The sequence below is a fragment of the Onychomys torridus genome, chromosome 18 (assembly GCF_903995425.1).
Source record: "Onychomys torridus chromosome 18, mOncTor1.1, whole genome shotgun sequence".
Taxonomy (NCBI): Eukaryota; Metazoa; Chordata; class Mammalia; order Rodentia; family Cricetidae; genus Onychomys; species Onychomys torridus.
This window is the reverse complement of record NC_050460.1, coordinates 38,462,941-38,751,298: the sequence shown is the minus strand read 5'-3', so window position 1 is coordinate 38,751,298 and position 288,358 is coordinate 38,462,941. Positions and strand designations below refer to the sequence as shown.

The following is a 288,358-nucleotide window of genomic DNA, read 5'->3' as shown; positions in this document are numbered from 1 at the left end:
AGCTGTGGCCCTGATGCTGAAAAGAGGCGCGATAGTGCAAAGCCTGCAATTTCTTGCAAGTGTGAGTCCTATCTGCTTCGGGAGCGAAGGCTCCACCAGGGTGAATCTCAGCTGTGCAAACTGAAAGCCTTGGAAAGGTCCCATGCCATGAATTATGAATGCCGTGGTTACACCAACCTCTGTACCCTAGGCTATATATTAATACATATAATTGGACACCACACTAAGTCGGCTTGAGGAAAGGAGTAAAGGACAAAAGAAAAACCGTGGCTCCTTTGCTACGACATCCCCAGCTGCCATTTCCAGGCGGTGATGAAAAGCAGCCATGCATGTATCAAACCTGGCTACCCGGATTTGAATGCACAGGGTACTGGGCACCTTCAGAGTCTCAAGATATCTCCTCTAAAGGTGAAAACTCCTAACAAGCAGATCAAGAGGGGAGGGGGCTGTGATCAGTCTCTCCAAGAAATGTGCTTGGATGTCATAAAGAGTTGTGTTTGGGGAATGGAGAGACGGCTCCTCTGTTAAGAACACTGGCTGCTCTTCCCGAGGACCCTGGTTTGATTTCTACATCTACAGGGCAGCTTGCAACCTTCTGTCTCTCCTGGTCCAGGGGTTACAACAACTCCTTCTGGCCTCCGCAGGCACTGCAGGCATGAGGTGCACAGACACACACGTAAAATAAGAGGGGGGGGGGTGTCATCTTTGAGATTCAATGTATTTTCATCTTTCATTGTAAAAAGTTCGCATTTCAGTTCAACGATTCTGATGCTGTAACTGATCCTAGTCACTCACTTCTCGGCATTAACTCAGTAAAATATGAGTGCTGAAAAGGAATGGCCTGTAGCCCGTGTTCACAAGGCTAGCTCACAAGAGCCTACATAGTGCTGAGATTCACAACAGTAATCCTTCAACTACAACAAGCTCCCCTTTATTCTCATGGTCCCTCCTGCAGTGCCCTACCTCCCCTCACCCTGGAGTTTGGTTTACTGTGCCTGCTCTGAGAAAGCAAAACTGAAGCAACAGAGAAATGGAGTGTCTTCATTTGCCTTTGGCAATGCCCAACGATATCCCTTCGTACTGGGACAAACTCCAGTCTAAGGTGCTGGGCAAATAATTTAGTCTTCCAACTACTGTTCTCTTGGCAGTAAATCTAGGGTCACGCTGCTGCCTCCCAGACTATAAACCTCAAAGGCGCTCCTATGCACAGGGTGGGGGCGAGGGGGTGGAGGTGTGGGAGTGTGGGGGGACAGGGAGGCTCATTTGTGACCTCTGAAGGGTCACACAAAAGACACCTTTGCAGTTTCAGAGTCTGTGGAGTTTTGGGTAGAAAATCCTGAGCATCCATTAAAGCGGTTCCTTTCGGGTGAGCTGCGAATGTGCTTTTAATGGAAAAAGAACTGGGGATTTTTCAGACGTTTCAGCTAATTCAGCTAAATGTAGTAAAAGAAGTTAAGCATCACTCAACTTTAAAGGCTGGCGCCTGCCCTGTCTAAAACATCAGACCCCAGCCCAGCTTTGCAGCCTGGAACACCACCAGCTCTGCTGCCCCAGGCTGCCTGGAAGGAGAAAGAGAGTAGCTTGTCCTGCCTCCACCATCCCTGAGTTAGCGCTTCTTGTAGGTCCTTCGAATCCCTATTCCATTTGTCCAAGGTTGCCCCTCAGTCGACAGTGCTCCCTTCGAAATTGATACCCTTACTGCCTGCCCAAGTGCACCATTTGGGGTTCACGCGAGTGTAAAATCTTAGACCTGTTTCCTCTATGTCTTCTCGGTCCAGTCCAGGCTAAGAGAGGGATCAAATACAGGCAAGCAGCACCCCATTTCCAACCTTCTTCCCCAGCGCCCTCAGCACTCTCCGCCAGGCATCTGCTACTCACCTGGACCCAGGCACAGCAGAATGAGCAGTGCCAGCCCGGCCAGGGCCAGGACCGAAGGCCTCGCAGATGAGGTGGCCATGGCGCCAGGGCGCAGCAAAGTGTCTGGGGGACGACCGGAGCGGGAGACCCGGACTCAGGGAAGCAGGCGCCACGAGAGAGCTCCGGGTATCCGTGCCGGGGGCGGGACCCACCAGGTGGGCAACAAGCCAGCGGGCTGCCAGCCAATCTGCAGTTCAGCGCCACCAAGGCACACTGTCCTATGGGTCTGCCGAGAAACGCTGAGAGCAGGGAGCTGCGTGGCCAAAGGGACGAGGGCAGCAAGCCAGATGCCACGCACAGACCAACAAGGCTGCACACAGGAATGCTGGCTCCCCCGCCCCACGGAGCAATTCCTCTCCCTTAGCATCCCAGGCCCTTGGCTCCAGACTCAGGCCTTGCCTTATAAAGCAGTCTTTGGAATGTCTTTAATTCCTGAGCTGTAGTTCAAGTTGGCTCCCGCAGAGCCTCGCTTTATGATATTTTGAAAAACATCTGGGTTCTGAGCTGCAGTTCAGGAAAACATCTCAACTTAAACTGCTCCAATGTAGAAGCCTTCAGGAGACCAGTGTTTTTTGCAAAGCTGTTAGCAAAGATCCTGTGTCCACTGTGCACACTCTCATTCTGGGACTTTTGAGTGGTTGGGAAAGGAGGCAGAAGACACTCACTGTCTCAGTAGCAGGCTTGATCATCAAAAGAGGCCACACAACCATCGGTGTCCTCAACATAAGCGAAGACCGGGTGGAGATGAACTTAGTGGTAAGCCCTGACCATCATGCAGAGGACCTGGGTTCTAACCCCAGCAGCAGATTCAGGGAGCAAGGACAAACTATTTTAACTAATGATTGGAAAATTGCCTTTAAATGCTTTCTCCAGTAAAACTGACCTGAGCTCAGCAGAATGCTCCATTCCTTCACAGAGACTCTCAGTTTTAAATTAAGGAGAGCTGCTTAGTCCCAGGACACTTAGGAAACCGCCTAGTCATGCAGAAGGGTTTCTCCTGCAAGCAGGGGGAAAAAAAAATCAAAGTTGAGCCAGCACAGGAAAAAAAGAGAAAGGTGAACCCGGGTGTTACGTAAATATTGATTTGGATGGCACAGATGTAAGAGACTTAGGGCCTTGCTGGTGCACGGCCGGTTGTCGGATCTAGCAGGTGTTGGGGTGAGGCCTAGCAACCTGGATGTTTTAAGGCTTTCAGGGATGCTGAGAGTGTGCCTCAGAGGGCACAGGGAGAAACTCAACTTCTGAAGCTCACCTGTCTTCTTGGCCTTCCCTTGACCTTGGGGAGGAGAATCTTTTCTCCCTCTGTAGACTGAGCACAGCGGTGAAGAGCAGGCTTTAGATTCCACCATTTTTCTGCATTCTGCACAAACATTAGATAAGTCACTTGCTTTTCTCCATGTGCACCCGTAAAGTGGAGGACACGACTGCATCTGCCCTACTGAGGTAAGAAGTCAATGTGGAGAGCCTCGTAGGCTGGGAGCAGTCAAAAACATTGGTCATCATTGTTATCATCTGGACTCTCCCTGGCCTGTGTGTCCTGTGCCCAGCGCCTTGTCTCCTGTGGTCTGCATCCCCTTCCAGGCCAGGCCAGACTCTCAGGAGCTGTTGTTCTGGAATGATGCCAATCCACCCCTACAGCCGTTGTCAGCTGGGCTTTTCAAGTGCTGCCCAGCAAGGTGTCTTTCAGAACAACACTGCAGAGACTTCTGCCTTAACTGTTGGTTCACAAATGATGCAGTGACACAGGAGCAGGGGAAATGCCCTTACCCTGTGGGGCGCCATCAGCTCAGCACTCCACAAGGAAGCTCTATGGGACACAGGACACAGGACAGAGACGTAATCTAACACAATTGTGACCTGATACCACATCATGAAAGATGGCAAGAGAGATGTGATTGTGGAATAGGCTCTGTTCCAGGATTTGCAGTTTTGTAAGTTGTAGGAAATGGTATTGGGTGACCTTCCAATGTCCTTAGCCTTTACAACAACAGCCTGGCAGATTTGTGGGTAGAAATGGTACAATGTATGAGGTTCACCCTAAAATCCTTAAAGGGCTAAAGGGATGGCTCCGAGGTTAAGGATACTTGTTCTTTTGCAGGGAACCCTAGTTCAGTTCTAGCAGAGCAGCTCATGACCACCTGTGGCTTAAGTTCCAGGGGATCCAATGCCCTCTTTTGGCTATTTAGGCACCAGACACACTTATGGTACACATGCATGCATGGACATAAAAATATACATGCACATGGAATAGATCTTTTAAAAGACTTAATAAAAATAATGATAATTACTAATTCCTTTATGAAGAAATGATGTACACCATGAACTCCCCCCCCCCACGTTGTAATGTGAATGTAGGACCTAGGTCTGCATGTATGTGTGTCCCTAAAAGCCATACATTGAAATTCTAGTTCCCCGGGTAATAGAGGTGGGTCTATAGGAGATGATGTGGTTATATCCTTATAAAAGAGCCTCCAGTGAGGTCCTATCACCATGGGACAGCTTGAGAAGGTGCCACCTATAAACTAGAAGTTAAGTTCTCTGTAGACTTTCAGCGTCCTGTTGCCTTGACCTGGGATGTGCAGGCGCTGAGAACTATGGGCTACCAACTTCTGTTGCTTGTGAGGTACCCAGTTTCAAGTCTGCTGTTATACCAGACCTAAGAGAGCAAGACACCAGACTTCTCTGGGATGCATTTACAAATATTCATTAAAGTATAGGACTTTAATGAATTTAAAGTATAGGCTACCCCATAGCCATAGAATATGCAATTGCATGCAACCCCTAGCTCACTTACCAATCTACTCTCTGTGTCTTCACAGCTTCATAGGTCTACCTGTACCAATACCACTCTTTGGGCTGGCATTCTTTCCTTGTCTTTGCTCGTCAGAACCCTACTCCACAGGCATCTGTCACTCCTTTCGCAATGGCCCCAGACATGGTGATTTAGAACCACCACACTCTTTATGCTTCCTGGTCCTGTGGGTCAGGAGTCTGAGTTGGGCTCAACCAGGTGGTTCCCCTGTTCCATGAAGTGCTGATGGAGGTCTCTTACATTGCTTGGATAGCAGAGGGACTGAGGTGAACAGCTCCATTCATCTGTCCAGTGGCATGATGGAGCTGGACTCCATTGAGGTGCCCTCATGCCTGGTGGCTTTAGGCTCCCAGAAGGAGTATTGCAAGAGCAGGTACTTCTTCAGAGGTCAAGAGAAGTAAGTGGCCATGATTGTTAAGTCTTAACCTGGAAAGGGGCACAAATCAATTCCGTTGTGTTCTATTGCTCTAAGAACCACAGGACTGATGGTCCAGTGAAGGGTCAGGGAGCTCCTTTATCAACAGCAGGATATCAAAGAGGCCACACTTCCTTTAACCTGCCATACCCACCAAGCTTCCAGACCCAGCTCAGGTGCTACCTCCTCAAGAGGCTCATCCTCCCTTCCCCCTCAGGCTGGAGCAGCCTTCCTTTTCTGGTCCCGCAAGCCTTCTGTGCCCCCTGATCCCTTCCTGCTCTACTGTAGATTTCTCTGTGTGTCTTAGTTCTCTTTTGTCCCTTGAAGCCTGATTCCCCCCAATGTCTCTCTTTAACCACGGTGCAGAGCCACATTATGACTAGCTGAAGAGTAAATGCCTGTTACCTAAGAGTGCACCAGTTCAAGACTATTCAGGTATTGGATAAATGAGATCACTTGGTATGACTCCACTTTCGGTTTTACCCATTTGATACTAGAAAAGGATGTGGGATGTACAATCATATCTCACTGCATCCAGGACTGGAGGGGGCGGGGTAAGAGCCCTGCCACAGACCTGCCCTAGCAACTGCCTAAGCCAATCCTCCAGCTTGGTGTTAAACTTTCTGCTTAGTGATGGGACCTCAAAAACCCCTTTCCTGTTGGTTAAGCCAGTTTCCACGCTGGAATTTTGAATAACTTTTGCCATTTGAACTAGCTAACTGAAGCCAAAGGTGGGGAGAGAGAAAGTTCACTTTAGTCTAAAAAAATATCGAAGCACACAAAGTCCTTATTGTAGAAGGCTCACATAAGGGTTCTGTGAATGGTACTCATGAAGAGGTGCCCAGGGCCCCACAAGCAGGCCTGGCCTTTAATGTCTGTGTCCAGGACCCCACAGGCAGATATCCTCCCTGGGTGTGTCTGTACCTGGGATCCAAGGGCCGATATGATCTCTTAGTGTCCAAACCTAGAATTCACTAACCAATGTGGTCCCTTGGTGTTTGAGTCCAGAATCTACCAGCAGTACAGCTAGTGTCTGTACTCAAGATCTCATTAGTGGACCAGGCCCCTTAGTGAGTGTGAGTGAGAATCCAGGGCCAGGAGACCTGGAGACGGTCTGTCAGCTCCAGAGAAGTAGCTCTTTTCTGTGTGAGAGTCTTTGGTGAAATAAGAAAGCCTGACAGGAGCTAGTTTCCAGTCTCTTCCACTTTAATATTCAACATTTGAACCAGAGTTCTGAAAACAGGTCGGCATGGTTTTCAGATGAGATGCAGAGTTCTCCTCACCAGGAAGCCTCATCCTGTTTTCCCTGGATGCCTCCCTCCAAGAGATGGAGGACCACAGTGGAAAACTCACATGGTTCTCTCAGTCAGACAGACAGCATGGGGCTCTGCATATTCTGTGCATAACTGTGGCTAACTCCACCACTTACAGGACATACTTCAGGGCTTCTTCAGCATCGCTGACTTGCCAACATTGCTGCTTTTGTACTTTGAGGGCTTGTATTAAGTAACATAAGGGTTTTAAAAAGCTCTTAGGTATCACAATAGTCAATGTATCACCCAGACAGCTACCAAATGGCTGACAAGTGTGGGTATCATATTCAATGTGGATATACTAGACAGAGATGACTCATCCTGGTCTGGATGGGATAGGATGGCTCAGAAGTTTGTCAGATTGGTGTACAATTAGTATGCATTGTTTATCTCTGGAAGTTCTCAGATGATATTTTTGAGTCTTGGTTGATGGTGAGTGACTAAAATGAGGAAGGTGAAGTGATAAACAACAGGAGACTTCCGTGAATTTGCTAATGCATTAGTATAATTGCCACTACTCATGGAGGGTGGGCGATGGCAACATCACTTAGATCAAGTGCATCCATACTCATCCAGGAACCCACAAGAGGCCACGGCTGTCCCTGAAGTCTAAAAGCTAATTGTTTATTCAACATGATTTCCAGTTTAAACCCCAGGTAAGACAGAGCCCCATTTATAGACAGGGACTCCCAGGGTCCAGGCTTGACTCTCACTCAGCAGTTTCCCAGCATCTGAGGATGCTGACTTTCACCTTGTGTTTCTACCTTCTAGGCAAACCTTTATCAATCCAGTCAGTATTTTTGTGTGAACCACAGACCCACACTCAATGATGCCAGTGCCTGATTGGGTTCTGTCCTTAGAGGACTGACCTTCCACTGGGAATCAATACATAAACAAAACTTGTGATTACATTTTACAAGCAGTTTGAAAGCCTTCCAAGAATGTTCATGCTAAGGACTCCAAAAGATAAGATTAGTATTGTTTTAAGAAAGAGTGACAAAGATTTATAAAACCTTTAGATGGCTTATGAAGTATCTTGGAGAGACTTCATTACTTGTAACGTGGTCTGGACTGAGACTGAAACATCTTTATCCATCTCAGACGCTGCCAAGCATCTCAGCCAGGGTATTAACACAGGAATGCTCTCTCCTGTTGGTGGTTACAATGCCATTCAGTCCAGAATGGCATATGACTTCTAAATCATTCTAAATGGCTTGGCAACTGCCTTTAGTAGATTTAGTCCTTGTTCTGTTTCTGTACCCTGTGTCCACTGAGCGCTGAGGGAGGCAGTCATTTTTCATGTCACATTTGTGGGAGCTGCCTCCTAGGGGTACACACACTGAATTACTTAAGTCACCATTTACTACCTAGCTAGTGTCTCTCATCCTTGGAGAGTTGCCTGGTAAAGAAGGAAGGGATGGGTATCCCCAGTTGCTGGAGATGCTCCAACCCCAGAGGCTGAGGAGTGTGTCACAGGGTTCTTTCTATCATCTTCTCTCTATGTGAAGGAGCAGAGGAGCCCCTGCAACAAGGCAAGAATGGCAGGTGTCTTAGGGTACAGCCACATGATGACCCTGTGTAATCACACAGCTGTCTCTCTTCCTTCTTGTAGGATGAAGCCTGAGCACCAGTCACTAACCCAGTCTGGGAAACACAAGTCCTTGGAGGGGGTCTATAGAGTCCCCCTGTTCATGCAAGAGATACCTACCTGCAGATTTACTGTCAGAAGCTGGAAAACTCTATCTAATCACAGCTACATTTTCCAGTCACATTACTGAGGTGTAACTGCAGTGTGACCAACTGTGCATTCTTAAACTATGTGACTCAATGAATGTTGGCAGCTGCAATCACCACAATTGCAGCCAGATGCTTCCATCACCCCTCAAGGGTCCCTGGTTCCCTTTGTAGTTCCCCCAACTTCGGCTTTATACCAATATAATTTATGTCTTCTGGAACCCCATCAAACAGAACCACAGTGTGTCCTCTCTTGTATTTAATATCTTTGTATATAATGTTCTTAAACTTTTCCATGCTGTATCAGTCATGCCTTCTTCTGAAATGAGATTTATTAGTGACAGCACCATATGGACAAGCACAATTGATCTATCTAGTCACCAGTTAATGCCTATATTTTGGTTTTAATGAATAAAGCAGCTGTGAATATGTGTATCCGTGTCTTCGGGTGGAGACATTTCTTCAGTGAATCCCTAAGAGGGTGGCAGCAGGATCACACAGCAGTTTTTGTTTATCTACATTTTAAACCTCTTTAATGATAATGAAGTTGTGGGTGGTATCTATTCATTCATAAATGTGTATTAATAGTTACCAGGAGAGCCACAGGGGGCAGGCAAACCAAGGAATCCCTGATTTCCCGAGCCTGACGGCTTAGCACTTCACAAACAAGAATGTTCACACACAGAAGGAAAGAGACTGCACAGAAACCCCCCATAAACCACATCTGTCCAGCCCCTCAGTGCAGGGCCCACCCTCCCCCCACTCAGTGCAGGGCCTACCCTCCCTCTACAGCATGCACGAGCTCTCAGGGTTGTTAGGGCATTTGCAGCTGAGGACACAGCTGCCTCAGAGGCAGGCTAGGCTTCTTTTCGGACACGGTGCCTCTCCTTCACCCTTATTGGAGCTAAGATACCAAAGGGGCATAAAGTCAGCTCTCCCTCATTTCCAGCCCCATCTCCAGCAACACAGTGTGTCTACAAGACTCTAAGCCCCCAGCACTGGGGTGGACTCTGCCTGATCCTCTGCCTTTTTCTAGCCCTAAGTCCCTGTACTTGTGTTGCACACAGTCACAATCAGGTCCTGTCCTTATGATACACTTGCACCATTTGTCTCCTCAACTCTCGGCTGCCCTTGGGGCAACTTTGACCCAGAGTAGGACCCGTAGGTAACCCAGCCCATTGCCTGTTTCTGTAAGTAGATTTATTAGAGTGTCCAGGCTCATGAATTTAATTATTGCCACCTGTACACCTGTGGCTGTTTTCAGTTCTATTTGGTTCTGATGAGTATCGGGACAGAGGCTGCATGGCTCTCAAAGCTAAAATACTGTCTGGTCATTACAGAAAAAGTCTGCCATCCCTGAGAACAGGATGCGGTAGAAATGACAGGCTGAGACCTCCCAGCCCCAGCCCTGAGCACCAATGGCCCACTCCCTCCTTAGGAAACGACCATGTGAAACGACCCGCTGGCCTTCCAGAGGGCGCCACACAGCAAAAGCAGGCTCATGGGTGCTTCTGCCCCAGCTAAGCCTCAGCTAAGGACATTGCTGGGCTGAGTCCAGGAGGAAATCTTCCAGCCCAATGCAGGGAAGTTGTGGGAAATGATGAGCTGTCATTGTTTACGCCCCTCTTCAGGATGGTTTGTTCTGCGGCCAGAGGTAGCCTGAACTGCACCCTTTTCTGGTCTGAGTGCTCCAGACTCAGGGTACCTGTGGAACATCTGTGAGACAGAGTCCTAGGAAGAAAGCACACAGGATGAACGCAGGTGGGGAGAGGTAATTAACCAGAAGGAAGAAAAAGCAACAGGGAATAGAGCAGTCTGGTTTTTGTTACCATCATAAATGACCTGAAGCAGGCTAACTTTGTAAAGAAAGTAGATTTATTAGCTTACAGTTTTGGAGTCTGGAAGTCCAAACAGGCACAGGCTGTGCTGACGTTAACTGTCCCCACCTGGCAGATGGCAATGGTAAGAGCAGGTGTAGGAGAGAGTGGTCACATTACCAAACAGGAAGCCATGGAAGCAGGATACTGCAATCCTTCCAAGGGCGCACTCCAATCACTGTGAAGACCACCCCCAGGTCTCACAGCTTAAAGACTCTGCAACACGTCCCACTAACGTCAGAAGATGGAAGCTCAAGGAATGAAGGGCCTGAGGCTGCTTGAGTCGTGTGGCGGGAATGGACGGAGCAGGAGTGTCCATCCAGGCAAACCCCTATGGAAACTTGTAGCAGAATGAAGAGGTCTATGAGCATTGTTGGTAGAATTTTCTTCCCATTTGTTGTCTGGGGAGAGCAGGGAGGGTCCATGATATGTGTAAAGGTCAGGGGACAACTTGCAGGAGTTGGTTCTTAACTTCCACTGTAGGGTTCTGGGGAGTCACCCTTAGGTCATCCGGCTTGGCAGCAGAGGCTTTATCCATAGCTTCAAACTCACAAAGTACCCGAGGATGGCCTTAAACATCTGAACCTCCTGCCGCTATCTTCTGACTTACAGGATTACAGGTTGTACATCACTCTTATTTCATACAGTGCTGGGAATGGAACGCAGGGGCTTTATGCATGCCAGGTACATACTCCTAACAACTGGTCTACATCTGAATCCCATGGTAGCAGTAGTTTTCATTTGTGAAGCTATGTAGCTCATGATAATGGACTCTAGCTTCCTGGATATGGTAAGTTGTCGTGTATATTTATATTTGTGTGTGTGTATACACATTCGTGTGTGTGATTGTGAGTACACATGAGGGGGTACATGTCAGAACACAACCTTGAGGGTCAGACTTGCCTTCCACCTAGTTATCATCTAGTCTTCATAGACTCTTGGTATGGTTTTATTTTTGTGATAATGAGAAATTTAATGCAGTGTTACGAGAACTTCAAACCAAAGAAATCCAATAAAATTCCAAGGACCACAGAGCATTCAAACCACAAACACATTCCCTGCTCCTGCTCATGTTTTGTCCATGTTCACAGCTCAGATTTGCTTGGAAAGTCTTGTACTGATGGCCCCATATCAGAGCTTTGGTCTGGCTGAGCACTGCGGTCCCTTGGCACAGTGACTCCAGACCATTATCCTTCTGTGGCAATACATCCTTATCCTAGGGTTTAACCATCTGTTCCCATTTCTACCCCAGTGCTGCATCTGTAGAGGTCACCATTGCTTTTGTGTTCTCAATAGGCCGAGAGCATGTTTTTCCATTTAATTCTGTAAGAATTTATAAGGTATCTAGATGTCCAGGACATTGCTAGGGAACTTAAGATAAATGAATCATCTGTCCTGCCCTGAGCAAATGTTCATCCTAGATTTTAGATGCATTTTATAATGTCTCTACTTTGGGAGACTATGGGAAAACATGCTACAAAACCATAAAAATTCTATTTTTTTTCCAGAGTATGGGAAGCATAGGTGGGTGATAGTTGAATATGAACATCTTCTTCAGGCTCATGTATGTGAACTCTTGGCTCTTGGCTGGTGGTGTTAATCTGATGCTGTGGAACTTTGGGGATGTCAGGCGTAACATGGTGGGTGCAGCTAAGAGGCAAGTGTTTAGCTGATATCTGAGCCTTGCTTCTGGTCCCTTCCCTTTGATTTATGATTTTTGAGAAGTAAGAAGCCATGTCACAAGCTGAGCTCATGCCCAGGGATGCCAGCCATGCTTTCCATGCCAGGATGGGCTGATGTGCCCCCAAATGATGAGCCCAAACAAATCCTTCCTCCCTTACATTTTCTGTCACCGTGATGAGAAGAGTAAGTACCCCAGGGGGCTAGGATACTAATTGCTGTTTTTTGTGTTTCAACAGTTGCTATGATTTGGATGTTTCCCCCCACCAGGTCACCATATTAAAGGCTCGGCCACTAGCCCATGGTCCTACTTGAAGAAGTCAGAACCTGGTAGAGATGGGAATTTGTGGGGAAGGGAGGTCATGAGAGACATGCCCCTGAAAGGGATAATAGACACAGCCCCTCTGTCTCACTTTAATTCTTAATATTTATGAGGAGAACAGCTTCCTCTGTCATGTGCTCCCGTGATGCTGCACCTTGTTCCATGCATAAACGATCTGAGATCAAGCAACCAGGACAATCTTCCCTATAGTTGTTTATTTGTGATATTTAGTCACACTGACAGAAAGCTGACTAACACAGCCATTAACACAATCGTTAACTGATGACCACAAGTGAATGGTAATAGATCAGAGAGCATAGAAAGCTTGTGATCCACTTGAATTATATTAATAGTGCAGAGGGATGCAGATCCAATGTTCCACACATAGTGGCTAGATTTTCTTTCGGACCTGACTCAATGTGGCCAAAGTGGAGCAAGGGAACGTTCCCCTGTCAGCACCACATGGAGAGTGCAGCTACAGCATGGCAAGAATGATGTCATGGTGGAGATGAAGATGGTGGAGTTGGAGATCTGGGTGGGTTCTGATGACTTTGCTGTGGCCAACCGTGTTTCTAATTAATCACCGTCCTTGCTTAAGTTAACACAAGAGGACTGTGTCATTTTCCCTAAGTAGTCTACCAAAACTTCCACAGCAACCGGCCACTCATGGTCAACACCTAGACTGCAGTGACACAAAATTAATGGAGGTCATCCCACAGAAGACTCTCTGTTCTGCCCCACATTTTTGTGCTTGGGCCAAAACCACTTTGCATTTCCTGTCTTACACCCACAGCCACTGGCATCTGGGAGGGTTCAGATATTTTGAATAGTGTTCGGACAGCAAAGCTGGAATCTGGCTGGGAAAAAAAACAGAGCATCCATTTCCATTAATAAGGGGCAACAAGGCTTTCATTGAATGGCAAGGGTCTTCATACAGTTTTAACATTAATGTGCTCTGCACCTAACAAGGCGACCTCTTTTTTTGTATTATTCTTAACCCCCTGCCCCTGAAACCCAGATCTGTATAGTAGAGGTCATGGTCTGATGTGAATATAATCAGCAGTTCTGTCTCTTTTGAGGTCCAAATCTAAGTAGCTCATGCAGATAGCCTCCAGCATCTTAGATTCCTGTTATATGGAGCAAGTCGTAATTTGCACATCACAGTAGAAAAGGCTGCAAGTGTGCAGAGATGGCGAGAATAAAAGACAATTCCAAATGAGGATAAATGCTCTCTCAAGTCCGCCAGCAGCTCCCTGAGTCACTCTTGCCTCTGGTGTGAGGGTGGGGAGAACCAAGATGAAAACCTCCGGGGTAATTTCATAGAAAAATACAGCAGCTACAGCTTGCTGTCTTTAAGAGAACTGGCTTTAGTCCTACAGAAGACCACCATTTATGTGGGCCAAGTGTTTAGCTGGCTCAAGATGGATTGATGAAAAGGGGCTCTGAGTTAATCACACTAATGGATCTGAGTGAGATCAATCACCCAGACAAAGCATTGTTGCAAATATTTCTTTTGTGGATAAACTTCTGCTTTGTCATCAAAATTCCCAATGATGGCAAAAATGCCCAAATCCCACACTAGAAGGCATTAGTCATCTATTCCCTGTCACTACATCTCTAACTATTGTGGCCACTTAGGCAAAGCCTTCTGATTCCCCACCCTTTCCAAGACATTATGCATGCAAATAACTGGGAGACTGAACTTCGGTTATGGCAGCTCTGCAGTCCGCACTGCACAGGGAAACTTCCTGCCTGGAGAAATGGCGCATCCCAAGAGTGTTCACTGATGTAAACCCCCACATGTCCAACAAGAGGGCCAAGTTTTTAGAACAGTGAAAATATTAACCCACTTCCAGGACAACCATTTTGAGCATTCATACACAGTTAGAACCCCTGTGTTCATCCCAGGAGCTCACCCAGGCTTGGCTGGCTAGTGAAATCAACACTCAGATAGGGGTGGGGGCGGCGTAGATGAAGCAAGATGAAGCCGGACTAGAGAAGCGCTGAGAAATAACAGTCCTCACAGTGACTCTCAGGTCCTCACTAACTAGGATCCCCTTGTACACTGACCCTCTTCAACCAACCACATACCCAGAGGTATGTGGGAACCCACTCTCTGCCACCACCCTGTAAAGTCTGTCTAACTTTCTTGGGTGATATCTCAGCTGGTAACAAGAACAGAGAGCTTAGCTTCGGTGCAGAGGAGAGACAAAGGGCTAAAGAAAGGAACATTGCTTAGGCCCAGTCAGAGGCCTGGACTCTCTAGGACAGAAAGAGTTCAAAGCTGCTCCCCTGAGAGTCAAGAAGCAAGGCTGTCTCGGGAAGAAGAGTGGCGAGTAGATGCAAGTGTGCTGACTGGTCTCTTTTCTCCATGGCCGGCTCAGCTGAGATGGAGATGGAGTCCAGAAACACACAGAGAGAAGTCAGGGAATAAATATTTTTCAGTCACACCCAAACATGGGGAAATTTAAATTGGAGAAAGAGTAGCAAAAGCAGGCAGTAATGCAAAAGGTGACCCCCCACCCCCAAAGACATGACTGTGGAGAAAATTAAATATGCAAATAAAAAATAATACAAAAGACCAAAGCAGAAGCTTAAGGGACCAACAATGTGGGGCAAAGCCTACGAATCAGTGAGTGATCGACAGGTGTCTAGATGCTTGTCATCCGACTCTCAGTGACAGTAGGAACTGAAACTGGACAGAGCTTGGTGAGGACAGAGGGCAGGCTACAGCACACAGTGAAATTTCATTGTACACACAGGTACCAAACAAAATCAATATAGAGGTGAGGCAGGCATGCCCCAGGGAAAGCTTAGCAATCTGAGACTTTGTTTGGCTTGAGCTACACATATATCTCTTAACAGTGCAGTCAGCCACCGGGGACCCCATCTGCTGCGAGCTGCAGGCACATCTCACCCCCCCCCCCCCCAAAAAAGTACTCCTCCTCCCTCGCACCCTTAGTAACTCCCCTTTCGTGGTTAGTTTCCATTCAAATGGAACTAGAGGCAGGGGCCAAAAATAACTGGAAAGCTGGACACAGTAAGACAGGCAATTATTTCCAGACAGAGAACAACAGCCAGCAGCCCATGAGAAAGATTAAGTGAGAGAGGCCTGCAGTCACTCTGATTTTCTGTCTGGAGGCATTTTCCAGAGTCGGAATGGGGAGATGCCCAGAGAGCATGGCCACCTCACTGGCAAGAGGATAAACACTCAGAGGAGAGAGCTTCCGATTGAAAGGCTAAAAGAACTCTACACGGGAGACAGGTCCTCTTGAGTCTCACAGACTGTGAAGTGTACGTGGAACGTGAACACCATGGGCTGTGCAGGGAGATATAGGGAGATGTAAGCTGAGAAACACTGAGCTTGTAGAGGCTTAGAAGCACGTGTCCTGTGAGCAGGCAAAAATGGGGAGAGATCACTGAACATTCGACACTCAAGAGTCATCCCAAAGGATTCCCACCAAGGAGGAGACTCAACTCGCCAGAGTCACCACAGAAGGGTCCTGTCAGGTAGTAGACTAAACTGACCTCTCGCATAGTGGCTACTCTAGACTACAGTAGTGATACTTTAAAAAAAAAAAAAACTTGGGGGAGTGGGTGGGGGAAGACTAGGGAATAGGAGAAGGGAGGAGAGGGGAATCTGTGGTTGATATGTAAAATGAATAGAAAATCTCTTCATAATAAAAAAAAAAAAGAAAAAACTTTTTAAAAGAAGATAACAAAATCCAGACACTACTCACTACAGATGAACAAGGGCTGAGGGAAATCATTCAGATTTTCAAGAAATAATTCCAGGCCAGTGAAAAAGAATAAAAGGCATCAGAAAGAACATGGAAGCAAATATATTATCTCTTTAGAAAGTTTTCCCTAAAGAAAGTTTTCAGTACAACATGAAAATAATAACATTGTAGAGCTTAAGAACTAAAGTAAGAAAATTTACATTGGGGATGGGGAGGAAACAGAAGCGTTGAAGATTCCTATATTCCTTCTCATCTCTCAAGCCAACACCACCCAGAACCCCCCTCCCCAGAGATTTCTGCCTTGATATTGGTAAGCTGACTCTAAAGTGATAAAGCCATGTGGGCATTCCACATGACCAACATGATTCTGCAGAAGATGAAAGATGGATGAATTGTTCCGCCTGAGTCTAGGATGTGTCTCAACGCTGTAGCAAGCCAGACTGTGTTACTGGTGTCTGAGTAGGCATATACCAACAGGACAAAAGTGACATCTGGAATAAAACAACAGATGTGTGTGAAAGATGTGGCGATAACTCAATTGGGGGTGGGGAGGAAAGTGGCATCTTTTTCTTTAACAAATGATTCCACAGCAATTAATTGGTTCTTGGTAGTATGTGCGCATGAGTTTTTGTGCATATGAATGTGTGAACACTTCAGTTACCCTAAAATACATTATAGTCATAAGGCAAAAAATTAAAATATTAGGGGGTCGGAGGGACAGTTCAGTGGTTGCCATCCCATATTGCTCTTGTCGACGACCTGAGTCCCATGCCCAGCATCCACATCCAGCCAGTGGATGTCACTGCAGTTCCAAGGGATCTGACACCCTCTTCTGACCTCTGTGGGAATGCACACACACACAGAGACACATGCACATTATTAAAAAATAAAACAAACCTTTAAAAATGTTAGATAAGCTGGGGAAAAATTCTCAGGACTTTTGAACACAAGGAAGACTTTTTAGATAGCAGGCAAAAGTCATTAACCAGAAAGGAAAGGTTGATGTATATTGGAGTCTATTAAAATGTAACAGCTCTGTTCTTCAGAAGTGTAAAAATGATGAAGAGACCCCAAGCAAAGGCACTTACAAGCCATGGGAAATGTCGTGTAAATAGATGGACACCACAGGAAAATGCAAACATGGCAGGTGTGAAGAATCTGTGTATTGGAGAGTAGACAGAGAGGAGCCCCTGGGAGATGTACTAGGGATCTGCAGCCGAAACGGTCAGCTGGCCCACTCTGAGATATCACATTCCCTGCCATGAGCTTGGGAGCAGCAGAAACAATCCCCTGACCCTGTGTGCAGTGATCGGGTCTAAAAGACAAGCACCTCGCTTGGCAAAGCCTTCCAGGATAGGTCGCCCTAGCCCAGGACCACTGCCTGCCCTCCTCTTTCCACTAAACACCTGTAACTCATGCTCTCTACCCTTTCTCCCTGCTAGGGAACAATCTGGCAAGGATCTCCAGGAGCAAAATCTGTTCTACAAAGAGTTTCAGAAATTTAAAAGGGATTGTCACCAGGGGAGATGTCACACTTAGCAGAAAAACTCACGGAGGGCAGCTGAGACAATAAAGAGAATAGCGCTTTAGATAAATGAAGTTTATGTCCTCAGAGAAATAAAGGGAGATTCGAGCAGGCACTAATCCACTATACCAGGAAAAAAACAAAAAAACAAAAAACAAAAAACAAAAACCCCACGGAACAGAGAATTGTGTAAAGGAGAGCAAGCTAAGGAATTCCTATTGCATTATAAAAAGTGAAGAAGTAGAAAGCAGAACTGGAACCATGTAAGTCCAAACCGGAACTCCAGATCAGAGTGTCTATTTCTCAACCCTCATCAGAGAAGATTCTCCGTGCAGGAGACGGTGACCAACACAGAGACCCACAACTGGTCAGCACGCAAAGAATAAGAGACTTCCTAGGGTTCAATCCTAAATGGGATGTCTATAACACATCCCTTTCTCGAGCCTCAGGGGGCTTCCCAGGAGAAGGAATGGAAAGATTGCAAGAGCCAGAGGTGGTGGGTGACTTAAAGTGAACAATGTTTTCCTGACCCAACAGGGAAGGTGCGCAAAGGAACTCACAATGATTACGACAACATGCATAAGGCCAGCGTGAGCTTGAGGCAGACAAAAATCCCAGCATGAACGAGGGGAGGTGGGCATGAAGCCCACTAGGAGCTGAGGAGATACCGGTATTTACTGATAGCTACTAGGAGATGGAAAGCCAGTTTTCTCTATGGTATGATCCCTGGTTTATCAGCCACACTGGACACTAGTCCTCATGTACTAATGAGACTTTGTTTTTGGTTTGGTTTGGTTTGGTTTTTCTGTTTTTGGTTTTTGGTTTTTTGAGACAGGGTTTCTCTGTGTAGCTTTGTGCCTTTCCTGGGACTTACTTTGGCCTCGAACTCACAGAGATCTGCTTGCCTCTGCTCCCAAGTGCTGGGATTAAAGGCATGTGCCACCACCACCTGTGTTTTAAAGAGAGGGATAGAGACAGCAAAATCGAGGGTGAAAAAGAATAAGAACATGAATTTTGATGGGCAAGTGATGAGTCTGGAGGAGTCAGAGGAGGGCATGCATGTCACCAAAATAAAATGTATAGAATTCTCAAAGTATTGATAATATTATTATTAAAAATAAGTAGAAAGCAAGCATGAAGGATAGCCCCATAGTTTCACTCTGAACTCCCCCAGACAGGATGTCAGGGGGCAGAGCTAGCCAATTACCCTGCAGGGACTCACAATTTGGCTACTGAGTCCAGTATGAATGTGTCTACCTCTTACATCTTCTTCCAAGAGGACAAGAATTAGTACTTTAGTTATAGAGTGGAGAGATTCATGCAGGAGTAAACTAAGGGCACCAAGACAAATCTCACCACACTGGGTTTGCTGGGAGCCAGGTCATTTAGTCCTGTGCCAAGAAGGCGGGCTGGTAAAACTCCGTGCTGATAAGCCATACTTTAAGTCTCACTAGAAAGCATTCAACTGGGGACATGCTTACTATTTCAGAGATTAAGTTTATTAGTATCAGGGATAGGAGCATGGTGGCACACAGGCAGGTAATGGAGTGTTAGCTGAGAGCTATATCCTGATCCTAAGGCAGAGAGAGAGACTGTCTGGTGTGAGCTTTTGAAACCTCAAAGCCCACCCCTCCCCACAGTGACACACTTTCTACAGTGAGGCCACACCTCCTAATCTTTATAATCCTTTCAAATAGTGCCACTCTCTGGTGGGTAAACATTCAAATAGATGAGCCTAAGGGGAACATTCTTATTCCACTCCCTGGCTCCATCCATAAAGATGAGGATTGGCTTTAATTCACGTGGAAGAGTTTTGAAGTTTTGATGCAAAGTGATGCTGAGATTTGCGTGTTGGGCTTATATAATAAACATAGATAATATGTTTGAAAGCCCATGCTAGATCATACAACATGATATAAATATTAGTTATTGTTACTCTGGCATGTGCAAAGCAGATATGACAGCCATTTGTTTAACTAAATGAAAACTAATGAGTTCACATGTGTAATTCACATCAGTATTAGTGAGAAAGAGCAAATAGTAGAAACTGAAAAATAATCAAGGGAGAGAGAAGGGCAGGAGAGGGGGCCGGAGGACCCAGAGATCTTCTGTGTGCCCTGTCAAAGTATAAGGTACTGGAAAGCATATTTTCTAATTGACTTTCTATGGTGAATATGGAAATTAGACATGTCTGTCCACCAAGGAAGGACCTGAGGCTCTGAGCCCCACAGTAGGGGCACGCATAAAATTAATCAGGACTTCGGTTCCAAGCCTGTTCCCCCACTGTGGCATATGGAATCATGCTTTTAAACAATTTAGTCTGGACTTTAAATTCTATTTGAACCTACTCTGAAATGCACTAACCCTTTTTGGCACCTGCCTGAAACCTAAAAAGGACATTATGCCAGGAAATGAGAGTGGAGATGGGGAGATTAATAATTCATTACCAGGCATGTATCACCATCTATAGCAATAGTCACTCCATTCCAAGGTCTGTGAAGTCCCGGGAGGTTCTCCACCCTCAAGCAGCCATGGTCTTCAGAAAGGTCAAGCTGAGATTGCTCTCCTAGGAAGAAAATGTCAGGCTGCTCCTATCTCGGCAGTAGATCGTCCTTGCCAAGTTCACTCAAACGCCGCGCGGGCTGGGGAGCCGATGCATGCCTCTGGAGCAGTCTCAAATGTCTCTAATCGCTTGAGCAGCAGCCTGGCTGAAGCTCTGTTTATTCTTGAAGACTCATTTGATGCCGAATGGTATAAAGTTTACCCAAAGTTCTGGGAAATTGGTGAAACTGGAGAGCACAAATTGCAGAGTAACTGAATGGAAACCCCAAGTCCTCGGGCTGAACAGAGACCTCACAGTGCAGCGCTGGTTCAGTTTAAAATCTCCTCTGTTGGCTCCCCCAGATCAACAGCATTGACCCTGTCTTTTGTTACCCATTTCTGCTCCATCTGACTTTGGTACAGTATGATTTGTCCCAAGTGTCCTCTGAGCTCACACCTCTGCTTTACATGTTCATACTCTTCAAAGTCACTCTTAATATGTTGACCTATTTTTTTAACTTTTGAGTTTGACATGACCTTTCCTTAAGCATTAATTGCTATTAATGGATTTAGTTAATCACTCAGGTGGTTTAAGGACTGTAACATTAAAATCCCTCAGAATCAATTCCATGACAAACTAATTAAATTCTCTTAAAATTTAAAGCTATTACTATTTTTATAAAGTTTTTTTTTTTTCTTTCTGGAGTTGAGGACCCAACCCAGGGCCTTGTGATTGCTTAGCAAGCGCTCTACCACTGAGCTAAATTCCCAACCCCTATTTTTATAAAGTTTTTAGAGATTCTAGATACAGCCAAAAATGACAAAATACACATTTTTAAATTAATTAAGGTAGTTCTTTGACAGTTTCACACATGTCGTGTATGCAATGGCATCAGGCAGAACCACACAGCAGTGGGGAACATGGGCTGCGTCGTTTGCAAATGTCTGCCACTGTAGGGGTCTTGCTCTCCACAGACAGGATATGCCCCCCAGCCATGGCATTTCTTCCTGCCCCCTCCTTTTATAACGTGTCTTATTAAACCACTCTCATGTCCATAGGACAACTCATTCCCAGGCTCTGTCCAAGGAAATCTGTTGGACATCAAGACTGACGCCAGAGGTTGTGTACCCTGACTTCACATCTGTTCAACGTTTACTGATTCAAACATTTACAGTTTGAAGCTTATGATTTGAGTGCTGCAGCAGCAGCAGCAGCTACTGTTTGGTTTTTTGAGACAAGGTCTTCCTGTGTAGCTCAGACTAGCCTCAAATCCCCTCTGTAGTTGCAGGCTGATCTGGAACTCACAGTAAGCTTCCTGCCAAGCACTGGTATTACAGACGTGTGGCACCATACCAAGCTAGTGTATTTTTAAGTCTATTGGAGCATGGTGCTGTAATTTATAATTTATTATAGACATGATAATGTTTTATTTAGTCTTTGAAAATTTCATACATATATACAATTCATTTTGATCATTTGCACCCCCACGGCCCTACTGCCCCTTCCTTCAGAAACTCCTAGAAAACCTCCCTCTCAACAGCAGTGGGTAGATGGGTGTGAGAAAATGAGGGAGCAGGGGAAGGCTTAATCAGCATGAAGTGTGCATGAAGATGATACTTAGAGACCTATGATATTCCACTCCAATGTGCAGTAGGAGGGGACAGTGGAGCAAATGCTATGGAAGAGCAGGAGGCCCGTACCAGGTTGGAGCAGGGAGGGAATGATAGTGGGTAAAAGGCAGAGTAGAGAATAAACTAACTAAAACCAAGCATGTATGAAGAAGCCTTATGAAACCCCACAAATCTGTAATCTAAGTATTTTTTTAAGGAGCTTGAACTCATTGGCTTTTCTAGTTCAGTGTTCCAAAGTCCTTCCACATTCTTCCCCCAAAACACCTGGTCAGGTCTGTCACTACAATAGTCCCCTCTCTGATATAAATTTCTGTATTAATTAAGTTGCTATTGCTGTGATAAAACACCATGGTCAAAAGCAACTTGAGGAAGGAAGGTAAAATGAAATTATTGAGAAAAACCACATTGGTGAGCAATGCTCCTTCTGAAAGATAGGGTTACTAAATGAAAATCTTGTTGCTGGGCACAGGTTACCTCTCTGCTAGGGACTGGTCAGGGAGGCCCCAGAGGCCTCCAAACAACATGGGCTATTGTCATTGCCTTTGGTTGCCCACTATAACTAGATGGTAAGAACTTGTTGCTAAAGACACCATATATTGTGGTTGTAGGAGAAGTCAGTCTTGAAGTGACCAGGAAACTTGGTGGCTAGCTTAAATTGTGATGGAAGCTGGGTGTGGTGGTGCACGCCTTTAATCCTAGCACTCAGGAGGCAGAGCCAGGCAGATCTCTGTGAGTTCCAGGCCAGCCTGGGCTACCAAGTGAGTTCCAGGAAAGGAGCAAAGCTATACAGAGAAACCCTGTCTCAAAAAAAAAAAATTGTGATGGAAGGGCTATGGAGGTTGTTGTGGGAGAAAAGAAACCAATGGGCTACACCAGTGCTGGACCCTGCATGTTATATAATAATGACCTGCCAGGCCACAGGGGTAATAGTGGCAAGACTGTTTATAGGTGTAACCAATCACTCTCTTGATTGGATTTGAGACTTGCTTCACAGGAGAGAATTTATTAGATATTTTATGAAGAACTAGAAGAGAGGAATTCAAAGATTCCCAACACAGAGAAATGATTGTTGCTTTAGGAGCTAGAAATGCTAATTGCCCCAATTTTACCACTGCATATCATACACATATCAAATGGTCATGTGGTACCCACAAACATGTAGTTTAGTAGGTGTCAAAATTTAAATATTAAAAAAAAGTCTCTAGCCGGGCGGTGGTGGTGCAAGCCTGTAATCCCAGCACTCGGGAGGCAGAGGCAGGCAGATCTCTGTGAGTTCAAGGCCAGCCTGGTCTACAAAGCTAGTTCCAGGAAAGGCGCAAAGCTACACAGAGAAACTCTGTCTTGAAAAACCAAAACCAAAACAAAAACAAAAACAAAAAAAGTCTCAGCTTGAAGAAGACCATGAGTGCCATCCTTCCTTCGTTTAGCATGAGATCAGATAAGGATCCACACATGATTCAGTCACCAAGATCAAAATGTCTTCCTCCTTACACATGAAAGCCAAAATGGAGGAAGGCTCAGATATGCCAATCCACTGGATTGCTAGCAAGGAATGCTTGATTGAGCTAGCCCACCCTATGACTGCAACAGTGGAAATCAAGGATCTTCCTTTCATGGGTCTGGGTAAATACACCCCCCAACCATTCTTAGGAGAATGATTACGGCTCAGGGAACATTGAGAAGAAGGTCCCAATTGTGTGCTTACAGAGGGAGCAGACTTACAAATACTTGTTATGGCTCGGATGTGTAATCCCCTCTCCCCCAGGCTCATGAGTTTGAATATTAGGTCCCCAGGTGGTGGTGCTGTTCTGGGAGATTGTGGAACCTGTTAAACATGGGGCTTGGTTGGCAGATGCAAGGACTTAAAATGGGCTTTGGGGGTTATAGGCTCGTCCTGCTTCTAAGTTTGCTCTCTGCTTCCTGGTTGCCAGTGTGATAGGACCCACCACCTCACATTCCTCCTGCCAAGGATAGGAGCTGGTCCCACCCACCCACATGCCTTCCTTTCCCGGTGGCAGCACTCTGAACTGTGAACCCAAATAACCCCCCCCCCTTAGGTTGCTTCTATTAGATATTTGGTAGTGAAAATAAAGAATGTAATTAATATTCATGGAGGTGGTTAACATTACAGAAACTCAGCCATTTTCAGACCAAGAGTATATAAATAGTAACTTTTAAGACATACTTTTATGGTGATTTGAAAGAAAATGGCCCCCATAGGGAATGGCACTATTAGGATGTGTGGCTTTGTTAGAGTAGGTGTGGCTTGTTGGAGGAAGTATGTCACTGTGGGGATGGGCTTTGAGGTCTCCTAGGCTCAAGCTATGCCCAGTGTGACACAGACTCCTTCTGTTGTCTATGGATCAAGATATAGAATTCTCAGCTACCTCTCCAGCAACATGCTTACCTGCATGCTGCCATACTTCCTGCCATGATGATAATGGACTAAGCCTCTGAAACTGTAAGCAAGGCCCCAATTAAATGTTTTCCTTTATAAGAGATGCCATGGTCATGGTATCTCTTCACAGCAATAGAAACTCTAACTAAGACAGCCTTGAACTGTAAAAAGAATATAAAGAGAGGATCTTGGAATGGTGAAAAACTGGCATGGGTACATATGGGCAAGTGCGCAATGGAAGATTCAGCAATCAGTGACGGGCAAGCGTTGAAGGAATACAGCAACCTTCCCTAAGAAAAGATAGGCATTCAGATAGGTGACCATATTAATAAAGACATCATTTCGCCTGATTGTGGAGGCTACTACAGCTGAAGAATGCTGCAAAGAAAATGGATTCAGATCAATGTATGGGATGAGTCACTAAAAATTCAAATGAGATGTAGCTGACATTCATGACCTTTCTCTGTACTTCAAAGGGAGCTTTCCCAAGCCCTGTGAGTAGCCAGACTAGATTAGTTATGCCTAGATGTTTGGAAGCTCCTTACATTCAGAAGCCTGAAGAACCGCAGTATAAGTAGATGAGATCTGTCAATATGCAGATGTTGAAAATTAAAGCCAAGATTAAGTATTTGCTACTTTATTTAAAATAAGAGCACCTCTTGAAGATACGGCTTCATTGAAGACAACTGGATTCCCCTCTTCTGCCTACCGTTTGTTTCCATGCCTGGCTTTGGTTAAAGTGCTTGAGAATAACAGAGCCTTGGGGAGTGGACCATGTGGGTGGAGCATGGGCAGACATCTTTGAAGGTTATTTTCACATGATTGTGGATGTTCTTTTTATTATTGCACCAAAGCTTGGGATGTTTTTATTAGTTCTTTGAGAATTCCGTATTTTTATATAATGTGTTTTGACCATATTCACCCTTCACTCTTCTATTAACTCCCTTTAGATCCAGCTCTAACTTTTCACCCCTCCCAAGTTCAGGTTTTCTTTCTTTGCTTCTTTGTTTGTTTGTTTCTCTCTCTCTCTCCCTCCCTCCCTCCCTCCCTCCCTCCCTCTTTCCCTTCCTTCCTTCCTTCAAATGACTCACGGAGTCCATTTTGTGGAACCTATGTACTCATTTATGGGGTCATTCACTGGAGCATGGTTGACCTATCAGGAGATACACTCCTAAAGGAAACTGACTCTCCCTTCCCCAGAAACCATTGACTGTCCATAGCTCCATAGGTAAAGGGGTTCATGAGTTCCTCCCTGCTTGAAGCTTGGGATGTTGATTAGAATGATCTTGTGCACAGCCGTTGTGAGGTCCCGAGCGCAGTGGTTCCACCGTGTCCAGAAGGCACAGTTGACTTTAATCCTCCCCATCCCTGGCTCTTACAATCTTTCCACTCCTAGCCTACAATGATCCCTGAGCTTTAGACGGGGGAGAGAGTGTGATATAAATGTCCCTCTGTGGCTGAGCACTCCATAGATCACTGTCCTCTGCACTTTGATCTGCCGTAAGTTTCTATATTAGTCAAAATCTACTGGCCAAAGAAACTTCTCTGATGAGGTCTGAGAGAGAGCTGCCCTAATCTATGAGTGTAGATGTGATTATAAGATTGTACTTTAGTTCTACATTCATTTAGTAAAACAATACTAAAGGTTCACCCTTAGGACCTATGAGCTTATAAGTTAGTCACAGTAAGAAATCTTAAATTCATGTCACATTAAAGTCTATTTGTCCATCTTACATCTTAACCGGACCCCTTAATTACTCTTGATTTGGGTACAATGTGCTTAATTTTATTATGAAAATTAGGAGCTGGAGAAATGATCAGTAGGTAAGAGCACTTGCTGAATAAGCATGAGGTGCTGAGTTTGGACCTAGCACCCACATAAAAAGCATGACCACGCATGCCTGTAATATAGGGGCGGGGTCTGCAGAGACAGGAGGATTGCTAGGGCTTGCTGGCAACCGAGGTCGCTCCAGGCTCAGTTAGAGACCCTGTCTTAAAGGAATAAGACAAAGGATAACAGAGTAAGTTACCTGATATTGTCCTTTCACAAGTTCATGCACCTGCACACACACACACACACACACACACACACACACACACACACACACACACACACAAAATTAAAAATCATTTAAACGAAGAACTAGTTAGGCTTTATGGATCCCAGGTGTATGAGGATCCCACCAGGGTTCTGTTGACCCTCTGAGGGCTGTTCACTGAGTATCTATTCCTACTTTAAGGTCTCGGATTCTGTAAAAGAGCCACTGTGATGCTTGAGTATTTTACTCTTTGTGGGGAGACAGATAACCTCAGGAATTCTGCAACGAAGAGAGACCCACTCAGACCAGCTTAAGTGAAACAGGGACGGGAACTAAGGTTTGCTCCAAGCATGCTCTCAGGAATTCCAGGATGGAAAGTGTAGTCAGGCTACTGCTGTACTTGGAAGCTGTTCATCACCTGGGAAGAGATCAGGCCTCTCTTTCAGTCTGTTCCATGTGCCACACATTTCCTGGGCTTCGCTTTGTAGTAGTGCTGGCTTCCCTGTGCCACCACAGTTTGGGACTAAACAAGGCCTCGATTTCCCCATACACCAATGCCAGCTCCATTCCAGATGAGCATCAGAAGTCATGCATTTTTTCCCCCTAGTCTCCTGTTTTCAGATTCCACTCTCCCCAGAGTGTAGCAACTAGCTCACCCAGACTCATTACCAGGGCAGCAGCATCTCTTGTCTGAGCAGATATGGGCAGGGATGCCAGCCTGCCAGTGCAAATACAGGTTCCAGATGTGTCTCCTCCTGCTGTGCCTTGGTGCTCAGCTCACATTCTCTTTTTTCTTCAATCCAGGACCCTGAGTGTATGTCTTTCTAGCTCAACATCATCTAGAAACTCATTCACAGACATGCCCAGAGATTTATTTTCTAGATGACTCTAGATCCTGTCCAAGTGACAATAAATACAGACCATCACATTCTATCATTCTATCATTATTATTATTATTATTATTTTGCACTCTTCCCTATTCTCTGGCATGTGAAGATGGTTTGGGCTCATCCCCAAGTGCACTCTCTACTTGGGCCTTGAATTCAGCCACTTCTCCAAGGATCCTGTCTTGGTTACTCCTCTGTTGCTGCAATAAAACACCATGGCCAAGGCAGCTGATAGAAGAAAGGGGTTAGGGGACTTATGGTGCCAGAGGGATAAGAGTCCATGACGTCAAAGCAGAAGCATGGTGCCTCGGAGCTGGAAACTGAGAGATCACATCTTGAACCACAGGCAAGAGGCAGAGAGAACACACTAGGGATGACCCAAATCTTTGAAACTTCAAAGCCCTGCCTCCTGTGACACATTTCCTCTGACAAGGCCTTATCTCCTAGGCCTCCCCAAACAACATCACCCACAGGGGACCAAGTATTCAAATGCCCCAGACTACTGGGGACATCCCTTTCAAGCCTTCACAGATCCCTGTCCCTGTGTCCTTTCATTGGGGCATTAATTAGAAAGCAAGATCAATGCACTAGGTGTGCTCATGTCTATAGCATTGTTCCTAGCTCCAGGCCCTCTAAGTAGGCAAAGCTGGCATATATGTGAGTGTGTGAGAATGTCTGAAGTTATTTCTAAGATTACCTGTCTGTGGCTGGAGAGATGGCTCAGCAGTTAAAGTATTTTCTGTGCAGCCAGCTGATGTGAAGACCAGAGTTCAGAACCTACACAAATGCCAGGTAAGTGTGGCAATCCACCTATAATTCTAGCGCTTGGCAGCAATCTGGCTGGCTAGGATTAGCTGTGTTGATGAGGTCTGGCAAACTGACAAACCCTGCCTCAATGAATAGAGTGGCATGTCATTGAGGAAGACTCCCAACATCAACCTTGACCCTCTACATGCACATACACACAAATGTGCACCCACACAACTGAACATTCATATCCACACATGTGCACCACCTAAACATGAAAAATAATCCATCTGCAGAGATAACAAATGTAATCCACATCAATGTTCTACACTAACTCTCCTGAAGTCACACACTAGACAGTCGGACCCTCCTTCTTGAGCACTGGTCACCCATCTGAGCAGTGAGAAGCCTGGTTCTCCCACCCACTATCTTATATCCATTCTTTGAATACAAGTACATGTGTACAAAAGCATCAGTTGTCTGCTTTTGCTGTATTTATTCACCAAAATATAGTAATCACATATAATTTCTCTTTTCTCTTGTCTTTACAAACTTCAACCATTTCTAAAGTTACCTAAGTCAGCACCCTTGCCTGCCTTTGAAATGAGATCATGTCATATATCTGTTACCCAGTTACATCTTGTCTCAATCACTGTTCTATTACTGTGAAGAGACACCATGCCATGACCATGGCAACTCTTATAAGGAAAACACTTAATTGGGGTGGGTCGATTACAGTTTCAGAGGTTCAGTCCATTATCATCATGACAGGGAGAATGGTGGCATGCAGGCAGGGGCTGGAGTAGTAGCTGAGAGCTATATGCTGATCCATAGGCAGAGAGAGAGAGAGAGAGAGAGAGAGAGAGAGAGAGAGAGAGAAAGAGAGAGAGAGAGAACTCCTAGGCCTGGCAGAGGCTTTTGAAACCTCAGCCCACGTAGTGATACACTTCCTCCAACAAGGTCATACCTCCTAATCCTTCTAATCCTTTCAAAGAGTTCCACTCCCTGGTGATTAAGCATTCAAAATATGAACCTATGGGGGCAACACACATCCCATTAACACAATACAAATTCTGTCCTGATATACCATATACTCTTCCCTTCCTTCCTTCCTTTCTTCCTTCCTTCCTCTCTCTCTCTTTATCTTTCTTTCTTCCTTCCTTCTTTTCCTTTTTTCTTTCTATCTTTCTTTCTCTCTTTAATTTTTTTTTTGCCTATATGTTAAGAATCTGCTCTTTGTACTGTAAAATCCTTTGGGTCTTGGAAAGTGAATCTCTATCACTACAGTATCACCCAAAATAGTTTCACGGCCCTAAAATGATCCTTTATGGTTCTCTTGTTTAACCCTCTTCCTTTATAAGCCCCTCAAGAACATTACTTTTCTTTACCAAACTCACATAAACCTAAACAATATAGTATTATGCATAACCTTTTATATTGTCTTCTTTCCTTACTGGTATGTATTTAATATTCATTCATGTTCTTGTTTGGTTTGATGATATTTTTCTTTTTAATTATAGAATAATGTTCTAGGGTATGGATATCCCACCGAGTATCTATTCATTGACATGTTAAAAAACATCTTGGTTGCTTCCATGCTTACATAATTATGAATAAGGCTACTGCAAGCATTAGCATGTGAGTTTTTGTGTGTGGGCATAAGCTTTCGAGTCAGTTGGGTAAATGTCTCCCAATGGTATGAGCATATTTAACTTTATAGAAACCATGTTTGTCTTCTTGAATGACTTTACATTTCCAGCAACAGTGAAAGACAGCTGCTCCAAACCCTTTTCAGAAGTTGCTATTTCTTGTTTTTTGGATTGCAGCCTCTCTTGCAGGTATCTGTTCATATCTCAGTGATGTTCGTGTTTGTCCTTATTGACATGGGGCCAAGTTAGAGCAAGGGACAATGTATCACTAACTCTGGATTTTTCATGGTTTTCAAAGTGTGATTTGATCAAGGCCAAAGACTTAGCGGGAAGCAACTGGCCTGTCCCTTCAGTGCCAGAACCTGTAGGCTTTGGTGGCACATGAACAGAAGCATTAATTTGCATACAAGTTTAGAAGGCAACCCCAATGTACACCAGCAAAGAAGTACAATGACCAAAATATTGAACAGAACACAGGATCCACTTTGACCAGAGCAAAAAAAAAAAAAAAAAAAAAAAATGCTCCATATGATAATTGCAGCTACAAAAAATGAAGGTAAAGATGCAAAACTCTATGCCTGATGGGAATCTCAGGAGGTCAGGTGGGATTCCCACTGGCACAGCTAGCTTGCTGTAAATAAATGGCCAAAGGTAACCCATCTACTCTCCATCCTGCTGAAGTATCTCGGAGTTTGGATGCTCCCATCAGTCTGATGCAAGCTGGAAGTTTCTTGATGCTGGAGTGGGTGGTCAGTCAGTACAAATTGGTATGGCATGACCGAATTGGACTGGGAAGGTACAGAATTACCACAAGTAGATCCTGAGTCCCCAATGGTGCTTAGTAATGAACCTCTACCCTATCACAGCCCCAGCTAAGCTAGTCTTCCACAGGTCCAGGAGCATACAGTGATTATACATATCTCCTCTGTCATTAGCTTTATAGACCCATTCATTTCCAAGGTGACTTAGGCCAGGACAAGGCTGGAACAAATGGAACGCACTGCAGGAAGGTGACTGGCCGAGCGCCAAGCCAGGCTCCTGTGTGCATAGTTCAAGTGTCACAGCTGCAGCTGTGCCTGATGAGTTCTCGAGAAGTCCCACGGGGGAGACGTGCCCTTCTATTTCAGGCACACATGTTGTTCCTGTTTTCCAGCAGTGGCTGGCTTGCCTGGCTCCCTCCCCACAACCCCCTTACATTCCAAGCACAGATGTGTTTGCACAACTATGCTTTATCTGGAGAGAATGGTGCATAGCAGAAAATGAAGAGGAGACACAGGGGCTGAATCCAGCAGGACGCCCCTGCCCATCTACTCACCTGCTGCTCCCTCCCACTCTCTTCCCTCTATTCCTTCCTCTTTCCCATACCACTTACTGTTAATAATGTCTTTAACGACCTACACAGTCACATTCCACAGTTTGACTCAACATCATAGACCCTCAGCTGACCCAAATAGACCCCTATTCTCCAAGACCCACCATCTAGTCATTTTTTAAAGCCAATAATAAGTTTTTTTGTTCCTAAATAGTGAATTTTAGTTTTTAAATTTTACCTGAAATGATGGAGATGAATTTCAAAATATCTTGTTAGAGTAGACTCCTCCAAAAATCTATAGGGAAGCTATTTCAAGACTCACAATGGATACCCAAAGACAGAAATCAAAACCCTATGTATACAATGTCTTTTTACTATATGTATCCATTATAAGGTTAATTGATAAATTAGACACAATAAGAGATTTTTTTAATTTATTAATTTTTCATGTGTTTGAATATTTTGCCGGCCTGCATACATATGCACATATGTGCTTAGGGCCCACAGAAGTCAGAAGAGGGTGTCAGATCTCTTGGAACTGAAGCTGTGGGTGGTTTTTGTCTATCACTTGGTGCTGGGAAACAAACCAAGATCTTCTATAGGAGCAAAAAATGCTCTTCATTGCTGAGCCATCTATCCAGCCCCAGGCATGCTAGGACATTAAGAGTAATAGCTAATTATCAATCAGAACAGTCATAACCACCACCCTTGACCTTCAGTATCATAGATAGAATGGGGTTACTTGGACCTGAGTCCTGGGTCACCATTGATCTGATAGTGAACGTGCTAAGTAAGTAGCTATATATACATATATGAGCATAGCCCAGAGGGGCAGTTCATTTCCCAGGAGGGATTGACCTCAGTTGCTTCCTCAAACCACCCAGAATAGTGTTTAGCTCAAAACTAATGACTTGTTTATTTCTGATCATTCCCATCGAATACTTTTGTATTGTATTAAGTCATGGGGAACAGAGACAGTAAGAGCTAAGCCATTGGTGACATGATGCCGCTGTGTGTGAAAGAAGCCTGGTGTGACAAAGTCTATTTTATTATCCTGTTTTGCACCAAGTTCTAGAACAGGCAAAGTTAAACTGTGGTGCCATGTTTGGGAGTAGTTAAACAAAAGGAATGCTCTAGGTGTAGGAAATGTGTACACTTCCGAACATGATCAGGTTGGTTTATGTGTGTGGTTTGAGTCAGGCAAGCACAGAAAATCATTTAGCAACCTGGGACTCCATTTGGCTTGGGTTATACCCATACTCTTCTTCTAATAATGTGCTTGGCAACCTAGGACTTTCACCTATAGCTATGCACATATACCCTTTCAAACAATGTATCTACCAACCTGGGACTCCTGCCTGTAGGTACAATGCACACACACCCTTCTAACAATGCACCTAGCAACCTAGGACCCCCACCCATTTCAAGCTACACACAAGACTCATCCCAAACAATAGAATAAGTTTCTTGTCCCTTAAAAATCATCAAGTATGAGTAGTTTCTCAATTATATCCATGTACAAGAATAATGGGACCATTCTGGCTGAGATTAGCTTGGGTTATATGCACAGTACAGCAAATTGTGTCTACTGTGTCTAGACATATGTGTCTAATGCATAACTGTTAAATATGCATAGTAGTCATGGCTTTGTATAACTGGACATGCATAAGACTAAAATAAGATGCATCATGGGAAGGGGCATGTATGGTGAGCGAAGGGTTGTATAACTTGAATCTAGTAATCAAAATAGGAACCACCTGACTTTTGGCTCCTAATAACCATCCCCTCCTTCCTTTAGACCCCATAGAGGAAATTCCATGCAATAATATGGAGTCCTTGAGAACACTCTTGCTCATGTGGCTCCTTGTCACCCTTGACAGTATTTATCTGATCAGTGCTATGACTTTGCTTTAGCATAATATTTCCTTGCTACTTCACAATCTGTGTGCACTTATTCAATTCCTTGATTAAGGACTAAATAACCTAGACACTGCTGGTATAGACAATAACCAACCAGTAATGTGTTCATTTGTAAAATGTTGACAACTATACTTTTTATATTTGCACTTTGTGTCAACTTTATCTCAAAAAAAATCATAGGAAAAAATGTGCCCTAAAATAAGTGGCTTATCCTGTGAACAGTGGTACAACATATTAGCTAGGATTCCTCTAGAGTAGAGCCCTTCACTTAACGGAAGCCCAGAGTGGTCATGTGGCTTGCCAGTAGCCACACTCAGGAAGGATGGACTCTGATCCTGGGGCCATAGGTCATGTTCCTGTTTATTTATGGCTTTGAACAGTTTTCCCTAGTTTTCTTTTTTAAAAATTGTGTTGTATGTGTGTGTGTGTGTGTGTGTGTGTGTGTGTGTGTGTGTGCGCGCGCACGCGCACATGTGAGTAAAGGTACCCACAGAGTCCAGGTGAAGGGTGTCAAATGCACTGGAACTGGAGTTACAGGTGGTTGAGAGCTGCCAAGTGTCAGTGCTAATAACCAAACAAGAGCAGTATACATTCTTAATTGGTGACCCCTCTTTCTAACTCTAAATTTTCTTTATTTTCAAAGGGAAGCATTAAGGATATTTTATAGAGGGGAGGAGGGTGACCATATTATCACATCGCTAATCCACCTACTCCATGGTAACTAGGTAAGAATATGTCCTCCAATTCTACAACCTTTGGATGTCCACACCCACCCTCAAGACTTCTGCAAGAGAATTGGGTGGCATCAGGACTTTCCGCTTCTATAGTTCATGTACTATAGATTACCCAATCTTCTGTACTATAGATTACCCAATCTTCTGTAGTTCATGTACTATAGATTACCCAATCTACTTTCCATTAACTGAGCCAAAACCATGGCTTCCTCTTTGATTTCTGTACAGCCACAGAAGAGACATTTGTCGTGAGTGTTGGTACAATCTTCCTTTAATAGAGACCTTACAAAGCTTGTGAATCTAGGGGGAGGGGTCATTTTCCCAGCCTGCCTTGCTGCTAAATCCTGGGATGCACTTACATGGGGCCCAAGTCAGAGGCTGGCAAAGGTGGTAGTGGTAGCATTGATTGCCAGGTCCCTGGGACAATGTACTATGGCTACTTCAGAGGAGCTAGTGCTACAAACGGTGGCGTCTCTGTCAGAGGTGACTACGATGTAGGCTGCACTGGGCCTGTCATGGGGGTGGCCTAAGCATGACCCTTTACAACAGATGCTCTTTCACCTAGGATGGCATTATGTTCCACCAAACCGACCGACTCAAAGTGTCCTTCAAAACCCCATCTACTAACAAGACAGAGCATCCTGGCTCAGAACACATTGTGGAGCTGGTTACGTAGGCCTGTGACTGAGGCTGCCACTGCCACTTCCCATTGTGAGTAAAGAGCAGACAGTTTCACCAGTACAGGAAACCATCAAAATGTGATGTTTCAAGTCAGATTTTTAGCAAACTGATGAGTTGCTATCCTCTCATGACAAAGTTGAAAAGCACAAATAGAATCCCATGGATCCATGACCACCAGTGTGTAGACACCAACTCAGTTCCTGACTCCTCCAGAACCTCTCAGCCCACTGGGGTCCTCTGTATAGGCCCTTGCTTCTCGACCAGCCAGACTTGGTTTCTATTGCCTACAACTTGGAGCCTGGTGATTGTATGCACATCAGACCCCACTGTGGATTTGGAAGAGACACATCACATTGTGTAGCAAGTCAATACAGACAAGCAAGTATCAGCTGAACGTGAGACATCCATGTTCTCAGACTCCTTCAGATGCACCACTGAACACTTTTCTGTAATTATTTGTCTTCCCCCTGTCTCCTCTGGCTCCCTTCACACAAGTCCTCCACTGTAGAGGCAAATCTAAGTTTCTCTCACTGTCTAAGGCAGGTGTCTGAACCACATCTTGGTCTCCTGCTTCTCTACCAAACCCCCTTCTCTGGGAAGCTCACCACTCCTATGGGGCTCACCAGGACAGGGGTGCTATAAGAAGCCCGGGGAAATAGGTGCCAAACATGTGAGCGGAAGTTTGGGCACAGTCTTTCTTTTTGTGTAGGATGTTGAAGGTCACATGAAAATGGCTGCCCGAGAAGAAGGAAAGAACCCAAATCTGAGGCATTCTTTCAGGGGAGGCCTACCCTTCATTCCATTGAGACAGAACCAGAGAATCGTTGTTTGAGGCCATACTCAGCTTTGGAAAGCACACGTGGTGGTTTGAATGAAAATGGCCTCCATGGGCTCATGAGAAGCAGCACTATATTGGGACGTGTGGCCTTGTAGGAGTAGGTGTGTAGCCTTGTTGGGGGACGTGTGTCACTGGGGTTGGCTTTGATGTCTCAGAAGCCCAAGCCAGGCCCAGTGTCTCTCTTCCTGTTGCCTGCAGATCCATATGTAGAACTCTCAGGTATCTCTCCAGCACCATGTCTGCCTGCATGCTGACATGCTTCCCTCCATGATAACAATGGACTAAACCTCTGAACTGTAAGCCAGCTGTCAATGAAATGTTTTCCTTTACAAGAGTTGCTGTGGTCATGATGTCTCTTCACAGCAATAGAAACCCTAACTAAGATATAGACTAACCAAGAAAGATTTAGTGATCCAGCGAGGTTTTAAATAGTCTATGAAACACTGAAAATCTTTCGTCATATAAAAACGTGGTATTTTTAATTAGCCACGAGAGGAGCCCTGAAGGCATGAGAGCTCAGAGTAGGACAGCTTTGAAAGACATTCTTTCTACTGTCACATCTCCCTGGTGACTCTCCATCTTCTGTGGCCTCTGCTCCTTGGAAAGATTTGATGTCAATCATGCGTAACTCAGTGCAATTTTAAAGCATATGATATTGTCCCCTCAGCCTTGCGTTGTTATCCTGATCTCTTCTTACAAGGGAGCTTTAAGAGCTTGGCCTTGAGGCTTCAGGCTTCAGGATGGTATTGCTGGGGAGGAGACTTGAGGACTGTAATGCCTTCTGTGCCTCAGAGGACATGCACATGACCTACCTGTGGTATACTCACCTTGCATATGAATTATTACAAAGTAAAGGGAACAGGTTCTTAATGAATGACTTTTATGCATCCTAGAGCTAATCTCCACACTCTCTTGACTCTCTCCATATGGCATTGCTTTTCACAGGAGTGCTGGCAGCAGGTAACCCATGGCCTGGTTCAACTCTCTTCCAGTGATGAGGAACTCCTCACCTGTGAGGGCACAGCCTGCCACTAGACAGAGGACTGATCCACATTTTATTCTTATCCTCAAGCTCAGTTTTTTGTCATGTATTAGCCTGGCTCTGCTGTCTTAAAGATTAGTGCCCGGTTTGTGGTCCTCCTCACAACCCTCACTTCTGTTTCGTATGTCCAGAAGGATGTGTTCTGACAATGTTTCACCTGTGCCTGGAAAGGGAGCTAGTACCAAACCCTGTGCACACTGTCAGACACTTTCATCTGTTCTGGATGCATACAGGTTTCTTGTCACTGTTCACTAGGCAATGACATGTAGCAGCTGTTTACCAAGTGTTCACACTGCAGTGAATTTAACAGTCATCTAGAGATGGTCAGCCTATTAAAATGGCGACATGATGTCATCTACAAAGTTCTCACTTGAGAACCACACAACTGAATTACAAACAAAACAAAACAAAACAAAACAAAACAAAACAAGCACACTAGCACACACATCTCATAAGGTTTAGTAATGTTTCTGATTTAATTTGGGCCAAATTCCTGGGACACATGTGGATCACAGGTTGGACTAAGGGTTTTGTGAAGTCTGGTGTTCAAAGAATCCTGGAACCAATTCCCCAAGAATACTAGGGAGTGATTGTACATTGTCCTCATGTGAACATATATATTATAAAGTTAAATTTATACATTTGTCATAATAAGAAGTTAGCAACAACTACTAATTCAGCATAACAATTATAATAATATAGCATAATAATTGTTGCTTTTAACATTTTTTCTGGAATTTTCTAATATTTTTAGTTGGCAGTTGGATGCAGATAAACGAGAGGGATCTCTGTATATCATTTGCCAGCCTTTATTTTTCCTTTCATCCGAATTTCATCATCTAGTATTGAATTTTCACTTTTCTGTCTTTTGTGTCATGTGAATCTATCAGTTGCCTCAACTTCTGTTTTGAAATGAAGCACATTATAGGAAAATCAAAGACCCGTGCTGGATAGTTATAGAGTCAAAATGCTTCTTCATGCCGTAATGGGCTCCCAGCCCTTAGCTCCCCGACTCCATGATAAATACCATTCAGGCCATAAAACTGATCATGTAGACAGTACCATCTGCCAAAATGAAACAAAGATCTACTCCATCAAAGTGCATAGTTGTTCTAGGAAAATCTCTAAATGTACTAACTTTGCTTTTTTATTTTTTATTTTTTGTCTTCTATAGCTCCACTTCTGGTTAACTGTTCTTGTTAACTGAAGTGTGTCAACCCAGGATGTGGTTTTTGTGCTGAAAGCTCACCTGAGAAAGTCTAAGGGCTACACCGGAATCCTGAATGCCCGGGATAGTTGCTGGCCAGCTAATAAAGATTTTCTATTGACTTAAACCAGTGTCTGAGTAGACTGTGTTATGGATACTGTGAGAGCCAAAGTTAAATTTTAAGTTTAATTACTATGCCTAAGAGATCCATGAAACAAACAAACAAAAAAATGCCTCTGATCTGCAAGCCCCTTGCCCAAGGACAGATAATTCCTGAAATGCTAAAGGCTATTGCTTATGGGAGGTAACAAGCCATATATATATATATATATGCATATATATATTGGCTTTTCAAGACAGGGTTTCTCTGTAATTTTGGTGTCTGTACTGGCTCTCGTTCTGTAGACCAGACTGGCCTTAAACTCCCAAGTGCTGGGATTAAAGGCACGTGCCACCACCGCCCAGCGCCACATGTTTTGACTCCCCTAAACAAGTTTGCTTGACCCATATATATGCACTGGGAGTGCTTGACCACATGTGGGCAGGAGGTTTAAAGCCAGGAAATAAGTCAGGATGTACGATTGGCCCTGGTTGGACCTGATGGGAAATGAAATGAATTATCAGTTTTCCTTCTAAAGCCCTTGCTGTACTTGATTCCAGGCCATTTCCCAGCAACTTGGGTATGGATCTGGCCAGAATCCATCCACCTGGCCAGTATTTAATTAAAGTTTGCCTCAAATTTGGCTTTATACTGTGGTAGTGGTCTTATTGTTGATTGGTGGAATTAACAATATCTCACAACAATACCAGTCCTGTCAAATATTTGAAGACAGAAGCTGGACATGCCCTAAGCCTTCCCAGGAAAGGACACAGAGGGAATTTCTGCAGTCATGATTTGAGGGTTTTGGGTTCCTCTCTACTGTGGGAAGGCCTCCTACAGGGATTCTCTGGTTGGCTAAGAGCTTCACTGAAATTCCTGGTGGAATTAAGTTTTGCCCAGCTAGAAAATAAGGAGAGTAAGTTAGTCTCAAGGCTTCCTGTCCCAACCTGGTACATCTGAACTCAGCCTTCCAAGAAAGAACAGAGACTTACCCTTGAGGTGGTGTTTTGATAACAAATGTACTGCATAGTCTTAGGAATTTGAGCACTTGGTTCTCAATGGAACTAACTTCATCTAGAATTAACTAATATCCCAGTGGCATACCTGCGAGGGATTTTTCTTGATGGAATCACTTGAGGGTTTGAGATCCACCCTAGATCTGGGCCACACCTTCTGGAGGCAGCCTATAAAGGACTAGAAGAAGGAAGCTTCAGAGATTTTGTCAGCTTGCCTCACTCTCGATGGCAAGTTCAGCTATTCTGCTTGAGACATTTCTTCATTGGTGCTGGAACCTACTTTGTCAGGACTCTTAATTGTACCGAAGACCAGCTGAAACATCCAGCCTTGTGGACAGAGCAAATATTGGATCCTTGTACTTTCAACTGGGAAACAGCCATGATTGGACTAGCCAGCTATAGCCTGTAAGCCATTGTTAAAAACAAAAACAAAAAACAACAACAACAACAAAAAAAAACTCTTAAAATATATAGATTAATCCTAGTGTTTTTGTTCCTCTATAAAACTCTAATACACTGTACTTCCCCCTTTTACAACCCTAAAAATCTCATGACTTCCTTTAATGTTATTTAAAACTTCAAAGATATAGGTTTCTTTTTTTCCATTTTTAAGTCCAAAATTATAATAGTGTTTATAAACACATGACTCTTGCCCCACAACATGCAAAGCCACCCTGTAGGATGTTGACTTCTTTGGGAATCACTAATATCATACATGAGAATGTGTGTGTATGTGTGTGTGTGTGTGTGTGTGTGTGTGTGTGTGTGTGTGTATGTGTTCAAGGTTGAGGTCTCATCCTCTATTACACTCCATCTTACTTTTATTTATGTATTTATTTTTGAGACAGGGCCTTTTATCAAACCTGGAGCTCACAGATTGGCTAGACTGACTATGGATCACATGCTGTGGATCCTGTTTCTGCCCTACAAATGCTGAGGTTACAAACACACACTTCTACGCTTGGCTTTGTATGGGACTCCTTGAAATCCGAACTCTGGCCCTCAGGCTTGCATGCCAAGCACTTTACTGACTGAACCATTTCCCAGGTCTAGAACCTTATTTTCATTGCTCTAGTTGGAGCCTTGCTGCCAGCCCATGGTGTCCACTAGCAGTGGTGGAGCCCTTCAGAGGTGGGGTCTAGTGGAAGGAAACTAGATCATGTGGGATGTGCCTTTAAAGTGTTGTTGGGACTCCAACCTTTCCTGTCTTCCTCCTTGCTATCATGACATAAGCTTCTTACCCCACCACACATGCCTGCCACTGGGAAATGGGAAACAGGGCATGTGACCACAGACGGAACCTTCCAAAGCTGAAAACCAAAATAAACATGTCTTCCTGTAAGTCATCTGGTCAGTTGTCTCAGTGATGGGAATCTGACAGACATGTTCATCTTCTTGATCATGTTTGGCATTACATTGGATCATACACCATCTTCACTCTTCACTAAAGTTTCCAAGTTGTTTTGCTTACCTCCAAAAATAAAATGTTAGGCAAGGATATTTGTCAATGAGGGAGGGGCAGTTACCCTTGAACATGTAAGGTATGGCCTGAAGTTTTCCCAACTCAAGTTACTAGAAGGAACACTTGGGCTCTGAGAGAGACTATTCTGGAGGGGGACATGCTCATTAAAATTTAAAACAAAACAAACTAGCATTTATTACTTTCTGACCTCATTTCTATCCAGGCTTACACATGTGCTCCCAGGCCGAATTATGCAAGGAAAAGAAGACAGTCTATAAAGAAGAAAACTCATTTTCCTAGTGCTGAGGGGGACACAGGCTGAGTAACTCCAGTTTCTGAAAAGTGGAAGTACTGGACAGTCATTCATCTAGGAGGGAGAGGCAGAGCCTGACATGGCTTGGATGCTGTTGATAGCCAGAGGAGGTCAAGGGAGAAAAGGACGATGGAGATAGGGAAGGAGATGGAGAGAGGAGCAAGACAGAGACATAGGAGACAGACAGAGGGAGACAGAAGGAAAACGACAGTCCAGATAGAAGACTCAGAAACAAAGGTAGTCAGAGTGGCAGAAGAGAAGAGAGAAGGAGAGAGGGAGAGAGCGGAGAGAACCCAAGCTAACAAGGAAAAACAACTCCCACCCAGGGGCTGTTCCTGTCTGCCCATTGTGCACCTCAAAAGGAATGGGAAAATGGGAAGAGAGGAGGGGGGCGGGGAGAGGAGAGGACTGGATAGAGGAAGAGAAAGAACAGGAGATGAGATAAAGGGAAAGGAGGGGAGGAAAGGGGAGAGAGAAGAAGGGGGAGAAGGGAGGGGAGAGTGTTATTCATTAAGCAGCGCTATGTTATTCATTAAGCAGCGCTGTTTACCATGCAAGGAAAGCCACAAGGCACAACAAAACCCACTATGAGGATATATTAAGGGAAAGGAATAGAAGGGTGTGCTTAGGCCTATGGAAAGATAGTGGAAGAAGAGGGGGGAGGAGTATGTGGAAGCCACTTTTATAGATTCCCCTGCACATGCCCATATGGGCTTACATAGCTACGCCATGAATGTGCATAGATTACGTGAGTTAGGAGATCACATAGAGCATGCACAGATTACATAGGAGGTAAGGCCCTGGGATGACTAAGCATCTTGCCAGCCCATGTGCAGTCGTGGGGGAGTGGCCAGGAATTCTAACAGAGAGGATGGAGGGGAAATTCACCTAGAGACCTGGCTTCAAGTAAGAAGAGTTTAGTATGCGATAACGAGCTGAATTTGAGCACCCTTACACTTAGAGCTCCTAAGGTCCCTTACTTCTTAGGTCCCAAGGCACTGAAGACCCACTGGAGCCTCAGACAGAAGTGCCAGGTACAGGAACCACCTAGGATGGGGAGGAAGACTCCGCAGCCAGGCAGGTCCTGGACACGGTGCTGTTAGCACCAACCAAAGGCAGAGGGACATACTCGCACCTACGTATGTCTTTTGAAAACACAGTTCTGTCTCGCAGAAGACTGCAATCTGGTCCCAGGGTTTCATGCACATGTTTACTTGAGTTTAAAAAAAAAATTCTGATGAGGAGCTGAGTTCCCTACCTTACTGTCCTTCTCACAGGGAGAACGGAAGTAGGGTTATTCCCTGTGTGTAGAGTCTGACTAAAGCAAAAAAGAAAAAAGAAAAAAATTAGAACACTGACAATGTTCCCCTTCTTTTCAGGGCTGGTGGCTGAGTCTCTCAGGATCTCCAGCCTCATCAGAGATAGTTAAGAAGAAAAAATCCCACCTGTGGTGCTATTATGTTCCCCAATATATTGTGCACCCTAATAAATTTATCTGGGGTCAGAGAACAGACAGCCACTAGATACAGAGCCCAAAAGTGGTGGCTAGAAAATGGGTCAGAGCACGCCATAGCAGAAGCTGGGCGGTGGTGCACGCCTTTAATCCCAGCACTTGGGAGGCAGAGCTAGGCGGATCTCTGTGTGTTCAAGGATACAGCCACCGTGGAGAGACACACACCTCACACACCTTTAATCCCAGAAATCAAGCCTTTAATCCCCGGGAGTGACGGCAGAAAGGGAAAAATATATAAGGCGTGGAGACCAGAAATTAGAGGCATTTGGCTAGTTAAGTCTTTGGCTGGTTCAGCATTTGGCTGGTTAAGCATTCACACTTTGGAGCAGCACAGTTCAGCTGAGATTCATGTGGATGAGGACTCAGAAGCTTCCAGTCTGAGGAAATAAGACTAGTTGACGAACTGGCAAGGTGAGGTAGCTGTGGCTTCTTCTGTCTCTCTGATCTTCCAGCATTCACCCCAATAACTGACCTCAGGTTTGTTCTTATTAATAAGACTGTCTAAAATTCCTGCTACACCTACCGCTAGATCCCATGTCTCAGGAAAACAGCCAACTTTATCTGGGAACATTCACTGGCTCCACCTAGGAGGAGAAAGCATAGGAAGCAGCAGCAGTTAGCTGAAGGGCAGGAGCCACAGTAGGTAGAAGGATGCCTCACGGAGATGCTGGCCCAACCCCAGAACCTGTGGGTGTATTGGGTTACACGTCAAGGGGTGCTAAGGTTTCACAGGGCAATAAGACATGATCACAAGATGAGCTGAGGATGCTAGCCAGAGCATACCACTGGGATTGGTATATTAACAAGGACCTTTATGTGTAGAAGAGGGAAGAAGGGAGAGAAAAGCCAGATGGCAGCATGAAGAGGACTTAGGAGCTGGAGGAAGGGCCATAAGCCAATGAGTGTAGTGGCCTCTAGACTTTGGGAAAACAAGGTCATGGGTGTTCCCTTAGAAAAAGTGTTTGATTACAGCAGTACCTTGAGATGCAGTTAGACCTATTTCAGACCTGTTTCAGATCTCTGGAGCTGACTCATGGTAAACTGATTATCAGAAGTCTTTTAATAATTGTTACAGCACCAGTTGGAAACTCATACAGTGTGTTCATGTGTTCTTTCTTCCATCCTCCATGTCTGTTCCCTGGGAAAGCCCTGCTTCATTTTCCTTCCAGCTGAAATTATGAATTCCCTTCTTTTTCTATGAAACGAAGCCTTTTTTTTTTTTTACCATCTATCTATCTGTCTATCTATCTATCATCTACTATCTATCCATCTGTCTACTCATGTCTTATTTATTTTGCAGACTTGGAAAGGAAATACAGAACCTCTTAAATGTCAGACAAATGCTTTACCATTGAGCTTGATCTTCAAGTCCCAACCCAAACTTTCAGACACAACAAGTAACACGTTATTTTATTTTAGATTATATTATAGCTACAACATTTCTCCCTTCCCTTTCTTCCCCACAAACTCTTCCATATACCCCTCCTGACTCTGCTTCAGATTCTTGGCCTCCTTTTTTGACTAAATGTTGTGATTTGCATATATGTATATACATATATATTTCTAAATATAATCTGTTCAGGAGCAGAGGAAATTTGGTGTGTGGGGGGGAGGGTGTGTGTGTTCAGAGATGGGTGTAGTTGCTAAGGTTGTAGCCCAGTCAGCAGGAACCAAGTCCAGATATTCAAGGCCAAAACCAGCAACTCTATTCCTCTGCACGTGTTTTCCACCATGGGATCTGCTCTCTATGGTTGTATTTTGGTATCACTTTTCCACGTTGGAATTTTGTTAAAGCCACAGAAATGGTGCCTTCCTCATTTTATTGTCGTCTTAAATATAAGTAATCCTATAAGAAAGCCAATTGCCAGCCTGCTAGGGCATCTTTGCTGTTAGGGTCTGAGCAGCTCCCGGGCCGTTCCGCTTCTAAACATCTTTTCAGACTGCTGGTCCAAAGCCACAAATGCTCACTCTGGGCCGTGGCTCCTGCTGCGAAGTGACCTCCGGGTGGAATATGGCATTTTCCCCACTCCTTTACAGAGACCCTGTCTCTTCTCCTGCAGAAGGAGCTGATGAGGATGAAGAGAAGGAGATGGAGGATGAAGGACGGAGAGGGGCGAGGAGGAGGAGGAGAAAGGGACCGGTCAAGTGTTTTGAATGGATGCTGACAGACTAGCAGAGCATTGGGCAGCATGAATTGCATCCCCAAGACCGGCCAAAGGCGTTCTCTGGCACATCAAGGTGCGTCCAAAAGCATGCGCAGACTCCCACCTTTCCTCTACCCTCAGGAGGTTCCTCCCTCGACACACAGCAGTCGTCAAGAGCCTACACCTACCCCGCAATGGCTGTGCAGTGCATGAGTTTAGTACTCACCACAGCATTAGTTCCAGGACCATCTGCTGGAGGATTTCTCCCTGCCCCTGTGTGGCGCATCCATCTCCATCTTATTTACGTTTTATTACCCTTGCCTAAACGTTAGCGAGCCTTATCAAGGACTGCGAGCATTTGGGCACTGTGCCAGGAGGCCGGCAGGTCCTCGACCCTACTCCCTGTGGCTTGAGGCTCCACTTAAAGCTTTAATTTCCAGTCCCTGTAATTCAGGACCACAAAGGGCCATGCTGAAATGGCTCACTTACTTCCCAAAGGCAGCTGGCCAGTAGCCACTCAGTTACTGAGTTGAGTGCAGGACCCCCTGCCTCTCTTGGGAGCCAAACAAAGCCTCTGACTTTCTCTCTGCCTCTTTTGCACACTCCTGTGCCTGTGACAGGGAATGCTGTTTCCATTGGCTAGGGGCCCTGGCAGGGCTCCCCAAGGCAATTTTCCAGCCCTATATTCGGCGGAGAAGCGAGAACCGAAAGGCGGCTGCTGCAATTGAGCCCTGCCTGCCGGGCTGGGGGAGGGTGGTTCCAAATCTTCCAGCCAGTGGCTCTCAAACCTCTGGAGTACACAGATCGTTTGAAAGGGGAAAGAAAGAAGATGCAATTAAGAACAGAATTCAAAACAACCGAAGTCTCATTCGGTGCAAATCTTCCCTACTTGCAGATTAGTATGTGTAATAGAGCGCTATCTGTAAAGCCAGCCCCATTCTGAACAGGCCTGTGGCCAGGCGCCCTTTGGCTATAGATCTAGGTATTTTTAGAACGGCCCTGAAGGAGTTCTAATAAGATCAGCATGCACTCCCTGCTCCGTATGGCTAACAAACACACCACCTCCTGGTGCTGACAGTATCTCACCTAAAATGTCTGGCCTTCTCAACCCTGGATATGGTTTATTGAGCCTGGCAGGTCTTCTCCAGGTTCCCAGGTGAATGGAGAAGTCACAGGCTTCAGTCACAACTCTAAAGTTGACCCACAGACATTGCTAGGGGCAGGTTAGAAAGAGACCAACTTCAGCCCCCAAGCCTAAGAGTTCTGACTAACTCCCAGGCATCGTTTCCATTATGCAAAGACATTTGTGAAAGGCGATCAGGTTTGCTAAATAACACATGGGAATCTCTGTAACGAATTACAATCTGCCTGAGTTCGGAGATTCTGCATCTGTGGCTTCAACTACGGACAGCTGTCTGAAAATACTCAGGAAAAAAAAAAAAAGATGTACCAAACATACAAAGCCTTTAATGTCTTGGCATTGTTCCCTGAACAGTACAGTAGAACAACTATTTGCACATGTTTACATTAGGTCTTTTAAGTAATGTAGCCACGATTAAAGCGCACAGGATTGTGTGCACAGGCCATATGCAAATATCACACCGTGTTATAGTGGGTACTAGAGCACGGGTGGAGTTTTGATGCCTTGTCTGAGCTCTGACCTGCTGATATTTGCTATTTCTCCCTTTACCTATTTTCTTTACCTACAGTCTTTTTTTTTTTTTTTTTTTTTTTTTTTTGGTCATGGAAAAATATTCTTTTTCAAAAAAAAAAATGTGTCTGATCAAATAAATATATTACTGCTGTTTCTACATATTGATTGTGGATTTTGAATCATGAGAAAGATATCCCCTCAACCGGGTGGTGGTGGTGCACACCTTTAATCCCAACACTCGGGAGGCAGAGGCAGGCAGATCTCCGTGAGTTCGAGGCCAGCCTGGTCTACAGAGCGAGTTCCAGGAAAGGCACAAAGCTACACAGAGAAACCCTGTCTCGAAAAACCAAAAAAAAAGATATCCCCTCTCTCGTATTATAGAATAGAGATGAATTTGAGAGAGAGAGAGACAGAGAGACAGAGAGAGACAGAGAGACAGAGAGAGAGACAGAGAGAGAGACAGAGAGAGAGAGACAGAGAGAGAGAGAGAGAGAGAGAGAGAGAGAGAGAGAGAGAGAGAGAGAGAGAGAGAGAGAGAGAGAGAGAGAGAAGGAAGAGGAGGAGGAAGAATGGAGGGAAAAAAACGTGCTGACTGCGAGGACACTTGAGGAAGGCTCCATTGGTAGTGATCAAATCATGGGATGTTCACTGAGGCTGGGGGCCGGAAAGTGGAGGGTGAGCTGGGGCAGGTGTTAGTCCCGGGGCAGGGGGTGCCAAAGCCTCTGTTAACTATGTGGAGCAGAGCAGCATTGTCACAGACCAGGAAGAAAAAAAGGAAGTGGACCCGGCTGCCTGTGCTGAGTCCTAGAGCCCCAGGTCCAGTTTAGAAGAGAGAGAAAGATTTCAGGTCGGAAATCATTGAGGTGTGCCCTTGAACTGACTTCGACTTTGGAAAGGAGAGCAAGTCCTACGTTACAGAATCTGCCTGAGAGGCTAGCGCTGGAGGCATGGTCCAGCTGGAGCCAAGATTCCATACTCGTAATTTAGGGTGGTGACTGGAAAGGTCAAAGGCATTTGCTGGTGTTCTGATAGCTATCATGGCCTGAACTTTATGGAGGGATGGGAGATCAAAGAGGTTCAGCGGCTTTCCCAAGTTCCCCTTCTGCCAAAGGTCTGACTAGAATTGCAGAGCATCTGGTGGCTGGTTCCAAACCCACACTGATGCTGCTCCTGTGTCTTCTTAAGAGGTGGCTTTTGCTGGCACAGTGGAAATGTCTGAAGGTATGTTTCCCTTTCAATAGCCCTCTGCGGGATATTGAGGTTAAACACACACTATCCTATGAGTTAGTGGAAAAGAGGCACCGTGCACTTAGGAGAAACTGCCCCAAATGTAGCTTGCAAAATCAATGCTGAATACTTCTGCCTCTAGAGAATAAAAGGGATATTAAAAACAATTCCTGTGTGGCTCCACAATACAAAATTCAAGGTTGAAATCATTGGCTTGACAGCTAATTAATTTAGCAGAATCAGTCACTAATACCTGAGGCAAATATCCCTTAGGCAAGTACATACATTCACATCTGGAAACATAATCGGATTTATCTCTGAGAGTCTGACTGCCAGAAGGAATTCTGGGGCTAAAAGCATTGTGGCCACAGTGGTAGAACAAACGCCTTGAACAAAAGGTGATGCCCTTAGCTGAGACAGAGTTGCTACCTCTGAGGAGGGAAAGCCAGAGAGATGTTTGTGTATAGCTCAGCCTGTTTCTCAGAAGGTCTTTAATGCTCGGCTAATAGGCATGGTATCTCAGTCATGAAAGCCAGCAACAACTGTCTGAGTGCCTCCCAGCACTGAGAACTGAGGGCGAAGCAGACATGTAAGCAAGCAAAACCAACAAGACACAAATAAAAAACCCTCAGCGGCTATGCAGTCTGTTAGGGTCATCGTCCAAAACAGAGAGCTTCACTCCGATATCGGGTCACAAAAGAAGCTTTATTAGCACGAGCTCGTGGGATACCAGTGCGAGGAGTAGCTGGTGACCCCGAGTCTAAGGCTCACAGGCCTTTTATGAGGCGGTTCCCTCAGGGCAGGGGAGCTGGGTCATCCAGAGTGCAGACATCTGGACGCCAGATGTCTCTGCGGTCTTTCTCAGAGTCTGGGTGAGTAAACGAATTCCAAGCTTATCTAGCAAGGGGTTATTTGGCAAGCATTCTTCTCAAGCAATTTATCTTGCAAGCACAACCGCAGGCGGTTATCCTGCAAGCATCCTGTTAGCACAGCATGATGGGTTAACTTTCTGGTATGGGGCGTGGGGGCAGAGTACAGTATTTTCCACTGAATCTACAATTAGCAGAGCTAGTGTGGGGGGGTCTCCTTATTTCTCTTACAATGGTCTTTCAAGTCAATTACACAAAAAGTCCTCCGTACAAAGCACGGCACACCCACCAAGATGAGAGCTAAGAGATGGGCTTGGTGCGGTGGGACACGTCGGCAAGCTCAGCATTTGGAGAGGGTGCCAGAAAGATTAGGAGTTCGAGGCCCAGTCTCAGCTGTATAGTGAGGGCCTGTCTCTCAAAAGCAAGGGCTCAGCTGGCAAGCCTTTGTCTGGCATTGTGTAAGACCCCAGGTAGCATCATCAGCAAATTAATGAATGAATGAATGAATGAATGAATGAATGAATAAATAAATAAATAAATAAATAAATAAATAAATAAATAAATAAGGAATGTATGAAATAGAAAAAAAGATATCCAGAGCAAGGAACTGGCACTAGTATGGTTTGTGTGGAAACTCAGAGGACAGAGAGAGAATCAAGGAAATGGGTTGGGGAGGCTGCCGTGGGAAGAGAGATGGATGGGAGCTCTTTTTTTGCAGGGAGCATGCTTCAGTTGGTCAATGGTGGCCCGGTGAAGGCTGCATTACCCAGCCTGTTCTGTGGGTGAGTGTGTCTACCACATGACCTCAGTTTGGAGAACAGACTATGAAGAAGGACTGTGGGCCCACTGGCCCTTGGAGGGAAGGAGTGTTCCCCTCCCTGCCTCTTTCCTCCCTCCTGGGTTGTATAGATATACACAACAGACAAGCTAAAGAACTCACTTGGGGCCTGAGATGAGCATTTGTTTGGGGCTTCACAGAGGCTTCCAAGAGGCCATGCCCAGCTCTATGAGGAAGAAAGGAAGAAAGCATCTGACAGTCAATGACAGGTCAAGATGAGCAGGACTGCTTAGCTGAGCATACCTCTTGACTCTGTTTAAACACAGACCTCATATCAGGACCTCAGATACGGATTTGAGGTCACTAATCCTACTTATTACTCCTCACAATGTGCCCACAGTGAGTGACTCTCCTGTTCATCACCGTTACTTGCCTGTTTCATTGTCCTATTGAGTTCAGGTGCAGAGCATAGCTTGTTGGGGCTGCAAAGGCTCTGATCCAACTCTATGACAACTCAAATAATAACCCTCCCAACACACTGAAGAACAAAGAGACCAGAGCCAAGATGGTGTGGTTTTCTCTGGGTGGTAGAATGACAGGTGTGTCCATTTACTTACTTTTTTGCTGTGTTTAATTGCGGTGAGGATGAGAGGCTTTTTCCTCTGAGCGATGGTGCCACCCTATGACAACATTCTAAACAACCCAACATCTGTTAACCTTGTTGAAAGAGGAAGAACACAGAGGACCAGCAGAAGGATGGATCTCCACGGGGTTCAATATGCTGTACTCAAGTGGACAGGGAAGGTCGGGAGAGGGTACTCTAGACCTGTGAAAAAAGGATTTGGGGAACATGTGCCCCAACTTTGCTCAGGGCCTAGAGTGAGCACTTGCTGTTGTTGGATGAGTTATTTATCTAAATTTAATCCTTTTTTCTCATGGGAATTTTTTTTAAAGGAAAATATTACATTAAGATCACTGTAAAGATTTCAAGCCACCATCTGTGTGGCTGTTTATTTTCTCACCCGAAGTGATAATTGCCTCTTTGTGGCACTGTGTCTACTGCCAAGCTGATTATCATGTCATCAACAGAACATTAAACCCTCAGGGAAGGGGGCACCTTCAGGTAAGGCAGAGGCAGAGGGGCCCCCAGGAAGCCAGAATTTGAGCTTCACGTAGATGTCAAAGTTAATAAGGGATGAGAGGAAAGGATGACTCGCGGCTGTCAGAGACTTCTGTTGTCCATCCCAAATAGATTCTCACCATGTTGCTGTCTCCTTGCTTCCCATGAGCTCTACCGGTAAAGGAAATGCGTGTCTCTATTGCCAAAATCACAGTCTAGTTTAGATCGGAGGAAATGAAAGGCCTGCTGTGTCCTGGGAGCTCAAGAGGCAGTCCCACACTACATGACAAAGGTCTAGGTCTGGCCTTCAGTCGGGCGTGTGCACCCAAACCTATGCAACCAGACTCTCTTTATGATGTGAGGGGCCATGAATCTGCAATTTACCAGTTTCCTCAGAACAGCCCTCTGCACATTCAACTCTGAGAAATACTATGTGGGGTGTTAAAAAACAAAGAATAATAAGAGGAGGAGCATTGATCATTGAGAATATTGTAGATATCAGCAAAGAGGGTTGGGAATACTGACCTCCACATTGCCCACTTGGTAATTCATAAAACACTTTATTTATTGAGGTTCTGACTTGGGGCCTAGAGAACCCGTCAGTGACTCCTGTCTGGAAAAACACATAAAACTTGACAAGGTTGCCTGAAATAACAATTGCAGGGTGCTAAAGGTCATAACAGGTATAATACACACGCCTGAAAAAAATCATGAGAGCTGGGAACTAAAGTGTGATCCTGTGATGCACAGCTGCCTCCATTGCCCCTCCCCAACTCCACAGTTCTGCTGGCAAAGTGGCAGGTTGATCATAAGGGACTGACAGCTAAAAACTAGCATTGGCACCACAATTGACACTGTGGAGACCTGTTGTTGGGGAGGAATCTCCCTGGTCTATTGTTGAAGTCCTGAGTTCAGGTGGGAATGAACAGGCTGCTGTTCATAACAGGCTGCTCAGTCTTCTCTCAGAGATCAGGCCTCAATTTCAGTTTCCTGAGACTTGAGCAAGCAGTCTCTGGGAGGGCCATGAACAAAAGACATAGTCCTTGCAGTAGCTCCCTTTCTGCACATACTCTGACTGCTCAAAGTTTACCCAGTTGTTCACTGTGTGGGACCCCTCACCAACTTAGAGCTATGTGCATGAATCAAGGACAGAGCCTGGACCACTGAGCCAGCCTCCACAGTCAGTATGTGCTAGGCCAGCCAGCCCCCATGGCAGATCTAGGACAGAGCCTGGGACTTGTCCTAAACAGACCCCAATGATAATTGTAACCCCCAACCAGTAAATTCAAAGGTTACATACCCTCACCCAATTAAAAGAGAACAGAGACCTTAAAAAATAAAAATAAAAATAAAAATAAACCAATCCAAGTTGCACCCATGCCAAAACCCCCCAACTGCCCTGAAGGGCTTGCAGTTTTTGCCTTTAAATAGCTAGCCTCAGAAAGAAAGATTAACTCCTCCCTGCCTCACTGTATTGGGTGTAGGAATGAGTTCCCTGTCTAGGCTTGTATCTATAGAATAAACCCTGCTGTTGCATTCTGGACATCCACGGTCTCCGGTGGTCTCTTTGGGGTCGTGATCTGGGAATAACAGCCGTGTTGGAGTAGATGTGGCTTTGTTGGAGGAAGTATGGCACTGAGGGTGGGTTAGGATGTTTCAAGAGCCCAAGCCAGTCCCAAGGTCTCTTTCTTCCTGCTGCCTGTGGATCCAGATGTAGAACTCTCAGCTACTTCTGCAGTGCCATGTCTGCCTGCACCCTACCCTGCTCCCTGCCATGTGCTAACCCTCTGAAGTTGTAAGCAAGCCCCAATTAAATGTTTTCCTTTTATAGGAGTTGCCGTGGTCATGGTGTCTCTGCACAGCAATAGAACACTGACTAAGACAGGCTGTATGGGTTACTTTTTTCATAGATGTGACAAAATACTCAACAAAAGCAATGTAATGAAGGAAGAGTTTGTTGTGGCTTACAGTTTGAGGGTGTACAGTCCATCATGGCAGTGAAGACATGGCCAAGAAGCATGAGGCAGCTGATTGTATTGCCTCTGCAGTTGAAAAGCAAAGAGAGATAAATGCCCAGGCTCAGCTTTTTAAAGCAGTTTGGGGGGTCTCAGTCCATAGGATGGTGTCACCTACATTCAAGATAACTGTTCCCTTTTCATTTAAACTTTCTAGAAACACTCTCCATGGTGACTATAAATACTCTCAAGTTGGCAGTCAAGTTTAATCATCACATGGCTAAGTCAGTTTAGGAAGAGCCCTCAGCCTTCATAGTTCATGGTCACTCAATAGTTGATCAAATTCCTCTCCTGTCCCACGTCCCCCCACAGATGACCACTGGGTATTCTGACAGGTCTCTAGCAAGGATTGTTAGGCCAGCTTAACAAGAATTTCCCCCACCTGTAGAGCTCCTCTTAGTAATTTTCCATTTGCCAACCTTCACTTCTCAGTCGGCTCCTTGGCAAAAATCCCCACTTACTCTGGCTATGTTTGGGATTGAGCTCAGTTCTTCCCTGAGGTCTCTTGGCCATGATTGCGGTGGTCTCTGACTGAAGTTCAGGTCTGGTTTGCTGAGCAAAGGATAGCCGGCAGCTTTACAGGCCAGAGATCAGAGCCCCCAGTTAAAGCCCCCAACAATGGGCCAGTCAGAAATTTAGCAAGGAGAAACAAGGAAGGAGAACCAGGGAAAGATCTGATATTCTCAATCAGTGTGAGTCTGGCAAGGTGTGAAAGCGGGTAAGGACTTTAGATGCGACCACTAACAGCCACACATTCTCCAGCCACCACAGTCCTAGAGGAAGCATGTCTCAGAGTCCAGGTGTGTGAGCCCTGCCTGACACATGGGCTGACCTGGAGCCAAGAGACCCAGAGGAAAATATGAGATGCATATTTCAAGTCCTGGGAGCAAGGCATTGGCATCCAAGATTGCTATACTCACTGAAATTATGTCTTTAAATTGATAGAGAAATAAAAATATCTGAAGACAAGTACAAATGAAGACAATTCACAACAACCAAGCCAGCAATGCAGGAAATATATAAAGGAATACTATACATGTAAAGAAATACTATAAGAGCAGCCCAGGAATTAGTAGAGTTCATGAGCAAAACAGATGAACAGGAGATTCGAGAATGGATCCATCATGTCCAACACAGCAAATCAGAAAATTCCCAATACTAATACCATGGAGGGCAGGTGGGGACCTACCAGCTATCCAGAACAAACACCAACGAAATGGTAGGAAATAATAAGCCCTTCTCAATAATGGTATCAACTCACCAACTAAAAGTTGCAGATAGACTGTCTTGAAAAACAAGATCTAACTTTGTGTTGTTTCCAAGAAATGTACTTTATGAATTTTCACAAGAACACTTGCAAAAATGGAGCGTCAAAGACAGCAATCAGTTTACCAAGCTAAAGGAAGCAACTAGCAAGCTGCTGGAGTAACAGCTCTGTCTCTCATAGAGTGGACTTCAGGTCAGAACTAGTCAGAAGAGGAAAAGAAACCTGTGATAGATAAATAAAAAGAATAATTTATCCAGATGATGCAACAATTGTAAATATTTATGTTCTGAAGGCCTCCTGGCTGCTGGAAGCACACACTAAGAGGCATAGAAGGATCGCGCAGTTCATGACGCAGTAGGAGAGACAGTTGAACTGCAACACTCCCCTCTCTTCTTCTTTTAGGCCTTTCAAAGTAAAACTTAGCAAAGAAACTTCACAGCGGAATTATACCACATGCCAACTGGATTTCACAGGTACCGACAAAATATTCTATCCAATAGAGAGAGGACATACTTCCTTCTCAGCATGCAACCTTATCTGAAATCATTCACATATTAATAGTCCATAATAATCCCTAATGTCATATCAGATTACAGTGGAATAAAACCAGAACTCAATAGCCAAAGAAAGAACAGGAATATGTGAAGACTGAACAATACACTTTTTGAATGAAGAGTGAATCACTGAAGAAACATGGGAAGAAATTTAAAAATTCCTTGAGTCAAATGGGAATGAGCTCACAACTTCCCAGAACATCTGGAACACAGTCAAGGTAGTCCAGAGGAAGTCAGTGTTTATAAGAGCACTCAATAAAAATAACAGTTTGTAAATAAATAACCTACTGATTCACCCTAACATTGTAGACAAATGGAAGTCAAATTTAAATACAGTAGATTACAAGAAATAATACAGAGTGGGAAATAAAGAAAACAGAGATGGAAAGAACAATATGTAGAATCAATCAAAGAACTGGTTCCTTGAAAAGATAATCAAGTTTGATAAGCTACTAAACCTCCTAATGAGAGACCCAAATCAATAAAATTGGAGATTGAAAAGGAGTTCTTACAACAGACTGGCTCACAGAAAGCGTTAGGAAATCCAGAATTGTTAAACATGAAGGCTTTTTATTTCCTTCAGGGGAAGGAAAGGATGCCTTTTCACCCTTAGAAACCTGGAGTGGATGCTATCTGACAACCTGGCGATCTTTTTGCTGTTCTAGGGAGCCAGGCTTCCTGAATCCTCCCAATCCTGGGCCTTGTTTAGGTACCGACCCTGAGCTTTGTCCTTATGAAAGAGGCCCGTGGCCGTTGCATCCTCCATCAATAGAATCTATCCTTATGCTTACTACAAATCCTTCCTCCTTAGGCCTTGCGATTAGCTCTGCTTATCAGCCAATAGAATTCATTCTTATTGCAAAGGTCATGGAGGTTTCTACGCAGCTAGGCCTAAAGCTTTGGTAATTGTTACGTGGAAACCTTTTTCTGAAGTCTTACTGTGCTTAAATGTGTAAGAAGAGAGCTCCTAAGTGGGAGATCTCCCCGTGCACTGTGTGGCTTTCAGAGGTCCTCGGCAGACTCCTGTGAAACTCAGAGGAAACTCTCTGGGGAACACTTTGGAAATCCTAGACTCATATAACCTACCAAATTAAATCATGGAGATATAAGCAGCTTCCATGGCCCCAAAATAAATGATGAAATCAAAGCAATAATTAAGTCTACCTACAATACAAGACTTCACAGATTCACTGCTTGTGGATGTCAGAGGACAGCTTTCAGGAGTTGATTCTCACCTGCTTCATTGCTGAGACTGGTTCTCTCCTGTTTCTGCCACGGCTGTGCAGTGTACTCCAGATGAGGCCGCCCTTGAGCTTCTGGCCAGGTCTCCCGTCTCCATCTGCCATCTTGCTGCAGGAGTATTGGGATTACAAATGCATGGTATCACATCTGGATTTTCTTTTTTTTTTTTTTTATTCTGGAGTTTTTCATTTCCAATCTTATTTCAATTTGACTTTATATCAGATATTCTATCTCCTTATTAAGTTGATTTTATATCTTGAGTTGTTTATTTCATTCAACTTTTTGTATTTTCACAGTCTTTTTATTTTGAGACTATAATGTAACTACAATATTCATCCTTTCTTTTTCCTCCCTTCAAGCCCTCCCATATATGCCTCCCTGCTCTTCATCAAATTTATGGTCTCTTTTTTCACTGTTACTTATGCATATATGTATATATTCCTAAATATATGTTCAGTGTGTATGTCTTCACAGTCTTCATTGCAGCAATTATTCATATTCTATTTATTTTCTTTGCTCATATTTATTATAATTGCCATTTTGAAATCATTGACACATCATCTAAGTTGCCTTTCTTAGGGGCTAGTATTATGGGGGTGTTAAATTTTTGTGGAGTCTTGTTGCTTTGGTTATCCATGTTTGTATATATATGAGGGGACCTAGGCATCTGGAGTTAGATTGTTGATGCCATACTGTATGGTCAAGGACACAGCCAAGCATGGTGACATGAGCCTTTAATCCCAATACCAACCATAGAAACCTAGAGGTCTGTATAGATAGGCAGTGACGAGGAAGTGATAAGGCTGGGCTTAGAACTAATGAGAAGGCAGAATAGGAAAGCAATAAAAACACAGGTTAGATGGGAAGAAGCTCTCTCTGTAGAAGCTACTGCATGGTGATAAGCTAATGCTAGTCATGGCTGTTCGCTCTGATCTCTTCGGCTATTACCTCTGTATTTGGCCCTTATTTTTTTTGGCTCTTATTGTTTCTTATTTAATAAGACAGTATAGAAATCCATCTATAGTGAAGAGACACCATGACTGTGGCAACTCTTACAAAGGAGAAAACATTCAATTGGGGGTAGCTTGCATTTTCAGAGGTTTAGTCCATTATTCTCACAGCAGGAGATCATAGTGTGCAGGAAGACACGGTGCTAGAGGAGCTGAGAGATCTTAGATCTTGATCTGTAGGCAACAGGAAGTGAACTAAGACACTGGATGCAGTGTGAGCATAGGAGACCAGAAAGCCCACCCCCTCAGTGACACAATTCCTCCAACAAGACCTCCAACAACACTTCCTAACGGCCCTATAGGGACCATTTTCTTTCAAATCACCATTGACATTGTCAGAAAGGGTCCGTATGATAAACTTACCATCTTTAAGAAATACTGTTAGAGCCAAAGAGGAGTATCTATGAGATAAGTCAATAGGATCCAGCCAAGCAGCAAGCAGAGACAGCAGCAACAAGAGTTCCTGTAGTGCCAACACCTGGAATTACATGAATTAAATCTAAATGAGGACCTAGGGAGATGTTTCAGTGGTTAAGGGCACTGCCCGCTCTTCTAGAGGATCCGGGTTTAATTCCCAGCACCCACATGGCAGCTCACACCTGTCTGTACCTCCAGTTCCAGGGGAATCTGATGACCTCTTCTGTTCTTGCTGGGAACCAGGCACACACATGGTACACAAACAAACATGCAGTCAAAACAGCCATCCACATAAACAACTAATTTATAAATCTAAATGAACCAGGATAAGGAAATAAATTCAACATTTATATTTCAATACTACTTTCTTAGTAATCGAGAGAATAGTTCAATGAAAACTGGGCAGCAATAACAAAGATTTGACATAGACCCAACTGGCCCAAATGACATGTATGCAGTTCTCCATGGACCAATGGAAGAAAGCTCTCTTCAAAATCGCACAGTGTGCTACAGAGTAGATGGGGTGCTAGGCCATAAAAGCTCAAGAAATTTGGAGACTCCAATCATATGTGGTACGTCCTCCAAAATTAGAATCAGAAATCAATAATAAAAATCTCAATAAGTTTGCAGTGAAAGGAGCCTCCTCATCCTTGTCCCTGCGTACTGGGGATTTAAATAACATGGTTTTAAATAACCCCCGAGCCATGGATAAGTGGCCAGCGGCAGTAGACATTTTCTTGAAAATGAAGGAGAAAAACTTCCCCAGCTGTTTGACGTTGTCAGTATTACCTCAGATAGAGACCTAAAGGGAAGGACGATTGTCATTTCTGTTTCTTGTGGTGCACACGCAGCATCTGGAAGGGACCATGTCTCTTCACTAAGTGGAGTTATCCCACCAGTGCATGGTTAGTTTAACATCTGAAAATGATGTGACTGGTAGAAGAAAGGAAAATGATGATAACCAGTGCAGAAACACAGCTGGCATGGCCTAACCTTCGCCTGTGATACAAGCTCTCCCCAAACCCACGATGGAAGAGAGCTGCCTAAAATGGATAAGGAGCATCTCCAAAAATCCACAGCCAACAGCGTACTTATGGTGAATGACAGATTTGTTCTTTGAGATAGAAGACAAGGTGAAGATATCAACTCTCACCACTTCCATTCAACAGTGTACTGGAATTCCAAGCCAAGTGACCTGGGCAAAATCCCATACATACCTACATGTACACATACAAACATACATAAATACATAACACATACATATATGAACACATGCATACAGACATATACACATGCATATATGTGCACAAACATGTGTGTACATACACACATATGTAAATACACATGTATATACATGTATGTATGAAAAACAGTGATATCAAGATTGGAAAAGAGGGGGTTTAGAGTGATAGCTCAGTAGTTAGAACGCTTGCTGCTATTGTAAAGGACGGGAGTTTGATCCTTAGTGCACATATTGGGTGGCTAACAACTGCCTGTAACTCCAGTTCCGGAGGATCTGACCGTCTCTTTCAGCCTCTTTGGAGACTGCCGTCATGTGCAAAACCCATAGATAGACATAAACACATAAATTTTAAAGTAAAACTAAAATCATTTACAGGAAGATTGGAAAGAAAGTACAACTCTCTCTACTGTCAGATGATGTGGTCCTACATTTAGAACGTTTAAAGGAAAAGACCTTCTGAGTAATTCAACAAGGCTTCAGGATATAAGACGAAGGCACATAGATTGATTCTATCATCTATGCACTGGCAGTTAGTAATCCAAAGATAGACATGTACTTAAAACAACAACAAAATAATAAATTAAGAAAATGACTAAAGAAAAGGGGTCGTATTGTATGTTGAATTTATGAAATGTTATTAAACAAAGTAAAGGATGCTCAGTAAGTAGAGGGGTATTAAGCCCATGCTTATGGATTAGAGGTCTTTGGGCTTCTACCCCTGAGCTACATCCCCAGCCCAGACTGGAAGTCTTAACTGTGGCAATATAGTGTTATACCTTGTCTATAAGTCCCCACCCCATGGCTTACATGCTAAAGGCTCAGGTCCAGCCTGTGCACTACTGGAGTTGGTGGAGATTGTATAAAGGAAGCTACTGGAAGGAGTGAGGTCTTTGGGGCACATCCTTGAAGGGGTTATGGTACACTAACCTGGCGGTTGCCCTCTCTCCTCAGCTACCATTTGGTGAGCAGCTTCAACACCCCACATACTTCATGATGTGCTACCTGGCTACCATGAACTGAAGCGTCCCAAATCGGGAGCTAAAATATGCTTTTCCTGTTTGTGCTGTTTATCTGGGCATTTTGTCACAAATGGGAAAACTGACTAGCATAAATGTCAATATTCCCCCAACGGACCTATAAGTTCAATGCATTCTCTGCTAACCTCAGTTGTCCCATTTACAGGGATTGCCAAGCCGATCCTAAAGTACAGTGGAAACTCAAGGGGCCTTTTGTGACTCAAAAGGTCATGAAAAAGGACGGGAAGAGGAGGAGTCACAGATATTTGCAAGCTATCACAACACTAGTGCAACTTATTCTGTATGTTCAGTAAACACAGAGAGCCACAGAGTAGAAGTCTCAAGCGTACACAACACTAGTGTAACTTATTTTGTGTGTTCAGTAGACCCATAGCACCTTAAGTAGAAGGCTCCAGAAACACATTTTGAGCTTATGTTCTGCTGATTCACAACAGAGATGTTGGAACAATCCTCTGTGGAAAGCACAGTGCTTTTAACAACATTATTACAGGATGGTTCCATTGAGAGGTATGAAACTGGACATCCTCTTCATATACAAAAGTTGACTCAGTAGATCATTAACCTAAATATAAAGGTTAAGACTATAAAACTCATGCAAGAAAACCCAGTGACAAATTGTTGTGACCCTGTGGGCAAAGCCTTCTGAGATAAGACAACCACAGGATGAACGGAAAAAGGAAAAAGTGCACTGATGTGATGTTTTCTCAGACTTTGTGTTCCAGTACATCTCACTGAGAATGTAGAAAGGCACCACACAGAATAAGAGAAAGATAAATCTTTTAAAAAAGACAATATGGTACTGGCACAGAAACAGATACATAGACTGGTAAAACAAAATCAAAGACCCAAACATGAGCACACATAACTCCAGCCATGTAGTATTTGACAAAGATGCTAAAAGATGTATTCTAGAGAAAAGAAACATCTTCAACAAATGGTGCTTGGAAAACTGGATGGGAGAAGGAAATTCGATCTTTATAAATAACCTCACCCCAAACTCACTCCAATGGACCAAAGAACTAAACACGAAACCTGACACACTGGAACTTCTAGAAAACATGGACCATGCCCTACATGATGTAAGTGTAGCAAAGGATTTTCTGACTCCATTTGCCCAAGAATTAAGGCCAACAATTGACAAATGGGACTTCAAAAACCTAAAAAGCTTCTGCACAGCTAAAGAAATAATCAGCAGAGTGAAGAAGGATGAGGGAGAATCTTTGCCTGCTATACATGTGACAGAGGAATACTATCCAGAATAAATAAAAAGCTTAAAAAAAAAAAAAACAGTCTGTTCAAAAAAATGGGTCTGGAATATAAACAGGGAGTTCTTGCAATAAGAAAGGGCAATTCTCTTCCACAGGAAGTTTATGAGTGGCTATAAATAAAAGGCAAAGGCTCAGAATCATAGCATTGGGTGACTGCACATCAGAAGCACATCTGATACCACCTCATACCCACGTGGAGATTGGTCTTTCAAAAGACAGTCATAATGTGCAGGAGAAGTCTGGGAAAACCTTCATCTGCTCCTAAGGGGAATGGGAATCAGCACAACCACTCTGGAAACCAGGCTAGCATTCCCACAACAGCCTCAACACACGACTCCACACTTCCACTCTACATATACTAGGAAGAAATGAAAAGGTAAGCCCACACACACACATGCTTACACACACACACACACACACACACACACACGAACACACACACACACACACACACACACACACACACACACACACACACACACACGACTTATGCATGAATACTCTTACCAGCAATGATCAAAACAAAGATTAAAACTATCCAGATGTCCATTGACTGGCAAATTGCTAATTGGAAGGTGATACAGCCACACAATGGAATACTATCCAGTAACAGAAAGGAGCCAAGTGCTAGCATGTACTACAATGGGGGCAAAATTTGAAAACACCATGGGTAAATGGAAAAAGCCACCAGGAAACACTATAGATGGCACCATTGCATTGATCTTAAATTCTGAAGCACACAAACCCATTAAGAAAGAAAGCAGATGAGTGGTTGTTGGGGCTAAGAGAGGAGGAGGGGAAGGGTGTGTGGATGGCTAGGGAACAACTGAGTCGGCAAGGAAGGGAATGGTTGCTAATAAGGAGATGAGTTGTTTTTTTGTTTGTTTGTTTTTTGTTTCATTTTGTTTTGTTTTATTGTTGTTGATCTGTTTTGTTTGGATGTGGTAATAAAAAAAAAAACCAAAACAAGTTACGAGGATTGTGCGACTCTAGGACTGCATTACAGATGTCTGGATAGTTAAAACAGTGAATGTACAGATGTGCTTTATGTATTCCATCCTGGGTTCTTGTGCAGCCTCTGAGCTTTTCCTGTGCTCTGCTGGGCTGGGTTGGGCTGGGTAGAAACACAGTTTACTCTGCACAGAGGCCAAGGCTGTGTTAGTGCAAATCACTTGCCCAAATGTTGATTCAACCCCACCACGTCTAAAAATAGAGGGCTTTTCAAATAACAGAATGAATCCTGTGTATTTGCCTTCTGCTTTATTCTGCTTCCCTCTGTCCACTGATTGAAGTCCGAAATCCGCTTGCCTTCGAAGTCTGTCTGTATGAACTGGCTAACCTGTTTTCCTGGCTCTAGAACACTACATACCAGCAGAAACTTTGGGTAGCCAGATCCCTGAGTGCAGATGTTGAGGATTAAGTTTCCAGCCCCAGGGAGTATCTTGGCATCATGATGCTGGTGTACTTTATGTATTTTTCAGATTGTATTAACCACGAATTTCCCTCAGCATGGAGCAGGCTCCCATTCTTCTCTGCAAGTTACTGATATGCTGCTAAAGTTGATGCCATCCTTTATGAGCATCATAAACATGCCAGCTTGCACTGCCACTTTCCAGGCTGCACTAAAGGCACAGCCATTCCCAGACACAGCACAAGGCCTTGTGCCACCTGTAAGGAGACCACAGTGGCGCTGGTATTATTGATTTTATTCATTAGCAGCTCTTCCCATGCCAATGCATAGCAGCTGCAGATCAAATCCCTCCCGGGATCCCCCTCAGCTTTCTCAGAGCCCTGGCTAAATTTCCAGTGAAAATCCCTGCACACACAGCTTTGGCGAGCTACCTAACAAAAGGTTTCTCCTCCTAGCTTGTTTTATTCCACCGTGGGAAACTCAATGTGTTTTCCAGAAAATGGAAGCCTCTACTGGCCAGTGACTAACTTACTTGGACTCTCAAAAACAAAACAGAATGTATTTTCCAATCATCTATTGTATTTCTACAAAAAGAAAGCAGAAATAATCAAAATAACTAAAAGGATCATACCAAGAATTTTAAATAAAAAGATGTTGCGGGGCAGTACAGGGGTGGGATGGCAATCTGACCCAATGGTGGAGCACTTGGCCAATCTCCTGTGCAGTATCTCTGCTCCTTTCCCCTGGACCTCATGCTTCCCCAAAGTGCCTCTGCAGCGGTAGGAAACTTCAAGGTGCCTAGAAACTGATACAATGGTGTTCAGCCCCACAGAAAGGAGACCCACAAAAATAGCCACAAAAACATCCTGTGAACAAGTGAGTTGAACCCCTTGCTATATTGTGTTTACACAAAACGCAATGGTGAATCAGCTGTGAGTAAAGAAACCATTGAATCTGGGATATGGAAAAACAGTTGGCCCTACCGATCTGTGATTTCAACACTTGCAGATTCAACAAACCAAGGACTCGGATGCCATCTCTGATTCCACTGGACTGAACAACTTTTCTGTCATTATTTCCCAATGTGTAATAGCAACTTTTGCATGGTATTTTCATTACGCTGGAAAATATAGGACCCCTAGAGCTGGGCTTCTCAAAAATGTTCCACTCACATTGAATACTCTAGGTACATAGGTATGTAAAATAAGCATACAAAGCAAATATATACTGGTAATAGATCATAAAGAAATGTATTTTAAAATAACCTTTTGGTATACATGGAATTTTACCATTTATTTATGATGAAAGCAATTTTGCTTACTAATGAGAGGAATGTTATGTTTATTTTTATATAAAGAATTAAACTCTGGTGGAATATTGGATAGGGCAAAAAGCATATCCAATATTTTTCAAAATTGATCCACATTTTAATTGTATAATTGCCAATGCTGAGCATGCTGTTTCACATAAATACGTAGTACAATATGGTGGAAGTGTGTTTAAGCCCATTTCAGAAACTGTTGGAAATTCTGTCCTAATTCCATGCCAAAATTCATTAGCAACTCAAACAGCAGTATTTTAAATCAAACATTTTAACACAATACAATCTTAAGATGAACTGAGGAATGGCAGTAGGGAGATATTTAAAGCCTTTGCTTTCTATAATTAAGCCATTCATTATGTTTCTGTAAGAGCAGAAAACTTAAATTACAAGAGAAGCACCTCATTTCATGGCATCCAAGTCTTGAATCAAGGTGTTTCAGAAAGTATTTGTTGGTATTGCATATCATGGTATGTGCAGTGCAAAAAGGTACTCATGAGTGTGTTTATGACCAAGATTTCAGTGAAGTCGAGTAACACAGCACAGGCCAGATCTGTCAGAAACACCTCAGATTCATCACGCATTTGATTTTGACTTAATTTTCGGTCAATGAACATCAAAACACTTTTTTTGTAGTTAAATTGTTTGTGCCCCTCCCCCAAACACACACATTTAGTTAGTTTATGAAGTTAGGATCTAGATAATTCTTAAAATAGAGAGAAGGACGTATGCTAATTATACACAAATGCTAAACTACTTTCTGTATCAGACTCCGGCATTTTAGTGTTGATGGAGATGACTGTGGTATTTTCAAGGTCTTTGCCATGGATGATCTTCTATGAGCATATCTTAGTCAGTTTTCTATTGCTGTGAAGAGACACCATGACCATAGCAACACTTACATTTTTGGTTGTGAGCCTAGCCTTTAATGGCTGAGCTATCCCTCCAGCCCTCCACAGCAGCTCTTATAGATGAAAACATTTAATTGAGGCGGCTCCCAGTTTCAGAGGTTTAGCCCATTATCATCATGTTGAGACATGGCAGCACGCAGGCAAATATGGTGCTAGCAAAGGAGGTGATAGTTCTACATCTTGATCCATAGGCAACAGGGAGTGAACTATCTCTACACTGAGCATAGCTTGAGCATAGGAGATCTCAAAGACCACCCCCACTGTGACACATTTCTTCCAACGTGGCCACACTTCCTAATAGTGCCACTCCCTATGAACTTATGAGGGCCAATTACTTTCAAACTACCACAGAGTAGCAGAGGTGTTTCATGATGGGTGTGAAAACAATCTAACCCCAGTCATAATAGGGCCAAGAAGAATGAAAATCTGTTTAAGGGTTAGTGGGAACTGATAGTCAAAATCTGGAAAAATGTATCAGCAAAAGGTGAAAACAGATGAGAACATGCATTCAACATGGGTGAACTGGCCATAGGTAATGAACCTAGGAGGAAAGGTGGGAAATAAAAGGAGAAAGGGAACCTGCTGCTCATGGCTTGTGCTCATTCTCACTATTACACCTTCATTCACAACTGGAGACTTTTTCTCCTTCTCCCAACTGATCACTGTCCTCTGTGATGAGGAGATGCCAGAGCAGGGGGAAAGATACAGTCAAGGACTTGAGAATGCTAAGAAAGAAGGCAAGTCAGGGATGTGTGTGAAAACTCAAACTTCTCAAGAAATGAAGGGAGAGCAAACATGGTTTCTGATCTAAAGCCCCCTTAAATAAATGGAACCACCTTGCTCCCACCCTGGAGATTCCTAGAGAGTTCAAAGTCTCTGCAGAGATAAGTTCCTTATTCCTATGCCATTCAACAAGACAAAAATGCATCTTTCTCACCTGTAGTACCATGGATGAACTATTTACAAAGCTCTTTGGTTGATCCTTTAAGAGGTTCCATTTGTTATGTGTGACTCAAAAGCAAAAGCAAATGCACATTGCAGAAGTACCTGTTCAATAGATCATGTGGATCAAAGAATGGGCCTAATTTAGTCACCTAGACCCTTTCCATGTGAAATTGTTCTTGGTCAACAGGCACAAAAGAATTATGAGTTTTGTCTGGCAACATCACCGGTCACAAAGAGCTGGGTACCATGACAATGAATTTTTCCTGTGTCTTTCCTTCTGGAGAAGGTGAAGCCATCAACTATAGACACTTGAGGGGACCAGACCACCAGATATACCAGTCTCCCCTGTTTAGACAGAGGCCCAGTATCTTGGACCAACCTTTTCTCTAGAGAATCTCTGCCATGTCTGGGAAAGTTGGTCCACAGTAGAAACAAGATCACTGATGGTAAATGACAGAATATCCAAGATCTACAAATAGCAGCCTATCAGAAACCATGACTCATTCCTGATTCTCGGTACAACTTTTAAACCTTATTTAACCTGATAACCTCTTAAGAATTTTTAAGGTGAATGGTTAAAGTAACAATGGATCTGAAATCCAAAATGTGCCAAAACATCAAACTTTTTAATCAAGAAATGATAGGATTAGAGGAAGGAGAAGAAACAAAGGCAAAGGCACAGAAAATATTTTCAACAAAATAAAAAAAAAATTTCCTAACATAAATGATGAGATGCCTGCCAAGGTGCCAGAAGTACACAAAATACCAAATAGATTAGACCACAAAATAAATTTCCCTGGAAATACAAATCAAAGCTACATTGAGATTCCATCTTACACCTGTCAGAATACCAAGATCAATAACACAAGTGGCATCTTATGCTGGCAAGGATGTAGAATAAAGGAAACACTCCTTTACTGCTAGTGGAAGTATGAACTCATATAGATGAGTTCACTATCAAAATGAGTATAGTGGGTCCTCAGAAAGTTAGTAATCAATCTACTTCAGGATCCAACTATATTTCCCTTGAGTATTTACCCAAAGTATGCTTCTTCCTACTACAAGCACACTTTCTCAACCATGTCCATCATGCTGTATTCATAACAGCTAGAAACTGGAAACAACCTAGATGTCCTTCAACAGAAAAATGGATAGAGAAAATGTCTTACATTTACACAGTTGAGTATAATTCAGTTGTTCAAAAAAATTGACATGAAATTTACAGGCAAATGGATGGAACTAAAAAAAAATCACCCTGACTAAGGTAAACCAGACCCATAAAGATAAATATGGTTTGTATTTGCTTATATGTGAATATTAACTGCTAAATAAATAACAGCCAAACTGTAATTCAAAACCTAGAGAGGTTAGGGAAGGGTCAAAGGATGAGATAGGGGTAGGGAACACATGGATCATCATGGGAAATGGAAATAGAATGGGTTTTATGGGTGGACTGGGGGCAGAGGGATAAGAATGGAGGATCAGGTGAGAAGGGGGAGGAGAGTTAGAGTTGAGGGAGAGAATATGAGGAGAGACAGCTAAAATAGAGGGGCATTTGTGGGATAGTATGGAATCTTGATGCAATGAAAATTGCCTGAAGTATATGAAGGTGATTGTGGTGGTAATTTGTTCCCCAAAAATATTGTGCATGCTAATAAACTTACCTGGGGTCAGAGAACAGGACGGCCACAATATTAAACATAGAGGACAGGCAGTGGTAGCACACGCCTTTAATCCCAGCACTTGGGAGGCAGAGGCAGGCGGATCCCTGTGAGTTCAAGGTCACATTGGAAAAAGCCAGGCGTGGTGACTCACACCTTTAATTCCAGAAAGTGAGCCTTTAACCCCAGGGAGTGATGGCAGAAACCGGAAAAGATATATAAGGTATGAAGACCAGAAACTAGAAGCATTTGGCTGGTTAAGTATTCAGGCTTTGGAGCAGCAGTTCAGCTGAGAGCCATTGGGATGAGGACACAGAAGCTTGCCTTCTGAGGAAACAAGATCAGCTGGGGAACTGGCGAGGAGAGGAAGCTGTGGCTTGTTCTGCTTCTCTCATCTTCCAGCAGTCACCCCAATACCCAGCTCAGGTTTGATCTTACTAATAAGAACTCTTAAGATTCATGCTACATCTGGTGACCAACGTTTGTGGTATGAATTCTTGAAAAAGCCGCTTTCCTGTGACCTTGCAGACTCCAGCTCAGGCCTGAGCTACACTTGGCCGGTTATGGTGGCACATGCCCGGTAGGATTTACTGAAGGAGGCAAAGGCAGGAGGATCCCTAGTTTGAGGCTGACCTAGGATACTTGCTAAGGAGAAGTTTTGACAGGGGCCCAGCCACAAACAGTGGCAGTGGAACCATGGAGGCAATGACTGCTGCTCCGAGTTGCAGGCTCCTTCTCATCGTGTTGGTGGCTGCAATGACGCTGCTACCTAGGACAAAGGGTTTACCATTGCTTGTTCAGAGAAGAATTGCCAGGACCACCATGTTACAAGAAGTCATTGGCAAAGGTCAGTTTGGAAAAGTTTGGCAAGACAAATGGTGGGGAGAAATTGCTGTGAAGATGTTCTCTTCTAGGGAAGAATATTCATGGTTCCGAGAGAGAGACATTTATCAGACTGATTGTTCCAAACCACAGAGGAGGCACAAAAAAAAAAAAAAAAAAAAACAAGTCTGCAGGGAACCATGACCATGCCTAAGAGTGACTTTGAAATCTTCAAAAAGATGACAGAATCCCACAACAATGATTCCACATGGACTATGGTAAAGCCATTAAGTTGATTAACACCATGGAAAGATCGACTCTGGACTACAAACTACTCAGGACAATTTGAGATGGCTAGCTGAGGTGATCCAGCTTGAAACAAGCCCTGCACTTTCTCATTATGCAGCGGCTGGACAAATGATACAGGACTTGACAATTAACCCAAAAATAGAGTTTTTGTTTAAAAAAGGAAAAGGCGAATATAGCTATGAGGTAGATCGCTGAATCTACCCTGAGAAAAAAGATAAAGAAATAATAGGATAAATGGATTGATCATTGAATCTACACTAAAAAGAAAAAGGGAAAATATAAAAAAAGACAAAAGGTATATTATTGAATCTATTATGAAAAGAAAAAAGAGAATATGGATATGATAAGACAAAAAGGGAGATTATGGAATCTACTTTTAAAAAGGAATTACTTGTTTTAAATAGGATAAGTAATGAAAAATTTTTTGCCTGAGTTTATCAAATGTTACTGGACTGGACATTGTTATATATTAATGGAGTTTTTGTCTGAATTTTTCAAATGTTAATGGACTAGACATCATTAATGTAATCTTGACTGTGTATATTGTATATACTTATTGGATATGATTTTTCTTGTATTAGTTATAAGCTTTTTAAACTTTAGACAAAAACAGGGGAAATGTGGTGGTATTGTGTTCCCCAAAATATTGCGCATGCTAATAAACTTATCTGGGGTCAGAGAACAGGACGGCCACAATATTAAATATAGAGGTTAGGCAGTGTTAGCACATGCCTTTAATCCCAGCATATTCTAAGATTCCTGCTACAGGTGATCCTAATGAAGTTTCAAAAAAAAAAAAAAAAAAAAAGAGGGGAAATAGAGTCCCAACTTGCCATCTCTTGTCACCAAATAAAGCTTCCAGTACTGTGACTGAGTGACAACCAATCAAGTTGTTGGCCAAGGGGGTTCCATGGAACTCCCCAAACAACCCAAGACAATGGGTGGCTCTCTGAAGACTGACAGCAAGATCCCACTCAAACAACTCATTGAACATGGAGAGGGCTAGCTGGTACCTACATGCAGCCTTCACCCATATGATTTAGTGTTTTTGGTACAGGAAGGTACTCCGCAGGCTACTAAGAGAAAAACAAAACCAAGAACAGCCACAAAACCTTTGATCTACAATCTGTCATGTCTGCAAAATAGGATAGGACAATGGTGGCTCAGAACTTGTAACCAAACAATATCTTATTTGAATTAAAGCTCACTCCATGAGATGGAACCCATACCTGATTCTGCTTGGGTGACCAAGAAACAGACTAGATAGCCCAGAGACATGGGGTAAAACCAAATACTACTGGTCTAAAAAAAAAAAAAAAAAAAAGAAAGCTAACAATAAAATGATTCCTGATGACATTCTGATATACTCATAGATCAGTGCCTGGCTCAGTCATCATCAGAGAAGCTTCCTCATGCAGCAGACAGGAACAAACACAGAGAACCACAGCCAGACATTATGTAAAGAGTGAAACCTTCCAAATTCATCTGCCATTCCTCTGCTCATCAGCCCTGACGACAGTCCTAAGTAGCAAGGTGACTTACCATCCTCTGTTATACTATCCATATGGTTAAGTGTGGACCATAACCTCAGCAGACCTGGACCACCTGACAGGCAGTAAGTATCCTGCAGCATCAGGGATGTTAGATATCCCTAATATTAGATATTAGATATCAGAGCTATTATCAGGCCTTGAATTCCCCTTGAAGCAAAGAATAGCTAACCGTTTCTCACCCTTCACTGGATTTCAAGGCCACGATTGGAAACTGTTGTGATTTGCACCACTATATTTTGAGACCAGGATACTATGTCTAAAATGTGCTGGTAGAAAGGGCCACAAATGGCTCCTCATCTTCCCTTTGGGGAAAGGAGCTGTCCAGTGGGCGCACGGGCTCCATGCTGGTTGCAGGACCACAGCTCCATCTGTAGGCTTCTTGAGGACAAATGGGAGATTCTTTCAGGGGCCCGGAGAATATAAAGTATAGCTGCTCTCTCCTTGTGTCTATTGCAACTACCCTTGCTCAGTGGATAAAAGAGGAAGGTAGACCAGGGAAGGCGTGAGGATATCCGTAGCTCAGTGGTAGAGAACTCACCCAGAATGCAAGCAGCTCTGGCTTGCACACCCCGGGCTGGAAGAGTGGCTGCAGGAGAGGCAGGCTGCGACTAGTCTGCATCTCATCAGTCATCCTTTTCTTTCTCATCTAAATAGTTCGACTGGACTTGCCAGTGTGAGAGTATGTGCAGCGGGGTGGAGAGAGGGAAAAAGGCACTTAACATTTTTGTTTTTAATCTAAAGAATGAGCCCTAGCTGCCTTCTCCTTGCTGAGATGTACATGGAAAAGGCAGAATAGAGCCTGTATGGACTCATAGATTGAGGGCCCCTCATGGCGAACATAGTGGCAGGAGTGTAAGGAGAAAGGTGATCCCATGCTCTCAGTCAGGAAGCAGAGAGAGTTGAATACTGATGCTCTGGTTTGCTTTTTCCTTTCCCTTCAACCCAGGGCCTCAGCTCATGGGATGGTGCCACCCATCTGCAGGGTGGATCCTTCTTCTGTAGCTAAACTTCTCTAGAAATACCTTCACGGGCACATTCAGAGCTGTGTCTGCTGGGAGATTGAAAATCCAGTCAAGTTAACGGTCAATGTTAACTATCCCAAATATTCAACAGTAGGAGCTCTACAGTGGACAGAGCCATTCCCTGTTCATGGGTGTCTCATTAAAACAATGCAGAACAAGGGTAAATCCTTGGGAAGAAGGATATTAAATCTCAGGATATTGAAAATAACCGAAGTTGTACTTTAACAAGTTGGTATTTTTCCTCTTCGATGCTTAAGTTATAAGTTAAAAAAAAACTATCACTAAAACTTTTAGTAGTTAAATTTTATTATTAATTCTCAGGCTTCAGAAGAGGCTTGCTTCTAGTGTCCTTTGCTGTGGTAAAAAGGACCGGTTGAACCCCAATGAGAGGAATGAAATCGCCAATGCCAATGCCAACTCCCTTCAGCAGATCCAGAAGCTGGTCAAAGCTGGGTTAATCATCCAGAAGCCTGTAATGGATGCCAGAAGAACATCCTGGCTTGACTGAAGGGCAGGCATATGGGGATAAGGAAGCAGAAGGCGACTGGTGATGCTCAGAATGCCCAAGAAAGGTAACTTGGATGAGAAAGATGCAGATCCTGAGCCAGCTTCTGAGGAGATTGACTGACACAAGTACCACAGCCTGTACCTGAAGGTCAAAGAGAATGTATTATTAAAACAAACAACAACAAAAACAACAAACAAACAAAACCAAGTGGATTCTCATGGAGCACATCCACAAGCTGAAGGCAGACAAGGTCTTCAAGAAGCTCCTGACTGGCCAGGCTGAGGCTCAAGTCTAAGACCAAGAAGCACAAAAGTTCTGAGAGGAGGTCTCCAGCCCAAGGAGAAGATCATCAAGACTCATTTGTACACAGTGGCCTGGCTGCGGCCTCATGTGGATCAGTCATTAAAATAAAACAAGCCTTAAAAAAATCTATTAAAATTTGCCAGGTGGTGGTGGCGCATGCCTTTAATCCCAGCACTTGGTAGGCAGAGGCAGGTGGATCTTTGTGAGTTCGGGCCAGGCCAGCCTGGTCTACAAAGCGAGTTCCAGGACAGGCTCCAAAGCCATATAGAGAAACCCTGTTTGGACACCCCCCAAAAAAATTTTTTTAAAGTAATTACATTTTATCATTAAAAATTGAGGTGGCAGCCGGAGGGTGGGATGCTGCATGCCTTTAATCCCAGTACTCAGGAGGCAGAAGCAAGTTGATCTCTGTGAGTTTGAGGCAAGCCTGGTTTACAGAGGGAGTTCCAGGACATCCAGGACTAGACAGAGAAACCCTGTTTCGAAAACAAAAACAAACAAACAAACAAACAAAAATTGAGGTAGCATGGCTCATTTTTTTTTATATTTATTTCAAAAGTATATGCAGGCCTAGTACTGAAGTTTGAATCAGAAATGACCCCTGTACTGGTTACAAACTTGTACTTGACACAAACTAGAGTTAGTGTGGAGACCCTCAGAGACTATCTAGTGAGACCTTACTCAGGGTCAGAGAATCTGAGCTTGCTTTACCCAGCAGGGCTGCATAAGGAGATGATGTGGCCACAGGCGTGTTTACCAGGTGTTTGGTGTGCTTTGATCTGGCAAGGGGGAGGTCTTTTGCCTCTCCCCTTGACAGATTACAAAAAACCCCTTTGAATAAAGTTCTAGGTGGCTGGGTATTGATCCAGGGCCCTCCCGAAGCTATCCCGTGTCTCTGTCTTCTCGTCTCTCTCTATCTTTCTACCTAATTTTTTTTTTTATTTCTCTCTCCTCTACGTAAGAACCTTTCAAAAACTGGGAACAGGTCATAGCTGGACTCCAGCAGACTCCCACAAGTTACCTGGGAAAAGGGAACCTTAGTTAAAGATTTGTCTCTTTCATAGATTGGAGTGTGGGTATGTCTGTAAGGCATTTTCTTGATTAATAATTGCGGTGAGAGGGTCCAGCCCACTGCGGGCTGTGCCACCCCAGGGCAGGGGGACCTAGGTTGTATAAGAAATCAATCTGAACAGACCATGGAAACAAGCCATGCAGTAGCTTTCTCCACAGTTTCAGCTTCAAGCTCCTAGGAGTCTTGAGTACCCACCTTGGCTTTCCTCAATGATGAACTATAACTTACAAGCTAAAAGCAACCAAGATGTTGTTGGCCATGGTGTTGGTCACAGCAACAGAGAGCAAATGAAGACAAGCCCCAAAGATCTGGGAGTTAAAAAACTTGAGCCCCAGTGATCAAGAGGCAACGGGATTGCAGGGTTTAAATGAGACATGATCCACTGTAGTCTCAGGTCATGAACACTTGGTCCCCCGTTGTTAGCACTGTTTGAGAATGATTTGGAGGTATCACCTTGTAAGAGGAAGTGTGCCGTTGGAGGGACGTGGGATGTGGGATGTGCAAGTTTCAAAGACTAGTGCCATTTTCAGTTCACTCTCTCTGCTTCATGCTTGTGGTTAAAGGTGGGAGCTCTCAGTTTGCATCTACTGTGGGAGCCCACAAAAGCTTCCTAGTGAGATTTTGAGCTTGCTTTACACAGCAGGGCTGCAATGTAGGGGATGGCTTGACCACATGCATGCTCACCAGGTATCTGAGATGGTCTGCATGTGACTGTGCTGGGGTGGGGAGGTCTTTTGCTCCACCCCTTGGCATTCCTTTAAAAGCCCTTTAGTAGAGACAGAAAGGGCTGGTGCATAAGGACCCAGGCCTTCCCGAGCTATTCTGTGTTTATGTCTCTCTCCTCTATAATTCTATCTACATATTTCTCACTTCTCCCTCCTCAAGAGCACCCTGGGGCATAAAAGAGGGAGCTGGCCTCCCTCAATCTATAGGCACCATGCTGCCACTTCCTCATGATGGACTCCTATCCCTCTGGAGCTATAAAGCCCAAACAAACCCTTCTTTGGTAATGGTGCTTTATCATGGCAAAAGAAAACTACCTAACACAAGAATCTTAAGTGGGTGTGACTAGTGGAAAGTGTTCGGGTCATGGAGAATGCCTGGTAAAGAAGGATGCTGCATGGACCCATCTCTTCTCTTTCACTTCCCAGCTACTATGGGATGAGCAGTTGCTCCACCATGAGTTCATGCCGTGACAGGCTACTTCAAACATGCACAAGAGCAATGGGCTAAGTGACCACAACTGGGAAGCCATGAACTGAAATCAATTTTCTTTTAAAAAATTATTTATCTCAGGTGTGCACTACACTAATGTAAAGCTGACTACCATAACTACAAAATCAAAACGACACAAAAGAAATACAAATAAGTACAACTCTGTGGTTGGGTGTTCTTTTCTGTGCTTCAGTGATAAGTTGGTACTTCCCCCAGAGACTCCATCACCTGGAAACCACAGCAACAGCTCAGGGAAGCCCCAGTGATGCTAACCAGCCTGCAAAGGATGATCATCAGGTCCTTCTGTCCTGCTAGTAACAGGGGATGCATAGTTATTAAGAAAAAATGGCAAAAAAAAAAAAAAGGCAGGACAGTTCCTGTTTTGCCAGAGTCTAACCTCTGAAATATGAAGGTTATCAAATTCTCATGCCAGCCCTAAAGTTCCTACCCAATGAAGGCAGGACAAGTCATTGTGTCATCCATGGAAGGTTAAGAAAGTGCTGGTAATTTCAAGAGAGGGTACCAACTCTGATTCCTGCTCTTGGGTAACAGAAATCTTGGAATCCATAGCTCCCAGGCTGCTTCAGAATAACTACACACTCATTGTACTAAGCCATAGAAGTGTGGGGAACTAATTGCTACTGAGGCATGGCATGGTCAGACTTATTCTGGTTGATATACTCAGTGTGCCCAGTCAATGAAAATTAGAAGCCAAACTAACTCCAGAACGCTAACAAATGTCTACTTCCCGCCTCTTATTAGTGAGGGACACTGAGAACCCAGAGTGTTCCTAACCATAATGTCAAGGGAAACTAACACAAAGATGGTGGCGTAGGTGCAGATGGCACAGAATTGTCAGTAGATCCTGCCTTCAACTTGATTCCATAGATAAATGTGTCTACATATAAAGGAGGCATCTCCCCTAGTTCAGGCTTGTTGAGGTTGGTCTGTTCAACGTGTCTCTGTACATTTTGTTTTATTTAGCTTGCAAGGGAATAGTCACTCATCTATAAATGTCCATGCATGAGATATAGGTCAGGCAATGCATGGGTGTGTTTTCTAGTTTGCAATATGCTTCCAAGACAGTTATTATTATTGTTGTTGTTGGTGTTCTTGTTGCCTTTATTTTATAGATGAGAAAACTGAGATTCAGAAATGACCAGTCACAACACGTGTCTTAGAGTTCTGTTGCTGTGAAGGGACATCATGACCACAGCAGTTCTTACAAAGGAAAGTGTTTCATTGGGTCTTGCTTACAGTTTCAGAGGTGTAGTTCATTATCACGGCAGGGAGCCTGGTGGCAGGCAGGAAGACACGGTGCTGAAGAAGTAGCTGAGAGTTTTACATCCTGATCGGCAGGCTGCAGGAAAGGGAGACTCTGGGTTTGGAATGGGCTTTTTGAAATCTCCAAGTCCACCTCCAGTGTCACACACATTTCCTCCAGCAAGGCCACATGTTCTAATCCTTTCAAACAGTGCCGCTCTCTGGTGACTAAGTGTGCAAATCTACGGGCCTATGGGGGTCATTCTCATTCAAACCATAACACATGGGAGGCTAGCTTCCACATTCTTCATTAGTGCAAGAGGGTAGTTAGAAAGTGATTAGAAAGCTCATGCCATGCATGAACTCCCAGTGCCACATTGTATGCTTTAGCCTCTGTCCTCAGTAATAGCTTATTTGCACACAGGTCTTCCTGCAAACAGCCTCCTCTGCTTGCCATCCAAGTTGGGAGGTGAAAACCCACTGTACACATCGTGAAAAAAAATCCACTCAGCTAAAGCCAGAATCTGCTTGTAAGTGACAGGGATCTCCCTGCCTGAAAACCAGTTTTACTTTTGCCTACAGCAGGTACCTTGGTCTCTCCTTTTATTAACTTACCAATGCCCTGAAGAAGATGGCAATGCCTACTCTGAAAGATTTTAAAGAGAAACCTTGAAATGGCCAATGCAAAAGGTCACTGGGCATAAGTCTAACTTACTAAGGCATTTAGAGGTCATCTGATGTAAGGCTAACTTCCTAAAAGTATTTGAGAGGCATAAAGTCGGTTTCCAAACTTTTCAACTCTCTCTTCATAAGTCTATATCCCTGTAAACCATTAATAACATCAAAACATTCTTAAAAACATGTTAAGAAATGAAATGATGGTTTCTAAATAAATGGTGGAAATCAACTAACCAGATATGCTTCCTATTAAGTTATAATCAGGAATTTGTTTGGCAGCCACCATGCACAAAGAAGTATGTCCTTCATTTTATGTGCTTTGCCCATTGCAAAGATATTGAGGGGTTGCTGGTATCAATCCAATGTTACTTGTAGGGAACAGGGGTGACTGAGCTGAGTTTAGGGACATTTTGGATTAGAAAAAAAGCAAAAAGAGGCCAACCAACAGAGAAAAGAGTTCTTCCAACTTTCCTTCTATACCCTGGCTCAGGGAAGAGTCCAGCTGTGAACTGCACTATGGCAGAGGCAGATTCAAGGAGCTAAAATAGAGGCACTCTGGGCCCATGTTCACAGCAGCACTCTTTTGGTGGAGACCTAAGAGTCCCTATCCTCCTCACTCAAGGAAATTGGAAGTAGGTAGGCTAGGGGATAATGGGAGAGGCCTAGGTACCTTCTCAGTTCGTTCTGAAGACAGTGTACTTTCTTCAGAATAAAGATGAGAGTGAGAAATGTAATGTCTTAGTTAGGGTTTCTATTGCTGTGAAGAGACACCATGACTATGTCAACTCTCACAAAGGAAAACATTTAATTGGGTCTGGCTTACAGTTTCAGAGGCTTAGTCCATTATCATCATGGCGAGAAGCATGGCAGCATGCAGGCAGACGTGGTGCTGGAGAAGGATCTGGGGTTAACCACACAACAGTGTCTATACTAGGCTGTTTTGAGATTTCCTTTGCCAATGCAATTACTCCAAAACTCTTCACTTTAACCTCAGGCAGACTGTTTGGACAAGGGAAAAAGCAGCTACGTTTTCACCAAAATATCACAAGACCAGTCTCTAGGCCACATACTGACCTTCTTCTCCTCTGAAACCTGTTGAGCCCCACAGTTCAAATAACCTTCAGTACCACTGTCTTCCATGCTCCTACTAGTATGGTTCATCAATAGTGCATAAAGCATTCCACTGCTTTCCTAACCCGAATTCCCAAAGTCAACAAGGCCACACCTACTCCAACAAGGCCACACCTATGGCCAAGCATTCAAACATATGAGTCTGTGGGGGTCATACCTATTCAAACCAGCATGCATGAGGTGTGGGGTTTCAGTGTTCCCTCCTTTCTCAAGACACAGCCACTCTGCCAAAGCTGTTAGAAGGCAAACCCTGTGTACTACACACACCTGCTTTCCATGGTGGGCTCTGGTGCTATTGCTTTCTTCCTATGCCAGGGGAAGGAAAGGGGCTTAGAAGCAGTAATATCTCTGTAAGTCATTGGATAGAAGAACTGAGCTGTGCCAGTGTGAGTCTATTTTTGGTTTCCGTTGACCCTGATGAAAGTCAATATGCACCAGTTACTCTCAACCACTGTGGACAGGATAGGTGCTAAGTGGGCAGTGCCCCTGCCCAGTCAGCAAGGTCATTGTGCTGGACAGTTTTCTATCAACTTAATACAAGCTAAAGTCATCTGAGAGGAGGCAAACTCAACTAGGAAAATGCCTCCAAAACATCCAGCTGTAGGGCATTTTCTTAATTAGTGATTGATGGGGAAATTGTGGGTGGTGCCATCCCTGGGCTAGTGGTTCTGGGTTCTATAAGAAAGCAGGCTGAACAAGCTGTGGGAAACAATCCAGTCAGCAACATTCCTCTATGGCCTTAGCATTGACTACTGCCTCCAGGATCCTGCCCTGTTTGAGTTCCTGTCTCAAATACACCCTTTCCTGACTTGCTTTTTGGTCAGGGTTGTTTCATTGCACCAATAGAAAGTCTAACTAAGACAGTCATGTAATATATTGTTTATAGGAAGCTGTCTTCTGGGCATGATATGACCATTGCCCTCTTGAATTTTGGCAACTGCTACCTGCACAAATCTTTTCCAAGATTGATCCCATTAACATTCCATCCTATGGGGTTTCTTGTGAGGTCCCACACCTCCCTAATGACATGTAGACACACTTGATAGTTGCTGGAAGATAGACAGAGACATTTCTTTAGTGGTATAGCCACTCCTTTAAGTTGTTCACAAGTTGCCCATGTTTGCATATCCCTTACCCATGCTCACATAAGTAATCCCAATTAAATTCATTGTTTCTCCAAGCTACACTCAGGTGAGTATATCTTTGGTCTGACAATAGTGCCTTACCTGTGATGAATATTCATTTATTTCCCTAGGAAGATATCACATACAGAACATATCACACAACATATATGTTATATGCAGAGCATTGTTTTTTTCGAAAGCCGCAATAACATAGGTTCCAAAAATGTTCAAAGGATTTGGAAAGGAACTATGAGCTTGGGTAAAGACCAGATGAGGGGGAAGATGTTTATCAGACACCTAAGATGCCCAGAGCAAGCCAAGAGCTGATCCTTCATGCTATATTGGATATCCTTCTAAACAGCCATGTCATGTAGGAAGGATGCCTAAAACAACTCCTGATAAAAATGTTAGAATACTCTGTTCTTCAGAAGGCAGTACTGGGATTTCCCATGCACCAGGGATGGGAACTAAGTGATGCATAGGGTTACCCTGCTTCAGCATTCTACTGTTTTAGAGGCCCTCAGTCTCTCCATCTCTCCTCTGCACACTTGGTTGGCCCCACATCTGTTTGTGTACTTGGTAGTTAGGCCTGTTAGAGTTGCTTCTGTACTGACACATGATGACACTTTGGTCTTGCCATTGTTACTGAGGCAGTGCAGGTTAACAACCTTTTACCTACCATTTATACTGTATTGGGTATTGTGAGTTATTAGAGATGATTAAAGTACATGGGGAGATGTAAATAGCCTTACCAAAATTCTGCATCATTTCATATAAGAAACTCAAGCATTGTGGTCATTAATATTGAGAGTCTATGAAATCCATCCTCTGAGGATATTCCAGAATAGCCGTATACTGCAACTCTTCTTGATGATGAATGTGAAGGCCCTCAAAAGCAGAGCTGGGAGACACTCTTGAGTGTACAATATGGTAGGTCCTTCGCTTTGTGCATGAGCAGGCCAAGTGGAAGTTCCGTGAGTAGATCCAGTCCCTCTCTGGGCTATGGTCATCTACATGACCTCTAAGAACAAAGGGTGACAGGACCAAACAGAAGATCACTGGAGTCTGACCCCAGAATTCTCCTTATCATGACACATGCATAGGGCTCCAAGGGAAAAAGAAATAAGTTAGTGACTTCCACAAGGGAGTGCCAGGGATTTCTAGACACAGCTGCCTTAGCTGCTATCAAATTGTGACATCATTGTACCCTTTCTCCTACCCTCTCTCTTCCTTCCCCTCTCCCTCCCTTCACTAACAAACACTTGTCGAGAATTCACTGATGAATGTGATGGATTCTGCCAAAGGCGGTTAGCCATGAGCAGTAGCCTGTCCCCAGGACCTGTGGAGAGGAAGCCACCAGGTAGGTAAATGGCAGAGTATCAGTAGGTCAGAGCTTGATGAGCAGAATGGCCCTGTGGCATGATGAAGCAGGTGCCTCCCAGGCATTGCCATCTGATCTGAGCTTTAAGAAAGTTCCTCCGTTGCCATGGAGATAAGGTTGATAGGTGAGAGTCACTGAATGTAAAACTGTGGGGACTTCTAGTGTTCTCCATAACTATTTACTCAAGTGCTTCTCTAGACAAGTCAGCCCATGCGTTAGTTGTGACCACAGCAGTTGTTTAATGGTGTCCTGTCTGAACTCAGCTAAAAATCAAAGCAAGCACTGGGCTAAAGGACTGTTTTTAACCTACTGAAAACAAATGGCAGCAGTCATTTTCCATACTGGGAAATGAGAGGTGCATGGTGAGAGGGAAGAAAAGGCCTGTGGGGCAGTAAAGTCAGAAGTAGAGGAATAAAGTTCATTCTCTAAAAGTTTGTCCTCAGCTCTCAGACCTCAGCCAACCCAGCCACTGATCTCTCTTGATCCCACAAGACTAGCATCCTTTACCAGGGTGTTTCAGTCAATCCAGGCCAAGCCATGCACCACACAGCAGAGCTCAAGAGCCCGTAAGAAGAGCATCTAGTTCTTCGAGTGTTGTTTCTTTTAACCATTCATAGGAGATTTGAAATAAATTTAGCAACACAATAAAAGGGAATTGCCCTTGAGGGATGGGCTTTTATGATTTCTATTTCTTCTCTCTGTCATATTTTTTTTCATGTTTTGTTTTTAAATAATGACAGACTCACAGCAAATTAGAAACACATTTCAGAGAACTCCTGGGCACCCTTCCCCTGGCATCCCTGGTCACTATACTCTAGTTGTCTCTGGGTAGCATCAGATTCAGAATACTGAAGTCAGTAGCATTCAGTGCACTTAGCTATAGCTCTGTGTGTGTGTGTGTGTGTGTGTGTGTGTGTGTGTGTGTGTGTGTGTGTGTGTGTGTGTGTAAATGCATGTGATGTAAGCATAGTTCTACATAATTATATCATGAATAGAAATTTGTGTTCTCATGTTTCAAAACAATTGTAATCAAAGTGTAGTTTTCCAATAAGGATGAAAACATTACTTTCTCCCAGAAAAAAAAAATCCTAAGTATGTACATTACTGGGCACAAAAATATTTATTGTTAAATTACTCATGATAGAAAAATGTAAGTCAGCCGGGTGGTGGTGGCATACACCTTTAATCCCAGCACTTGGGAGGCAGAGGCAGGAGGATCTCTGTGAGTTTGAGGCCAGCCTGGTCTACAGAGTGAGTTCCAGGAAAGGCGCAAAGCTACACAGAGAAACCCTGTCTCAAAAAAGAAAAAAGAAAAAGAAAAATGTAAGTCATTGAAGGGGCTTACTAGAAGTGATTGAATGCAATTAGCTAGAAGAAATCTCTGAATGGGTGGTTATGCTACTCTACGTAGTATTTAGAAGAGAGGAGGAGACAGATACATGGATGACACTGAAGATGTCAAGCCACTCTAGAATCAAAGCTGTGGCTGGGCTAGGGAGAAGAAAACACCAACGCGGGGAGCAGGATGAACACCCCAACTGCCCTCCTTTCACTCCTGTGAATGCCAACTCCATTCTGAAGACTGGCTTTCCAGACTTTAGTATGTGTCATTTGGGGATTTTATTCAAGTACCAATTCTGATTCCTTGAGAGATGAGGTATCTAACTGTGGTGATGTCAGCACTACAAGTTCTTAGGAGACACAACATACTTCTTTGATTAAAACTGCCCTCCAGTGCCAAAGTATACCCTAAATGGGAGCAGGAGGAAGGCCCAGTAAAATCCCTTCTCCTATCAAATTCCATTTGAATTTTCCAAGCAAAGAAAATGGAGGTTTAGTCTTGACTTGAACACTGAGCTGATTTCATGGCTCAAAGTAATCTGATTGGGCCAAGATGTCACATGGGTGTAGCTGCAGCCCATCCAAGGGGGTGTGTTGCTGACTTACTGCTTCCTGGTGCTGGAGAGCAGGTTCCTTCATTGAACCACCTAAAGGCTGGGCAAGCGCTCCTCAGACACACACCTCTGTGCTCATCAACCACCTGCAGATTGAAGCCCCTTTTAGCTCCACTTAGCTCGCTCTCTCTTCTCTCTCTCTTCTCTCTCTCTGTCTCTCTCTCTCTCTCTCTCTCTCTCTCTCTCTCTCTCTCTCGGCAGCCTGAACTGTGAGGCACTTTATTCTTCTCCTGTCTTTCAGCAGGGGCTGTTTTTGTTCTAGCTTTGGCAAATGGACGACGGCACAGAACTTCCTGTTTAAAGCCAGAATGTCTTCATGAGGCCATCAGCAAGTCACAGCTGTCAGTCCATTTGTGGTAGATCTCCATCCAGCTCTACAAGCATCGCTTGACTTTTTGTGGCATGTTCTTTATTTTGGAAGTAATGGATCCTGTGTATGGCGTGTGTGTGTGTGTGTGTGTGTGTATGTGTGTTCCCATGTGTGTAAGCATACATGTGTGTGCATATGAAAGTGTGTGCATGAAAGTGTTGTCTTCTGGGTGTGTGGCCAGCACATTACCTGATGAGCCATCTTCCTTACCTGACAATATGAAACTTTAAGTGTAAAAAATACGACACATTCCTCCACTAGTTTACTACCTAGACATGTATTTGGCTGCAGCCTCCTCCGCCCCAATAGAATCATGTGTGTCTCTCTGTGCCTGTGTGTGTACAAGTAGAAGCCAGCTTTAGGAATCTCCCCTTATTGATTTCCACCTGATTCTTTGAGGCAGAATCTCTCAGTGAACCTGGAGTTCGTAATTTTGTTTAGATGATCTAGCCAACGAGTCCCAAGATCTATTTATTTATGCTCCCCTCCCCTGAACTGGTGTTACAGGCACACATATCCTCACCTGGCTTTTACATGGCTTCTGGGGACCTGAACTCAAGGCCTCATGCTTACATTGCAACTATGTTACCGGAAAAGTCATTCCCCTAACCCAGAATATCAAAAAAAAAAAATCTAATGAAAATGTTAAGTGACACTTTTGTAATGTATGCTTTTTTTTTTATTTTAAATGAAACTGAAATGTCATCTGGAGAAGAAATAGGATGGATCTAAATTCCATGCCATAGGAATTGATTCATCCATGATAACATTTCATAATGTTCCCTAGTCAGTTATAAAAAAAATCCTTCTCAGAGGACTTAATTCAGTATTTATTCAGCCCCTCCATGGTTGCATACTTTCTGTTTTAAAAGTCTCCCACAGACACGTGATGCTAGTGGGATGTGGTGGAACCTCTAAGAGGTAGGATCTATTGGGGTGTCTGAGATCATTAAAGTTATGACTTTGAAAAGGATTTTGAGATGTGGGTCTCTTCCCTTTTTTGCTTCCTGGTTGAGATGAGGTGAGCAGCTACCACGTACACACTTTCCTTATAACATGCTGTCTCTCCACATCTCCAGTGGAGTCAATATCACCATGGAATGAAACCTCCAAGACCATGGACCAAAATAAGTCTTACTTTCATTTAAGATGACTATATCAGTTATTTTGCTACAACAAAGTAAAGTTGGCTAATTTACAACTACTGGTTATAGTGGCTAATTCTAGCTGTCAGCACACCTCAAAGAAGGGAACCTCAAGTGAATAATTATCTCTGTCAGATTGGCCTGTGGGTCATTCTCTGGGTGAGAGGAAACACCTCTGTTTGTGGTGGTATCCCTGGGCTGATGGACCCAGGTTTTAAGAAAGGTAGCTGGACATGAGTCGGGGAGCAGGCCAGTAAGCAGCATCCCTCCATGCTCTTGGCTTCAGTTCCTGCTTCCAGGTTCCTGCTTGAGTGTTCTCTCTGGGGTCTTCTCTGTCCTCTGCACTTGCCATACATTTTTAGAAGCCTACTGGTTTAGGACTGAGAGTCAACAAGGTGGCAAGATGTGCCTGCATTTGTAGCTCTCACATAATCTGCCCGGTGGCTCATGTGAAGCAGACAAAAGCTATCCTCACCTTTATTTTTTTCAGCACTCAACTACATTCATCTAGCTGAGCAAGACTGACCTAAAAGAAAGAGCCCCTGTCCACAAGGTTTGCTTTCCTTCCAGCTGGTAAGCATTGGACCATTTGACCCTCTGGTGCACAGAAATCAAGATGAAAGAACACTGGCTTTCAGGTTTCACTCAGGCCCTGAGACACACTCTCCATCTGTTCTCCATTAATGGGTGCACCCCAGAAAGGTATAACACGCTGGGAAGAAAGGACCGGCCCCTCCATTTATTGGAGACAGCCCCAGGAACTTTGGAACTGGTTGAAATGATCCGGAAGGTGCTCTATGGATACAGGAGTCAGTGGAGAGTCTAAGTAAGAGCCTTGTCTCCGGCCATCAGCTAATGTCAAATAATGAGAAGAAATTAAAGCAACCCCATTGCTCAACTCTATTCTCAGCTGGTAACAGTGGGTACAGCAGAACCAAGCAGGCCTGGGAAGGAGGCCAGCTCAGCCCGCGCACCAGCTGTGTGGCTAGAGGCAAGTCGCTCACAGCTGAGCCTGTTCTCACAACTTGAAAAAGGCTAATAAGCAACGCGAAGGTGGGTGATTGGAGGAGAGAATGTATAGACGGAGGGTTTGTATACCGGTTGGCAGATAGGAAGCGATTCACAAACTATAGGTAGACATAATGTTCCTTTAAGCTTTTATTTGTTCGGAAAATATGAATAAGAAAGAGCCCTGTCTGGCACTGAGGATGCAGAAGACATGGTGATGAATGAGACTGAGGACGCTCTTCCTCCCAGAGTTTCCATTCAAGGGAGTGGAGGCAGAAAATCAGGAGCCAAATACACAAACAACATTCTTTTCCAGAGTCGAATGAGGGGCTGTGTGAGAAAACACAGGAGTTGGCCCTCTTTACAGAGGGCCAGAGAAGCTTCTCTGAGGAGGGTGTTTGAGCCTTAAAACCATAAAGATAAGAGCAAGTAAATCAAGTAGAATCAGGGGCTGTTACAGAGGGCAACATGCATGGATGAAGGCCAGGTGGCTGAAGGATGGGGAAAGAATGGTTAGGGAGTGGGTTTAAGATGGCAGGGAACCAATGAGGGGAGATGAAAGCAAGGGGAAGCTTACTATGATGATACCTATCGGTTAGGCATTGTCTTAGTTAGGGTTCCTATTGCTGTGATGGAACACCATGACCAAAAAGCAAGTTGGGGAGGAAAGGGTCACACTTCCATATCACTGTTCATTATCAAAGAGAGTCAGGATAGGAACTCAAATAAGGCAGAAACCCGGAGAAAGGAGCTGATGCAGAAGTCACAGAGGAGTGCTGCTTAGCTGCTTACTGGCTTGCTACCCATGGTTTGCTCAGCCTGCTTTCTTCTAGAAGCCAGGTCCAACAGCCCAGGGATGGCACCACTCACAATGGGCTGGGCCCTCTTCATCAATCACTAATTAAGAAAATGTCTTACAGCCAGATCTTATGGAGGCATTGTCTCAGTTGAGGCTCCCTCCTTTCAGATGACTCTATCTTGTGTCAAGTTGATATGAAACTAGCCAGGACAGGCAGGAAATACGACTTTCACTCTAGTAACTTCACATTAGATAGTGTTTTGAGAAGAAATTGTGAAAGGATGATGGGGAAAGAAACCAATGAGGTGACTGTAGATCTGTGTTGGCAACTTAGCCCAAGGGGGATGATGGTAGAGGAGGGGAAAGGACAGTGACAGACAAAAGAAGGATTCTGAGGGAAGAAAAACAGGGAATGGAGGAAAGGAGGTAGGAAGGTGGTTCCTGGGTATAGGGAGGGTGCTGTCTGTGATATAAAATGTGGTCAGGTTTGGGGCAATGGTGGAGGAACATGTGCAGACATCAAGCAGAAGACTAGAAATATAAGGCAAGAGTTCAGGGAAGGTGCAGTCCAGACTGAAAACATAAATATGGGAGTTACGTTGTATGTGTCATAGAAAGTCTTGGAATGCTAGATAAAGTCTCTTATGGGGGATGAATAGGGGGAAAGACCTGTACTGAGCCTCTCTGACATTTAGGGGCCAAGCAAGAAGCCAGTCAAGAAGGTAAAGTGGCAGTGCCCCCCACACACACACACACACACTCGTGCATGCACACACACACAAAGGGGAGATGAGTTATTTCTAGAGCTAAAGTGAGAGACTAGTCAGTGCTCAGTAAATGGAGACAAAAGTCAAAGAAGAGAAGAGCCATGTAGCCATGTCCTGGTGTTGTAGCATACAGTTGGCCAACTCAACATGTGTTTTTAGTCATGGTGAACATGGAATGTCAGGCTGAAGTGAGAGCATGGTAAACTAGGGTGAGGCAGGATGCTGGAGTTTTATTTGCCAGATTGAAGCCATTCAGATTCTAAGGGGAAGAGAGCAAAGCACTATGAGGTCTCTAGAACCTGGGATCTTGGTAGGCTGCAGAACCTAGGTTTCTCCAGTTAGGTGTAGTGAAGACCACTCCTTAGCAGGATCTATATGAGATGCCTAGCCTCTCCTGCAGTCTGAATATTTCTTGTGCTGTTTCTTTCCAACTGTTTCTCCTGATGAGTGTGTGGTGGAAATAGGAATACTGGTTCACACAAAACTTTATAATAGATGTGATGTGTCTAGCATATATTAGCCTTTAACTTTTGGATACAGCGAAAAGGAAAAATTTCCAGAAGCCACTAATTCTTGAGTGCCTCTGGGGGGAAAAATGTGACTTAAGTTGTTTGCAGGAAATTTTTCCAGTTGATGGGAAAGAAGTATTCATTGGAGTAAAATCAGGAAGGAAATGTAGGGCAGAGCTGCGGTGTGGGAGGGTGTGTTTGCTAGTGGAGTTTTTTATTTTTCTTTAATTAGATGGGAAGTAGAGCCCATGAATGGAAGATGTCTCCAACTATGACATCCAATGTTTATAGACAGTTCCCATGTAAGAGTCACAAGTTCCAAAGGGCAGGTGCTGACTTATTCACTGAACTATCCTGCACTGAGAAGCTTAAATATAGAAGAAAAATTAAAAGTGAGAAAAAAGTGGTAAAATTAAAAGCCTTAAAGATATAGCTGAGAAATATAAACCTCACGAGCTCCTTCATATAGTGGGTTCCAACTAAACAAGAAACTGGAGGCAGATAAGGTGTACTTACAGTGGTGGCCCTGTCCCTACCATAGTCACCATTTTGTTTTCTGCAATTTCAGTTACCCAAAGTTAATCACTATCTGAAAATATTAAATGAAAAATTACAGAAACAAACAATTCGTAGGTTTTTTAATTGACTGTTAAGGCATGATGAAATCTCAAGCCTTCTACACTATCCCATCAGGAGCATGAATTATTCCTTGGCATACCCATGTGTTAGTCACTTTATTGCCACTTAAATTATCAGATCAGCAACCATCACAGTAGTGCAATGCTTGTGCCTAAGTAGCTCTTGTTTTGGTTGACAATGGTCTCAAAGTACGTAAGAATACAAATGAAGCATCTGGTGTAAAATGTGGAACCTCAGATTAATCATGCTACAGTGAGGCATTGGTGCAGAACACACAGGGGAAATAATTAGCATATGCAGGATTCTGTACTGCTTGCCAGTTTAGACACCTACTTCAGGGTCTTGGACCTTGTCTGTCCCCAAATAAATGAAAATGATTGTATAAGATTTCTTTGCATTGTATATAACCAAGCCATGACCTAACCATGATAGGCATTTGATTTCTCTTATAAATAAAAGAAACTGGATCAGTGAGAACCAATCCAGGGCATTCTAGGGAGTTTACCATGAACTTTTTCTGTGACACTAAGGCCTGTTTCATCTTCATGGTTCACAATGGGTCATGAAATAAGCTACTTTGGGCAAGCTCCAGGAAGACAAAATTACATGGCTATTCTAATAGTAATATTTATCCTGAAAGTCACAGGGATTTCTGAGTATATCATATCAATGAAAACATTAATTTATGGCCACATGTAGCTGCAAGGGAAGCTGGCATGTTTGGGAATGGGGCAATAATATGAGTCAAACTTGAGCCCTGATGCTTCCACTTCTGTAGTCCCTTAATTGTAAGTCTCTGCTTGATTTTTCCTGGTTATAATTTACATTACATACAAAGGACTGGGTAAAACTACCATGTTAATTGAACTGGAAAAAAACACTATTATCAGCAAGCGGGAAGTATACACAACTATGCTGTGGTTTGTGTATTCTTTGTTCCCAAAAAATTTATGGAGCATTTGATGGCATCAGGAAGTAGTGAAACCTAGTAGGAGATGAGTAAGTCATTAGCATGTTGCCCATGAAAGGGATTAATGACTTCTCATGGGACCTAGTGCTCCTAAACAAGACTATTCTTTGTCTTCTTTTGGATGTGGCCATTTCTCTTCCTGATTCTCTGCCACATTGTTACACTGTGAAAAGGAACCCTGCCAGGAACAAAATTAATGGGCATGCCTGCTTTGGGAATTCCAGCTTTTCAAATTGTGAGTTAAATAAATTAATTTTCTTCATAAAAGATCAGGTAATTTTTTTTTTTACTAGTATCAGAAAACAGACTAGTATCTTTCCAAGAAGGCAAGGCAATACTTTGTTATATCTGCCTCAGCCCTTGTTACTACAAGACATATGAACAGTATTTCATGTGAGTAAAGTAAACAATCATGAATACTTTCATTCTGCATTATTCTGACCAAACTCTGCCATCTTAGCCCAGAACAAGGTAGGAACAGAAATAAGACTTAGCAAAATGTTCTCAACACTGGTCTCAACTTGCTGACATTAAATTGGACCTTATCAGTAATAGGAGAACTGGATTTAGCACACCATATTCTGTGAGCTATTAACAGTGTGAAATGAGTCAAGGTCAACTCAAGTTGAATAATAGCTGATACCCCAACCACCATTCAATATTTTAGTTACATTAGAAGTTTCATTTTAATAAAACAAGAGATGTGTGAGGGAGCAGACCTGGGTCTAAACTTGCATTACCTAAATTTTCACTTTTAACAGCATAGTATTCACAAGACATAAAGAGTGTTGTTATATGTTATTTGTATTTTTAGGCCATCTATGTGACCCAGGACTTTGTTAAAATGTAAGTTATGTTGACTTATATAATATGAAAAGCCATTCTCATGTCTAGAGTATAACCAAATGGTTAAGAGCACTTGTTGCTCTTTAAAATTTTTTATTTAATTTTTTTCATATAATATATTTTTATCATATTCTTTTCTCTCCCCAACTCCTCCTAGATCTTTTCCACCTCCCTACCCACTCAACTTCATATTTTTTCAGAAAAAAAGAAAAAACATCAAAAAAACCAAAATGAAATGAAAGAAAAAAGGAATAATCAATAAGATGAAAAATACTTAAAACAAAATAAAAAGCACACACATAAAAAAAAAATGGAGTCAATTTTGTGTTGTCCAACTACTCCTGGGTATGTAGCCTGACCTAAAGATGGTTGATATACCCAGTGAGAATCTATTGGAGAAAACTGATTTTTTTTCCCTTTCCCAGCAGTTGCCAATTGCAAATAAGTTCTTGGTTCTTGACTTTGTGCCCACTTTCCCTTCTCAGTGTTGGAACCCTGTCTATCTTGAACCTGTGCAAGCCAGTGTATACTGTCACAGTCTCTGTGACTTTATATGGATCAGTTCTGTTGTATCTGCAAGGTATGGCTTCCTTGTAGTCATCCACAACCTCTGGCTTTTACAGTCTTTATGACTCTTTTTCCACATAAACCCCTGAGCCCTGTGGGAATGAGTTTGATAAAGATATTCCACTTAGAGCCAAGTGTTCCAAAGCCTCAACCTTTGCACATTGTTCAGATGCGGACCTCTTTGTTAATTCCCATCTGCTGTAAGAAATTTCTCTGATATGAGTTGAGTGCTATAGCTATAGCAATATATCATCAGAAATCACTTCATTGTTGTGTTTCTTTAGCAGAATAATTGTAATAGGTTTCTCAAAGGCCCATGGCCTATGTAGTCTAAAGTCCTCGACCACTTTTTCAGTATCATGTATGTTACATCTCATGAAGTGGGCTTTAAATACAAATTTAAAAAAAAATAGTTGGTTACTGGGGTTGGGGATTTAGCTCAGTGGTAGAGTGCTTACGTAGCAAGCACAAGGCCCTGGGTTTGATCCTCAGCTCCACAAAAAAAGAAAAAAAAAGAAAAAGAAAAAGAAAAAGAAAAAGAAAAAAAAAGGTTGGTTGCTTTCATAACATTTGTGCCATTATTGCACCAGTATATCTTGCAAGTAGATCTTTGTTGTAGGACACAGGGTTTGTAGCTGAATGATATTGACGATTATTTTTCTCATCCATTGTGCAAAGTGCCTCCTAGCAACATGAATGATAGTCAATAAGGGTGACTCTTCTAGTTATACATCTAGACAGTAACCCTCTAACAGATGTGCAATTGGTAAAGATTTTCCCATTCTGTAAGGTGCCATTTTGCTCCAATGATGGTTATACTGAAGTTTTTTTGTTTTGTTTTTTTTGGGGGGGGGGTTGTTTTTGTTTTTGTTTTTTTGTTTTTTGTTTTGTTTTTTTTAGCTTTGTGAGATCCTGTTAATTAATTTTTGGTCTTAATGGCTGTACTATCAGTGTCCTTTTCAGAAAGTTCTTTCTTGTGCCTTTGAGTTCAAGCCTATTCCCTACTTTCTCTTGCATCAGATTCAAGGTATCTGGTCTTATGTTGAGACCCTTGATCATTTTGGAGTTGAATTTTGTGCAGGATGATAGATATGGACCTATTTCCATTCTTCTGCATGCAGACATCCTGTCTGACTGGCAACATTTGTTGAAGTTGCTTTCATTTTTCCAGTATATATTTTTGTCAAAAATAAGATATCCAAATAGGTATGTGGAACTATGTCAGGGTCTTTAATTTGATTCTATTGATCTACTTGTCTGTTTTTATGTCAATGCTATGCTGTTTTTATTGCTATAGCTCTGTAATACAACTTGAAATGGGATGATGATACCCCCAGTAGTTCTTTTAGTGATCAGGATTGTTTTGGTATTCTAGATTTTTTGTATTCCCATATGAAGTCGAGAAAATTTTTTTCATTTTCAATGAAGAGTTATGTTGGAATTCTGATGGGGACTGCATGGAATCTGTAGATTGCTTTTGGTAGGATAGTCATTTTCACAATATTAATGCTACTGAATCATGAGCATGGAAGATCTTTCCTACTTCAGTTGGCTTCTTCAATTTCTTTCTTCAATGTCTTAAGGTTTTTATTATGTAAGTCTTCTTTCAGTTGCTTGGTTAGAGTTATCTTTAGATATTTTTAGGCTACTGTGAAAGTTATTGTTTGCATAATTTTTTTCTCAGTATGCTTGTCACTTGTATATAAAAGGGCTACTAATTTTTTTTAGTATTACTTTTGTGTGCTGGTACTTGTCCAAGGTGTTTTTCAGCCATAGAAGTTTCCTGGTAGAGTCTATAGGGTCATTGATGTGTAAAATTATATTATCTGCAAATTAGAATATGTTGACTTCTTCCTTTCCTGTTTATATCCTCTTGATCTCCTTCCGTTGTCTCATTGCTCTAGATAAGACTTCAAGTACTATATTAGATAGGTATGAAGAGAGTGACAGCCTTGTCTTCTTCCTAATTTTAGTAGAAGTGCTTTTAATTTCTCCCCATTTAGGATGATTTCGATTGTGAACTTGATTTAAATTGCCTTTATTATGTTTGGGTATATTCTTTGTGTTTCTAGTCTCTCCATTACTTTTATCATTAAGGGATGTTAGATTTTGTCAAAAACTTTTTCTGAATCTAATTAGACAATCATATCATTTTTGTCTTTTAGTTCATTTATATGGTGGATTACACTTATTTAACATATGGTGAACCACCCTTACATCAGAATAAAACTAATTTGATCATGGTGGATAAGCTTTGTGATGTGTCCTTGAATCCAGCTGGCAATTATTGTATTGAGAAGTTTTGTATCTATGTTCCTAAGAGATATTGGTCTATAATTTTGGTTTTGTTTTTTTTGTTGTTGTTGGGTCTTTGTGTGGTCTTGTTATTAGAGAAATAGTGGTCTTGCATAAAGAATTCGGAAATGTCCACCAGACAGTCATGGCTCATACCTTTAATCCTAGCACTTGGGAGACAGAGGCCATTGGATTTCTGTGAGTTAAGGACAGCCTTGTATACAGAGTGAATTTCAGGACAGCCAGGGCTGTTACACAGAGAAAACTTGTCTCAAAAGAGCAAAGCAAAAATGGAAAAAAAAAAAAAAAGAAAAGAAAAGCAAGTAGGAAATGTTCCTTTAGTTTCTATTTTGCAGAATAATTTGGGGTATATAGGTATTTGTTCTTCTTTAGAGGTCTGGTAGAATTCTGTGTTGAACCCATCTGGCCTTGGCTTCTTTTAGTTGGGACTTGCTTCTATTACACTAGGGGCTAGAGGTCTGTTTAAATGGTTTATTTCATCTTGATTTAACTTTGGTAGATTTTAAATGTTAAGAAATGTATACATTTCTCTTAAGTTTTCCAGTTTAGTGAAATGCATATTTTTAAAGTACACCCTTATGATTCTTGAAATTTCTTTGGTATCTGTTGTAATGATTCCCTTTTGCTGTTTAATTTTATTAGTTTGAATCTTTTCTCTATGTCTTTTGGTTAATTTGGATAAAGGTTTGCCAGTCTTTTGATCTTCTCAAAGAACCAACTCTTCATTTTATTGATTCTTTGCATTGTTTTGTTGCTGTTGTTCCTATCTCTTTGATTTCAGCCCTGAATTTGATTATTTCTTATCTACTTTTTAGAGGTATTATATCTTCTTGTTTCTTGTGAGTTTTCAAGTGTGTCATTAAGTTCTTAATGTGAGACTTCTCCATGTTTTAATGCTATGAACTTACTTCTTAGACTTGTCTTAATTGTGTCCCATAGATTTGAGTATTTTGTGTCATTGTTTTTATTCAATTCTTGAAAGGTTTAGATTTCCTTATTGATTGCCATCTTAACCCAATTTTCATTCAGTGGTAAGTTGTTCTTCCATAAATTTGTATGCATTTAGCCAGTACTATTGTTTATATCCAGCTTTAGTCTGTGGTGTTCGGATAGGATGCAGGGTGTTATTTAATTGTTTTTACATCTGTTGATTTGCTTTATACCCTTATGCCTTAATATGTGATGAATTTGGGGGGAGTTAAATGGGCTACTGAAAAGAAAGTATATATTTTAGTGTTTGGACTGAGTATTCTGTTAGATCCGTTTGGTTTATGACTTTACTTAACTCCAGTGTTTGTTTAGTTTTTGTCTAGATGATCTGTCTGTTGGTGAGAGTGGGTATTAAAGTTACCCACTATCACTTGTGTGAGGGTCCATGTATGATTTTGGCTGTAGTAGTAATACTTATAAGAACTTGTGTGCCATTGTGTTGGTGCATAAATGTTTAGAATTATAGTAGCCCCTTAGATTTCTTTTTTTATTTAATAAGTATGAAGTATCATGCCCTAGCTCTTCTGATTAGTTTTGCTTTGATGTCTGTTTTATCAGATACTGAAATAGCTATGCCTGCTGGCTTCTTTGGTCTGTTTGCTTAAAGAATCTCTTTTCATCCTTTTACCTAAGGTGGTGTCTGTCCTTGATGATGAGGTATGTTTCTTGAATACAACAGAAAGATGGATTTTGTTTTCTAATCTATTCTCTTATTCTGTGTGTTTTTGTTGGGGGAATTGAGACCATTAATACTGAGAGTTACTAATGAGAAATGTATATTAATTCATTTATTTGTTGTGATAGTGTGGGGTTGTTTCTCCCTCTTTGGACTAACTGTTCCAGGATCATTTATTCCTTGTGTCCTCTTGGATGTAGTTAACCTTCTCTTCAGACTGAAATGTTCCTTCTAGTGCCTTCTGTAGAGCTGGATGGGCAGAAAGAAATTGTCTAATTATGTTTTTATTAGAAAACATTTAGCTCAGTGGTAGAGCTCTTGCCTAGCAAGAGCAAGGCCCTGGGTTCGATCCTCAGCTCAAAAAAAAGAGAAAAGAAAAGAAAAGAAAACATTTTTCTTTCTCTGTCAATTGTGATTGATCATTTTGCCAGGAGTAGTGGTCTGGGCTGGCATCTGTGGTCTCTCAGAGTTTGTGGAACACTCATCAAGTCTTTAGTGGCTTTCAGAATTTTCATTGAAAAGTCAGGTGTGCTGTCCTAATGGGCCCGCCTTTATACGTGATTTTGTCTTGCCCCCTTGCAGCTTTTACTAGCCCTTTCTTGGTTTTGAATATCATTTAGTGTTTGACTAGTATGTGTTGTTGGGGATTCTTTTCTATTTCTGTCTATTTGGTGTGCCACATGCTTCTTGTACCTTGATGGGCATTTCTTTCTTTAGATTAGAGACATTTTCTTCTATGATTTTGTTAAAAATATTTTCTCTGCTTTTGTCCTGAGTATTTTCTCCTTCCTCTATTCCTATTATCTGTAGATTTGGTCTTTCCATAGTGTCCCGGCTTTCTTAGATGTTTTGTGTCTAGTTTTTTTGTTTGTTTGTTTGTTTTTTTTTTTTTGCTTGTTTGCTTTGTGTTAACATTTTCTTTGACTGAGCTAGCCATCTCCCTCGTCTTCAAGACCTGCAATCCTTTCCTCCATCTCTTTAACTCTGTTTGTGAGGCTTACCTCTGAAGCTTTTCAATTTGTATTTTATTTCAGTTTGTGTTTTCTTTAATGATTATGTTTCTTTGTTAAATTCTGCTGTCGTGTCTTGAATTGGTTTCATTATTTCACTTCAACTGTTTGTATTTTCCCAGTCTTCATCAAAGCATTCATTCACATTGTCTTTAAGGTCTTTAAATAAACTCATAATTGCTATTTTGAAGTCCTTGCCTTGTGTTTCAGCTAAATTGCTTTTCTTGGGGCCTAACGTAACAGGTCGGAGGCTTCAGGAGATGGATGTCTTGGTTGTTCATTTTGTATTTTTGCACTATGACTAGGCATCTGGAGTTATGATGTTTGAGGTGTTTCTTGGTATAGGTATCTTGCTTCATCTTTGGTAGGTGGATGTTCTGTTCTTTGATTTTTGTTGCTCAATCTGGGTCCTAGTCAAGTGTAGCAGTTATGGGGGCCCCTGAGTCACAACCAAGTGTGGTGGCTGTGGGATTCTTGGTAGAGCTCTGTTCTGCAGTTCAGTGGAAAGTCACAAAGCAGTGGTGATGGGCTAGAAGGAAAGATTGAGAGGGGCAGCAGGAAGAACTAGGGAACCCTGGGTAAGCACCGAGAAGTCAAGTCCCCAGGAATAGAGGTGCGCTTGGAGGAGGGGCTCTAGCATGCAGGACGAAGGGTCTAGAGAGACCAGAATGGAAGAGGGGAAGGAGCATACAGGTACCTTACCTGAGTCCCTACCTGGTGTGGCAGCTTTGGGTCCCTGGTATAGAGAGGTTCTGTGGGTTGGTGGAGTCACAAAGGCGTGTAGATAGGCTAAAATAAAAGGCCGAAAGGGTCACCAGGAAGAACCAGAGCAGCAGTTTTCAACCTGTGGGTCACAACCATTGGAAAACACATATTTCTGAGAGTCTTAGGAACTGAGACACTTCTCAGTAGCAAAATCACAGTTATGAAGTAACAGTGAAAATAGATTTATAGTTGGGGTTCCTCAGACCATTGTAAATACGTGTTTTCTGGTGGTTACAAACCACAGGTGGAGAACCCCTGAACTAGAGGAACCCAGGTTCACCCAGAGCCTGAATCCCTGGGGAATGGGGCTTGCCTGGGAGAAAATTGACTTGATGCTTTCAGAGGACCTGTGTTCAGTTTCCAACACCCACAAGGAGGCTGTGACAGATGGTTATCTCAAACTCCCGTTCTAAGGGCTTCAACACACTCTTCTGGCCTCTGTAGGCAGCATGCACATATCTGGTACACAGACATATATATAAAAAAATTTTAAAACAATTAAAGCTATTCTCATTCCCATGGGCCTGCATCCTTCACATTTCCACGGCCTGAAAAGATACCGAACAGCACTGGAGTAGATCTTGTGAACTGAAAGTGGAAAACACCAGCTTACTGCAGCTTGTGTGTTTTTATAGTTCATCTATAAGGTTGTTCAGTGAACTACCCAAAACTTGAACCTAAGAGCTGGGGACGGCATGTCCTTGCATTTACCTCACTGTGTCACGTCCAAGGAAATTTATGTTCCTTAGAAAATACATCTACTTTTGGTATTGATGCTTACTGACTGAAGCCCAGTATTCTAGTTAGAGTTACTATTGCTGTGCTGAAACATCGCGACCAAAGGTAACTCGGGGAGGGGAGGGTTTCCCTCACTCATAGCTTCATATAACAGTTCATCATCAAAGGCAATGATGGAAGGAACTCAAGCAGGGCAGGAACCTGAAGACAGGAGCTGGTGCAGCAGCCATTGAGAGGTGCTGCTTACTGGCTTGTTTCCCATGGCTTGCTAAACCTGCTTTGTTTTAGAACCTAAGACTACCAGCCCAGAACTGGCATTACCCACGAAGAGCTGGGCCCTCCCATCAATCACTACTAATAAAATTTCCTCCAGTTGAATTGTGTGGAGGCATTTTCTCAGTTGAGGCCATTTCTTCTTTGGTGACTCTATCTTGTGTCAAGTTGACATAAAACTAGCCAGCACACCCAGGCCCTGAAAAGCTACTTGGAGATGTCTGTCCATTAGAGTTTTGTTATTCTGTAAAAACATTTGCCCATGCTATTCCTGACGCTGCGATCTTATCCTGACAGTGCGGCATGGTTTGGAACTGAGTTGCCACCATGCGCTGAGTCTTAACCCAGCTGGTGGTACTACTGAGAGGTGGTAGATGCTTTAGGAGGCGGGGCCTAGTAGGAAGTTTGGCTCAGGCCATTCAAGGAGTAGATCCATCTCTTCCACTTCTCTTCTCATGTTCTAGCCACAGCCCAGAGAACTGATACTGTAGGTGATCTCAGTTCATTGTTCTAAAGCAACAGACCAATCAACCATAGACTGACACTTTTGAAGCCGTGAGACAAAATAGACATGTCCTCTCTTTAAGCTGTTTATCTCAGGTATTTTCATCCCAGAGAAGACTGACTAACACATATCTTTTTTTTATGGTGTGTGTGTGTGTGTGTGTGTGTGTGTGTGTGTGTATGTGTGTGTGTTCATGTGCCCACATGTGTGCACATGAATGGACCATAGTGTTCATGTGGTAGATGTTAGATAAAAACTTATTAGAGTCCGTTCTCTATATATGGGTTTCTGGGAATCCTACTCAGGCTATTTGGCTTGACAGCAAGTGTCTTTATCCACTGACCCATCTCAGTGGCCCCACATACTTGCTTTTTTAATTTCTAGAAATGCCCATTGCTTTCTGAACCAATGCTATATGTTCAGTTGCTAATGGTATGGTCTACCTCTGGCAAATGTATTCTAGATTTGTCTCTTAATCTGTTTGTGGTGCTATAACAAAATACCACAGACTGAGCATTTAAAAAAAAAAATAGATATCTAGTTCCCATAACCCTGGGATATAAGAAGCCCAAGATAAAGGGCCAGTTTCTGGCACCAACATTTTTTTTGCTGTGTCTTCATGTGCCAGAGCATGGACGGGGAAGAGAGAATGAATACTCTGTCCTCCTGTGGCAGAGAGTGGAAAAGCAACCCAGTTCAAGGTCGTCTGAGGCCTCCTTCCCAAAGTCTTTAACCTCGTCAACAAAGAAGGAGTCTGAAGCCCTAACCTCTTCCCAAAGTTCTCACCATTCAATACCATCACACTGCTAACACCTGTGTTTAGGAGGTGACACATTCAAATCTTAGCTATTGGGCTGACATCACAGTGCTACTTGTGGAAAGTTCTATCTACCCTATGCCATGAGCGGCATACAGGAACACACATGGCCATTTCTGCCCTCTACAATATCCACAGCAGCCACATAGGGCAGCAAGTAGCAGGAGCCACCTGGAAGAAGCCAAGCAAATACAGTGAGAACCGAGAGAATTGCAATTGACATCCGGAAATAGGAATCTACAACAAAGAAAGGGATGCTGCAGGGGATTGGGGTGGTGAGGAGAGGAGGTGGGAGGGGGCTGTGATATTTGACTTTCTTTGGGGATCTATGATTTCCTCTCTCTTTTTGTTTGTCTGTCAACTGTTCTTTCCCTTCAATTTACACCATACTTCTCTCTTTCTCTTTCTCATGGTCTTCTATGCATCTTCCCTGCTGATCCTGCCTGCCTACTTTTAGAAGACAAATCAGAAGAGAAATGTAGCTTACCCAGAGAAGAATCTGGGCAGGAAGCACCAGTGAAGTAAACTGGAGGTCATTGTAAAGGAGAGAGCTACAAAGAAGCCAAGGATGAGAAAGGAGTCTAGGGAGTTGGCAGTCTGTGTTTATTTAAAACCATTTCATTTTTTATAGCACTAACTGTTCTCTTTAATAGATGATTTAGAACAATTATCAATGTTTAAGTGCCATTGCTATAGCTGGTACTAATACTGCAGTACCTTTTTCCCAAAGCAGTCAGGAGTTATAAAGACACTGGTCCGATTTTTTGGATGATTAGAGCAAATTGCTCTCTGGAGCAGAAATCATGCTCCCAGGGCACAGTGGGTCATTTGGAGCTCAGGAAGAGGCATATACTCACTGGTCCCTGACAGCCTTGCCGGGTTAATGCAGCTCCCAGAGCAGTGGATGTGTATCACTCACCAATTCATTCAGGCTCATTACCTTCATAACCAACAAGGACCCTGAGTGCACTAGAGACCAGAGAGTCTTCTCTTTTGCCCGAAGAGTGAAGATACTCCAGGCTGTGTCAATACAGAAAAAAGGCTCTGTATGTAAGTTGGACTTGAGCTGTGGTGCTCACTAAACACTCAAAAACAGGAAGATCAAACTTAATGTGCATCCTTCCAGTGATACTGAGTCTCGATCACCCAGGATGCACCATGTGACTTCCAAGGGGATTTGAAAAGCAAGTTCTGCTCAGGAAGTTTGGGGACGCTGTGTCTTTTTGGATTTGCATCCATAGTAGTGAGACATAGGGGTTATCAAAATGCAGTGAAGTGCGGTCATCCACCAAGGACGGGCTCTCCCAGGCTAGCTCTGTTAAGACCCTTCCTATAGCCAAAAGGATTGCTTTCATTGACCCCCTGCTCTGTTGGCCCCAATGTGCAAATGAGACTTTCTGTAGTGCACAGTAAGGGACTGCACATCTCAGAACAGCAAGGAGCCAGGTTCCTGAATGCCCTCACGACAAAAGAAAAACAAAATCACACTTAAGGTGATGTATATGCCAACGACCCTGAGCTGATCACTGCACCCAGCATACTTGAGACAGCATTTTAGTGCCTTGCTGCTCTACCAATCAGAAAACCCTTAAAAAGACATCCCAGGCTGCATCCATACGTTCTGTTCTTGAGGAGCTTTCAGTGCATGCTGGCTAGATAAGACTCATCTACCACCGCCCAGCTGTGTAGGAAGGCAAGGGCAGCTTCCACATGGTGAGACATGAGGGAGGAAAAAGGTTAGTGTTACCAACAAAAGAGTTGATGACTCAGAGATCATGGCTTCTACTCTTAAAATCTGCCGGCTGTCCACACACTACTCTCTTTCAGCATCCTGGGGCCAGCATTTGAATTTCTTTGTCTGAGGTGGTGATCTCACCTTGCATCCTTCAAGAAGGCAGGGGAGTCAGCTGGCCATCCATCACATGGTAAGGTTGCTTAATGAATGTCCTTGGTCACTTTCCCCAGGGAACTAGTTCTGGTGGTGTGGATTCCACCAGGGTGAGTCTAGAGTTTACAGGAGTTGCCCCTAGGTGTACCCAACAGGAACTGTCTTCTCTGACATTTTCCTGCTTTATCCCATCCCCATGTTAACAAAAATATGCATCTACTTCAAGGTTTGCTTCTGTGGGAGTCCAAAGCTAAGACGGCCTCCCTTCTTTGTTCGACATCATTCTTCTTGTTCCGAAAAACTCCTAAGAAAACTGCTCGCCGAGTTGTAGGCAGAGCTACAGTCCACTCCATAGACAGGGAGGAGGAAATGAAAGCAGGAAGATTATTTCCCACTACATGGGTTCTTTCATTGGAAATTTAGCATTTGCTAAGGACTGGGATTATGCAAAGCTACCCACCAGGAGAGGTGAATTCTGAAAATTGTAATTTGGAAAGCAAGAATAATAATAACTAATAGCTCATAAAAATTTATGTCAGTGGGTGCCATATCTAAAAGCCTGTTTGTGATTCATAGACAGCGCCTTTATACTGTTCCCCCACATTGTACTCTTTCAGCCCATTATAAGAGCAATAATCCTACCCACAAGGGAACCACTTCTGTGACCTAGTCATCTCCCAAAGGTCCCACCCACTATCCCTAACATCAACTCTGTCACACCAGAGATTCGGTGTCCACAGAGATTCGAACTCCAGACTACTTACCTGGTGGGACCCACCCTGGCAGCAGGGAGCATCCCAGGGCTTGGCTCCTAGGCTCCTGCTCTCTCAACCCTGCTCCCACTATGCTGTGGCTCTAAGAGGAAGAGGCAAGGCTCTGGTGTTAAGAAGGAGCTGGTGATGTAGAGCTGCAGGTTTTCAATATAGGACGGGCTTAGTTTTTTACTCAGGAAGGAGATCTCTAGGCCATCTGGTCTCTGTTTCCTCGAAGGAAGCAAGACTTAGGTATGCCTTGGGTTTGTAAACCACCAGCACCACCAGCACACCTTTGGGTGACAGAACTGCTAAGTCTTGAGGTTCTGACACAAGTCCTAGTCCATGGCCCTCTTCCTGGTCCCATCACAGAAGCCTTGTGGTGACTCCCAGAGGCAGAGAGGCTCTCTGGAGATAGTGTTGTCTCTCAGTTTCTTCCTTTGTCTGTCTGTCTGTCTGTCTTCCCCACCTCCCATCTGCCCTATTCTCTCTCTTCCCTCCTCTCTTTGGCTTCTTTGCTACTGTCATTGTTCCTTCCTCTTCTCCTTCTGACTGCCTGCTGTCACCATTAAAAGCTATTTCTCAGCCACCTGCTCTCCATCAGAGCTGTTCAAAGGAGCCAACAGGGACATTCAGCAGCGGATGTCGGAAGTCTGATGGGGATTTGGTAAACACCCAGGGCCATGGTCAGTCCATCAGTTAGGGTAGTGGTTCTCAACCCGTGGTCCCTGACCCCTTTGGAGAATAGTACTGAATTTTCACAGGGTTCGCATGTCGGATACCCTGAATATCAGATAGCTACATTATGATTCATAACAGTCGCCAAATTAGAGGTATGAAGTAGCAATGAAAATAATTTTGTAGCTGGGGGTCACCACAACCTGAGGAACTGTACTAAAGGGTTGCAGCGGCGTTAGGAAGTTTGGGAGCCACTGGTCGACAGTGTTGAGCACTGTCTGTCTCACGTGAAGAGATTCTTGAGAGAAAACTCCTGAAATTGAAGCTTACACAGCCCAGCTGGTGAATAAAAATTCCCCTTTATAAATATCTGTGGGTTAAGACCCTTTCAAGAAAGTGGTTGTTTCTTATTTGATGCAAGAATCTTTTTTTTTTTTTTTTTTTTTAAGATTTATTTATTTAGTATACAGAAGAGGGCACCAGATCTCATTATAGATGGTTGTGAGCCACCACATGGTTGCTGGGAATTGAACTTGGGACCTCTGGAAGAACAGTCAGTGCTCTTAACCTCTGAGCCATCTCTCCAGCCCTTGATGCAAGAATCTTAACTGTCTAGGTAGAGAGAAGTCTCATAGAAAGGTAGCATGGCTAGAGATGTAGCTCAGTGGTAAAGCGCTAACCAAGCATGAATGGGACCTTAGGTTCCAAATAGACAATCAATCAGTGCGTCAGAAAGCTGTCTAGCCCTTCCTTTGGGAAAGGAATTCAGATACACTTAAAATATTAAATATTTTCAAGAATCTAAATAGTCTTAGAATTTTTTTATTTCCAAGCATTTCATTCTAAGTCTTATTTCTGTTTGGAAATCGAGTAATAGGACCCTGGTATGGTGGAACACACTAGGAATCTCAGAGTTCAGGAGACTAGGGAAGGAAGATCTTGAGTTCAAGACCAGCCTGGAGTACATAGTAAGACCCTGTCTCAAGCTACACAGGCGTGCGCGCGCGCGCACACACACACACACACATACACACACGAGAGAGAGAAAGAGGGGGGGAGAGCAAAATAGAGACAGACACATACACACACACACACACACACACACACACCATACTAGAGAGTGCAGGGGAGGGGCCAACTAAGGCTCAGTGGCACCCTCCGCAGGAGTACTGCGACATCAGGCTGCTCTGGGAATCTTGTTCCTTCCTGGCAGAATCTTCAGGAAGATCTGTACATCCTCCAAGAGAAGCGAATACAAAGAGGGTCTCTCTCCCGAGAAAGTCTCATGTGCCTCCATTCCTGGCCTCACCCCCAATCTGATCGTGTCACCACATCTAGTCCCTACGAGCTAAATTCTCAAGAGCACAGCTGCTCAGATACAGCAGCCAAGCACGGCTAAGCTCATGTCTCATTCAGGTCAGTACAGTGTAGGTTTGGTGGCAGTGGTAACGGAAACAGGACAGGGTAGTTGCTCTGCTCTATGTGACCACAGTGAGACCTAGGCTGCTGCTGTCTGTGGCTTCTTGCCTTTGGAGCCCCGTAGTCCTTCCCTACATCTCACCTAAGTCTATCCAGATGGCAACAAGGACAAGTACTCACCTCAATTCCTTCTGTACTGCTCTGTCATACAGACAGGCAATGTGGCCTCTGTCTCAGCTAAGAATGGAGACATGAACTGTTGGGCCCCACTAGTTAACTCACACATCGATCTGGACAGAACTGTCCCCTGAACACACTCCATTACCATCAGGAATGCATTTTGTTCAATTCCTTTTTGTAGACAGACTAAAAGCCCTACTGTATTCAAAAGGGGCTCAACAGAGGGGTGCCTCAGCTCCAGATGGTGTCTTCTTCTGAACAGACAGAGGCTCATTATCTCTAAATTGCCTCAAGCATCACCAAGATTAGAAGTTTTCGACACTTCTCAGCCTTTTGGCTGAGAGCAAGTAATGATGAGAAGTTTCCAGGAGCATATGTGGATTCGGGAAGATGTTGCCTCTGAACTTCATGACACCCACTGTTCTGGATCTATGCTGTCCCCAGGAGCTGCTCAACAGCTGAGCATCACAGGCCTGACTTACTTGGAATTTGGACCAATACAATTCATGTGGTCCTCCATTGGGACCAAGCTTAAAATACAGAATTGACGGGTTTCTGGGGATGGGGACCATAGGCTATCACTGTCCTGTGGGCAAGCAGCTCATGTTTTGTGCAAGAACAGTGCTGCTAGTGAACCATTACACCTCAAAGGGGTTTGGGGACAGACACCACTAGCTGGAAGGGAACCACAAGGAAGAAATGGAAGGCAAGTTCAGGAGAGCAAGTAGCCTCTTGGGAGAAATGCTGGGAGAGCCATGATCTGACATCAGAAGAACTAGCAACGGAGGCCACCACGCCTGGACTTCTCACACATCGCTCTGCAGGCTTGGAACCAGCACCTCTCTGCTCTCAGATCATGTCTTCGTTGATAATACAGAACTTGTTGTCCAGGATTGCGAGTGGCTAGTGATTCTGCCCAATGGCCCTAGATTTCTCTTAAGCCCAGAGTACTCCTGGCTTTCACGGCCCTTTGCAAGCAATCTCTTGCTAAGGTGTCACTGCTGTGCTCATCACACTTTCTAATGCTTAACGCTAACAGCTAATTCACTGCCAATGCCTTCTGGTTAAATGTAACAAGAGTTTGAGAGTGTGGTTGTATTAATTAGTCACAGGTATCCAGAGAAATGGCTGATCAGGTGGATACATACATGCATATTACAGATAACATTAATTTATTTTATATATAATACATGATATATATAGTATACATATAACTAATACATTCTACCAATGATATATAAATAATAATATATAACATGTAGAGACTATGTTACATGTAAGTAGATAGTTATTGTTATAATATTCTATATAAATATATGTATATATATGTATATATCCTATTATAAGTATATGTGTACTAATAGATATATGACATTAAACTTGTAATCCCAGGCTGAGGCAGAAGGATGAGTGATAAAGGCCATCCTGAGCTACATGGTGAGATCCAGTCTCAGTTGACCAATTAATTGATTATTTGATTAATAAGAAGGGACTGGATTATCCAGTTGTGAACCCTGAGAAATCCCAAGATCCACAGACAGCAAATCAGACACCCAGAAGAACCAGTTGGCTAGTTCCAGTCCTGATCTGAGCCCCAAAGCAGGAGAAGACAGTCATTGAGACAGTGGGCTCTCTGTGACTCAGCTTTTGATCCATGCAGATCTCCCACAGAACAGAAGACACCCACTTATGTTGGGGGCAGCCATCTGCTTTACCCAGCCTGTCTAATCAATTCAATCCCAAATATTCCCTCAGTCACACCAAGAATAAGATGACCCAAATATCTGAGTACCCATTAGCCTACCTAGTCAATGGATGCTCAAAATGTTCTCCATCAGTGGTCATAAAACAAGTGATGGTGCTTCGCGCATTGAGAAATGTGGTCCATGGACTTGCAGCATTAGTGTTACCAGAGAATTGGATGGAAATGCGGGCCCCACACTTCCAACGCAGACCTGCACCTCCAGATATCTAGAGATGGTCTGGGAGTCTGCTTGATCTTGCTCAAGTGTTTCCTTCAGTTTGACAACCATCAGCCTCCAGGCTTCAGAGCTAAACACTTTTCAAGAGGGCTTCTTGATGGGGAATCACACAACAGCTCCATTGTATAGTTGTAGAATTCTGTTGTTGTAAAGTGTCTATGTACATGTGATCTTCAGATTGACTAAACGTAGGTGAAGATAATATTGCCTATGAAAAAGTTGAAGGGTCCACCTTTTTAGTCCTACCATCATGCCACCTCAGAATACAGACATCTTCCTCTTCCTTCTTCCCTTTCCTGACCCTCCTGCCACAGCATATCCCCAAAAGGTACCATGCTGGAACCTGGTCCCCAGGGTGACTGCACCAATAGCTGAGACCTAGACCTAGTGGAGGACTGGTACAAGACCCTCAGGAAGGATTCATGTAGCTCCATGAAACATTGGTCAGGCCGGGTAAGAGTGGAATGCTGTCAGACAGGCCCCTTCTCAGTCTCTGGCTTCCTGCTTCATCACACGGTCCCTCCATCTTACACATGCCTCCATCATTGTACCACTTGCCATGTTGTGACACAGAAGGGCGTTGTGGGGCTACTAGAAGCTCAACAGATGGAGCCAACTGATCTCTAGCTTCTGAAGTATGCACTAAATAAACTTATTTTTAAATGAAGTACCCAGCCTCGCGTATTTAATTGCAGCAACAGCAAACAGACTATAAAACTCATGACTCCACCACACACACACACACACACACACACACACACACACACACACACACACACACACGCATGCACACACTGTTCCTCTCTGTCTGCTCCTCACATATTCTCTGCAATGAGGCCCAGGCTTCCTTTCAGGTATTAAGGCTTGTTCTCTCACCTTGGCCATCAGCTCTGTGAAGCTGTCTTGCCTGAAGACAATCCCCTTGTCCAAGCCCACAGTTCCCTCCTGAGGACATTCTCCACCCAGTGACTAATAGATGCGGGAGCATTAAAACCTATTCTAGTGTCTCTTCCAGGTACAGGGCGGGCTAGGGGCCATGCTGCTCATGGCACCCTATGACTGGTGGCCTGTTCATAGTTCAACACTCCCTCCTTGGGAGTGTGGTTGCTGGCCCTGTCTCCACTGGGTCCAGGGCAGTCTCTGACAAGTATCCCTCTGTCAGTCAGCATCTAGAGTCAGCCTCCATGACGGCCACCAAGTCAGCATGGCTGCCACTACAGTAACAGAGGCATGCATCTCTCCAGCATTTTGCAGAAAACATACACACACACACACACACACACACACACACACACACGCACACGCACACGCACATGCACACACACATGCACACGCACATGTATATACATAGAAAGAGGGGGAGAGAAAGAGAAAGAGTTTTCTAATGCCTTTACTGTATTTAAATTCTAAAAACCAAAACTAATTTGCCCAAACCAAGTAGAATACTTGATAGACATCATATACCCTATGCCTACCTACAGGAGACCACCCCAGGCTTTGGCTTCCCCACTGAAAACTCCTGACTTTCAAAGGGCTCATCTTCTAAGGGGGCCTGAGCTGGCATCATTTCATGTGCTTAACACAAAGCCTTCCCTCCTCCTGCTCCTCAGCTGTGCCTCTGGAAATTGAGGCCTTCCAACCCCTGTCACTGCCTGTCCACGCAACACTGAGCATCTTGACCACAGAGCCACAGAGAGGTTGCTGCTGGCAACACAGAGAAGCCATTGTGCCCTTTGTTCAATGTCAGACATTCATATCTGGTTTCCCCTCCCAACAGGAAAGAAAGCCCAGGCAGGCTCTGAGGCATGGCATCCTTGGCATCAGATCTGACATACATTTTTTTTCTCTGTTTCTGTTTTCAAGAAAGCAATTCCTAAATGAGCTATTGTCTCCATGAAACAAGCCTTAGTCAGCACGGACTTAGTGTTGACCTTCCTCTTCCAAAAACAAGATAATCTTTTATGGAGAGAGGAGCTGGCACCTTAGAAAAGTGTTGGTGCAAGGGACAATGCCCAGCATGTTAATTTGTGAAGCCCACGGTGACAGCCACAGAACAAGAAAGAGTCCAGATGCTCAAGTCATTACTGCAAAAGAAAGACCCGCTGCCTGCTGGAGCTGGGACTGCCTCTGACTGTCACACGTCAGCCACAGAAAGGACAGCAACATCCAACCTGACTCATTTTGCTGGACAGAGCATAGGCCTTACCGTGGAGCTGATACTTGGAAGTAAGGTGATGTCCCCAGGATCAGAGAGGCCAAGTGCCCCACCAAAGGTCACACAAAGCCTTTGTTCCTCGTGCTTGTCCTTGATGTCCCCATACCTTCATGCTCACACTCATTATTTTGAGCCATTTAGGCCTCCTTACTTATTCGGCAATATTTTCATAAATTTTACAATTTTATGTTTGTGTGTGTGTGTGTGTGTGTGTGTGTGTGTGTGTGTGTATAAAATTTTTTGTTTAAAAAAAGATTTTCTTTCCTTTTACATAGCAACCCATTTCCCCTCCCTCCTCTTCTCCCCTCCCCCCACCTACTCACACTCCACCTCCATCCCCTTCTAATAGAGAGTAAGGCCTCCCTTGGATAGTCAATAAAGGCTGTTACACCATGCTGGGGCTAAACCTAGCCCCTCCCTCCTGCATCAAGGCTGAGTAAGGCATTGCACCACAGGGAATGGGGTCTAAAACACCAGTTTGTGTACCTGGGGTTTAGTTTTAGAGCTAATTGATTTGTATGAATGAAAATAGGTTGATCACCAAGGCTGTCAGTCATTACATAGGTAGCTTTAATTTCACCAAGGAACTATTTGTAAACACTTAAGAATCATCTTGAAAATACCCTTCCTTATTATTTTTCCACTGAAAGCATATGTTCTTTAAAATTTGTTGTGAGTTATGCACAACTTAAAGTTTTGTTGACTATTTTAAGAGTCCAGTTCAGTAGCAGTAAGTATATATATCTTGCTGTACTATAATCACCACTGTCCACATCTAGAACTTTCCCATCTTTCCCAAACAGAACTCTGACCACATTAGATAATTCCCCTTCTCTCACCTTGTTTCTGTCTGTGAACTTTTCCCTTTGAAAATTTCATACATGTCTATAATGTGTTTTGATCATATTCATCCCATAACATTTTATCCCCCTCCCATTCCCATTGAACTCTTTATTCTTCTCAATAACTCCTCCCTCTACTTTTATGGGTTTTGTTTTGGTTTTTTGTTTGTTTGTTTATTTGTTTGTTTTTTGGGTGACACACTGAGTTTAATCATGGTTGCTTGCATGAACATGAGTTATTTACCCGAGCACAGACAACTTACCAGCAGCTATACCACTGATAGAAGACAACTCTTCCTCCCTCAGCAACCATTAACTGATATCCCCTCAGGGAAGGTGGGGACTCATGAGCCCCTCCCCCGCCCATGATGCAGTGTTGATGGGGTCAATCTTATGCAGGTAACAAGAGCTTCTGTGAATTCACTAGTACAATGTCATGTCCGGAAGATGTCACTTGCTAACACTACTCTCCTTACTCTGGCTCTTACATTCTCTCTGTCCTCTCTTCCAGAATGTTTTCTGGGCCTTGGATGGTATGATATAGATGTCTAAATTAGAACTGAACATTCAATAATTGCCTATTCTCATCACTTGCACAAGATTATGAATCTGCATTAACTACTGCTCACTGCAAATAGAAGTGTCTCCGACCAAGACTGAAAATAAAATTAATCCACATGTATAAACAAATATTTAGAAGAGAATTTGAGAGAGAACATTCCTCCTTAGTAAAATAGCAGTAGTAGGTTCCCTATTAGATACTATGACCTCTTCAGCCATGAGCTTTTGATCAGGTTTGCAGTAGTAGGCACACATTCCCTCTTATGGAAAAGGCCTCAAGCACAATCATAAACTCCCATAATAAACATGCCACTATTGCCTAGCAGATCAGTATGTAGCACACAGGGCTCACAGCTGTGTGATGCTGTTGATGACCTTTCTCCTTAGTCAGCCTTCATACCCCTTCTAGTACTATGAAAACTAGCCAGTGTGAAGAAGCTCCCAGCTCTCTTCCAGCTTGGTTTCTCAATGTCCTGTAACCAAAGCATGAGGTGTCTTCAGCAAGAAAGTCTTCCCATCTAGTTCTGGCAAGCAAATGAGAACAGGGGCAGCACTAGGCATTATTTTGGGTACCTCTGATGTTTCCCTGATCCAAACTAGGGGAAGTATCCCAAACCTGGCACTGGAATTTTGTTTAGTAAACTATGACTTCCAGGAACAGATTTATTCCCCCAAGCAGGTACTTCCTTTCAAATTTATTTAAATGGGTTTTCTTTAAAAATATTTATTATTATTATTGTATGTTTGTGCCATGTATGTGTGGGTGTGAGCACAACAGCATGCACATAGTGGTCAGAGGACAACTTTGTAGAGTTAGTTCTTGCCTTCTATTTTTGTGTTCTGGGTAGTAAACCCAGATCATCAGGCTTATGTGGCAAGAGCTTTAACACTGAGCCAAATTGCTGGTTCTTAATTATGGTTTTTAATTAGCTTACAGTGTAGTAGACTCCCGTCTAGTTTTTTTCATATCCTTGGCTTGGCTAAGCCTCCCCCACTCTGTTGTCTCTCACATTCCCATCTACCCTAGTATTCTCATCCTATACTTTCATAGCATATGTGTTCTACTGTCCTCCCAAGCCCACCACTGATGGTCCCTTTCTAGCGTCCTATCCTTTAAGATATTCCCAAGTTAGACAAACAAATCTAAAAATGCCAAGCAAAGATCAATGTATGGAAACGAACAGATAGTGTTTGTCTTTCTAGACCTGAGCTGCCCTATTCAGCATGTTTTCCGGTTCCACTCATTTTCTTGCAAATTTTGTAATTTTGTTTTTTACAACTGAACAAAATTCCATTGTATATACATACCATGTTTTTATTATCTGTTAACCAGCTGGTGGACATCTAGGTTAATTCAATTTAATTTCCTACATATTGTGAATTAAAAAGCAACAGTGAACACGGACGTGCCAGGGTCTCTGTATTAGGATATAGAGTCCTTTGACTAGATGCTCAAGAATGACACAGCTGCTGCATTTTATGGTAATCCTACTTTTAACTTTTTAAGAAATCTCCACACTGATTTCCATAATTTACAGTCCCACCAACAGCAGGCAAGGGTTCCTTTTCCTCATATGCTCACCAGAATTTGTTGTCTTTGTTTCCTTGATAATATCCATTCTGACTGGGGTGAGATGCACTCTCAAAGCATTCTTCTATACATTATTTTTAATTATAATTACATCCTTTCCCTCTTCCCATTCCACTTTCGCAGAAGGTCTACAATTGATACCCTACCCAGCACTATAATTTAAAAATAAATAAATAGTAGACATAGGTAGATTCATTCTATCAGTTGGTTCTGTTTCTCTGGGAAACCCCAACTAATACAGGCAGGGTCTGCAGTGATGCAGATTTCATGAGCATCACCCATGCCCAAGTGGACATGTGAAGTAATACAGCTGCCTAAAAGACACTCATGCTTCCATATGTAACTCCACTATCTGATTGGTTAACCAAGCTGGACTTGGATGAAGCCATCCATATCCAAAGCTAATAGGTATTTCTTTGCATTTACATAAAAAGGTCATGCAACACCATCCCTGGATAGAATTGGGAGTAAATCTTTCAATAACCACAGGTTTGTGAATAGAGACATTACTTGAAAATAATGAAGCTTTTTCCCTTTACGCTTTAAACACCCTGAAGGATAACCCTAAAATAATCTATCTTAGTTGCTTTGTACCTGTCCTAGGGTTTTTATAGTGATAAGCTTCAATCTTTTAACTGCAAGCTGGGAATCACTAACAAAAATGTAAATATTGGGTAGTTTTGATCATGATAATGATCCCTAGCAAACTGCCACAAATTGTGCATCTCATAGTGAGCATTTATGCAGTTCATAAATCTTAAGACTGGCTGGAACTTGATGCACCCTGTGCTTGGCTGACTCAGTATTCTTTTATCTGAGAATCCAACTGGGCATGCCTTTTTAATGACGTTTGGACTAAGTTCTCTTCAATGTATCTTTTTTTGTGGCCTTGGTAAAGGGACAGGTTCTGTCCAGAGGAAGGTCTTTTCAGGGACAGATAAGGGCACAAGAGAGTAAAGGAGAACAAGGTCTCTGAAGGCCTTGGTACATCATTGTTTCTGTTTCAATTTACTGATCAAAACTAGTCATGGGGCCAAAGTTAAGGAAAGAGATAGCTTATCTTTTGTGGGAAAGGCTATAAAGTCATGCTGGAGTTTGAATCTTGAATGCCTCCTGAAAATCCACATGTTAAATCCGTGATCCACAGGCTGGCTATGTTGGGAAGCAATAGAACCTCTAAGAGGTGGGGCCCGACAATCTGAGGATGGGATCCAGTTGCTGAAGACAGTGTTTACTTGTGTCATTGAGCCTGAAGAAGTGCAGCTAGTGCCTAACTAAGAGTTCCACCCCTACTCACTTCATGGTACTAGAAGGTACTCTGCACACTACCATAGGAGAAAGGTAGTCATCAAGATCAGCCAGCTACACATCCTGCAACCTACAACAGTGACTTACTTGCAAAATATACTGATGCATTAGTGGCACAAATGTTATGGGAGTCACCAACCACTTTCCTACTAGACTTAGACCCATTCCATGAGATGGAACCTGCCATTGCTAAAGTGGCCAAGAATCTGAGGCTAGACACGTCTCTGGCCTAGGGGAAAGTCTACTACTATTATTGTATTAAAGGAATATAGCAATAAAAATGACTCCCAGTGACATTCTGCTATTCAGTGCCTTGCTCAACCTACCTCAGAGTAGCTTCTTCTTGCACTAGATGGTAATTAACACACAGAATTTAATAGAATCTCATTCTCATGAACTGAATGTTTTTGATCTCCAGAAATTCAATGTTGAAATTCAAATCCTTGGGGCTGGGAGGTAGCTTCGTTGATTCAGAGCATGTTTCCCAAGCATGAGTACCTGAGTGTGATCCTCAGAACCCATGTGAAAGGTCAAGCACGGTGGTGGGCAATTGCAATCCCAGAGCTGAGGAAGTAGAGACATATAGGTCCCTGGTGTGTGCTAGCTAGCCAGCCTAGCCTGCATAGTAAGTTCCAGGTCAATGGAAACTTAGCTCCCTCCAAAAAATGAGGGGGACAGATTCTGAAGAACAATACCCAGGGTTGACCTCTCCCTCTCTCTCTCTCTCTCTCTCTCTCTCTCTCTCTCTCTCTCTGTTTTACACACACACACACACACACACACACACACACGAGAGAGAGAGAGAGAGAGAGAGAGAGAGAGAGAGAGAGAGAGAGAGAGGAGAGAGGAGAGAGGAGAGAGGGATTCAAATCACAGGGGTAGGTAATTCATGAATGTGATTAGTGTCTTTATAAAAGTAGGTCTCCAAGGGCTCTTTTGTTCCTTATGCTGTGAAGGCACAGGAAAAAGATGGTTGTCTATGAGCAAGGATGTGTATCTTCACCATATATAAACCTAGCAGCATCTCCATCCTATACTTCTACCTTCCAAAAGTGTTAGAAATAAAATGTGTTGTTCAAGCCACCCAGTGATGCCTTCTGTTGCAGCAGGCTGAACTAAATTATAAGTGATAAACTTAACAAGAATTACAGTGCATGCTCTTTCAGTATGTGCCTTTGAGTTGTTAAACATGCCAGGCCTTACAGTGGTAGGTGAGAAAATGAGGTTCCTGAAGTACCTACTCAGATAGAAACTGCCACTCTGCCTGATTCTGAGTCTAATTCTGAGAACCTGTATTTGGTAGCACAGACTGCTTTGTGAAGACTGCTAACAGTAAACCTTGCATTTCCCCACAAGAAAGGAAAACCCTGTCTTCAGCCTACCCATAAGTCTCCTCCATGCAAGGGTAATAGCTGTTAGATGTTATTTCAGTTTTCCTGCTCAGCCAACAGCTGGAGGTGGACACACTTGGTTAGTTTGAAAGCAAACAGCAAGATCTCCATCCACTGGCTCTAGAAAGTATGCGTGATGCTAGGTGAGTTCAGTAACATCCCCTCAGGCTCATCCACCAGCTGCAGTACAAGTTCTCTTGAGAATCTGCATTCAAAACAACATTTCAGTGAGGCTGGGCTCTTTTCAGATGCTATGTTCTCATAAACATTTCAAACCACATGGTGGTCTGTAACAGGCAGTCTGCAATGAGGCTAGAGTTGCCATAGCTCTATGGTACCATCCAATTATGCTAACACCAGGAAGTGTCAGACAGGGGAGAAAGGAAGGCTGGGAGATCCTGGAGAGCTGATTCATTTCTGAATGACTCCAACTTGGGAGCTTCTGTGGCTCAATGTCTCCCCAGAGTCATGTGTCAGAAATTAAACCCCCAAAATTTTATGTTGATGGAATTGGGAAGTGTAGCCTTTGGGAAATGATTAGGGACAGATACAGACACAAAAGTTCCATGCCGGGCCGTGGTGAGGCTCACCTTTAATCCCAGCACTCGGGAGGCAGAGCCAGGCGGATCTCTGTGAGTTCAAGGCCAGCCTGGGCTACAGAGCGAGATCCAGGAAAAGGCACAAAGCTACACAGAGAACCCCTGTCTCAAAAAACCAAAAAAAAAAAAAGGAAAAAAAAAAAGTTCCTGAGGCCTCCAGGATGGTATTGGTGGCTTTATAAGAAGAGAGAGACCCATGTTAGTGTTGATACCTTCTTGCCATGTAATGTCTTCTGTCTCATTTGACCCAGCAAGAAGACTCTCTCCAGATGCAAGCAGATGCCAGCACAGTGTTCTTGGAATTTTCAGCTGCCAGGACTATGGTGATATTTTATTTGTGCTGAAATGTGATTTTTATTTGTATGTTAATAAATAAAGTTGCCTGAGGGGTCAGAGATAATAGCAAGCCATAGCAGAAGTCTGGCAGTGGTAGCACACGCCCTTAATCCTGATCACATGACAGGCAGATCTCTGTGTGTTCAAGGACACCACCAGCATGGAGACACACGCTTTTAATCTCAATACCAACCATAGAGACCTGGAGGTCTGTATAGACAGGCAGTGACAAGGAGGTCATGTGGTTGAGTTTACAACCAATGAGAAGGCAGAACAGAAAGTCAATAAAAAGGAAGTAAAAATACACAGGAAGTAGGTCTCTTTCTGAGGGGAAGGACAGCAATGGCATTGAAGGGTAAGAAAGGATTTTTAGTATCAGCTCTTAGTTACTGCTCTGACCTCTTGGGCTTTTAACTCTGCATTTGACTCTGTGTTTCTTATTTAATAAGACTGTTACATCTACATGGGACTGTTAGCTAGTGCTTCATAAAGCACCTGGTCTTGGGTCTTCTGTTGTAGCAATAGAAAATGGAGTAGGTAGGTCTATTTCCATGACCTTTAGCAATCTTTCTCCCTTGTGAGGTTCTCAATGACTACTTTCAACTGGAAATTTTGGGAATCTGGTGGAAGGGAAGTTTATTTTATTTATTTATTTTTAAAGATAGTGAGGGTTAATGGTGTGTTATGGTTAGGTTTTTTGTTTGTTTGTTTGTTTCTGTCAGTTTACACAAGCTGGAATTATCTTGGAAGAGTAACATCAATCAAGAAAATGCCTTAATCAGATTTTGTGTAGGCATTCTATAGGACATATTCTTAATGAATGATTGCTGGCAGAGGGCAGAGACCACTTGGGGGCAGTGCCACTCCTGGAAAAGTGATGAGCAAGTCATGAAGAGCAAGCAAGTAAGCAGCATTCCTCCATGATCTCTGCTTCAGCTTCCTGCCTCCAGGTTCCTGCCTCAACTTCCCTTCATGGTGGGTTGTTACCTGTAGACTGAAATAAACCCTTTCTTCTCTGATTTGCTTTTGGTCATCACTTTGTCATAGCAAGAGAAAGCAGACTAAGACCTGGTGACATTATTAAGAAGACAAGAGGCGGGGATGGGAGCAGAGACCTATTTGCAGATCTGTCTGTAAGTGGCTGCAGAGAAAACTGAGCTTAGCCAAGTGTTAACACTGCTAGTCTGATCCGTAACCTCTAGTCTTGTCCAGCCCATAAAATGCATCACTCAAGATGATAGAGTCAAGTGACCTGCTCATAAAAGTGCTTCCAGCACAGAAGCACAGTCAACCACACTAGTAGCATGTCTATCTTTGGACTTCGATGTTCCTCACGAGTTGGGTCATTGTTCAATGAAACCCAGTAGTTTGCATAGACAGCAGGTTCTCGTCCACCTTGGTGTGGTGACAGGTAATTGCAGTAGCATCTCTTCTAACTGAAAAATATAATAAAAAAATTTTAAAAGTGGATCAAGTGGAGAAGTTGCTCTGTGGTGAAGAGCACATAGTGCTTTTGCAAAGGAACATCAGTTCCCAGCACCCATCAACCAGTTAACAACTGTCTGTAATTCCAGCTCTTAGAAGATCCAACACTCTGGTCTCTCCTGGTACCTTCACTTCTGCACATATTCCCACACAAACACACATGTATACACATAATTAAGTACTTAAAGATGGATCATTTTATCTGTAATTGCAAACTTCTTTTTCCCTTCTGAATCAACCCCAGATTTTCCACCCTCTTAACAGACTACTGACTACCCCTTGGGGACAGATGTCTTTCTTGCCACCTCTTCTTACAGGACCCCTCAGGGCCCTGACACAGTCTGGCACATGGGAGATGCTGAGCCAACAAGTTAAAAGGAAGGGTATAGAGTAGATTCTGAGGGGGGCAAACTGGACACCAGAACTGGAGTTCCTACACAGAAAGAGATACTCCAGTCTCTCTCAATACAGGGCTGAAGGTGATATCAACTGTGGGTCATTGGGTGCAGATATTGGCTTAATGAGGAGCCACTCTCAACTCTCATGCTATAGACTGATTGTTTCCCCCTAAAGTTCATGTGTTCAAGCCTTGACACCCAGTCCAATTGTCTTTGGAGACAGAACCTACAATTAAATGAGATGATAAAAGTGAGGTCTTGATTCCATAGGATTATGCCTTTACAAGAAGGCCCAGATGGTTCCTACTACCAACATCTTGCTCACAAGGACAGGCAACTGTCTGCAAACCCTGTCAGAAACTGGACTGGCTAATACCTTGATCTTGAACACCCCATCCTCTAGAACCATGAGAAAACAAATTTCTACAGTTTAAGTTATCCAGCCTATGACATTTTACAGTGGCAGCTCAAGCTAACTAATATTGATTTCAGATATGTGAAGCTTCCCTATTCAGGGTCCTGATGGTCTTATCTTCCTGATACCTTATCAAGTGTTCCACTTTCTATTATACCTCCAGAAACTTGGTAGCTAGAGTTAGCAGCCTGACTACAATTCCTGTGGCCAGTGCTGTGTGTCTTATTTTGAAGTCCCTGCAGAAACACATTATGTCTTAGCTACTCATGCCTGGTGACATGGTAATATTGGACAAAGAGCTAGGGGCTGTTACTCTACTCCATGTGATGATTAGCATCATCTCCATGTCCTAGAAGCCACTGGCCACGGCTGTTGCATTCATTTTTTTTTTTCATGGAAGATATAGTCTCTGTTCTAAATAGGCCTCAGATGAAGGAGTCCATGATCCTTGATTCTATCAACTCTCTCTTGCTTGTGGCTGTGAGTGTGTGTCATAGATACAAGAGGCAGCAGGGGATGGCCAGGCAGCAGAGTTTTCAATATATATTTCAATTATAAGGTACCAGGAAGTATGATAGTCTTCTCAGCTGGCATACATCCTAGAGAACCTGGGGTTGAGTTTCTATCCTAAGGCATGAGGCCCAGGGGCTCTTCTGCCACCACCAATTCATGTATACATTTCAGTGATATCATAGTGTTCTCTGTTCCACCTGGATGCTACTTAAGAAGCCAAACCACATTGGTTACATTGGATACTGTCATTTTTAACCCAAGAAGTTAGTGCAATGTCAGATAAAGGGTCAATGTGACAACACAGAGGCCAGTGCAATGTGAGACACAGGCCAATGTGATATCACAGAGGCCAGTTCAGGGGGAGACACAGGCCAATGCATGCCACAGAAGCCAGTACAATGGAAGACATAGGCTAATGTGATGTCACAGAGGCCAGTACAATGGGCTACACAGGTTAATGTGATGTCACAGAGGCCAGTACAATGGGCTACACAGGCCAATGTGATGTCACAGAGATCAGTGCAAAGGGGCACACAGGTCAATGTAGTATCACAGAGCCAAGTGCAATGGGAGACGCATGCTGATCTAATATCACAGAAGCCAGCACAATGAAAAAAACTGGGTCAATGTGATATCACAGAGGCCAGTGCCATAGGATGCACAGGCCAGAGCATGTCTCAGAGGCCAGTTCAATTTTCCAATGATCTTTCTCCAAACCAGATGGCTGGGTCATTCAACTCCCTGATCCTGTCAGATGTGTCATTTTGCTAGGCAGATGGGCTCTTTTATATGTCCCCAAGCTGGGCCACCTCAGTATAAAGGCACGGTCCAGACACAGTACCTTGTCACAAAGTCCAAATGCTAATGTTGTCCTTGTTTCATTTGTGTGGTCCTAGGTGGGAGGTGTGGGCTTTATCTTTTCCTTTGTCTCCCATCCATCTGACCCCATGGATGGTGTATTAGACAAGTTAGCTTAGGTGACTGTCTGGTGGAAATGGAGTGTTCATAGTTTAGTGCAAGTTAGAAGTCAATGGAAAGAAACCAGAAGCAGAGACCAAAGTGGAGTTTAAGTCAGTAGAAAACCAAGCTTAGGCTAGAGTGCAGCCCAAGAATATGTGGTATGGCTGTGAGAACTTGGGAACTAAGCAGGAGCCTAGCTCACTAACTGCCCAGGAACAGGGAGGATCATGGTCATGTGGGGCTTCTCTGTGGACCTTGGAAGATGATGGCTATATTGACAAAGGTGACACTTGCTTCCTGGTTCTGAGAATCTTCAAACTGGGAGTCCCGTCCTCAGCTAAGCCACTGATTGTTAAGTTACATAGACTTGAAGACTTCTGAACCATCTTATTCATGCAAGTAACTCAGTAAAGAAGAGGATGGGATAATTACAGAATGAGCTGGGGGGGGGTTGCCATAGAGGAAGGGGTGTGTATATGTGTGCATGTATGTATACATGCATGCGGTTGTGGTTGGTTCATGCTAGTGTGTATGTGGGTATGGGTATGTTAAGGAGAAGTGTGTGTTTCTGTGTGTCTACAGAATATGTAAGACTGCATGTGAGTGTATGATTGAGTGTTGTGTGTTAGTGTCAATGTGTGAGAGTCACATGAGTTTGTATGTGAGCGTGCACGTGAGTGTATGTCACTATGTATGTCAGGTAGGCATATGTGTGTTGGGGGTGGTGAGCATGTAAATGCTGAGTAGAGTGCCCAACAGCACTTATTTTGAGCAGCAATCTTGACTGTCTCTAGAAGTGAATATTTGGAACTAATATCCCTCTCTGGTCTTAATTTCAAGACAGATACCCTGTGGTTGAGTTCTGGTGCTCTGATGACACAGCTTTTCTCTTTCCTATCTACTAGAGAAAGGCATCCTAGCATGTGCCTGATTCATAGGGATTCGCCTTGCAAGATGTACATCCTGTACTCTAGTCAATGATTGAAGGGCTGAAGATGAAGGAAGTCTGCTTTTTCTACCTTGACTTTCTTCTACCCGACTCATCCTGTAGGTGTGGGGAAGGATATCAGAGCTGTTTGGTGGGTAGTGAACTATCTCAGAAGACCAGAAACTGGCTATCAAACATTTTCAAGGCAGACCACGAATCCTCAGAAGTTATTTTGCAAGGTTTAACAAATTTAAGTTATGTCAAAAGCCAAGCTATACAACAGTGGAGGAGGGGCTGTTTATATTCAACTATAAAGAGCTTTTGGTTCAAAGGAACAGGTGTATATGTAAGAGTTACACTAACCCTTTTAACTGCCATTTCCTGTGGACTCCTAAATGTACCTGTTCTTAGATTGGAGAGATGTACATACTGATCTCAGGGAGAAACACAACTTGATGCTATTCAGTCAAAGTTTATTGTGATAACTAAGAGACGGGAACATTTGAAAATATTGCATTAACATTGTTAATGCCCTAAAAAATTTTTCTAACTGTCCTATTGTCTTTGTGTTTTTTGTTTCCATTTAATTTAAATTAGTTTAATTATTTCGCTAGTTACCCAGTCTTTGGTCATAGTCTTTAAAGGGTATGTGTGAGCTGTGGAGACAGCTCAGTCTGTTAAACCCTTGTCCTGCAAGCAGGAAGGCCTAAATGCAATCTCCAGAACCCACATGTACCAAGCCAAAGCAAAGCAAAGCAAAACAGAGCAAAAATCAATCATAATGGATCACACTGGTAATCCAGGCACCAAAGAGATGGAGACACGCCAGTCCTAGAGGCTCACTGGCTAGCCAGTGTAGCCTAGTCAGAGGGTTTTAGGCCACTGAGAATCTGTCTGTCTCATACACACATACAAAGTAGACACCCAAGCTGTCTTCTTCCCTTCACATTCACGTGCATGTATGCTTGTGCACGCGCGTGCGCGTGCACGCGCACACACACACACACACACACACACACACACACACACACAGATGGAGCAGTGTTTGTTCTTTCAAATGCAGTTTGAGGGGAACAGCTGAATCCCTGTCAGCTGCCTTCACTTCCCTAAGTCATTAGAGAAATCCTTGCAGGGGCTGAAGCAATCCCCACAGTCTTGACCCTGAGTTTGAGCTTCTGGTCTCAGTTTGCAGACTTGTGTCAGTCTATCTGCAGCAGCAGTTTTTGACAGCTTGGCAAAGCATGGGCAGGGCACCAGGAGGGCCACTACTTGGTAACCACTTCTTTTTTTTTTTTCATTTTTTTATTATTATTAAATATGTTTATTTATTAAATTTTTTCCAATTTACTTACCAACCCCAGTTCCCCCTCCCTCCCTTTCTCCCGCCTCCTCACCTCCCTCCCAATCTGCCCCCATCCACTCCTGAGAGTGGGTAAGGCCTCCCATGGTAGTCAACAAAGTCTGGTAACCACTTCTTTCTACAGAATACCCATATCTTTATGAACATTCCCTCAGCTCCACAGTTATGTTTATGCAGCAGGGTATGAACATGGTAATCCCTGTGATCCATTTCAGCTGTGGAGTTTCCAGAACATCCCATTAGTACTTACTGGGTTCTTAGATCTCATGCGCTCCCCCTCCAATGCCAACGCCGGGTGTTTCAATGATAGAAAGACTACTCCAGCAGTGGGGGTCCTGGGGTGGAGACCAGTGAGCTTACAGTGATTATTTTGTGCAAGGATTTTGGTTATTATGTGGATGGGCTGTGATTTTTGATTTTATCCCAAGGTCCCTGGTTTTCTCTAAGTTTTTAACTACAAGTCTTTTTGTTCCTGATTTCATGTAGAATTAGACATGTGGAAGGGATTCAGTGTTTCTTTCATCCACATCTCTTATGAATGAAGATCAGTAGGTATGGGATTCACAATGTTTCCTTCATCCACACTTTTTAGTAATGAAGATCAGTAGGTATGGTATTCACAACTTATCCTTCATCCACATCCCTTATGAATGAGAATCAGTAGGTATAGCCAACTGGAGACAAAGGCACACACCCACCATCTCCTTTTCTGCTATTTGCTGGTCTCAGTGTCTAGAAAAAATCCTGTGGTTTTCAATCCCCAGTCTTATGTATTTTCCTCATGTGTCACTTTTAGCAGACTTGCATTGTCCTACCCATTTCCTAAAGTGAATGAACTGACCTGTCCATCGAGAGTCACTCCCTTGGGAACTCCCCGCTGGAGACATCTGATGCTTCCCAACCCCTGCTATAAACTCTGTAGAGTGAGGGTGGCTCTGAGGTCTTCAAATCCCCTACCATTGCTTCCTGAGTACCCCGCATATCTCTTGGTAGTTGCAGCCATTCAATAAACATCCCAGAATAATTTCCATTGCTTCTATTTCTCAAGTGCCTTTCCTAATCTTCCTAGAACATCTCCAACTCTCAGGAATAAAGAAGGTATAAGTATGTTTGTTGACACCAAGTAAGCCTTCCTGTCCTTTCTTGTTAATTTCTACATCCAAAGTGAGCACAAAGCTCGCTGGCGGTTCTAGGCTGAGCACATTGCACCTGTTCCTTCTGAGACCAGTTAAGGCCACTGCCTCAAGTCATTCAAAGTTCCCTCTGATTGAAATAGTATGTGTAGCCTATGAGACCCTTGCCTGCATACATCTGGTCATCTGGAGTTGCCTTGGGCTGACCATGGCATGTGACAATTTCCATCTTCAAAACGCATTCTTGTGCTCAAGGTTTTGTTTTTCAGGGTTCATAACCTTGACATTGCTCTTCTGGGACATTCCCATAAAACTGAACTGGGATGTGTTTTAGAGTACATGGTCCTCTTGGAGAGCTCAGCAGCTGTCTTGCAGGAAAGCATCAGCTCCTATGGGAAGTAGAGTGCCTGCCCAAAGGGCAGCAAGAAGGAGGGTATAATAGCCGGTATAGATGTAAGAGGGTGTGTGTGTGTGTGTGTGTGTGTGTGTGTGTGTGTGTGTGTGTAGTTATGACCAAGACTCACCTTTCCCATACACACTCTGAAACACATCAGCTTGTGAGGCAGGCAGAGATGGCTCCTTTGAGAGACGGCTTAACAGTGGGCTGTGGGACCAGTCTTATCACCAGAGAACGCCACAAGTGTTTTCTCTCCTTCCTGCAACTCAGCAGACAGCTGGGTCTCTTAGGCCATCTCTTTTCCACTGAGTCTCCTTCCTCAGAAGTGAACACTTTTCTATCATTTCAAGTGAGGTCGCAGAACTAGCTCCTCGAAGACACTACAACCAAAAATTTGTCTCCAGATAACTCTGTGGATTCATGGTCTCAGAACTATTTCGGAAACAAGTCATTTCTTGCTAAAGGGAACACCTGTGCTCGCTCTCAGGCAAATGAAGCCACAAAGCGCTGGATCCCATGTTTGAAAATAACCAGTCTCCTCACCAAAGTAACAGAAGCAGGAGGCCCTGGATGAGAAGATAAGGTGTGTGTTTGGTGGTTTGAGTGAGGGATGTCTCCCATAGGTGCAGGTATTTGAACACTTGGTTCATGGTTGGTGTCACTTTGGGGAGATGCTTAGGAGGTGCGGCCTTGCTGGAGGAGATACATCACTGGGGGTAGGCTTTGAGAGGTTAAAGCTTTGCAACATTTCCAGGTTTTCCTCTCTGCTTCATGCTTACAGTTAAAGACGTAAGCGCTCAGCTTCCTGTTCCTGCCGCCATACCTGCCACTGACTGCCATGCCTCTGTCCTGCTACAGTGGATTCTTACCTCTCTGTAGGACAAAACAAACTCTTCTATAAATCAGTTCTGGTCATGTGTTGTATCATAGTCACAGAAAAGTAGCTAATATATCACGACAGAGTGGTGCTTATGAGCTTCCCCTGCACCTCACTGGCCTTGCCGCTAGTCACAGCCTCCAACTCTAAGATTGTCCCCCACCTGAGTGAGCCTCGAACACTCCTTCCCAGAGTTCAACCACAGCTGAGTTCATCTACGATCATTTCTATCAAAATAATTTTTCAGACATTGATTTTGACTTTTTAGTTAAACTTTTTTTTAAAGATTGATTTTATATTTACTTATGTGTCTACATGGTGGTATGTGTGTGTAAGTGCAGATGCCTGCAGAAGCCCAGAGAGTTACAGCAGGTGTGAGCCACTAGAAGCTGAATTCAGGTCCTTCTCCAAAGCAGTACAGGCCCTTAACCATTGAGCCATCTCTCTAGCCTTACAAAAGACTTTTTAAATCTGCCAGACCATATAGGAGGTCACTGACTTCCTCTGTCTCTCCCTTTTCCCGTCCTTTTGGACAATTTGGTTTAAAAGGAAGAGGAAGGGAAGGGGAAGGAGGGGAAGAGGAGGGAGGAGGGAGGAGGAGGAGGAGAAGGAGGAGGAGGAGGAGGAGAAGGAGGAGGAGGAGGAAGAGGAGGAGGAGAGAAAGGCCAGGAAAGGGGAGAAGAGAAAGGGGCTGGGAGCAGGAATGTAAGTAGCTCCTAGGACTGTGTGTAGAGCATGGTGGTTGCTGGGGTGGTTGGTGATTTAAGCTCTGGAAACACAAAACAGCCTGGGCAGCTCTTGTCTCCTCGGTAGCGGGAACTGAGATGACGTTACTGGCCAAAGATGAGGTCTATGAGGCGCGGAACTCCGGGCCGCTAAGCACAGGGAGCTGCTGTGGCTGGTTGGATGCGGGGTCTTGCCACGGTCATCTTTCAGTCTGTTCTACTGTGGACTCATTCTGCCATCACAGAGTGGGGGAAGCCTGTCCCAAGTCTTGGGGCCAGGACTTCTTTTCCAGAGTCCCATCTGAATGCTCTCCAGTCTCCCTGATGTGAGCTTTCTCACCAGCAAACCTGGATGCCTAGGGCAGACATGCGCCCTTGTGTTTCCAAAGGAAAAGCAGGTGAGTTGAGCAGAGATCTGACCTGGTAGGATTTCAGGTTAGAAAAGGTGGGTGTGGGTGTTGGAGCTGTTTGTCTTACGGGAAACAATGGCAGGAGGCTGTGGGTGGGACATTCTTAGTGACTGGATGAGTCTCATCCCCGGAAGGACAACATCAAGCCCGAAGAACCAGATATGTATGGCCTTATGCAGATATGTTCTGTGGCCAGGAGGTGAGGTAGAAAAACATGAAGGACGGCACCCAAACTCCAGCAAGCCCACTCCTGAGCCTTCTGTGCTGAGCCACAAGCAGACCTCATATTGGTCCCCACCTCTACCAATTCCCACCTGTATGGATAACAGTGATGTACGAGTCAGAGAAGCTTTCTGAACAGGGTGGGCTACAGGAAAAAAATCATACACTGTCCTCACTGGGCCATATGGGCTTGGACGAGAGGCATGAAAGGCTTCAAATAAACATATAAAGAGTGCAAAGGGGGAGTTTATTAAACTCAAACCTATACAGGTCTTAAGCCTGAGTCTGTCCAATTTGAAGGCATGTCAGAACATGCCTCTACCCCATGGAAAGGAATTAAATTCCTTTCTGTTTGGAAAAAAAAAAAAGCGTAATACTTACAGACTACTTCCCTCAGCTATTGTTTGTTCTCCAATGTGAATGAGACAAAGGGAATTGGCTGGGCAGCAAGGACAGACAGACCCACTCCAACTCCAACCCTGAGTGACTGCTTGTGTTCAGTTCTCTCTCTGTAACAGGACCCCCGAGATAGGCAAATTAAAAGGCAGAAGATTGATTTTGCCTGAGGTTTGGGAGGTCAGTACATGGTTGCTGGGTGTTATTGCTTTTGGAACCCTAATGAGTCAAGGCATCAGGGTAAGAATGAATGGCAGAGGGAAGAAGCTAGATAGATCCCCAGCAGGCAGACAGATGGGAAAGGGGGGCCATCCCTAAATGGTAGAGATAGCAAACACACAGCCTGACTGGGCTACGGGGACTATTTCTCTCCCTGAGCCTTTGCTCTTCATAAAGTTTATTACCTGTTGCTGTCTAGGGTATCTGAGATTTCTCTTACCCTTTAATTCTTTAATTGGCACAGAAAAGAAACCCTATAAAGACCCCCTAGACCATAAGACACTTCTCACCAGATGGTGGCCAGAAAGTAAAGAAACAGAGCAAGGGGCTGTGGTCCTGAAGAGAACATGCTTCTCCCCAAAGCCCAGCTTCCTCCCTTTCTTCTCTTCAGGGTTTGGGGACCCTGCCTGGTTAAACAGCTAAGCTTACAAGTCCTCCTACCTTAGTCTCTGGATTCTAAGACGACAGCACATCTGGCTAGTCCCCACCTCGTCCAAATATTGATGATGCCCCACCTCATCCAAATATTGCTGTGGACTGGGGACCAAGCTCTCACACTGGGCATTTGGAAGATGTTCCGGACATAAACTGTAGCAACATGTAGGCAGGCTAGGAGAAGACAGGCAGGTTTGGGGGCTCCTGGGAAGAGAGGGATCACAAGGTAGTTTTTCAGTTGGAAAAATTTTAGCATATTATGATAAGCTTAGAGGATTCCATGGTAAGAGTTTTTACAATAATTTTCTCCTCTGTTGGCTGAGGTATAATCCAAACATATTCACCTAGCATGGCAAACCTATGTTGGGGCTCAGAAAATGACCTCCAAAATGTGGTATTTTTTTCACCTGCTAAGTTATTTGGTCTGAAACAAGCAGTCTCAGAGACAAGGTCTCTCACTTATCTCTTTCCCTTGAGGCTCAGGGAAGGGATGGATGTTCAATGAATTCCTCTAAGTTCCTCAAGTCCAGAGCCTTCAGAGAATTAACTTTCAGGGAAGGTCAGAACTGACCCAGGACCCAGATGAACTTTGCTCCAGATCATTGTAGTTCGTTGGGCCCTTTCATCTCTAAAACAATCATTTACAGTTCCTCCAAATTGAAATCCTTTGTCAAATTTTATTTCAATCTGAGCCCTTAGGAAAAGCCCCTTGATGTTTCTAGCATGTTCTCTTTGGGACCACCAGATCCCACAGCAGTGAAGCAGATGCTTCTGCAGTGAGAGGCATGCCTCTCAGAGTGGCTTTCAAAGATAACAGGCAGGAAAGACCTCCCTCCAACAGGGTCTCTAGAGACCCCTGAAGCACGTCTTGCCTTTCATGTGGGTGTTTCTAATCCATCTTTGGGGCAGAGTCCAAGAGGCTGATGGTATTAGCAAACTCCGAGCACACAGAATTGGTCCAAAGCACACTTCCTTCCTCATTGCAGGAATTCTCAGAGTGTTTAGTCATTAGCAAACGTCAGGACTCCCTGAGAGCAAACCATTGTATGTGACCATGATGGTTGACATTGGTCGTCATCTTGACAGTGTTTAGAAATCCGGTGCCATCTGTAAGAAATTTTCTAGATTATGTTCATTGAGGTGGGACACCCAATTTAAATATGGGTGACACTGATCCACAGGCAAGGGAGCCAGACTGACTGAAAAGAGGAACATGAGTTGAAAGCCAGCGTTCATCACTCTTTGTTTCCCGCCTGTGGGCACCTCCTGCTCAGACGGCCATACCTTCCCTGTCAGGGTAGGCTCTATCCCCTTGAACTGGAAGCAAAAATCAAGCTGAAGTTGGTTTTCATCCAGCATTTTGTCATAGTAACAAGTAACGAATACAGTAACATCATACATGGTTGAGGAGAGATTCCCTTTCCCTCTCCACTGAAGATCCATTGAGGAAGGCTGTGTGGGCTCTGGTTTCTCTGCCTTTCTAACAGGGGCCTCTTCCAGCCTACAGCCAGGCTTCTCCCACTCTGAAAGAAATACTCAAACGTCTAAGGGGCATCGGAGCTGGACCTTCTGAGAAAGAGCAGTAGTTTCCACTTTCTGACATTGTCCTCAGCATTTGGCTGATGATACAGGATATAACAGTAACAGGAATTTGTTAGTAGTCGATGGAGTGAAACCATTGTTCTCGACCTGGTTTTGACGTTCTTTCTCTTCGAACCACAGAAAAATGTAACTGCCCTCTGACATGTATGATTATAGGCAACATGGAAATAATGTATATATGTGTATGTGTGTACATAAAAATGTATATATGTGTGTGTATGTGTATTTAATTTATACAATTTGAGTGCTGGGGGTAATGGAGAGAACCTCATAGCAATACCTAGTTCACTTAACTCTGGAGGAAAATATAAAACCAATTTCTAACAGATGGTTTTAAGATTGTAAAGTGTTACATTCAATAATCATTGTAATTATTTCATGTCCAGGTTCCAGTCATCCCAGGGTGTGGTGGTATAGGAAAGCTAATCTCCAGCCTGGTTATAGAAAGCTGCTAGCCAACGAGGGCTGAGCTTGGCTGGAAGGGAGCCAAGATGTTCATTTGTCTCTATCCATCTTGCCAGCAGGGCTCCTAGCCTGTCCCATTGCCTGCTCTCCCTCCATCTCTAATCCCTTACAACTCTGAGATGCCTCCCAGACCTTCAGTTCAGAGAGCAGTCCAGCTGACCACTCTACCACAGCTGTCAGCTCCAGTGTCCCACATCTGGCATACTCTTTAAAATAAAAGAATGACAAAATCAAATGTCACCTGTATAGAGGCACCTTTATCCTCTTGCCTTTTAGTCCCTCTGGTTTTGTAATGAATGAACAATCGTTTATGAAACGCCATGGTCACACTGTGCCAGGCACAGGGCTATCTCTGAGCCACAAGGTGTGACTATACTGAGTCTGCATATACAATACCCTCCTTACCTGAGGTTTCTGTTATATATGTGGTCAACAAAACCCAGAAAACATACAATGGAAAGTTCCAGAAATAAGAGTCATAAGTTTTTAATGGTACACTGTTCTGAGTAGTGTAATGGAATCTCATCCTGCCCTACTGTGTCCCTTCTGGGCCATGAATCATCCCATTATCCAGTGTATCCACATTGTAATGTTTGTACATATGGAGGAAATTACGTCTATTTATCAATAGTGAGAGACAGCGTGGGTATATTGGACTATCCATGGCTTCAGACATTCACTGAGAATATACAAAGTATTTCTTGGGACTAGGGAGTAAGGAACTGTGAAAAGAAGCCAGTGGATCTGGATTTTCAAGGCCAGCTCGGCAGTCATTTGGTTGAGTTTCTTCCTCTTCATCATCCTCATGACAACTAAATTAACCATTGACCTGTCTTGGAGAGGACACCTGCCCAAAGCTTCCCTTTGAAATGTGAAGATTACAGCACCCATGCCCTACAGAGGGCCTGCATACCCACCCTCTTCCATCTACCATGGCATGCCCTCTGTGTCCAGTCCCAGAGCAGAGCCATGTCAGGACTTGGCATCTGCAGGTTTGAACAGGGCCAGTCTGGCAAAGGCCTGCAGACACCTGGTTTCAGCTGACAATCTCATATCACACAGGTCAGGAAACAAAAGAGTAATTCAGCTCTGGGGAAAGCATGCCAGACTTTCACACAGCAGTTTCCTTCTTGAAATCACTTTTTTTTTTCCATCACAGAAAAGAACTCAAAGGAAAATGAATAATCGCTAGGCTATTCACAGCCATTGGTCCCCTACAGACAGGGCTGTTCCTGCATGAATCCATTAATTTTCATTTCCAGAGTCTTCAGATGTAAAACAAATGTTTGATGTAATCTGCACCACTGCTCTGTGCTAATTAACCACCGCCTACCACCTAATGGGAAGCACTTCATCGATCAGTAATAAATTTGGTCCCTAGGAGATTGCCTTTATATTTGTTTGATTCATGGGAAAATGGCTGTAAGTATTTTGTGAGGGTTCTTGGCTGCTCTTCTCCCCTGACTACAATAATAGCAACTAGTATTCCTGTTTCGCCTTCCTGTAATTCTCCCTGGACACGAGGGAGCTCGGTGCACATGTGCTTGAAGGGGACGGGAAGGTGGGCGATCGGACATGACTGATAAAATACAATCAAGTCTAGGAACACTTCATCACCACCCTGACCATAATTTATGAAGTGTCCTGTGCATTCTACGAGCTAGTGCAATGATGAAGATGTGAGTCCTCCTGAAAATCAAAGAATGCCTTATATCACCCACTTTCCTTCTTCTGTAAGATAAGGTGGTTGGGTTCCTGCCAGACCTCATAATGTGGACTCCACTGCTCATACACAGCAAATGGGAGGCCTTGATAAATTTCTAGCCACCATTTCCCCATTGCTCCGTTGTCGAGGCTGCTGGACTGCCTTAAGTAGATCAGGCCTTTCTGGGGGCCCAGAGTGAGCCTGGGTGGAAGCAGGAACACACAGGCTGTTGATGTTTTGTTGCTCTGGTGGTTAAGCCTAACTGGCCCTGCTGCACCTGGATGGCAACACTCCTTCCTGACTTTTCTGACACATGGTCCTTGTGTGGCTTTCCCTGGGGGGTTCAGTTGCAGAGAAAAGAATCCACTTGAGCCAGTTTAAATTGAAAAGATGTATCATAGCTTGCTAAATGGCATATGAAATCCTCAGTAAAGCTGAAAGAACATGTTGTACATTACCTAGCAGAACCTGTTTCCAGCAAGGATGCTGGCTGAGAAACCTGCCAACATCTCATTCTCTCCGTCTCAGATCCACCCCCTCTGTTCTTATCTTGGGAGCAGATACTGCAGGGTGTGCCGTTCTGATCACTTGGCTGGTTCCAAAGGAAATGTCCCTATGTGCATCAGGAGGTGTATTGTTGATGAGGTCAAGAACTCGAATTTCAGGAGGCTTGAAGAAATAAGTCCCTCACCTACTTACCTCTGTAGACTAGGAGATTCCAGGCATGTATTGACAGATGTTGAGTGGCAGTTGTGCACATTGTCAGTTTCTCCAACAGCCTATAACTGTGTTTTAAATATATATTCATATTCTTAAAAGCTATCTGTACAGTAAGTTTACCCCTAGGGGACACTGGGGACCTACTTCTATTGACTAGAGACCAGGTAGAAACCATTACGCATTGGCTAATTCTAGTTCAACAACTCTTTGTTGTTGTTGTTGTTGTTCTTGTTTGGTTGGTTGGTTGTTTTTCGAGACAGGGTTTCTCTGTGTAGCTTTGGCACCTTTCCTGGAACTCACTCGGTAGCCCAGGCTGCCTGCCTCTGCCTCCCTCCCAAGTGCGGGGATTAAAGGCATGTGCCACCACCACCCGCCTTCAACAACTCCTTCTATCAAGCATGCTTCTTTGCACCATTCTCAAATTCGGTGACATGCCTTTTTTCTCTGCAGCCCCCTTCTGCAATGCTTACAAAGGGAAAACTCTACCCTACAGCCAAAACGGTGTTCCAGTACTTAGCAATTCCCTGAGCTGAGTCACCCAATCTCCTCGGCCGCCTGTGGGTAGGATGTTCACGTGACCGAGGGTGGCTCTCTTGGTGCATAAAGCTGTAGAAAGTACCTTAGAGACACTCAGAAGCCAGTAGTTTGGATGTACAGACAGAGACATTGACAGTGGGAGTAGAGAATGAGGTTAAAGACTCAACAGAAGGGATGCCATAATACGGCAAGAGCACTTCAATGTTGCTTTAATGCTATCTGTCCCTCCTCTATCCCAGGCACACATCGGTCTTTGGGCTCCATATTTCAGTGCCCTTGTAATGCCCTCCTTCTCTTCTGCTTGAGTTATCTCCTGCCTTCTGAAACAGGGAGCTCCAAATAGTATTTACTGAATGTGTTGAGTACGACTCGTCTATGTTCATCCTCTTTTCTGAACCATCGTCAGCTTAGAGACCCATACTTGTTCCTGACTTACACACACACTGTTAGATTTCTGAGTGGCTTAAAGAGACAGAAGGTTAAAAAGTGACCAGTCTGACCTTGGCAGATAGGACTGTGTATTTCAAGAATCAAGAGGCAGACACAGAGGGAAAGAAGTATCTGTGAAGGGGGAGGGGTTACTTGGAGTTTATATAGGTGTTTTGGGGAGTGGAACATTAAATGCATTTGCTGGGCTATATGCAAGCCCCGTTTCTCCCTCCTTGAGCTGTCTAGACAAGGCTGCTGTATCTTTAGAAACTGTCTTGCCCAGGCTATCAGGATATATGCTATATAATGGGTGACTGAGTTAATCAGGGTATAGGAGAGTTGGCTCAGAAGCTAAAAGTACTGGCTACTCTTCCAGAGAACCCTACAGCTCACAACCTTCTGTAACTATAGCTCCAGGGGATCCAATGCCCTCTTCGGGCCTTTATGGACACCAGGCACACATGTGGTATACAGATATACATGTAGGAAACACACACACACACACACACACACACACACACACACACACACACAATCCAATTGGGAAACTCTTTCTCCTCTCCCCACTCTTGCTGTGGTTCACTCTCAAGAGTGTCAGATCCCACTGATGGGTTCCTCCACTGAGCTGCCATTATCCTCTGTCTCCTGGATACTCAGAGAGGGTGGCTTCTCTTGCACTTCATGGGTTGTCCTTCCTGGCCCCCCATTTGTTTCAGCAGAGCCCTCACATCTGCACACTTCCGTTGCTTCTCACCCCGTTGCTTCCATTCTATCCATTTTCTTTTACCTGTTCTTATCATAGGAAGTAACACTCCCCATTAGACTGGCTCTGGTTATTTGAGGGTACTGGTGAGAACACCAAGCTACCCCCCAATTCTTTCCAACCATCCACCTAAATGGCAAAGTTCTGCAAATGAGTTCATTCATCAGGAAGCAAACTGTGGGGAGGTGGGGGCAGGCTGACACCAATCAGCCCCCTCAAGATGGAGTTTAGAGGTACTTGGATGCTAAAGGAACTAGGTAGATGGAGGAATTGGGGAAGTGGGTGGAAGTAAAGAAAGGTGCCACCATCCATAGTCTGCGCACTGGTAATCAAACTTCATGGCTTTTCATAGGACACATGCTGACAAAACAGAGCTGTTAACCTTCTCTGTGAATGGAGATTGTCTGGGCCCTATGACATCAAAATGTTGCCCACAAACACTTGCAGAGGTTCAAGTGAAGACTAGGGACTTCCTTCAATTTAAACTATAGCAGGCTACCTCCAAATGCCTAAAATAAGTGTGAAGACAATACCAACAATGCAACAGGCAATGAAGGCATTTTCTACACTATGGCTGACAAGAGTCTTGTTTTAGTTAGGGTTTTCTATTGCTGTGAAAAGACACCATGACCATGGTAAACTCTTCTAAAGACACATTTAATTGAAGGGGCTCACTTACCGTTTCAGACGTTCAGTCCATTATCATCGATCATGGTGTCGGGAACATGGCGGTGTGTGGGCAGATGTGCTGCTGGAGCTGAGAGCCCTACATCTTGACTCAGAGGCAACAGGAAGTCACTGGACTGTCACACTTGAGAAAAGAAACCTCAAAGCCCACCTCCTCAGTGACATACTTCCTCCAACAAGGCCACACCTCCTAATAGTGCCACTCCCTTTGGGGACCATTTTCTTTTTCTTTTCTTTCTTTCTTTTCTTTTCCTTTTCTTTCTTTCTTTCTTTCTTTTTTTTTCTTTTTTTTTTTTTTTTTTTTTTTTTGCTTAACGAACTATTATTTTATTGTTTATGTTTTGGGGGGATGCCGGGGATAAGGCAAGTGCTTTACCATGAATTACACACAAAACAGATAAAATAATTTTTGGAGGTGATGGATACATGCAATGTTGTGGTAATGGCGACACTTTCTTTCAAACCACCACAGGCCTGTTACTTTACTGTTCAGTGACCTGGCTTCTAACACCAGTGATGAACTCTAGTCATTGAAAGCAGATGAAGTCAATGGACTTACTCAGGGCTTCCCTGTGTTTCAAAGGACAGAATGTGCTTTGTCTAGTTTCTGATCTTTAACTATGAAGAGTGACTAACTCAAACCTCCTGAGTCAGACCAGGACAAAGCAACCAAAGCTCTACTTCCCGGTAGAGGTGTAAGCATTGTTTTAACCTGTGGGGTTTGAAACATTATCAAAGTCTCCTCAGATCGCTCTTATTATTGTGAGAGATTCTATAGGTTTATATCAAAAGTACTCTTCCTAATGCTCATTTTCCTGTAAAGACGCAAAGCCACTGGGGATGGGGCAATTGGACTCCTTAATTGGCAGCTTTGGAACTCTGCCTTGCTGCCTTGAGCAAAAGGACTTCCAGTCCAACAGCCAGGCAGACCACCCTCATATCTGCTCCAGCCATTTCGCGAGATGCCTAGGACACAAAAGACTGCAGCTGATCTCTCTGGCTCCTGAAGGCAAGGCCCCTATTAGAGTTGTTTGAACAGTTGGTTTCGGGCATTTTGCAATTACAAACACGGCCAGAGGGGGAGCACTTTCCCCAGCAGAGTGGTTGAGCCGATCGGTTCAGAAGCCTTTCTCCAGCTGTATAAACAGGCTGCTTAGACTCACTGAGACAGTGTCCTATTTCCCCGGGTGTGACAATTCCAGGTCTAACAAAAGTTTCTCTCAGTTGCCTTCCCTTTCCTGACCTCCTTTCAGCAGCAGAGGCTGAGTGGGAAGCAAAGAAAAGTGACAGAAAACAGCTGTGGGTAGCTGGGCAGTCCTTGAACAGGGGCACCGGCCCTCAGTGGCTGGGTTTCATAGGCCGCCCATAAACCTGGTTGTGGACCACGGAAGGCTTGAGAGCTGAAGCTAGCACCCATCTCCCCTGGTAATTTGGTCCCAGGTGAGACACAAACGTGATTTCCCTAGGACTGTGCAATGCCTGAAGCTGGAAGGCTGTGGATCTGCAGAGCACCATGGGAATTTCTGCCCTGCGCTGCATGTGCCTTGAGAACCCACCAGAGCCAAACACTGCCCCTGAGTTCATACCGTTTCTGCGGGTCCTGGATCTTGGGCCTCCTAAACAGTCCATTGTGTGTTCCTCTTTTTTTTTTTTTTTTATTATCATTTTATTTTATGTGTACAGGTGTTCTGTGTGCATGCACATTTATGTACCACATGCATACTAGGTGCTTGAGGAGGCCAGAAGAGGACATCTGACCCCTTAGAACTGGAGTTAGAGATCATCGTGAGCTACTTTATGAGTTCTGGGAGTATAGTCAGTGTTCTTGATGGCTGAGACATCTCTCCAGAGCCCTCTTGTGTCTTTTTGAGCCGTGGAATTTCCATCACAAAAGCTTTCACCACAACTTGACAGATGAACAGGTCCCATAGCCTCACTGGTAGTCTCAGTGGCCGACATCCAGTTTCTAACATCTGGTACTCAGCTCCCATGCATGAGGGTAACAGCTGGCAACTGCTGGTTACTGAGGAAGTCCTGTGGGGGCCTTGTGTGGCCACCTGTGATCTCCACTGTCCACTAGCTGTCCCCTGACATTTGAATATGCCTGGAGATGCCAGTGCAGCACCACGGCCTTGGACGGCCTTCTGCTTCTGCCTGAAAACCCCATTCTTCACAACCCAACCCCCCAGTGGGAGGGGCTTCCTGTGCCTGAATGATCCTAGCCATGCCTGGTGTCCAGCTTCTGCAAGGCCCTCCAGGTACTCTGACTTCCAAAGGCTGTCTTGACAGATGGATACCCACAACTGCACTGGCAGAATCCACTGATGCTGAAAGAGCAGCTAGATATTTTGAGAGTGGCTGGGGCAGGAAGAAGCCGAGATGACAGTGGAGTGGAGAGCCGAGGCAAGTGGGGTGCTAGGGAAGAGATCCTGCTAGCCTCTGGTCACCAGAAGATCTACAGACAGCTGCTAAGTCTCCAGGGATGGGAGACTCAGATCCCATCAGGACTCCAACACTTGCAGGGCTGTGGGACTTTACAGGGACCATCCTGTTTAAAGAATGCTTTCTATTTCTTCTGTTGTCACTGCTCAATGCTGCTAAGCACTTGAAAGCACCTAGCAGCTGGCATCTGAAGCTCCCTGTCCACCCATGATTTCTATCTAACTAGTTAAATCACAGCCCCCTGGGACAGATGGTTGGTGATGTTCCTTACAGAGGGAAAGAATGGATTTCATCATGGGAACTGTTTATCTTGGGAGAGTAAGAGGATCCCAGGGATCCCCAGCAGCAGAAGCAGTTCTTGTCATTCGGCGGGGAGGGGCACCTCTCAAGGGTCCCTAGGCCTGATAATGCCACTTATTTATCAGAAGATGCAACTATCTATAGAGAAAATCTGAAATTTTGAAAATCTGACTAATTATAGAAATTATTAGAATTAACGAGTTTAATGAGAATGATTGCAAACGGGTCTTGCTAAAAATCTCTCAACTCAAAAATTTAAAATAAGGGCTCTGGATTACAGTAATTTTTTTCCCTGTAATAGGTAGAGCTGAAAACGCAGCAGTTACTGATATCTCAAGGGCAAATGAGCTCATTTTTTGCATGCATTACCCTTTGAGATGATATAGTCACAGCTTCAGAAACGGAGTGCAATAGGCCAACTGGTTGTCTCAGTGAAATCCGACTTAGCTCGGCTACAATTGCATTTTACACAGAGAAGAAGAACATTGCCTGATCCCAGCAAGCTTCCAGGTCAGGAGTCTTGAAAGGGATTTTCTACTTAAAAATTAACATTTGGTTATTGGTTATTTGACGCTTCGCTTTCAGGAAGTTTGTCTGCTTCTGCCAAGGCCTGTGTGTGGCAGCCAGTCCTCCAAATTCAATTTCCACTAGAAGTGGGATTTCCTGGGCTCTGCCCAGAAACTCCAGGAGTAGGGACCAGCATTGTGATTCTCTTCTGTGTTATGGGGTTTCTGGTGTCTGCTAAAGTAGACCCAGGGCCACTGGTCTACAGAGCATAGGGGGCGGTGAAATAAGGTCACTTTCTGTGTCTGAACTAAACTTGAAGTAAAAATGAAGCAAGCAGTCCCCACTTTCCATTTGTGTTCTTTTTTTTTTTTCATTCTTTTTTTTTTCCTTTTAAATCTGGCAACTTCTGGGGGGTGGGCAGTTCATTAAAATTTGCATAACACTATTCACTTCCAATAGTTAGAGAAGATGTATTGAGAGTGAATAAAATGTACTTTATTGTAGCTGAAAATTTTCCTGTTTCCTGCCTGGTCCACAGTTGCTTAGACCCAAGTAAACACACAGAGGCTTATATTAATTAAAACTGCTCGGCCATTGGCTCAGGCTTACAACTGACCAGCTCTTACACTTAAACTCAGCCCATTTCTGTTCATCTACATGTTGCCACATGTTCTGTGGTTTTACCTGTGTGCCATTACATGCTGCTCCCTGGACAGAGAGCTGGTGTCTCCTGACTCAGCCTTCCTCTTCCCAGAATTCTCCTTATCTGATTATCCCCCCTATACTTCCTGCCTGGCTACTGGCCAATCAGCATTTTACTTATCAACCAATCAGAACAACACATCCACAGCATACAGAGCGATATTGCCCATCACTTTACCTGTTAACAGGTAACAAAATGGGTGAAGTAGAGGCAAAGCATTGTTTTCTGTGTACAAACTAGTACACAGTGATTTCACCTAAGTAGAATTTTAATGCAGGCTAAATCAATCTATGCCGCTCCAGGATGCTTCCACAGGAGTTGAAACAGTGGATGGAGTTGAGAACAAGCTGTTTCTAAGTCGGAACACTGGTCCTCTCTACAGAGAATGGTTTCAAAGGAGAAGAGATTTACAGGTAATAGGTTCTGAGGGCACAGGAATGCTCTCAGATGTGTCCAAACTTTTGACACTGCAATATGTCATTGTTATTTAAAAAGTTTATGCTCCACATGCTAGCCCTAGCAGCAGCAACTGCTTTAATCCCAGCACTCAGGAGGCAGAGGAAGATGGATCTCTGTGAGTTCAAGGCCAGCCTGGTCTACAGAGCAAGTTCCAGGACAGCCAGGACTACACAAAGAAAACCTCGAAAAACAAAACAAAACAAAAATATGCTCTGGAACTGTGCAATGACATTACCAAAACCAACAGAACCAGGGACACAGAAGACTCTTCCTTAATGTTGTAAGTGGATAACGTTGTCTTGAGCTGCACATAGCTATCCCCAGCCTCACATGGCTGTACATGGTCCATAGGGCACAGCTGGGCATATGTCTGTAGTCTTTTTTCTGACTTGGGTGATATTTTTGTGGGCATTTGCTTTGTGAACATGTTAAATATGGGTTGGAGAGATGGCTCAGTCAGCAAGGGGCATGTGTGGGCCTGAGTTCAGATCTCCAACACTGACCTCTTGAGGGAAACACTCTTTTTTACTTCTGGCTTCCACATACATGTACATACATGTGAACATATATGTATACCAACTTGAACAAACAACCTACTTCATACATACACACAAAGATAAGTCTACGTGTCTTCTATTAGTATGTTGTGTTCCACAGTTGGGCACTATTTTCAGAAGAAAGATATTTCCATATCAGTCTAAGGAGGGACACATCACCTGGACAGTAAGGTATAAAGGGCCCTCCCTGGCCACAGCTTTTCTCTCCTTTACTCAGAATAGCTTTTGAATTTGCTGTTGTCCGTGCATTCATTTTGTGTGCCTTGGCTAGACATATGTTTACACATATATAACCTCAGCAGATTCAGCCCTGCTCTGCATGGTTTTGCATTCATGGACAATCTGTAATGTTTCCGTGAATATTCACTCAACAGCAAATGTATGCACAGTCTCACAGTTACGTCACTCATAATTACTGCTGATCACACCACAGTTTACCTGACTATGGTGTTATTGGCAAACATTTGGTTGTTGTTAACTTTTACAATCTGTTCTAAGCAGTATCACTATGAACACAATTGTATTTCATACTCTCCGTGTTGCTCTATTTACTTATATATGCTATGCTATGAATAGACCAGAAAAGTCCATTAATAGACATGGAAGATAATACATTATGGGATTATGTATACTGTCAACCCTCCATATCCATGAGGAGTGGATCCAGTAACCCTGTGTGGTTACTAAAGTTCATAGGTCTCTAAATTCCTTATTTAAAATGGCATGGTATTTGCATATAATATGTTTATACTCTCAATCATATACTTTAAAGCATCTCTGGATTACTTTTAACCCATAGTGCAATACAAATGATTAATAAATAGTTGTTACATTGTTTTGTTTAGGGAGTAATAATAATAAGAGGTCTGTACATGTTTAGTAGACAAGATCCTTTCCAAAATACTTTTCAATCTATAATGGAAACATAGGGGTACAGAGGACATATATTATTGTGGAAATACATGTATATACATCTATCTATCATCTATCTATCTATCTATCTATCTATCTATCTATCTATCTATCTATCTATCTTCCATCTACTTATCACACATTCATCTAACTATCATTCATCCACCTATCATCCATCTATCTATATGTTTATCTATCTATCTATAGAATTTTCTGGCATGTTTAGCAGTAGAATTTTTTTGTCATTCAGTAAAGTTATATAACTTGATTATGACATTGTCTGTCCAAACTGGGGCTGGAGCAATGGCTCAGTGGTTGAAAGCACTGGCTGCTCTTCCAGAGGACCTGGATTTGATTTCCAGCACCCGCATAGCAGTTCACAACTGTCTGTAATTCCAGTTACAGCGCCCTCTTTTGGGTCTCCCTGGTGTGCCAGGCACACACATGGTATACAGACTTAGATGCAGGCAAAACACCAATAATATAAAAAATAATAAAAAAATTTAAAAGATATTGTCCATTTGTTCTTGAAAGAAGTTGCATCTATTTCTATTCCTAGCCTAGGGATTTAGTTCAGAGTTGGAATTCTTGACTGGAATGTGCAAGGTCCTGGATCCAGTACCCAAGCAAATAAACAAAAACAAAAATCACATTCCTCAACAACAGTACACAGTGAACCCCAGTATTACACACTACGCCTGATAGGTATGAAAAGATTAAAATTTGGTTTTAGTCTCATTTTGGTGTTTCTTGATTCTTTCACATGGCCATTTATTTTTCTTTGGCTATACATATCCTTTTGCTCATTTGTACTTTGAGCATATCAGTTTCTATTTTAAAGGCTTCACATATATTACACATGTATTTTTATATATATTAAGAGTATTTTCTTTCAGTGCCTGCCCCATCTTTGTATTTTCTGCTGTTTTCCTGTTTGTTTCTGAGATGAGGTGCCACTATGTTTCTAAGGCTGGACCTGAACACTTGGGCTCAAGCTGTCCTCCCTCTTTCCATCTGCCCAGTAGCCCAGACACCAGACACACGCGGTGTCTGCCTTTGGACTGTTATCAGAGGAATGGTAATCCTTTTTTTGAGACAGAGTTTCTCTGTGTAGTTTTGTTGCCTGTCCTGGATCTCACTCTGTAGACCAGGCCTGCCTCGAACTCACAGAGATCTGCCTGGCTCTGCCTCCCAAGTGCTGGGATTAAAAGCATGTGCCACCACCGCCCAGTTGATAATCCTTATTTTTAATGGAGTCATCTTTGCTTTTGTCTCCTCCTCCATGCTTTACACTTTTCTGTGCTTTAGAAACTACTCTCATCTCAAATGCATCAAAATAGTTTTATAGCGTTTTCTAAGTTTCTCTTTTCATGTTGTGCCTTTAGTTCTGGATTACCTATCCTGTGGTATGGATAGGACTAGATGTCTGCATTACGGTCTCATCACACTGCTCCTCCCCAAGAACCTGCAGTGCCTCCCTGACAGTTTCCACTCTCAATACTTCAAGGTCAAATATCTGAACAGCAGCAGGACACAGCCCTTCCTCCATTTTACAGTTTTAGACATTACCTACTGACTTCCTATGATGGTAGACAAGATCTAACTTCTGGGCCTGTGAGGGCCAGTAGTTCAGACAGTTTTCTTTGTATCTTTTTCTCCCCTTTTCTTGAATATGAGAATTCTGGTATTTTGGTTTTTTGTTCTTCTATATCCAATCATGTAGTTTCCTCTTCTCTCCATTTGGAAGATTTTCTCAACATGATTGTCCGATCTACAAAGTCTATGAATAAGGTCACCTTGTTCTTACTTCCCAAGAACTCTCTTCTGATTCTCTTACTCCCCCAGTCTGACAGCATTATATTGTTTGAGTCCACTGTATTGTGAGTGTAGTGTTGTATAGAATTTGGGGACCAAGTTGGGGGAACTGGGGTATTCAGGCAAGCAAATGGCCCAGGGCAACACTGTTACACAGAATTACAATGTGATTACATTATACCATTTAAAAATGTCCAGTAGACAAATGTTTGAAAGTGAAATGGAAAAGATTAAAATGAATTTACTAATATTTTATTAAGCCCAACATATCCAATTGATTATGCTTTGAACACGTAATCGGTATAAAATCTTACAAGAGAGTTTTAATTCTTTCTATAGTTGGTATGTATTTTACACTTAAGCATGTCTTCATTTAGATGTGCCATATTATCAAGTGGCCCAGTGTCTACCAGTGACCTGTGATGACAGCGTGGATCAGTTCCGGTCTCAGGAAACTGCACTAGATGGTGGCTCACCCCTGCACTTCTCAGGCTTAAGAATGTCCTCAGCCTGCCTCATCTTCTAGGATGACCATCCCTGGACAGGTGGTTCTGAGTTACAGCTGGCTGAGGAGCTGGAGGGAGCAAGGCAATAAGCGGCACCCCTCCACGGCCTCTGCTTCAGTCCCTGCCTTCTGCTTCTGCCCTGACTTCCCTAGACGATGGGGCACTGAGCTGAAATAAAGCCTTTCCTCCTCGATTTGTTTGTGGCCAGTGTTTTCCCACAGCAATTGCAAGCAAACAAGGACAGATTCTGTGACTCTCGGACTTCTGGGTTTCACTTAAACCTCAGCCTTGCTCCATTGGCCTCGCCCCCTAACTACTGCCCAGACAATGGGCCACAATCTGGCTAAAAATATGCATTAGGAAACGTTATAAGGGGAAGAGAGGAACTTTTCCTGATACAAGAATTATTGGAAATGGCCAGTAGCCAGTATCTCTATTATTTCTAAATTTAAATTCCACATCGGGCATGGACCAACCCCATTCTGATCATGCTGGCTCAAAAACTGCTGTGGATTAGGCTACAGTGTCTAGGGCATGGCCTTAGGGCCTTTGCATAGGTTGGAAGATGGCTAGACAGCTAGAAAGACAAGTTGGCTGGGACAGTAGGGAGAGGTAGAAGTCAGGCCTCAGTGTTAGGAGACAAGGCAGCAGAGTAACACCCCCACCCCCACTGGCAACAAGGAAGCTCTACCCAGGGCACTCAGGAAGCTCCGCCCAATCAGTGCCCAAGAAGACCAGGCAGATGCACTTGGTGAGTCAGCCTTGGGCCCCACTGCCTCCTACTGACTTACAGCTCACACAGTAGCCCTTTTGTGTCACCCTATTTAGCTGTGGCTTAGGTTTCCAGCCAAGGGACTCAGCCAGGGGACTTCTAGGGACGGAGAGAAACAAATATGAGAGCAGCCTTTGTGCAAGTCTGTTCACAGGAAGGAATCCCTAGGGTCATGGCCAGGGTGCCTGTGGCCGAGGAAGAACAATGCTGAGTAAGTAGAAATGGATCCTGTGCCCCCCAAACCCCCCCACCCCTGCCTGGACTGATGTTTGGTGGGTGTTGGAAACCGAAAAGAAAATGTTTCAAATAGGTAGGAAGTTGCTGTAAATTTTCAGTGGGTGTTCAGGCAAAAATCCCAGAGCCTGAAATCTAAGAGTGACTTGAAAGGTCTACCGATGGTGTGATAGTTTAACTCAATGGCACACTTGCATGCATTCACTCTTCTGTCTATAGCTGCCACACATAGAGACCTTGAAAAAAAAAAAACATTTAGGAGTGGGTTAGGATAGCCAAGGGACTTCTAGGGCCAAAGCTCACACTGCCCTGGGGGGATAGTTAAATCCATTTTTCAGGTGTTGACATTTCTGATCAGTCATTACCCAATGGGCACACACTATAGGTACACTACTCTATAGCGTGTTTTGACCCCCAAGCTTGAGGTGGCACCAGCTTCTTTCTGAGAAAGAGAACTTTCAAACAATGTCCAGATGGAGATGGAGGCCTAAGGGGAGCAGAGTCAAGTCTTTTGCCTGAGGTACTAAAGCAATGTCTCTCCACGGGTACCATCTTGCAAGATAGGACTTCAGGTCTTCACACACTTTGAGAAAGAAAGTAGAAGGGTTTGAATCTCTGCTGTGTTAAGACACTAGACATAGAAGCTCTATGATCCAACCTGAGGACTCTACATGGGGGTGATAGCAAGGATCTCTGATGTTTCCAGCTTCACTCTATGTATTAACAGTGGGGATCCAGACACAATCTGCTTCATCCAGTGACTTCCATTGACACACTGTGAGTCTAACTTGCTACTCTGCAGACTTCTTTCATAGATCCCAGGTGGACTTACCACAATCTTCCATTGAGGCCCACCTAGTCCATACCTACTACTTTGATCCTGGTACATTTCCTGGGATACCATTTTCTTTGGTGTGTCTTCCAGTGTGCTGGGATGGAAATCCAAGATGTAAAGAGAGGGGCTCTCAGAAAGAGAGGGTACTCCTTTTTCCTTATTTTCTTCCTTCCACCTGTATGCAGATTCATTCATGAGGGTCAGGAACTCGCTCACACGAATTCATTTCTACTCCTCTCCTGTCATTCATTCACAGGCAAGTTTGATCTCACATGGAAACCTCAAGATTTGCCTTCACTGGTAACAGACTCACTTGAGAGCCTAACCTTTGGGGCAACTCTAGGTGTTGCAGGACACACTGCTTGGGCTTTTCTGGCTTTTGGTAGGGGCAGGAGTTACCAAGGCTAAGAATATAGTAAGTGTCAAGCTCGGAGGCAGTATAATGGCCACCATACTGCCAGGTCAAAGAACACAGAGACTATGGAGTAAGGTCTGTCAGCATGGCCTATGCGGTCCAGAAGTCAGTGTTGGAGGGAGAGGATTAGGTGAGGAACAATGGGGAAGTGTTCTTGACCTATGACACACCTGGGAGGAGTGCTTTCTCTTGCTTCAAGCAGAGTTATTTATATTTTAGGAGGATCACATGATGGCATGGACATGATGTCTCCTTGAACTTGGGAAGAAGAGTGACTTTTGAGTCCCACCCAATGAGCCTAAAGAGCAAAGCATCCAGTGGGAGCAGAAAAATAAGAACAAACTGTATTGGGAGCAACCTGCTCCTGACTGGGAGCATCACACGGATGGGATGCATTCTGGAGAATTCTACAAAACACCCTGGAGTTACCTAAGAAGGGAACTCATGAGTTCTGCTAGGAGATTAGGAGGCCTCCACCAAGGAAGTTCAGAAACTGGGGAGAGCCCAACAAAGTCAGATGGTGGTCAGACATGACCATGTGAGCAAGGTGATGTCAAGTACTGGGAGTCAGAAGAGGAATCCAGAAATTGGGTAGCTGATCATGGTCATGATCCACTTTGTCTAGAGAGAGGCCTCCCCCTTCTGAGGTCACTCTGTGTTACTGCTCAGCATTCTGGCCTGGGAGGTGTTTACTTGTGGAGTTTTTGTGCCAGTCAAGACTATGGACCTGAGGAAGTGCCCTCACAAAAACCCAGGTTGACAAAGATCAACTACTGTCCATGCCAGCTCTTCCAGATGACTCCTAGCAACAGGCTGCACCAATAAAAGTCCTTCCCTGGAGACTGCTGCTACTGAGAAGTTTCTGTCTGAGAGAGAATAAGGTCATAGTGACCTGAAGAGGAAGGAGAGGACTCTGGCTCTGAATTCTTGAACATCCATTAGGTGGGTATCAAAAACATTAGGACAATATTCAAGAATATTCAAGAATAGGCAGGTTGCTTCCTGAGAAGGTAATTGTTTTCAAATCCATGGAGCTTTTATGGTCAGAAACCAAAGGGTAGGAAATATTATTTAGCCATGAAAGATGAATTCTATACGTTTGAATCCCTCCACCAAAATCCATGTTAAAATTTAATACCCATAGAGTGCTATTAAGAGATGGCATAAGAGTGTTTGGATCATAGGGGTCCTTATGAACTAAGGGTTCTATTTCTGGATTAATGAGTTAATGGGTTATCACAAGAGTAGGTCTGCTATAGGTACACTTTCTTTTGAAAGTGCTTACTATTGGTGTTTTCAATATAGTAGAAAAAAAAAATGGAAAGTTGAATCCACAATGTTACCAGTAGCACATGTTCAAGGATACCTTTCTAAAGCCTTTGCTACAATTTTGTTATATTTGATGTAAATACTTTTCATCTGTAATAGAGAAATAATTCCAAAATAATTTTCTTTAAAACAAGAGTCACATTGGCTCTGTCTTGTATGTGTCCCTCTTCTTGTGTGATACTCTAGAGACATTGTAGTGAAACCTGACCATGTGATTCTTAGGCCCTTGAAGGTGGACATGGGAGGAATGTGGAAGAGTTTGGACCAGTCAATTAGCCAAGGCCACAAAGGTTATTGTAAGAAGCAGAGTTTAATGGGCCATTCTGGTGGGAGTTTGGAAGACTAGAATACTAAGAGAAAAGGCAGTAGAGACCAGGTTCATGGGGGTGGGTGGGGACACTCAACCAGGAACCAGGCTAGAGGCCATTTGTGTTAAATTCTGTCAAAATAAAAACAAATCTGGCTTCCTGTGCCCTGAGAGCATGCGTGAGGCTAAAGATCTACAGCAGTGGATAAGTAGTTTAGTTGTGGGAATTTCATGATAGCACAGCCCTTCTGTGTCACGGTCCCTACTCAATGCTTTATCCAAGTCTGTGGTAATAAAGAAAAAGTGGAGCAGAAAGAGAGACAAAATGTGAAGCTTGTTGAGGAGAGGGGCATGAACGAGTTTAACTCTGGCGACAAGGAGTGTGCCCAAGAGGCAGCTGTGACCATTAATTAGCACCATTCTGCCCTGGGACAATAGGGAAAGTCTCTGAGTTTAAGGCTCCACCCATTAAGGTTCCGACTTCCAAAACTGCAAATTCATCTGAAGGATGGAGGACTGAACTGAGGCTGCGGTGGAAGGGTTCCCTCCTGGAGGAGAACTGCCCCTCCCCACCCCACCCCCAAAGTGTTTTCCCAGGAGCAGCCACCAAGATGCAGAGGCCACTGTGGCTGTCACAGAGGGCGCTGGACTGCATCTTGAGTGGCAGGATTTGGCACAGTCATCTACTTGCTTTTTAGTTCTTCACATTCAAGTGGAAGGAGCTCATGGGGGCTTGCAGCAAGGAAGCTACTGAGTCCAGGGAGTGCATGGCAGCATCGGATCTTCTTAAGGAGATCCCAAAAGGCCACTGTGTGAAGTTAAATCCAGGAGGTTGGAGATGCTGGAGCCATGGTTGGCCACAGTGGAAAGTTAAAGGAATAGAGCAGAGCTGGCCCAAGAGAGAGGCCACATGTCACATGGATGAGCTGGAGGGAGGGGTAAGGACGGCCTAAAGCTGTCAGAGCCCAGATAATTCCATCACACTCTTAGATGCATGATAATGGAACTGTAGAGTTTGGAGCTTCCCCTGCTGAGTTTGGTCTGGCTTTGTTTCTTTTTCCTTGCTATTCCCCTATTTCGGAACAAGGATGCTTAGTGTGCACAATTTTATATCAGAAGTATGTAATTTGGTTTTTGATTTCTAGGGACTCACAGTAAAGAGATTACCTCAAACATCAGAATAGTTTTTTTTTTTGTTTTTTTTTTTTTAATCTTTGGACAGTGTTGGGACTGTTAAAGACTATAGGCATGTCTAGAGATGGAATACATGTATTCTGTCTAATGAAATGAAAATGGGGCTTTAGGGGTTTGGGATGGGATGTTATGATTTAAAATGATGTGTCTGGGCTGGGTATCAGGTTGTTAAGTTGTACTATTTAGCCAAGAACGTCTACTGGATTGGATTTAGAATTACCACGAAGACTCTCTTTTCAGTGTCTTTGACGGTGTTTCTAGAGCAACTTAACTGATGGAGAAGACCTAATCTGAATGTGGTGGCACCATCTCCAGAGCTGGGCTCCTAGACTAAACAAAAAAGAGAAAGTGTGTGAGCACCATCTCGGAGCTCTGATTCCTGACTCTGGGTATAATGTGACCAGTAGCTCCAGGTCCTTGCAACCAGGACTTCCTCACCACGATGGACAGTATGCTCTCAAACTATGAGTCAAAGTGAACTCTTCTTTCCTTACATGGATTTGCTTGCATGTGCATTCGTGCATGTGTGTTGTGTGTGTGCATGTACAAGCATACATCCATGCATGTGCATATGCAGGTCAGAGGTCAACACTCGACGCCCACCTCTATTGCAGCTTTACTTTCTGAGACAGGCTGTGTTGAGATTTTATTTATGCTCTAACAAATAAAGCTTGCCAGGGGATCAGAGGACAGAGTCAGCCACTATATTTAACATAGAGGTCAAGCAGTGGTAGCACACACCTTTAATTCTAGCATTTGGGAAGTAGAGATTCATCCATATCTCTGTAAATTCAAGGCCACACTGGGAACAGAGCCAGGCATTGTGGCACACACGTTTAATCCTAGCACTAGTTAACCATAGAGGTCTGGAGGTCTGTACAGACAGACAGAAAATGATAGAGCTGGGCAGAAAGAAGAAGTAATGTAGCAGGGCAGAGAGAGGAAATAAGATGGCAGGGCAAAGGAAGGTATATAAGGCAGGAGTATACAGGAAGTATACTCTCTTGGGCTGAGAATTTCTTAGGGGTAAGAACTTGTGGCTGGCTTGTTCTATTTCTCTGATCTTTCAGCTTTCACCCCAATATCTGGCTCTGAGGTTTTTGTTTGTTTGTTTGTTTTTATTAATAAGACCTTTTAAGATTTGTGTTATGTTGTTTAGCTTGAACTGTTTAGGGAACCCCCTGGCAGTAGGATTGGGACCTGTCCCTAGTGCATGAGCTGGCTTTTTGGAGCCTAGTAGCCTTGGTCCAGGGAGGAGGGGCTTGGACCTGTCTCAACTGGATGTACCAGGCTCTGCTGACTCCCCAGGGGAGACCTTGCCTTGGAGGAGGTGGGAATGGGAGGTGGTTTGGGGCGGGGGAAGGCTCTGGGGCAGGAGGAGGGAGGACAGGGAAATCTGTGGTTGGTATATAAAAATGAAAATCTCTTAATAAAAGAATACATGAAAAAATAAATAAATAAAAGATTTGTGTTACAGCAGGCTCTCTCATAAGCCCTGGAACTCACCATCAGACTAGAGTGCCTGGCCAGCAAGCCAGGTTCCACCTGTCTCTGCATCCACTTCCCCCAGCACGGAGGTTACAGGCAGTTAGCTTTTGACATGGGTGCTGGAGATGAACACAGGTCCTCATGTTTGCACAGGAAGCACTTTATCCACTGGACCCCATCTTTCTGGTCCTGTTTATGTCTGTCTGGGATTTTGTTATAACAATGAGAAAAGTAACCAATACAGAACTTTGTCTAGAATTTGTAAAAAACAAACAACAAAACTTAGGCTGCTTAAGCCCTGCTGACATTCTTTTCCAAGGGCAACAAAAAGACCTATTCAGATATGAGGACTCTTAAGTACACAGTTCTTTGCTCTCACGTCAGTTCATTCACTTGATATTAACAAATACACAGAACATTTTTCTGTTTAGGTTGCATCAGTAAACAACAATAAAGCCAGCCCCATCTTTGGGGAACTTTGTTCCATCTATGTGTATTGACAGAGAGCAAATAAAAATCAGTGTAGTAAATACTGATCAAACCTGCAGAGATGGAGTCTGCTATTAATAGATGTTAACCCAGTCTCAAACTGGTAATTATGTTAACTAGTGTTTGGGAGAAAATCTGACTAAAGGGAAAGTCATTTTCTAACTCCACCTGGAAAACAAAGTGTCTACAGCAGACATCTGCTGAGGATTTCCCACAATCAGTACAAGAGCACCTGTATTTATTCAGTCTATCTGGTTACAAAACAGGAAACCAGCGTCTCTAGGTATTTTTTCACTTGGATAATTGGCAGAATATCCTGTAAAATGACTGATATTCACAGAGTGTGAAGTAGAATCACCTCTCATTTCTTCACATGGCTTCTAGGTAACTTTGTAACCAGGGCCACCATCTCCATCTGGGTTGACATGAGAAGCCAGCCTGGAGATTTTATAGCATTGATTACTTCAGGCACACAGGACAGGTGGGTCCTACGCAGTGACAAGCTCCGATAATGTCCAAGTGCCGACTACGTCACCCAGAACAAACACTGCCATAGGATCAGCGTGACTTAAGACGGCGGGCATGTGGACATGGAGAGTCTGGTTGGACAAATATTTAGTTGGTTTCATTACTTCAGAGTCATGACCTCATTACTCCTCCAGCTTTTCTTTTTTATGGGAATGCCAAAACACCTGTAGAAATAAATCCTATTGGTACCTATGTGTGACTAGATGCGAGTTTCAGGGTGAGATCAGTCATACTCTATAGTATCACCAGCAAATGTGGTCTGAACTCTCAGGTCATCCATTATAATTTCAAGCAGGTAATAATTTAGTACGTGGACATATTTTTTCTTTTATATTAAACCCATTTAATAAGCTGAGCAATGGTTTCAAGCCCTGCATATATTATAGAAAGGATGCAGGGCCACTGAGACAGTTTTGGAACTTGCTGGAAATTACACCATGGGTAAGGGTAGAATGTGGTCTTAGGCCTTGGTGAATTCTTTAGTGAGCAATTCCTTTATCACCAGAGAAGGACTTGAGCTTCAGACGAGTCTACCCACTCTTCAGACTGGGGCCTTCCTCAGGTCATCATCCAAGCTTAGAAGGTCTCAGATCCTCATTAAGGAGCAAACTGAGGACAAGACCTGGTGTTCTGGTTCCTGCTTTGGGGGGGCAACTAATTTGATCATCTAGTGCCTACCTCTGGGAGAAGAGGTCATCTTTCTAGGGAGGAAAGGGCTTGTTTTATCTTGCAGTTGTACATTATGAAAGGAACTCAGGGTAGGTGCAGAAGACAGGAACCTGGCGTCAGGAACTGAAGCAGAGGCTATGGAGGAATGCTGCTCACTGGCTTGTTTAGTCTTTCTTAGAATCCCCAGGATCAGTAACCCATGGTTGGGAATGCCATAGTGAGCTGAGCCCTCTCACATCAATCAAGAAAATGGCCCATGGGGCTGGAGAAATGGCTCAGTGGTTAAAAGCACTGACTGCTCTTCCAGAGGACCAGGGTTCAATTCCCAGCACCTACATGGCAGTTCACAACTGTCTATAACTCCAATTTCAGGGTACCCAGCACCCTCACACAGACATACATGCAGGCAAAACACCAATGCACATAAAATAAGGAAAAAAAGAAAGAAAGAAAGAAAATGCCCCACAGGCCAATCTGGTGGAGGCATATTCTCAACTGAGGTTCCCTCTTCCCAAATGACTGTAGCTTATGCCAAGGTGACACAAAAGTAATTAGGAAATTTGCATGGCTAGGCTCCTGTCTGGGAGCTGTGTTATGGCTTAAAGGATGGATTGCCAAGAGTAATTCACATATGTGTGTGTGAACAGGTGAGCTCTTCAAAGTTCCAAGCAGGCTACATATGTAGAGCTGACCCACTTACAATGGCATCTCCTAGGAGTCTGTCAAAAATGCAGAGGAAAAGCTGTGAGTTGAGTCACTTAGGGGCTGAGGCAGGAGGATCCCAAGGCCAGTCTGGGGCACATAGAAAGACCATGTCTCAAAAAAACCAAAAAAAAGACTTTAGAGAAATGTGAAGCTCTGGAGTCAAGCATGCATTGTACATGTACACAAGGCCTTGGATGTTACACTCCACCCCCACCCCATAACCAAAATGGTGTGGAGGGGGTCTAGCTCACTGGCACTGGATGCTTGGCATGTCCAAAACCCTGAGGGCAACCTCCAGCCCCCACCCCAACTAAAACTCACAGATGTTTCCTACCTTAGGATTAGAGTGCCTGAGGAATCTGAGTGAAACAAACCTGGTATCTGAGCTGGAAGCCTCGTTGTCTAAGGACTGCTCTTAAAAGGGCAATGCTAGGATCCTCAGAGAAAAGGAATACCACCTGGGAACGGAGTCTCCATTTTCAGTCACTGGTTTCACTGCTGAACATCTGCTCTATCTTTAGGTGGAGACTCTTCTTCCCCTAGCCCAACACCCCACCAGGAGAAAGCTGAAATGCCCCAAAGAGAATAATTTCTCAGGACACGGTTTGTCAGGCTCTGGTGAGACCGTTGCTACATATGGTACTGCTGGGGCCTCTTGGCCCTAGACCTTTAAAGGAGGGCCTCCCAGAGTTTGCTGGAGAAATCCTTCTTCCAATTCTTGAAGAGTCAAAGGCTGTAGGTTACACTAGCCCCAAGGGCACACTACAGCTCTTCAGCAGGTCTTCCCAGGAAAGCCACTGATGAAGAACAGGGGACCACCAAGTTAGAAAAAGTGGGACGTAGACCCCGTGACACACAGTGGCACTGCACTGCATGTGAAACCCTTTCTCCTGGGCTACCCCAACTAGCCCTACCTTAGGCAGCCAAATGGCTCTCACAAAGAAATGCATGACAAGACCCAAGACGGCTGTCAACAGTGACAATGAGCCTTGAGAGATCCCAGAGGCCCCAGAGTGTATCTTCTGCTCTTCAATGACCTGTTTCTCCGTGAACTGCCGCGCAGCCACTCATGAGAGGCACATTGGCAGCAGGCCCAATATAACACCCAGCAGGTGAGACATGACAGTCCACGGCAACTTCTGCCATCTCCACAGGTGAGACCAGATGTCTATGGTAATGACCCGTTTCACTCACCTGGATGAAGGTCTGTTCACTATAACCAGAGGACCCAACCTCAGTCATCAGTCACATACCTTCAGGTGACTATAATACAATAAAAAGACTGGGTGTTAGGGCAGTCCGGTATCAGCGTTCCTGCTCATCCATAGAGCAGCCATGTTCCTTGTGAACCCACTTTAAGCCTCTGTCTTCACTTTTAAAATGGGCATGTCCGTGAGGTCACCTCACAGGGTTTTGATGAGTTAACGGATGATACCAAGCCAGCACAGAGGATACACTCCTGCATTTGGCAAAGTAGGTAACTAAACAGTAAACCCTGATTGAGACACCCAGGTTTCTGGAGACGGCCAGAGGCTCAGTAAATGTCCTACTTTTAAACCACTGATTTCCAAAGAGAGAACCTCCAGCTTGATGTGTTGGGTTCTCCTGGAGTTCTGCCACTCAAGACTTAGCATTTCAACACAGCAATGTGGACAGCAAGGGCTGGCAATATGGCTCAGCGGGCAAATGGGCTTTCTGGGCAAGCCTGATGACCTGAGATTGACCCTTAGATCCCATATAAGGGTGGAAGGAGAGAACCAACTCTGACTTCCACACGCATATCCCCCCTGCCTCATACACACCATCACCACCACTACTAAAAAAAAGTGTAAGAAAACAAAAGACACAAGCAATCAATGTGCTAAGCTCTTCTGAGAAAGCTCTCATGTGTGTTGTGATGTGTAATTATGTGCATATGCCCACACTATGTGCACTTACAGGCCAGAGGCCACCATTGGGGCCCTCCACTATCTACTTCATCATTGGAGACAGGGTTTCTCACTGAGTCCAACGCACATGGACTGTTTAGAATGCCTAACCAGCAAGCCCTGAGGCTTGCTTTCATGCCAGGGTTAGATACATGTGTGACCAACACTTGATTTTTCTGTGGGTGCTGAGGATCTGAACTTGGGTCCTCATCTTCCTTTTGTCATGGGTTTTCCGTGACTCCTGTAGCTGTCCCTTCCCCCAGAAGAGAGTCAGGTCTTCCAAACACACACACACACACACACACACACAGCTTGTCATGATACTTTTTTTTTTTTATTACAATATTCAAAAAACTGGGTATGCAAGTTTAGGGGATCTCAAGACCCCTTCTTCAATTGTAGGAATGTGCCATCTCAAGACTCTCTGGTCAAACTATAAAGAAGTTCAAATGTAAAGGAAAAAAAGGAAATGCAATTTCTTCATAAACATTCTGTTACTACCAATCACATACTCTTTTGTAAACCCTGAAAAATTTCCCTGTAAAGCAAATAATATATATATAATATACATATATTATATATATATATATAATATAGTGTGTATGTATAAAGTATTGGTAGCTCCCCTTCCCGAGAGATCAGCTGTTTTCCTTAATCATCTGTTATTAGTGTCAACAAACAGCTACAGATACATAGTACTTTGAGAATTAAATACATAATCGTGAAATTCAAACAAGCCAAAGGGCAAGAGGGAAAAAGCACTATGTGGATGGCACACCTGGGGGTAACGTTACCCGAGTTTCCTTCCTTCTGCGTCGCCTCTTCTGTAGACCCCAAACAACCCTCTTTTATTGCAAGCACAGCCTCAAAGGCACTGGGCAGTTCCCTCACCACCACCTCCCCAGGGTTTCCAGTATTGCTATCCGCACATTCTTGGACTCCTGCAGAGCTTGGAGCCACAAAAAATAAAAAACAAAAAAATTAAAATGCAGGCCCTGGACCAGCATGGCTGATGGGAGGCACCAAGCACCCGTGGACACAGCTCTCGGAGTGTGCTAAGGTCACGTATTCACGACATACAGGCTTTCTGCCCTTCAAATAAACCCCCATCTCTTACTGCGTGTGCGTGTGTGTGAAGGATTTAAACAGACTGCTTCCAATTATAAAGGAAAAAAAGTGAGCAGCTTTGCTCCCTATGACCCTCACTACCTGAAAGTGGCCAGAAGGTGGTGGCCATGGGCACGGCTGTGAGGGCCTGGGTAGCTATGGTCCATCGACAAGGCTGCAGAGGACGACAGACCGGGCCACCGAGGTGATCCAGGCCGCATGGGTGGAGGTGGCTGGCAGCACTGGGCTCTGGGAGGCGGAGGTGGCAGCGAGGCCCACAGTGGGCGGGGCATGGAGAGGCCGATGGCTGCCTTCACTGCAGGGCCCGGACGAGGTAGAGCTTCTCCCCGTGCTCGCTGGTGAAGATGGGGGCCTTCTTGTAGTGCTCCACGAGTTCGTCCATGCTATGGAACCGCCGCTGCCCAATGCAGTAGACGCTGTCCACAAGCTGCACCTTGAAGTGCTTGTTCCTCCCTGACGCTTTGAGAGACACAGAGAAGTCACTGGGCTGGGGAGGAAGCAAAAGGGAGTTACCAGCAGGGTAGGCACCGTGGAGACCGGGGTCTGCCGGAACAAACGCCGCCCGTGGTTCACCCAGAGCAGCGCAGTCACAGTCTTTAGACTGCCCGGCAGCCCAGGGCTTTCCAGTTCTCAATCAAACACTAATGAAATTCTGCTTCACAAGGATTCCAGGGATCCATGCACTCCGGGTCTCTAACAAGTAGGAACTCATTATAGACAGAATGACAGCTGGGTTAACCTTGAGGCAGAAAAACCCTGAGATTTCCATTCCCCCAAATTATTTCTGACAAACTGGGAATTATTCAAAATGGCTTTTATGCAGGCAGGACAACTGGAAGCGTTTCTTTGGATTTCTATTAGAATTTAATCTCTTTTAAACGAAGGATACTGACAAGGCAGTGGGCAGCGTGGGTGTGTTTTAAACAGTTTGCTATGTCCTAGAGATGGCTCCAAGGTGGCTCAAGCACAGATTTCAATGAGCAAAGTCTAAATTCTGCGATGAGTTCAGTTCCTTACTTACTTGAGTATATTTTGGGATATGCTAGTATTTTTAGTAAAACTGGTCATCCTGTCCACTCACTGAAAGCCAGCAGGAATGATCCTAAATGGATGTATCAACAGATTCGATGTTTTTCTAAATATTGACTACATACCAGGCAGCCCATGCCCTGCATATGTGATGCCTCTTTTCATGACACCCAGTAAGGAGGGTGAATATGGAGGTCAATCCATGATTGCAAAGTATGCTACCTTCTATAAAGAAAAAGCATCTCCATGAGCTCATGAGATGGGAGACACAATTTTAGGTGTGAGCTTTGTGTGTATGAAGGAAGACATGCACTTGTGAAAGTTGTATGTAAGAGTGAATAGGAATGTGAAGCATGCATACAAGTGTGTGTGTGTGTGTGTGTGTGTGTGTGTGTGTGTGTGTGTGTGTGTGAATATATGAGTGTACATGTGAGTAATATTCACACCCTTTGGTGGAGGCAGGAAAGGCCTGAAGAGGAAGGAGCTGAAGCTGAGTTGTGGGCGGCAGGGGCTTGGCTGGCAGTGTGCATGGGACCTATTGTGGAGAAAGGAGGACCTGTCATTCTGTGGCCCTAAAGGGGCAGTGTGGCTCAGGAGGAAGTGAAGACCCCTTTCACTTCCACTTATGGTGTTCTCAAACTGTCCTCTGTCCCCTGGTTAGCCATTTCCTAGAGAGGATATTCTCAGAAGTTCCAACATCCCTCTAAAGCCTGCTTGCCAGGGCAGAGTCAGGCTGCCCACCTCAGGACTCATCCTGAAGCAATAAGTGGACACCCATGAGAGGACCTTCAAAGCCTGCCCTTGCTTTTTCCCATCCCTGGGGACTTGCTGCTACTCAGGAGCCAGTAGCTAGCCCTCTTTCCCAGCAGGTCCTTTCTGCAAAGTTCACAAAGCCCAATAGCTTATTTGATGGGGTGGGCAAGTACTGCAGACAAGGAGCCCATGCTTGCCCTTAGCCATTCTAGGTTAGGAGCCTGGGGCAGTTCAAACTGAGTGGGCGGCAAGCTCGCCCACCAGCCCCTGCTGTTGGAGAAAGGTTGACAACTGATTGCAGTTTGGATTTATGTTGCATCTCCATGCTATATCCAGGACTGGATAACTGGGAGGGGGCCCAGCAAGAAATGGGCCTCAGGGCAGAGGTTTTTAGTATCAGGGCCATGCATGAGCCCCTGGGTGGGCAAGACACAGGACCTGAAGATACTTTGTTCAAAGGATCATGGAACTCTGATGTCGCCGGTGAGCATGCCAACCAGTCCCATGAACAACATCTACAGCAGACAGACCTTTTCATGCTCTAGGAACCCCAGTAATGCTGAAATCTGCAGTTTGCTTTCCTTTGGAATATTCAAAACTGCCAGGATCACTGTTCCTGTCTTCTGATGTCAATATTAAACAGGGTTACATGAACGGAATGATATGATATCCCACCCGTGGACCTGATAACCAAGATAGTTACAGATGGACACAAGTTAGAAGCATGCCAACCAGCCCAATCCATACCATCTGCAATAGCTGTTATGCTCCCAGACCCCCAAGAATGCTGCAAACTGCGGCTTGTTTGCTTTTGGAATATTCAAATTGCCAGCACCACTGTTAGTGCCTCCTGATGCAAGTATTAAACACGGTTATTTGAATGTAACCAGTGATATCCCAACCACTGACCTGATAACCAAGGTAACTACAGATAGTTACAAGTCAGCCTCAGCATTCTCTGTGGCCCACTTGAAAGTGAACACCGGGTACTACCCAACAGGCACACACTGTCTGCTCACAAGCCTGGGCACCAGGCAGTCACCAGACAGTTGATTACAAGGACACATACAAGCTGGAAGCTGCTCAATCCTCTCCCAATGGCTCCAGGTTCTCTTTAGGGGGTTTGTATTTTAGTTCCAGGCTCCTCACTATTAATATTCTCCAAGTGTGTCTGTTCTGAGCTAAGACGGGGTGCCCTCCCTGTGTCAGCCCACCAGGAGCCAGACTGGGTGAGCTACATGGATGATTCGTTAATCAGCCACATCCACGGAGCCTTGTTTTCAGGGGGGTAACTGGGAATGACTGTAGAGAAGGCGTATGATATGCCTGGTGTTTGTTAATTAATGGGACTTCCCAAACAGGGAAATTTGCTTTTAATCTGAGATCCTTAATTTGACACCATGACGTGTGTGGGCTTGCAGCGAGCAGGGAAGGGGATTTTTAATTTCATGGGCTTCTTGAGCAGAAACCGTAAAGTCAAGGACACACAATCAACTCATGCTAAGCAGGAGTGCTGGGGAGTCTGGAGTGTTCTTAATTCAAATTGAGGAGACGTTCCTCAGGCAATCTGAAAATGAGCTACACCAGTAGACATCCCTTCATGTTACAGGTCTTGATAGCCTCTCAAAGTATTAAAGACCAGAAGTATTTTAGATCCTGGATTTTCTTTTCTTTTTGTTTTTATGGCCTGGTTCTGCCCTGGGCGAGTTTATGTTTCTGGAGCAGACCCGAGAACCTCCCTTTGTAAAGTCCCCAGATGACACCACTGCTGTTGGTCTGGGGACCACAGAGCTCTGCCATCTCCAGGCTGCACATATGTTGATATTTCCTCTGTCCCAAAGAGAGGGCAGTCTATTGGTTTCTTATCAAACCCTACATGCCTAACCCTTTTCATTTGGGAAATGGAAACTTTTTTCTTTCTACATCAGTAGGGTAAACATCTTTTGTCTAAAGAAGGGGTTCAATGATCCCCAAATGAAGAACCAATGTGTGAGAAGTAAAATGGGCCCCACTGTTCTCCACTTTCCCTTGTTGTCCAATGTAGCCCATTTTTAAGTCACAACTGACTGAAGTGTCTCCACCAATGCTGGTGGCACTTGGGTTTATAGAGATTATCTTCTCCTGCCCCCAAGCCTCTGACTATTTACTCCACAGGCCTAAAGGAAACTATGGGCAACACCAAGCATGCGTTTCATTAGTGTGAGAGACACTTATTTTAATAAGGATAATAATAATCCTCAGCTAGAGAGTAATATCAATGTCCTACCTGCCTAAAACTCAGGAACTAGCAGAGCTCTCAGGATCATCCTCAGGCAGGACCGGTGCGTGTTCATCCTTTTCTATATCTCCCCAGTCCCCAATAAATATCCCCAATATAATATTCTACTGGGCAGACTTTAAGAATACTGTCCTTCTTTGTCTTTCCACACTGTTTCACTATTTGGAACTAAGGGACATACTCTGTAGCTCAGGCTGACCTGGAATCTACCATGTAGCCCAGGCTGGCCTCAAACTCTTGGTGACCTTCCTACTTCAGCCTTCTGAATGCGGGGACCACAAGTGTGAGCCACGAAGCCCACTTTAAATGACAATAAGTTACAAATTTACCATAAAAGAAACACTGTTCAGGTGGCTTCAAATGAGCTTATATCCAAGGAGGAGGGACTTCTCAAGTCCCATCATCAGAGTCACTGGGGGGAGGGAACCTGGATACTCTACATTTCTAGCCAGTTTTGTGGCTGACAGTGATGCTATCTGTGTGTCTGAGAAGCATTGCCATGAAGCTCTGAGGCACTTCCCCAGGGTGGTCCCTTTTGCTGAAGCCCCTGCAGTGGATTCTGTTCCATGCCTGATGCTTATCATGTAATTAGAACTTTAAAAAGGGAAGCAGAATGCGTGCAGGAAGGCATGCATGGGATTCCACTGTGGTCACCACACTAAAACTAATGTGTGCAGCAGACTCCATGGCACACTGAAAATGATACCTTCCTACTCTGCCGCTCCTGCCATGATTTCCAGGCTTTATTAAGTGGCAGGGAATTGACTCCCCCCCCCCCCCCCCAAAGACTCTAAAGAGAAATACAACAAAAACACAGTGAAAGCCACTCTGAGAGGATGCACGCCAAAGAGAAGCTGAGGGACAAGCTTGTGGCTGTGGGTTAGGTGCTTGCCACATAAGCAGGAGCAACGTGTTTGGATCCCCAAAACCCACACTGGGGAAAAAAAAAAGTCCAACATGATGGTATACATGGAGCCCTAGAGCTTGGGGGATGCAGACAGGGAGTCTGGCTGAACAGATGAGTTCAAAGTTCTGGGTTCAATGAGAGACTCTGTTTCAACAGAATGGGTCAAAGAAATTGAGAAAGACATCGCTGTTAACAGGAACATGTAGACACACTACACACATACAAGGATGGCAAGGGCTAAAGGTCAAAACCACTCTACACTCATTAGACTGTTTCTTGTTCGTTTTGACTTTTTTTAAAAGCAATAAATGTTGCCAAAGATGGAGAATTTGGGTTCCCATGCACTGTTGGTAAAGATGGAAAATGGTTTAATCACTCTAGAAAACATATGTAGATCTTCAAAAAATTAACAGGTTTACCATTTGATTCAGCAAACCTACCAAAGGGTATACACAAAAGAATTCAAAGTAGAAATAGTTATATACCTACAATCACAGCAGCATTAATAAAAAACAAATGAACTGGAAACACTTTAAAAGTTTATCACCAGATGGATGAATATTTAAGATGAAATATTACTCAGCTTTAAAGAAGGACAACTTCTAAAACATTGCTACAACACAGAAGAACTCTGAGGACATCAGAAGTGAAATAAACCAGGCAGACAGACAGACAACCACCGCACAATTCCACTTATAAGAGGCCCCTAAGTATAAAAACTTCAGAGAGTGGGAAGGGAATTCCAGGGAAGAGGACAGTTAGGGAGTGGGTGTTCAATGGGGACAGAGTTTCACTTTGGAACAGTAACAAAGCTCTGAAGATTGACAGCTGCAGAAGGATGGGAAAAGTATCCCCTGACTGAACCGCACTCTTAAAAACTGTTGAAACAGCCAATTTGGTCTGGAAGACGTTTCACCACACACACATACAAAAGTGAAGATTGAGTGATGATCTACAAAAGATCTGTGAAACTCTGATGGGATTCCAGGAAACGGAAGCATCACAATGGGTGGGGAGGCTGTTCCTTTCCTACCACAGAAGCCACCAGCCGTGGCCAGGAAAAACAGGGGAAGTCATGGGGAGGAGGCACAGTCCTCCTGTGGTGGCGCCTGGAAACCAGACAGAGCTTTTGCCTTAGGCCACTTGAGCAGCCTGGTAACCCTTGCAGGTTTTCTTAGGGACTGGGAGAGAGCTGAAAGATGGCCCCAGGCATCAGAGAATCTCTGGACTTCCTAGCTCATTCTATGAGTCGCCTCTCTGTGCACCTTTCAAATATCCTAGGGACACTGACTGTGGTTGCTGGAGCCACTGTGTCTCTCTGGAGCAGGTGACATGTATAACATACTGTGGTGGAATGCAGGCAAAGGGACAGGTTGTGAAGTAGCAAAGCTAATTATTCTGCAAGTTTCAATTCTGACGTAGTTCTTTCTTTTTTTGTGGCTGCTAAGTCTGTAAAAAGGTAACTGAGAGGGAACGTGGAAAACTATAAGTGAGGCTCCACCGCTTCAGGACGGCTATTAAGGGTATGGAGGCTCAGCCAGCTCAGCTGGTTAGAGTGTGGGCCCCGGGCAAAGTGTTTGAGTGGCTGCCTTGAACACGCCGCGTGATTGATGGTTTTTATCTACAAGTTCCTTACCACGAAGTTATTTTATAACTAAAACATTAACATTTCCTGTGGCATTTTGATGGGAATGGCAAAGAACTCTTAAAAGGACACTGATATGGCTTCTCACCTATGAGACGGGGACCCTCTGCTTAAGGGCATCCACTCTCCGTTCTTCACAGCAGAAAGCCAAGCAGAAGAAGGGCAAGCATGGTCCATAGACCCACTCACTCACCCTCAATCTGCACTGCTCTGCATGTGCTCTGTTAAAGACAAACATGTTCCAAGGCACACTGTTGCTCTGATTTCATCTCAAGACTACTTTAAGCGGTATGCGTGTGGGATTGCCAGTAGGCAAGCTAAACTCTTACAACTCCTCTGTGTGGCAAAGAAAGGTCCCCATCTCTATCTTAGGCTTCAATGCTAAGCCAGGCAGCCACAGTCAAGTGTCCCCGACATATCCTTGTGTTAACCCTCATTGAAAGGGGCATGCAGGGGGATGGAAAACATTCTTGGCTCAAGCCTGCAAGCCAGCCAAGGCTTTTCAGAAAGAAAAGTAGCTAGAAAGAGATTGGGAAGATATCTGTTTGCCAAGATGGTGGGCACGTTGAGCTGCAGGGGGTAGGGGTGGTGTTTTGGTACTCCACGTTTGTACTGACATCTGGGCAGGCTAAAGCCAAGCTGGAGGAACTGACCGAGGTGAGAATATGAGATGCAAGGGAGCTAGACACATTGCTGGGACAACCAAAAGCCCACTGTAGGCGATGATGAAGAGCAAGGGATGTTTTACCACCACAGTGCAGACAGCTGTTGGCTCAGATGACTCATCTCACAGACATATTGTGATTCTCAAGTGTTGTAGGGTGTTTTCTATTTTCTACATTCCTTTAGATCTATATTTCACTCATAAAGGTCAGCATGGATTCAGCTCTGTAGATCTAGCATCCTTTGCTCCAAATATTGGGGCCAGAAAGCCTGGAGTTTGGAGCATGTGCATGTACATGATAAGCTATCTTTGTATAAGAGTTAGTCTCTCATACTTGTCATGCCTTTTCACAGGTCCTAGACAATGGTGTGCTGTCTGTTTTAAAGTAAGCACTGAAGGCCAAAGGCTGGTGAAATGCAGTCTACCTCCAAGGGCTCTAGCTCACCTTAGAGCGGGGCAAGCAGTCAGGCTTTGAGCAATGGATCTTAGTAAAAGAGCCCATTCTAAACATGTGTATAGCCTGGTAAGTTTAAGATTCAATGGTAAGGTCCTATTGCTGAAGAAAAACAGTTACATATCACACCGAACACAGAGAAGTTGAGCTGGCACCTAATAGAAGTTTTATACCTACTGAGTAGTGGTCCTGGTACTGGAAAATACTCTGCATATTACAGGAGGAGAAAGGTAGGTAATCATCAATCTAGCTACAAACCCTGCCATCTGCAATGGTGACCTGCCCACAAGATATGCTGGTACAATAGTGGTACACACATTGCAGGAGTAACCAACCACTGTATGATTGGATTTGAGGTCCATTCCATGAGATGGAACTCATGCCTGGCCACTGCTTTAGGTGGTCAAGAACTTGCAACTGTAGAGGACATGAGCTCAGGGGAAACCCAAATCCTATTGTTCTGCTAAACTGCAGTGGTTTTTCAACCTGTGGGTTACGATCCTTTTGGCAGCTCTCTATCTCTAAAAATATTTATGCTATGATTCATGACAGGAGCAACATTACAGGTATGAAGTAGCAACAAAGATAATTTTATGGTGAGGGGTCACCACAACATGAGGAACTGTATTGAAGGGTCACAGCATTAGGAAGGTTGAGAACCACTGTGCCAAAGGAACATAGCAATAAAGTGACTCCTAATGACACACTGCTATACCCACAGATCAGCGCCTTGCTCAGCCAGCATCAGAAAAGCTTCCTCTTTCAGCCGATAGTAACTTACGGAGACCTACAAATGGACAATACGCAAAGAGTGAGAGATTCTGGAACACCCAGTAATTCTTCAAACTCTTCCTCTCAGGGCTGAGGGGGTAAGCAGAAGAGGAGGTAGAAAGAGTGCAGGAACTAAAGGGGATGAGGACTCTTAAGAAACGCTGCCTTCTAGACACAGAAGGACTGGTGCACACCTGAATTTTCAGAGGCTGTAGCAGCACAAACAAGGCCTGTGCACATTCAAGCCTGATGGGGCCCTACCACTGAGAGGAGAAAGTGGACACAGGGTGCTATCCTTAACCAAGAAGTTATCTGCGAATACTTCCACTTCAAAAGAAATGAAGTCTCTCTGGGTATATTAAGCACACTTACTTAAGGGTAAACCTCATACCCAATAGTAGATGGTCAACATAAAACAACTGAACTCAGTGGTAGTTTGTGAGCTTTTTGTCTCACATTATAGGCGTTACTTTGGTCTTTTGCATGTATATTGTGGTTTCTGATTTTGTGTTTTTGTATGTGTGTGGGTGTTTTCTTTCTTGTTTGTTTGCTTGTTTTCCAAAGAGAGAGAGAGAGAAAGAAAGGTAGGATTTGGGGGAGGGAAAAGCATGATTAGAATATATTGGACTAAACATTTAAAAAAATAGGTTACGGTTAGAAAATTTTTCATTTGGTACTGAGCAAAAAACGTGACAAAAATTACCTCCCCCTTCAAGAAAAAAAGAGTATATTAACTAATTTTAGGTCAATTTGACATAGTCTAGAGTTATTTTGGAAGAGGAAGCCTCAATTGAAAAATGTCCCCACCAGACTGGCCTCTGGGCAAGATGGTGGTGCATTTTCTTAATTGATAACTGACATGAGAGGACATAGCTCAGTGTCAACAGTGCCACCCCTGGGGGCTGGTGGTCCAGGTGCTATAAGAAAGCAGGCTGAGCAAGTCAGGGAGAGAAAGCCAGTAAACAGCACCCCTTCGTGGCCTCTGCTTCAGTCCCAGCCTTCGGGTTTCGGATCCGACAACCTTCTATAATGGACTGTGATGTGGAAGCAGAAGCTAAATAAACCATCTCCTCCCCAAGTTTCTTTTGGTCATGGTGTTTATCATAGCAACAGAAACCCTAAGACAGGGAGAGATGAAAACAGATGCTGCTCAGGCCAACCTGCTTTTCAGTTAGGAGTGAAGCTAGGAGATGAGCAGTGAAAACCCCAGAGGAACCCACTTGACTGCTCCTGTCTTCCAAACTGACCCAGAAACAGCTCACACTTTGACAAGACATTTTCTGAATTCTCCAATCCCAACACAAGGCAAATGGAGCTACTTTATTTTCAAAATTGAGAGGAATTTTTTTTTTTAAAAAAGTACACAGAACATTTTAAAACATGAGTCTCGCACTTAAGAGAGGCTAAGGGCTCTATGGAAAATTAAGCTTTAGGAGAAAGTTTTAATTTCTACCTCCATACATTTCTACCATTCTTAGGATATTGTGTTATCCAGAAATGATGTTTTAATATAACTGCTGTAAAATATATGAAACCATCCACAACCCATGATAAGGGCTCAGGATGTAGCTCAGTATTGGGACTCTTACCAAGCGTGTACAGGAGAGACCCTGATTCTATCTCTGGCATGGCCAACCAAAACAAATACGCCTAGCATCAATGACATCAAGGACACCAAGGACTGTGTCAAATAAAAGTTCTTGGGTGCCAGATGTCCCAGATCAGGAATCCTGAGGGGATAGGAAGGCAGTAATCTCTACATTCACAGCTCCTGAGGAGATTTGGATCTGAACTGCATTGTAAGAATCCCCATCTAGACAGATGGGTCAATGAAATTGTCATTAGAAATGTTTCCCTAAGAAATAAATTCTTAAAATGTTGCAACTCATTATTCTTAAACTGTGGCTAGAACGCTTTCTAGGAGAAATACAGTGATCTTGGTTGGGTTGGAGAGATGACTCAGAGGTTAAGAGCACTGTTGCTCTTTCAGAGAAGGCAGGTTCCATTCCCAGTGCCCACATGGTGGCTCACAACCCTCTGTAACCCCAATTCCAGGGGATCTAACACCCTCTTCTGGCCTCCAAATGTACCCCACACACATGTGGTACACAGGCATACACACAGGTAAAACATCCATATGCACAAAAATAACTTAAAATATGTAATAATTTATAAAAATATGTAAACAAAGAACTCATCAATTTGTATTTCCTAATCAAGAAATATAAATAGGGCTTTAAAAGGGGAAATGAAACACCCCTGACTTTTCATGTGGTCAGTAATATATTAATTTTTTTTAAAAAACAAGAGAGTTTTTCTCTACCTGAAACAAGTATGAAACACAACAAACATTAACGCCTAATTATTATCATGGCATATAAAGCACCGGAGGGGAATTATTAGCTCTCTGGGGATCAAAAGTCTGCAGAGGGAACACCCCCTACACTACTCTGGCCGAGGCTGTCCTGTGTCAACCCAGCAGCCGCTCCACCTTTTCAGAATGTCTCCTTACTTTGCACCCAATGCTTCCCGAGTACCTTCTACAAGGACAAGGGATCTGTAACTGAAAAAGAACAACAACAAACACTGACCGCTTGTACTGCTGGCCAGAAATCAAATTAATTTAAAGTATAGCCTTGTAAGCATGCCTACAGAATCTATGTAGGCAAACACTTAGGGATTTGATGCCCATTTCGGGCAGGCACGACACTTGTGGATGTTCTGTATCAGGCAGGTTAGTTCTCACAGTAATACTGTGCCTCCCTTGGCTTTCAAGAAGCACTGATCATTACAGATAAGAAAAGAAGCCAAGGGAGGAGAAGAGCTCACAAGAGAAAGGATGATGGGTACTGCAGCTGGGGATGGGATAGGCAAATGGGATGGGACAGGCAAATAGGCCTGCTTGGTTGTTCGCTCACTCCTCAAGGCCAGCCCACTTCCAACAGAGCTCTGAAATGTCTAGCCCCAGTTCTGGAAGGCACAGATGAAGCAATGTTCATTTTACTTGCAATATACCCTTCTCTCCTCAAAAGCAGACTTCTGTGAACCCAGATATGGGTAGATTTTCATTGGTCAAAGGAGAGAAAGAGTAGGCATCTATCAGTCCAGAGCCTTGCCTATCCTGCAATCATCTGAGATGGATTTTAATTGACACTTGTCAGGAAGATGTGTTTCCCCCAAGCTCTTGTTCCCATTCAGGAGTTAGGCTTCCCACAATCACTTCTATAATGGAGGCTCCAGGCCCAAATGCATCTGTCTCAGTCCTGTGGTAGAGTCAAGCCCCTGGGAAACACCTTCTATTCCCCAACCCCATGACACGCAATTAGATCCTGAATTAATGCTCTGTGTGACCTAGGCTTGACTGTAAGAACAAGGCTCTGACCTGAAAAATCCCCAAAGAACAGGAAAAATGACACAGAACATGGGCGAGGCAGCAGAGGGTTCAAAAAGACAAGGGAGTCACCCGTGTGTCCACCAGGACAGGCCCTTCACCAACACGGAATGCAGCCGTGAATAGACAAGACAGTAAATCTGAACCTGGCCCATTCTTCCATCAGGGAGTAAAATACAACACAATTGGAGACCCTTGTAACGGGTTCTTGGCACAGACACACAGCTTAACAACCCCAAGACCTTCGGGACAGAAGCCACACACAGTTACAGGCTGCAGGCCAATCTACATCTCTGGAGATGATACACATTCCAATAAGGCCTTCTTTGCCCCCACACCCCTGGCAACCAAAGCCTGTCTGACCTCAGCCTCTTAAGGCAGAATACATGTCCATAAAAGGGGTTAAAACAAATTGTAAATAATCAATGCCTCCATCAGCAGGAAGAAGGTTGCTTATGTGGACACAGAAAATTAACAGGTCTTTTTTGGACCAGAAACCCCAGGGGATCCTTTTCTCATCTGTCAATAAATGAGGCTAGTACTTCCCCACTACGTGGTTCCTGCCCCCTTCTCTCCCAAGAAACCACGGCAAATCAAGCGTTTGGTTCACAAGCACTTGGACTGGGCATTCTGCACCCTAATTGGGTTTTCAAAGCCTTCCCTGTTCCTACTCTGCACGTGGGAGACACCACTGTCCCTAATTCCTCACAGGCCCAGAACGTGATCTAAAGACAGCCATGCATGGAGCCTCCGAGGCATGTGAACAATGTCATGTGAAGTCCTGCCGGCAACGAGGAACCCTGGGCTTGATCAGGACATCTCAGCATTCAGATTTCAGATGCAGTCAGCATTCAGAGTCCTGCCTGAGAACATCTGAGGCTGAGGCCAGTTCTGAAAAGCTGCTGGCACCATAGAGGGATTCGGTTTCCCCTAGTTCGATGCCCCTTCTGCTATAAAGAACAGACTTCACTGGCCCCCTCTCCACAAGGGGCCATGACCTTGTCTCTCAGATCAGTCCCGTGGGGCAGGAGCGCACACTGCTTACTGTGCTAGCAGAGCAGAACACATACACCTTCTGTTCTTACACTGTGCACTTAAAACATGAAACCAAAGCCTAGGAGGACCAGTTAACACTTGAACACGCTGAACTAAATCCTTGCTTACAGGTTTCCAGGAGTCACTGGGAAGAGATGGACAAAATGGGATATTCCCAGGAGACACACACAGAAAGGCTGCCTGTGGAGAAGCTGTCTGGTTCTTTCAGAGAGACCCAATGAGCCATAACCCCTCACAAGCAGCCACCTGTTGGAGGATTGGCTGCGCCAGACAGGTGGCCTTATTCTCCATTTACTCATCTCCTTTGAGCACTCTAAGTTTCTCTTCAATCCTGTTTGTAAGTACCTTAAGAGCTTTCCAGAGATGGGCTTTTTCAGTGGCGCTGCGTGCAGCAGACAACCTTGAGATTATGTGGTTTATAAAGAAAAACAAACCAGCAACAAAAGGCTGCCTCAGAAGCCGGGCCCCTGCTAACTGAGAAGCCTGCTGTAGATGGCACCAAGCAAGTAATCCCAGGGCCTTCTACATGAGGAGGAAGCAGGAAGCGAAAGAAGGTCCACCTCTTAAAACTGGAAAAGAGGACGCCTCACTACAGCGCCCAAATCATCTGAGAGCCGAAAGGCACCTTCCACATCTTCCCACAACCAGGAAAAGGAACAGCAGCAGAGACCTCAGTCTACCCAATCCAGATTTAGTTCAGTTGGGAGCCATGACCCTGTGCCAACACGGTATTGATCAAGCTTAATATGTGCCCTCAAATACCATTTTGTTATTTCAAGTATAGTCCCTGAACGTGACAAAAGAATAACTCACCAGTCACGTCACCCACATGGGTGGCCCTTTCTGAGGAAGGTTCCAAGACCTCCACTGGATGTCTGAAACCACGGAAGATCAGAACCCCCCAAAATAAGTTTTCTGTTATGTCCATGACTAAGTCTAACTTGTAAGTAAGACTTGGTAAGATATTTAACAATGTTGAATCAGGCAAATGAACTGTAATGAAATCATTGAACATTGAGACCCGGGCTGGCGTTGAGTCCCTGAACTCGCAGGTGAGGGAACTGTGCATTTAGCTTTCGCCTGGCAGTGTGGCCCCAGCAGAGGGGCAGCTGGGCACTTACCGAGGACTCGCTGTCCCTAATGAGAAAGTCGCCCTCGACGCCCCGCTCATTGAGCGCGCACTCGGCCTGGTGCCGTGTCACGTTGCCATAGTACCACTCACGACCAGCAAATCGCCCGCTGGCTGAGGGCCCGGTGTAGCTGATTGGTGGGGCGTGCGTGGGGTGCAGGGCAGGCCCGTCACTGAGGACCACCACGTAGTTCTTGGGGACCAGGCCCACCTGGCCCCGGGCATTTTTGCACTTCCACCACTCAGGGTCGTTCTCGGGCTTCTCAATCACCTCCATGGTCTCCCCCTTCTCGAAGCTAAGCTCCTCCTCAGTGACCGAGCTGAAGGGGTACAGCGTCTGCACCACGTGCAGCACCCGTGCACCTTGCCCGTTGCTCAGTGCCGCACCCCGACGAAGACTCAGGAAGCTGGGGGCCTCGGCTGCCGCCTCATCTGCCTCTTCCAGCACATAGTTGGAGGGGAACCAGCCGATCTGCCCATTAAAGCTGCCACGCCACCAGCCATCACTGCATTTCTCCATGACTGTGACACGGGAGCCCTTCACCAGGGACAGCTCATCTTCTCGTTCAGCTACGTAGGCGAACTTGACGAAGGCGGGGATGTTGAGGTCGTAGATGCGGTCAGCACCGCTGCCATTGGCCGGGTACTCCGCATCGGTGCTCGGCGTTGGGGATGCATCCCGAGCGCTTGGCTTCCTCCGCGTCTTTCCAAGGCCTGTGAAGACATGGCAGAGGGCTCAGTTGGCACTGCGCACGTGTTGCACACCATGCCCATTCCTACACTTTGAGGGCGTGGGAGTTTTGTTTTTGTTTTTTTTTCACCAGGGAACCACAAAGACTGGTTACAAATGACAGTGACCAGCTGGAAAAGAAAATGGTACAGCTGTGTGGAACAGATACGAAGTTACTAAAAGCTGATACTTACCCATTAACAAGTGCCAACAGGCCTATGACACTAAAGTAACAACAACAGAGAAAAATCCTTCTAGAAGGATGGCCAGCTTTAGAGAAGCCTTGAGGCTCAGGACTAGGAAAAAAAAAAAAAAAGGCATAGAGAAGGTGCCTGCAATTTTTCACGGGGTAAGAAGTTGGACTAAATGAATGTAAAGACGGTGGGTCAGGTCACCACCGGAAGAGCTTGTATCCCGCCCTGCATCCACTTACCACCCTCCTCAATAGTTTGTAACCTTGCTCCAAGACCCTTCCTTCTCTGCTCCCCTGAATGCACTGCCCTCATATTACCTGCCTGCATGGTGTCCCTTCTGTCTTCCCTCCCTAGTCACAGTTCATCTGTGCTCACAATACACTGGACTGAATTTTTCCCAACAGCCTGGCGAGCGAATTGGTAAAAGATCCACTGACATACTGATTCCAAGGCAGGACTTTGAACGCTGTGATGGGAAACCTGCAAGCGGATCCTCAGATCAACTGCACGGGTTGCAAAAGAGCCAGCGGATGGAGTGGGTTTAAGTGATTAAGAAAATCTTCAGAGAGCATCGTGGTTAGGCTGTGCACGCTCTCTTCAGCCACATGTGAGTAAATACTGTCTTGTATTGGGAAACACACTCCTTTCCATATGCAGGAGAGTAATTTCGAGAAGTCCTAACCTAAGCAAGCTTTTGACCCAGTTAAAATGTAGAACTCCAGAAAATTCTAGGGGAGGAAAGTGCATTGGCTAAGAGCAGGGGATGTGCTGCAGGGGGCAAGACTTCTCTTAGTTTTTCAGGGACTACTCTCCCATCAGCTCTGCTTGGGGCATTCAGTGGAGCCCCTTGCAGACTCCCCTCCTCCCAGTGACACTCAATGACCTCCAAGGGTACTTGAATCCTCTCATCTTTACCCTGCAGAATAAGCAGGCTGGCCCTCAGGGTTGCTCTGCCCAGGGTGCAGGTCCAAAGGAAGGGCTGTGAGCTGCCATCATCCTCTAGTGGTGCCAATGACCCCGGCTCAGAGCCAGGAGCATTAGAGACGATGCAAACTGGTCAAAGTGAACACACTAACCTAACCTGGTTAAGGTGATGCACCTGCTGCTTTGGTTTGGACCACAGCATCTGATTCACATACAGGGGTTACATGAGAGCAAGTCAGAATGTTTAGCTCAAAGTCTAGATTTCTATTTTACTTAAGATCTTTACTTAACATCTTGGTTTGCAATCCCAGGTTCGGTTCAATCCTACCTAGTCTTCCCTATGTGTGTCGTTCTTCTCGCACAGGCCACATTGGGGCAGGGCTTACCTAGTCTTACTGTTCTTGTTTTAATTGCTATTTTAAAGACCCCATCTCCAGGTAATCCCAGTTTTGAGATCCTGGGGTGGTCAGGATTTGAACAGATAGATTGAGGGGGGGGGGGCGATGTCACAATTTAGTCTGTCAAGGGCATCTAAGTTCAGACGATAGATATTATGAAACCCATAAGTATTCCAGAATCAAGGTATTCTTAACTGGTAAGGGTTTTGGATTTCTTTGATCAGAACAGTATTTTGTTACAAGAGGTCCAAAGTCCTCTTCAAAAGATTCTTATCCACAACCCCAGCGATACCTGAAGGCCAAGGGTGTAGAAAGTCTTCTGGGAGTTGGGCCTCTGACGCTGGGTATTCTCATGGCAGTGGCCAGGACAGAGAAATCCAAGAGGCTGCCGCTGTACAGACTGTGTGTGTGTGTGGTGGTGGGTATGTCACTATTTCAGCCATGGATGTTATCCCAAGCCTCACCCATTCTCCCCCAGCAAGTGGGGAGACCAAGATCGGGAGAGATGGGGGACCTGGACAGACATTCCCAGACAGTGAAGCGGACACGGATCAACACACCCCATCATAGCCTGTTGAATTCATAACAGACCAGATGCTCCAGCTCTGTCAGAGCGAACTGAGGTGTCAGGAACATCTTTCCATCCACTAGCCAGAAAAGGAGAGGTCAATGGTTTCTTTCATGGTAGAAAATGAAAACAGTTCCATGGTGGTATTGTGTTCCCCAAAATATTGTGTATTCCCCGAAATAAACTTATCTGGCATCAGAGAACAGACAGCCACTAGATACAGAGCCACAAATGGTGGCTAGAAAATGGGAAGAGTAAGCCATAGCAGAAGTTGGGCGATGGTGGCGCACACCTTTAATCCCAGCACTTGGGAGGCAGAGCCAGGCGGATCTCTGTGTGTTCAAGGCCACATTGGAAACAGCTAAGCATGGTGACTCATGCCTTTAATGCCAAAAACCTATCCTTTAATCCCAGGGAGTGACAGGCAGAAAGAAGAAAGATATATAAGACGTGAAAACCAGGCACCAGAGTTAGTTAAGCATTTGGCTGGTTTAGCATTCAGGCTTTGGAGCAGCACAGTTCAGCTGAGAGCCATTGGGATGAGGATACAGAAGCTTGCAGTCTGAGGAAACAGACCAGCTGAGGAACTGGCGAGGTGAGGAAACTGGCTTGTTCTGCTTCTCTGATCTTCCAGCATTCACCCCAATAACTGGCCTCAGGTTTGATTTCTAATAAGACCTTTTAAGATTCCTGCAACACAGTTCCCTGAGTCTCCAGTCAGAAGCAGGCAGAGCCCTGAGACTGTAGTATAAAAGCAGCAGCATGAAGAATGGGTGAGGAATATGGGTAGAAGAGCAAGCAGAGACAGGCTGGGAAGAGCTGGAGAGATGCTGGGTGGGCAGAGCGTGCATGGGAGAAGACATGTGGGGTACTGAGAAGGGGACCCATCTACCCACTTTCCTCCCCTATCCTCTTTGCCCCGAACCTGCCCAAGGGTAGAGCTAGAGTCATCTGAAATAGAAGAGACAAGAAACCCTGAATATTGGCACAACAAGCTTTAATCTGTCTTCCTCTCTCTACTGCTGAGGACCTCAGGGAGAGCAGTGGTGGCCTGGGGTTGGAGGTAGCAGGGAGCTGGGCACCTACAGCAAGGTGGTGTTACCTCCCGTGTGAGGACCGCAATAGAAACTGCAATCCCAGGTTCAGACTGGCCTGTAACAGCCCCCAGCCTGCTCTTCCGGGCGTGACTTCCCTGAAGCTATGACAAAGCAGCTGAGGCGAAGAAGGCCCCACTCCCTTGTTCTCTGTGAGCACTGTTCTAGCATGCCTTCCCACTCCATCTCTTCTCTCATTAAACTCAACACCACGTATTTTTTTTTTTTTTACTTGTAACAGGAACAATCTGAACTCCAATATATGTTCATCACTTAACACAGTGCTATGAATTTCTCCTAGAATATGACTTATTTTCTCATCGAGAGAGGCAAGCCTTCACACCCATTTCTCAAGGACCCAAGCCATGTTTAACCGCCATAAATAGCAAACCCATGTAAACATGGCAGACCAGAACTCCTACCACCCAGAGCGTCTGCTCACCCCATCTCTACCACATGTGTTAGAACATGTCCTTTCTAGTGCCGTCTCCAGAATCCTCCTAACTGGGTCCCAACAACCAACTCCTGATGCGGGCACCAACAGTGGGGTCCCTCCTGTTGTCCTCAGTACATCCCATCTCAGTACATGCTCAGTACCTGTTATCTCATACTGACGCAGACACAGTGTGTATCAGGTTATCTGTACCAAACTCTGCATGAGAGTTCAATAACACATCCCTCTTTCCAATTCTTATGTTAATCATAAAATCATCCCTCACAGAACTGACCTGAGGGTGTGAACTTTTCAGCTGGGTGTGCTGCCTCAGCTTGCTTTGCATAAATCATATGGATGAGAATATCCAGAAAGAGCCCATTAGGAACTTTCCAACTGCTAGCAAGCTGTATGTTGGGTCAGGTAAAGTACTGCCTGTTCAATAATGCATAAATTGAAATACTCTGGGGGGGGGGGGGAACAGAACAAAAAGAGGAACAGAAAATCCCAGTGAAAAATCCCAAAACAAAACACTGGCAAGATGCTGTTTTCTGGGTCTTAGGAGCAAGATTTTAACATCTACACTGAATATCTGCGCTCAGAGAAAGTTCTCAATCTTCTGAAATCTATTAGCATATGAGTATGGTACTGGGCTGAAGGTAGCAAAATACTTACAGACGGTTTCCAGGGCCCTGCGTTTACTTCTCCCAACAGAAAAATACAGCTGTGGCATTCACAATTAAGAAACCTTAGCGGTCCACCTGTGCAATCATCTGCTACTACACAATACCTCGGGCTACACAAGTTCTCCAAGTCGGAAGTCTAAAATCACAGAGCTGGCAGACTGGGCGAGGTCCCACCTCCTGTCTTACAGCAGTCAGAGTGGGGTCTCCTGGCTATATCCTCACCTGGTGGGAATGGGGACAGAGGTTTCCCTAAGGCCTCTTTAAAAAGAACACTAAGCCTCTCAAAGGACTCACAACTTCCCGAAAGGTGGTGGTGATGATGGGGGATGGGAGGTTTCAACATGTCAACTGAGGCAGGACAGAGAAGCCTGAGGCCCAGCAGCCTGGCTGGTATTTTTCAGCTCCTGCTGTGGTGAGTCCTGTTGCATACTGCCAAGGAGACTCAGAGGCAAGTGCCCGTGTCCCTGACATTTCCTCCCTGCGGCATCTCTGAGCAGCTACGATGCTGCATCCTCTCCACAGGACCCTAGGCAGCAAGGCGATCAACACCCCCCTCGGCAGTCGACACACGGTTTCAGAACCTCAGAAGGGCTGACTGGACTGGCTGAGTTGTCCCAGGACAGGCAGCAGCCCTCCCTGGCACAAAGCTGCCCAAGGTGAGTAAGATTTGCCAGCTATGAGAAGGTGATCAAGCTCCTAATGAAGCCACCTCTCTAGAAACCTAGAGGCCACAGACTGTACCACAGTGTCACCTGGACGAAATAGAATGTGCACCTTGGAACTGTATTTTTCATTCCGTGAGCAGATAGACAGCGCCCTTTTTAAATAGCTAACAGCTGAGCTGAAGTTAAAGGCGGACAATTTTGGGGCACCAGGTGTGAGCTCTGTGGTCCCGAGCTACATTTTTATTGATGATAATAGGCACATTTTAACTTTCCTGAATAACATTACATACACTAAAGACTGAGTTCTAATAAAAGTTTGAATATGTCATACATTATTAATGTTAGTCATTTTAAAGTCAAAATCTTCTATGCACCCCTAACCCTGAAGATGAAGAGCTGCTATAACAAACACCTATGAGATGTGGCTCTCTCGACTGTCATCTTCCAGCTGGAGCCCTGCAGATTTAAGAGAACATGTCAAACAAATTTGATAGTTCTGAAATATATTCAAGCTAACTCGTTCAGATGGTGTGCGCTTGAATTCTGGGAACTCTGGGGCAAATCACTCCATTTTGTCACTAATCATATCTGTAACATAAGTGACATTTAACTAAAAATACTCCTTACGCTTAGAATACTATTTAAACTGTTGTGATTAAAGGGTATTAATGTGCGGGGACTTTCTCCATTAGAGTTAGGGCTTATTATTAAAGTCAACTAAAAATTAAGAAAGGCCTTTATTATTTAGGGGCCATGAGATTTGACATGATTTGAGTAAGGGAAGTGAGCACTGAAAATTGTCATGTGAGAAGAAGCATTTAACACATGGCTTGTGAGGGCTTCCCATCACTGTCCGACAGCGTGATCTGCATCTTGTTTTGTGGTAAATGCTGGTAAGGGCAACTCAGTTGTTTCAGATCAAAGTTTAAAATAACTTAACAACCACAACAAAACCATCAGGATAAGCGAAAAGACAAACCTTGAATTTGATGTGTGCTGGCTATGTTTTGTCAACACAACACAGAAACATGCCCTTTGGCAGGCAGGCAGGCCTGTGGGCAAGCCTGTGGGCATTGTCTTGATTAATACCATGGGTGGGCCCAACTCACAGGAAGCAATCAAATAAGCAGTGTTCCTCTATGGCCTCTTAAGGTAGATGGTGAAATAAACCCTTTGCTCCCCAAAGTTCTTTTGGTCATGGTGTTTTGTCATAGCAACAGAAACCCTAAGACACTAACTGTAGGATATCTGGACAGGCTGACCATGTAAGATAATACAGCGACTCTAGTTTGAACCCGGTCAGCACTTCTAAACCCTCTCAGACACAAGGCTTTTCTCCATGGGTTGGAGGGGCTCATTCTACATGCACTGTTGAGCCAGGGGGGGACCCATGTGTTGTTCAAGCTTTCCAGAGAGCATGAGGGAAAGCCATGGACAGCAGAAGCAGCAGTATTCAGCACTTAATGAGGCTGGAGGTGAGCAAAAGAGGACCCGAGAGAGAGTCCCCGCAGCATGAACCAAGCTCCCGAAACCAACATACATTCTCATGATAAAAGCTGACTTTAGTATACTTGTTTTTTGAAAGCTAAGTTTCAGCTGATTTTTGCCTCATCGATTCAGAGTCTTGAGAAAATAAAACAAGACTTCCCCCATCTTCACTCCCCACCTCCACCTTCTTGAATGTGCCAAACCACTGATGCTGATGCTGTGGTCAAGCAAGCTGAAAAGAACACTTTTCCGGTTGGGAGCCACCTGAGTTTGGCTGTGGGAGGGGCAGAAGGCACTTGGGCTGTAAACAATGCTCATTGGCTCCATGAGGCACCAGGAAGGTGCACATTGTTTTCTGAGCCTAGGGTGTCTTAGGTATCACTGCCAGAGTTCTCATGAGCAATCTATGACAGATAGATAGTATCTACAGCCAGGAAGGCTCACCAAGCAGCCTGTCTTCTGCAAGCTGACTGGGTGGAGAGTGGTCCAGATGCATCTCCCTGTGGCCACTGTCTTAGAAAGTATCAAAGACACCCCACTTGTGGTTTAGGGAATAGGACAGGCTCTCGGGTACAAACCAATTTTAGACAAAGTCAAGTTTAAATCACAATGGACTTAGTCACAAATGTGGTCAGTTCCTCTGGTCCTACAGACACCGGATTAGGCCAGTAACAATTTGCAGATATTTACGGCACAGCAGAAGTGGGATCTGATTTTTTTTTTAAAAGCCAGATCACCTCAGCCATAGCATGACCACCAAAGATGGGCAAAGGTCAAGGTACGACCCAGTATCCTATCCTGAAGAAGAATGTGAATCGATTCTACCAGTGTGGGCTCAAGGGAGGGACATGGCGGCAGGGTCACATCTTCCAACATCTTTACACTACTGCAAGATCTCCTGCATAAACGGGTGGCTCTTAGGCCACAGAGAGCTCAGGGACATTCTACCAGACTACAGCATTCCCTAGCATTCCCTAGCATCCCCCTCTCCCCGCCACCCCCTACGTCAAGGACTGAGCTAGGGTCAGCCATGACTGCAGGGTAAATTTCTATACACAGAACTTGGCCGATGTCCCTGTCTTCTCTGTCTTCTCAAGAAAGATCTCGGCTCATTTGCAGTTCAGTGCTCAGCCCCAAGCAAAGCAGGAGGAATGTCCCTCTGGCCCCTTGGCCATCACAGACCAACACTGAAGAATAATTCATGTAGACTCTTAAGTGCAGATGCCAACAACAACTTCTGCCGCTAATTAGATCTGTAACCTAAACTGAATTTAACCAAAAATCTTGCTTCTGCTAAAATGTTGTTTATACTAAGTTATGACCAGAGGCTGTTAATGTGTGGGCATTTCCTCCATTAGAGTTAGGACCTATTAGTAAAGTCAACTGAAAATAATGAAAAGCTCTTAATACTAAATGTCACTATGGTGACAAGTACAATTAAAAAAAAAAAAAAGACTCAGGGGACTGTCCCTGTGAGCCTGTGGCTTCTGAGCCTACTGGAAGCAGAGGAGCCTACCTAGATAAGGGCCAGGAGTGTCCCATGGCAGGAACTGCAGGCTATTTGGAGTCAGGAGCAGATAGACTTTGAGATGCTCCAAAATGTGGAGGTCTGGGTTCAGCACAAGGTGGGGTGGGTGGGGTGGGGTGGACTTGGGGGAAATCAGGTGCATGGGCCAGAGGCTCCAGAGGCCACTGAGAATCTACAGAGAGGAGGAGTGTGCAAGGGAGAGGCAGAGTTCTCCCCAGAGGCTGACAGAACAACATTGGCAAAGCAAAAGGCTTGTCATCTGGACATTCCCGCCTCAGTATCTTGCTAGTGAGAAACCCTCGTTACATGGAATTGGGGAACCAACATGAGGAAGGGGAAGATTCTGAATTCTAAACCACTGCAGAGCAAGGGACCAAAGGCAACACACACCGCCCGATGCCTATGCCCTCTTCCTTCATGGAACTCAAACACTCTATCCCACCTCACCCTAAGACCTCAGTCGCCGCCGTCACTGGGGTCATGTGGTGTCTCTATGCTCTACAGAGGGGAGTATGTACCCTCTGACAGCCAGACTGTGTAAACCCCAGGAGATGGAGAGTGGGCAGGAAACTCATCTAAAAACTTTAGTTCCTCCACGTTAACTCCAGCTTTGATAAGTGAACGTCAATGCCTTCTCCACCGGCTGAGTTGATCCCCAAAGTCCCTTTGTGGGTCACAGACAATACAGCTGTGTGGCAAGATGTCCTGGACACATTCATGTGCAATGGCAAGGAATAAGTACAATGTGGGCTTTCCTCCAGAAGAGAGGGGTTTACCACGAAGATCTGCTGAGCTCCTAGACCTGTCAAGAACATTAAAACTCAGCAGTATTGCACCCTGTGAGGAAGCCATCCTGTATGTAGTCCTCCCATGCAGGTTCTCAGGGCCACCTCCCCACTAAAAACAAAGAACAAGGAACAGCATATGCTCAGTGAATGAACTCCACTCTCCTCTCTCACCACTAACTACCATTTCATATACTTTGTCAACCCTTCCAACCAGTGCTGGGGACTGCTAGGAGCCTGGGCAGGTCAATTCCACCCCCCCCCCCCCCCCCCCCAGCATATGCCCCACAGCTGTCTCCTAGAGATTTCTTCTACCTGCCCTTTGAGAAAGCTCAAAAATCTTACTGTGTGCCAGCAAGGGTAGAAGGGTGTGGCCAACAAGGGGTTGTACTAATTCCTGACCCTCCCTCCCTTTCTTCTCTCCCGACTCTGAAACTAATGTTGATCTCTTTCTAGGGGAGTGTGCCTTATAATGAAGTGCTCTACCGAGTGTCATATAAAACTTCCAAGTTCAGAGTTGAATGCTAAGGATGGGAGGAAATGGGGAGATCTGTGAGGCGGGGGAGTGCCGTCACCACTGGTCTTCTCTCTGCCCAGGCAGTCCCTCTTCCACGGGGCAGATGCACCAAGAGCCATCCTGGGGATGGAAGGGTTGGGGCAACTGGCTCTCCCCAGAGTCACACAGTTCCGTGTGCACAGGGCTCTGAACTCTGAACTCCTGGCACAAATGAGAGCTGTTCCTTTCTTTCTTTCTTTTCTTTTCTTTTTTTTTTTTTTTGGTTTTTCGAGACAGGGTTTCTCTGTGTAGCTTTGTGCCTTTCCTGGATCTCGCTTTGTAGCCCAGGCTGGCCTTGAACTCACAGAGATCCGCCTGGCTCTGCCTCCCGAGTGCTGGGATTAAAGGCATGCGCCACCACCGCCCAGCAAGCTGTTCCTTTCTTTCTTAGCAGGCAGGTAAGCAATGTGACTCTAAACATTTAAGGTTGAAAAAAAAAATGATTTAGAGATTTTTTTTTTAAAATGCAAAAGCCAAATGGTAACACAGATGCCAATGAAAATACCTTAATTTTTCATGACAATTTTTGATGAAAATACATATTCAGCGCCTCTCAACACATACACCCGATCTAGGGGTATGAATATTTTGAATATGCAAAAGGGCGAGATGAGGCACAGATTACCAGTGACATTCTCCAGGATGACTGGAGGTGTCAAAGCCCCAGCAGAAGCTGAGCACACACCTAGCTTTCCAAGATTGTACTGGAGCTACAAAAACTGAACATTACAAATTAGAGTGAGTAAAACGGTCACGGGGAAGACACAGGCCAACAGCCTTCCTGCAGGACTGTCTGAGTCACATAGGGGAGGCCAGCTCCCAGGCTGCCTAGCTCTTGGGAATTCTACAGCAAAACTCTTCTGTTCTCCCTGCCACAGATACAGATGGTGGGGAGGGCAGTGCCAGGTGGGTGAAGTAGCTGGGGACAGCCCTGGATTTAAGTGACTGGCACCCAGCAAGAACCCAAGTGGCAATTGCCTAGAGTTTGTAGTAAACAAGGATTTTGATTAACGCTGGAGTGAGAGGCGGCGGTGGATCAATTGGAGAGGAGGAGAGGCAAGGCTTTCTCAGCTGAGCTGCACAGATTTATCTCCTATAGCACTCCCTCCTGCCCTCGGGGTCAGAAATAGATTATGCACCAGAGTGTCTGGAATAATCCCAGAGAGGCTGCTCAGTCTACACAACAAATGGTCTTAGCGTCACCATTAACAAGGCAAGGCTAGCTGGGCAGACTGGTTGTTGCCCTGGGTAGACAGAGGTGACTGGATGCCCAGTCCTCCAGAAGCCTGTGTTCCTACCTCTAAGTCCTTAGTTACTGATGGCCTACAATGAACAGTGCCTAGTTGGGACACATGGGACTTTGCTCCTGGCTTTGGCTAAGCCTCACTGTCTGGATTTCATAGCAAAGTGTGGCATAGTGGTCTAAAAGCACCTCCTAGAAATCAGCACAAAGTCCATAAACGACCTACACAGGAAATAAAAATCACATATATAAAAGCCACAGTGGATCCAGGGGTCCCTTTGAGGGCCACATAGCTAACTTTCGTCAATGCTACATTTTAACGTAGCATACCAGGTTAAATAGTATGGATCCGGTCAACTTCAATTAGGAGCATGACAGTGACTGTGTGTTACCACTAACTCTACTCACAAATACCTACTTGCAAATGTTACAAGTCAGCCAGTCAACAGCTGTGTTTCCTAAGGAAACGAAGATGCAAATCAAGCAAATTTCCTACAACCCACGCCATACTTCCTTGAAGAAACACGGGGCGTGCAGCTCAAAAAGATCTAGGAACTGTCCTGCAGAGTGGCTTCCACAGCTGGGGAAACGAACATCAACCCGAGAGCACATCTGCAGACCCGGTGAATTCAGGAACAGAGCGGAGAAGCAACAGCAGCCTGGGGGGCAAAGCTCTGGGCCAGTGGCTCTCAACCTTCCTACTGCTGCGACCCTTTAACACAGTTCCTCGCGTTGCCGTGAACCCCGACCATAAAATTATTTTCGTTGCTACTTCGTACCTGTGACTTTGCTTCGGTTATGAACTGTAATGAAAATAACTGAAACGTAGCAGGATAGCGGATATGGGACCCCCGTGAAAGGGTCTTTTGATCCCAAAGTGGTCATGAGTCACAGGGTGAGAACCATTGCTCTAAGCAAAAGGTCACATATGTGAGCACCTTGGCGGACCCCATAGAAAAGTACGTAGCACCACCTGTACTGGCTGAGTCTGTTAAGTAGACCCTGCCTGGCTCCGGGCACCAAGCAGAGGAGCCTTTGGATGCCCACCTACCTCTCTATACTACCAAGAGCGAGCACAAGGCCAGGGCCATAGGGAAGGGGGTACCAGCAGGAGCTCAGATAAGTGTGGGGGCGAGGCGGGGGGATGGGCTCAGCAGTCAGTACAGCTGCATGGTGCTAGTTAGCAATGCCCCAAGGAGCCTCAGCCACGGAGGGAAACAGCAGTAGAGAAAAGGAACATTTCAGACATATGGATAGGATCGAACAACAAATGCAGGCCATATGGGGAAACGCAGTCAGAAACACGGTAAGAGGCTTTTACTCATTCCCAGGCATTTTTAGCCCGTGTCGCTCTGTTCCACAGCTTGAATAAACTCTTTAGCTTGGGGGGCATGCGGGGGGGGGTGTCTTTAGAAAGCTGCCACATGGTGACTGTAAGAAGCAGCAATCAATATGTCGGTTATCTCGAAACACAGACAGCCCTCATAATCCCCAGGGCAGCATCCCCGGGTCTGGCATGGTCACCAAAACTTACATCTCCTCACATCCCTTATATAATATGGCAGGGTACTTGCATAGAACAGAACCTACGCAAACTGTTCCATGTACTGTCAGTCAAGGATCACCCAACAGAACGTAAGCACTATGTAGATGATGTACTGTATTGTATGGAATAAAGACAAGAGCGGAGCTCTGTATGTACTCATATAGACACAGTAACATTCTTGATTATTTTCAATCTGCTCATAGTTGGTAGAACCTTTCATGTGGAACCTACAGACAGACACAGGGGCTCACAGAACTGAACCTGACTCTCTGTCCTCCATGAAGACACAAGGGACTACTACTCCACTACTGCCCAGTGGGCAGAGCAACATGGGATTCATGCACCCACAGGAAGCTCCACACCTGCTTCTCCAAGTTTTCTGAGGCACACACTCCTCCCCGATCTCACGGTCCCGCCTCGCTTTTTGTCCTATTAGTAATTTTTTTATCCTTCAAAACAATCTCTCTTATTTTCTAATTACCCTCCCACTAATCTGCTGGAAGTTGTTTTACATTCTGGGTTCTAAATACTTGGAAGCTTGTGACATACAAAAACAAATCTGAGTTTCTTCTGAATGTCTGGCAGCACAGCTATAGAAGATTCCATAGTATTCCAGCAGTATTACATGTGACAGCCTGTTTCTATTGTGAACAATCTGGTGAGACAGAGTTGTAATGGATTCTAAATTACAATGCATTATGTTTAATTCATGCCTGCACAAGAGTAGATACGACACCATGGAGAGGATGAAGTCATGACAGAACAGACCTCAGGAGAGGCTGGACATCTGAGACAGAATTGAGATCCGGCCTTTCACATGTTATAATACACATTTTCCAAGGGCATGTTGGGCTTTGTCCTGTTCTTTAATGAAGCCGCTCCACGGAGTGACTTGGCTAGGAAGCATGTTCCAGGCAGGGCAGGGTGGCTAGCAGACCTGTTCTCATTCCTGAAGAACAGTCAGGACAGAAGAGCCCGTGACTTCGACAACAAGTACACTGCAAAAATCAACATCTCCCTTAACAGGATAAAAAAAAAAAGACAAAAACCTCTAAGCATCCCCCCAAAACCGAGAAGTGTGGGGACTGTCTGAAAACTGCTGTTCCCTGGCCAGTGTCAGGCACCCTGCAGAAAGAGTCCATATGCTCTGCACTAACTCCGCTGAGAACAGCCACAGCCATCAAGAAATCTAACTGTAATGCATACAAACACCAAGAGAGTAGATACAAATGCTAACTAACTGGTTCTTTCAGAGCCAAGAGTCCCCAGGGGATGTGCTTTCTTCTACGTTTTTCCACAGATTCCAGTTTTCTTAAAAGTATGACGTTTTAAAGACTGAAAACAACTATTTGATAGTTAGATGAAATATAGCCACTTCAGAGATTATATTTTTTACATTTTTAATTAAAATATAATCACATCACTTGTCCTTCCTCTTCCTTGCTCAACCCCCTCCCAAGATCTCACCACTTCAAACTGATAGCCTTTTTCTTTGATTATTATTGTTACATATAAATGGACAAATATATAAATACAACCTGCTGAGTTCATTTTCGTTGTTTGTGTGTATATCGATTGAGGGCTAACTGCTCTGTACTGGAGTGACCATTACAGAAAATGACAAACAGACACGATGATGCATGGATCCTCACCCCAACTGATTCAGCAGCAGCACAGCTCCTGCTCAGGGGCTGCCACAGAAAAGAGGGGGGACCGATTGGAAGAGCCAGGATCCCAGGAGGTCTGCTGTGAGACTTCCTTTCTTAGAAATAGCTGCATAAACAAGACCTGAACAATGGCTCAGAAACAGTCTGGGTAGTTGGAGCAAGCAGCAGGCATTCCTTACTCTCATCCTAGAGATACACAGAAAACAGGTCATCCATAGGGCATTGTTCTGATGAGGAACCAGCAGAATACATGGGCACCTGCTGTTTTCTTATGCCTTACATTCAACTGCAGTGCATGCTCATGATACTGTCTGGTCTTTGAAAGGCTACTTCCACACTGAAGTCACTACAGAACTGCAAACGATCCTACAGAGCAGGGACTCACGTCACAGCATCCCCCAGACCATGGCATGCCTTTAGGCCCAGGGTAGTCTCTAAAGAACTCCCTAAGCACGCCTGTACGTTTTGAATGCACAGCAAGGTGACAGGAGCCCTGTTTCCATGAGCCATTTGAGACTAAGCTGCTGAGACCACTCCAGTACTATACACAAACACACCCATCAAACTGGGAAATTTACATCTCTTCTTCTTCTTCTTCTTCTTCTCTTCTTCTTCTTCTTCTTCTTCTTCTTCTTCTTCTTCTTCTTCTTCCTCCTCTTCTTCTTCTTCTTCTTCTTCTTCTCCTCCTCCTCCTCCTCCTCCTCCCTCCTCCTCCTCCTCCCCCCCCCCCCTGTCATCATCTACTCTGGGTGCTCATCATCATCATCATCATGTACTTTGGGTGCTAATCAGGACCTAGTTTTTCATGTCCAAAATGAGGAAAGCGTTGTTTCTAAACTGTTCTCCAACATTGCACAAATGCTAACTTGAAGATAGTTTCCAATCTACTGCACAGGGCGGCCTGCCACTCAACCCAGATGGTCAACACTATGTAGACAAACACATCAGTCAGAGCCGAAGTGTACTCTGGATCTCCTATCTGGTGTTCTTAGGGAGGTCACGGGGCCATTCTCTTGCCAGGGGTGGTATTACCTGTTTCTATGTAACAAAAGACGTTTTTATGAGTTCACACCCCAACTGACTATACACATCTTGCTTAATTTAACAACCTACATCTTTCTATGTAAGTAAAAAAAAAAACCCATTACCATGCCTGCTGGCTCAAGGGCCAGTGTTTGAAGTCCCCAAATCCTTTCTAGACAGAATTTGGCATCTTTACTGTTGATGGGAAAAATGTATGTGGGGGAGGCTGTTTTGGCAAGGACAGCGTGCTATGTGACTTACAAGCTGCTCCGAGTTCATCTATCAGGTAGTTGCTGCAGGCATCCAGTGGCCCTTGAGATCTGTGACACGGGGCTCCTGCCCACTGCTACTACTACCTACCAGTTCACTGACAGACTGGGGGAAGACAAAACGTAGAACGGCCAAGGAAACTGTAAATGGCCTTTGTGGAAAACAGGTATGCTTTAAGAGAAGCAAAAATCTGATGGCACCAATGGGAAAGAGATTGCTTGACCCTGTGATGTAGCCCACGGTTCTGAGAGGAGACCACTTCACCCCTGTCAGAGAGAGGCATCAGAATCAGGAACACTACCTTACTTTCCTCCAAATACATGAAGCCCGTATATGGTACCCTGGGAGACTGCATGTGGTCCTCACGTCCAAACTGTGAGAAGTCACACATCGTGGTTCACACCCGTAAGTCCCAGCACTTAGACGGCTGAGTAAGGAGGGCTGCTGGGCCACTGGGAAGTCAAGGTCATTTCGGCTACATGGTAAGAGCAAGACCAGACCAGCCTCCAAGGCAAGTCCTCTCTGCCTTGGTGGGGGTTAGTTATAATGACTGCTAAACTACATGCTTCCTTTTTACATAAAGGAGAAACTCACTTCCTAGTTCACTCAAACTTTAAAGCCAGATCTGACAGAGGGGTTTAACATTCTTAATACTCCCTAAGTATTCACTGTAAAACACTTTTCTAAGCACACAGCTCTTGTCCTTGTCTGTCAGAGGGTTCCAATATCAGGCTGGATCCCCTGGCAGTACAGCAAAGGAATCCTAGAACCTGAGGGGTCCCAGGCAGGAACTTGGTGAAAGCAAAGAAAATATGTGCCACCCTATGAGGCAAGCATCCGGATTATCGCCTCACCCCAGTGTACCAGCATGGGGACAATCTTGCCTGTCTCTCTTGCCAGCCTATCTTCCCATCCCTCCATGGGCCCTGCTTTAAGGCCTCCCAGTATCCTGTTTGGGTCTGGATCAGGTTATGTCTATCTCTTGACCTCCCCATGTCTTCACCCCCATTTTCCTGCCATCCCTGCAGAGGCCATAAACGCTGCTCAAGTCATAATCACCTAGGCAAGGCTCAACTCCCTTGGGGTGATGGTGGGTTCTGGCTGGAATCAGAACAGTTAACAAAAACTGTGCTTGAGGCCTTTGGAGAGAAATCTTTGGAAATAATCTTCCAGAGAGAAGTGCCTTCATCCCAAAAGGCTTAGCACAGGGCTTTACAAGATCTAGCCCACACAGTCATGCAAGTCAAACTGCAATGTCAAGGACAGAAGTAGCCAGGGCTGGCTCACGGCTGAGCTCAGAGCTACGCCAGGACACTGCCTGAAGAAACAGCACTTGACAACCAATCACTCCTTGCTCTGCACGGGAACATTTTCTTGATTGTTCGTGACCAGGAGCTGAACATGAAAAGAGATCCAGCAGATAAATGCTTTGCCCTCATCAAAGAAAATACGAGATGAGCTTGTTTTACTCAATTACAAATCATCGAAAGACAAGAATGTCAATACTTTCAAAGAGATGTTTTTGTCAAATACACTGTTTCCTTCAAGTGGCTGGAAGAATGCACTGTGTGTGACAAGATTTAAGTCTCCAAGGTGCACAGACAGCCACACAGAGCCACTGTGTCCTCCCCTCATAGAGAGAAGTTCTAGTTCATCGTACTGTGGCTCTGTGAGTGACTCCAAACTAGGCATTGAGCATGGAAGTCCCATGGACCTCAGATTCGGGTGGTTTCCTAGAGCAGTATAAATTCCACATGGATGGCAGCACGCAGTACAAGAAGTTAAGGGATGGGGCACAGGTCAATACTGTTTTGATACCTTCACATGGCAGGGACGCTTGCCATTCTGCACATACAGTCTGAAACTCATGTGTTTAACTCTGAGGACCCATCAGAGTCCCTAACTAAACAGGAAGCCACGAACACTCAAGTCTCCGAGGTTTGTATCACAAGAGACACCCGGGAGACAAGAGGGGCCACAGCATGTACCTTCCCTTTTCTCGGGCCTACAAACTGGTGGAAGTCAGGCGGCGGAGATAGAAATGATTACACACGGACATCGTGTGCTTCAACAGGAGGCATGTGCTCTGCTAACAAGGTCCCCTCTTTGTCCAAAGCAAAGGCAATCATGACAGATACGTGAACACACCAACAGCAGCAGCAGCAGCAAGAAAATTACTGAAAATGGGAGCCAAGACAGTGAGGTGGCTCAAAGGAAAGGGTGCCTGCCATCAAATCTGAAGACCTGAGGAGTTCAATCCCTGGGTCTTACAGGGTAGCAACAAGGAACAAACTGCTGTGGGTTATCTTCTGGTCCCCTCCCCCCATCACACGTGTCCTCATTTTCTGTGTGCATGCACACATAAAAGGCAGAAAAAAAATGTAATGGGGGTCGCTTCTCCCCTGAGTCCCAAAGGCCCCTTGGCTATGAAAATGAACTCCTGTTAATAAGTATAGATATCTAAAACATAGTTTTATCTGTATTTTTGCAATCTTTCATGCTTAATGCAAACATTTCCAAAGAACTATGGGCTGAAATTGGGACGGAAGCTCACAGAAGAAACACCACTCTCACTGAAGAGATTTGCTCTGCTTGGCAAAGCCCTGGAGGGCAGAGTCAGAGCCAAGGGGAGGAAGTTTGAGAAATGTAAAATTTTTGATTCTATTTAAGGAAGCACTTTCTAGCAATCTGTGTTCTCCAAAAATGGAACTGGCCTTCTGTAGCAGCCTATGCATTCCAGCAGGGCTTGGGTGGCAATCTGTCAGGGACAGGGGAACAGGCCCAGCACCAGGGTGGGTGGGGATGCGCTGGTTTGGTCTGTGACTAAGGAGTGCGGGATGAGATGAACTGATCACACTCAGGGGAAATCTGAACACACTGGGCAAAGATGAGGCCTGGAGCTTTACCCAGAGGCCTTGGCTTTCCTCCTAAGAAAGCCAGTAGGCAGTGTCTAAGGGGCTGGGCTCTCCATGACCTCAGGGGGCTTACTTTTTCCACTTCCAAGTTATGTGTATTTTGTGGTTTACAGAATTCTGAAGATTTTTTTTTAAGGCAAAATATGTCAACAATGCTTAACATTACTACAGAGGGTGTGTTAGGAGGTGGCTGGGAAGTCAGTCAAAAACTCTCAGAACACCATGAAGGCACTGACCCATTCACCAACGCTGCTTTCTTTACCATTCTTTTTGTTGTTGCTGTTGTTTTTTGAGACAGAGTTTCTCTGTGTGGTTTTGGTGCCTGTCCTGGATCTGACACTGTAGACCATGCTAGCCTTGAACTCAAAGAGATCTGCCTAGCTCTGCCTCCCGAGTGCTGGGCCTAAAGGCGTGCGCCACCACCTCCCAGCCTCTTTATCATTCTTAACTGAAAGGCTAAAGAATAGGGCAGGGGCATTTCTTTGCAGTGACATTCTCAAGCAAAGAAAAAGAATACACAGGTGAGAGAATTCGGTGGAAAGAGCCCTAGAATGCTAATAACAAATGGCACTTTTCCAGCATTTTCAGAGTCTACGCTGGCCACAAACATCCTGAGAAAAATCCATGCACAGCACAAAATGCCTCCTAATGACTGAAGGCTTCACCCACTGAGCAGTCAGCACAAACCTTTATGGACTGTACAAGGAGGAAGACAAGATGGTCACCTCACCCCAAACACTCACCACTTCCAGTGTGATTTTGATTTCAGTTTTCCCATGTCTCCCTCACCTCTGCCCACTCCAGTGAAATGAATCCTCTTCTAGCAACAAAGAAAAACCTACAAACACTTGGCCTCGGTGATGAGACTGGCTCACTTCCACAGCAAATCTGAAGGGACAAGCTGGCACTGTTGGCTATAAAAATGACCCCTCAAACTCATCTGAGAGGGCAACAATTGTGAACTGCCAGCTCAGCTCAGCTGTCCTTCCACAGAACCTTCCTGATTATATTCCAGGGTAACCTGGAGCAGGAATCATGGTTAGTGGGCACCGTGTGCACACTCGGATGTGGCTGGCCGCCACTGTGGTAGTGATCTGTCAGACCAGTGGTTAACATGGTTTGGATGCATCTCCTTACCTGGGTCCTTGTGTTGGATTTAATCCCTACAGAGAGTAGTAAGAAGGAAGAAAGTGGTTCCTAGCACAGTGCTCAGAAGTGGAGCCTTTGGGTGGTGAAGGGGACCAGAGAGAACATGCATAAATGAATACTGGTGACTTTGCAGAGGGAACAATATCAACACACACACATACAGTTCTTTAACTCCCCCAGTCTGTTGCCATGCGATACCTCTACCACATTGAAACTTTGCCAAAAAGGCAATACACATGCAGCCACTTGACCTCATGTAAGCCAAATTAAGCCGCCTTCTTTATGAAGTAACCTACCATCAAGGAGTTTGTTACAGTGATAGGAAATGAACTGATACACCAGGGGAAGGGAAGCGGCAGGAAGTACAGAGGATGTCACAACTGAACAGGGCTTGTGGAAGTGTCCATTTGGGAGGCTTCCGATGTCACATTGCTCAGCACCAAAACTACACATGAACTAACTGCCTGAAACTGTGGTATAAAATATCCTATCGCCTACGATAGGAACAAACAAAAACAACACACCCAAACGTACCTGCCTTCTCTTTCAGTGTGTACAAAGGCCAATGCGTGTGAGTTTGTAAGGGGAAAGGGTTGGTGCATTGACAGGTAAGACAAACCTATGAAACTTGTCCTGAGTCCAAGTCAGGGTCTTCTAGAGTTTGGATGCAAGGAGACAGCTGTGTAGGGGTCTACAGTATACAGAAGTTTTGATTTACTTAAGACTCCAAACTCCGTAAATTATCCAGAAAATGATAAACAGAGCCTTTAACTTGATCTCTGTACAAAACCCAAGTAGGAGGCTGTCAATATTAACGCCCACCCCTAAACACACACACCATACCACATCAAACCGCTATACACACCACATACACACACACACACACACACACACACACACACACACACACACACACACACACACACACACCATACATCATTCATACATCACATCACACACTTATACATACCATATACCACATCACACCCCTATACACCACACCACATATATAACCACACACACCATCCTTACATACATACAACACTCACACAGCAACACATCTCTCTGTCTCTGTCTCTCTCTGTCTCTGTCTCTCTCTCTCTCTCTCTCTCACACACACACACACACACACACACACACACACACACACACACTGAAGCAGCAATGCTGGCCTCTGGCCTCAGCAATGGCCTAGCTATTCCAGGTGGGGCGTGGACACTCACCTAGCGTGTCCTTGAGATTCTTCACCAGGGAGCCCTTCTTCAGGCTGTTCTTGCGCTCCACGTAGTTGGACGGCACATAGCCTGTCCTGTTGGCTGCGTTCCTCACCCGCCACCACGTCTTGGAGTCGTCCAGCAGCCAGAGTCTCTCGTTCTTCCTGATGTCGAGCTCCTGGTCCTGCTGGGCCGTGTAGTCCCACTTGGCTATGACAATAACTTCTTCTGTCATCTTTCATGGAGTCCTTCTGCCAGGGAAACATGTGAAGATGCTCATTAGCTACCTGAACACCTTGTCCTCTGACAGATTTGGAAACCTTAGGCAATGACAGCTCCTATGACTACACTACCACTAGTCTCCTCCAGGTCCTTGAAACACTCGTCCTTAAAACGACCTTCCAGCAAGCTCCAGTGTGGCTGAGAAACAACATCTTGTAACCAAAGCCTACAGCCCCTCTCCATACACTAGATGAGCTGCACATTTTACCAAAGCCAGACGCGAACTTAAAAACAAAAAAAAAAACCCGCTCAAAATATCAATCTTATAATTAAAATGCTCACTTGACTACACGACACTGGCCCCTTATACTGGTAAGTTTACACTCATGTTACCAGCATATGCTGAGGATTTTGAAGATATTTAGCAAATAAAACATGTCTAAACTACTTCCATAAACTCAAATTCAAATTGTATTACTAATGCAACACGGTCCTGAGTCAGATGGTAAAATAGAGAGAAAACTGGTGGAAACATTGCTGAAATGTAAGCGAAGCCTGGGCAACAGCAATGTGCCCATGTTAATTAGTTCTGACAACTCAGTGTACTATGTTAGCACTGGAGAAATTAGCTAAAGGGTGTGTAAGAATGCTCTGCACAAATAACTCTACAACTTTCCCGTAAAACTGGTATCCACACAAAACCCGTACTTAGATATTCAGGCCACTTTATTCCTAATTGCCCAAATTGGGAAACAAGATAAACCTGTCTACCTGACGATGGCATATTTAAGTGCTCGGGAAAGAGCGAGAGGAACTGAAGACGCCCCCTACAACTGAAAGCAGGCATTGAGGCCAGAAAGGCTGGGCATGTGGATCTAGACACGGGGCTCCTTTGAGCGAACTTTAACGAACGACCCTGCAAACCCTGTTCTCTGTGGCTTCTGTGCCCATCTTTGCATGTCCCAGTGTCAACAAGACCCTCCACCCCACACCTGATCAGGTTCCTCACTCCCCACCATGCTGCACGTGATGTCTGGTCACCTGGCCTCCTTCAGCAAGAAGCCTGTTAGGCCCACTCATCTGGGATCCGCCCCCCCATTTCCTCCTCGTCTCTAGCTATGTACTCCCCCTTATCATCATATGGGAAGCTGAACCCCATCTTCCTGACTCTAAAACTCCCTTGCAGGACCCCCTGAACAGTGTGCCTTGATGTCCCCTAACTAGTTCTTCAATAACAATTCCACTATATGACACTCTGGGAAAGGCCAAAAAAAAAAAAAAAAAAAAAAATCTATGGAGACACAGGACTAGTGAATATTTGGGATGCAGATAGACAGGGAAGGCATATAATTGAGAATATATGTCAAGACACATCTGTGGTACAGATCAAAATACACATTAAAGTTATGAAAAAATACAGCTTATTAAAACAACTATCCCAAAACACAGCGTATTAAAACAACAGATACGGCACAAATCTGTGACATCAATCTAGGAAATAATAAATAGGGAACACATACAGGCACAACACATACTTCAGGAATGCCACTCTTCTGGGGTAGAAGATGCACAAGTGTTGTTGTGGCAGAAAAATCAATATTCAATTCCTCTACTGATTGGAGGTACCTCCAAATTATAGAAGGAACAATGAGAAGATACTGGGCCCAAACCCCTAACAGAGTTCTCATCTTACACTATGAGATCAGAGTTCCAGAGGAAACCCATGCAACTGACTCATGAAGGTATAAATAGGACACTTTCCACCATGTTCAGGCTTGGAAGAATAATACCTGTCTTCTCACTTGCGAATTTCCACATTAGGAGATTAAAATCACTTGGGAAGAAGAAAATGCTTGTCAGCCATTCATACAATGTACATAATGTCCAAGAGGGTGGGGTTTCCACAAAGTTCTTCTGAGAGGTGAAGACCTGCAATCAGAGGACCTCTAGTCCTTGTAGCTCACACATCTGATGTCTCTGTCAGAGGAGACCAGTGAAAATCATGGTGGGCATCTCTTATCAAGTCAAGGACATGGACAAGAGCAGAAACAGAAGTGAGGCTCAGAGGGGACTCCACTTAAATACTAGGTTTGCTACTAATCTATCTATTTCCAAAATGATTTAAAACAGGTACAGATCGTCATTTAATCAGCTACTGCCCAGCCAACCAAAGCTCTCTACTGAACGGCCTTTTGTATCAATAGCAGCAAAGGTAGGAGCTGGCGGCATTTGCTGCAGTGCATGCTCAAAGCATAAAGCTTTACAAAAACACAGCTTCCTGCTAAGCCACAGCACAGGATACTGGAGAAGCTGGAAACACGCCACATTCGGTAAGGAATGTGGCAGTCACCCAGCACAGCTGGTGACCAAGAGAAAAGTTGCATATCCTGTAGGTGGCAAAACTGGAGGCTTGGGAACTCAGATGCCATCAAGAGCCCCAGGGGCTGGACATGGAGGTGCAAGACTTTGTGTTTGTCTGGCTGGGCTTCAGTCTTATTTTGGTGGGATCTTACCTTGCTATGCCCCAATGTTTATGCCTTGCTCTGTGTTATCAGATATTGAAAGTATTCAACTTGTTCTGTTATTTTCTGGGAGTTCACGGTTAAGCTTTGTCTCAGGTCTTAGAAAAGACTTTGGATCTTTAGACACCACTGAAACAGGACTATGAAGACTTTCAAAGTTGGAATGAAGGCATTTTGCATTAAGAGATGCCCATGAGCCTATGGGAGCCAGGGGTAAAATGTTGGGAGTTTACGTGCTGTGTTTGGGTGTCAAGTTGACAAGGGGTGTACTTGTGGTGGTTAGTTTAAATTAAACTGTCAACCTGACTGCACTAAAAAACAAAAACAAAAACAAAAACCCTCACAGCATTAATGAGGCACAGGGATGTATTGGGTATGTTTGTGTTTTTCCAAAGAAATTTAGTTGAGGGAATATCACCGAACACGGGTGCCACCAATCCATGGGTTGGCATCTTGGACTCAATACAAAGAGAAAAAGGAGAAAGGCAGCTAAACCCCAACATTGCCCTCCTTTCTTCCTGGTCAGGCCACAAACCAAGCTGCTTCTGGTGCCCTGGCTTCCCTACCATGATGGACCATGCCCCTCCAAACTATGAAGCCAAATAAACCTTTTCTCCTTCTGCTTCCTGATCAGAGCCTCCAGGAAAGGGCCAGGTACCAAGGCACCCTCTCCCCGTCTTCACCTGTGCATCCGCCTCAGCTCCCCCCCCCCGCCCCCAATTTTCAAGTGATTTTCACAGACTTTCAAATGGATCCAAGACACAGAAAACTGAGGCACTAACTGTCTTAAGGACACTCCTCGGGTCCAATCTCTGAGCACAACAACAATAAAGGCAGAATGTTTTATCTAGGACCCACATTTTTTAAACTGTCACTTGGGAACCTAGAAGCATTGCATCAACCCTTCATGACACATCTGGCAACAATGAAAGGTTTCTGAATGTGCAACCAAAAAGCAATTCCAAATCAAGTAGGTAATAGCCCGAGGTGTTCCTCACGACTCCCTGCAGCCTTGGCTCTGCACATGCAGCGCACCTCACAAGCCCAATCAAGGCTGCCCAAACGCCTCAGCTCAACTGAACTGACATATTCATCCTGCCCATACAGAATCCACTGCTTTTAGAGAAACAGAATGGTTTATTTGGGGGGAGGGATGGGGACACATTCAACAGTCTCCCGCTGTCAGCCCTCTCTGCATGGAAGTTCCAAACTAGTATACTTTGGGTTTTGGGTTGTACGAGGTTAGAATGCTGTATCATACTTGGCTTTTAAAATGCTCAGTGGCTAACTTGAGCCTCATAAAACATTGGTAATAAACTCAGGTGTGGTAATCCCAACAGAATCTCCAGTAATTTCAGATGTGCGCCCCACCCCCACATTTCTGCTATTCTATATAATGTATGTGAAGCAGTGATCATTGAGGATCATAAAATAAAAGTATCAATCAACTTTAAGAAGATGATCTTCATCCTGTAGAACCAAATATTAAATAAAGGTTTAATTCTTCATGTAAAAATAAAGAAGCCTATTCGTATGCAACTTGGTTCTCCAATGGTATGGAGTTGTAAATGGAAGAGTTTAAGAAGCCCTGCAATTGAAAGTAAATTCTGATACCTGATGAGACACATGGCACCCATCACTTAACCCAGGGAACAGCCAGCACTCTGGGCAGCATCTTTTAGGAGACTGAGGATCAAAGATAAGAGTGGGTTGTGTAGCAACGGAGCCAGGACTATGGTTCCCAAATATGTTGAGCAACACAAACTGGAATCCATGGGTGAAGAGGAGGAGGAAGAGGAAGAAGAGACAATAAAGCTGGGTGAGAAGGGATGGGAGGATGGAGAGGACGGCTGGAGTGTGTGTGAGCATGAGCCAAACATATTATATGAAAATCTCAAAGAATAAAATATTATTTAAAAAGGAATAACAGCAACATTTACTTTGTTTTAATGATTAATAAAGATTAATCTAACAACTAGGGGACTGCCAGTCTAAATGTGAGGTTGAAAACACAAGGATTTAATTAACAAACAAAATTCAAAATGAACCCATAGATGGGCGGGAGGGCAGAACAAGTCTAACCCTTTATCGGCAGGATATTGACTTGAAACTTTGGGAAAATATATTTGTGGGCATGTGTATACAGACACACCATACTATGTGTGCCTATGAGAAGTAACTGACTTAGAAGGTAGGAGTGGAGGGACAATCTGAGATCAAATGGAGACAGATGCCATCCCAATGTCAATTTTCAACCAAATCTGAATTATTCAATCATGTAACAACTTGACCAAGGGTCTCTGGAACTTTTTATTTTGTGTAATAGATCATGTCTTGGGTGGTGGAGGACTACAACTGATCAACTCACGAAAACTCACTCAAAACACAGGCTTGTGTTTTGGAAGATGTGGGAAGCATGTATGTGTCTGTATCCTAACAAGTGCAACTCTGGATCTGTTGGATGACATGGCCAACAGGAAGTGAGGTCACTAACTGTCTGCTCCGGGGAAGACCCTGGATGGTCCAGCAGGCTCTGGATAGACACAGATATCCATGAGGCGGGAAAGTCAGGGAGAGATCTAAAGATGCTAGGCTGCAGCCAAGACACTGTAAAAGACAGTTAGTTCCCTTAGAGCTAGAGCCTGCAGGAGTGTAGCCCCTGATGACATCCTGATTTGTATCAGACTCTGACCTTAGAACCACAAAAGGAGGAGACAGAAATGACACTCTTTTAGGGCATTTGCACTGTGGGCATTTGCTCCTGCAGCAACAGGAAGCTGATGTCAGTGGCGAGCCTTTCTTTGGAAAGGGGAGCTTCCTTTGTTCTCCCCCATGTATTGCAATGTTCCTGGCCCTTGGTGCACGGCCTGTGGAAAAAGCCTATTTGCATTAAAGAGACTGACTCATGAATGGGTCTTAGAAGCAACTAAAACTCTTGATCAACTTCTCAAGTTGTGTGTAGATGGATTTGCCAGCTGCCAACTCATCTGACAGCACTTGGCAGGACCTGTGGTCTCCTGAAGGGGAACAGAAAGGCCAGTTGATGGCTTTTTTGCAGCAATGTCCCTAATTACAGCGAATACACTTTCATCCTACCTAGAACACACTATGGGATCTAGGGACTGTTCCAACTCTTACTAAGTTAATTAAGCTGTGACAATAGTCGAGGTCTTACCACCTCCCCTGAGACAGAAAAGTACACCTCACACAGAGAACATTTCCATGTACAGTCGCAGGGAGGGGCGTGAGCACCTGGCACCACCTGCATGGTCAAGGGGCATGTGTGTGCAAAGGCCAAGTGCAACCATAGCACAGTGTTTCACATGGATGAGTGCATCAAATGTTCATAAGAACCCTTTGAAATAGATGCTATCTACAGATGCGTTTAGAAACGATGAAAGGGGGGGCTGGGGGTGTTCAGTAACTCACCCAAGTCCACGAGTCAAGAGAGCAGAGGATCTGGGGGTTCCAACTCACCAGAAAGTCCTCTCCTTACTATTCTCCCTGCCCAGTAGTCTAACTCGGAAGCTGAATCTTGCTGTTGCTCTAAAGAATAAATCCCCGTGGGAAGATGGATGCTGATAAGCAAAAGCCGAATTCAATTTTCTTTTGATAAATGAGTAGGTGGAATTACTTAAGAAGAAAACACCAGGCCCTGCTCTCCTGGGGATGACTTGGGGCAGGATTTGTGGTTTTAATATTTTATGAGACAGAGGCAACGTCTCCTGACAGTGCGGCTCAGGCTGGATGTTACAGGGTAGAAGCCAGCTTGCCTCAGTGGGTGACGGCGGAGGGGCTCTTGCTGTGGGGTTTGTTTTCTGGCTTTGTTGGATGTCGGTGGGAGGTCCCTGCCTTTGAGGCTGTGAAGGTTTCCTCCACAGTCACCAGTGTGACCCCTTCTAAGATACTTCTCCCCAGTGGAGGCGGCCAGGGTTTGTAAGCCAGCCTGGGCCACCAGAGCGGGTGGCTTCTGAGGGGAGGTGATTGGTAACTCTGAACTGCCACTTCTTTTTCTTTCCTTTTCCTTCTCAGATATCCTTCCCCCTCAGCTTCATGTGTGGGGGTCATGTATGTGTACATGTGCTCATGTATGTGTAGGTTTACTCTCCCATGTACGGCTTGTGGGGGCCAGGAGTCGACATGGCTTGTTTTCCTCAATTACTCTCCAACTAATTGTTTGAAATACATTCTTTCACTGAACCGGGAGCGATCCATCTCCACTAGACTGGCTGGTCAGAGAGCTCCTGGGATCTCTTAAGTCTCCACGGAGACTACATTATGCATCACCACAGCCAGCCAGCATCTGCAGTGTTACTAGGTTCCACCTGGGCTTGTTCAGTGGGTACCAACAAGTCTTGGGAATATTTTCAGCTCCTTGTACCCCACACTCCCACTGTGGCTAATACCTACAACAAACTTATGTCTGGGGGATTTCCAGTTACCCAGAGTACCTGCCAGAAAATATTTCACAAAGAATTATAACCAAGCTGCTGCTAAAAAAGAGAAAGTTAAAATACCAGCCTGAGGCACTAAGCACCTAGGACAGGTGAACACCTAGCTCCTCGCGATATATTCAAGTGTCCCCATTGTCCTCCATCCTTCAGAAGCCTATGAGAGCTCCCCACTAGTGACGGGGCTTCCATTCCCACATCTGTTTCCAGAGCTACAGGATCTCCACCCACAAGGCACAAAGGTTCAATATCTCCTTATTCATGCCAACATTTCGTTCTAACAGCAGCCATCCAACAGGGTGTGAGGTACTCCCAAAATCCCTTTATGAATCTTCTCACTGCATTCTTAAAAGGATTACTAAGACATAATTATCTCAATAATAAAGAAACTTTTATACTGACAGTTTCTCCCCAATGTCCTATTTCTGTCTCTGCATCTTATCAAGGATACTAGATTAGGCATCTCGGCTGCTCAGGTGCCTCCTGACTGCGACAATGCCCAGACATCCCCTGATTGGAGGAGTGCCAGTCAGCTGCTCTGTAAAATGACCTTCCCCTAGAACTCTTAGGATATTTTTCTCCTGATGAGCCCTGACTGGTGGTCTAGGAAAGTGCCTTAGTTAGGGTTTTACTGCTGTGAAGACACACCATGACCACAGCAACTCTTAGAAAAGAAAACATTTAATTGGGGCTGGCTTATAGTTCAGAGGTTTAGTCCATTATCATCGTGGCGGGAAGGATGGCATGCAGGCAGACATGGTGCTGGAGAAGGAGCTGAGAGTCCTACCTATCTGGAAAGCTAGGGAACCATAACAATTCCAGCAATATTTTTAAAGACCTCAAGATCTTCAAGAATAGGAAATTTCTAGGGAGAAAAAATGAGAGTCTGAGACCCGATGCCAAGTGAGACATGTAATCTTGGAAGGGAAATTGGAAAGAAAAAAAATATGAGGGAAGAGAACTGGCTTGAGCTTCTGAGACCTCAAAGCCCACTCCATGTGACACGCTTCATCCAAGAAAGCCACATCTACTCCAACAAGGCCATGCCTCCTCATAATGCCACTCCCTGTGAGCCTATGGATGCCATGGTCTTTTAGACCACCACAGAAAGGAAAGCATCACGCTTCACCAGTGTGTCATGTGACCACGCACACCATCAACAAGTATGGCTGGTGGTCTGGACCTTGAGCACCTGTCAACTGTGGCTGCCAGGAGCTCTGGAAGCCAGTGCCTTGGTGCATCCCAGCATCTGAAATTTATGTGTATTTGTTTACTTTCTTAGCACAGCACAAGCAGTTCCAGGCTCTTTACAACTTCCACCCCAGTCCCAGAATCAGTGTAGCTGATCCTATACTGCTCAGCACTGTCTACGCCTAGTTTTACCCACACATTCTTCACACAGTAAAGACTTTTTCTGGTGACAATAATGCTTTCAAACTTCTATGCAGGATGTAAAGATGTAAAGAGCTATGCTGTGAGCCTGACCGGAGTGCCCAGAACTCTACTCAAAACCTTTCTTCTCATCTACTCTAATCTTGGCTTTCTGCATTCTGGGGTAAAGGATGGGAGCCACCAGAAGAATACATAAATCACTACTGTACCTGGGAACACGCCACAGTCCCCTGTGTTAGTGGGGTGAGCCACCTGAACCCGTGAGGTAGTCTACTTCCCGAAAGAAACCTGTCTCAGCGCCCCTGGCTGTAAGGTCTTTCTGAACCATCCCATTTCACATGTGACAGCATCCCCTACCCCAAACGGCATCTACGGCATCTCTTTCCTATACAGCAACACAACACAGTTCCACATATTGCCCAGCCTGCCATCTCTACCCGCTCTCCCATCTATCTGCTCTTTAAGGCTATTGAAGGCGTTTATCCCTTCCATGTTAGTTGCCCCTATCCACTGGGCTTCAGTAGAGCGGCAGTTACGGCCAGCCTGTCTACAAACCCTCCTCTTGCACTATGCTGCCCCGATGGCTTGTTTCCTTGCTATTTCTTCCTAGTCTCCTGGGTTTCTCCTATCCTAGGGGCAGCCTCTCCTCCACCCACAACCTGAACTTTATGCTATCCACGTGTTGTTTTCCAGCCCCATCCCCCTACCTACCGCCAGACTTCTACATTCAGCTGCCTAGAGAACATCTCCATGTGGATGTCCAAAGTACGCTTTAAATCTGGGATGTCGGAGATCATTGGGATTCTCCCACTCCAGTGAAAGAAAAATCAATGGAACAAACAACAAAAACTCCGGAGCTGTTTGCACGGGGATTCCCATCTTGGTAAGTGAAATGCCACGTAAGCACTCATCTCCTGTCAGGCCAAAAATTTGAGACACCGCCCCCCCACCCCCATCTCTAACTCGCAGCCACTGTGCCAGCAAAGCCCTGCATGCAGGCTGGCCTTGAAACTGTGCTGGACTCTAATCAATTCTCTATCCCTCCACTGCCCAGCCCTGCGGCTCTGCTCCACCTCTTCAGGCCTGGTATAGATCCCCTAACCCCATTCCCACCTCTCCCACAACTCACAGGCTACTCCCCAGGTTCTCCAGCAAGTGATCATCATGGAAGAGATTTAAAAAAAAAATAACAGTTTTTAAAAAATAACAGTTTTAAAAAATAACAGTACATAAAATTCCCAAGGCACAGCCTGAGACTCAATGCCTACCTGGTAAAAAATATTAACAATCTACATACTTTTTTTTTTTTTTTTGAGCTGAGGATCGAACCCAGGGCCTTGCACTTGCTAGGCGAGCACTCTACCACCGAGCTAAATCCCCAACCCTCTACATACTTTTAATAAATGTCTAGCATTTAAAACAAACGCTTGTGTTGATCTTCCCTAACCCTGTGATTTACAGCTAGGCCGTGGAATGGTGAAACAGGAAAAACCCTGGAAGAGCTCTTAGCACACATGATCTTCTGACACCAAAATGCTGACTTATAGAGTGGTAGCCACTGTTGCTTCAGGTAAAGACTGAAGACTATTCTAATTAAGCAGAGGGTCTAACATGAGCATCCAACCTTCTGACAGCACAAAATAATGTCATCCAAAAAACCCTCCAGAATGGTGCCATTAAATTAAAAAAAAAAACAAAAACACTGCAAATATTCTAAAAAAAAAAATTAATATGTTTTTTAAAAAATGTGTGTGTGAGTGTGTGTGTGTGTGTGTGTGTGTGTGTGTGTGTGTGTGTAAGAGAGAGAGAGAGAGAGAGAGAGAGGGGAGAGGAGAGACTATATATGTACATGCTTGGCTTGTGTGTGCAGTTACTACAAGGGCCATATAAAGGGACTTTAATCCCCTAGAGGTGGAATTCCAGGTAAGCCACATGGGTGCTGGGAACTAAACTGTAGTCCTCTGAAGAACAGCAAGCCCTCTAGACTACTGAGTCATCTCTCTAGCCTCTCAATGTTGGTCCAGAATCACAAGACTCCTGGGAGGAACCCATCAGCAGGCCACAGGCTGAACATACCTGGTGGAGCCACGGGCTATTTGCAAGTAGGAATCCTGGATTTAGAGATCAAAAGATTGAACACGCTTGCTTACAAATGGCTGCTAGGAAGCAATGTATATAATGACAAACGGCTGGCGTCTGGAATAATGAAAATCCCTACACCGCAGAGAAAAAGACCAAGAGAAAAGGCAGGCAAAACACGGTCGCCTGTAGACAGACAGCACAGATGGTGAGTGCACATAAAACAGCATTCAAACTCATTCATCACCTGGGACCACAATAAGAGTCCTCTTTAACACTAGCCAGGGAATACAGAAAAGGCTGCTGGCTGAAGTGAGGCCACACGCTCTGCTGAGGAAGAAATGGGGGTATGCTAGAAAGCAAGTCAGAATGATCCTACAGAGCTACCGTGGACGTGAGTACAAGGCTACACTCCCACTGATAGTCTGGGAACGACACTTTCAGCGTGTTGACAAGGGATGCGTACAATGATGCTCACAGCAGCAACAGGGATGATGGGGGAAAGACAAGAAACAGCCCAATCAGCAGCCAAAGGGACAGATGGGCAGTGGCGCCACACAGCTCAGTATCCTACAGCAATGCTAACAAATGAAGCGATCATCTCTTCCTGTAGTCAGGATACAGAAGTGGCAAAAGCCTAAGGACCACAGAAGTCGAAGCCCCATTTTTATAATGTGCTAACGTGAGTAAAACTAGACAGTGTGGCTTGGGCTTACATATACACATGCTGGAGTAAATATTAAAAAGCAAGGACACAAACGACTAGCAAGTAAATGAAGGGGAGTAAACCTATGGGCAGAAGGACCCGGAATAAGTGAGGTAGATCCCCCAGCTGGGAGTGCCTCTGTGCATCCAGCCCTGCTTCCACAGGAAGGCATCGCTGCAGAGGAGAAGACAGGTGCCCAAGTTCAATGCCAACAGCGAGGCCAGGCTGACTGTGCAGTTATCAGGACCCCTACGATCATAAGAAAAACACAGGACCATGCAACAAAAAGGCCTTCTACCAAGTACTGAACCTCTGACAACCACAGGGATCATCGAAACAAGTATGAGGTATAACACCCAGGAGGTACCAAGGATATGGTGACGAACAAGTGGTGTCCGGGACGGACTCCTGGAACAGAAAACGGATGTCTATTAAAAACCCAAAGGGAGCTGAGCATTCAGTTAGCATGCACCAGTTACGACTGGTGTACGGTGGTCATGTAACAGAGTACTGTTCTGTCAGACAGCTTTACTGAAGCTTCTTGGACACCAGTTAGATCGGTGTGAGCATCCACTTTGAACTTCAGAACCACCTGACTCTTGATAAGGACCACAGTCTCTAGATAAGTCATCGGTTCATTTAGTCATCTGGTTAAATAATACCCATGTTTGGAAAAGTCCAAGCCCGAGAGAGATAGAGTATATGAAGTCACACTCAGCTAGATTCCTATCAAAATGACATTTCAGTGACCATGACTTTCCCAAGGGTACGGCCAGTAAGAGCAGAGAGTAACTGCTGCTCTCCACAGAACACGTTCTAGTTCAAGCTCACTAGGTGCTCACAATGCAGCGAGTTCATATGGAGGCGGCCCCTCCGAGTGTGTCCGGCCTGCTACTCTACAGACAAGGAGACCGAAGGCGTATGAGCTCAAGTAACCTGCTCAAGACGTGACAGTCAATAGAAGAGCAGATGATGAGACCACAGCCCACATCTCCCGACCCAGAGTCAGTGGATCTCTGAAAGGAGGCATCTTGTTTGCAATAACTGACATACTTTGCAAATCCTTGCTTGCAAAGCCACTGTTGATAGCCTTGATTGTTAGACTTAGCAGTCAAAACAGAGTAAACACTGCTTTCATTCCGTGTGTGTGTGTGTGTGTGTGTTGACTGGAGTTTGAACTGTAGTCTTCTTGCAGTCAGTACACACGGCCTCCGTTTTATTTACTTGCGCACCATCAGTGCAATCGAAATTATTGTAGATTATAACCAGGGGCACAGCGAGGGCTCAAGGAGAGAACAGGAGTGCTGCTGATAAAGACCTTCTGCAGCAATTGTTCACAGGAGTTCCGTCCCCGCCCCTATTTCCTCCCTCCTGTGAGTCACCCACTCACAGAAATGTACACTGGAAATTCTTAGACTCCAAACGACAGGCTCCTGAAACAAGGGGAAACAAGGCGGCCTTCCCCTCCCCTGCCCCAACTTTGGAAAAAAAAAAAAAACAAAAAAAAGTTTAAACTGTTATTCTGAAGTAAGCACAGACTCCCAGGAAATTCCCAGGACTCTGCAGAATTACTTGTACCCAGCGCCCATTTCTTCCAAGGCCTCCTGGTTACTTAGATAAGGATACTCACTAATGACAGGCCTGTGTATTTGCTTCTGACAGCTCAACATGTGTGAGTTCCTGCCGCCACCAACCCAGCAAGACCAAGAACCGTCCCATCAACAGACCTCTCCCTCATTCCTGCTCATGGGCACACCCGTCTATGGTTTGCTTGCTTGACCTCAATGGGCCCGTGCAAGGCGGTCGGTCTCACAAAAGCCAGACTAGGGAACAGAAGAGGTTTCTTATCACATGGTGAGGGGGCCAGGCAGCAGAGGACATGCCACATCCTTCCAATGTCCACCTCCAGTGATCTCTCACCCAGACCCCACCTTCTAGAGTTTCCACCACCTCCCACACTTCCAGCAGCTAGGGACAGAGCCTCTAGCACATGGACCTCTGGGGACAGTTCGTAGAAGACACTACTGTGACTCCTCCCTTGCTTTATTTTAATCAACGCTTAAACCATCCTTCCAATATGCAACTTATATGCATAAACTTCTATACATATGCATATATACCCCAACTCTACTATATGCCAAGGTCAGTGGTGGAAGAATATTCTCAGAGGAACAACAGTTAGTACCCAGGACTCCCTGTGACAGATAGTGGTCCTGTAGGGACTAGTGAGGAGCAACTCAAACAGAAGCAACTGGAAGTTCTAGGCCCTTTATCATGCAATCTACTGAAACTCGGTTCTGATGTGGGTACATGATGGTTATTAGTTTTATGTATTTTCTTTTTGCAGAGAAAACAACTGATTGATAAAGTATTCTGTATCAGCATTGTTAAGTTTTTGTTCCTGACACTGTCTCCTTATAAGCAACATCCACGCTGTTAAGCATGAGTGGTTACTCAAGGAGACAGGACACAGAATCAGCCTGCTAAAGAGCCTTGGGCTCTCCAGAGCTCCAGCAGGCTCTCACAGAACCGAGAGTTCCGATTCTAGTCACCGGGACACAGCGACATAAGGACTGCAATCTTGAAGGCAGCAGGTTCCGGTGAGGAAATGGCAGAGCCCAGGCTGTGTCTTAGTCATTCCTCGATTGCTGTCAAGAGACACCATGAGCAAGGGCTCTCGTATACGAGAAAGCATCTAATTGGGGGCTTGCTTTTGGTTTCAGAGGTTTAGTCCATTAGCATCATGGTGGGGCGCACTGCAGCACACGGGCTGTTAGCTGGAGCAGTAGCTGAGAGCTCCATGCTGATCCACAAGCAGGGAGATGGGCAGGGAGGGCTCAAAGCCCACCGCCAGCGACACACTTCCTCCAGCAAAGCCACCCCTCTCCATCATTCTCGAATAGCACTACTCACTTCCTGATAACTTCAAATATATGAGCCTATGGGGGTCATTCTTATTCAAACTACCACAGAATGTATATATACACTGCCCTCAGTAAGGTGAGCTCAATTTCTCATCCCCAGTGTTCTGTGGTGTCCAAGGAAAGGGTCTCAACAGGCATTTATGAAAAACACTGTTTGTACATGGTGGGATCTGTATTTAAGAGGTTCAGTTCTATCCAGGAGTCTAAGTGGAGGTCTTGGAACATGTCCCCTCTGCTGGGGATGGTGGGGGTGGTGGGGGTGGTGGGGGTGTGTGTGTGGCTACTGCATATGAAAGGTCAGCATCTATAAACTAGGCATTCCTCTGTGTGAGCAATGGGGTAAGGGTAATGCCTGCTGCTTCCACACCAAGTACAAAGAGAGCAACTGTAAACAGAACCCAGGATGATAGCTGGCGGAAGAGACATGCTATGTAGAAATACTGAACACCAAGTCTGGAGACTCCCTCAACCCGTGTGCCTGGAAGAGACAAACTGTCTGGAGACTTAGGAGGAATGCCACTGCTCTATCCCCTCTGGCTTGAAGTCCACACAGGTCGAGGGCCGCTCCTGACTGTGCCTGGTGCACCCTGCTGCCTGCACAGGCCTTCAGACAAGGTTACACAGGTCTGTGGGCTGCAGCCTTTCAAAGAGAGAATCGCCTTTACTTCCCATGGTTGGCATCACACTCAACGCTCACTGAAGGACTTGTCAGTGATACCATAGGTCTGACCGAAGTCCTGGAGGGAGCTAAAGCTGGCCTCCAGGGTCACAGACCCGGCAGAAGACACAGCCACCTTCCACCAAAGCAAATACCAGGGCCTCCCTTTGTTTCCATCCAAAAGATCTTTTCATATTTGGCTCAGATATCCACACAGCGCACCCAAAACCTTAACTTAAACTGTGATCTCCAATAGTCTGATTTATTCATGTTGTCATAGCCCTTTTAAATCTCAGCGCCCACAAACATTTCCAGTGATTTGAGAAAAAAAGAAAAGAAAGAATCAAAAGGAAAATTAATCCCGACAAGAAGAAGCTAAATCTTAGGCTCCCTTGGCTCCTGTAGAGAAATCCACCAGAGGCACTTGTAGATGCCATGTACTAAGGATCGCCCTCACTCCCAAAGCTACAAGGACCACCAGGCACTGCTCACTCCTGTGTGTACATGTCGGGAATCCCACCCACTGTCCTTGCATTGGCAAAGCAATCCATATTTGAGTCACCTAGTCAAGGTCCCATTGCTAAAAGCCTACATCACCTGCCCTGACCCACAACAGGAGTATGTATACCTTCTGCCCTGACACACACAACTTTTTGTTTTCCTGAGGAAAAGTCAAGATGGACCTCTGGACTCTTCCTGATTCCAGAGTCTCAACAGCGGCCACACTTCCATTTACAGCTGAGTGGCTACTTCTTCGCTACTGTCCTCTATGTGCACGGCATCTGTGTGCCTGAAAGCATGGACAGCCAGTTCCAAGTCTTGTATACAAGCACGCCAATAACACAACAGCTGGTCTCCCGCAGAAACAGCTACTGAATGACTGTAGGGAGAGAGGTTATACCATGTGGACACACCGGATAAAAGGATGACTCACATCCTGAGCAGAGCCAAGCAAGAGTTCACCGCACCACTCAGAGGGCATAAAGTTGAAAACTGAATAGTTTGTTCCTGGAATTTCCTACTGATTTTTTTTTTTTTTTTTCTGGGAATGGCTGAGTGTAGCTAACAAACTGTAGAAAACAAAGCCTTGGATAAGAGGGGGATATTTTCATTTAAAACATAAACCAGAATATTAGTGACTTCTATAATCTGTAACAAAAAGGGGGGGGGAGATAAAGGAAGAGATGTGATTTTTCTTTCAAAATTTTGTTTCTCTGGTTTTCTAGGAAGCTGAGGGACAGGAGTGTCATCAGTGAAGACAGGCGGCTGGGGAAGTGTGGCTTATCACTACCCCACCGTAAGAAAATGATCGTTCCACTGACCACACACAGAAAGGTCAGAAAGCAGTATGAAAAGCTATGCTCTGCAGAAGGGGCCAGAGGCAGGGCTAGCACACAGGAAGTGGCTACTGAGCAGCAGGCAGTCACCTCTGTGGACAGTTCCTGTCACAGCAGATCTGACGCAACCAGTGGTATAAGAGGATCCTGAGCACCAAGGCCTGTGGGGATAAGCAGCCTGCAAAATCACCTTGGCCCAGCTCAAAAGCTGCCACTGGGGTCCCTGTCCCCTCCCTCTCACTGTCCCTTCTGTTCTTCACGTTTCTTCAAATCCTACTTGCTGGCTGGAGATTTTTCTATGGCAGCAGAGGTGGGAAAAGTTAATCAAAGGAAGTTGATGTGAAAATGAAAGGGGAGGACACTCGCAGCCCCCCCCCCCCACGAGATACCTACGAGCACGAAGCTCTGGCCAAGGAGCTTCTCTCGCAAAGCCTGGAGTCCAGCTTCAAGGCAGGCAAGTGTACAGTATCAGGGTTGTCTCCAGGGCATGCCAGGAATGGTAACAGAACATTAACTGAGGAAGTAGCCTAGCGTCAGACCTTGGTCCAAACGCTTACCTTACCTATTCACCTAGCACACGAGGCAATCCATTGGCAGCAGAGGCCACAGAGACACACCAGAAAGGGTAAACCTCTTGCCGACCCTACCGGGGTTCCACAACCGTCCCATTACGGTAACTATAGAGGAGACAATGCCACAGGGCTTTAGTAGGCAGCTGTAAATGCTTACCGAGCATTTATTTAATCAATCATTACAGATCTGCCCCCTGTGAAACCTGGAGCATCAAAGGCCGCGGTCCTCTCTTGGCCCTGGGAACAACCTTAGACAGGAAGAAACTGGTCCAAGCTGCAGAGACTGTGGCCTGGACCATCACAGGCTCCTCTGTTTCTGCAGGCACTCAACAAGTCCTACCACACAGATGACACTTCCAGCTGTACACCTCCAGCAGCAGCTGGAGTCCTAAAGTCCTAAGTCCCTACCAGGCAGCTTCATCTGCAAGAGTCTAAGGAGGTCACTGTAGCCACTGCCAAAACAACAAATGTGGAGCCATGCTAAAAATAAGGAATTGTGGTAGTATTGTGTTCCCCCAAATATTGTGTGCCCTAATAAACTTATATGGGGTCAGAGACAGAACAGCCACATTATTAAACATAGAGGATAGGCAGTGGTAGCGCAGGCCTTTAATCCTAGCATTCCAGAGGCAGGAATCCATCTGTTCAAGGATACAGGTGGGATGGTAGAAAACAGAAAAGTATATAAGGTGTGAAGACCAGAAACTAGAAGCATTTGGCTGGTTAAGCTTTTAGCATTTGAGCAGCACAGTTCAGCTGAGATCCATTCTGGATGAGGACTTAGAGGCTTCCAGTCTATGGAAACAGGATCAGCTGAAGAACTGGTGAGGTGAGGTAGCTGTGGCTTGTTCTGCTTCTCTGATCTTTCAGCATTCACCCCAATAACTGGCCTCAGGTTTGATTTTATTAATAAGAACTTTTAAGATTCTGCTTCAAGGAACCAACAAATCCCAGACATGCTTTCTACACATATTGCTATGGTTTGGATGGGGGCTGAAATGTGCTGGGTTCATGTGCTGAAATCCCCGTTATATATAATAAGGAGGTATAAAAAGGCTGCAATTTAATCTATGACACTTAGGGGGCTGACTGGGATTAGACATGATCGTCAAGATGTAGATCCACCCATCCATGAACCTATAGTGGCCTTTAAAGAAGGAGAGAGAACAAAAGATAACAAACTGTCACTTGCATGTGCGTATGGCATCATGCACAGCCTTGAGGCTCTGCCGGCAAGAAGGCCATCACTGCTGAAGCATCACGACTGTGAGCTAGATGTGTACCTTTTCTTTATAAATGTTCCCCCAGCCTCGGGAATTCTGTTGCAGTAATACAAAACAGACTGATACATGTTAAGCTCTAGGAAAATTTGCTTTTATATAAGTCAAGTATAATGTGAACGTGAGTAGTGAAACTTTCCTTCATCAACGAAACATTACTGGATTGTATTCTTTGGAAGGTAAAGGTTGGTGTGTGATTTTCTCCTGCATTGCAGTATCTGTGCAGGATGGTAAGGGATGGACAGCATCATGGCTGGTATCTGTATCCCAAGATACTCCTAGCAGCCATGAACAAGCCGGTGAAATCCGGTGGACGGTATTTCCCCTCTCAGTCTAGCACCCAGAGGCCTCACCACATCCACCCCCGCTAAGGAACAGCCACCTCCAGCAAGAGGGAATTTCAGTTTTCAAGTGAAATGCCGAGTGATCGTCTGTAAACAAAACAATCAGAGTGTGAAAATGGCATGTGAGCATCCTATCTCCACGGTCTCCATTCTCCAGACAGGGTAGGCCAGAGGTCCCCCAAATTCTGTGCCTTTACTTCAATGAGATAAGACCATGGGGCAGGAAAACACAGGCCTGGAAATCAAAGGCCCCACCCTCTTCTAAGTGCTCCTTCAGCCCAGCCCCAGATGTAGGCTAGTAACCTGGTACACACCTTGGGCACCCAGTAACTAGGAAACGTATTCAAGAACTACCATCCCAGTCACCATTCTGCCTAGATGGCACTGTAGTCTGGCACACTGAGGATGCTGTCACTGTGCTTCCAACTGGCTCTTCAAAAGATCAGGACTGGCCAGGCGGTGGTGGCACATGCCTTTAATCCCAGCACTCGGGAGGCAGAGCCAGGTGGATCTCTGGGAGTTTGAGGCCAGCCTGGGCTACAAAGCGAGTTCCAGGAAAGGCGCCAAAACTACTACACAGAGAAACCCTGTCTCGAAAAACCAAAAAGATCAAGACCAGAAAGTTTATCTCTAGCTCCGCACACCACTGCCTCTAAGACTCATACTCACTCAGGCCTCCAGGCCTGTCCGGTGCCAAGCAGGACAATTAAATCTCTACCGATGTATCATCCTTTCATTCCTTCAAACTGGATCCACTATAACATCCCTGAGCCTTCCCAGGCCCCTTCCCAAAATCAGTGCTTCTCTGCTCCAGACAGACAGGTTATAGACACAGTTTATAGCCCCATGTAATCTAGCTGGGCTGCATAATCTCTCACCCTAGCCAGCTAGGACACATGGAAGGGTGTCTGGAACTGTATTTTATCTGGTTTTGTAGCTGCTAAAAAAAAACAGTGAAATGGCTTGGAATGTGGCTGGTGCTCGCAGCGTTTATTACATGACTGCTACCCCCTCTAAACCACAAAATTAAATGCTTTCTGTAAAGCTCTCATCCCTTATGAAATAAACATAGCCCTTGAAATCATCCCCAGGACGGTGTAATGCACCCTGCTGAGTGTGCAGGCTGGTCCAGAGCCAGGAGCCAGTACAGACCTCTCCCTCCTCAGTGCAAACTCTAAGTCTGTCAATGTCACTGAGTGATCATTAAAAACTTCCTCATAGGCAGGGCCAGTCTGTTCCTGGTGAATTATTAATGAATTCCAGTGACCAGATCTGAAAAGCTGTAATTTCTAACTTACAGGCCCATGAAATCTGACAAATGGATTGACAGGTGACCACATTTACAAATGACTTGAATCCAGTAAGACCATTTCTAAGACCCTGAGTCCCTGGAGTTGGAGAAGTTCTCTTTGTAAGCAATTCTGCTATTACTGGGATATTCCCTACCCCCATGGGCTTGTCAAGGGGAGGGTGGAGGGCCCTGTGAAGGCAGGGGGGGATTTGTAGCTCCATAGCACTATCTGTGGGCAATGAGGGAATAACAGGGATGAGTAGGGCTGGGAATAGGGTTCCAAAGCCTGACTGTCAGCTCTGGATTCCAGTCCAGCACCTAGTTCTGAATCCACCTCAGATGCCCAACACAGCTGGGACAGTGAGCCACTTTCTCCACAGGAAATCATACAGATGCCAAGGTAAAGCGCTGGGACACTTCATTAATGAAATACGGCCTATCAACATTACAGCATTCCAAATACCGCATACTGTAACAGGCACAGTGAGGACATTACATTAACGAGTTTCCAGATAAATGTTTTAAAAAGCACCAAGAGGAAGAAAGCACATTCACAAAGTATTTCAGTGGTGGTTTCAGACCAAATGAAAGTGAATTCTAACTCGTGTAAAGGTACGTTTACAGAAATCACTATGCCAAACTCCACAGACCAAATCATAGGTCTGAGACTATCTCAAGACAATCCAAGTAAGAGAAACAGTATGGGATTTGCGGGGAAAGGGAAGGTCAGTCGGTGGGTGGGCGCTAGCCCTGCAGCTCCGAGGCAACCCTCTACAGATGAAAATATGCCTCCTCACGAGATATTTCTGTCAGCCAGTGGAAACACCAGATGAACTGCACCACACACATCCTAAGTCAAAGGCCTCAAACCACCAGTCACAGCCAAGATATTTTTGTGGGCTGGGGATATAGTTCAGGCACAGAATGCTTGTCTAGCATATATCAATCCCAGCAACACTCACACACAGATACAGACACAGACACAGACACAGACACAGACACAGACACACACACACACACACACACCTCTCCCTCTCCTCTCTCTCTTCTCCCCCTACCACATATTTGTTACACAACCTCATCTTTTCTACCCAAATCACCATGAGGGCTCCATGGTCCCCACTGCACAAGGTCAATTACAGTCAGCATTTCCTTCTAATACAGCTTGAGCACATCTCTCATACAGACTTGTGAAACAGTCTTAAAAACCTTTTCTTTATTTGCATTTCTTCTGATGTGAACTAACCCTCTCAGTACCAAGCTGGACTTGAACTTGACCAGGCACAAGGCCACTTTCCTCCTTGCTGTATGCTTCTGGTCCTCAGTTAGTACACAGGCAACCTCCATTCAGGGCATATTCCAGAACCTCACTGCCTGGGATGGAGCTATGAACTGGTCTGCACGCTTTTATTTAAACACTCAAAACCACCCGCTCTCACGTCTGAACAGTGACAACCTAGTTTTTGAACTATGTCCCTTCAGAGCTTAAATTTAATGCAGTTCAACAAATCAGGGCATCACCTACTGCTGTTTTACTAATTCAATAACTACTATGCAGGGGGCTGGAGAGATGGCTCATTGGTTAAGAACACTACTCATGCAGAGGACCTGGATGGATTCAGTTCCCAGCACCCACACTGTGGCTTACAACCAACCATCTGTAACTCTAGTTTCAGAGGATCTGACACCTACTTTTGACCTTCACAGGCACTAGGGTGTAGTGGGTAGTTGTTTGAGCCACGCCCGGGAATTAAACCTGGGTACTCTGGAACATCCATAGGTACCTATATACATATAAAAACACGCATACACATCAAATAAAAAAACCTTTAAAATTTAAAAAAACAAGTAACTACTGTGCAAATTAAGCACTCAAGTCAAAACAACAAAAAACAACTGACCTCTTCTGCCTCTCTTCTGCAGAAGTGGCAGGCTTACCTTTGGCACACAGTTGCAAGAGGTGACTGGCAAAACGTAGCACTCTTCAAAAAGATGAGGTTTTGATCTTCTGCTAAGGACACCTTGAAGGTTACAAAGCTGCAGTGATCCTCTAAGCTCTTGAGTCAGCTCGGACCTCAGCAGAGAAGCATGAGCCGGAGCAGCACTAGTTTGTAGGAGAGGAACCTATGGGATCTGTAGAGAAGGTGAAAGGCTGAGTTAGAAAGACATAGAGAAAGAGAAAGCATGTATTAGGTGTGCTTGCTTGCTTGAGCTCAACTAACTATTAAAAACAAAGAGAGACAGGAAGGATGGATGGATGGATGGGTGGGTAGGTGGGTGGGTGGGGGAGGGAGGGAGGGAGGGAGGAAGGAAGGAGGGAGGGAGGGAGGAAGGAAGGAAGGAAGGAAGGAAGGCAGGCAGGCAAGCAGGCAGGCACTGGTGAAACAGGACTGGAGAGATGGCCCAGCAGTCAAGAGTGCTCACTGCTCTTGAAGGGGACAAGTGTTTGGTCCCCAGCACTCATGTTGGAGGCTCACGTCTGCTTATAACTGCAGCTCCCAGAGGATCCAATATCCTCTTCTGGCCTTCTGAGACACTTGTCCTAACATGTGCGTGCGCGCGCGCGCACACACACACACACACACACACACACACACATCTTAAAATCCCCAAACACCTGGTCATTGAGTGACCAAGGAAAAGCTCCTCCCACCGAGAAACATCCAGCAAACATGAAGAGCCACTGTTCATTCCCCTTTGACGCTTTCCCTCCTCCACAAGCCCCTCTGCAGGGGCCAGGGTCACATGCACGTGCACATGAGCAGCAGGGGAAAAAAATGGCAATGAGGGACAGACTCCCAGGCATCTCTAGCCCTCTTCTCTACTCACACCCCTCACAACACCACTGTCCCCAACAGAAGGAAGGCTTTCAGATACAACAGAGGCCAGCTTATAGGGAGGAGGACCACACAGAGCCCTGCCCACAACTGAGTGTCTCTTACATTGCCCTTTACCAACTGAATCCCAGTCCAAAGGCTAAAAGCATCCCATTCCCATACCAGGGAATCCGTGACTAGCACCTCAAAGCTACACAGTAGTTAAGGGGCAAGCAGCTCGACAAAGGTGGCCATGCTTCCTCCTGCTTTTTGAGTTGGCTGTGCCTTCACTATGCACACACTTGGGCAAACACTTGTGGTTTCTTCTAGCATTTTCATGGGGACTCTGATGTACTCTGCAGATTCCCAAGCGAGTTCACTGGCATCTTTAATCACATTTCAAACCCAGAGGGGACCTGTCTTGACAGTTCACTTGGAGATCTATTAATTCATCCTTAGGTTGATTGTGACCCAAAATTGTGGAAAAAAAAAAACCCACAGAAAAAAATTAAATTCTATTTTACTTGAATAGGCAGTGATAATTCAAGCAGAACTATCATAAAGTGTTACAAGGCAAGTTCATAAATTTTGATTTAAAAATGAATCCCTCTTTATGCATTCTCTAGCTCTATCTCAAGAGTAGGATGGTTTTAACAATATGATTTACTATAAGGAAAAAGCAAATACAATGAAAATACCAGGTGCCTTTCTCTCTGCCAAGTGTTTACTGTAAGATGAAATGTATGGTAGTACTGGGTATCTATCTGGACTTGAGTTCTTACTCTACTGATGACACCACCGATTTCATCATCTGCACAACCTGGCTATGGCCCTGCCAACCATCTCTGTACTTCTAAGTTCCAAGTGCTATTCTAGAAGGTTGGATTTTTTTTAAGATTTTAACTGAAAAGAGGTACCTGTCTGAAGTTAGGCTTTCTAAAGACTATCTGTGCCACAGGTGAATCTAATAACCTTCCAGGACATACATGAATGCCTCAGTTTACAGGGTGTTAACTCCCTTGGGAACTACGTAGGTCAGCTTTCTGTGGCTATGACAAAATACCCGAGGGTAATAATTGACTTCGATGGAGGAAAGCTTTATCAGGGTTTGGGGTTTTCGAGGATTTAGTCAATAGCAGGCTGACTCGGCTGTTTGGGAGCTGATGGCAAGACAGAACATCATGGAGGGACTACAAGCTAGAACAACACTGTTATCTCCCAGGGGATAAAAACAGAAGTGAAAGAGAGGCAGTGGCCTGTGTCCCAACAGCCGTCTAGACCAGTGGTTCTCAACCTTCCTAACGCTGTGACCCTTTAATATAGTTCTCATGTTGTGGTGACCCCAACCACAAAATAATTTTTGTTGCTACTTCATAACTATAATTTTGCTACCTTTATGAATATCATGTAAGTCTCTGTGTTTTCTGATAGTCTTAGGCAACCCCCGCCCCCAATCTAGGGGTTGCCATCCATAGGTTGAGAACCGTTGTTCTAGATCCTACCTCTTAAAGGTTCTACCAGCTCCTGATGGTGCCGTAGGCTGTTGATGGAGCCTTTAACTCATGGTCTTTGTAGAACATTTAAGGTCCAAAGCAGAGCAGGGACGCTGAGGGTCTTCCTTAATTGGTTTGACAGATTCGAGATCAGCTGCTTTTTGTACTCCCTTTGCTCCTGTGATGGTAAGTGTAGAAGAAATGCTTCTAACAGGAACAGAGAGCCAGGTGCAACATGTCCACTGATCTCAGAGTTAGCAACTGGAAGCTCTTGGAGTCTAATGTCTGGACAGATCCAAACACAGTGCCTGTCAGCACCCTGGGGCAAGGAAAAGCAAGAAGGCTCGGGGCAGGACTCTGATGGTGGAGTAGCTGGGATGTTGATGAAACTGCTTAGAACCCATCCCAAGGTACCAGAGGTCCACCCTTACCCAAATATGAGAAATGTTTACAGCGTTTTCCACGAGAAGAGCCAAGAGGCTATCAAACCATCTGCACACCAAATGGCACAGAAAGAAGAGTCAGCGCCGACTGAGACCCCTCCACAGGAGCTCACCACTGTCCCTGGTGAACCTGGGGCTGTCAGCTTATTCAAAACTTTGGTCAAGCAAGAACAGTTCAACTCGTGTCTTTAATAACAACAATCTGTGGTCTAAAACCATTGCAGCAAAAACACTTCAAATCCTGTCTTAACGACAATCTGTGATCTAAAAACATTGTTATGCAAAAACTATCAGCTGGCTTAGATAATGGCCACTGAGCACAGAGCTACACGCAGAGTAGAAAGACCTCACTGAAGAATTTATTCAAGGATTTCCTGCAAGCCATCATATGGGCAGATGAGAAAATAAGAAAAAATGGGTGTGTGTGCTGCTTTTAAAAATACATCTGCACTCCTCTAGAAAAAAAAAAAAAAAAAAAAAAAAATCAACATTTATACTATATGTATCTTTTTAAAAAACTTTAATTTGGAGCTTAGTAATATAACATTTTTCCACTGTAAAATCCAAAGGTGGATCAGATCTAATTCCCCATTAACACTGTTATTTTCTTTTCCTCAACTAAAGCCATCCCTTGGGCTTTCCACAGTCTGTTCAGAGGCATACAGCTGCAGAGCTTGCTTCAACTCTTAAGAGAATATTCCAAATTGGAAAGCTTGGACCCATGGGTTGCAAACCCTGGCAGAGCTCTCTTACTCAAGTTCGAGAATGGGCATAGATAAAAGCTCAGTGCAAGCAGACCTCGACCATTCTTTTTGTTTTTGTTTTATTTTGTTTTGTTTTAAGACAGGGTCTCTCTATTAGCCTTGAATATTCCAGAGCTCACTATGTTGACCAGACTAGCTAGGAACTCAAGGAGACTGATCTGTCTCTTCCTCAAAAATGCTGGCAGTAAAGTCATACACCAACATACCTGGCCATTCCAAACTTCTAAAGGCCCGCTGCAGCATGCTCTGTGTGGTATGGGGTTACTTCTTTTCAATCTAGGGTCTAATATGGATCCCCAAGGCTAACATCCATAGCTAACACATTTCACTCTAGCTTGGTCACTTGGGGTTAATTCAAGGGTTATATATGCTTATTTTATAGGCTTGCTACTGCTAAATAGACATCAGGACTCCCCTTGCTTCAGGGATGTCCAACATGTCCAGATGGCTGGCTACCAGTATGAGTTACTCTTCAGAAAGCACTGGAAACCCACTTTTTGTCCCTGTATCCCTGACAGAAACACAACAATGGGCAGAGAAGAACAGGCAGTGGTTCCATTGCCACACCCACATTGCTGACCTCAGTCTCAGCAAGCTGCACAGCAACCTGGGAGCCCATGTTCATCCTTCTGCCAGGAGCCCATCCATAGCTCCAGCAGCTAGAATGGGAGCATATGTTCTCTCCACTCAATCACCATACAAAGGCTAGCAACTGCTGGTGGTGACTACCACCTTCCAGGAGTGCTTCCTACCCTAAAAGACTGGCTTCAAACTCAAACCAAGCAGACAGTGTCAGGCGTTATGGAGACTGAAGCCCGTGAGGGCACCAGGACTTCCATTTTTAAAGTGACTGCATGTCAAAGAAAGAAAGACCTGCTGAGTAACAATGTCTGGCTGGGCTAATGCTGCACACACAGCGCAAGGCCCAGGTATGTGGTTAAGCATTCCTTGTCTGAAATGCTAAGAAAATATTTGATTCTGCATAGATGTTACTAGGTTTGCATCTCTAATCCAAAGGTTTGAAATTTAAAATGTATCAAAATGTGAAACTATTTCAGCACTGAAAGACTTCAGATTAGGAAAGACCCAGTGTGAATGTGAAACACAGAGAGACCCCCACCTCTAATCAAAAGACAGTTACAGGCAATTGCTTTTTAATCCTTTATATAAAAAGAAAGTCATGTGAACAGTAGAAGCCTCCAGGCTCTGGAATGCCTCCTTGCTATTCCTTATTCAATGGAAGACACTGGTTTCTGATGGTGAACAGATCAACAAGTTGGTTTGAATAGTTTCCCTGATCAGCTCAGAGCTTGTCAATGTGAGTCAGAGGATGACCAGAGGATGACCTCAGCATTGTCTATCTATCACCCCTAGCACCAAAAAGGCCCCAGTCAGGGTTCTAGGAAGGCTGAATCACTGGGAGTCCCAGGCTTCCAAAAGGTCCCAGAGAACCCTGATATTTCAGTTAACAGAAAATTCTCATGAGACAGCAAAGTATCAAGTTTTCTGTGCTGACCTGATCATATATCAATCCCAAAGACTAATGTTGGTTATCAGATTAGAAGGTATTCCTGACATTGGGAGAGGAAAAGCCAGCATTGAGTCTAAACTCTGGAATAATGGTTTCTGCCTTCAAATATCCCAGGAATGAGACAAATCAAAACTGCAAACATCAGGTCAACCATATACAATTACAAATAAAATAAGGAACAAAAAAAAGCAGCAACCAGCGGGTGAGCTGCAGTACAGGTTTAGCCAAATGTATTTACACTTTCTCATATACCATCTCTGTGTGTGTGCATGCCTCTGTGTGTGTGTGTGTGTGTGTGTGTGTGTGTGTGTGTAGATATCCATCTTACAGTTGTTCCTCAGGAGCTGTCCACTTTGACCCTGCCTCCCCCTTGAGACAGAGTCCTGGGACTCACCAATCAGGCTGGACTGGCTAGCCAGCAAACCCCAGAGATACTCCGGTCTCAGCATTACCTGGGATTACAAACACACATACAACTATGCCTGGCTTTTTAAAGAGGACTTGAAGATGGAACTCAGGTTTTAATATTTCAGCAAGCACTTTACCAATCATGCTTTCTCTCCAGCCCCTTCAGAATCTTGAGGACCTGACAGGATCTCACAAGAATTCTGCTGTTTGAAGACCAGTGCCAATGGACCTTACACACTATCAAATTTTGATCATGAGGCAATCAAGAGTTTATTAAAGTGTATCTGAAACAAAAGAAAGTCATCATGCAAATCTTAAACTGAACTATTTTTTATAATCATCTGAAACACAGGATCGGCTGATACATGGTGGATTCTCTCCTCTGCTAAGGTATTTCCCTACGCTCCCCTTTACTTCACTCTCCTAATGAGAAGCATGTCTTGTAATGCCTCTCAGCAGCTTAATGAGAACCTAATCACATCCAGAGTTTGGAGGTTCACCTGCATTCTTTTCCTCCCTGTGATTGTGTTTCTGGCTGTTGTTACATAACCCAGGCTAGCCCCAAACTCAAGACACCACCACCCCTGTGGCCTCACATTGGTCGCCATTTGTAGCTGGAGTTATCTGCAGTCCCACCCAGGCTCACAGCCACTCAGACCCAAATAAATACACAGAGGTGTAAACTGTTTGGCCTAATGGCTCAGGATTCTTGCTATCTAGTTCTTATGTCTTAAACTAACCCATTTCTATTAATTTATACCTTGCCACATGGCTCATGGCTCACTAGTACTTTACATCATGCTTCTCATGGTGGAGGCTGGCAGCATCTCCTCACTCAGCCCTCCTGTTCCCAGAATTTATGTGCAACACTAACTAAAAGTATGCTGACAAAAATACATGCACACACTTAAAAAAAAAAAAAAAAAGGAAAGGAGGGAAGGAGGAAGGGAGAGTGAATTCCTCTCTTACTTGACATAATTCAGGCCCATTTCCTGATTGAGATAACTTAGCCTAACTACAAATCTATGTCAAACACTAATTACTTCATGACCCTTACCTTTGGGGATAAAGGACTGAATAAATGCAACTGTAAGAACGGCCAAAGCTGACAATGGAATACAGTATCGGGGCTGTAAAGTCTGCCTTTGTCATGTGCTCCAGAACTCCCAAACATGCACAGCACCCCCCACCCATTAAAACACAAACAAAATCCTCAAAAAGTGAGCCTGGAAGGCAGACAGAGCCATCGCTAAAGTGGTCACAAGTGACAAGTTCACAAGAGGGAACCCTAACCCTGACATTTCCAGTAGGTTAGCAGTTTATGCCCAGAGATCCCTTTAGCTGGGAGAGATTATCTTGATGGAAGGGGACCAGCCCTGACTGAGTGCTAGACATGGAGAAGTCCACCCCTTCCTAGCCCTGTCTAGCCCCTGCCTCTATTCTTACCTATGACTTCCTGGGGGCCAAGGCTCTGTGCTTTCCTCTAGGCTTAGGGTTCCCTCTAGAAGAAAGAAGTAAGAATATACTGTATTTTCCTGGCTGCATAAGGGCACATGAAACCTAAGGATAAAAATTACAGCCAGGCGGTGGTGGCACACGCCTTTAATCCCAGCACTCGGGAGGCAGAGCCAGGAGGATCTCTGTGAGCTCAAGGCCAGCCTGGGCTACCAAGTGAGTTCCAGGAAAGGCACAAAGCTACACAGAGAAACCCTGTCTCAAAAAAAAAAAAAAAAAATTACAAAATCACCCAAAGCACTGACAAGGTCAGGTTTTCTGTTTTTAACCATTTCAAGGAGCCAATGAGCCTCTGCAGGGACTAGAGAACTATAGACAATGAGGCATCCATCTATCAGGCGGATGCCTCCAGGAAACCCATACCACCCTGGAAAAGTGGCATTTTACGTCCCCAAGTGACCCCGAAAGAGACATACAATACCATTTTACCACATCATATGCTGGCATTATCTCTATGCACAACACTATTTCCTTCCCTTTCCTCCTATTCTCCTGGAAAGACAGCCTCCCCGTAGAGTTCAAGTTGACCAAGCTCACTAGGTAATCCAGACTGGCCTCCCACTCAGGACCCTGCTTCTGCCTCCCCATTTCAAGGATTATAGGTGCACCACTGTGCCTGGCATTTTCTGTGGTTTTTCTGGAAAAGTCAACTATGTTTTTCCACACGAAGAACATTTTATTGTCTTATATAAACCTGAGCTTCCCTATACCCTACAGTTAATCAAATCAGAAACCTCACAAACCTTACCCCTGCTATTCGATGAGAGCACCTGAGTGCTATTTTAAAGCACATATTAATTTAGCCAGGCAAATGCTGAGCCTGAGAAGCCTGCCAGCCACACATCTGTGCATCACAGAATGGAAATAATCCAGAGCTCTGTGCTGGTCAGGGCCCAAGTTCTCATTAACTCAGGACTAAGGCATTATACCTCCAGGTAAGAGGGCTATGTCAGAACAGGAAGTACTGCTGGGGCTACCCTTACATCACAGTGTCAGCTGCTATGGTCTGGATCAGGCCTATGTGTCAAAAGCTTGCTTTCAAGCCTGCACTATTAAGTAGTAATAGTAGAGCCTTTAAGGACCTTAAGGCCAATAAAAAATAAGGAAATAGTGTCCACTGAGAGATGAATGGACAATAAAACATGAGATACAGGCACACTGCAGAACATTACTTAGCTCTACAAAAGAAGCAACAGAACCACATGCTACAGTGTGCGTGGGTAAGTTGGAGGACTTTATGCTCAGCAAAAAATCCCAGGTACAGAAAGACAAACAGGGCAATCTCAATGCACAGAACAGTAGGAAGCTGGTAGCTAGGGAGCCTGGATGGGGATTAGTGCCAACAGGTGAGAAATTTCAGCAAAAACATGAATAAGTTCTGTCGCACTAATTTAAATTTATTTTAATTAAAAAATAAATGACATTCTGAAAAAGCTAATGATTATAAAAATTTAACATGGAGGTTTCTAATTATTGTAACCGAATTAAAATGTAATACATTGTGCTTTTTAAGTATATTTAGCTGTTTTAACATATTCCAAATACTGCCAGAGCACAGGCGCCCACACTGTTTCTGCATGCCAGACCCCTCCAACCAGGAGCCTGGGTCTGCACTTTCTTCTTTCTTCTAAAAGCGTCTCTGTCTCAGCTCCCAATTTCATTGTCCAACCAAACCCTCAATTGTGTGTGGTGGTATTGTGTTCCCCAAAATATTGTACACCCTAATAAACTTATCTGAGGTCAGAGGACAGAACAGCCGCTAGATACAGAGGCCAGAAAATGGTGGCACTCACACCTTTAATCCTATCACTTGGGAAGCAGAGATCCACTCGGATCTCTGTGAGTTTCCAGCCACACTGGAAACAGCCAGGCATGGTGACTCACGCCTTTGATCCTAAGAATTGAGGGCAGAAAGCAGAAAGGTATATAAGGCGTGAAAACCAGGAACTAGGCTGGTTAAGCTTTTAGGCTTTTGAGATTCATTCTGGATGAGGACACAGAGGCTTCCAGTCTGAGGAAACAGGAACAGCTGAGGAACTGGCGAGGTGAGGTGGCTGTGGCCTGTTCTGCTTCTCTGATCTTCCAGCATTCACCCCAATACCTGGCCCAGGTTTGTTTTTATTAATAAGAACTTTTAAGATTCCTGCTACACTGGTGAGGCACAGATGCAGCGAGGCTCTTCTGGAAGATGGCCTTCTTTTCCCATAGAAATCATAGACCACAGTCTAACATGTACACAACTGTCCAGAAAGGAAGAGTCACCACGAAGAGAATACAACTTCCCTGTCTCGGTGTCCACGTGACTCCAGGCAGAACCTCACAGCACATTCACCAGCCAGTAAACTTCCAGGTTGTTGTTTGGGGAGATTTAGGGGAGGTCTACTGTTGTTATTTGTTGCCTGCCTGTTTGGTTGTGTTTGCTTTGGAGACAGAGTCTCACTTTAGCCCAGGCTATCCCTGGACTAAACAGCTTAGGCTGGCCTCAAACTCAGTCCTACAGCAGCCTCCCAGGCGCTTGGTTTACAAACTGTTACTTTTTAATTATGCCCATGAGATCCACTGTTAACACCCAATGGCCTGCAGCAGTCAATACCACTTTAGGCCCCAAATCTTTTCTTTTCAAATGTCAGCTCCTTACAAACTATACTCCTGAGTCAGTCTGAACAGCCACATGAACCTTGAATTTAGAAAATAACACAAATATTCCACAACTAAAGAATAGATACACTTAAAAACTCTTATTTCTTAACTGCAAGGCTCTCTATTTATTTTGCCTCCCCTCCCTCCCTACCTCTTCTCTCTCTTTTTCTTTGAGGCAGGGTCTCACTAAGTAGCTCTGGCTGTCCTGGAACTCATTCTGTAGACCAGGCTGGTCCTGTACTCACAAAGATCCACCTGCCTCTCCCTCCTGAGTGCTGGGATCAAAGGAATGTGGCCTATTGTTCTCAAGTATATCTATCTTGATTTTCTCTTTGAGATAGACTGTCCCTCTATAACCTGAAGTGGCCTGGAACACTGTAGGTAGCTCAGGGTAGTCTCACACTCACAGCAATCTTCTTGCCTCAGCCTCACCACAGAGACGAGCTACCACAACCAGGACTATTTTCGTTTATTAAACAAATTAGCAAAAAACCAACGAAAGGGACTGAATCATAGCACTTGTGTGTGTGTGTGTGTGTGTGTGTGTGTGTGTGAGAGAGAGAGAGAGAGAGAGAGAGAGAGAGAGAGAGAGAGAGAGACTTCTTATGGCAGCAGCCCAATTAATGCAATTCATAAAGAACCATTCAGATACTGTGTCTGGGCTGAAATCCAATTAAGCCATTTCTGTGTGAATATCCCCAAAGAGCCACCCACTGTACTTGAAGTGGAAATACCCATAAATGCTCACATTAGCTGTGTCAGCACTTCTGAAATCAGACAAGAACACAGAGACACAGACACGCCAAGTCTTTTAGCCAGGCACAAAGAACCAAGCAACAGGCATGTCAGAAACCACCTGGCACTAAGCCAAATGCCATCCTTGTCCAGCCAGGTCTCAGAAAATCCTCACCCCATGTTGAGTCCATCCCCTTACACATTTTAAAACGATCGACTTCAGCTCTACACTGCAGGGTGATGATGTACTGGAGAAACACAGTCAAGGACAGATTTTGAACTTTCTCTGAACTCATAATTCTATTCGTCAGCCTTATAGAGTATATTCTTGAAATTCGTAAATCCCAAATTCACCCCTGCCTTTATGCCCGTAATTTGTCTCATGAGAAAATGTGCAAGCAAAGCCAAAACCAAGCAAAATGAGAACAAAACCAGAAAAATCTGAGGCAGGGGTTTAGGAACTGCTCCAATAAAGAAGGAAATCTCCGCTTTGCTTTGCCATCAGACTTACAACTGGCAAACGAGAAGCCTGCAGGTTAGGCTTGTATGAACAGGAGTGCCGAGAGCAGGCGGTCAAGAAGCAGAAACGCTCACAGCCCATCTTCATCCCAAACAAATCCTACCTGAGACCTACAGAATTAGAGTACATACATGCTGCTGACCAAAGCTCCCTAGTGCTCCCCAGGGGCTTGGGAAAAGTAGTGGAAAGGAATGAGGGTCAACTGGAGACACCTCAACATAGGAACAGAAAGACTAGTCTGGGTGAGGATGCCGGCAACCTTCCGCATGCCATGCAGAGGACACAGATGGTTTCAAACTGGAAGCCAATCCCAGGTCCACAGCCTGCAGGAGTATAATGCTGAGGCCACTACTTATGCAGAAGCCAGGTTTCCTTAGAGCAGTGGTTCTCAGTCTTCCTAATGCTTCTACCTTTTAATATACTTACTCATGTTGTAGCAACCTCCAACCATAAAATTATTTCAGTGCTACTCCATAACTAATTTTGCCACTGCTGTGTACTGTCTTGCCGATGGGGTTGTGACCCACAGGTTGAGAAGCACTGCCTTAGAGCTCAGTCACCGTGTTGGCAGCATTAAATGGAAAGTCTCCTTTACTAAGCCAAACATACTGCATACCTGCCAAGCGCAAACACTGTGCAGAGAAGGCTCAACCCAGATGCTGCCCTGCCCTTCTGAAATCAGCCCAGGTTAGTGGGGTCAAAGTGAATTCCAAGAACATACAGCCTGGCTTCTTGATTATCTGCTGCGTGAAAATCTATTTCAAAAACAAAAACTAAACTTTTAGGTTGCTTCTAAAACTACCCACAGGTATTCCACCCTGCACCAGGAATCTGTACTATCCAAACTATCAGCCTTACAGTAACCAGTCTACAGAGATAACTCCAATGACTGTTTATATTAACATAATTGTTCAGGTAAAAACCTAAGAAAGTGTATCTAATCTTCCTTCGCAGAGACTGAACTCTAACGCAAAAAAGGAACCATGACATCTCCTAGAGTTATTTCTCAAGAGAAGAATTTTCCTAACTTGACAAGCGAAAACAAGGTTTCCCTATCATCCTAATACTCTTCTTCCAGATATAATGCAAGTTAACTCATTCAACAAGTATTTTGGAACAAATGCCAGCCCTGAGCTGGATGCTGCCAACCTTCCCAGCAGGTACATATGCAGGAAGATGAGGCCACTACTTGATGAGGGGACCATGCATCAGCTTTGGAGCGAGATGCTCCATCACACAGCTGAGTTTAAAACTGGGTTAGAAAGTGCATCTTTCTCTTGAGATGTAGAAAAGAAAAAGAAAAGATTGTCTTGTAGATGCGTAAACATTAAATAGCATAAAAAGAACCCCACAAGTGCCATGCCAACAGGGTTTTGTTTTGTTTTTTGGTTTTTTGGTTTTTTTGGTTGCAATAAAACAACATGACCAAAGAAACTTGGGAGGAAAGGGTTTATTTCAGCTTACAATTCTCAGATCAGACTCCATCACTAAGGGAAGCCAAAGCAAGAACCTGAAGGCAGAAGCTGATAACAGAGGCCATGGAGGGGTGCTGCTTACTGGCTTGTTCCTCATGTTTTGCTCAACCTGTTTTCTTAAACATCCAGGACCCCCTGCCCAGAGGTAGCACCACCCACAATGGGTTGGGCCCTCTCACATCAATCATCAATCAAGAAAATGCCCTATAGACTTAATTATAGGCTAATCCTATGGAGGCATTTTCTCAATTACGATTCTTTCTTCCCAAATGACCCTAGCTTATGTCAAGTTGACGGAAACACTAGCCACCACAGAATCCAATCTTATTCAGATTCCACCCTGAGATCGAGCCACTGTGCCCCTGTGAGGAAACACAGACAGCCAGTAAGTCACCAGCTTCAACTCCCTTAGAAAATGCTCAACTGTCACTTGCCTGATTCTGCCATTTTCTCCACAGAGAAAAAGAGACCATTTACTGGGCTCGACTCTCCTGGCACTCTTCTCTAAGGTCCCATAGAGAACACCAACAGGTATTCCACCCTGTACCAGGAAGAACCCAGAACACTGGGAACTCACTTACCAGTCCAAGTGCAAGGGCTCTCCTACTGAAACCACCCCCGCCCTCTGAATTTCTATTCCTTCTCCGTGATACCTGCTCTGCTTTGAAGATCATTCCCACCCACAGACAACAAAAATCCGGATGATCAACCACACTCCTGCAGCAGCAGATGCTGTCAATTGGCGTTCTGTGACTGTGATAAAATATCCGAGAAAAGCAACATCCAAGAAGCAAAAGTTTATTCTGGTTCGGCTTCAGAGCACCCGAGCCTTCGTCAGTTGCTTTTGCATGGTAGAGCATGCCCTTGTTAGGGTTTCCATTGCTATGATGAAACACCATGGCCAAACGCCGGTTGGGGAGGAAAGGGTTTATGGGTTGACACTTCCACATCACAGTCCATCACTGAAGGAACTCAAACAGGGCAGGATTGTTGGGGGAAGGGGAGATAGCATGAACTGATGCAGATGCTGTGGAAGGTGGCTTGTTTTCCATGACTTGCTCGGCATGCTTTCTTACAGAACCCAGGACCACTAGCCCAGGGATGGCACCACCCACCATGGACTGGGCCCTGCCCCATTTGTCACTAATTAAGGAAAGGCTCTACAGTAGGATCTTACGGTGGCATCTTCTCAACTGAGGTGCCTCCTTTCACATGACTCTAGCTTGTGTCAAGTTGACATGACTAGCCCAGAACACCACAATGGGAGCAGGATGGAGCAACGCGGCTCAACTCATGGTGTCGGGAAGCAAAGCATGAAAAAGAAGGGCCTGGGGTGTGGGTCCCCACATGCTCCTGAAGGGTATGCCCCCCCTCCCGTGATTTAACCTGCTTCCTTTAAACACCACACTAAAGGTTCTACCACCTGAAGAAACACAGACCTAAGTCAGACAGAACTTTCTCTCAGACCTGAGCGGGGTCTCAACCTTCTCCCTGCTACCCAAACACATACATGTCTTGGTTTGTGCTACTGGGGTCGGAACTGAGGGCCTCTCGTACGTACCTCTAAACTGCACTAGGGTACAGTATCCAAGGACTCATTTCCTGTGGTTTCGGTCACTCCCAATTAACCACAGCAGGAGAACATTACTGTCTTGACTCACGAGAGCCCACATTCACACCAATTTTATTACAGAAAGAGGGAACAAAGGTTCTGTCTTATGAGGCGCTGCTATTACTCTCTTAATTTGTTGTAATTAAGTCCTATCATAGGTGCGCATACATACAGGAAAAAACACTGTATACACAGAGTTTGGTGCTAGCCAGTTTCAGATGTGAGCTGGGTTTTTTTTTTTTTTTTTTTTTTTTAGAACACATCCCCTGAAGACAATGGTTGGCTACAATGTAGCTGTTCTCCTTGCCTTTTGGCATTCAAGTTAAATCCTGGGAACTACCTGCCTCAGAGTTCACAAGCTAAAGAGGAGAAACAGACCGGGATGCTGACAGTCATTTACTGACCATACCCTGGGTGCCATGGACATACATTACTACGTTCAGTCCTAACAGCCGCGTGACACCTCGTTATACTCATACGTGACTCAGAACTGAGATAATGTGCCCAGGACTGACAGAGGACAGGCGGCATAGTCAGAACCTGGTGCCTGCTGCTCTCAGAGTATGCGACCTTCAACTGTGTTCATTGCCCACAATGATCTAGAGACCAAGCATGACAGATCACACAGATGACCACCACCCTGACTCCTCCTGCCACAGGGCATGTCAGAGGAGGAAACGCCTAATGAGCTCCATCCATCGAACACTGGTGCAGACACACATCTAATGACGTCTTGAGAACAGCATTCCTAAATGAGACTCTCCTGTAACCCTCTGCCAGACTCTGCTAGGAATGTCAGGGATTCTTACAGCCTTTCCACAATGTGTCTGACTTGGCTTTTAGCCTCTCTAAAACACACAAACACACACACACACACACACACACACACACACACACACACACTATACCATTATAAGTTTCAATCAAATTTCTCCCAGGCATCCTTAACTTGCTTCCTACAACCTAGAATACAGAAGAAGTGGGCAAGGATGGGTCCAGGTAGGGACCAATGGCTTCTTAGACTTGAGCTGAGGGGAACCATCTGCCCTCTTTCCTATACTAAACTAATTCGGTGGCCTTCCAGCTGCTATTGTCTCACTTTCCTACAGGTCATCATGGTACAGCTGGTCCTTGGTGTCCAGAGGAGGCTAAACACCAGGACCTCTTGGCTGTCAAAACCAGCAGATGCTGATGTTCTCTTACAAAAATGTGTCATATTTACATGCAACATACACACAGTCTCCATACATATACCTAGATTATGTATTTAATGGTCAATGCTATGTTAAGTATTCGGAAATAAGTGGACATGTGTTCAGAAGACTCAATTTTTTTGATCCAAATATTTTCCATCTGAGGTTGGCTGAATCCAAGTTGGCTGAGTCTGAGAATGTAGGACACAGACACAGAAGGCTGATAAAACTTACTAACTCCAGGCTTTCATATATTAGTATTCTGTCTCTGTGGGTGCTTTAAATTACAACGTTTTCAAAGAATTCATCAATTCTACTTGGGGAGGGCATGGGTGATAGGAAGAAGCTAATGAAACACTTGAAATAGTAACATAAAAAAAAAGACCAGACAGTCACTGAGGGGAAAGCAACTTCTCAATAAATGCCAACAATGCACGCACTGGAGGACATCAGCAGATGAAGGGGAAGAGCCACAGGAGGAACATGAAAAACATTCTTTACCCTTAAGGAAAGTTACAACTAGACCCCCAAATGGCAAAAGAAGAGAAATCCAATCAGATAAATACAAAATCTTTTCTCACATGTCAATACACCAGAGGCAGATTCAAAAGTAAGAAGCCAGGGGGAAAAAGTGTTGCAACTCAGGACACAAGGGACAAACCTTCCTGATCCTGCCAGGGGTCCTGCCAAGCAGGCATAAGGTGAGCAAGTCAAGAGAACAAAGGCAGAGTGTAGCTGAAGTTTTGTTTTTTTTTTTTTAAATCTACCCAGCTCCTGTGTCTTTGTATTTCCTCAGCCGCTCAGACCCAAATAAACATACACAAGCTAATATTACTTAAAACTGCTTGGCCATTAGTTCAGGCTTACCACTAACTAGCTCTTACACTTAAACTCAGCCTATTTAGATGTTGCCACGTATTCCGTGGCATTACCTGTGTGTCTGTTACATGCTGCTCCCTAGATGGCGGGCTGGTGTCTCCTGACTCAGCCTTCCTCTTCCCACAATTTTCTTTTCTGTTTGTCCCGCCTATACTTCCTGCCTGGCTACTGGCCAATCAACACTTTATTTATCAATCATCCACAGCAGCAGAGGAAAATAGAAAATACATGGTTGTCTAATGTGGAAAAGGCTGGTCTAAATGGAGACATCAACTCTGTTCAGCCATCAACGCAACACCCATATCACCCCCCTCTCCAAGGTCTGGGGAATATTATGGAAGGAGAAGAATTTAAGACTCAGAAGGTGGGAAGGAGGGCCTTGGGGTCTTCTGGCAATGGCGTGGCTGCTGTATTCATATAGTTACTCACAGGCCTGCATAAGAACAGACCTACCAAGTTCAATCACAGATAAAGGCAGGGCTCAGGGGACTCCAACCACTCCCAAAGTTGTGATTGTCAGCTGATGGCTTTGGTGGGCGGGGGGTATCCATCATTACCTAGGCTTCAGTGAGTCATAACACAAAAACAAAGGTGCACGGTAGAGCAAGTCCTTAATCTCAGCATTTAGGTGGCAGAAGCACACAGAGCTCTGGGTTCAAGGCCAACCTGGTTTACTTAGCAAATTCAGGGTCAGGACTACATAGTGAAAACCTGTAAAAAATAAATAAAACAAAAAACCCAAACCCCAAAAGACATATTAGTAGGAAGACTTGTTGAGAGAATGGGAGCTTGGTACACAGGGAAGAAAAAAAAGGGTGGGGTGGTGAGTGGGACCAAAATGTGTTATATGCATGTACAAACTTTCAAAGAATCAACTACTGAAAAGAGCCATCGACTCTCACCCATCAAACTGGCAGAGATGAGGTATGATGACCAATACCTGAGCTGCTTCCAGCTGAACTTGTTTGGGGGGAAGTGCTGATATCTGACAAAGCAGGAAGGGAGTAGTAGGTAGGAATTCTCTCAAGTATTTCAGCAATGTTTTGAATATCTAAACTTATTTCAAAATAAAAAGGTACAAAAAAAAAAAAAGAAGGAGAAGAAGAAGAAGAAAAACATTAAAACATTTCAAGCATGAGAATGTTATGATGTCCAGGCTGGAGATGTTGGTCTCATTTGTGGGTGTCAGCAGAGCAGAGAGGCCAGGGGATAGTGAAATGATGAGATAAAAATAGCTGGATGCCTGTAAGCAGGTGACAGAGCACTGGAATGCTGGGACACTACCCACCACCACCGTTTCCTGGTTTCTAAACAGGAGACTTCCAAAGGCAGGTCAACTGCTATTGTTTTCGGTTGTGGAATATTATTTTAAGATGTGTAACATTTGCTTAAGCTGTGGAACATTTGTTTTAATGATGCAAAGATGTGCTGCATTCTTTCATGTTACCATTTGTTTAACTCTGTGAAGCTGTGTTACTGTGCCTGTCTAAAACACTTGATTGATCTAATAAAGAGCTGAACGGCCAATAGGTTGGCAGGAGAATGGATAGGCGGGGCTGGCAGGCAGAGAGGATAAACAGGAGGAGAAATCTGGGAAGAGAATAGAAGAGTGAAAGGAGGAGGACTCCAGGGATCAGCCACCCAGCTTCACAGCAATCCACAGAGTAAGAAAAAGATAGAGACAGAAAAAGGTAAAATCCAGAGGCAAAAGATAGATGGGATCATTTAAGAAAAGCTGGCTAGAAATAAGCCAAGCTAAGGCTAGGCATTCATAAGAAAGAATAAGCCTGTGTGTATTTATTTGAGAGCCGAGTGGTGGGCCCCCCACAGAGCTTAAAACAACTGCTGTCGTCTCCCTCCGACAGCATAACCCATGCTTGACTCCTTAAGCAACATCACAGCGTGTTCCCACCTTATCTCATCATCCAGACTCATTAATCCATACACACTGAATCACTGTAACCTCAATGGACTCACTCCGGGCTTCCCATCTACACAACCCACAAAAACATTTTTATTTTTAGATCTAAAATGCATCGATCTCCTGGTTGTATTTCATCTCCTAAACTAGTCTCCACATTTTATTAAGTTGAAATTTAATTCACAGAGCCTAAACATATGTCCTTTGAAAAAGGAGCTGGCCACAGTGCTGCCTTTAATCTCAGTACTCAGAAGGCAGAGGCAGAGGTCGGCAGATCTCTGAGTTCAAGACCAGCCTGGACCTACATATTGAATTCAGGACAACCAGGACTACATAGTGGAGCCCTATCTTTAAACAAGTAAAAAGTGGCCGGGCGGTGGTGGCGCACACCTTTAATCCCAGCACTCGGGAGGCAGAGCCAGGAGGATCTCTGTGACTTTGAGGCCAGCCTGGGCTACAAAGCAAGTTCCAGGAAAGGCACAAAGCTACACAATGAAACTCTGTCTCAAAAAACAAAACAAAACAAAAAAAAACAAAAAAAGTAAAAAGTAAAAAGTGTACAATTCAGTGATCTCATTTATTCATCAAAACTATCCTTTGGTGAACAAACGTCTTTATAAAAAGCAACAGAAGAGATAACTGTACATAAGAAAACATGAACTTGGCCTCTGGGTGCCAGGAACAGAAAGTTCAAGTGTGGCTTATGTTATTCTTTCATATAAAGTATTTTCCAGCAAAAATATCCACAGCAGATGAAGAGAACAAGCCCTTCCCCAGGCTATTATGAACTCCCACTGAAATCGTAGGGACACCTGTGTTCAAAGGTTCTCCTGAAAGCCGAATGACTAACACAGGCTCTGAAACAGAGACCATAAATGAATGTCATAATAATTGTGCTCTAGGAAAGGAACTGAATCAGATTAAAACAGCCATCTTCTTCCTTACCCTACCTAGATGGTCATACTGCTTACACCCGCAAATTCCTCCAGCTTAGGAAACTTGTGAAACCCGAAGTGAGTAAGAAATTAAGAAGCAGAGTTCACACTAAATCACTGAGTTTCTGGGTAGCAGATTCCTAAATCGATTTTCTTCTTCTGAGCATGGTGTTGCTGGGGGAAAGAAAAAAGCAGACAGAAGGCTGCCGTGTGGACACTTGTCTGGTGGTCGGGAAAGATGGGCATCTGCTTGCCCAGTTGCTGGGCATCAACTTGTACAGTCGAGCAAATTCAAGGACTTCTAGCTTCCCTGCTAGGACGCCCCTCTCCTTTAGCCTTACCGGAAGACCAAACAAGGGAACACTGGCTTCCCTCCCAGAATCCAATGAGCACCGAAGAACACCTTCCATTTGTCCTCTCAGCCTGGCAGCCCGCTACCTGGTCACACCAACTCCTTCCCCCTAGAAAGGCCTGGAGGCCATTTTTTGTTCTTGCCATTGTAATGGTTCAACAGGACAGGGGGGCCATCCTTGACCAGAACTGCCACTCAGCACTAAAAAAAGTACACGCTGGTTATTTCTCATGTGGAAACGTTATCAGTCCACATCCCCAAATACTGTCATATTTAAAGAGTCCATCAAAAGCCTGACATAGGGATTAAAAAGAGTAGGTCTCCTTTGCAAGATTCTGAATTTGACCAGATAGCAGTTCGGGGGTGGGGTGGGGGGTGGGGGTAGTATCTTTCTTGTGAAGACAGGCCAGAAGATGCTGGGATTAAAAAGGTTGGTGATATATGCTGGGAGGCAAAGGCCTAAAAATGAATAAATTTTTTTTGCCCTAGGGGCATACATTCAAAACAAGGGATGTAGAGAGCTAAAGCTATTTCTTAAAGACTCCCTGGAAACCAGCAGCACCACACTCACTCAGGTGCACAGAGCCAGCAGCAGGCATGCTGAAGCCTTCGGGGAAATGGTTTCCTTAAACTGACTCTAAAACTCTCTGCTGGAGGGAAAGACAGACACACCTGTGAACTGCCACCGGGATATCAAGAAGCTCTCTATTTATATATATCCTCCTGAAATACCCACACCGTACTGCATTCGCTTTTGTCAAAGAGAAATGCCAACCAGCTGGAGTCTGATTTGCTCTATGGTGCCACTGTTCCCCACCGCCGTTCATTTAATCTGTATGATAGTATGGGGAAAGCTAAGCGATGCAGCCAACTTCTGGAATAGTATTCAACAAACTGGATACTCTTCTTCATTACTAAATCCAAGGGAAAGGCCTGGGTGAAGGCCTCAAGCTCCTAAGGAATGACCAGACAGACCAGCCCTGACCCGTGCATTCTGCACACATCCAACACTCCCAGACATGATCTCTGCAACTTAACTGTATTGCCAATATTTCCATCAGACCTCCCACAAGGAAAAGGAATACCTCCTTGCATGTATCCTTGCTTATATCTGTGGTTAAATTACTGACTCCATTTAAACGAAATTGAGTAGAGTCATTCAACAGTGGCGACAGGATCCAAGAAATATGCCATTAGGTGACTTCCACACTGAGGGAATACCTACCACCTAGGCAACATCAGCCTTATGGGTCCATCATCGTGTATGCAGCTTGCTCATGTTTCATGAGATAGTAAAGCCGGGCAAAAGGAAACAGAGAGAGAAAGGGAAGGCATGCATCAACCCAGAGTTCTCTAAGTATTCAAAAGCCTTCCCTCCCGTCAATCACTTGTACTTCCATGTGACTTTGAATGACCCATCTTCCAGGGGAGAATATCTGGAAATCAGCCCTCAAGTCACAGAACCTACAATGCTGTATGAGATAGTGGGCCTCTCAGAGCTGGTGTTGTGTGCACCTAACTCTGTTTGCTTCCCTGAGGCCTGTGGTAACTAAAAGTAGCTTTCCCAAACCACCTGGCTGCATACAGGACTTATCCCAGAAGAAACCAGCAATACACATCATGTGTTAATTGGTTTTTCTCTATGACGCCAAGTAAAGGACACACTGTTAATATTCTCGTGACTTTTCATTTTAAATGGCCAGTGTCTTCCTAAAGTGCTAGCTATAAACGTCTGTTTTTGCTGAAAAAGCAGCAAAGTGGAAGAGGAAGGAAGACAGGAAATGAATGGGGGTTAGGGGTGCGTCGGGAGTGTGTGGGGGGGGAGGGAACACAAGCCTTCAAATGTCGGTTGACTCTGAGAGCTTTTCTCAGCCTCGGCATATGGTCATTTGGGAACAAGCAGTGCTTTGTTGGGGACTGCCCCCAGCATTGTGGGGGTACTTCACAGAAACTTCCACTCTTCTTGGAGTTGGAGCAACCAAAAAATGTCCCTGGGTGTTGCCAAATATCCCCTGAGTGTTAAAATCGTCCCAGTGGGAACCAGTGAACCAGATGACATGTAAATTACAGAAACAGAAATAAGCAGACAGGGATATTCATGTATTTTCTAACTATCTTGGCATATGATTAAAGTATTTAGACAGACATCGCTGTAATTATCCTTTCTAAAATAACTAGATAAAGGGCACGTTCAATGGCTCAGTGTCAGGATTAACTCAATTACAATACGACAGAGTTAGGAACAAGTCTCAAGACTAGCTTGGACAAGGTATACGAAAGGTATCATTGCTTATTTTTTTAAATAGGAAATATTAAACCTGTAACTGTACTTTGTGTGGGGTGTGTGTGTGTGTGTGTGTGTGTGTGTGTGTGTGTGTGTGTGTAGAAAACAAATTACCATCCATTTGTCCAAATCCATGAAATGTACCACACCAAAAGTGAGTGTCAAAATAGACTATGAGCCCTGGTTTGATAAGGTCTGTCCATGCAGGTTCAACAGTTTCAGCGATGGATGGAGCCTATGCACACCTTCCTAGATACTACTTCAAATTCTCTCCAGATTAGAGCTAACATAAATACAGGTGCTATGAGAATAGTTGTTAAATACAATGCCTAGAGGACAAGAAAATCTTGACTGATTACAGGTCAATCATCATATGCCCAACTGCATACATGTCAGCAGAAACGCAACATTTTCCACGCAAAGTTGATTAGATCCACAGATGCAGAACCCAGAGAGGGCTGACTGTTACAGGACATGAGACTCCTCTGAAAACACCTTGCTTGGCTATGGAACCACACAGTTAACATGATTATGACCGGGTATTCGCTTCCGAGTGTCTGAAAACATAGAATGAAATAACTAAATTATATGCTGAGCTGGTGGACTCAACCCAGAGGGTTCATTCTCTTTGGTACTCCCTTGTTAACAATAACACTGATAGCTACTGGAAACATTCATAGGAATGATGTATACATAAAATTACCAGGCCGAGAAGTAATTATATAAACATACCTAGTTATTATTTTCAGGAGAAAGCACATACAAATGTAAAACCATGACTTTATAATTCTAATTTTGAATTAATGTTAAGTAAATTTATAGTACATCTCAAAACAAGCAACCATTTTTTTTTTTAAACCCATTGTCTGCTGAAAAGACCTAGACACAAGGGCTGAGAAGGGGCAACAGGCATCCTCAACTCCCAATGTAGTCCCCAAATCCTATTTTATAAATCCACAATACCATTGCCCTTTACAGAACTGCAGCCTTTGCCTCAGGTGGGCACCAGCTGCAGGCCTCGGCCACAGCCCCTGCCACTAAGGTAACTTTAAAGATCTGACAAGCAACAGCACAAACACTTTGCAGCTCTCACTGGCCCAAGCTGGGGCACTCTTAGGGATGTCAGTTTCAGTGGATGAAAAGACTTCAGAAACATCTCACATCATGAGTTCATCATTTCTAACTCTTTCTGATTTGTGAGGTTATACTGCAAAAATAAGCCCACTGTAAAATAAATATACTTCCAGTTGAGATGTAATGACCATGCCCACCCACAGCACACCCTGCCCAGAGGGCCTTGGCACACTGCATGCAAGAATGCCCTGCATGCAAAGGTGCCTACAAGGAGTCACAGAGGGATTCGTATTCAATAATCAATGTACTGTGCATCACTTTTATACTACCCTAAAGTCAAAAGAGTCAGGCAAACAATTCTAATTCTGGGAGACTGTCTTCTGAAAATCAGACATGTTTCAGGTGTCAGAAGACCCTGAAAAGCCTATACCAAGCAGGATACTTCTCTGGGCACCTGTATTTCAGTGTCCTCCACCTCTGAGTAGTAAATGTAAAAGGAATAGATTGGCCATCGATGCAATCCCCTTGAATTATGAATGGGGGGCCCTGTCACCCAGGCTATCCACAGGGGCCACTTCCTGGTGTGCGTTTGCACGCCTCTCTCTCTCTCTCTCTCTCTCTCTCTCTCTCTCTCTCTCTCTCTCCACACACACACACACACACACACACACACACACACACACCTTCTCACACAATGGTAGAAATAGTCTTGACAGAAAACCAATCAGATCAGCTCTAGATCTGGCCAGATGTTTCTAGGAAGATCCAGTCAGCAAATGCTAGCCTATGGGAAAGCCAAAGAATAAGTTTCTCAAAATAAATCAATTGGCAATGCAAGAAAAAAAAAAAGGTACTGAACCCAGTGATTTGTGGGTTGTCCTATCGAAATTAATGGACTCTATTTGCATCTTTGAACTACACATACATAAACTTCTTTGTAGACAGTTGAGAAAATTGAACACTGTGTATCTGGTAGTTTTAAGAAATTGGTACTGAAATACCATAATATTTACAGATGTCATGAATTGGCATCTGAATTCCCTTTAAAAATTACATGTGGGCTTAATATAAGAAAAAAGATTAAGAAAGAAGAGAAACTAAACAAGACAGACCACAGTTGGTAACTGCTAATACTAGGAGATTAGTTCTGTGATTCTGCCTTAAAACCTAACACTAGATATGATACTGATAAACAAGAAACTATGAGTCAAAGCCACCACATACTGTGACAGCCTAAGGGGCTTTTAAAGAACCACTGCACTGTAAACACTTAACACCTAAAGACCAGCAGAACCAAACCCTATCCAGAGCACAGTCACAGCTCATGGTGAAGCTAAAATGAGAAGCTAGAGCTTCCAAAATCTCATCTACCTCCAGCTGTCAAGGCATAAAGCGTGACTGGGCCTGGGAAGACACCAGGAAGCATCTCAGGTGAATACGTATAGAGGCACGCAGCACACCGGTCCTTTAGCTGGCTTTTCAGAGTCAGTTTACTACGACAAAGACATTAAGGCTTTTCAAGGCCTCGGCAATCTAAACTCCTCTCACTTATAGACTAATGAGTTCCCTCTATACTTGAGAATTTATTCTGATGATAGATACAGCTGATAAACAATCAATTCATGTCCTTGCAAAGCACACAGTAACAATCCAGTCATGTTTTACAAGGACCAAACACCACCCACAATTCAAAAGTTGTAAGAAGAATGGTGTCGCTGTTTTGCCCTGAGTTAAGGAGTGGATAAATTAAACCGTTACCAACGCCAGGTTATTCCCATCAGTTGATTATAACAGGTCCATCAGAAAGTCCCTTACTGTAGAGAAGGTCGTCTGAGGAAGGACCTCAGAGCACTGTATGAACACACAACAAGCTGCTGTGTGCAGGAATACAGAAACAGGAAGAACAGCCCAAGGACAGCAGTAAGAAAGAAGATGCCACAGGACCACACCAGCTGTGCAGCCGGGCAGCTGTGCTGTAACAGGGCATTCTCTGGATTGCTGTTAAGCACTATCTACTCCTTGCTCCTGCCTGCCCAAAAGAGCAGCCAGGAGCTACCAGAACCTTCCTTCTCACCCGACAATCCTTCTTCCAAGTAAGTAAAAAGAGGTAGAGGGAGACAAGCTTTGGGGGAAGAGGGAAAATGACCCATTTCAGTGCGGCTGGAATTGACATCATTTCCTTAGGCTTCTCTGGATGAGATGCAAATTCCATCAGAAATTACTAGAATTTGAATCCTAGAGGGAAGGATTAAAGAGCTTTGTCTCCAAGGCCTTCATTTAACAGATGAGAAGATGAAGGTGCAGAAATGATGGAGCCCAGGCCACTCCAGAGTCAGGGTGGCTCCCCATACACTGACGGCTCTTCCACTTACATTATCCAGTGGTATTTCCAGAGTCTTGAAGTTTCCTGAGCTATGGCTAGAAAAACCCTCAAGTACCACAGACTGTTATTGTCCAATTCTTACAAAGTTCAAATGCCAAGAGCACTGACCAAGAGGTTTCTATCTAGGGCTGATGGAAGGGGAGACTGAATCCTGGTGACTCTTTTAATTAAGTCTTTTGGCCAAAGGCATGACTGGCCAGCCAGAGGAGAGGGGATGGGACGGAAAAGGGGCGTGAGGGGACAGGACGGGGACACGGCACCAGCTGACTAGCCACATCTTCTGACACAATTCAGAAGTCAGCATTCCAGTCAAGTGTTTCTCCAGTGGATCCGCTGGAGGCAAAGACACCTGGCAGGTGGCCTTCAAGTAGGAGGCAGAGCCCTGCAACCGTGAACTCCACCTCTGCCTACTTCTCCCTGGGTGTGCTGAGAATGGAGGCCAGAGCACAGAAGTTCCAACAGCTCACCCCGAGATGAAGACAGGCGAGGGTGCATTCGTGTGTCCCATGGAATGTTCAGGCCAGCTAGAGAGCACAGCCTGTTCACACTTCTCAGAGCACCAGGGAAGTGGGGACCCTGGTTGTGACTCCTCCTGGAGGGCACTAGGCACGCACACACGCGCGCGCACACACACACACACTCACTCCACCTTTCACAGTGCCAAGGCTTAGCCACCTGCCAGCCTGTGACACTGAGTTTGTGATACTCGCCAGTCCCTGCTCTGAGTCAGTCATGCAAGATGAACTAAAAATAGATGGAGAGCAATTACATAAACTGCAGGAAGTCCAGAGTGGGTCCATCAACAAACTCTAATAACAAGGACAAGGACGCTTTCTTTCTTGTTCTTTAGTTCTTTCTCTCCCCCCCCCCCCCACTCCACCACCACCTCTCCCTCTCTTTTTCTTTCTCTGGCTTCACTGCCTAAATTCCCTCATTTGATATATCTTGAGTACAGTTTCCCCTCCCTCTACTCCTTCTAGTTCCTGCCCACCTCCCCTCCTCCCACCTGGATCCACCTCCTTGTGTCTGTCATTAACAAACAAGCCTCTAGAGCAGTGAGTGGTTCTCAACCTGTGGGTCACTTTCACAGGGATCCCCTAAGACCACCAGAAAACATTATGATTTATAACTGTAGCACTATTACAGTTATGAAGCAGCAATGAAAATAATTTTATGGTTGTGGGTCACTACAACATGAGGGACTGTATTAAAGTGTCACAACATTAGGAAGATTGAGAACCACTGGTCCATGGGATACATTAAATTAAAATAAGATAGAACAAAAACTAACACATCAGAATAGAACAAAACAAACAGAAAAAAGAGCCTCCCTAAAAGGCACAAGAAACAAATACAGAGACCCACTCATTCATTCGTACACCCAAGAATACCATAAAAAAAGTAAACTAGATGCCATAATATATATGCAAAGACCCTGTAGGGTTAAAAGATAAATATATTTATATATCTATAACAAAATTTAAAAATAAGATAATTTTTTAAAGCCCCAATGCTACATCAATGAGACAAGAAACCTCCAAAGATGCCATTGAGTCCATTTCGTTTTCTGTTGGCCTTAAGAGTTGGCTGTTTCCCCAGTAAGACTCCTTGAAGAAAACTAAATTTTCTTTTAAGTGGCCATCAATTGGAGACAGCTTCTGGTTGGGGGGTGGGGGTCTTCTCCTTTCAGCTCTAAGACCCCATCTGGCACAGACCCACGCAGGTCCTATGCATGCTGCCTCAGTTTCTGTGAGTCCGTATGTACAACGATCCTGTTGATTTAGGGGGCCTTGCTGCCCTCCATCGCCTCTGGCCCTTACACTCTTTCCACCTCCTCTTCCACAGGGTTCCCTGAGCTCTGATGGGAGGGATTTGAAGGAGACAGACATTTAGGGCTTAGGGCTGACTGTCCCAAGGTCTCTCACTCTCAAGAACAGTTCCTTAAAGGTGCGCCGTCACACACCCACACGCTCAGGTCTAAATGGGCTTTGAGGAAGGAGAATGGTTTCGTGTATTCTGGGTTTTATAAATCAACTTCTTTCTAGCCCTTCCTGCCCTGCACACAGGAAACAGCGTTCTATACAGGGGAGGCAGTCAGAAGCAAGATGTTAGAAGAGAAGTGGATTCCCCTGCCAAGCAGACGATACAGGAATCCATTACTGGTATACCCTCATTCCCATCTCCCTCCTCCAAGGTGAAGGACTGGTTCCAAGTTCATTGGGAGAATTTTGTTAAGGACTGTGCCTATCCACTCTGCACTTCTGTGTCTGATGGGAGAGCAGTGCTCTGACTTCCTCATCACCTGGGGACATTTTCAGAGATGCAAATTACTAGGAACCACTCCCGAAACTAGATGGGAGTGGATGATTAGCAGCTGGTGTCTTTAAAAGACCTTCTGCTTGGGCTGGTGAGGGGGTTCCAGGACTGACAGCCAGAGGAACCCTGAAACCTGTACAGTGTAGGGAGAGAACCGACAGCTGCAAGTTATTCTCTGACTCTTAGATGTGAAAGGATGAACGGCGCCGTTGGTCGGCGGAAGAGTCACAGGCCACGGCTACCACAGTTAGAATGGGCTGTATTAGAAAGAAGAGGGGAGAGGAGGAAGAAGCCAGGCCTGGCGGGGGAGGGAAGTGGGGCAGAGCAGACAGCAGAAAGGAAACAGAAAGAGAGGGTGGGGGTCCGTGTCAGGCTTTTTAAGGTGGGAACATAGTAATTGCCGGCACCCCCAATGATGTAAGACGTTAGACCCAGAAGAGTGAGAGCAGGATCCTAACAATATGTACATTACACCATGGCACATGGACATACACACACAAATAAATAAATAAATGTTGTTTTTTTTTTTTTTAAGAAAACTATAAATAAAGGAATGTTTGATCTGGAGAAAACCAACTTTGAGAATCCCTAACTACAAGGTGGGTCCTGATGGGCAGATCGAGACCAGTAACGCATGCCTCACCAGTTAAAGTTGCCTCTCACCACATTTTAGTGCCCGTTAGGATTTTATCTAGCAAGAGAATCATCGGCATCATTAAGACTCAGGAAACACTTTCTTAACTGAACTCCCTTATCTAGGATCCAAACAAAATGTGCATTCCTTTTTGCTCGACTGTTTGTGAGACACCTGGCCTCTCGCTGCCTAGCAGGAAGGGGAGCTAGAGCCGAGCTCAGTATCTGAAGCAACCAGTGTGCACTGGGGGGGGGGGGGGGGGGGGGGGCAGAAGTGTATACTAATACATTCAGTCATAACATATTCTAAATAACAAAGGGTCTGTCTGTATCCATTTAGAATTCTGAAACGATGACTGTAACTGGGATAAACATACAAGCACTCGAACCAGCAAATAAGAGATTTACTTTCCTGTCTATGATAATCTTGTCATAAACAACGGAATGAGTACAGATGGCTTTCAATTTAGAGCATGGAGCAATGAATTACAGTGGCCAGTGACCAAGTGACTTTGAAGAAAAGGAACAAAAACTAGAAAAAGGACGCATTTCATGAATAAATACCATTGAAAGAAACAAATAGAAAAAAACAAAAAACAAAAACAAAAACACCAGAATGCACTTTGAGAAAGACCAATAAATTTTACAGGCCAATGGCAGGATCCAGTAGCTGTAACAAACATCATGTGGGGAATATTAAGAATCTCTTTGCTTACACTACTTGTCAAAAGGGGATGATAGTAAACTCAGGAAAATCTGCCTCTGTGATGACTACCCGCACAGACAATTCCAATTCAACACTGGCTCAACTTAATGACTTTTTACCTTAGGATGGGGTGAAAGTGTGGTAGTACTGACAGGAGGTAAGATACCCTGAAGAGAGACACTTGGCTGCTAACTAGTGGGACAACAGATTCCAAGGAGCTGGAATTTCTCCAGGAGTCTCACAGGAGGGGAAGAAAGGGCTGAAGTGTAGTGCCAGTAAGCCAGGAAGAAGAAAGCTCCCGTCTCAGGAGGTTCTGTAAACTTTCTAAGACACACCAGGAGCCCTGACGATGATGGTAGGCAGAACCACACCTTGACTAAGATTGCTTAGCTACACATAGCTCTGGATGTCTATTCCTATCTAAACCTGTTTGTGTCAGGCCCTGAAGATGGACTTGGAGATCTCTGTATCTCTTTATGTGATTCTCTTCCTAATGTGGCCACACTGAATAACGCTTCTGCTGCTTTTCACTACTTCTTATCTGTCCAACTGGCTTACTGAGAATGGTTGGCGTTTGACCCTAGCTCCTTAGAGCTGCCAGGGTCCAGGCTGTGACCTAACAGCTCTTGTAAGAGAAGCAACATGCACTGAGTAGAAACCACACTTCAAATCTGGTTCTTTCCCTAGGCTAGCAACATGCCGTAGGACCCTCTCTGAGGAGGATGGGCAGTGCCCATAACCTGGGGAACCCCCTGAACTAGCACACTGCTATTGCCAGCATTATTTCCAACATGAGAGTTAATAAATTCCATGAGCTATTCAACACAATAAAACTAGTTTTCTGTCAGATGAGTCTGCTCAACTGTGTGTTGAAGCAAGAGTTACCAGGGCACTGAAGGGAATCCAGGCTAGGATATTTGCTAAGGCAAGTGTGCGAAATGCATTTTCCACTTACATATTCTCTCCATTTCAATTGAGGATGGGTTTACTGAGATGCAACACCATAAATCAAAGAGCATCTTATACAATCTAGAGGAGAGAAGAAGCCCAGAGAAGAGGCTGAAGAATCATCATTTCCACATGATTGACAGGATGAAGCAGAAACACACCACGGCCTCTGGCCTTACTTTGTACAATGGCTTTATCCCACCAGAGAGCATTTTAAGGGGAAGTTAGTTTCGGGGCAGGGGGCGGGGTCGGATATCCTTTAAGCCGATGACAGCTAAAGTGGCTAGTTTTCTAGCGTTTGTTTTCAATTCACATAACTGATTAAAAGAAACACATTCATGCAGAACTGGCCTTCCTTCCTCCCAACCTTCCCAGTAATTCAGACGAACAAGGGAAAGCACACAAATAAATAAACAAACAAACAAACAAACAAATACACACACACACACACACACATACACATTCCAATAGGCAAATAAACGCAGGAGGTAGGATGGCTCAGTTTAAGAATTTGTGTCTCCCCAGAGAATCCTGTGAACCAAAAATATTGCACCACTCTAGCTGTAATATTTATCTGCTTCAGCACACCAGATAAAAACAGATAAATAAAAAAAGACAGAGCACTTACTAAGAATTATGCGTTGGGCACCCAGGCTCCAGCTAAGCCCTAGAATGGCATCGGTGTGCAAGTGAGCTCTACCAGGCTTAGAAAGAACAAAAGCCAACATGACCCACATGTGGAGTGCCACAGGACTCACTGCAGAGCAGACCCAAGCACCTGAGCAGACATGGGTAACATGGATTCTGCTCACTAGAGAAGGAGCCTCCCGGCTCTGTGCGTGAGGAACACACCGGCCTGTGGTCACACCTGGCTTCTGAGAACCCACAGGGAAGCTTGTAAATGTGAGTTTCCCTTGGCTACCTTCTGAATGAGGCTTTGGATCTCAGTTTCTACTCTGTCCAACTGAATGGCAGTGACTTCATTCACATCTTTCCACATGACAAACACCAGGATTACTTTCTTCTGTGTCCACAGACTTCGCAAGAAACAAGATCTCCCAGTAAGGTTCTTTATGGGACCTAACTCTGCCTTTTTCTAAGTGGACTTGAAGACTACGGCCATCCCAGGAGCCAAGCAACACCACATACAAAACACTTCCTGCTTCAGAAGACAATCTTAGGCACTGGCAGCCTCCATATGCTCCTTGCCTCAACCATGCATCCTGGGGCCACATTTTAAGTTGCACAACTTCTGTACATTATAAGAATGTTGGTAGGGTTGGGGATTTAGCTCAGCGGTAGAGCGCTTGCCTAGCAAGCGCAAGGCCCTGGGTTCGATCCTCAGCTCAGGAAGAAAAAAAAATGTTGGAATGGGAAACATCAAAAAACAGCAGTGACCTGCAAACACTCAGGACCTGAAACAGCAGCTGAACAACAGGCTGAGCAGGGAGACACACTGTCCCTCCAGGGGCAAACTTCTTGCCATTCATTTACAACCCACCAGCTTAAACGAGACGCTGTTGTGGGAAGCACTCAGAACTGTCAGATCTACTGACATGTGTGATTTAAATGATAGTGACTGTCAGGGTGTATACGAGAATGATACAAAATACATAGATGCTCACCTACATCTAAAGACCTGAAAACCAGTCGAAGCTGCATACTCCTTAGCCCTTCCCCGTGGTCCTGGGGAAGCACAGTGTGTCTGCCATTCCTTGCTGTGCTGTGAGTACCCAGTGGAAACGCAATGTTCCTGGAATGGAGCATGCCCCCTTCCTGACACAAAACCAGCACTAACAGAACTAACCCAGAGAGGCTGCCTCAAACGGTGAGGTACACACAAGTAGCTCCTGGCTAATCTGAACACATGTATGCAGGGCTATTACCCAGCGCATTTATTAGGCTTCCTCATGCCAGCACATTTTACAATCCTCCAAGGAGCAAGCTGAATCAAAGTCACCACTGTGCACCAGTAATGGGCTGTCCCACCAGTTACTGCACCAACTGTGGGAACCACTACACATATCAGTACAGACTTTGGTGTACATGTCTACCCCATCAGGGGATGCCCGTGGCCGAGGAGCTAACTTGGCCAAGAGCAGCTCCAGCTACTCTTGCTCTAAGTATAAGTATGTTAGGGGCTGGGGAGATGACTCCAGTGGATAAAAGCAATCACTACACAAGCTTGAAGACTTGAGTTCAATCCCTAAGACCCACATCCAAACAGGAAGAGCCATCCTTGTAGACTCCTTACCCCTCCCCACATATACACCAAGTATGCTCTTCATGAGCTCAACCCTTACCAGCCCCCCCCCCCCACACCAAGTATGCTCTTGGTGAATTCGACCCTTATCCCCCTCCACACACCCCAAGTATGCTCTTGGTGAACTCAACCCTTACCAGCACCCGCCCCCGACACCACACCAAGTATGCTCTTGGTGAACTCAACCCTTATCTCCCTCCACACACCCCAGTATGTACTTCATGAACTCAATCCTTACTGCCACCCCTCACCCCCCCCAACACACACACCTTGGTGAGCTCAACCACAATGGCCAGAACACGGGCATCACTTCACACCAAGCTCTGCCTTTCCCTTTCTCACAATCGACATCGATGCAGCAGTGACAGGGACAAACAGGCACACACAAGTTCTGCCAGCTCTGCTTCCTATCCCCGGATCTTGGCTTCTCTTCTCCCTAAGTCCGCCAATCTAACACGTGACAACCGCATCTCAGCCGACTTTTGAAACAGCGTTGGTTACTCCACCGTCCCCTCTGTTTCAAGTGTTGACTTCATTTATAAAACCCCTAGCAGCTAAGCCCAAGCCCCAAGAAGTGAGAAAGCAGCTGGCCTTGGCACACAACAGCATGGCACTTAACATGTTTCCTCCTCGAAACCGCTCATCCATTTTCTTAACGAGGAAACTGGGCTTGGTAGAGTGTGAAGATTTCCTCAAGTGTGAGAATTGCCCAGGAGGGCAATCTGGGTCTTGAGTTCAGTCCCCGTAAAGACCAACATCCATGTCGTTCCCTAAAACTCTAAATGGTACACTCTCAGGGCCAGCCATACCCAACTACCCAGCTAGACACAGGTATGCACGCCTGAGAACATCGATATTTCAGTGGAGGGACACAGGTCCTACATCACATATTGCTCAAGCCAGGCAGTGTCCTGAGCTAAACACACTCTGAGAAGGGACAAATGGTGTCCTCATGCTGGGAACAGGCGGGCCACATACAAACCATAAAAGATAAATACTTCCAGCTCCTCATATCCATGAGTGACCTGACTCAAGGAACGTTATTTCCACTCCAAGGGTAACCAAATCCATAGACTCCGGCTCCTTATTTAAAACAGCAGTGTTTGCACAAAGCCCACCCATGCCTCCAACACAAACACTTCAATGATCCTTAAGTGACTTATACTTAACACAATATAAATGCCACAGTTACTGTACAATAGAAGAGGACGCCCAAAATAAACAGGCTGTCCAAGTTGAAGACGGTTGTAATGTGTAAATATCTTCCATCTATAGACTATATAACCCAAGGTTTTCTTGCCAACAGCCAGGAGATGCCAGGCTTATTCCCTCCCTTCCTGAGAGCCCCAAACAGGCCCTCGGGGCACTTTTCACAATGACCCCCAATGGCCCCCACTTCTTCCCTCTGTCTCATAGGGAACAGACTTACCCACAGATGACTTTGTGATCCCTCCTGTCCCAAGAGTCTCAAGCCCAGCAGCACCTACCTATAAGACAAGTAGTAGCATCAGTTGGGACAGGTCAACGTGTGGCCCACCCAGCCCTAAGGGATACCAAGTTCCCCTCGCAAGACACTTCATTATCCAAATTGTCCCTTAATAAGAATCCTCAAAAATGTCACCTCTTGTCTGTGAAGAGGGTGGCTCTGAAACCTTGAGAATCACAAGGTGTCACTGGCTGACTGGCCAGCTCCCCAAAATCATTACTGCTACAAAGAATCTAGGCACAAAAAAGCAGTGAGGTTAGTGTCCCACTGTGACCTTAGAGCCCTCTGCAGAGAAGCAGATCAACCCCAGTGTTGTTACCTGCTCAGCCTCAAGAAACTGAGGGGTTGACAGACAAGTCTGGTGAAGCACCCCTGTAAGCCCAGCTACTCAGGAGGCTCAGGCTCAAGGACCCAGGTGCATGGACTGACAAAGCGAGACCTTGTCTCCACATACAAAGTAAAGAGAAGGTCAGGGGTGTAGCTCAGTGGTAGAGGGCTTGCCTAGCATTATGCAAAGTCCTAGGTTCAATCTCCAGTATGGGAGGGGGAAAAACAGGTCGAGGAGGAAGGGGGTGGTGGCCAAAGGATTAGGAACAGTCACACTGCTGCTCCTCATAGAAAAGAACAGGAGCTGAGGTTCAGCTGTGGATGATCCCAGGCAAACTTCGTGCTTCATGCCAGAGTAGTGTGCCTGGCCACCAAAGAACACTAGAGGGAAGGGGAGGGGGGCGATGCACAGAGAGGCTAACACTGTGTAGGGAGGACTCTGTGCACATGAATATGCAAGTGTCCCTCTTCATGTCACAGCATAATAGATGGGGTCACACAAAGACGGAGAAAATGGGGTTGCATGGCCCACCCAATGCTACCTACAGGTCAGCTACAGACCAGGAAAAGCCTTCTGGGTAAGAAGATGAGCCCAGCCAAGCCTGGAGAAAGGAAACAGTAGGCAGAGGGCACAGAAGCAAAAGAAACTGGGGCCAGTGTGAAAACAGACTGAGCATCAGTCACGCAGTCTAGAGCGAGACAATCTGTCTATGGGTCTGGGCCTAGGTGACTTTTGCAATTAAAACATAACATAACCCTCACTAACTGAAAATGGAAAAAAAAACAAAAAAAAAAAAACACAAATATCCACTAGACAAGCCCCAAGGTCTCCTTTAGCTCCAAAACATGCCTTAAGCACACCTGATCCAGGCCCGAAGCAGGGACGTTGTGACATCACCCAAGAAGTCTGGGAAAAGGTGTGTTTTCCCTACGCTCCCCGGCCCATTTCAACCCATCAATTATCAAAGCACCGGGTTCGTAATTGCTCTCCTCAAAAACTCTAAGTAAGGAGTACATCTTCGGCTCTTTACAGGCACGGGCAAGCTCATGTACTCCTATTGCTTGCTAAAGACCAAACACAGCTTATAATGTTGTGGATGTAAGTAACACGTCTAAGTGTCTGCAACCCCACGGGGTCTTGAGGACGCCCTGACCAAGGCTGTGAGTGAAGAGGAGTCAGCCAACTAACTACTCTCATGCCACATCAGCCAAACAAGACAAACAGTTTCTGCCCTGACAGTTTTATTTTCAGTAAAGGAATTTATCTACGCTGACACAGCAACAGATTTATGAGGTTGCCTAATGTTTTTCCTTCTAAGGGGTGCAGACGGCCCTTTGCTCACAATGGCCAGGCGCTCATCCTGAAGTGAGCTCCCTCAGCTTTTCATCTGCCACGACTAAATTCATTCTACAGACAGACCAACCACCAACAGGTGAGCCACAAGAAGACCATCATGGGCACAGACAGACTTGATACATAGCTCTCCATCACAGCCAAAGTACACTGGTTGGGCTACCAGTCCAGTATGACACGTGTCCTTCAAAAGGATGGTCACACGGAGCACAGACATGAAGTGCTCCACCTACAAGTCAAAGAACCAGCAAAGCACCTAGGGAGAGTCAAACCAAGTCTCCACTACAGGATGCAGAGGGGCACAGACCCTGAAGGCTCCTTGATCTCCTCACTGTTGACAGATGAATTTTATTCCAGAGTGGACCATCCTCTAGGGCTCACTCACTCATCATGATGTCCATGGGGTTTTCGCTCCTGCTACTAAAATAGGTACTGCCCCGATAGGTTGTCCTGTGTTGTATACAAAAGCTGGCAAGGCAAGCTATGGGGGGGGGGGGGGGGAGGGAAGAATAAAGGCAGTATCCAGGTTGAGAGATAGCTCGGGAGTTCAAGGGTGCTTGCTGCACAATTGTGAGGAGGACCCGAGTAAGGATCCCAGCACCTGTGTAAGGACACACCTGTGGGTGTGGTCGCATGAGCACCTATAACCCCAGCACTGCCAGGGGTATTGACAAAGAAAATTACTAAGACCAACTGGCTATTCCCCTAGCTGGAAAACTTCAAGGTTCAGGGAGATAGCCCGTCTCAAAGGAATATGGTGAAGAACAAGAGAAGAGGCACTTCTGAGTGTGTGTGCGCGCACACACACACGCACACACACACGTATGCACATGTCATACACAAACATGCAAATACAATTTTTAAAAAATTAGTAAAACCCAAATAGCACGCAGATGAGGTCAGAATCTACCAGCACCAGTAGCAATTAGTAACATACATTATTTTATATACACAATGGACAAACAGGAATACCGCCTACAGAGCAGCTTAGAAGTTCCTAGAAGTACTCAGAAATGGCTAGAAGTAGGTAGGCACATTCATCACAGCCTCACTGTTACAGGAAGCACTGGGCTCTTAACTGCCTACAGCAGCCCTGCACACACCACCCCATGCATGCTACCCCACCCTCTGACAAGGATGATCTATATTTCACCTGACCATATACCCTCACCCTCGTCCTCAGTCAGTGGACAAACACCGAGCACGCGGCTGATGCCACTGAATCTCCATTCAATCCTGGTTTCAAAGCAGCAAAGCGTTCTTATTATCATCTGGCTGCAGTAGGCATGAAAAAACCCGGGGGGTCTGGGCTGTCAAATGCCTAGTCCTCACACAGATGTTGGGAGGTGGTGGGATGCCTAAAAGGTAGAGTCTTTGGGAAGGATCCAAGAGACTGAAGGGGGCTGCCCTCCAAAGAAACTGCATTATTCTTGTGGAGTTCGAGGTCAGTTCTGGAAGACTGAGGGGTTTTCAAAGTGAGCTTGGTTGCTCCCAAGCCTGGCTTCCCTTGTCACTGTATTACCTCTCTGTCACATGTCTGCAGCTGCGATGCTATCACTGGCCACGGTGTCTTCCCCAGAGGCTGTGCAAATGGCTACCCCAGCTATCTCAGACTTTCAGCCTCCCGAAATGTTAAGATTAATAAGCCCTTTGCTCTTAATAAAGTATCCACCTTGGACATGTCATTGTGGTAATGGAAAAGAGACTAAGACAAGTCCCCATCTGATAATCCCTGAGTTGTCATCAACATTTCTGGCCACATTTTTCAGAGCAGGAACCAACTCAACTGCCAGCTCAGGTCTGTGGGAGACGCCATAAAGCTTCCTGTTTGGGACAGCCTGGACTTTCAAACAAAGAGAAAAAGGAGAGCCAGCGAAATGATCCCCAGCAACCATGAAAGAAGCTCCTCCCGAGGTAGGTAAGCCAGGACATCTCAGCCTAGAAGAAAGACCACAGCACTCAGAGTAGCTAACTTCACCACCCTTTTCTTCCATGTCCACAAACTATTATCACTTTAAGAAACTCCAACGTTGAGCCAGCCATCTTGGGAGAGCTGGTTCTAGAGCAGCCAGAACACAAGCCCATTTTGCTTAGCCAGCAGCTTAGATGGAGAGCAAGGGAGAACTTGGGAGGATGTGGAAACCACACTTCAGAGCTGCTCCTTTCCAGAACTCTCTAGCTTGCTTGCAAGTCCCCACAAGGCAATTCCCACCGTCTTGCCCAAAACTACAACCCTGACAGCAGCACTTTCCACCTGAGCCACTGATGAAGAGGGGCATACCACGGCCTTCACCATCCATCAGGGTTGCCAGCAGTCAGGGTACCTGGTAAACCACAATGGTATCTCAGTTCTGAGGCTGAAAGCGCAGGACAGTTTTGTGTCTGGTGGCTACCTCCTATTTCACAGACCAGCACCTTCTCTGTGCCATCTAACACAACAGGCAAAGAGCTCAGAGAGTGAACGCATTCACTGGGGCTCCACACTCAAGATGTAAACATCTCCCCAAGGCTCCCCTTCTCACCCTGCAACTAGACTCCCAATACCTGGACTTTAGAGGAAAGAGACCCTCAGGCCACACAGTGACCACACTCTGCCTGGCAACTGTTTTTCTCCATGGTTCCATAGCACAGAAACCATGGAAATCACGCTATTCAACACCCATTTCAACAGGACAAAGGATATGAAGGATGAGGATAAACATCAGACTTTAAGTTCAAATTCCAAATTAAAACAAGTTAAAACTCCAAATTAAAGCAGTCAGGCGGTGGCACACTCCTTTAATCTCAGCACTTGGGAGGCAGAACCAGGCGGATGATCTCTGTGAGTGCAAGGCCAGCCTGGTCTACAGAACAAGATCCAGGACAAGCACCCCCCACCCAAAAAAAAAACAAAAACAAAAAACCACACAACATGAGCATGTATGAAACTGTCACAATAAACCCCGTCATCTGTATAGGTAGCATGTACTAATGGGAAGGGGAGAGGAATGAAAGGGGAGTGGGAGAGGGGGTAGGGGGAGGGGTGCTGTATTTCCTTTGGGTCAATTAACATGTACAAAAGTCATGAGCAAATGAGCATATGGAAATATCTAAATATTCATAACTCTTAGGGCCCAAGTAACTGTAGAGTCTAAAAAAACAAAGAAAATATTGAAATTTTCACTTAAAAGGTTATTCAAATAGTCTACAATAATTAACTATTCTACATTTATCTTGCAACCAGAAACTTGAAGTATGCTTTGTTTCCAACACACACAAAATATGCTTAGTTAAAATAAACACCATATATAAGGCAAAGGGTGAGCTAAACAGATGAGAAGTAGGGTAACTTATGAATAGAGATGAATTCAGGAACTGAAGACCTGCTACTTCAGAGAGCCTGCAGAACCCTCGTGCTGGTTTTTCTCAGGCCAGTTCCACCTTTTCTACAAAGAATGAATGCCACCATCCAAATAGAGGCACCCACAAAGTAAAACCTCTGCTAGGGAATTACTACACGCATGCGCAGGAGCGTGCATTTTAAACCAACTGGCCCGGTGCAAAAGTTACATTATAAATGCAACAAACAGGGCTGTAATTCTGGTACCCTCCCCACAGACACCAAGCTCAAGGAACTTCCCTTTTCCATGTGCTGGGCACAAGATCAAACATGGAGCACAGAATGTGAACCCCTTCTTCAGGAGTCCAAGCTGCCCTGGGAAAGTGAACACTACACCACATCTACTGAAGGGTAAAGTTACCATATTCTGACAGCCAAAACCTCTACAGAGCTATCGACATAAAGCACCCCTTCGTTATGATTTAGATATGGTTTAAATATTTCTCCTGCAGGCTCATGTGTCCAAACTTTATCTCTCCACCATGAGTTACTGATGGGAGAGAAGAAGGAGGAGCCTGTACTGGACAGGACACACCTTAATTTGACCATAATGTTTAGAGGTAGGATCACTGAGCAGTGAATCATCTCAGAGCAAACTCTTGAACTCCTGAGTTTTGTTTTCTTTTTTTCCCCCCAACCATGAGCTGGTGCACATATTTACCAAGAACAGTAACAAAGGTGTTGGTTCCCAGCCTAGGGAGACACTCAGAGGTACGCACCAAGTAATGGTGACCAGGATTGACAGTCACCGTATCCTCTTTCACTGTGACAGAAGTATCACTTGACTTGTTGGTAAATCCCACTGGACTCTGCCCAGAACTAGTATGTCTCCTTTCTGGCCACTGCTGTAGCCCTTCTTCCCTTGGCTCCCTGGCAATAATCAGGGCAGATGTATTCTTCTATGCCACCCTCCTCCTCCTCCACGAAGGAGTCAGCTGACTGCCTCGGAGTGGCAACTAATTGAATTAGGACAAAGATGCCCCTCCCTGAGGGGTAGAATATCAAACAGATCAGGGAAATTTGGGCTCGACATCTGTGCCCCTGTGCTGTAGCTGGAGGCCACTGGCCACCACACAGACTGGGGGAGGGATGGCCATTCTATAAGAGGGGACGAAAATGGCACCAAGAGCCAATGGTTTCACCAGGTTCCGGAACCCACTTCAACCCTAGGACGGTGAACCAGAGAGGCCTGTCAAGAGTCACGGTAAGTTCTGGTTTTATATTTCCCAGCTCTGGCAGGTCTGTCTCTCTGCATCATTCACGTATTTTCAACAGACCGATTACACTGACCCACACAAGGATTGGGCAGCAGCCACTTCAAACTACCCACCCCTGGCCAGGTGTCTAACACTGGGTCATTAAGTCCACCCACACTTAAGAGAATCTGGTACCAAGTGTGGGTGGCTATCAGGACCTCACAGGCATTTCTCCATATGGCTGGGGGCTGAGGGCCGGGAAGCTGTATTTCACAGGTCCTTGTCGGTGGAATTCTGGCTGGGGGCTCGCTCAGGCCAGAAGCCCTGAAGGGATCCCAGAAGACAACAGCAAACACAAAGCCCTGCTTCCCTTCCCCACCTCCACTCAGGCGCCTCCACAGGACAGCAGGCTCCCGTGTTGGCGCCTACAGTAGGCACCAGTGAGCCAAGGCTTCTGCTTGGTGGCCCCAGCAGTGAGACAGGCCTGAGAGCGAGCGAGCGGACTCTGGGATTCCCATCATTGTTCTCAGCTCCAGCCACAGGTAGCTTTCTTTTCTGCTCTTTGCTTCCTCTAGCCCTTCACACTGTTTCCTAACCATTCCCTGTACTAGACTCCCCAGCCACAAAATCGCTACAAGGTTTCTACTTACTAATGAAGGCCACGCAAGTAAGGCACAGGTCACCTGAAAAAAGGAGCTACAAGTGATGGGTCATATTCAGGCCAAAACCAAGAAACCCAGGGGCTATGCCATTCTTCAAAAAGTTGCTGCGGCATGATGTCGAAACGGCCCTGGAGCCTGGGCAGAAGTCCGCCCTGCTGGGGCAGCTGAGCTGAAACCAGCTGGGCCAGCTGGGGGAGGAAGGCAGCTGGGGAGCCTGCTCACTGCCACAAATTGAACAAGAGAAGAAAATCCATAAGGTGCTTTTTTTTTTTTCTGGTCATGTCAAAATGTCACAGAGGTCCCCAGGTGGGCCAGGGGAAAATCCAAAGCAGTCAGACTGCAGCAGCCTTCCATGGGCAGGTGGTACCACACCAGAGCAGTCCCTGGAGAGCAGCCACGCTGTACTGTCACTGTCTCCATGACAAAGGCCTGCCCACACCCCAAACCTTCCACAAGCTGCTCTAATTTCAAGGTATCTTAATGCTATGTGTCACAGTGGGACAGAAGCTGTGGTGTCCCCACCTGAACACAGGAAACAGGAGTTGATGTCAACCCTACACAGCAAAGCGAGCCTTGGGGATCCCTGAGGGGAACCTAGGCCTGCCCCATGGACATCTTAAGCACAACACCACACCCAAATAGGGCAAAAGAAACACACTAGTGGAAGCCGTTACCTCCCTACACAATTTTTAACCAGCATTATGTGTTCCAATGTTCTTTCTCTGGTTCTGAGACCAGCAGGTCTCACACTCTCACTTATACACAAGGACACAAGCATTATTTGTGTGTACACACACACACACACACACACACACACACACACATACACACGGCTCAGAAGGTGTGGGAGAACTAATTTCTAAACTGCTTAATTAGCCGATTCTTCTTTACTCAGAAGGCAGCTCTCTTGGTGGTAGCAGAAACTGTTTAAGGTAAGCCATAAAACCACCCAGAAGTAGATAAAAAAAAAAAAAAAAAAAGAAAGAAAGAAAAGAAAAGAAATGTGCCACAAGGCCCCAGGGGAAAATAAGCAAGTCATGGGGGAAAGAACTATGTTCAAACAAAAGCCATTTGCTATTAAATCTTTAAAATGGCATCTGGCTACAGATGTTCTCAAAACGTTATCTAGCATGCTGGTCTAAATAACCTCACAATGAACACATCATCAGGACGAGGAGCAGGGACCAAGGGGACACCACATGGCCACGGCTCCACCCTGCTTCTGCAGGATACAACATGTCACAAGTTGACATTTTCCTAAATCATGAAAAAAGGAAAACTCATACAGAAACAGTTAAATTCGCATCATGTGCCACACCTGTATGAATAAAGATTGCACCAACAGGTAAACGCCACCCCTCAAAATCTGCCACGTTCATTTTTTAGAAAACCAAGTTAATATGAGATGACAGGGTACTCATGGCCATTTCTAAAACAAGCTAACATGATAATGATTTTAGAAAGCATTTTTTTTCCCAACAGCACTCCATGTAAAACTTCTTGGGCCATTCTCCTTTCACCATACAAACAATTTGAAAAGGGTGGCTTCTAAGGAGATGTACACAGATACTCCTTGATGTCTTCATGGGGTCTGTAGATTCAGGATACCCTCCCTCACCAGACCACAATCCCAGCATGCCCAAATCCCTTACAATATAACGGCACAGTGTTTGTAAGGAACTTATTACACGTGCTCTCCCCCCCATCATGTATAATACTGAACACGTTGTAATGCTGTGTAGATAGCATATGAGACTATATCCTTCAAGGGATTATGACAAGAAAAATGTCTCAAGTGCTCAGGACACAGGGAAGCAATCAGGTGAGATCAAACTGCACTGTAATATTTTCCATCTGAGGCTGGCTGAATCCGGATTCCAGAGACACGGTCTACATACAGTACATGCTACATCCCAGAGAAGGAAAGACTTTCTTGTTTGAAGCACCACATGTGGCAGGTACTATGTGGATTTAGTTTTGTTCCCTGTTGCTATGACAAAACACTCTGACAAAAGGGGAAAGGGTTTTATTTGGCTCAGAATTAATTCCTTGTCACCATCCATCCGTGAGGGGAACCTGAAGCAGCTAGACGCGTCACACCCAGTCAGAAGCACAGCGCAGTGAGTCAAAGTGAGCCCAACAACAGTGAGGTTTTGTTTTCTCCTTTTTATGTCATCCAAAACCCAGCCCATGACATGGTGTCACCCACATTCAGGGCGGGTCTTCTTCCTACCTCAATTAACTCAATTAAGAAAATCCCTCACAGCAGGCCCACGAGTCACCCTAATCTAGATATTTCCTCATTGAGACACCCTGCTCTGGTGATTCAGACTGTCAATCAGCACACCACTGTGGAAACTGGTTACCTGCCCCGGCAGCGGCTCCAGATACGGAGCAGGGTAACACAGAGGTGAGGAGGAATAGTCCTGCGTGAAGCAATGGCCTGAGGAACACAGAAACTCCTCGCTTAGCAAGTGAGAGAAGGCAGATCTGCTTAGAGCTGGGGATGATTTGTTGGTGAAGAAATAAAGACAGAATGAACGCTGATTACGAGGGAAGCCCTGGTGGTAATGACAGGAAGGGGAAGTCCCACACATGTGACATGTGAGATGATGGCACAGGCAGCCAGAAAAAACTCCAGAAGGTGGAAGCTGGGAGTCTGGGATGCAGGACAGGACAGGGAAGACTCAGGCTCTGAGGCAATATTTGTTTCTTTGCATTTCCTCTATCCTGGTGACTGTATGCTAAGCCCATGGGGACATGCAGGCCTGATTCAGTACTGCCCACCCACACTGGGCCAGTCCCAGCGCTGGGTGAGAGGGAATACAAACAGGAGAGATTACATCACTCCTGGAGAAGGAGGTCTGAGACCCAATCCCCTAGCTGGAGATGAAGTCTAAATAGGGCTACAGCAAACTACAGAAGAATGCTGTGTCCCAGGGAGAAACACAGCGTATTCTTTCCTTTACCTTGGCTTTCTACTTTGTAAACACAGACAAATGATAGGGCTCGGTGTGATTCATGCAAGGGATGGGCAGGTTCTCCTCAGGGACCAAGTATGCACGCTCACCTTGCAGCCGAATCTTGAGGAAGTCAAAGTCAACAAAGTAAGGCCTTGGTTCTCATACTAGGGGTTAGAGGGAGCTGGGAAGGTACCAGATTGAATCTCCGAGCCTCCGCCAGCCACCACATTGCCATCCTTACCATCGGCCTACAACCCGGCCACCTCTGCCTCCAGCAGTCAATGTAAAGGGGGACTCTACCAGCCAAAGTTCCCCAAAACTAGGAGGCTAGGGAGTTCCCAGACACTTCACAAGCCTGAATTGAGAGAAGCCGGGAAGAGGAACTGCCAAGGTAGCCCTGAGAGGGCCCAGGGACAGGGTAAGTCGAAACCTGTGGGGCTTCTGGGAACAGCTGTAGGGAAAATATAGATCTGAACGACAGGTGGGTCTGAGAGAGCAAGGACAGACAGCTTTGAGACCAGGACTTTGACTCTGGGCAGAAGAAAAAGGATAGGTATCACTGAGACAGTACCACCATGCTTTTTCTAGAAAGGTTTGTGGACTCAAAGAAAGTCTCGACCGCCTCCTTATGAGAAATACCAGCTTTAAAAAGCTTGCTTTTAGTCATAACAAAATACCATTTTCTACCTAAGGGGCATGGTAAGAAAAGGTGAAAAATACTCTTTGAACTGTCTGTCCAAATCAGGTCCCACGTCTCTTACTAAAAAGAACCCCAGTTCTAAAAGGACAGAACCGTGGTGTCAACAACAAGACCGACAACATAGGGACAAGACACAAGTTACACGCCGGGCTGGTACACAAAGCCCAGGCTGCTACTCAGAACACTTCCTTCAACAGTGCAAGTGTTTTAAACGGCCAAAAATAGCCTTTCAGGAGTATTTTCCTCAAGCTGCCAACTATCTCCATGTCTAAAATAATGAACACTAATTCAGGAGCCGGGGGAATAAATGGCTGGGTGGGTAAAACACTCACTGAGCAAAAGTAAGGCGCTGATTTAGCACCCTCTAAAAAGGCCAGGCATGATGGGGCACGCCTGTAATCCCAGTGTAGGAAGAAGGCAAGGCATGACTGGGAGGATCCTGGGGGGCTTGATGGTCAGCCAGTCTAGCCAATCAGTGAATCCCTCTGGAGAGCAAGCTAGGAAGACATCTGACATGGACTTCGGCCTCCACTGGGCATGTGCCCACAGGAACACACCACACACACCAATAACAACTCAGTTTACTTTTCCCGTCCACATCCCAGGCACTATCTATCACCCGTTGTGATACCATGTGCAGTCAAATTCTGAATTGTGCCGCGATTGTTTTACAGACCTGTGGTCTTCCTAGAACAGTCTACTGACCGTGGCAGATCCTACAGGCTCCACCCTCCATGGACACTATTTTAAATAGCATCATTTACACAAACACACCCACATACACGCTGTAAGCTTCACGCCTTGCCATGTGTCTTACCCTCTAGAAAAGTAAAAGCCAGACGCAAATGCCATGCTTTACCAGGATCTCCGCATTAGAGCGAGCCCCCAAGTGTGCTTATACCCTAGGCCGCAAGACACTCGGAGGCCATTCAGCCATGTTCAGAATGGGAACTGCTTAAACCGTTCACCTCTCAGACATCCATCCCTTCAAGCAACCGTGTTCCACTCAGTTCCACGGAGGTCTGGTCGCCACTCTCTCTACACCGGTACTACTCTTGCCTTTGCTCTTCTGTATTTATTGCTTATGTGAATTGGTGAGAATGATTCCGTGGAGCTATGCACAAGGCATGGGTCTCCTTGTCTCCTTCTGGATTTGTTCTGTGGCACTAGGGACGGACCCCAGGGCCCCACGTGTGTTCAACAGCTGCTCTGGCACAGAAGCGCACTTCAGCCTTATCCGTAGAGTCTAACTCTCCTTCACCTGTGAAACTCATCTTCCAGTGAAAGCAAGTGGAACACCAAGAAACAGTCTACCTGCCCAAGGCTGATTACAGAAGGCATGATCTGAAGCCAGAGCTCAGGCTCCAGAGTCCTGAAGACAGCTTCAGATAAAAACCTAAAAAAACAAACAGTAAAACTCAGGTGACTGAGCTTTCTCACTCAGCATACACTGAAGGCCCTGGGTTTCTATTCTCGACATAAGGAAAAAATAAATGCAGAAATACGATTCAAGGTAAGAAGAGGGGCTAAAGACTACACTGAGGACTTCAAACCCATTGCTACACTAATTTTACCAGCAGCACTTCGATGCACACATCCTATCCACCAAACCTGCTTGGGCGGGGCCGAGCTGTCTCTCAGAACCAGGGCTGCTGAGGGTCTGAGACGAGCTCCCATGTTGGTCTGCCCTACCCAGTGTCCACAAGGACAGCGGGCAGGATGGAGAACTGAGCCACATAGCCCATTTCTCAGAAAACCCACAGGGAGATTTATCTTCTACAGCTCAGTTATTCTTCAGCAAGTTATTGGAAGCACAGTCACAATGCTACATTTAAAGATCCCTAGTAATGTTACTATATTTTCCTGCATTTGCTTCCTGAGAACCAAGATGTGGGGGAGTTACCGGCGCAGTGTGAGATTCATGATTACTCAGACAAGGGCAAGGGAGAATGGAAAATAAGAAAGCCTCAGCTGCTGGCAGAGAAGCGTTTTTAAATAGGTCTTGCCAGCTGGGGAAGGGGTGGGGAAGAAGGGGCGGGCCCTGTCATGGAAACAATAAAGAAGTATCTCTGCGCTGCTGTCCTGCTTCTGATACAGAGCTCCCCTGAAAACCTCAAGATTTCCTGAGTGACAGTTTGATCATGAACCCCAGTGGGCCACATCTGAGCCTGTGCCTATGAAGGGACGTGGTATGGGGGTCCCGAGGCGGAACTATCAGCCTTATATTTGCGGCTCGCCGAGAGGGAAGGTGAACAGTGACTGGACTCTAACTCCGAAACATTGGATTGGAGACTTCTCAGTTTGGTGAGCCCCTTGGGGCGATACCCTGAAAGGAACTGTGGAGGACATAGAAACTCTGCAGCCCCTTTCCACCCCGCCACACTGTGTGCATCCCTGGCCCCATGCTGTTCCTAACTTGGGTGCTTCCTAATAAACTATCTAGAGTTGACTTTCGGAAACTGTGTTGCTGCTGCAGGTGGATCAAGGGCCTTTCCTGAGTTGTGGGAGTGGTCAAGGGACATTCCTGAACAGGACAGGGAAGTCGTGGGAACTTATAATGAACAGAGCAGTTGGAAATACAGGAGGTTCTTTCGCAGATGGCAGTGGGGAGATGTTTTGTTGGGCCAAGTGCTCATAACTTGTCAGGAATGTACCAGCCCTCCACAGTCAGCCTCGGGAGTGATTATTATAGGACAGCCAGATGGTATTAGAGGATGAGGCTGCATACTCCAGTGGTTTCCTTGGGATGTGGTTCTTCCAGCTGTGACGTGCTACGGAGGAAAACACACAGACACATAGCAAGGATGGACTCTGGAGTCTTCAGGAAAGGCTGGCATGACTACATTTGTTACACTGACTATATGTTGACACGACGTGGGTTCTCCTGGGCTAATCCACACATTACTAAGCCTGTCTGCTTCCTTTTGCTTTTTAAACACAGTTGCAGGGGTCACTGAGGCTACATACAAAGTACGCACACACAGCTTGCATCTATTTCCACCGGATAATACTTAGAATTGGATCTCAAATTTTCCCATAAAGAAACAAGTAAGTCTACAAATTCAAGCATGGGATGAAAGATAGGGGGTGTTGCTAACATTTAGGAAGGGCTTGTTATCTGCCAGGAACCATGCAGTGTTTCAGGAACCCTCCACTGAAGGCTGCCTCCTCCTCCTCCTGCCCCAGAAAAGAGTAGAGAGCTCTGGTGCCAAGAAAGAGACAGGCAAGGCTCCAATACAGCAGCATCCCACTCCAGTCCTGTACGCCGCTGCACACAGGGTAAACAGGCTTCTTCCAGAAAGGACCTAATAAGCACAGTATTTTGGCCTTTGTAGGTCACAAGCTCACAGTTATTCACTTCGACGGTGCTACCAGGAAGGCAACCACAAATAGCATGCATCTGAACAATCCTGGCTGTGTTCTTTTCTCTTTCTGTCTTTTGTGTGTTTGTTTCTTTGAGACAGGGACTCATCCAGCCGAGCTGGCCTTGAATTCTGATTCTCCTGCCTCCATCTTCCCAGTGTTAGGATTAAGCGTACCACCGTGCCTGGCCAGGTTGCGTTCTAATAAGACTGATCACACAAGAGGGTGAGACAGGCAGATTTGGTCCATGGGCTGTTTGCCAAGCCCTGTTCTATACACGAAGAGAGACGTTCCAAAATACATGTGTCTCACCAGTGCACCAAGTTAGAACAACCTACAAAAATACCTTCCCACAAAACACCAGTGACCCATTGTGGAAACAAGGCTCAAAGTATCAAACCCTGCCAAGTTAACTTGCTGTCAAGCTCCTCAACGTCTGCTGCCCATCACAAGCAGACCCCGTAGGCATGTGCACTGGACTCCCGAGGTAACAACTGAGTAACACTAGACTCTAGAAGTGGCAACTGATGACAAATTACACGCATGCATTTCTTTTTACTTTTGTAATGTGGCGGCCAGTAATGTCCAAGTTAGACCTCTAATTGACCTCTGTAGCTTGCATTCTATTGCCTAAGGTGGCTCAGCACTGTGACATCAATAAAATGGTGGGAATACGGAGGGAAAGGAAGAGATAAGACCCCACAATCAAACACTCTGGGCTTCCAGGACAGAGCCAACGGGACTTCTAGAGAGAGGAAGGAAGGTAAGCGCGACTGTCCAGCATTCCGAGCGTGGACATCACCTTCACACTACCACAGAACTCACTGCAATGAGAAAGCGCTCAGAGGGAATAAAGCCCTGCTAAGCCCTCCAGAACAGAAACAAGGTTTGTGGATGGAACTGTACTCAGTATGGGAGGGACTGGGTGGAACTGTACTCAGTATCAGAAGAACCAGTCCCTGGTTCCATCTACTACTGTTAACATCAGTTAAATTTAGAGATGAAAGCTCCTGTTTCCTGCCTAAGTCTCCTCACAGGAGGCACACCCCCAGCATACACACTCAAGCACATCAGGGTTCTCTCTGAGACCCACACCTCCCTCCACTCCTGAGTCTGATCAGCATTATACATCAAGAAAACAAAGGCCCTAGTCCATCCTTACACTCATTTGAAGAGTATTAATAAATCTAACAGATCTCACCACAGAAGGAAATAGAAGGGAGGGAAGAAAACCTAGGCAGGCCATGGGAGCAGAGGTAGGATGTGTGGAGAAAACCACACTAGCCTGCAGAACCCTGTCCCTGGGTTCCCTAGTATGGGCCACACTGTGGGTTGACTGTGTGAAGGGAAAGCAGCCCTGGGAAGGAGATTATATAAGGCAGGCAAAGACAGTGTGCACCAAGTTTTCCTACACCTTCCAGTGCCTCCGGGACCACCCTCAGCACACGGTTCCCAACTGGAAGAGCTGCACAGCTTCTATATTACAGTCAGTAGCGCTAGCACAGCGGCTTCTCATACCCACTGTTTCCCATCAGCCCTCACTTCCATCTTCTCTTCCCCATTTCATTCCCCCTCCTGCCCCCCCCCATTCTTAAAAGGTACCCCACACAAAGTAATTTTTCTGTACTCTTGGAAAATTAGGGACAACACCATAAAAACCTCATGAAGAATTAGAATAGTAATCTGGGGGGAAGTCACGCTTGGTAGCAAATGCTGACCAAGAAGTCATAAAAACAGGTGTCTCCTGGGTGCTGGATTAGTCACCTGATGCTGTATAATGGAACAGTGCGCGTGTAGCAGCTGAAAATACAGCCTATTATTACTTATCTCTGGGAGTCTGGGCATGCCATGTCTACAAAGACGCCCAGTCCCAACATGCCTCCTTCTAAAATTTAGAATCCAAACAGAACCTCTGGTAGGCTATCTGCCCGTTTCAGGCATGACAAATTGACTGAAAATACAATCATGTGCCACGCAATGAAATTTCAGTCACTGACAGATCACATACAGAACAGTGGTCTCTTGAGGGATAATGGAACAGAATACCTCGTACAGCCTGGTGACATCACAGCCACCCCTGGCACAGCAAAATACATTTGTGGTGATGCGGATACAACACATCTACTATGTCACAAGTCCCATGTAAGTGCACATGCAACTGTGTGCAGGAGTTCACATTTAACAATAAATGATTGCTCCCAGCATATATATGTACTGTATTAGACATTTTATCATTAGCCTGTACTCCTACTTACATTTTTTTATAAAAAAAAAAAAAAAAAAAAGTTGACTGTCAAGCCACTCTGTCTGCTACCTTGTACTGGCAGTAACTGTCTTAAATACCTGAAGCTTCCTGTGTCCCCTGACGGCCTCATGTTCTCTTGTGCTCAATTTCATCCTGTGTCCCTCTGTCATCCTGACCCTCAAACAATGGAACAAACACACACACACACACACACACACACACACACACACACACACAGAGTCAAGTCCACACTCCTCAGGTGTGTATATGGCTGGCTGGTATTCTTGTACCATTTAGGTTTGTGGCATGAAGTCACATGACAGATTTCTCAACACACACACACACACCATTCATTAGGTGATGCATGGCTACAACCGCAACACATCCTGAGTGTCCATAGAGAACAGGTTACTTAACAAAGGAACAGCAAGGCTTCTGTTCCATTTGCAAACTGACTAAAAGCATGATAATCCAATGCTACCATTAGCTCTGTGCCCTAAATACGGCTCCAAAGGACACCCACTGACAAGACTGACAGTCACTCTTAAGAGAAAAGGACATGCCAAGAGGAAGAGTGTTTCATCTGCTCTCAGAGAGTCCATTCCAAGAATGGGTCATATGCTCCACAGTAAACACAAAGTAGGACTGGCCATGGAGGCCATCGACAGGCAGGGATAAATCCGTGAGGCCGAGAACTACCCCTGAAATTCAAGGACTGCTTAAGAGGAAACCAATTCTAAGAGACACAGAGTCACAGAGTGTACAAATCCTAGTTGATGGAAACCAGCAGCGGGGCTGTTATTAATCTTTCTAAGCCAAGATCCTCTAGGGGAGACGAACTCCCATACCATTCTGGAGCAACCATTCACGCTCTGACTTCTAAGGAAGCAAAGCCCAGATAAAACTTAATTCTGTGCATCTGAAAACCGGTGTGGCTCCGACAGTACATTACAGCAAAATGAATCAAGAGCCATAAAGACATCCATACTACGAAGTTCTTCCTGCAGCCTCCTCTTAAAGAGTTATGCCAAGGAAAGGACTCTGCTGCAGAGAGATATAGAGAGACATCATGTCTACCGGAGTGAAAGCTTCAATGTCCAACTCCATAGACGGCTCGCACATGGATGGGCTTGCAATTCCACAGACACCTTGCACTAACAGGAACAAATACTACAGAGATTAGTAGTGAGCTGGAGAGCATATTACTGAGATTATACAGTTATACACAGCGGTCACTAACACAAACACTGCAAATGAGCAGATGAGAAGAAGAGGTCAACCAGAGGGCGATTCTTTTTTCCAACTGTCTTGAGGAGTTGGTGTTGTGTTCATCTTGGCAGCACAATTACTTAAAAAATTAAAATAAAGAGACACATTCTATAATGAGGGAAAAAGTTAGTGCATCATCCTTATCATTCAAAGAAATATACCAGGGAACGCAAAGAAATAAAAAGTGTCAGAAAACTATATCTTAGAAATCAAGGTCTTGGACCAGGCAGGTGTGGCACATCGGGAGGGCACTTGCCTAACATGTCTGGGGCCCTGGGTTCCATCCAAAGCAATGTATAAGTAAATATGTAAGTAAATAAGAAAGGAAGGAATGGAGGGGAGGGGAAGGGATGAGTCTGGGTCCCAATAAGATATTTGGGAGTTCTTTTGGTACCTACAGATCTTTTTTCCTGGCAAAGCCACAAACCTCTCTTTAGACAACCAGAGCCAGTTTCTTTCCCAGACAGGATTGGCTATCATAATTCTGAGGCAGCTTCTGTGTTTTGTGCTTGAACCCTAAAGCAGCTGCCTGGGAGAGGAACCACAGATAAACATGTGGCACTCATGGCCAGAGAGAAGGGAGCATGTCCACTCAAGCTGCATGGCTAAAATAATTGAGGATCTCTTCCAGGAGCTATCCATTCACCTGGAAAATGCAGATACAACACGCCATGGCTGTGAGAAACGACAAGCATGGTGGCAGAGGCATGCAAATGTAACCCGCCCACAGGCAAAAGCTCCCAAGTAAAGCTGCCAAGACAAGCACTTGCATAAATTGCTTAGCTTCTTCAAGCCGGCCACTCCATCTGTTCAACAAGGCTAAGGGGCAGCCTCTCGGGGTTACAGAGAGAATCAAATTAGACAACAGGTATGAAATGCTCAGCCCCGGTAAGCACTCAATAAATATCAGCTCCTACTGCTGTGGCAGCGGGGCTTTGAGAACGCGCCTTGTGCAGGCCATCACTGAAGGGGATGTCTCACCTCTGGTGTTTACAGTGCTGCACCCAGGGAAGTCAAATGCAAGCAATGTGTGTGTGCCAGTTCTGATCCCTGAATTTCACAGCATTTGTCTTCAAACACAGGGTCAAAAGAGCCAAGGGCTGCTTTGCCACCGTACCCCAGAGACCCAAAAAGCCTTCATATATGAGATCTTTTCAAGTTACTGACATTTCCTGTTCCTAGAAGTCATCATAAGTCCCTTAAGCGTCAACCCAACTACCAGAATATTAAACAATCACTTATCCCCAAACAAATTTACATTAGTGTTTTTAGCCAAGGAACAATATATACTTCCCTACTATGACAACTTAAAGAATAAATTTCATTTGTAAAAACAATCATGGGTCCTTTTATAACTTAAATGAAATTATCTTTACATTTTTCCTTTGGAGAATGTATGCTGTTCTCTACCTGAAGGTAGATAAAACATGGCAAGGCTGGACAGAGTTCTGTTAGGTAACAAAACTGGGTTCTGTTCCTGTAAGGCCTAGGAAGAATGCCTCTGGCCAGTGGCGAGGGCCTCATCAGAAGGCAGGATGATGCTGGTCCTAGACTGGTGGGTCCTCCTGTGCCTTATGCATCTATAAATCTCTAATTACTACTGTTTTTTTTTTTTTTTCCCCACAGTGACACAATACTGAGGCCTGGAGACTCTTTCTCAAGAGTCCCCTGAGGTTTTAAATGGTTTTGGTTTTAGGCGATTTAAATGTCACAACAGTTATTAATTCTGTATTCAAAACCAGACTTGATACAGTCACCTGGGGACTTCTTGATGCACACAGTGAACAGCAGAGTGCAGTGGCGGGTCTATTAAAAGAAAGCAGGGAAGGGGTCTGTCTTCAGCACACAGCCACCACGCACTCACAGGAAAACCACTGCTTATTGCAAAGGCTGTGGACTGCGCCGCTACAGGAAATACATAATGAACTAAAAGCTGATCAAAATAAAAATGCCTCTTTTGCTGTTTGGGTTTTTTTTTTTTTTTTTTCCATCTCAAGTCCAAGAACGTCTCTGAAGTCATCAGCAGAGGGGTATGTGGATGGGCTAAGGACCCTTCTTCTCCAAGAAATAACTCTGAACTCTGTACCACATCAGCCCTCATCCTCTACCTGGTTTAACAGATCTTTAGATCCCAAACTCAGGGCTAAAGAGCAAAGATGAACTCCTTTTCAGAGAGGAGTTTCTGAACTTCTCTGAAGGCTAATGTGAGGAGATTACTGACCACAGGCCTGCCCCCGCTCCCTGCCCCCTCCGCCATGATGCTTGCCCAGGATGTACTGGAGCCTGCATCCTCAGGCCAGGCCTCCCCGACTTTGAATGGAGGAGAGAGAGAAAACCCTGGCTCAGTCCCCCTCTCACAGGCATCTGGGGCTTCCAGAAGCCTTGTGACAGGAAAGCCCCAAGGCAGTCAGTTCCACAAACCAGCCCTGAATGTTCCCCAGCCCCATAAGGGTCATGGAGTCAAGTGACTTCCACACAAAGCCACTGAAATTCACATCTACTCGCGCTAACTACTGCTGATTTTTCTTTAAAAGGCTACAAACAGAGCCAGGTGTGATGACCCACACTTTTACTCCCAGCACTCAGGAAGCAGAGGCAGGCAGATCACTGTTGAGTTCAAGACCAGTCTGGTCTACATAGCTAGTCTGAGCTGCATAGAAAGACCTTGTCTTAAATAATAAATAAATAAAATAAAAACCAAATAACACCAGAAATCTAGCTAGACAAAGTGACACATGTCTGTAACCTCAGTACTCGGGAAGATCCTTGAGACCAGGAGTATGAAGTCTGAATCATGTGTTAGTAAATCAATGAGACCCTTTTTAAAACAAAGTCTCCCTCCCTCTCCCTCTCCCTCTGTGTATGTGTATGTGTGTGTGTGTGTGTGTGTGTGTGTGTGTGTGTGTGTGTGTAGAAAAGGTGATGGAATATATGTTTGTGTCAGATATCTGCAGCTCAAAATGGACATCAACTACAACAGAAGCATGTACTGAAAAGAAAGCAGGTTCAAAAACATCCCTGAATTTGTACTCAGTCATTTTAATAAATACAGCGCCATGCATTGTATTCAAATAAATGGATGCAAGGAGGCTCTGTAACCTGTGTCATTCTGGAGATGCAGGGGAATAAGCTGTTCTCTGACCTCACACTCAAATGATATCACTACTGGGGGAATCATGGGAACAGAAGCTTCAGGCCTTGGCTATGACTTTGTATGCACTCAGAGACCAGCCAAACCCATCCCCAAAAGAAGACAGCTCTGGAAACCTCAGATCAGTAAGCCAATGGAGAAAAGGGCTGTCTTCAAGATATTCCCCAAGCCAGCTTCTGAGCCAACTTACTCAAAGCCTCCCACAGCACTGGGCCAGGAGACTGCCCTGGTTCCGCAGGCTCAGGGCAGACTAACGTATATATCACACAGCAGCAAGCAAGCTCTTTATCTGGAGGTACCTGGTCTCGGCACCAGATCTGAACCACTTTGCCAATCCTATTCCTACCCAGAGCCTCTAAAGGTAATAACTGAGACAAGGACCACCCAGCCCCCAAGGTTGCAAAGCCACTTGAAGACACTGTCCACTTACTTCAACAAGGAAATGTGCCTCAGAGCTACAGCTGTCTTACAGTATACCCACTGGATAAGCTTACAAACTGAAGATTTGCTGCTAGGGGTTTCTGACTTACTGGAACCAGTCGACATGAGGTCTGGGTGCCCCTCCCTCCCTTGAAACAAAACTACTTTCTGACAGACTTAGCATTTTAGGACCTCCATTCCTTGGCCCAGACCTTTGCAGAGTAGGTCTTGGAGCTGTCATTTACTTCCTTCCTCCACTGCAAATCTGAAACTACCAAACCAAGAAGTGAGGCTGGCTATCTTGAAAGGGACCGTAGGCTCATAGAAAGGGAGCCAGGCCAAAATGGTGGAAGCTCTGTCTTACCGAGGGTTTCTACTGCTCCAATGAAACATCATAACCAAAAAGCAAGTCGGGGAGGAAAGGGTTTATTTATTTATTTGGCTTACACTTCTGCATCGCTGTTCATCATCAAAGGAAGTCAGGACAAGAATCTGGAGGCAGGAGCCGATGCAGAGGTCACAAAGGGGTGCTGCTCACTAGCTTGCTCCCCATGGCTTGTTCAGCCTACTTTCTTACAGAACCCAGGACCACCAGCCCCAGGGATGGTACCACTCACAATGGGCTGGGCCCTCCCCATCGATGACTAATTAAGAAAATGCCTTACGGCCAAATTATCATGGAGGCACTTTTCTCACTTGAGGTCCCTCCTTTCAGATGACTCCAGTTTGTGTGTCAAGTTGACCCAAGACTAGCTAGCCCAGGCAGGCAGAATAAAAGTTCCCGCATGGAGCCTTGGGTCTCAAGTGTATACAGCTGCATGGATGGGGCTTCCACATGAGCAGTGTTGAGAATGGCTCAGATGCTAATCCACAGCAGAGGCCCTCAAATTTTTCCATGCAGATTAGAATCACTGGGGGAACTCCTTCAACAGAAGATTCCAGGTCAATCTGTCTCAGAAGAATGAGTCATTAAGTCCAAAGCAGGCCCCGAGAATTTACATTTCTCCATATCCGGAAACCACATTTCTAGAAATATGATAAAGCACCACCCCATCACCTCCTCTACCACAGTGCCAAGGAGTCATACTGTCATGCCTCCTACGGCCACTGAAATCATCTTCCCGCAGGCTTGACAGGTCACTCCCATGGAGAGTTCCAAACATCTACTGGAGACGGAACCATTACTTCTAGGTGGAAGAGATCAACTCCATTTTGGGAAAATGACTTCACCCAAAGACCAGGGATGGAAAGAAGGAAAAAGATCAACATTAGAGAAACCTATACCTCAACCAGGGGACCGAAGTTAACGTACGGTTGCAGACCATGCTGACAGCGTAGGCCTACAATGGTTTAACTGTCAACCTGACACAATCTAAAACCTCCCGGGTAGATAGTCTTGATCTGTAAGCACATCTGTGGAAGATCTTAACTGGATTAAGTGAGGTAGGAAAGCTGGCCCTGAACATGGGCAGCAACCGTTTCACCGCTGGGCCCTGAACGGCAGTGGCAATCAATGAACTTGGACAGTAAGCACCCATGAACTGATGATCCGTCTCAACTGGGGATGTAACTAGCTCCTTTACGTTCTTGCCTGGACTCTCCCAAAATGAAAAATTAAATTTTGAATTGTGAGCTAAAATACATCCCCCCCCACACACACAAAGCTGCTTTTTGTCAGGGTGTTATAGCCCAGCCACAAAAAAGAAATAGAGCATTCACGACTCATGATATGAAGAGAATGGAGCTTCACCTCTCAGCCCACAACCCCAATTTTATCAACAGGAAACTAACTTGATGCTCAAAACGCCTGCCCAATGTCCTTGGAACTCAGAATCAAAGGCAATGTGGGGTCCTGGGACAGGAAAGCTGAAGCAAGTATTAATTATATAAACCTAAGCATAGAACAGGCTTTTGTTGACATCATTTATCAACACTGATCATTAGATGTGACCAGAGCCCTACAGGAATGCCACACAAAGAAATGAGAAAAACCAGGGCTGGGTATGTCTCCATCATCTGAAAATGTTTTAAAATGTGCAGATGGGTATGGTGGTACACACCTGTAATTCTAGCCCACAGGGCTGGCTAATATGAAGATCTCTAGTTCAAGTCTGGGCTACATAGAAATTCACAGCTAGCTTGTGTTGGAGAGATCCTTGGAGGGTGAGGGACATAATGTAAACTATAAAATACACACACATGCATAAAGTACCACGGTGGACTCTGAACAGTGACAGACTGTACTTTGATAAAGTTGGTGAATCACAGTACTCAAGAAAATAAAGAGCTTGGAGATACTGCTCAGTGGGAGGGCCTTTGCCCAGCAAGCTCAAGGCTGTGTGTGGGCTCTGGGTTCTCAGTTTAATACTAACTTTTCAAATTAAAAGAAACAAAGAAAGAAAATGAGAAAAACATTACTGCTTACCTTAACACAATAGAATGAGGTTTCTACAATGACTGAAATCCAACAAAATGAGATAAATAGACTGTATAAGCAAACTTATACCTTTCAATAAAACTGGACAAGTTCTCTTCTCCTCAAGGCCCCAAACCAGGAATCCAAGCATGGTTCTTTCTACCTTTAATCCCATCACAAACCTCATATCTCCAAATTAAACTTGGCTTACTCTCAAATTAAGTTCAAGTGAAACACGAGGCCTTAACTACAGTCTATCATGAATTAATTATAAGTATTTCACAAATTACAATAATCCATGTCACCCAAAGCCAGAGGAGATGGAGGCTGCTTCGGCTTGAATTAGTCCTCAGTAATCACGCTCCTACTTACACTAAAAGGCAACACTCATTTGTTTTCCTATGCTAAACAGAGCTCAAACCTAAAAGGTGATGCCTGTCCACCTCTGGGAAACAGTTTTGCAAATGCCTCACCTTCAAAACACCTTTGTGATCTGGGCACTGAATGGGAAAAGTCCCCAGTCTGAAAGGCTACACTTATAAATACACAAGAAGGCATTTAGGAGGCCCTAGGGGCAACCCTCATGCAAGAAGAAACATCCACACAAGAGTAAGAAACAGTTTTAAGTTCCAAAGGAAGCACTTTATAAATCAGACCTACGAGAAAACAAAGCATGCCCTTATAACGGCTGCACAGGACTGATCTGCATCATCCACTGCTCCAAGAAACGAAACAAACTGAGTAAACCTTCTCTACGTTAAAAGGTGAGGGCATGAGCCAGCTGTGGTGGCCTATGCCTTTCATTCCAGCACTCACGAGGCAAAGGCAACGGGATAGATCTTTACGTTTGAGGCCAGCTTTGTCTACATAGTGAATTCAGGCCAGCCATGGCTACACAGTGATACCTTATCTCAAAAACTATTAATAAAAGCAAAAGTAAAATGTTAGGAAATGCATTATACCACTATCAACCAAGACAAGAAATAAGTTTTCTGTGTGTCACCTGAATGCTGTCTTCAGCTAAAAGTAGCAATAAGTAGTTTTACTGACTTTTTTTTTAAGTAAATAAGAAATAGACAAGTAGAGTTTACATTATCTGAAAAGAACAGGTTTAGCTGACCCCCCCCCCCAAAAAAAAAAAAAAAAAAAAAAACGAGAGTCCACTGTGCGCAAATGGTCTGACTCTCACCTGGGTCCTTAAATAGGAACATGAGAGAAAGACGGGGCTGTGGTAGCCACCAGTGGTCACAACCAACTCCAGGGAACAACTCCACTCAGGTGACTGCATTTCCGAGGAAACTGGGAAAACATTATCCTCCTCCCAAATACTGGAAACACATTTCTACTGGGGCTGCAGAGGGTGGGAGAGACTTTCTGTGGCCTCGCCTCCAACACAAAGGTGAAGGTGGTGTTTTAACTACTTGTTATAAGAACTGGGTGACTGTGAAAATGTAAGATCTCCAGGCTAGTAAACAGGCTCCTTGAGGGTAGGTCTTTGGCACCCACAGCCCTGACACACAGCTGGTATCAATAAACATTCACCAAGTGAACATAACTTACTCAAAATACAATCTGAACAGCAATCCATCACACGGGCCAGATCAGGAAAAAATAACACAGCTTTGTTACCTTCAGGGCCACTTCCAGTCCTAACCACCGTCCAGGATCTGATACAAGTAGCGGGCCTCTGTATCTGCTACTTAAACTATTTATCCATGCTGCTTGAAGGAAACATTCTACCAAAGACTCTTAACTTTAACCCAAAGGCAGTCCTGTAAGAGGGCTCAAGGAATACAGTGGCAAACCCTTGTTTCACAGAACAGGCCAGGTATCAAGAGAAGGTGAAAAGTAACATTGTAACTAGCCAAATCAGTAGCAAAGGCTCTCAGCATATGAATCAAGACTTCAGACATTCAAATTTAGATAAGCCTATTAATCAAATTCTGAATGATACAATTTAATCCAGCCCAGAGCATAATGAAAAGCCAAGAAATCCCCACCTAAGGCAGATGCTTAAGGGCTGAAGGAAACAAGCCATAACGGAGTGCAGGGCCAACAGCTTTCAGAAACATCCAATGACCGCCTCACTGCAGAGCTCTCTCCAGAGAGCCAGTCACAGCTGGGAACCCATAAGCCAGTTTGGGCACTTTCTTCATCTACAAAACCCCCCAATTCACAGCAGAGGACTCCTTTCCACCCACACTGGAAGAAGAAAGGACACTGAACAGCCCACAAGCAACAAAAAGATACATAGATCAGCATCTGGTAACTTCCAAAAGTTCCCGGTGTTCCCCAAAAGTTACCATTAACTTTCCCAAAGGATCCTCAGTCACCTGAGACAGGACTGAAGAGAAGATGGGCTACGCTTTAAAGAACCTCAGAACTTCGAAATTTCACTAACCGTTGCTACCGTATTTATCCTTAGTAGCAGAACAGGAAGAATGATAAATTTAGTCAAAGGAGGAAGAGGACAAGGACAGGAAATAATCAATTCAAAACAAACAGCTATGCAGAAAAGACAACTCCAGCTGGCAGGCCTCCTCCTCATTTCTAGCATCCTTTTTTTTTTTTTTTTTTTTTCCTGCTTGATCAAGAAAGAGGCTATTTACAAAGGGGAAAAGTTTCAGACAGTCATCATACCCTAGGCTGGCTAATCGGTAGTTCTGTAGACGCTGGGAGTCAGCAACTAACAGCCAAATTAGAATTTTCCCTTTCCTTTTCCTTCCTAAGGTCTAATTTGTGGTATCTGTCTTCTCTCCTTTGAAGAGGGTAAGGACCATACAAAGATAAGACATCAAACATTCAATCCCTAACGCATGCACCCAGCTCAAAACACACCAGGCTGAGCCCTGAAGCCCATGAAGCTGTAAGTAATAAACGTATCTCTCTGGATAATCATCAGCGTCAAGTTTCTAAGAAACCAGATGTCTTTGATTAGCCGTTGCTTAAGTCACAGATAAAGGGCCCTCCCTCCCTCCCACATCAGTGGGTGCTCTGAGAGCAATGGACTTGATGCACATCCCAGCCAGGTGTCTCGATGCAACAGTCAGCTCTTCCTAGGTATGTGGTGCAAATATGCTAAGTGAACAGAGATAAGCGGCATGACAAACTTTAACATTACTCCTGACAAAAACAGTCATTTACACACTCCTTTACATATTTAACGGCACGGATGTGCAAGCGGTGTTCGGGGGTTCTAAACATGGAATATTTTCACTGCGTTGATTAAAGTGGAAGAATGAAATTGGTCTCCCAAAAACCACTGTGAGGTCCCCACTGTGACCGACTTCAAATGCATTTCAATGGAGAGAGAACAGCATTCACTCACCTCAACTAACTGGACATCCTGAGCCAGTTCATTCTTGGCTGTGGAGACAGGCCTATGTACCACAGGATGTCAACACCCCAGCTGGCACCCACTAACCACCTGCAGCACCCCAAAACATGGCAACAAGTGGCAATGTCTCCAGACATGACCAGATGTCAGCATGGGAAAGCTGCTCAGCTGAGAATCAATGAGTTTTAAAGACATGAGTTGAGGATATCCAGGGCTCCATCAAGTTTTCCAAGATATTAACCCTGAAAAAAAGTAATCTTGGATTTGCAAAAGTGACAACTGCCTCTGTTTCCCAATCCAAATCTAATAGCAAATCAGATCCTAGAACGAACAGGAAGCTGTGCATGTACTACGACGCAGTACGTTAAAACATATTTTCTCCCTCAGGCATGGAACTAGACACATTCATGAAAAGAGAATGCACTTCCACAGGAAGACAGACTCGGCTTTTCTTTGGATGAGCGAGTGAGCAGGTACCCGGCACAATCAAGTCTGAAAAGAACGCCGAGACTCTTGACCCACGAGCGGTTCATCAAACGCGCTTCAGTTCTGCCCGGGCAGAGCAGAGGACTGATCAGAAGGCGTAAGAGTCTAGCTTCTAAAGCTGAGCAGGCTAGATCCTACGGAGACCATGAGAGCAAGGACATAAAGGGTGGCGTGTGAGCCCAGGTGACCAGACCACACAGAAAAGCCCAGTGGCTGCGCTGAAGCCCACACGAGAGTGAAGAAATGAAGGGGAACCCCAAAAGCACAGAAGGGGGAAATGAAGAGAAGGAAGACACCCATTTTCCTATCTAGCCTGCTAGATTCTGCTGAGTTTGTTTCTTTAAATTCACTGTTCACCCATACCAAGATTCTGTAAACTTTCTAACATAACTCCCCAAACCCTTTATTTCTTGCTCTAAGAGGGGGAAAAAAAAATGAAATGCTTTTAAATTTAAAAATGACAATGTAGCTTGTGATTGTTGTATCAACATGAAGCTGGCTTCTATCATACACAGTAAAATAAAACTATTTATTACCAGTCCTGACTGGCTCTCCACACACACACACACACACACACACACACACACCCACACGCATGCACGCACAGGCTTGATACAAGCTTATAAAGTGATCACCTACAAAATGGACAGAGCTGAGGGCAAGAGGCAAGGAAAAACAAGACAGTGAATGCTTCTGCAGCCAGGCTCCTAAGTGATATAATTAAAATGTTTGTTGACTTACAGACATCCCGAAATACTCAGCCAAAATGCATGCGTTACTAAATTGAGGCCCATCCTTGAAGGAAAATCGATAGAGACATAAACAGACTGTATTATTTCCAGGTGCTTTCAGCTCCTCATGGAAAAGCCTCTTGATGACCCCAAGGGCACTCCAAATGCTAAAGGCCAAGTTTGGGCTGGAACGGCAGCCAGTGCCATAGTTCCCATGGGGACTCTGAAGGAGCTGCTTCCAAGAATGCAGACGGAGAGGCCACCTGGCCCTCTATGACTTTAGAAAAGACACCAAAGCCAACTTGGAAATCCTCAAGACCTTCACATATGTCGGATGGGCAGAGAGGAGCAGTCAGGAGAACAGTGTAACCCTTCACAGCCACCTCTCCAAGGCCAATGAAGCATCTCCAAAGTCCAGAGCCTCCTTCACATGTAGCTAAGAACTTTCCAGAATGTCTCTATATCCAAGCTCCACTCCCTACCAATGACTTGTCTTTCCATGTTTTTCAAATCTTTAACTATCAGGAAAGCTTATGATCCATTTCATGCATGTTGGACACCTCTTAGCGAAGGGATGGTGGCCTAGCTTAGAGGTGATCAGAACGGCAGTCCCAGACCAGCAGCAGAGCAGCTGTGACATCAGGCAACCAACCCAGTCCCCTGCTTTTCTTCCCAAAATAAAGGCAGAAAGTGCCATGCTCAGGTCTGGTGAAGGTTCAATGAATTACTGTTGTTTGCAATGTGCTTACAACAGTAATTACAATGTCTGGTACAGCGTGAGCACACTAAAGAACACTCATATACCTACATCCAGATTAAGTACTTAGCACTGATCAGAAATATGTAAAAACTTATTTTATGTTGGCAATTGAAATCTCTAGAATTAAAAACACATTTTAAGATTTGTAAAACACACGAAGTACGCTGATTATATATGTGTACTGACTTTTAATCCAACATGATTTTAGTAACCCAAAAATGTTTTGGAGAGACATTCCTTACACTACACAGGCTGTACGTCCAAAGAAAAGCACAATCATCGCTGCACTATTATTACCCTAAACTGTTGCTACAATCTTAACTACCAGTTTTAGCTATCTTCACCTGGAAAATGTGGGCTGAATGAAGCATAAACCATGGAAAGTATATCCCCAAGTTCCCCAACACTGCAGCTGTGGGGCCACCCAAAATGCACCAAGAGGAAAAGATATGTGCTGTAACTACATCTGGTGTGTGCCGGATTCTAAGGACTTCACCAAATAAAAAAATAAAAATCTAATCACACATTCATTACACTGTATAATGATTATATACATAAATTAAACTGCTTTAGGTATACCGGGTAAAGGAAAACACTTGTTTCTTTTTATATTTTTAACGTGGCCCTGAGAACACTTAAAGTTACATCTGGGGCTGGCATTGGTGACTCACACAGTATTTTTCAAGGGGATGGCACCGTTCCTGACAGATAATGGCTTCAAAAGGAATTTACAGGGGGACACTCTATGTTAAAAGGCACATACCCATGATGCTTTCTGCAGACAATCTCTCTTGCCATAAAGAGCCAGGCTGCAGCTGTACTGTATGCAAAGCCACAGTTACACAACAGCGCAGCAGGCTGGGGCTAGCCCTGAACAGCCTCAGTGGACAGCAGGGTCTGGTTCCTTACCAGAATTAGCACATCGCTGTCAGTATGCAGTTACAGACAGCAGTAACTTAGGGGAGAGGGGGGTTCGGAGAACAGAGACAACAGTGAGTGTGTACACCCACATCTGTAACGCCAGGGACTTGGGACATCTTGGTACATGGAGCCAGGGGCAGTGGGGAGTCACCCAGTGCAAGAGGGTGGTCACAACTGAGTGTTAGCATCAAGGAGCAAACAGACAGGCAGGAGTGGTTAGGATCTGTTTGGATGTCCAAGGCGAAGGAAAAGGGAAAGAGCAGAGTTCCAGTGAAGGCAATCGTTTGGAGGTACGATCAATAGAGCCGATAACCGGATTCGGGGGGCGGGGACGACAAAGGGGAACTCACGGATGAATACGCTGATGGATGAAGATGCAGCAACCAGAGGACAAGGCAGGCCAGGAGATGGTGCCGTTTGAGACACTGGAAGTTTCAGAAATAATTAGGAAAGAAAGTTAATTTCTCTGAACGAATGAAAGAATAAGCAAATGAACAGGGGGAAAAAAAAACCTGAAGCAACAAAGGAACCATGGACTAACAGACCTATATGGATGGAGACTAGTTACAGGCCAGCCCCCACCCTCCAATGTGGTCACTTGGTCATTAACACACACAGATGAAGGTATGTCTGTCTCACTCAACACCAGCACGCACAGCCCAGGAAGGGCGCTCGCTGGCTCACATGCCCACAGCACTGTCACTGAAGTGGTACACCTTGCCCCATACTTTACTCTCAGGGGTTAGGAAATGCTTTCTTTCTCATACAAAACCCACCATGTTCTCCGCTGTATTTATCAAAGTCCTTATAGTGGGGAAACACACACACACACACACACACACACACACACACACAAGCAAAACACAGCAAGTGCCCAGAGCCAAACCACATGGTGAGGGCAAGCGTCCATAATGGACTGAGTCAAGCCATTTCGTCTTTAATCGCTCTGCTTAAAGCCTCAAAGGCCAGTGCCAAGGCTTCCTCCCGGCCGTGGGATTTGAGGGCTAGACTCAATGAGTTGACAGTCTCTTTTTACTTCTCACTATTCTGAAACTGTGCCTGGCAGTTGTCCTCAGACAAAGATAAACAGATTCTAGATCTGGGTGGTGAAAGCAACCGCCTGTCCTAAAATCAGCCATTTGAGAACACAGAGTTACACTGTGACAGATGGAACTGTAGCCCCAGATTCAAACGCTGAAGCCCTAACCCCCAAATAATAATACAATCCCCCATTGGTATCATGGAAGACTGGTTCCAGAGCCCCCAAGGTATCCAAATCCTCAAATGTTCATACCACTTCTGTAACGACAGCACACAATCTTTGCATGCACACCACCTAGGCACTACATTCCATACATTCTACATTATTCTAAATTATGTATAGATCCAATGTCGATGGTAAGAAAAATGTATTAAGAAATACATTTAAGAAAAACTGTGTGTATAATTAATACAGACTGAAGTGTTGCCATTGGTAAAAACCACAGATGCTGAAGGCCAAATGTATCGAGACACAGAACATTAAAGAAGATATTTTGAAGCTGGGAGTGGTGATGCACACTTTTGATCCCAGCACTCAGGAGCAGAGGCAGAAGGATCTCTGTGAGTTCCAGGCCAGCCTATTCTACAAAGTCAGTTCCAGGACAGCCGATTCTACAAAGTCAGTTCCAGGACAGCCAGACTGTCACACAGAGAAACCTTGTCTCAAAAAGCAAAACGAAACAGAAGATAGTTGAATGCCCTGGTATGGTGGAGCATGCCTTTAATCCCAGCACTTGAGAGGCAGAGTTTGAGGCCAGCATGGTCTACACAGCAAGGTTCAGGCCAGCCAGAGATACACAGTGAGACCTTGTCTCCAAAAAAAGCAACATTATCATATTGGGGCTGGAAGGATGCTTACTGGTTAAGAGCTCAGACTGTTCTTGCAGAGAGCGAATTTGGTTCCCAGCACCCATGCCAAGCAGCCCAGAACTGATTCTAACTCCAGCTTCAGGGGATCCAACACACTCTTCTAGCCCCCTTGGGTACCTGCACTCACACACTCACAAACATATAATTAAGAGAAGTTGTAAGTGGGGGAAGGTTACAGTTATAACTGATAATAAGAGTGTGACCCTTATCTAATAGAACTGCCACCCTACTAAGACAACAAGGACACAGCAGAGATCTCTTACTCTGTGCTTATACCAAAAAAAAAAAAAAAAAAAAAAAAAAGCCGGGTAAAGACGCCAAGACCAGCAGGAAGAGCATGCCTCACCAGACAACATGATAATCTGGTCCAGAATGCTGAGTAAATTCACTCCGTTGCTTCAGCCACCTAGTTGGTAGCATCCTACTACAAAAGATCAAGCAGACCCAAACACACACTAAGCAGGAATGAACACCCTGGACACAAGGAGACTTTTGAGATGTCTCTGGCTCCTCAAAGTGAAGCAAGGACACAAAGTCACTGCTCTATATCCTGTCTGCCCCCACACAAATGGCTCTTTCTTCTTCTAAGGGCCCCCACAAGTGAACTGCCCCAACCACGTCTCTACACACCTGCAACACAGCACAGAATAGACTTGTGGGAGGAGGGCCCAGCTCACTGAGAATGGTGCCATCCCTGGGCTTGTGATCCTGGGTTCTATAAGAAAGCAGGCTGGGCGAGCCATGGGGAGCAAGCCAGTAAGCAGTATTCTTCCATGGCCTCTGCCTCAGCTCCTGCCTCCCAGTCCCTACAACATTTCAGTTCCTGTCCTGACTTCACTGATGAACCGTGATGTGGAAGTTTAAGCCAAGTAAATAAATAAATAAACCCTTTCCTCCCCAACTTGTTTTTAGTGATGATGTTTCATCACAGCAATAGAAACTATAATAAAGACAACACCCAAGGGCTATGACAATACTCCAGGACTCAGTGACACTTGTGGCCTCATCTGCCGCCTTCTGAGAGGTGACAGGGCACTGAGTAAGAAGACTTCAGCCAAGGCCATGATCTATCACCCCTGGCAGTGTCCTGGATCCCAATCTTCTCACACAGATGTGAGTCAGACCCAATTACATCATCCTATGCAGAACACTAAATATTGAGCATGTAAAAAGTACTTTGTAAACTATAAATCATATTAATATCTTATTCTTCTCTCATTAGATGAAAGTTTAGGTCTTCCTAACTACTGGTTAGCCAATGTATCTATTTCCCAAAACTGTCTTAAAAGAAGAAATGGCCAGACAAGCTGAATGTCCCTCATCCACGTGTTTGGGGTCAGAAGTGTGTCAGCCTTTCAGGTACGTGTATCATATTCCACCCTCAACCAGAACTCCTGGGCTAAAATTGTTTGTTTATCGTGCTGATGAATTAGTTATTTACTATCATCCTGATCTACAACCTGCATACGTCACAATTTGGAGGAAATAATGTTAACCTAGGTCGAAACATTCAAATTCATGTGTTGCATATACACTTTATATGTACACTCAGTGTAATCTTAGGCAGTATTTCTAGTCCACCTGAATTTGGGCAATCTGTCACAAGGTCAAGAGTAGAATTTCCCATTTATGGCATCATGTCGGCGCTCAGAAAGCCTTCGATTTTTTTTGGTAATGCTTTCTTTAAAAAAAAAAAAAAAAGTGCTTGCTAATCATCCCTAGCAATTAGGTAACTACAAATTAAAACTCTGAAACTTCATCTCATCCTCATCAGCATGGCCAAGATGAACAAGATAACTGACAAAATTGCTGGTGGGGTTGTGGAGAGAGAGGAACCCTCATTCACTATTGGTGTAAATCAAACTAGTGCAGCCCCTCTGAAAATCAGTATGGAGAATCCTGAAGGAATGAATGAAGGAATGAATGAATTAAAATGAATAAATTAATGAATGAATGAATAAATAAATAAATAAATAAATAAAACCACTAGCCATAAATCTAGCATATGACCCAGCTATACCGCTCCTTAGCACATGCTCAAAGGACTCTCTCAACTTCCTACTCCACAGAGTAGGATCCTGCTCAGCCATATTTATTAACACCCTACTCACAATTAACCAGGAAACAGAAACAACCTGAATGTCCTTCAACAGATGAACAGATAATGAAAACGGGATACCTACATGCTGTGGAATACTATTCGGCTGTCAAGAAAAAGGAAGTCCTGAAAAATTAAACTGAGTAAATTTGAACCTTCTTTTCTTAAGAACATGACCAGTACAGAGAGCAGAAAGTGGGGGACTGATCAAATAAGCACTTCCTAGCAAAATAACCAATTCTCTGAGCAGAGCTATCACAACAGGCTGACACGGGCAGCCTCATCTATAGAAAAACCAAACATTCAAACTGGGGGGTAGGGGTGCGCGTGTGGCGGCGCACACCTGGAATCCCAGCATGCTGGGGTCTGCAGCAGAAGGATCAAGTTTGAGGACAGTATTGGCTACAGAGTGAGACCTCATCTCAAAACAACAAAAGCCATGCAGGCAGCCCACTGTGTGTGGCTCTGGGGCAGTGTTTGTTTGGCCCCAGGAAGTCACCATACAGGTGCACAAAAAGGATTATGTAAGATTACCTTCAGGATGTGTAAAAGGGGGTATAAAGGAATTTGTTTCTGTCTTCAGGTTTCACGGTGGGACTACAAATGATCTGCCCCCGACTAGAGAATTTACCAAACAAAGGCCACCAGATCACGTTCCCTCACTGTCTGCAAGTCCTAGGGATCGGGCTATGTATGGTGTGGTAGGGCTCTGAGTAGAGGCTAAGATTCTGATTTCATTACCAACCTCAGGCCGGAAACCAGCAATGTGTTCCTAAGTGTGTTGTCACACGTGAACTGAGGATCAAGCGGTACACCCAACACCTTCCAGCCCACAACAGGTTAGGAGACCATGGAGACAGCTGGAAAGAAGGTCACGGATGTCAAAAGGAAACAACCAGGCAAGTTCTGTTGGCAGTCCCAGGACACATTCATTGCCTCTTAGTTGAGATGCAAGATGGTGAGATTTAGGAGAGAGATGGCCACTTTTAAAGAGATGAAGCTGAAGGCACTCGCGGAAGCTGTGAAAGAGACCAGATCCCTGTTGGCTACTCATACAGGTACAAGTCAGAGATGGGGAACAAACACCACAGGGACCCTAACATGGCACTGCTAAGTCAATCTAAAGAATATTTTTCATTGCCAAGGCCTGGGGGACTGAAAATCTTGGATGGAAGTGGAGAGATGATTTCTTTTCACCATGGCTGTGTACCTTTGGTAGCCTGGTGTAAAAGGGTGCTGTGACCACCTTCTGCGATGCCTTAACGTGGGCATTTAACAGCACAAATAGCATCATTTTGGTTTTGTTTTTCATCTCTGTCCCTTGAAAACACCCTGAGAAATGTTTCCATCACTCATTTTAGGAAAGAGAAACAATTCCGAAGCACCACTTGAAGTCCCTCTGGAGGGGAAAACTAATTTCCTAAGTCTCTGGGGGAGAGGGGGAAGCTGTCAAGAGTTCCCAGTTCATTTGTAAGAAAAGTTAGCTGGCTGGTTTTCCCAAACACTGCTCACTATCCTGATTCTGCACTTGCAGCAAGCAATCTGGAAATCTGCCGTCATTAAGCCTCCTTCTGAACATCAGAAAATCATTTCCACGAGCCATGTCAGCCCCAGTACACGCTGCAAGCCAGCCGGTCAGAGAAGCATGCCTGCCTTACGGAGCAACCCAGCCTGGCCTTGCCAAGGCAAATTAAGCTAATTCAAAAGATCAAATAAAGAACTCCAGGTCGCTATGCAATCAGTGAGTCTCCGAGTGTTTTCAAGGGGTCATCCAGTCTGCTCCAGCAAGGGAGCCCCAGGGAGATTTAACAAGGATGAAAGCCCATGTCCCCAACACCTGGGAGCCGCTGTGTGTTGGAAATGTTCAGTTCCCCCAACGTACATGACAGAGGTCAGGAATGTGACAGGGTCAAAGAGAAAAGGGAGAAAGACTGACTGAAGCCAGAAGCATGTAGGGAGAGCAAAACTGAAAGCCTGGAATGGGACTGCAGGGAGCTGGAAACCACCTTTTATACGCTCTGCCCATTTTAAAGGGGCCAGTCTCTCCACAGGTGGGCTGACCAAGCTAGCAAGCGGCAGGAGCTCCTACAGCCACTCCCCACCCTGAGACTGCACATCTAAGGGGCTATGAGCCATGCAGGTAGTGAGCTGTAACTCCAAGCTTTACAGCCGCACAAAGTTCTCCATTTCAGCCTCAGACTACTGGGACCTTTTCTTTCTTCAATCAAAACTACATTAACCTACCAGGATGCGCCGAAGTTTAAGGTAAGATTGTCCCTCGCGGTCACTTAGGAACGACCTGAAAGGTCTAGAACCTTAACTGTCTGAAGCGCACTTTCTTCTTGCTGCCTTCGCTATAATAAACGGCACATTCATGAAAGTCTGTTTCTAGGTCTCTGTATCTATAAACACTTGTTAAGTGAACGGAGGGAGTACCCACAGGCAGTTTAGATGTTTTGATAAAGTAGTGACCTTTACACTAGAAAACCACTGTTGATAACTATACCAAAAAACCCAGGCTTGAAACACACCCAAAATTATTTTCATTCCTCCTCAAAATCCCTGCAGGAAAAGCCTGCAATGGGTGAGGAGTATAAAAGGAGTCACCAAGGGAGGGTACCTAGCAAGCCATGACCACTGGCCTGTTTCATTTGGGGTCAACCAAGGAGCAGGCCTGTGCACCTCCAGCCCAAACTGGGACCTGTCCATCTCAGACACTGACTCAAACTCGGCAAGATCAGCCTGTTAGCAAAATAAGGAAAGCCAAATAAGGGGCAAATTGCCGACCTAAACAGGCTCAGGGTGCCAGGGCCCACTCCACTTAGCGCCCAGCTGTGTCCCCAAGCTGTTCACAATACTACTGTAAGTCACGTCTGCTATCCATTAACCACCACCCAGCATCCCGCGCACACCTTCCGGGAGAGTCGTTATTGTGTATAAATTACAGCGTTTTGCAAATCTAACCTCTCCACACAATGCCAGGCTAACTGCGCTCAAAAGGGAGGTGCCGTCGGGGCATTAAAAGTAAGCAGAACCACTTGCTTAAATCGCAATAAACCAAAGGGGCAGAGCGGCTGGGAGAAACTTTGGCTCTGGAGGAATAAGCCTTGGAAATGCCGAGCAAGGCGCAGGGACTGGAGTCAGGCACAAAAGCGCCCTGCACCGAGGTACGGACCTCTTCTATGAGACGTGACAGCAGCTTTGTGCCGGATCACGAATAGTTCTAAATACAGTAAGTTCTCCCCGGCTATCGCAGCCTTCCGCTTCCTAGCGCCGGGGCCCTCTGATCCCAGGCTATTCTTCCCAGGCACGCGCGCCCGGCGACCCGGCCACGGCTCGGTCCCACGCCCGCCCGCAGGCCAGGACTGCTGGTGCTCCCGAGGGCTCTTGGTCCTCGGTCCCCGATGTCCGCCCGCGGAGGGCGCCCCACCCTCCACGCCAGCCCGGGGCTGGGAAAGGCGAGGGCTCGCAGAAAGGTGTGTATCCGAGGTGCGGGTGCCCGGGGACGCCCAGGCCGCGGCGGGGCCGAGGGCACCAGCGGGGCGCGCAGGGGGACGCGCTCCCTGGCCCTTCCCCGGTGGTCCCCGCCCGCCGGCCCCTCTCTCCCAACTCTGCCTAGCCTCCCAAGTTTGCAGCCCCCGCCCGTCGCCTTACCTCGCTGCACACCGTACGCCGAGGCCGGAGGGCAGCAGCGCGGGTCCCGGGGCGGCGGCCGCGCTGTGCCCGCCCAGATGCCGCTCTTTGTCTACGCCGCTCCCTCCTCCTCCCGCCGCCGGGCGGACGCTGCCGGCCCCGGGCGGACCCCGCCGGCCCGGGAGCCCCGAGCCTGCCCGCCGCCGAGCCCTCCCCGCCGCCGCCGCCGCCCGCTCGGCCGCGCGCCCCGGCCTGCGATCCGCGGCGGCGACCCTCCCGCGCAGCGCCCGCCTCCGCGCGCTCCCCGCCCGCCCGCGCTCCTCCCCGGCTGCCGTGGCGCCGCCCAGGGGCCGGCCCAGCTCGGCGCGCGCCGGGCGGGGGACCCACCTGGGAGTCCCGGCCGGACCCGGGAAAAGCGCCGCCTGCGGGTTTCACGCAGCAACCCGCTCTCGATCGGAGTTGGGGACGGGAGAGCGTAGGGTAGGGGAAACGAGGGAGAACGCAGTGCAACTTCCAGCCAAAGAGTCCCACCGGGTGGTCTCTGCACCCCCGCTGTGCGTTGGATTCTTACAGTGACCACCCCCACCCCACGCACACCCCCTCCCCGGAAGCATTCCCACGGCACTCTCAGCCAAACAAGCCTGGTGTCCGTCAGAAAAGTGACTTACATAAAAATGTCACTTCCTCCCAGTAATTGCTTGTGGGCATTTTCTTTATTTATTTGCCTTGCATCTATTTACTTTCCCAACCAGACACTTTTTTACTCCATCCTCCCAGGCGGGACCACTTCCTAGGGGGAGGAGAGGAAACCTGACCTCCGCTGCCTCCCGGGGCGCCCAGGCCAGCTCCATGGAGCTGGGGATTTCTCTCCTTTAGAGCAGGAGGAAGCTGGGAAGGCTTTAGAAGGTGCCCCTGAGTTCACGCAGCCTTGAGTAGTGGCTAACCTGTAAGCAAACTTGGAAAGCGAGAATCCTAGAGCAAGAGGAAGGAACACATACGCCTTACACACCGGAATCCAGATGTTTCTTCTCCAAGCTCCTTCTCTCGTGGTTCCCCGAAGAAAGCCCTCACATTCAAATGAATTCAGTTTTCTGGTTGGGTAGCTCACATTTATGTTAATGAGATTCTACCCTGACCCTTGGCTCCTCCTTATTAAGGCAGAAACAATTCACCCTAAGTGACCAGTCAGCTGCCTCCCTTCCGAAAGGAAGTTCCCAGGCATGGGTAACCTGAGGAAGCTTGGCACTCTAGTTATAGTACTACTAGACTGCCAGCTTCCTGAACTGTGTCGCCTTACACAGGCGTTTCACAACCTTTCTCAAACTTTATCACATGAGATGCTTACCTGCCTCCTATGTAAAATACCTGGCAGGTAGCCTGAGAATGGGGCATTAGGTACAAAATCAGCATATCTGACATCTTCTTCCAGTGGGAGATACTATCTCCATTCATCCTTTTGTGCAGACCTCATCCTGCTAATACCTAGCTTTACAATAAAGAAAGCAAAACGCTAATCAATAGTTAGCGCTGTTTAAAATTCGTTTACTCTAAATTAAGTAGGGCAACGCAATGTGAGCCCAGTTTTTTAGCTTTTGCTTTGGCAATGTGGACCCAGTTTTTTAGCTTTGCTTTGAATAGTAGTTTCTCTCCCTGATGCTTTGTTGAGCCCTTAGGGGGGTTTGAACAAGAATGGCTCCCATAGGCTTATATGTTTGCATGCTTAGTCCCCAGTTGGTGAACTGTTGAGGTTAGGAGGTAGATCCTTGTTGGAGAAGGTGTGTCACTGGGGGTGGGCTTTGAGGTTTCAAAAGCTAGGCCAGGCCCAGTGTGTCTCTCTCTGCCTGTGGACCAGGATGTAGTTCTCAGCTCCTTCTCCAGCACCATGCGTGCCTGCTTGCTGCCGTGCTCCCTGCTATAATGATAATGGACTAAGCTTCTGAAACTATAAGTAAACCCCCAATTAAATGCATATGTGTGTGTGTGTGTGTGTGTGTGTGTGTGTGTGTGTGTGTGAGAGAGAGAGAGAGAGAGAGAGTTTTATATGGGTGTGTGCATGTACATGGTGTCTCTTCACAGCAATATAATACAATTATAATACTAAGACAATCCCCAATAACACCTTTCATCTAAACTCAATAGCTCCTTCTCAAACCCTAGCCCACCTAGTTTTTCTTCAAACAGATGACATGTTTTGCTGTTATCTAAAAGTCTACCACCTTGCCATAAGGTGTTTACTTCTCCTTCCTTACTTTTCCGGCCTGCCTGTCTCTGTCTGTTAGGAGTTGTCTTCCAAGCATCAGACAGCAGTATTCCCAAAGAAGATGTGGTCTTTTGTTTTCATTATGAGATGGATTTTTTTTCTGTATGTATGTGTGTGGCGTGCATGCATATATGCATGAACACACGTGTGTGCTAGTGTTTATGGAGGCCAGATGGCTTTTGTCTGGGATTCTCCCTGCTGGCTCTCACTTGAACCCATAGTTCTCTGATTTGCCTACTGCAGCTAACCAGACTTTTAGGGGGAATCCCCTGTCTCCACTTCCTGAGGGTTGCATACTTACCTGGCATTTACATGGATACTGGGAACACAGACTCTGCTCCTCGTGTTTACATGGCAAGGACCTCCATCTCTGAGCCATCTCCCTAGCCCCTGCAATATGAAAGGTCATCTTTTATATGCCCTTGTCCCAGTTAAACTATACTCTCAAAGAACTCTATCTGCACAATCTCAAGGCTAGTCCACTCTGCTAGGTCACCTGATGTCCTTCCCAAGCCAGCTCTTCATCCCACAGCCTCTGCCATGGCCTAAAGTAGTGGTTCTCAACCTTCCTAATGCTGTGACCCTTCAACGCATTTCCTCACGTTGTGTGAGCACCCCCCAACCATAAAATTATTTTTGTTGCTACATCATGACTGTAATTTTGCTACTGTTGTGAATCGCAATGTAAGTGTCTGTGTTTTCCGATGGTCTTAGGTGACCCTTGTGAAGGGTTGTTCAACTCCCCAAAGGGGTCGTGACCCATAGGTTGAGAACCACTGGCCTAGAGTCTACTGTAACTCCCAGGAGAAACCATATGTCATCTTGACCTCTTCTTGACCCATCTTCCAGTCACCTACCACCCTAGAAAGAAAGCAGAGGGGCACTAGATAACCCCACAACCCCATGCAGTCCAAACATGATTCTTGTGGCTCACAATTCTTAAACATCTAACTGGGCCTTGCCTTCCTTTTCCATCACAGGATCCTGACATTTACATCATGCCCCAGCGACACTCACTATGAATTGTTACTGAATCTGGACATCTATCAACTCTAACACCCATTTCACATCTTCAAAAGCCCAAACGGCAAAAGAGCTGGGGCAGAACTGTGTGTCACAACGCTTGCTCTTCCCATTACCGCTGCCTGCCAGTCAGTCGTGCACATTTTCTCATACTCATACCGGGTGTTGGTGGTGTCATCTTAACCTTGCTAAAAATGGCTTTCTCCTGTCGTTTCTCCTTGCTTTAAAAAAAAAATAAAAAAAAAAATAAATAAATAAATAAATAAATAAATAAATAAATAAAAAACCTCCTCCTTGCCCACCACAGTCTCATCAGAGATCTTCTTGTCTTTACATGTCAGAAGCCTGGAGCATTTGTTCCTAGGAAGACTGGGAATTTTGCCCTAAGAAGCCTGTACTACTAATGCTGCTGTTTCCCTGTTGAGGTAGTCATGGGGCTACCTTAACAAATTAGACAAGCAACATAAAGCAAAGTTTGTCTTTTCTACACTCTGAAGTCCAGAATCTCCCCCCAGAGGCCCCAGAGAACAGCCCTTCCTTACCTCTTCTACTCATGGCTCTAACATTCCCTAACTTGTGTCTGCTATAGCCTAATGTCTGCTTCATGCTAACACGCCTGGTCCCCAGTCCCTGTCCATCGTTTCCTCTTCTCTCTTTCTAGAGACACATGCTTGGATTGAAGATCCACTCAGACCATTTACAGAGACCTTCTTATTAACTAGGGTCAAGCTCACAGGTTGCAATCAAATACGTTTTGGGGGGCTACCATTCAATCTACTGCAAGGCCTATCATAGAGGGCATATTTGTTTAGAGCTTATCTCATGGAATAACATACCCTATATATAGTTCTGCATTCTACTTCATTAGTATATCCATTCTTTTACTATTAAAATGTCTTTGATAACTCGTTATTTGAAAGAACAAAAAAGTATAAACCTTTAAAATCCCAGCTGCGTCCAGGCCCATGATTTATTTTCCACAGGCATCTTACGTTTAGCTCTGCCATAACAGTTTCCTCTTAAACTCTGCTCACTGGAGAGCTATTTGTCTCATTCACTCCCCAAGGTGCCTCACAGAGCTATTCCAACGTCTACCTCCCTACAGTACAGGGGCTGTGGGAGTTCCCTTTCCCTGTCCCTTCCTCCTCGGGAACTCCATTCCAAACCTCCAGCAGCTCCACCTTAGTCAGGTAAGGTTGCGGATGCCGTTCCAGTCAGACTTCAGAGGCTCAAGGTCTCCTGACAAGCCTGCTACTCCAGGTCATCAGCCTCTGCAGGCCTCTGGTAGTACAAGTGCCCCTCATATTCATGAAAGGTTACTTCTGTGACCTCTTCACCCACTGGAATACCAAACCCCACAGATTCTCAAGTATCTTCCACAAAACCTCCACACAGCCTCCTCTGTGCTTTGACTAATCAGAAGGTGGCATGCAATACCTACTACTACATATGTGTTGTGTAAATAATGAGGACAAGGAAGAATGAGATGGAAACAGCCCAGCACTTCCTTCCAGCAGCTGCTACCCCACTTGGTTCTAAGTCTTGTCTTAACTTAGTACTACTCGGCATCCTTCTAATAAATTCTCTCATGCTACTTGTGGTAACCAGAGTCACTTTCTCTTCTTACAACTGAAACCCCTGAGTCACATTCACTGTGGGATTTTGGAGAGTGAAGACAGGGAAGAGTTCCCACTGGAAATACTTTAGGACTCAGCAGAGAGGTGGAAGGTATGTAGGGATGAGGGGGGGGGTGTATGAATGGACTTCCTGAAGAGCAGAGGATGCAGGGTGAGGATCCAAAGGTAAGTAAGGTCAGGAGAAGAGGCAGTCAAAGGTGGACATCAGCAAACACCTCTGGCACATGTACGCAAGAGTGCCTGGTTAGGAAGAATGGGCATACATTACCATTACTCAGAGAGGTATTAGCCCCACCAGCATAGAGGGCATGGATGGGGAAATGGCTTAGGAGAATTGAGACAAAGGACTCCAGAGGTTTCAGCAGCTATTGGGATGTGGGTGATCAAAGAATGGGACATCAAATCTAGCCTAAGAACCCAGAGGTACTTAACTCTAAGGCTACTGGTGCTAGTATCAGAAGTAGAAAAATCGACATTGTTTTGTGAGGGATGAGCGTGTGTTGTGTGTGTGTGTGTGTGTGTGTGTGTGTGTGTGTGTGTTCTGTTGATTTAATAAATTTATTCATTGCCAACTTACTATAAGCAAGGACTCTCCAGGAGGCTCACAAATGACCAAGTGACAATTCCTGCCCTCAAGTGACTTTTTGCTAGAAAATTATCTATTGCAGCCTTAAATAGTCCTCTGGAGTAATGAGCCTTGTTCCTCTTTAAGTGTGCCATCCATCTTGGAATGAACCTAAACACCCTGAGGGCAGGAATGGAAGCAGATATTCTTGCACAACCTCAGACCAGGACAGAACAGACAGTTTATAAGTCTGTCCTGACAGTTAGAAATTCCACCTTTCTAAGAGTTTGCCAAAAAGAGCAAAGGTCCCAAGCAATCGCAAAAAGACATGAAAGGGAAGGGGGCTGGAAGATTTTCAAAACAAATTCTAGTGGGCTTGTGCATGTAGGAAAGAACAGTTATATGACTCTTAAGATGGTGTGGTGATTTCTTACCCAAACTGCTGTGTAAGAGTCTGTCAGAGACCAGCTCTGACCTGCTCCCACCTATCAAAGGGTTCTTAGGTGGAGGAGATAGGGATAAGAAAATATCAGATAGAAAGAGAGACCTAGACAACGAGGAGAAAGACAGAGACACAGGATAGCTTCGGGAGGGCCCTGGATCAATACCCAGTAGCCCAGAACTTTATTCAAAGGGGCTTTTTATAATATGCCAAGGGGAGAGGCAAAAGACTTCCCCTTTGCAAGATCAAGGCCAGGTGTAGACCCTTCCAAACACTTAGTAAATACACTTGTAGCCAAATCATCCTATTATGCAGCCCTGCTGAGTAAAGCAAGCTCAGATTCTCTGCCCCTAAGTAAGGTCGCACGAGGAGGCCTCTGTGGGCCACCACACTGCTGTGACTGTCTCATTCCCTCTTCAGATTCAAGAGAGAACAAACGTGTTAGAGACTTCTGACACCTTCTCAGCAACCGGCAGAATGGACAATTTTGAAAGTCAGCTTCTTGGCTGGAGTGTAGAGCTCTCAGTGGGAGAGCTTGTGACTAGAATGAATGAGGCCCCAAGTTCTACCCATAGTATCACAAACAACCAACACTACTGTAAATCATAGAACTTCATACAAACTCTCCCCAAAATGAGATGTCACCTACATAGGATCCATATAACTCTCATACTTCTAAATGAATTATGATCTGGGCTTCTGTAAACATCTATGCACATCTCACTGTTTAAATTAAAGAGGGAAGATAAGGCAGCCCTAGAGAGTTGAAGGTAGTTTAGGACTGGGTGTGCTCAGCACTTATCACTCATTCAGTGTGCATTTTGTGAAAACATTTACTAGGGTGGTAGATGCTACAGTGAAACTTTTAACCTTGAAAGCTAGCTTGCTCCAAAAAATAAAAATGCTTAGACTCCACATTGTTTTGAATTGTTAGCACCAAGGCAGTATTCATTCTGGACAAAAGCAATTTGAAGAGGAAAGCTAGGATTTCCACTTAGAATTCCACCTTGGGGTGACTGTCATGTGTGTGACATTTCTGTTAGCTGCAATCAATCTTCAATTAATCAGAACATCCTAGAAGGAGCTATTCTGCAAAATTACATTTCCGTGTTGGTTAAAAATTAACTAGAAAGTTCTGTCATCCGGAATATAAGTTGAGATCTTAGAAACAGATGCATCGCAAATTGGTAAGTCATCATAGAAAGTACAGCATAGCAAGGGGAATGGCACTGGGGTCCTCTGAGCCTCAGAGTTGCCGTTCCAACATTCACCCTCATCCTGCAGTGCTAAAAGTGTAGCAGAGGAAGTGGTATGTTTGTGAAATCAAAGCCATCTGTTAGAAGTCTTTTTTAAAGAGATAACAAAAGTATCCAGGTGTGGTGGCTCATGTCTGTAATCTCAGCATTTGGGAGACTGAGGCAGGAGGATTGTGATTTCTAGGCCAGCCTGGACTACACAACAAGTTCGAGGCCATCTTGGGTCACATAGTAAAACCCTTTCTCCAAAAATAAGCAAACAAATAAAAGGTTAACAAGATTCACATTCTTTTGCCCAAAAGTGTTGAGAGATTTCCAGTGACTGAAGGTTCCAACTAGCCAAAGTCTGTTTAGCCCTCACTTGCATGCATATTTTAACAGGAAAGACTTTTAAAGTATAAAATCTCGCCAAAGCACTGGCAAACAGATGCCTCCCTTGGTCCCATTCTTCATTAAAGAGTGAGTAAGTTCTTGGGAAGTTTGCCTTAGGGGTACCATTGCTGTTTGTAGTATACTGCTCAGAGTAGCAATGTCAACTCTGATGGAAGTTTTCAGACTAGAAATGGGCCATGTTTGAAGAACAAGCCTGTGTAATTTAATAATTGACGCTCTGGGCCTATCCAGAGGGTCCATTCAGGATTCAGTGAGCCCTCTTTCTTTGGAGTGGCTCTTACTCTATGAGCCTCCATGGGGGGCATGTAGCCAAGAATGCCCTGTTGTCTGTATGACGTTCCAACATGGTGCACTAATTTAGAGGCAAAGGATCTCCGTGGATCCATAGAGTGTCTCATCGACATGCCACTCAAAGTTGCAAGTTAATGATGCTTTGAGGGAAAGGTGTGGAAAAAAGGACAACTAGAAATAGAATACTTTCCTTTCTTGTTTGTTGTTGTTACTTTAAAAACAAACAAGCAAACAAATAAGCTATTGCCATGTATCCTCGACTGACCTCAAACTCACCATCTTCCTGCCTCAGCCACCTGAGTGCTGGGGTTATAGGAATGTTCCAAATGCTCAACAAAGTGTCAATTTTAAATAACAACACATTTAGATAACTATAGGCTACCATCACTGATCTGAAAGCCTATCTTAGTTAGGGTTTCTATTCCTGTGACGAAACACCATAACCAAAAAGCAAGTTGGGGAGGAGAAGGTTTATTTGGCTTACACTTCAACATTGCTGTTCATCACTGAAGGAATTTAGTACAGGAATTCAAACAGGGCAGGAACCTGGAGACAGGTATTGATGCAGAGGTCATTGAGGGGTGCTGTTTACTGGCTTGCTCTTTATGGCTTTAATGGCCTATTTTATTATAGAACCCAGAATCACCATTCACAATGGGCTGGGCTCTCCCACCAATCACTAATTAAGAAAATGCCTGATAGCCGGATCTCATGGAGGCATTCTCTCAATTGAGGTTCTCTCCTTTCATATAACTCTAGTTCATATGTCAAGTTGACACAAGACCAGCCATCACAAAGCCCAAAGTTTAAATGCTCCAAAATCCAAAACTTTATCAAGATTAAGATGCTCTAGAAAATTCTATGTCTGACTTCATCTGGAAGTCCCAGTCAAAATTCAGGTACACAAAAGCAACAGAAAATTACCTTGGGGCCTGTCTGTGGATATAAATAGTATCTGAAGCACAAAGGAATGTTGTGTTTAGATTTCAGTTACATCCTAAAGATACTTCATTGCAAGCGTGCAACTATTTCAAAGTCTAAAAGTCCCACTGAAAAAGGGAGAGTTAATTTGTATTATAAGCCACTAGCAACACTTCGGTTATTGTGAGCTGTCACCCAATGTCCTTCTACTACTTGAGGACATTGTCATTAAACCCTGGTGAGATAGGCACTACAGGATTCTTCATATAGATCTCCATTCATATGCATCGATAGTCATAATGTTTAAAAGGGGCTGTGATATTTCTCATGATCTCTCCTACTAATATAGACTATTGACTTACAAGGTGACTGAGTAATACAACCAAGAAGTAGAATTTATACTTATTTTAATATCCTATAACATCATTGTTATGATGAATTCTTAACAAAGATACTTATTTTTCCTCATTTTTGTTATTTTATTAAATTCAGATGATGTCTGTGATGGACCAGGGACCACGAAGTGAGAAAGGCTTTAAACATGGCTGGCACTCCTCACCTGCCAAACCAGAAGGAGTGTGAGTTTCTCATTGCTGTGAGACAAACCACCACAGAGTTAGAAGCCTAGGCAAATCAATCAATGTTAGGTCTCCAGGAACGAAAATCAAGGCATCCATAAGGCTGTGTTACCCATTGGAGGTTCTAAGGAATGACCTATTTATTTGTTTGTTTATGCCTTCTCTAGCTTTTAGATGTCATCTATATTCCTTGGCCGGTGGTGACTTCCTCATCTCCTCAGCCAGCAATGTTTCTGGTCTTGCTTTCTCTCTCAAGTCTCTCTCCCTTCAGATAGGAAAGATGGCAATAATGGTTTTGAATGATACTGGCCTCCATAGGCTCCTATACTTGAATGTTTGGTTCCCAGTTGGTGGTGGAGTGTTTAAGAAAGATTAGAAGGGGGTCTGACCTTGTTGGAGGAGGTGTGTCCCTGGGGGTAGGCGTTGAGGTTTCAAAAACCCATGCCAAGCCAGTCCCTCCCACACACACTTGTAATTCTTGGACTAGTGGTGAGCTAATCCAAATACTGCTCCAGTGCCGGGCCTCCCTGCCTGCTACCATGCTCGCTACCATGCTCGCCACCATGATGATCATGGCCTAGCCCTCTGAAACTGTAAGCCAGCCCCCAATTAAATGCTCTTTCTTATAAGCCGCTTTGGTCATAGAGTCTCTTCGCAGCAATTGAACAGTGACTGTGACAGCGACCCTCCCTCGGGACTCATAATTATAACAGGGCCCCTGGAGAATCCACCATCATTTTCCTTCTTGAGGTTTATTCCTAACTTGCCCCTGCACAGTCCTTTTGCAACACGTCACACCGTCACAAGTTCCAGCCGTTACGGGAGTGGTACCTTTTAGCAGTCACGATTGGAGCATTCCTCAAGGGGCAGGTTAGATACTGGACACGTTTCTGGGAGGGGCTGGGTTAGAATGAGGGTGCCTCTGCCTCGTGCTACAGTGGAAGGACAGGAGGGTGTGCTGGCTCAGGCACATGGAGAGGGAAAATGCTGGGCACATGGAAAGGAGGCCACCTTCACGGGGATGCTAGCCGGGGATGCTTGCCGGGGATGCTTGCTGGGGACGCTTGCCCAGGATGCTTGCCGGGGATGCTTGCCGCAGCTCTTTGCCCCAGAGCATTGTGGGCTAGGGGAAGCAAGGACACTTTCTTAGCTCTCTTATGAGAAACTCACTTCCATCTACAAATCACACATTCTATCCCAGAACCTCTTGGAGGAGGTCAGGGATGCCCATGGTTTCCTAACCGACGAAGTAGCACAATTACAAAGTTATTGGGGACACAACCACAAAATTATGGGAATCACAGAGGACAGTGACGTGTCCATCATAACCAAAGCAAAGAACAAAATGCTCTCTCCAAAGGGGTAGAGGGAGAAGATGTAGTTTCAAAGTGCCCTTTGAGACTCCAGACAAGGGCTTTGGCTACAGAAATGTATATTAGTTCTTTTTTTTTTTTTTAATTGCTAGTGATATAGAAGGCTGAGTACTTAATAATGAAAAGAGGTTTCTTTTGGCTCATGACTTTGGTCCATGGTTGAGGGGCCACAGTGGTCAGTGACATTCTTGCTGGCACAATCTTAAGGTGTCACATGGCAAAAAGATAAGGAATGTGCTTTTATCGTCTGGTCTCTATGCCTATTATTCTAAAGCCACCAGAATTCAATCATGATGGCCCCACCCTGATTAACCAGTTCTAGTCACAGCCCAACAGCCTTGCCTCTGAGTGCCATGGTCAGATTAATTCTCCATCCCCACAGTGGGAGACAAATTTCAATACAGGAACCTTAGAAGACACATTCAGACCACAACTAAGCCATACCAGGATGCTTTGGAGGACACATGACTTCATGTGGGGTTCTGCCGATGAGCCCCAGTCACCAGGAACAGCAGCAAAAGCTGACGAGTTATAGATCATTTGTCATGGGTGAGATGTAGGCAGAGGCAAGGCCTGAAGCTGTCCAGGTCACAGTCTTAGGGCTAGATGTGACTGGTGACTTCCGCATGGTGGTCACAGCAGCAACCAACAGAGAGCTGTCTAAGTAACGCTTGGTGGGATGAAGTGACTGACTATAACCCTTCTGACTTCATAGCTCTTCTTATCTTCAGATAGAAGCTCTGGTAGGTTTTTTCTTTTTTCATTGTTCTCATTGGGCCATACATAAATA

At 44.9% G+C, this 288,358-nt stretch overlaps 2 protein-coding genes across 6 annotated transcripts in view; both read right to left on the bottom strand.

The window, feature by feature from the left end:
- Positions 1-2,261, bottom strand: part of Ecrg4 (ECRG4 augurin precursor) — a 13,294-nt gene extending 11,033 nt beyond the window's left edge. The window contains exon 1 of the mRNA XM_036168232.1: positions 1,879-2,261. Coding sequence (XP_036024125.1) covers positions 1,879-1,957 — 79 coding nt within the window. The 5' untranslated portion in view covers positions 1,958-2,261. The remainder of the gene's footprint in view (positions 1-1,878) is intronic.
- Positions 2,262-148,443: 146,182 nt separating this feature from the next.
- Nck2 (NCK adaptor protein 2) lies at positions 148,444-277,003 on the bottom strand. Of its 5 annotated transcripts, XM_036168339.1 has the most exons (7): positions 276,851-277,003; positions 269,538-269,612; positions 239,451-239,508; positions 206,121-206,315; positions 184,414-184,655; positions 163,321-164,042; positions 148,444-149,738 (listed from the first exon to the last, which is right to left on the bottom strand). In XM_036168339.1, the coding sequence occupies exons 5-7, from the start codon at positions 184,637-184,639 to the stop codon at positions 149,544-149,546; spliced, it is 1,143 nt and encodes a 380-aa protein (XP_036024232.1). In that variant the 5' UTR covers positions 184,640-184,655; positions 206,121-206,315; positions 239,451-239,508; positions 269,538-269,612; positions 276,851-277,003; the 3' UTR covers positions 148,444-149,543. The 5 variants fall into 5 exon arrangements, with proteins under 5 accessions (XP_036024232.1, XP_036024236.1, XP_036024234.1 ...); XM_036168343.1 differs by lacking the exon at positions 206,121-206,315; XM_036168341.1 differs by lacking the exon at positions 239,451-239,508.
- Positions 277,004-288,358: the final 11,355 nt, after the last annotated feature.

What these genes read in the sequence shown, in the direction of transcription:
- Nck2 (XM_036168339.1), bottom strand. Translation starts at nt 184,639, where the DNA reads ATGACAGAAGAAGTTATTGTCATAGCCAAGTGGGACTACACGGCCCAG. An exon ending in GAATCTCAAGGACACGCTAG is followed by an intron (nt 164,043 to 184,413) that starts GTGAGTGTCCAC and finishes ATGTCTTCACAG; the next exon opens with GCCTTGGAAAGACGCGGAGG. An exon ending in TTAGGGACAGCGAGTCCTCG is followed by an intron (nt 149,739 to 163,320) that starts GTAAGTGCCCAG and finishes CTTCCTCCCCAG; the next exon opens with CCCAGTGACTTCTCTGTGTC.